The sequence below is a fragment of the Oncorhynchus tshawytscha genome, linkage group LG10, assembly GCF_018296145.1.
Source record: "Oncorhynchus tshawytscha isolate Ot180627B linkage group LG10, Otsh_v2.0, whole genome shotgun sequence".
NCBI lineage: Eukaryota > Metazoa > Chordata > Actinopteri > Salmoniformes > Salmonidae > Oncorhynchus > Oncorhynchus tshawytscha.
Window position 1 is genome coordinate 34,010,879 of NC_056438.1, and position 223,160 is coordinate 34,234,038.

The 223,160-nt window shown below is 41.8% G+C and overlaps 2 protein-coding genes and 1 long non-coding RNA gene across 4 annotated transcripts; all 3 read right to left on the reverse strand.

Annotated features, from left to right (window-relative positions):
- Nucleotides 1-11,513: 11,513 nt before the first annotated feature.
- Nucleotides 11,514-14,941, reverse strand: LOC112261060 (N-acyl-aromatic-L-amino acid amidohydrolase (carboxylate-forming) B-like). Its single transcript, XM_024436412.1, has 8 exons — nt 14,753-14,941; nt 14,501-14,573; nt 13,925-14,163; nt 13,447-13,642; nt 12,967-13,060; nt 12,397-12,504; nt 12,117-12,229; nt 11,514-11,951 (listed from the first exon to the last, which is right to left on the reverse strand). The coding sequence occupies exons 3-8, from the start codon at nt 14,161-14,163 to the stop codon at nt 11,616-11,618; spliced, it is 1,086 nt and encodes a 361-aa protein (XP_024292180.1). The 5' UTR covers nt 14,501-14,573; nt 14,753-14,941; the 3' UTR covers nt 11,514-11,615.
- Nucleotides 14,942-29,033: 14,092 nt separating this feature from the next.
- On the reverse strand, nt 29,034-37,067 carry LOC112261061. The gene is made up of 5 exons (XR_002955091.2): nt 36,548-37,067; nt 36,292-36,408; nt 35,099-36,160; nt 33,989-35,010; nt 29,034-29,089 (listed from the first exon to the last, which is right to left on the reverse strand). It is a non-coding gene; the product is annotated as an uncharacterized LOC112261061 (long non-coding RNA).
- Nucleotides 37,068-65,613: 28,546 nt separating this feature from the next.
- On the reverse strand, nt 65,614-222,791 carry LOC112260119 (sodium/potassium/calcium exchanger 2). Of its 2 annotated transcripts, XM_024434980.2 has the most exons (12): nt 222,541-222,791; nt 219,340-220,428; nt 162,519-162,560; nt 154,886-154,994; nt 134,028-134,042; nt 119,078-119,128; nt 114,789-114,887; nt 103,331-103,416; nt 88,802-88,936; nt 88,373-88,462; nt 76,999-77,165; nt 65,614-69,780 (listed from the first exon to the last, which is right to left on the reverse strand). In XM_024434980.2, the coding sequence occupies exons 2-12, from the start codon at nt 220,252-220,254 to the stop codon at nt 69,531-69,533; spliced, it is 1,959 nt and encodes a 652-aa protein (XP_024290748.1). In that variant the 5' UTR covers nt 220,255-220,428; nt 222,541-222,791; the 3' UTR covers nt 65,614-69,530. The 2 variants fall into 2 exon arrangements, with proteins under 2 accessions (XP_024290748.1, XP_024290749.1); XM_024434981.2 differs by lacking the exon at nt 119,078-119,128.
- Between the last annotated feature and the right edge of the window lie 369 nt (nt 222,792-223,160).

Here is a 223,160-nt window from a genome sequence, read left to right on the forward strand (position 1 = left end):
GCATCTCTGGTGATACCTGATGTATCCACTCTGCTCTCGTCAATAAACCTCACCGCTAGAAGACTGTTCACTAGGTTTGGATTTTGGAATTCATGAAGTTTGTCTTTCAGTATGTTGACCATTTGTAATTTCAGAACAAGGGTTTCAGGTTGTTTCTCTTTAACACTCTGGGATGGAGGCTTTCCCATAGTGTGGCGTACAGCAGGTCAGCCACCAGGGGAAGACTTGTCGATGCCTGGTGACAGACGGAGTCCTACATCATGAGGCGATGGCTCCCTCTACTAGACGTGCCAGGTCTCGACGGGCTCTTCGGCCAGGACTAATTGGTGCTGATTGTGGTTGGTGAGTAATCAAGGGCTGATTGCTCACCATCTGGACGAGTCCCATAAAGCTGCCAGAAGGGCAGCACACGGGAGAAGCGACTGGGGGAAGAAAGGTTACTCCTGTATAGTTGGGCACAGTCCCAGAGATAAAAGGAGGGAGCTCAGTTTTTGTTCCCCGCAGGACCCAGAGCCGAGAAGACGGTCTCCTGGAGAGGGTCTCATAGGGGAGACCTATTCTTTTCTTTTTGTTTGTTATTTAAATAAACACCCTTGAAACCGAGCAAATCCTACTCTGTCCGTGTCTGATCTGTGTAAACGTTTTGACAAAACCAACCTGGTCTGAAAAAATAGTTTCCATTTCTGACTCTTCACTGTAATTTCTGGAAACACGAGTGATTGCACAGGTACTGAGTCTTGGTCCCGCACTAGTGAGTACCTGGGACTGTCTGGAGGAGAATTGTTACTTGTGTTAACAGTGGCTTTGGAGGTGTAATCACCATCTGTTACAGGGCCAAATTGTACCTCATCTGCACCATCATCATCATCAGATATTACATATGATTCAGAAGATATGGGACCTGCAGAAGCCTCCTCTCCACCCACTCCTGCTCTTCTTCATCCACAGATGCCTCTTCTACAGAAGGGTCCTGTTCACCTGCAGAATGATACTCTTTCCCATACTCCTCTGCCTCCAAACAACCTTGATTCCTCACTGTCATCAGATGTGTTACTGTATTTATCTATTTCCTCAGTTGCCAAGTAAAATATTAATTCATCAATTTTTGTTGCCAACATTCTTGCCAAGAGGCATCTCTTTTCTTTGATGTCCCAGACTTTGAAGGAGAAATCAATTTCTGGCCCTTTAGTGGAATGGCCGTTGTAGAAAATCAACTTTGACCAATTTTTGATTGGTTCCTGATTCCTCCACCACTTCTGGTCCTAACCTGTTTGCCGTTATGGATCCATCCCAACTCAACTGCTCGGGTGCTCCTGGATGCATTCTTGTTTGCCACACTTAGTCTTCTGCTTCATTCTGGTTCCACTTGTTCATCTTTGCTGGAGTCCTCTCTAGACTTTTCTTTGGTGCGCATTATTATTTTCATCCTAAGTACTTCCAAGAGGTCCATCTTTCTTTTTCTACTTACCTTGCTGTGTTCTTGTGGTCTCACCGTGCCTACATTGGACCACAGTGTCACCAAGGGCAGGAAGATATAAAGACAGAAGACGAGACCCAGGTGCAGACACAGGAGGCAGATGGTTGGAGCCTTCCAATGTTTAATAATCCAAAGGGGTAGACAAGTGAATGGTCGTGGACAGGCAAAAGGTCAAAACCAGATCAGTGGTCAAGGCAGGCAGAATGGTCAGACAGGCGGGTACAGAGTCCAGAAACAGGCAAGGGTCAAAACCGGGGGGACTAGAAACAGGAGAATAGCAAAAGGAGTACGGGAAAAACACGCTGGTTAACTTGACTAAACATAGAAGACGAACTGGCACAGACAGACAGCAAAGACCGGGATAAATACACTGGGGAAAATAAGCAACACCTGGAGGGGTTGTAGACAATCACAGGTGAAACAGATCAGGGCGTGATAGAAGATAGCTTTGTCATCCAATTACATTATGGCTTCTGCATCAATTTGTCAAATACAGTGCCTTTGGAAAGTATTCAGACCCCTTCACATTTTCCACATTTTTTTTTACATTACAGCTGTCACGCCCTGGTCTTAGTATTTTGTGTTTATAATATTATTTGGTCAGGCCAGGGTGTGACATGGGGTTATTTTGTGTTGTGTTGTGGTATTGGGGGTTTTAGTAGGTATTGGGATTGTGGCTGAGTAGGGGTGTCTAGCATAGTCTATGGCTGCCTGAGGTTCTCAATCAGAGTCAGGTGATTCTCGTTGTCTCTGATTGGGAACCATATTTAGGTAGCCTGGGTTTCACTGTGTGTTTGTGGGTGATTGTTCCTGTCTCTGTGTTAGTTGTCACCAGACAGGCTGTATAGGTTTTCACATTCCGTTTGTTGTTTTTGTATTGTTCGTATTCGTATTCGTATTCATTAAAGATGTATCGTACTAACCACGCTGCATTTTGGTCCGACTCTCTTTCGACGGAAGAAAGCCAGAAAACAACTGGCCTTATTCTAAAATGGATTAAATAAAATATTTTTACAAATAATATCTACAAACAACACTCCATAATGACAAAGCAGAAAACAATTTATTTGCAAATGTATTAAAAATAAAAAACAGAAATACCTTATTTACATAAGTATTCAGACCCTTTGTTTATGAGACTAGAAATTGAGCTTATTTGCATCCTGTTTCCATTGATCATCCTTGAGATATTTCTAGAGTCAGTTGATTGGAGCTCCATCTACGCCAGGTAAATTCAATTGATTGGCACCATGATTTGGAAAGTCACATGCCTGTTTATATAAGGTCCCACAGGTTGGGCAGGCTCGGTGCTGCAGCTCCAGTGCGCCTGCAGAGCAAACCTCCACCAAGCCATACCAGGCTTCCTGTGCATGTCCTCTACCCAGTGCCAGCACCACGCACCAGGCCTTCAGTCCGCCTGTTCAGTGCTGCCAAGATCCAGCGCTGCCAGAGTCTGCCTGTCGAGGCACAGATCTACGGGGAAGGCCTGTACAGTGCAAAAAGAGCCTCTTCCTAGAGCTGGCTGCCTGTTCAGCGCAGCCAAAGCCTTTCTCCTCTACAGCGCTGGGAATCAGGTGAAGAGCCTTCCTCCTCTACAGGGTTGGAGTCTTGGTTCAGGGATGTGACCATGGAGCAGCCTGGTCAATCTGCTGACAGAGCTCTAGCAGTTCCTGCTCTGCTGAGATGGGAGCCAAGCTGCCAGTTTCATGGAAGAACAACCATCTCTGCAGCACTCCAGTCTGCATGGATCAGGAGCTTTCTGGTCAAATCAAGTGGCCAGGTGGAAGCCACTCCTCAGTAAAAGGCACATGACAGCCCACTTGGAGTTTGCCTAAAGGCACCTAAAGACTCTCAGACCACGAGAAACAAGATTCCTTGGTCTGATGAAACCAAGATTGAACTCTTTGGCCTGAAAGCCTCATGTCTGGAGGAAACCTAGCACCATCCCTACAGTGAAGCATGGTGGTGGCAGCATCATGCTGTGGGGATATTTTTCAGCGGCAAGGACTGGGAGACTATTCAGGATTGAGGGAAAGATGAACAGAGCAAAATACAGAAAGATCATTGATGAAAACCTACTCCAGAGTGTTCTGGGGTGAAGGTTCAACATCCAACAGGACAACGACCCTAAGAACACAGCCAAGACAACGCAGGAGTGGCTTCGGGAAAAGTCTCTGAATGTCCTTCATTGGCCCAGCCAGATCCCGGACGTGAAACCAATCGAACATTAGTACTGTCCATGGTGCTGAAGGGATTTGGGAAGGTCAACGTTCATAGGTAGCCTACGCCAGGGTTTTCAAACTCGATCCAGGAGCCCCCCTGGGTACACGTTTAGTGTTTTTGTTACGACTCCTACCCTTCCCGTTCGGGTGGAGCTCAGCGGTCGTCGTCACCGGCCTACTAGCTGCCACTGATCTTTTCCTCCCCCTCCTTGTCTGTTTATTATTTACACCTGTTGTTAATTAGGTTGATTAGTTGGGCTTTATTAGCCAGCCGGCCCGCCTGCTGGATGTGCAGGATTGTTTTATGTGTACTCTTTGTACACGCATGTATGTCACGGTTGTTCGTGTACGTGAACTGTTTTTTGGGACTGTTTTGTTCCCCTGTGTTTTGGGGCATTTGTTTTGAGGGGCATCTGTTTTCACCTGGTCGGTGTATAAAGAAGTAGCCTACTCTGAACTCTCTGTCTCCTGCGTCTGACTCCTTCCTCCACTACACCCCGGGTATTACAGTTTTCCCCTAGCACTACATAGCCGATTTAAATAATCAAAGCTTGATGAGGAGTTGGTTATTTGAATAAACTGTGTAGTGCTAGGGCAAAAAGCAAAGCGTGCACCCAGGGGGAACCCCAGGATCGAGTTTGAAAACCCTGGCGTAGGCTACCTATTAACGTTGACCTTCCCAAATCCCTTCAACACCATGGACAGTACTAATGGTCTACTGGGCCTCAAAAGTGTATTTGAAAAGACAGCTTACTTTTGAATGCATTTTGTCCTGCATTTAGGCAACTCAAAACTGTTAAAATCCTGGTTCGGTAGCATATGTAGCAAACACATTTTTAAAATACAAGAGCACTGTCAGCATTGAAGTAGTCTGAAGTTGTGGAATATGCCAGTATAGTTTCGATGTAATTTTTTCATATATTTTTGATACACCCTCTATGTGTGGTGGATATTATTCTTCATAACGTAATACAATAATGGAAATATTTGTTGGTTTCAAATCAAAGTTTATTGCTTGTGTACACAGTTTAGCAGGTGGTATAGTGGGTGCAGCTAAACGCTTATGTTACTAGTGTCATGCCCTGACCTTAGAGATCCTTTTTATTCTCTATTTTGGTTAGGTCAGGGTGTGACTAGGGTGGGTAGTCTAGTTTTTTTCATTTCTATGTTGGCCTGGTATGGTTCCCAAGAGGCAGCTGTCTATCAGAGGCAGCTGTCTATCATTGTCTGTGATTGGGGATCATATTTAGGCAGCCTTTTCCCACTGGGTTTTCGTGGGATCTTGTCTATGTCTAGTTGCCTGCGAGCACTACATTAGTTTCACGTTTCGTTTTGCGCTTTATTGTTTTCTGTGAGTTTCATCCACTAAACATGTGGAACTCTATGCACACTGCGCCTTGGTCCATTAATTCAACAAACGATCATGACAACTAGCTCCTAGCAAATACATTAAAGTGTCAAACAATTATTTATTTAGACAAGAAATCAAGAACGGCAGGACGAATCTGATTAACATCCCAAATAGCTTTGTAGAAGTTTTCAAATGCAATATATGTGTACACCGGGAGAATTTGGACAAGATCAACTAAGTATGATATGTACAGCAGTAGATACAGTATATTAGAGTAAGCTACAGTGCCTTCAGAACGGATTCATACACGAACGTGGGTAAAATCACTGGGGAAGCCAAGCCAGAAAAAAAAACATATTACAACCTATGGGTTGTGATAATTGCGTTGTTTGCTCTATAACCTGTTAGTTCATATGCCTTGCCACCTTGATATACAGGCACAAGACCAAGACAATTAGAAGACAGTGGCAGAATATCTGTGGCATTGTGTTGTGTGACACAAGGTGGATGGATTATCTTGGCAAGTAAGAAATGCTCACTAACAGGGATGTTAACACATTTGTGCACAGACAACTTGAAAATTATAAGCTACAAATATTTTATTTTGAGAGAGTATCATTGTTTGAAGTGTTAGTAGCATTGGTTTGATATTTTGTATATACTTTGTTGAGTTCATTAGTTTTGTTTACTTTTATCAGGAATATTATTTTGATTGACTTGTAGGATTCTGCAGAAATTCTTTAGGAATGTAGGGTCCCACTATTACCCTCACACAATGGTATGTTTCAAGAAATAGTGGCCACTGTGACTTTGTGAAGTTGTTGTTTTGTACATATGGCACTACATTCCATTTTAGACTATTGCTCACCTGCTGTGATTTTAGATGTTACTTAAATTTATTTTTAAAAGTGTTTTTACTATTCAAAGAATTTTGGGTTACTTAATTTATTCATGATTAATATGATTCAACTGTGAATAGTGTTAATTCTCATTTATTCTGTAGAGTATATGTATTTCATGTGGTCATATGAAAAAAATGATCATTTTCTTTGCATATAAGTTATTTTTGGATCATGATCTTTAAGTGCTTTGCTATTCATGCTGCATATGTTGGCCTGGATCTATCCTCTGAATGTAGTTCACTGATAAGCGTTGGAAGTGTACAGTTAGTTAATTGTACTCTTCCAATTTAATATTAATGGCTGATAAATACCTTGACCAAACCTTGACCATCAAGAAGAATAGAGCACTTGGAAACATGTTCATTTAAATTGTGTCATAAGTTCTGCATGTCTTCATATGGCAGCAGTCGAGTCATAAACCTTTTTAAAATGCTGTAGATTTAAAAATATATATTTTAAACAGATTGTACTATCCATATATCCTGCCTGGCAAATGTAAATCAAACAAATGGTAGCCTACTATCCTCACTGCCTCAAATGTACAGTGGGGTTAGAAATTATTGTCATCCTTCATAAATATGAGAAAAACGGACTGTATTCAAATAAATAATACAAATACTGAGAAATATTGTATTAAAAAAAGAAAGAAATGACATTATTTTATACTAATACAATTGCACAGAGAAGGAGATTTTGTTTAACAAGTAATACTTTTTTCTCAAAAAGGTAGGGGTCAAAATAAAAAAAATAAAACGCAAAGTGAGGTATTGAAAGGTACTGAAAACAGGGGCATCAAATGTATTGGTCGAATACACATTTAGCAGATGTTATTGCGAAATGTTTGTGTTCCTAGCTCCAACAGTGCAGTAATATCTAACAATTCACAACAATACACGCAAACCTAAAAGTAAAAGAATGGAATTAAGAAATATATAAATATTAGGATGAGCAATATCGGAGTCCGGAGTGTGTGTGTGTATATATGTATATATATACAGTTGAAGTCGGAGGTTTACATACACCTTACCCAAATACCTTTAAACTCATTTTTTCCCAATTCCTGACATTTAATCAGAGTAAAAATTCCCTATTTTAGGTCAGTTAGGATCACCACTTAATTTTAAGAATGTGCCAAAAGGCACCTAAAGAATCTCAGACCATGAGAAACAAGATTCTCTGGTCTGATGAAACCAAGTGTCACGTCCTGACCTTAGAGCTTTTTATGTCTCTATGTTGGTTTGGTCAGGGTGTGATTTGGGTGGGCATTCTATGTTCTTTTTTCTATGTTTTTGTATTTCTTCGTTTTGGCCCGGTATGGTTCTCATCAGGGACAGCTGTCTATCGTTGTCTCTGATTGGGAACCATACTTAGGTAGCGTTTTCCCACGTGTTTTTTGTGGGAAGATGACTTTGTTAAGAGCACATAGCCTTTGAGCTTCACGGTTTGTTTTTGTATGGTTTATTGTTTTTTGTCGGCGCCATTTTTATAATAAAAGAAAATGTACGCTGACCACGCAGCTCCTTGGTCCTCCTCCTTCAACAGCCGTGACAGAACTTCCCACCACCAAAGGACCAAGCAGCGTGGTAAGGAGGAGCAGCGTGGCTAGGGGTATGAGACAACCTGGGAGGAGGTAGAGAGGTGGTCGGTCCACCGAGGAAGAGTGCCAGAGCCAACTCCCCATGCTTACCGTGGTGGGCGTCATACTGGTCAGGCACCGTGTTATGCCGTGTTACGTTTTCTTTGCCGGGTGCGCTACATCCCAGCTCCCCGCATCTGCCGGGCTAGGGTGAGCATCCAGTCAGGAAGGATTGTGCCATCCCTGCTCTCCAGACCTCCAGTGCGCCTCCACGGCCAAGTGTATCCTGTGCTTCGGCCAAGGACAAGGCCTCCTGCATGTCTCCCCAGCCTGGTGAGTCCTGTGCCTGCGCTAAGAACTAATCCTCCTGTATGTCTCCCCAGCCTGGTGAGTCCTGTGCCTGCTCCCAGAGCCAGGCCTCCTGTGTGTCTCTCCACTCCAGTGATGATCCATGGCAAGAAGCCTCCAGTGATGATCCATGGCAAGAAGCCTCCAGTGATGATCCATGGCAAAAAGCCTCCAGTGATGATCTACGGCAAGAAGCCTCCAGTGATGATCCATGGCACAAAGCCTCCAGTGATGATCCATGGCAAGAAGCCTCCAGTCATGGTCCATGGCAAGAAGCCTCCAGTGATGATCCATGGCAAGAAGCCTCCAGTAATGGTCCATGGCAAGAAGCCTCCAGTGATGATCCAAGGCACAAAGCCTCCAGTGATGGTCCATGGCAAGAAGCCATCAGTGATGATACATGGCACGAAGCCTCCAATGATGATCCATGGCAAGAAGCCTCCAGCGACGGTCTCCAGTCTGGGGCCTCCATCGACGGTCTCCAGTCCGGAGCCTCCAGCGACGTTCTCCAAACTGTAGTCTGGCTTTCTTATGGCGGTTTTGGAGCAGTGGCTTCTTCCTTGCTGAGCTGCCTTCCAGGTTATGTCGATATAAGACTGGTTTTACTGTGGATATAGATACTTTTGTACCTGTTTCATCCAGCATCTTCACAAGGTCCTTTGCTGTAGTTCTAGAATTGATTTGCACTTTTCTCACCAAAGTACGTTCATCTCTAGGAGACAGAACGCGTCTCCTTCCTGAGCTGTATGACGGCTGTGTGGTCCTATGGTGTCTATACCTGTGTACTATTGTTTGTACAGATGAACGTGGTACCTTCAGGCCTTTGGAAATTGCTCCCAAGGATGAACCAGACTTGTGGAGGTCTACAATTTATTTTCTGAGGTCTTCGTTGATTTCTTTTGATTTTCCCAGGATGTCAAGCAAAGAGGCACTGAGTTTGAAGGTAGGCCTTGAAATACATCCACAGGTACACCCCCAGTTGACTAAAATGATGTCAATTAGCCAATCAGAAGCTTCTAAAGCATGACATATTTTTCTGGAATTTTCCAAGATGTTTAAAGGAATGGCCTACTATGTATGTAAACTTCTGACCCACTGGAATTGTGATACAGTGAATTATAAGTGAAATAATATGTCTGGGAACAATTGTTGGAAAAATTACTTGTGTCATGCACAAAGTAGATGTCCTAACCAACTTGCCAAAATTATATACAAAATATAGATTTTGTTAGGTCTTATTCTAAAATTGATTAAATCATTTTTTCCCCTCATCAATACCCCATAATGACAAAGCAAAACGTTTTTTACACATTTTTGCTAATTTATTAAAATAAAAAATAAAAAACTGAAATATTGCATTTACATATGTATTCAGACCCTTTACTCAGTACTTTATAGAAGCACCTGTGGCAGCGATTACAGCCTTGAATCTTCCACAAGTTTGGCACACCTGTATTTGGGGAGTTTCTCCCATTCTTCTCTGCAGAACCTCTCAAGCTCTGTCAGGTTGGATGGGGAGCATCGCTGCACAGCTATTTTCAGGTCTCTCCACAGATGTTCGATTGGGTTCAAGTCCGGGCTCTGTCTGGGCCACTCAAGGACATTCCGAGACTTGTCATGCATTGTCTGTGCTGTGTGCTTAGGGTCATTGTCCTGTTTGAAGGTGAAGCTTCAACCCAGTCAGGTTATGAGCAGGTTTTCATCAAGGATCTCTCTGTACTTTGCTCCGTTCATCTTTCCTTCGATCCTGACTAGTCTTCCAGTCACTGCAGCTGAAAACATCCCCACAGCATGATTCTGCCACCACTATTCTTCACCGTAGGAATGGTGCCAAGTTTCCTCCATACGTGACACTTGACATTCAGGCCAAAGAGTTCAATCTTGGTGTACGGCTGTCGTCATCAGATGAAGAGGAATCAGACCAAAACACAGCGTGCTAAGTGTTCATGACTTTTTATTTAAACTGAACACTAAACAAAATAACAAAGTGAATAACCGAAACCGAAACAGTTCTGTTATTCTCAAGAAGGTGTTTAGCTTGTCCGGGAGCAAGATGTCGGTGTCCACGACGTGGCTGGTTTTCCCTTTGTAATCCATGATTGTCTGGAGTCCCTGCCACATATGTCTCGTGTCTGAGCCATTGAATTGCGACTCCACTTTTACTATGTACTGTTTGATTGCCTTACAGAGGGCATAACTGCACTATTTGTATTCAACCATATTCCCAGTCAATTTGCCGTGGTTAAATGTCGTGGTTTGCCCTTTCAGTTTTGTACAAATGCTGCTATCTATCCACGGTTTTTGTTTTGGGTGGGTTTAAATAGTCATGTTGGGAACAACATACCCTATACACTTCCTAATGAACTTAGTCACTGTGTCAGTGTATATGTCAATGTTATTCTTAGAGGCAACCTGGAACATATTCCAGTCCGCGTGATCAAAATAATCTTAAACGGATTCCGATTGGTTAGACCAGCGTTGAATAGACCTTTGCACAGTTACTTCCTGTTTGAATTTCTGCCTGTAGAAAGGGATGAGCAGAATGGAGTTGTGATCTGATTTGCCGAACGGAGAGCGGGGGAGGACCTTGTAGCAATCCCGGAGTTTTTGAAGTGTGAGTACTACAGGCGAAGTGTTGATAGAACTTCAGTAGCGTTTTTCTTGTTAAATGCGGCCTCAGAATATATGGTTTCTGGTTTGCACAACGTCCAGTGTAGCTCCTGGACGGCCGTTGTGGTATCGGCTTGAGGGGGAATACACACGGCTGTGACTGTAACCCGAAGAGAATTCTCCCGGGAGTTAATGCAGTCGGCATTTGATTGTGAGGTATTCTAGGTCAGGTGAACAAAAGGACTTGAGTTCCAGTACGCCACACCATGAGTAGTTAATCATAAAACATACACCTCCGCCTTTCTTCTTCCTGGAGAGTTCTTTATTCCTGCCTGCGTGATGTACTGAGAACCCAGCTGGCTGTATGGACGGGGGCAGTATATACGGAGAGCGCCATGAATCAGTGGAACAGAGTATGTTTCAGCCCCTGATGTCTCTCAGGAAGGAGGTCCTCCCCCTGAGCTCGTCTACTATATTGTCCAGGGACTGAACTTTAGCAAGTAATATACTCGGAAGCAGTGGATGGTGTGCACACCTCCTGAGCAGGACTAGAAGTCCACTCCATCCACTCAGAGCTGCCATGTCTATTGGTGCCAAGTTCATGATGCTGTTGACCTAAACAAGGGCCCCAGGACCAGTGGAAGCAATATAGCCCCATAGCATCAAAGATTCACCACCATATTTTTCAGTAGGTATAGGGTTCTTTTCTGCTTATGAATTCTCATTACGATAACAAACCCACCACTGGTGTCTGGCCAAAGAATGATATTTTCATGTCAGTGGGGTTAATTGGCCTCTAGACTTGAAATCCGTTGAAAACCTGTGGCTTGAATTGAAAACGGCAGTCCATAAGCGCAGAGGAAGGATATCAAGGATCTGGAAGGAGTCTGTATGGAGGAATAGTATAAGATCCCTCCCAATGTGTTCTCCAACTCATAAAACATTTTAGAAAAGGTTCAGTGCTGTTTTCCTCACAAGGTGAGGTGTGTGTGTAAGCATTTATCAGCAAATGCTGTCATTTCAATGAAGGATTTTTTATTATTATTTGAAGTTCATAACATTTGATCGTCTCATTTTACATAACTTTTTTTTAAATCCACATTTCATATCAAGAACTTGAAATTAGCTCTCAGTTGTGTTGTCCATTTAGTGAATCACTCTCCTCTCCATATTCTATTAGCTTCTGATAGCCTTCCCCCTCCATTTCCCCTTTAATTTTTTCTTCCTCCTCCATTTCATCTGCTGAACTTGTCCTCTTTCCCTGTTCTCCTTCTCTCTCCGATCGGATGGATGGTATCCCCACACTCCTCTGTCTTGCAAGAGAGAGAGCTATGCCCTTCTCATAGTATGCACATTCGTTAATGAAGAATGGATAGAGTGGCTCAGTCCCTTTGTACTTTAGTGTCTCTCCAGAGAAAGTCTGGAACACAGGGTCATTGGGTCGGAGGAGGCAGAAGTCCCGATCCTGAGAGAGAGGGGGGAGAGAGAGACAGAGGAGTTAAAGAGTGGAGGAGTGTGGGTATACCAAATCCTGACCCAGAGATTGCTTTGCTGTTACTTAGCAAGGAACTATTGTGCATCCCATACTGAGTGAGTGTCCAGTTGTTAAAGTTTCAAGGGCATTGTATACCTGGAGTTGAGGATGAATGGCGGCTGTAATACCGTGGGTCTCAAAGTCTCTTGGGTAGTCCACATTTTTCACCATGGTGTACACATCCACTTTTCCTCCTTCAAATTGGGTACCTGTGAAAGAGAGAGACAGCGAGAGGGGGAGAGAAAGAGGGGAAGAGAAAGCTCTGTGGGATGAATCTGAATGAGGGGTTACAATTCAAGCATGTGGGACAGTGAACTATTTCAATCTGAAAGCAGCGCTGAATTGAATGTTGGAAAGGATTCTGTAGGCCATGTACCTGAGTTAAAGAGGTGGACCCATTCTAGCATGTGCTGGACCCCTTCTTGCATTGTGGATAAAATATTGGACCTGACTACTCCATGGGCCTGAGGACCAATCTCAATCGCTGCAGAGGAAAAAAGACACATTTACATTAATTGCATTTCAAATACACATATGACCTAGTATGATTCCAATACATCGTACGCAATTATAGCATGTATTGCAACATTAGTTTTACAATTCCTGCCTTAATCTTTCTCTGGAGAGACACAAACAAATATATATCAAGGGTAGGACAATAAAGTCAGTCACGTATTTCCATTGTGATGGAAATACGTGACTGACTTTATTGTGCTATCCTTGATATATATTTGTTTATGTACAGTATGTACTGGCTGTATATGTGTTTTTTAAATTGTCAAAACAAACTCAATCAACTAAGCACCGTTAAAAATGGAAAAGAAGGTTCCATTTTAAAAGTATGAACAAAATCTAAATGCAGAGAGATGTGCATCATCAGACTACCATGGCAAAAAAACTGAAAAATGTACTGGTAGTAAAGAAGCCCACCTCCCTACTAACTCACCAAAGCCATGTTTGCCTACAGAATCGAGGGAATATGCTTCATTGAGGGGAAGGTCAAAGTGAATGAACCTCACAGGTATGTCAGACATTTGTCTCTGGAAAACAAAATCAATTGTCAATACCCCAGTGGAAACCTGACAGAAATCATCTCAAGATAACGTGGGTAAGATCATAGAATCGCAGATCTTTTTTTCCACCATGATTGTGTGTATCCTCAAAATAGATCTGGTTCAAAGTTCTTAGCATAAATTAGGCTACTATTCAAAGATCATTCCGAATTGTTAGAAGCAGACTAGTTAAGGCCAACCTCATTTTCTACCCTACTGAGTTCCTAAATTAATTGAAAAAAAAAAATCATTGTATACCTCATTAACTTTCATTCATCCATATTGATCTTTAAGAATAGAACTATCCCAATGTTCAATCTAATGAGAAAATGCATCCAAAATAATGAGTCTCTGTGAGGATTGTTTTCTCTTGCCTGCAGGTATCTGTAGATGTGAAGAGAGATCCAGTCACAGTCTGAGTAGGCGATGAGGCACAGGCCCATGTTAGCGGTAGTGTTGTGGAGGTCACACACCAGGTCCATGGCCTCTGGACTACCTTTAGGACCTAGCAGGGTGTTCAGCTCCTGGGACCGGACTATCTCATAGGGGGTTTTGTCTGTCACAGGCCCACTAAGAGGGAGAGAGAGAAGGATGAATGGATGGTCATTACCATCAATACTAATACAACTTTTGTCTCCAACCTCATCATCATGCTCTTTATCCCACTCATTCTCATCTCCTTCCTCACTTTCACCATTACCAACATAAGACCATTATCATGATCAACAACATTATACCTTTTGACATAAATGTCATCATCGTCATGTCTCTTTTCTACATTACTCATAATCACTATCATCACCACCATACCTTCTCCCTTATACTTTATCATCATAATCATCATCATCAGACCTAAGGGTGGCATGGGTGAAGCAGCGGTTCAGGTCTGTCTCTGTGTATCTCCGACACTGCTGGACAGCACGCGGGTTGGACATCACGGTCACCACGGAGATGTGGTCTTCTTCTTCCACCTTCCTCTTCCTCTTCAGCCGCTCTCTCACCAGGTACACTCCTGACAGCTCATTGCCATGGGTACCACCACACAGTGCAACGCGGGACACAGTCGGCAACACCACCTCCCTTCCTTCCATCTATGGGATGGCAATCCGAGTTACAGTATAACAGTAAAATGTCATTTTAACAGTATCACACACGTAGAAATGTCACCTGTACTAGCATTCTGTTTCTTGATATAGTAGCTCACTAGCTTAGCGTTAACAGTATGACGAGTTTAAAAAAAAACTTGGTTGCCTTGACGCATATTGTACCCACACCCCATAGTGACTTCTAGTTCTGTCATTCCCAGCTCTCATCCATTCTCTAATTGGAGGTATGAAAGACTTCCGGTTGCTGACAGAGCAGGTAAACAATACCAGCAAACACCATTGCTGCAGAAATCCATAAGAAATCATGTTGTCAAATTCTTACCTTGGCTTCCTTTCCTGGTCTGCAGCACGGCCACCTCAAGCTCACCGTGAACGTTTAACCTATGAACTTTCACCTATAACAAAATCACCAAACACACTTTCACTGAATGGTTTGAAATTAACTGAATGTCTGGAACTTGATTGAGATTTACAGATATTGAAACCTTAGATGCAAGGTAAACCTGTGTTTATATTTGTCCTTCACAAAGATACATTTAACTACTCTTTTTTAAAAGGATATCACAATTCTTACCCTTGCGGCTATCTTTCCCTTCCCTCTCTCCTGCAGTTCACCCTCTCCCACCCTCTCCCTGGCTATAATGCAGTTTCACTGATTCAGCATTCTCATCCCTCCCTCTCAATAGTAATGTAGCCTGTGCCGGCCTGTATGCTGTTGTACAACCCCCCTCCCCTTCTATGACACTCCTCTCCAGTGGACTGGCGGTACTGCACAGTGATGCAGACAGCAGTGTGTGTACTCAATGCGATGTGGAAACTCCACCCTTCTTTTCACACAGCCTCGGTCCCAACGGCTCTGTCCAGTCAGCCTGCTCCAAAGCCCCTCGCCAAGCAGGGTCTCTCACACACTGTACAATGTATAGGATGGTAGGTTCCAGTCAGCCCTTTCAAATGTTGGCTCAAAGCAAATCTGCTCCATTGACAGAGGCCAGAATTACATACTGTATAGTACACGTTGGGAGAGATTGCTAGCCTTATCATAAAATGTAATTTAAATATAAAGACAGAGGTGTGAGCCTGTGAAAAGAGAATTAATAGAGAATAGTCACACACAGTTCATTCTGAAGAATTCAATTGTTTTAGTGGTAACTTATCTTTGCAAAGGCTACACACCTCTAAATAAATGGTGTCTTAATCAAGTGTTTTTTTTTAAAGGTTCTGGACAGTGGACTTGAATTAAAAAGACGTAAAAATCAAGTTAATTACTATAATCATGTTCAATAAAATTAAATAGAAACAAATAGCTTTTTTTGCCAACCACCAGACCATGGAGGGGATAACCGATTCTCAGGTCAGTTGTAATTGGAGAGACTTGAAAAATAGTGTGAGGAATACAACACAAACGATCATTAGTGTATGCGCAGAGATGACTGACAGACATCCCAGCATCCAACCCATTTGAACAGTACCAACATTCGATGTCTTCCTCATAATAACTGCAAATGGTTTTAATGCAACTAGCACAACACCCATCAATTGAAACGATGTGAAACAAACAAAAGGGCGGGGCACACCCTGAGAGAGATTGAGACTGAGGAACCAGGTATATTAAGATCAAGCTTGATCCAAATGACAAAGAAATATATCCAGATGCACACAAATGACTTCATGTAACTTTTTAAAAATTTCATTGTCAAAATCTTAAGTAATCTCCACCAATATCGCACAGCTTGCACTAAACAAGACAGATATATTATTTTCTATTGAATTTCTTTGGCAACCAACTTTCCTTTTTTTGTTATCCAATTAATAACTGTGAAAAATATTCCACATAGAACTATATAAATGAGGGACAAAAGTATGAAAAACACATTACAGCAACCTGTTTGACATTCTGGTAGTAATTGCTTAAGACAGATTGTTTTATCTTAAAAACAATAGTGTCATATGTCCTTTTTACTAGGTTAAATTAAACTTCAATTGAAATTTTTCTTGAAATATGCATTTTCTTCGCAAAGGGATAATGGGTTTGTCGTTCAGTGGATTTTGATTGTTTTTAAAGAAATGTTTTACATTATCTGAGTGTGTCCACTCATTGGAGATGAGAGCAGGGATGTGAGGAAAGGACACTAAGAGAGCCAGCCAAGAACCAGACAAGAGGTCTATTTCTCACAACTTCAACTCAAGAGCACCCCTATAAAAAAGTTAATTTCACCATCTCATAATATCCATGACCATAGATTATGAGAAAGACAAGGCCCTAGTAAGAAAACCGATACAGTACAATAACTACTATTTAAGAGAAGGAACATACAGTATTCTGGGCACCCACTATTGATGTGTTGATACTGCATGATGGGAGTACTGCACAACGATGCGTTTCATAAAGCTTCCAATGAATGAACAAATACAATCATACTAGTAGACACCCCAAAACCTTTAGTTAATTTGTTAAATACACTTATCAACAGAAAATTAAAAATGAGAAACCTTCTCCAACTTCTTGAAGGCCACCAATCACTGTTTCAATGACTAATTATATTAACCGAGTTTCATTCCATTTAATTAAAAAAAGTTTACCCCCAACCACAAGGCTCTTGACGAAGCGAGGAACATTAGTATATAGCTTCACAGAGAGCGCTATCGGCACAATATGGTAGGTAGAGGTGTAACTGTTATCTAACCTCATCTGCTCTGGGCCCACGCCACTAATGCCAAAGACAGAGGAGAGAGGTTACTTTTATTCAAAACTTATGCCCAGTTTCATTTCATGTCCCTTTTCCTCACACCCTATGACTTTTTGCAAATGTGAAGGAGTACACAGTGTGATGAAGGCTCCACCTAGCCCTCTTATAGGAGTGAGGTTTCTGCCAAATTGCCTTCACCTAGGATACCCTTCAGATCTGTGAACACTGATGGGGTAGAAGCTGAGGAAAGAGGGGCTAGGGACTAAAATGCAACCAAGTCTTAGGAATACCCCGTTCACCCATTGGATCAGACTGCAGCATCTAGATCTCTTAGAACAGAGAGCCAGTGGAGTGAAACATCCACACAATGGGAGGAGTGTAGCTGTTCATTTGTAGGGTCCAATGAAGTAGGTTACGTCCTGAGAAACTTTCTAGTCAAAGACAGCCATTAAGAGGTCAGTATATTTCGGGACAGGACTCCCAGCTGCCTTTCTCCTTAGCCTCCCAGTAGCCTCCCTTATGTGAGTGGATTCACCTGTGGCGGGGTCGTCGCAGCATTTAAACCACTGCGCTGTGTAGTTATCTGTGCGAGTGCCTGATGAAAAAATAAATGAGATATTATTTAGTGTATTGGACCTGTGAAAAAGAGAAGCCGATTTATAGTGACCACACAGTTAAACTGCTTCCAAGAAACTTGTTTAATTGAAAACGATGTTCAAAGTGTGAGAGACAAAAACAGACAGAGAAGCACAGAAAACAGGCAAAAGAGGGATACTTGCTTTTCAGAGAAGGGTCAGTAGTAAAATAGTCCTGAAGAATAGTCTTGAAGGACAGACAAACGAACTGCTGGCTAGGTTCAGCTAGTTAAGCTAGCTAGCTATTCTACCAGCAGCATTCTACCACTTCGTCACCGGCTGCCTCCAGTTGTTCTTACAAGTAACCTCTCGGCACCGATGGAGCTCTCAAGGTTGTTTCTTCCACCTGTTAAATCCTGAGGAATCCTTGGCCCTCTTGTTGACGAATGCTAGCTTCCTATGCTCCCTCTGTCCGGTTATCCTCTCTTCACTGAATGGACGGTAATGTTCATATTTTAACACCTCTCTGTCCTTGTCGAGGTGCCCCAAGGATTTTATTGTTTGTAAAACTTTAAAACAATTGAGAGCTTTCTAGGGAGTTTTTCCTAGCCACCGTGCTTCTACACCTGCATTGCTTGCTGTTTGGGGTTTTAGGCTGGGTTTCTGTACAGCACTTTGAGATATCAGCTGATGTACGAAGGGCTATATAAATACATTTGATTTGATTTGATTTGAGAGCTCTCAGTTAACTTTATCTGCCAGCTTACAGTATATATACAGAATATACAGTACACACACTTACCTAGAAACATATATATTCACACACACACAACCAGTCAAAAGTTGACACCTACTCATTCCAGGTTTTTTCTTTATTTTTTACACATTTTCTACATTGTAGAATAATAGTGAAAACATCAAAACTACGAAATAACACACATGGAATCATGTAGTAAACAGAGGTGTTAAACAAATAAAAATATATTTGATATTTGAGATTCTTCAAATAGCCACTCTTTCCCTTGACAGCTTTGCACACTGTTGGCATTCTCTCAACCAGCTTCATGAAGTAGTCACCTGGAATGCATTTAACAGGTGTGCCTTGTTAGAAGTTAACTTGTGGAACTTCTTTATGTCTTAATACTTTTGAGCCTACCAATTGTGTTGTGACAAGTTAGGGGTGGTATACAGAAGATAGCCCTATTTGGTAAAAGATCAAGTCTATATTATGGAAAGAACAGCTCAAATAGGCAAAAAGAAATGACATTCCATTACTTTAAGGCATGAAGGTCAGTAAATCCCGAAAATGTCAAGTGCAATCGCAAAAACCATCAAGAGCTATGATGAAAGTGGCTCTCATGAGGACCGCCACAGGAAAGGAAGACCCAGAGTTACGTCTGCTGCAGAGGATAAATTCATTAGAGTTACCAGCCTCAGAAATCGGCAATTAAATATACCTCAGATTGTACCTCACATAATTCAAGACACTGACATCAACTGTTCAGAAGAGACCGTGTGAATCAGGGCTTCATGGTCAAATTGCTGCAAAGAAACCACTACTAAAAGGACACCAATAAGAAGAAGAGACTTGCTTGGGCCAAGAAACACAAGCAATGGACATTAGACCGGTGGAAATCTGTCCTTTAGTCCGGAGTCCAAATCCAACCTCTGTGTCTTTGTGAGATGCAGAGTAGATGAATGGATCATCTCTGCATGTGTGGTTCCCACCGTGAAGCATGGAGGTGGTGACATGGTGTGGGGGTGCTTTGCTGGTGACACTGTCAGTGATTTATTTAGAATTCAAGGCACACAACAAGCATGGCTTGTAACCACAATGTCACAAATAATTTGTATCTACCTTTCCAATTACTTTTAGAGTTTGGGATTAATTTGATTAATATTATGGTGTTTCTATTCTAAGAAAAACCAAAAACCATCCGGGTTTCTGGTAGGATGGAACTGAAAATATTGCGCTGTACATTGTGACGGCATGCAGTACAGTACTGGGCTATTTAGCTAAAGAATCCCTGTGTCGTGCGGGCACGTGGGAGACCCAATTCCCGACGAGGAGGAAGAAGTAGGCTGTCCTTGTAAATAAGAATTTGTTCTTAACCGACTTACCTCGTTCAATAAAGGTTACACTAAGAGCATAAGATTTATACACCATAATTTTCTAATTCTAATGTAACCAATATCCAAACGGAGATTCAGTCAAAATAAAATCTCATTGATTTATCAAGACCAGTCCCCATGCTTGTCTCAGAGCAGCGCAAAACAATGCTAAAATAGTTGTAGGCTATTGCTTCAAATCCTATTGCTTCTAACTTCAATATGCTCTTTAAATAAAAGACCTACACCATTTATAACAGCACATTACTCAACAATTACATATAGAGGATTGGAGGATATTTCTGTAATTCAGTGGTATTTATTCCCATAGTAATTCGTTATGGATCCATAACTAAATCAACATTGTCATTTTGAAAGAGTATTTTTATCATTATTTTATTAACGAAAGCATAGAGATGCCATTATTAGTTACATTGTTTTAGTTTGAACGTGCAGACTGGCTCTAAGAACAGAACATCGGGAACGTTTCCCTTGTCAGCACCATTATTAGTGCAATGCCCCTTAAAGTGTTGCCGTGTGCTGGGGTACACCCTCACTCCCCTCCTCCTCCCTCCCCCATGGGCTAGGTCGGTCTTCTGTGCGCGGCTCTGCAGCCCATCCCGTGACCCCTGCCCTCGAGCCTCGAACCTTGCCAGCTTTCAATGGATACAGCTGGAGACCTGCAAGACAATACCTTTGTGCGCCACTCGGGAGCCATGAACAATATGACCAATATATATTACCCTGCTAATAACAGGGTTCATTATATATCTGTGAGAATATCCAACTGGCTTTTATATAAATAATCCTAACAAAATAAAATAAAAACCTTAGCGTAACAACAGTTTTAGTAAGTAATACTGAAGTTGTGCACAATTATCAGATTCTATTTAGGTTTATGTCGCCCATTCATTGTCAGAGACACAGTAGGACCCAAAAGCATAATCAGTGCTACAACTCCCCCTTGCGCTGGTCTGGGGCAATGAAGTGGTTATGCAGGGAACCGTACTAAACCACAAATTACATCTAAGTCCCACATCATAATCGCAAAACTTTTAGTGGAGCAACCACTGTACATGTACAGACAATCCATTTGATATGAAAGTAGATCTCTTTAAATTATTTTGCAAGATTAAACTTAAGGACGTGTTCTCTCAAAACACTTTTTCAGGCCTAGAAACCCAACAAAGAACTGGTACCCATTTTAAGCCCAAAAGCAAATTCTGTCCTATGGTTAAAAACTCTTCAATTAATACCCATTGTAGGTTAGTCGAACAAGAAGCCATGTCAGTATATTCGAGAAAAACAAACCACATTCAGAAGAACCTCACTAGAACAGAAGAACAGGAACGAGATGAACTAATGAAAGATTCATCTTTGGTTATTAAATCTGCAGACAACAGGGGTGCTGTGGTTGTTTTAGACTATGAAAAATACAAAGAGATTCAGAGACAACTCAGTAAACGTTTCTATAGAAAACTGAGTGTTGATTCACACAGGTGTTCCAAAGGGATATATGCTCTAATCTGGAGCAAGCCCTATTAAATAACCTTATCTCAAAAGCTGAATACTGTCAGGATTCACCTAGGGGTCATGATTTGGGGCTGTACAAATGTTTGATGTATTAGAATAATTGATTATGCTCATGTGATATTAATAATAATAATACCCCTCCCGCCTTACATTTATAGGGTCCTAGACTACAGTTTAACAATATATTCATTATATAGTTTTAGAATTATTCCACAGTTGTTTTCTCTCTCACTCACTCACAATGTGTGACTGAGACAGAACTCTGCAGGGGAGTGTGGGAGACGAGACTACTCAGACATTCCACACTAAATCAACTTTTATTGCCTAGCTTTTAGATAAACACTGCAACTCTATGTTTATACAGCTGTGGATGCAGGGTTTTGGTCTCAGGAGTAAAAAGGTAATGATGTGGTCAGTGACATCACTAAGACGGAACTTCGGTTTAATAAAACAACTTGAGACCTTTTGTTTGATGCAGAACTTACTCAGAAACATGCGTGCTATGTTCCTGTTTGTCAACTTCTGTCTGCAATTGCATTAATAAAGGTTTTTGAATTTTTTAATTAAAGATAGTCATAATGCTAATTTCACCCAATGAACCAATGATTGACAAGAAAGGAAAAAATGAACCTAACAATACCTTTGCTGCAAATGTGACATACGTCCATGCCTCTACATTTTGCTGAAATTATACAAACCTAACACACAAGGCAATTATTCCGCCAGACCAGTGGTGGCAGGAATGGGCTCAATGTCAGAGCCATTGTTGAACTTCGTAGACTTTTATTAAAACTCATGTGCAAGCATTGCCATCATATGGGAAAGACTCTATATACTTCATAAACAAGATCACACCAATAACAGGTTTAACAGAAGAATGTATTTTGGTCACTTTAGATGTTGAGTCTATATAACAGCATTCCCCATACGGGGGGCTGGCAGCCCTAGCTCACTATTTGAGAGACAGAGATACTAACAAATACCCACCAACAACCTTTATTCTAGAGCTGGCTTGCTATGTTTTAATGTCTAAGTATTTCAGGTTTGATGATGAATACTATCTCCAAACGAATGGAACATCGATGGGCACAACATTCGCTTCAAGCTATGCAAACCTTTACGTGGGTCTTTTTGAAGAACGTTTTGTTAATAATGAAAACTAAAATCAATTTTTGAATAAAGTCCTGAAGTGGTATCGTTATATTGACTACATTTTTGGCATATGGGGAGGAACGGGAGAAGATCTGTCAGCATTATTACATGACATTGACCCCAATCTCAAATTCACTATTGAATGTGCTCATTACCACGATATGTGGATTGAGAAAACAAATGGAACCCTGTTTACAACTCTGTATAGAAAAGAAACAGACATAAATACTCTATTACAGGGGGACAGCTTCTACCCTGAGCCATTAAAAAGAGGACTTCCAAGAAACGGTGTTTTCAGACTGCGCCGAATATGCCACTCCACAGAGGACTATCTAGAAAAAGCAGAGGAGATGAGCAATAGGTTTCTAAGAACAAGCTATTCTCCACAATGTGTGGATGAAGCTCTTAATTTGGCATTGGGGAAAACACAAGATTAAATGCTAAAAAAAAAGAGACCACTAGAGCTAAAGAACACTCTGTAATGTTCACAACCACATTCTTTCAAGATGCTGTCAAGAAACACTGGCATGTTTTGTCATCGGACCTAGTTTTGCCAGCTGAATTTAAGAATCCACCACTTATTGTATATAGGAGAGGTCGCAATTTACGCAATAAATTGGTCCATGCCAACTGCCAGCCACAAAAGAAAAATCAGCCAGGCTCTTTTACGCCCTCTTCCAAATGGTAGCTATAAATGCAGAGGATGCGCGCAGTGCAACAATATGATGAAGTGTTAATACTTCTGCCACCCACATACAGGAAAACGGTTCCAAATAAATTACATTATTACGTGCTCCACAAATAAATTACATTATTACTGCTATGTTATCTACATTATTAAATGTCCATGTGGGCTGGGCTATGTAGGTAAAACCTCTAGTTCTCTCAAACAGAGAATCATAAAACATAAAAGTCTAATTAGGAGAAAAGACAGGGATTATACAGATTATCCACATTTTAAATGACCTTAAACATGACATTTCTACTTTTTAGATTGTGTGGCATAGAGAAAGTTAAGATATCAGACAGGGGAGGTGACATTAATAATATTCTGAGCGAAAGAGAATGTTTGGGGATTTTCACCCTCCAGACATTATTTCCTAAAGGTCTTAATGATGAAATGCCTATGTATGTTATGTTGTGAATTTGAACATGAATTATGCCCCTATTTCAGATTAATCTGATGGTTTTCTTGCGCTGTACCCAATGATTTATGAAAACTTGCTTGGTAGGTCGATGTCCTCATTGTGGTTTTACAGACGTGTTTAATACGTTTTATGTACACACTTTTTGAATATTTATGAAATGCATATTGTTATATTTGGAAGCACTTGATTTCCCTCAAATCCAACCCCATTTGATGCGTGGAACGTATGTGGGTGGGGCAAGGTCTACATAAGGGTGCTTAATTGAAAAAACTCAAAAGCTCTGACGAAGGCCGATACGTAAAGCTAATTAAAGAGCAGTGATACTATCAAGAGCAGTGTGTGGATTTCCTCCTTTTATTAAACTGTTACCATCCACCTGCAAAAAAGATAGGTCAGATGTGCGAGTGCCTTTTGAATTTTGAGTTTAGCTAGAGTGACATTTTCATGCTCCAAGGAGAGAACAAGGCACTCACAGCTAGGGTTGCAAAGGGTCGGAAACTTTCCATGTGAAGTTAAGCCCAGGAATTTGGGGAATTTCTCTCAAATTCATCAAAAAAGTTAGCTTATAACAGTGAATCTTTTTTTGTGGGACACACAAGGCAATTCTGGGTCTTGTAGCATATTTTGGTTAAACTACCTCCAATTCAATGGAATTGCAACCCTCTGCATGCACAGTGCATTCTTCAATCACATGTGCAGTGCACTCTTCCATCACACTGATGAGATGCTATTGAGCCCACACAACAACCCTGTCTGAGCCAAGGACTACATGATTTCTGGTAAGTTTTGATTACAATACTGGGTGGGGTGAATACATTTTACATGACATACATGACTTTTTGTTAACTAGTAAATAGTAGCCTACAGCAAAGTGTGTTTAAAAAATTTCTGCTAGTTAGTTTTTGCTACCATGTGGGTTTTAGCGTGCTTGAGCCTGCTAACTGAGGAGTGTTAATTCACCTGTTCCCATACATGTCTCATTTAAAAAATGTTTTATCTTACAAAGGAGTTGTTTAATCTAACTGCTTAACTATTTATCTGTACATGGAATTGTTTTGTTTTTTTCCACAAATTTTTCTAGTCTTTACAGGAAAATGCCACTATGGAAAATGGAAAATGCCACTATCTGATGTGTGGAGACATTTCACTGCAGCTAAATGAAGAAGGAAAATCTGTGTACATTTGCAAATACTGTGCCAAATCATATGTGAATAATGCAACAAAGATGCAAAATCATCTGGCCAAGTGCCCAAAGTTCCCTCAGCGCTCACAACAAGCAACCTCTGACAAAAGTCCCTCTACTTCTATTCAAGGTGAAAATGATGAAATCAGACACTTTATCGATAACAACAGCTCATGGTCCTCCTGGAACCAGAAGTTTTTTGGACTCCATGGAGGAACGTAGTCAGAGAAATGCTGAAGATGTCTTGCTCGAGCTATGTATGCAACTGGTTCACCTCTGCTGTTCACAGGCAATGTGTATTGGAAGATTTTTTGAATGTTCTTCGCCTAGCATACACCACTACAACCAGACATGCTTTATCTGCTAATTTGCTGGATGCAGAGTTCAACAGAGTTCAAGTGAAGGTCAGGCAAATAAAAGAGAAAGGAGACTGTATTGCAATCATCTCTGATGGGTGGTCGAACGTTCGTGAGCAAGGAATATTTAAGTACATCATCTCCACCCCTCAACCAGTATTCTACAAGAGCACATACACAAGGGAAAACATACACACTTGTCTCTACATTGCAGATGTAGGCAGTCATCAATGACCTTGGACCACAGAAGGTATTTGCACTGGTGACAGATAGTGCTGTGAACATGAAGGCTGCTTGGTCTAAATTAGAAGAGTCCTAGCCTCACATCACACCCATTGGCTGTGCATTGAATCTGCTCCCCAAGGATATCATGGCACTGAAAACAATGGATACACACTACAAGAGAGCCAATGAAATGGTTAGGTATGTGAAGGGTCATCAAGTTAAAGCAGCAATCTACCTTACCAAGCAAAGTGAGAAGAATAAGAAGCTTGAAGCTTCCCAGCAACACCCGTTGAAGTGGTGTTGTCATCATGTTTGACAGTCTCCTGGAGGGGAAGGAGTTTCTCCAAGAAATGGTTATATCACAGTCTGCCGAAATGGACAGCCCCATCAAGAGGATCCTCTTGGATTATGTATTTTGGGAGAGAGTGGAAAGCAGCCTGAAACCTATAGCAGTAGCCTTTGCACGGATTGAGAGAGACAATGCCTTCCTGTCTGATGTTCAGACTTTGCTTGCAGAGGTAAGAAAAGAAATCCGTACTGCCCTGCCCACTTCACTGTTGCTCCAAGCAGAGGAAACTGCAAGAGCAGTTCTGAAATACATCAAAAAGCATGAAGACTTCTGCCTGAAGCCCGTACACGAGGCAGCATACATGTTGGACTGCAAGTATGCTGGCAAGAGCATCCTGTCTGGTGCAGAGATCAACAAGGCCTATGATGTCATCACTTCTGTGTCTAGCCACCTTGCCCTGGGTGAGGGCAAGGTTCTTGGCAGTCTGGCGAAGTACACTTCCAAGCAAGGGCTTTGGGATGGAGATGCAATATGGCAGTCGTACCAACATATCTCATCAGCCACCTGGTGGAAGGGACTTTGTGGATCTGAGGCTCTTTCCCCTGTTGCCTCCATCATCCTCCAAATCCCACCAACATTAGCCGCCTCAGAGACAACTTGTCCTTCTTTGGGAACACACACATTAAAGCCCGCAACTGGCTGACCAATACGAGGGTTGAAAAATTGGTTGCTAACCAGGCAAATTTCAGGCTTTTTGAGCCTGACAACAAGCCATCCTCAACAAAGTTGGAAAGTGACAGTAAAGATAAGGCCTCAGGGTCTGATGTTCAAGGGGTGGACATTGAGGAGGTCCAGGGAGAAGACATGGAAGCCTGAGAAAGACAACCAAAGCTTTAGTTTATAGACTATAATTTTACAGATGTATGTTGAAAAGGTTTTTGGGAGTTGCGATGGATCATTGGGGATCATTCAATATTCCTCTCTTTTGTTGTTCAGCGAAATCATCCCATGTGAAGAGTCAACTCAATTCCCTCTTCAAAGGGGGAGACACTCTAGACCCAAACTGTTACAGACCTATATCTATCCTACCCTGCCTTTCTAAAGTCTTTGAAAACCAAGGTAACAAACATATCGCCGAACATTTCGAATCGCACCGTACCTTCTCCGCTATGCCATCTGGTTTCTGTGCTGGTCTGCCAAGCTCAAGGTCCTAAACGATATCATAACTGCCATCGATAAAAGACAATACCGCGCAGTCTTCATCGACCTGGCCAAGACTTTCGAACGTGTCAATCTCCGCATTCTTATCAGCAGACTCAAAAGCCTTGGTTTCTCAAATGACCGTGAACCAGGCGAGGCTGTCATTTGAGAAACCAAGGCTATTGAGTCTGCCGAAGAAGATTGGGAGAATGTCATATAAGAACACAATACATACTGTGAAGCATGGGGGTGGAAACATCATGCTTTGGGGCTGTTTTTCTGCAAAGGGACCAGGACGACTGATCTGTGTTAAGGAAAGAATGAATGGGGCCATGTATCATGAGATTTTGAGTGAAAACCTTCCATCAGCAAGGGCATTGAAGATGAAATGTGGCTGGGTCTTTCAGCATGACAATGATCCCAAACACACCGCCCGGGCAACGAAAGAAGCATTTCAAGGTCCTGGAGTGGCCTAGCCAGTCTCCAGATCTCAACCCCATATAAAATCTTTGGATGGAGTTGAAAGTCCATGTTGCCGAGCAACAGCCCCAAAACATCACTGCTCTAGAGGAGATCTGCATGGAGGAATGGGCCAAAATACCAGCAACAGTGTGTGAAAACCTTGTGAAGACTTACAGAAAACGTTTGACATCTGTCATTGCCAACAAAGGATATATAACAAAGTATTGAGATAAACTTTTGTTATTGACCAAATACTTATTTTCCACCATAATTTGCTTTCTCTCATTTTGTCTGTCATAGTTGAAGTGTACCTATGATGAAAATTACAGGCCTCTCATCTTTTTAAGTGGGAGAACTTGCACAATTGGTGGCTGACTAAATACTTTTTTTGCCCCACTGTAGGTCTATAACAGTTTGGGTCTAGAGTGTCTCCCCCTTTGAAGAGGGGGATGACCGCGGCAGCTTTCCAATCTTTAGGGATCTCAGACAATACGAAAGAGAGGTTGAACAGGCTAGTAATAGGGGTTGCAACAATTTCGGCTGATAATTTTAGAAAGAGAGGGTCCACATTGTCCAGCCCAGCTGATTTGTAGGGATCCAGCATTTGCAGCTCTTTCAGAACATCATCTATCTCGATTTGGGTGAAGGAGAAGCAGGGGGCCTGTTGGCCGGGGTAGGGGTAGCCAGGTGGAAAGCATGGCCAGCAGTAGAAAAATGCTTATTGAAATTCTCGATTATAGTAGATTTATCGGTGGTGACAGTGTTTCCTAGCCTCAGTGCAGTGGGCAGCTGGGAGTAGGTGCTCTTATTCTCCATGGACTGACTGTGTATATTGGTTCCTGACTTCCCTGAAAAGTTGCATATCGCGGGGGCTATTCAATTCGACTTTATGGATCTAGTCCCCCGATGAGATGAAGTCACAAGTATTTGGACAAATTCACTTCTAGTGTAGTCAAAATTGTAATATTCCTAGCAAATGACTACATCAAGCTTGTTGGATTGGATGCATCTTCAGTTTGTTTCGGGATATTTTATGCAGTGCCATTGGACAATACAGAAAGTTATTTGCTGTACGGAAAAAGAGCGGGAGAGACAGACAGTCATGCCATACCTCAATAGTCTCTAATTGGTGAAATTCGTGTGGAGACTTTCTCAACATTCCATTTACAGCTAAATATCAGTACTGTATTGTGCTGTATCTTATGGTGGCTGGCAGGAAAAGAGGACACACAAAACAAGTCAGACACTCGCGGTAGAGGGTTTTTCCACCACAGCTCCCTGGCCTTGAGCGTCTGGTAGACAGTCTTCTGTTGGCCCTCGGTGCCGTTCTCTCCCTTGCTGCTCTGCATGACCCTGGAGAACTCCACCTTCTCATCCCAGGTCCCCAGCAGCACATAGTGGGCCTTCCCATCCTTATCCATCACCTAGACGGAGATATGGAGAGATACAGAAAAGGCAAAGGAACCAGAAATACAGGTGGAAAGAAGGAAAGGTACAGATTTCTGTCTTCTTGATCTCTTGATTTACCACATCAATGTCTCCAGACTAGAATTGAAGAGAGAAAAATTGGGCATAAACCAATACCCACTGGCAAATAATCATAAAAGAAAAATACACCTACAAGGGTTTTTCTTTATTTTTACTATTTTCTACATTTTAGAATAATAGTGAAGACATCAAAACTATGAAATAACCAAGAACATTTTAAACAAATCAACATATATTTTATATTCTTTAAATGGCCACCCTTTGCCTAGATTATAGATTTGCACTCTCAAGCAAGCTTAACCTGGAATGCTTTTCCAACAGTCTTGAAGCAGTTCCCACATATGCTGAGCACTTGTTGGTTACTTTTCCTTCACTCTGCGATCGGACTCATCCCAAACCATCTCAATTTGGTTGAGGTCGGGGGCTTGTGGAGACCAGGTCATCTGATGCTGCACTCCGTCACTCTCCTTCTTGGTCAAATAGCCCTTGTGTTGGGTCATTGTCCTGTTGAAAAACAAATGATAGTGGGACTATGCCGACTATGATGTTGTGCACGGTGGTGGTGACCTTCTTCCATGTGTAGTGGTTGTTGCACTTCTCAAAGATGGCATGGATTGTCCCTACGGGAGAGGGTCAACGAATAAAAAATTCTGTAGTGCTGAAAACAAAGGCCATATGTATCAAGCGTCTCAGAGAAGGAGTGCCAATTTACACAGAACAAAAATATAAACGCAATATGTAAGGTGTTGGTCCCATGTTTCATGAGCTGAAATAAAAGATCCCAGATAAGTTTCTTTCAAATGTTATGCACAAATGTATTTACATTTGTCGTGACTTGACTATAACATAGATCTGAACACTTATTTATCTAACTATGTTAAATTGTTACCCGATTAAATTAATCATGTAACAATTAACTCATTAGGATCTAGGGCACTACAAGAGCGGTTCTTTAAAGAGTTACCATATCCCCAATTAAACTCTAGAAGGTCTTTAGCTATCACATTTATAAAAAGTCAACTTATTAATCATAACCTCGTATCATATCATTCTGACCCATCATAACCTTCTTGGTCTGCATAAACCCGAGCCTTACTTATGATTCAGTACTACACTAGTTGGTTTAATTATTTATTTACAAGCTAATTAAATTGTAACTAGATAAACATACACACTTAATAGATTAAAAACAGGTCCCAAACGGAATAACAACAACGTGGCTGCTTGTTAAAAAAGAGATGGAGGGGGAGGGAGAGAGGGGGACAGAGACACTTAACATTGGCACTTTCAAAAACGACTCTCACCAAATACATTTAAACTCAGTTTTTCACAATTCCTGACATTTAATCCTAGTAAAAATTCCCTGTCGTAGGTCAGTTAGGATCAACACTTTATTTTAAGAATGAAATGTCAGAATAATAGTAGAGAGAATAATTTATTTCAGCTTTTATGTCCTTCATCATATTCCCAGTGTGTCAGAAGTTTACATACACTCAATTAGTATTTAGTAGCATTGCCTTTAAATTGTTTAACTTGGGTCAAATGTGTCAAATAGCCTTCCACAAGCTTCCCACAATAAGTTGGGTGCATTTTGGCCCATTCCACCTGACAGAGCTGGTGTAACTGAGTTAGGTTTATAGGCCTCCTTGCTCACACATGCTTTTGTCTATAGGATTGAGGTCAGGGCTTTGTGATGGCCACTCCTATACCTTGACTTATGTTGTCCTTAAGCCATTTTGCCACAACTTTGAGTTTGAGTTTGAGTTTATTTTTTATTTTTACAGGGACAGTGCACATAAATCAACGTTTCAGTAAAAGTGCCGGTTTTAGCCAGCCGGCTAATTTTCAACCGCAGTCCCTGGGCAGGTTATTAAAAACAATTACAATATAGACAATAGTAACATAGAACAAGCAAGACATAGCAACATAGGATAAGCAAGACATAGCATACAGACAGAGCAACATAGAACAAAAAGCAGCAAGACAAAATTCATAAAAGCAACAAAGTGTTTCCACACCTCACAAGCTACAGACAACAGACAACATGGAAAGCGGCAACACACAGCTAGGGACCATGTTCACAAATCTGATTGACCTTTAGCCATGTCTTCAAGCATTTTGTGAAAGTGTGATATGTGGTGCAGTTATGTGTGTCTGATGGCAGTGTATTCCAGACATGGGAAGCTCTCACAGAGAATGCAGATTTACTAAAGGTGCTTTTCCTTAGGGGAACTATACAGTCACCTCTCATGGCAGACCTTGTGGATCTGCTGCCATATGTCTGGGTTTTCTGTTTAACAAAAATATTGAGTGGAGGGGGAGCCAGGCCATTAAGGATCTTGAATACAAGACATGCGTCGGTGTATTGCACAAGATTTTCCCAACTCAAGAGCTCATGCTTTCTAAGGATGTGACAATGATGATGGCTGTTGGGCTTCCTATCAAGCACTTTGAGAGCCTGTTTGTAGACAGACTGAATAGGTTTTAATGTTGTACAGCAAGCTTGGGCCCAACTAGTCAAGCAGTATGTTAAGTGGGGGAGTATCATAGATTCGAAGTACAGTTTTGCTACCTCTGTAGTCAAACAATTTCGTATAAATCGGAAATTAGCTAGGTTGAATTTGGTTATTTTAATTACCTTTTTCACATGCTTTTTAAAAGAGAGGTTGGAATCAAGTATGATGCCAAGGTACTTAAAATCGGATACCACCTGGAGCTTCTCCCCTGACTTTGGAAGTATGCTTGGGGTCATTGTCCATTTGGAAGACCCATTTGCGACCAAGCAAATGTCTTGAGATGTTGCTTCAATATATCCACATAATTTTCCTGCCCTCATGATGTCATCTATTTTGTGAAGTGCACCAGTCCCTCCTGCGGCAAAGAGCCCCCAGAACATGATGCTGCCACCCCCGTGCTTCTCGTTTGAGATGGTGTTCTTCGGCTTGCAAGCCCCCCCTTTTTTCCGACAAACATAACAATGGGCATTATGGCCAAACAGTTATTTTTTGTTTCATCAGACCAGAGGACATTTCTCCAAAAAGTATGATCTTTGTCCCCATGTGCAGTTGCAAACCTTCGTTATGTCGATATAGGACCAGTATTACTGGGATACTTTATATAGATAATTTTGTATCCGTTTCCTCCAGCATCTTCACAAGGTCCTTTGCTGTTGCTCTGGGATTGATTTGCACTTCTCGCACCAAAGTACGTTCATCTCTAGGAGACAGAACTAGTCTCCTTCCTGAGCAGTATGACGGCTGTGTGGTCCCATGGTGTTTATACTTGCGTACTATTGTTTGTACAGATGAACGTGGTACCTTCAGGCATTTGGAAATTGATCCCAAGGATGAACCAGACTTGTTGAGGTCAACAACAAAAACTTCTGAGGTCTTGGCTGATTTCTTTGGATTTTCCCATGATGTCAAGCAAAGAGGCACTGAGTTTGAAGGTAGACCTTGAAATACACCCACAGGTACTCAAATTATGTCAATTGGCCTATCAGAAGCCATGACATTTTCTGGAATTTTCCAAGCTGTTTAAAGGCACAGTCAGCTTAGTGTATGTAAACCTCTGACCCACTGGAATTGTGATACAGTGAATTATAAGTGAAATAGTCTGTCTGTAAACTGTAAATTGTTGGAAAGAATTACTTGTGTCATGCACAAAGTAGATGTCCTAACCGACTTGCCAAAACGATATAGTTTGTTAACAAGAAATATGTGGAGTGGTTGAAAAACAAGTTTTAATTACTCCAAGAGTATATAAACTTTGTGTGTGTGTGTGTGTATCTTTTTATTTTACCAGGTAAATTGACTGAGAACACATTCTCATTTACAGCAATGACCTGGGGGAATAGTTAAGGGGAGAGGAGGGGGGATGAATGCGCCAATTGGAGGCTGGGAATGATTAGGTGGCCGTGATGGTATGAGGGCCAGATTGGGAATTTAGCCAGGACACCGGGGTTAACACCCTACTCTCACAATAAGTGCCTTTGGGTCGTCAGTGACCATTTTTTCTTAACTGCTACAATTGATTGGTGGCGTAGTCCACTATAATAGAGTTGGCTCATAGTTTAATGGTTGGGAGTTCTAATCCCACATGGGGCAGATATCTTTTTTTATTTACAATATTCATCCCGTGCCCACACACTTCTAATTCTGAAATCTGAAATCATACCTGTGAGCGTGGTCACCCTGGTAGCAGTTGTAGGTTTTTATACAGTACCCGAGAACAATCTGTGAGTTAATTTGACCATTGGAAAAAGAGCTACTGCGTAAATATTGAAATGTGGGTTTGATTGAATTCCCACTTTCACCTAAATGCATTTTTTTATTGAAGGGGTTGGGCAAAGGCTGAAATTGGCATCGAGAGTTACCCTTTAATGAGAGAGTCATTTCATGACATTAATTATTCAAAGCTGTTGACTCACCAGGGGATGTTATGAAATCATTAAGCTGCAGATGGTATTAATAAGCTTGTTCAACATTGCAGCCGACTTTGAAGGCTTTGATGCTATCCTAAATGGCCATAATCTGGTTCAGACTTAAAATATTCATGATCAAGACCAATTGAAATCAATAAAGTCTGACATTGCCAGGTCACGTGACAGGCAAGAGGTATTTCCTGGGTGGATTTGAGCAAACATTACACTGATAGCATTCCGGACATTGTACGGTATCCCATAGGAAGCAACCTTTTATGGTGCATACAGTCACCTTTAGGAACCGACACAAAATAACCCTGCTTGAAGTACCCGAGTACTGGCTAAGGAGACCAGCTCAGAATTTCCAGTACAAAAGACAAGAGCAATTTCCATCACCTTTGCAAGTCAGATTTTCCACATATATTGCCTTGGAGTGTCTGGGAATGGTGATGATAGCGTGTTTAGTATACTCCCGAGTGGCACACTGGTCTAAGACAATGCATCTCGGTGCAAGAGGCGTCACTACAGTGCCTGATTCGAATCCAGGCTGTATCACAACTGGCCGTGATTGGGAGTCCCATAGGGTGGCGCAATTGGCCCATCTCATCCGGGTTTGGCTGGGGTAGGCCGTCATTGTAAATAAGAATTTGTTCCTAACTGACTCGCCTAGTTAAATAAAGGTTAAATAAAAAACTACTGCATTGTTAGCTCTACTTTTGTAAAAGGAGCCAACAGGGACTATTTTGGAAACTCCTCAGCTTCACTTGGATGGATTTGTCCTTGATGTCGCCCTACCCCTCTACATGTAAACTTGGAGACAAAACTACAATTCAAGTAGAGGATACACAGAGCTGGCAATCACCCGTTCACAAAGATGTGCAACTAAATTAAAATACATGCTAATGAGTTTCATTTCATTTCCTAAACTGAATGAATATTGAATTGGGCCCCAACCCTGTTCAGTGAAGTAGAGGTCTTACCTTTTTCCTGTAGCCGCTGGCCCCCATGGTGAGCAGGGTGATGAGCACATCCGGGCAGGGGGAGGCTGATGCTTGACCTGTAGACAGAGGGCAGTCAGCATCATACTAAAAGGGCACAAACACTTTCTAACCTGAACCCTTACTAGGACTGTATCAATTTCAGTACCAATACTGATTCCTCTCAATTATTTGTTTCCTTAAATGGTTCCAATTCATATAATTAATTGATCATTATTATGGCTTTGAATGCCTCAAATCTAGCCCAGTTGTCTCCAACTCCAATCCTAGAGAACATTATTAGAGGTAAAAGGAAAGGAATGCACTCAAATCTATATTCTTAAGTAAAAACAGAGAAAGGAAGCTTGAAGTCAACAGTCAATCACATAACAAGGAAAAAAGGGGACCAGCACTCACTTGAAATAGTTGCAAACTGACATTTCTGTTTATTTTATTCTCATATTTTAGGCAACATATCCTACTACAACACATACTACCACATGCAGGTCTTTATTGTAGCCAAGCACTAACATACCTGATTTCATGACATGTTGATTATTTGAATCTGGCGTTAGTACTGGGCTGGAATATAATCCAGCACACCAAGTAGCTTCCCCAAGATGGGCATTAGATCGAGACCCTGTGCTACCAAAATGAACAAACTTCCAATATTTCAGAGGGGAAATGGAATGTGTCACCAGCATAAGACAGACAGAGACAATACAGACACACAGGAATACAACAGAGCACAGAGACACTGAGGGCTGGCGGAACAATTACACTAGATGAGCCCTATGATAACAGTAAACTAGTAGCTAATCCAGGTAATAGCAACTTTACACAAAAAGGTTGCAGGCTTGGTTCAAACACATATGGCCCATAGTGATATGAAACAGCACTAACCTGGATACATTCTGCTGATCTCCTGAAATAAAAGACTCAGCAATTGTGGCACCACCTACTGGAACCATGAAGTTTTTGTCCAGGCTTTGTACAAAGGCATCGATTCTTCCAACACAAGCCCCCTGAAGAGATTATGAAAATAACCTAACTTTGCTATGCCTATGGAACGGAAAAATATGATTTATGAAAGAGGAGTTGGAGCAGTTGTACCTGCTGAAGAAAGTGCATACACTTGGATGACTGCACTCCATAAGCATTGTTGACAACATGGAGGATGTCATATTTGGCACACATTGTGGCTAGCTCCTCCAATCTGCCAGAACAGAGGAAAGTCATTATCAAATAATGCCCTGGTAATCTTCACCCAACATACACTGTAATAATATGGAAGTATGCTTCTGTGAGTAATGTCATGAAGTCGACTATACAATAAAACAGTATGCAGACTATACAAATAACATTTGTTTCCAGTGATACCAGTTATAATAGCACATGATAATAGGACATGGACATTTTATTTGTTACAGCTCTATTTAACCATGATTGGATGGCAAAGCAAGAAGTAGTGGAGTGGACACAAATGATGTTCTCTGCTCCCAGCTCTTGCATCTTAAGGTCCACAGACTCCAGATCTGTTCTCAGCTCATCGCCTTCCAAAATGTTCTCACCACCATGGGTTCAAACCCTGTTCATGGTTACAACGAGCAAAAGTGGTCAATGTTGGGGTTGGACAAGAGTTGCCTTGCATGGGAGCTACAGTGGGGTAGTGGACGCATAACATTTGCCGGCATGAGCAGAGCGCAAGATACTTTATTAAGTGTTTTCATGTGTGAGCCGTGCGCCGAATTCTTGAAAATAGAAACAGAGAGAAATGCTGCACTAAGCAGGGATGAATGAACGGGAGCGTGTCACACTCTGCAAAAGTTAGGCCCTACGAGTCAAGTATAGCATGCATTTTAGGCTGCTCTTAGAAAAGTTAAGTCATTTTCAAAACTAGCTGAACTGATAGGTGCATCTAGAGCAGGAATGGGGAGTACAAGAAACTGTAGGGCATAACTTACTTTTATAATGTTACAGAGAGTGGTATTGAACACGGTCATGCTAGTACTTAACCTGCAGTGATCATGGCATTGAAGCAGGACTTCTGGTCAATGAGGGGCCAGATGATGTAGCGCGCCTTTGGTCTCTTGTGGCGAAGTGTTAGGAAGCACAGTGTCAGGCTCATCCTGGTTGCCATTGGAACTACAAAACAACTGGCCACACTTTGCACACCTGTAAACATACACAATAACAAACAAGCTAGGAACAAAAGTGTGCACATAGTGTAGCTTTACTACAGAACTGGCGGTGTCCATTACTGTCATACATTTATCAGTAGGCTAAATGCAATTTTAGTTACACACCTGAGTTTTAAAATGTCCAGCACAACTGAATTAGTCAGCTTGCTCAGCAGACTGGAACCTGCATCCTTAGGTTGAGTTGCAGCGATGTCACTAGATCGTCCTATCCCATGTATTAACCTGTATAAAGCAACACACACATATCTCATGATCATGACTCCACTGAACATGTATGACAAAACAGGTAGCTACTTGGAATTTAACAAAGCAATTTAACAAAGCAATATAAAAGCAACAGTTAATAACAGTTAATAAGAACCTGTAATGTCGTCGGGCCACCAAACTAGAGGCCACTCTGCCCTCCCTCTCACCAACACCACAGTTTCCAAAGAAGTTGTTGCTGTCCATCACAGCCAGTTCATTTTGCTGTTTGGTTCCTAGTGAATACACCCCTGATGTAGTTACTGTTGATGTTCAAATACTGGAGAGTCGAGACCAAATCACGGACGCTGGACAGAGTGGATTTCAGTTGTAACAAAAGGCAGTTTTAATGAGTCAAAGATATCTTGTCCTGCAGTTTAACGTGCACGGACCTATTCGCATAACTCAGTAGGGAGTTAGGTGAAAAAGGGACCTATACAAAGGTTACAATCATTTTTATACATAGAATAAAGTAGGTAGAGTCTTGTCGCCTTCTGGATGGTCCTGAAGGGTTGGAGGCGGACCTGCTCTGGCCAGAGCAGGAGCCCCATTGGTGCAAAGCAGAGTCTTCTGTTCTGAGCACCCGACCAGTAGAGGGGGGGTGAGGTGTGTGTGTTTAGGCAATGGTATTTGTGTGTCAGTGGGGGTCGTGAGGCAGGACAACAGAGAGGGGGCAGTTTTATGGCTGGGTGTATGTGTTCTTGCGATGGAATGTCTTTGTTTCCTGGGGTCGTGAGACAACAGAGCTGAGGGGGTAGTTTTAGGGGGGGTAGTTTTATTGCTGGGTGTGTGAGCTGGTTCCTGTTTTAGCAGGGGTACGTAAGATGACTTGAGTCAGGCGGTTTGGCTTGGCGCTGTATAATATATGAGCTATGTGTATGAATGTTTACATATATATATATATATATGACATTACCTGGCAAATGTGCAACTGATCTGATCATCTTATCGAAATAATAGAATTTGAAGGAATGTTATTCGGATATTAACGTTACCTGGTCCAAAAGCTGTCTAATCAGCTGCTCATGACTGCGACGTGCCTGTGACCCCTGGCGAATGTAGGATGCCGACACAATCTTCTCACTTATGGAAAAGTTTTCACTATTCATCTCAACATTCGCTGTTAAACAGATAAGAGTAGATTAGCATATGCAATTCTAGCCATAATAGTCAGTAGAAACGTGTACTTTAGCGAACGTGTTCATCACAAAACTAAAGTACAACCTTCTAACGAGTGGTGTATTCAGGGCTAATGCCGAATCAAAGTAATCCTCAGCTCTGTTTATGCTAATATTGATTTGGCTACTGGTTATTGTAGTGTTTATCTTTTTAATTTTTTTTTAATCTGCCTTACCTTTGCAGCTATTTTCACTGTCAAGAACCCGATTTCATTCTCTTACGTTTTGAATTCTACTTCCGAGTCTTCTTCTGTGTTTATCATCGGATGGCGAGCCCAGAAACACAAAACATCGCCTCCGATTTAATGGAGAATGACTGCCCCCTCTCATTGAAGCTCTGAAGCTCAAAGTCGATGGGTGTACTGTGGGCTGTTGTACAGTATAGTCAGAAAGTATTCAGACCCCTTCCTTTGTCCACATTTTGTTACGTTATAGCCTTATTCTGAAATAGATTAAATACAAAAAAGGCCTCATCAATCTAAACACAATACCCCATAATTAACGGGTTTGTTTTGTGCAAATTTATAACAAATAAAAAACCGATACCTTGTTTACATAAGCATTCAGACCCTTTGCTATGAGACTCGAAATTGAGCTCATGTGCATCCTGTTTCCATTGATCATCCATGAGATGTTTCTACAACTTGATTGGAGTCCACCTGTGATCATTTCAATTGATTGGACAGGATTTGGAAAGGCACACACCTGTCTATAAGGTCCCACAGTTGACAGTGCATGTCAGAGCAAAAACCAAGTCATGAGGTTGAAGAAATTGTCCGTAGAGATCCGAGACAGGATTGTGTCGAGTTACAGCCCTGAGGAAGGGTACCAAAAAAATTATTCAACATTGAAGATCCCCAAGAACACAGTGGCCTCTTCCTAGAGCTGGCTGCCTAGCCAAACTGAGCAATCAGGGGAGAAGGGCCTTGGTCAGGGAGGTGACCAAGAACCCCATGGTCCCTCTGACAGAGCTCCAGAGTTCCTCTGTGGAGACGGGAGAACCTTCCTGAAGGACAACCATGTCTGCAGCACCAGATTTGGCCAAAAGACACCTAAAGGACTCTTTAGGTGAAATGGAGAAAAAAAACTGGAAAAGTGTTGCGTGCATATGTATTCACCCCTTTGCTATGAAGCCCCTAAATAAGATCTGGTGCAACCAATTACCTTTAGAAGTCACATAATTAGTTAAACAAAGTCCACCTGTGCCCAATCTATGTGTCACATGATCTGTCACATGATCTCAGTATATATACACCTGTTCTGAAAGGCCCCAGAGTCTGCAACACCACCAAGCAAGCGACACCATGAACACCAAGGAGCTCTCCAAACAGGTCAGGGACGAAGTTGTGGAGAAGTACAGATCAGGGTTGGGTTATAAAAAAAATATCAGAAACTTTGAACATCCCACAGAGCACTATTAAATCCATTATTAAAAAATGGAAAGAATATGGCACCACAACAAACCTGCCAAGAGAGGGCCGCCCACAAAACTAACGGACCAGTCAAGGAGGGCATTAATCAGAGAGGCAACAAAGAGACCAAAGGTAACCCTGAAGGAGCTGCAAACCTCCACACCGGCGATTGGAGTGTCTGTCCATGGACCACTTTAAGCCATACACTCCACAGAGCTGGGTTTTACGGAAGAGTGGCCAGAAAAAAGCCATTGCTTCAAGAAAAAATAAGTAAACACATTTGGTGTTCGCCAAAAGGCATGTGGGAGACTCGAAGAATGTACTCTGGTCAGATGAGACTAAAATTGAGCTTTTTGGCCATCAAGGGAAATGCTATGTCTGGCGTAAACCCAACACCTCTCATCACCCCGAGAATACCATCCCCACAGTGAAGCATGGTGGTGGCAGCATCATGCTGTGGGGATGTTTTTCCATTGGCAAGGACTGGGAAACAGAATTGAAGGCATGATGGATGGTGCTAAATACAGGGAAAGTCTTGAGGAAAACCTGTTTCAGTCTTCTAGAGATTTGAGACTGGGACAGAGGTTCACATTCCAGCAGGACAATGACCCTAAACATGCTGCTAAAACAACACTCAAGTTGTTTAAGGGAAAACATTTACATGTCTTGGAATGGCCTAGGCAAAGCCCAGACCTCAATCCAATTGAGAATCTGTGGTATGACTTCAAGATTGCTGTACACCAGCGGAACCCATCCTACTTGAAGGAGCTGGAGCAGTTTTGCCTTGAAGAATTGGAAAAATCCCTGTGGTTAGATGTGCCAAGCTTACAGAGACATACCCCAAGAGACTTGCAGCTGCAATTGCTGCAAAAAGTGACTCTACAGATTATTGACTTTGGGGGGGAGTAGTATTGCACACTCAAATGTTAATTAAAAAAATATATATATTTCTTGATTGTTTCACAATAATAAAATATTTAGCATCTTCAAAGTGGTAGGCATGTTGTGTAAATCAAATGATACAAAATAGGAAATGATTCATCCCCACAAAATCAATTTTAATTCCAGGTTGTAAGAAAACAAAATAGGAAAGATGCAATGGGGGATGAATACTTTTGTAAGGCACAGTATGTATACAAAACTATGAGGACACCCTTCAAATTAGTGGATTTGGTTATTTCAGCCACACCCGTTCCTGTCAGGTGTATAAAATCGAGCACACAGTCACACAATCTCCATAGACAAACATTGGCAATAGAATGGCCTTACTGAAGAGCTCAGTGACTTTCAACGGGGCTTTCAATGTGGCACTGTCATAAGGATGCCACCTTTCCAACAAGTCAGTTCATAAAATTTCTGCCCTGCTAGAGGTGCCCCGGTCAACTATAAGTGCGGTAATTGTGAAGTGGAAACATCTAGGAGCAACAACGGCTAAGCTGTGAAGTGGTAAGCGACACAAGCTCACAGAACCGAACCGCTGAGTGCTGAAACGCGTAGTGTGTAAAAATAGTTTGTCCTCGGTTGCAACACTCACCACCAAGCCTCTGGAAGCAATGTAAGCACAATAACTGTTTGTCGGGATCTTCATGAAATGGGTTTTCATGGCTGAGCATCCACAGACAAGCCTAAGATCACCATGCGCAATGCCAAGCGTCAGCTGGAGTGGTGTAAGCTCACCGCTATTGGACTTTGGAGTGATGAGTCACGCTTCACCATCTGGCAGTCCAACGGATGAATTTGGGTTTGGCGGATGCCAGGAGAACGTTACCTGCTTGGGGGCATAGTGCCAACTGTAAAGTTTGGTGGAGGAGGAATAATTGTCTGGGACTGTTTTTCATGGGTCGGGCCAGGCCCCTTAGTTCCAGTGAAGGGAAATATTAACGCTACAGCATACAATGACATTCTAAAACATTATGTGGTTCCAACTTCGTGGCAACAGTTGGGGAACGCCCTTTGCTGTTTCAGCATGACAAAGACCCTGTGCACAAAGCAAGGTCCATATAGAAATGGTATGTCAAGATAGCTCAAGATACCTCAACCCGATCGAACACCTTTGGGATGAATTGGAACGCCAACTAATGGCCAGGCCTAATTGCACAACATTAGTACCCAACCTCAGTAATGCTCTTGTGGCTGAATGGAATCAAGTCCCCACAGCAATGTTCCAACATCTTATCACAGCTCAGCCTAAGACCCAGATGCAGAAACAGGAGGATAGTACGAGTTTATTACAGTACAAGGGGCTGGCAAAAGGTAAGTCAAGGCAGGCAAAAAGTCATAATCCAAATCAGAGTCAGGCAAGTCCATGACAGCAGGCAGGATTGGGAGAGGCATCCAAGTCAGAACTGGGAAGACTAGGAAACACTAGAGCACAGGGAACATGATGAACTGGCAACAGAAAACGCAGGTACAAATACACAGGCGATAATGGGGACAAATGGGAGACACATGGTGGTGGGTGGCGACAAGCACAAGACAGGTGAAACAGGGTGATCAGGGTGTGACACATCTAGTGGAAAGCGTTCACAGAAGGCGTGGAGGCTGTTATAGCAGCAAAGGGGGCACCAACTCCATATCAGTGCCCTGGAGCAGCAGGTAATCCCCGAACTGGCAAGGTAAAAATCTGTTGTTCTGCTGCTGAACAAGGTAGTAGTAGCCTAGGTAAATAAAGATTAAATTAAAACAAAGAATGTATTGTTCAACGAGCAGGTGTCCACATGTAGTGTATCATAATTTAAGCCTTCTACCTGCCTTCTCGATCCTATCCCCACTACATTCTTCAAAATAGTTGTTAATTGCGTATCTGAAGAAGTGCAATCTTTTGTTAGTCACTCCCTGTTCACAGGCACTTTCCTGACTTCACTAAAAACTGCTGTGGTGAAACCCCTTCTGAAGTAATCTAAACTCAGCAAAAAAATAACATTTCCTTTTTCAGGACCCTGTCTTTCAAAGATAATTCGCAAAAATAAAAATAACTTCACAGATCTTCATTGTAAAGGGTTTAAAAACTCTTTCCCATGCTTGTTCAATGAACCATAAACAATGGATGAACATACACCTGTGGAACGGTCGTTAAAATACTAACAGCTTACAGACGGTAGGCAATTAAGGTCACAGTTGTGAAAACTTAGGACACTAAAGAGGCCATACTACTGACTCTGGAAAACACCAAAAGAAAGATGCTCAGGGTCCCTGCTCATCTGCGTGAACTTGCCTTAGGCATGCTGCAAGGAGGCACGAGGACTGCAGATGTGGCCAGGGCAATAGATTGCAATGTCCGTACTGTGAGATGCCTAAGACAGCGTTACAGAGAGACAGGACAGACAGCTGATCATCCTCGCAGTGGAAGACCACGTGTAACAACACCTGCACAGGATCGGTACATCCGAACATCACACCTGCGGGACAGCTATAGGATGGCAACAACAACTGCCCGAGTTACACCAGGAATGCACAATCCCTCCATCAGTGCTCAGACTGTCCGCATTAGGCTGAGAGAGGCTAGACTGAGGGCTTGTAGGCCTATTGTAAGGCAGGTCCTCACCAGACATCACTGGCAACAATGTCGCCTATGGGCACAAATCCATCGTCGCTGGACTAAACAGGACTAGCAAAAAGTGCTCTTCACTGACTAGTCGCGATTTTGTCTTACCAGAGGTGATGGTCAGATTCGCATTCATTGTCGAAGGGAGGAATGAGCGTTAAACCGAGGCCTGTACTCTGGAGCGAGATAGATTTGGAGGTGGAGCATCCGTCATGGTCTGGGGCGGTGTGTCACAGCATCATCGGACTGAGCTTGTTGTCATTGTAGGCAATCTCAACACTGTGCGTTACAGGGAAGACATCCTCCTCCCTCATGTGGTACCCTTCCTGCAGGCTCATCCTGACCCTCCAGCATGACAATGCCACCAGCCATACTGCTCATTCTGTGCGTGATTTCCTGCAAGACAGAAATGTCAGTGTTCTGCCATGGCCAGCAAAGAGCCCGGATCTCAATCCCATTGAGCACGTCTGGGACCTGTTGGATCGTAGGGTGAGGGCCAGGGCCATTCCCCCAAAAAATGTCTGGGAACTTACAGATGCCTTGGTGGAAGAGTGGGGTAACATCTCACAGCAAGAACTGGTAAATCTGGTGCAGTCCATGAAGAGGAGATGCACGGCAGTACTTAATGCAGCTGCTGGCAACACCCGATACTGATTGTTTCTTTTGATTTTGACCCCCCCCCCCTTTGTTCAGGGACACATTATTCCATTTCTGTTAGTCACATGTCTGTGGAACTTGTTCAGTTCATGTCTCAGTTGTTGAATCTTATGTTCATACAAATAAATAAAATTAAATAAAAGTTTATTTGTCACATGCGCCGAATACAACAGGTGTAGTACCTTATAGTGAAATGCTTACTTACAGGCTCTAATCAATAGTGCAAAAAAAGGTATTAGGTGAACAATAGGTAAGTTAAGAAATAAAACAACAGTAAAAAGACAGGCTATATATGTAGCGGGGCTACATACAGACACCGGTTAGTCAGGCTGATTGAGGTAGTATGTACATGTAGATATGGTTAAAGTGACTATGCATATTTGATGAACAGAGAGTAGCAGTAGCGTAAAAGAGGGGTTGGCGGGTGGTGGGTATTGGGACACAATGCAGAAAGCCCGTTTAGCCAATGTGCGGGGGGCACTGGTTGGTCGGCCCAATTGAGGTAGTATGTACATGAATGTATAATTAAAGTGACTATACATATATATATGATAAAAAGAGAGTAGCAGCAGCGTAAAAATAGTGGTTGGGGGGGCACACAATGAAAATAGTCTGAGTAGTCATTTGATTACCTGTTCAGGAGTCTTATGGCTTTGGGGTAAAAACTGTTGAGAAGCCTTTTTATACTAGACTTAGCACTCTGGTACCGCTTGCCATGCGGTAGTAGAGAGAACAGTCTATGACTGGGGTGGCTGGGGTCTTTGACAATTTTTAGGGCCTCTTCCTCTAACACCGCCTGGTGTAGGGATCCTGGATGGCAGGCATCTTAGCCCCAGTGATGTACTGGGCCGTACGCACTACCCTCTCTAGTGTCTTGCGGTCAGAAGCCGGGCAATTGCCATAACAGGCAGTGATGCTCTCGATGTTGCAGCTGTAGAACCTTTTGAGGATCTCAGGACCCATGCCAAGTCTTTTTAGTTTCCTGAGGGGGAATAGGCTTTGTCGTGCACTCTTCACGTTTGTCTTGGTGTGTTTGGACCATTTTAGTTTGTTGTTGATGTGGACACCAAGGAATTTGAAACTCCCAACCTGCTCCTCTACAGCCCCATCGATGAGAATGGGGACGTGCTCGGTGCTCCTTTTGCTGTAGTCCACAATCATCTCCTTAGTCTTGGGTAGGTTGTTATTCTGGCACCACCCGGCCAGGTCTCTGACCTCCTCCATATAGGCTGTCTCATCGTTGTCGGTGATCAGGCCTACTGTTGTGTCATCTGCAAACTTAATGATGGTGTTGGAGTCGTGCCTGGCTATGCAGTCGTGGATGAACAGGGAGTACAGGTGGGGGCTGAGCACGCACCCCCGGGGAGCTCCAGTGTTGAGGATCAGCGTGGCAGATGTGTTGCTACCTACCCTCACCACCTGGGGTATTTACACATGTTAAGTTTGCTGAGAATTAACGCAGTTGACAGTGAGAGGACGTTTCTTTTTGTGTTGAGTTCAGATTCTTCAACTCTTAGCAATTTTCGGCCAATCTCCAACCTTCCACCCTTATTCTGGCGAAATTGGTGTTCAAACAGCAAAATAATTACTTAAGTGCTATCTGTATTTTTAAATTCCAATCTGGTTTTCGTGCCCAACACTGTACAGAGACAGACTTAGTTTAACCTCTCTGGGACTTTCGGGACGGTAGCATCCCAGCCCGCCAACAGCCAATGAAAGTGCAGGGCTCCAAATTCAAAACAACAAAAATCTCATAATTAAAATTCCTCAAGCATACAAGTTTTACACCATTTTAAAGACACGATTCTCGTTAATCCAGCCACAGTGTCTGATTTAGAAAAGGCTTTACAGTGAAAGCACCACAAACAATTATGGTAGGTCACCACCAATTCACAGAAAAACACAGCCATTTTTCCAGCCAAAGAGAGGAGTCACAAAAAGCATGATTTGATGATCTTCATCAGATGACACTCATAGGACTTCATGTTACACAATACATGTATGTTTTGTTCGATAAAGTGCATATTTATATCCAAATATCTAATTTTACATTGGCATGTTATGTTCAGTAGTTCCAAAACATGCTGTGATTTTGCAGAGAGCCACATACATTTACAGAAATACTCATAATAAACATTGATAAAAGATACAACTATTATTATACATGGAACTTTAGATAAACCTCTCCTTAATGCAACCGCTGTGTCAGATTTCAAAAAAACTTTATGGAAAAAGCATACCATGCAATAATCTGAGTAAGAGATATCCGCCATGTTGTGGAGTCAACATTCGTCAGAAATAGCATTATAAATATTCACTTACCTTTGATGATCTTCATCAGAATGTACTCCCAGGAATCCCAGTTCCACAATAAATGTTTGATATGTTCGATAAAGTTAATAATTTATGTCCAAATACCTCCTTTTGCTAAGGCATTTGGTAAATAAATCCAAACGCACGTGGTAAACAAATCCAAACGCACGTGTCCAGCCAAAAGGTCGGACGAAAAGTCCAAAAAGTTATATTACATGTCAAACGAAGTATAGAATCAATCTTTAGGATGTTTTTATCATAGATCTTCAATAATGTTCCAATTGGAGAATTCCTTTGTCTGTAGAAAAGCAATGGAACGCAAGATAACTTTCACATGACCTCACGTCACGAGCTCGTGGCAATCTGCCAGACACCTGGCTCAATCCCCTCTCATTCACCCCCCCTTCACAGTAGAAGCATCAAACAAGGTTCTAAAGACTGTTAACATGTAGTGGAAGCCTTAGGAAGTGCAAAATGGCCCCACAGACACTGTATATTGGAAGGGCAATGAGTTGAAAAACAACAAACCTCAGATTTCCCTCTTCCTGGTTGGATTTTTCTCAGGTTTTCACCTGCCATATGAATTATGTTACACTCACAGACATCATTCAAATAGCTTTAGAAACTTCAGAGTGTTTTCTATCCAAATATACTAATTATATGCATATTCTAGCTTTTATGGCTGAGTAGCAGGCAGTTTACTCTGGGCACCTTATTCATCTAAGCTACTCAGTACTGCCCCCCAGTCACCAAGAAGTTAACTTGTTTTTGAACCACTCCACAAATTTCCTGTTAACAAACTATAGTTTTGGTAAGTCGGTAAGGACATCTACATTGTGCATGACACAAGTCATTTTTTCAACAATTGTTTACAGACAGATTATTTCACTTATAATTCACTGTATCACAATTCCACTGGGTCAGAAGTCTACATACACTAAGTTGACTGTGTCTTTAAACAGCTTGGAAAATTCCAGAAAATGATGTCATGGCTTTAGAAGCTTCTGATAGGCTAATTGACATCATTTGAGTCAATTGGAGGTGTACCTGTGGATGTTTTTTAGGGCCTACCTTCAAACTCAGTGGCTCTTTGCTTGACATCAATGGAAAATCAAAAGAAATCAATCAAGACCTCAGAAAATAAATTGTAGACCTCAACAAGTCTGGTTCATCCTTGGGAGCCATATCGAAATGCCCAAAGGTACCACGTTCATCTGTACAAACAATAGTACGCAAGTATAAACACCATGGGACCACGCAGCCATCATACTGCTCAGGAAGGAGAAGCCTTCTGTCTCCTAGATATGAGCGTACTTTGGTGCGTGAAGTGCAAATCAATCCCAGAGCAACAGCAAAGGACCTTGTGAAGATGCTGGAGGAAACCGGTCAAAAGTATCTATATCCACCATAAAACGAGACCTATATCGAAATAACCTGAATGGCCGCTCAGCAAAGAAGAAGCCACGGCTCCAAAACCTATATCGACATAACTATTGACATAACTAAGGTTTGCAACTGCACATGGGGACAAAGATCGTACTTTTTGGAGAAATGTCATCTGGTCTGATGAAACAAAAATACAAATGTTTGTTTATAACGACCATTGTTATGTTTGGAGGAATAAGGGGGAGGCATGCAAGCTGAAGAATACCATCCCAATTGAGAAGCAAGGGGTTGGCAGCATCATGTTGTGGGGGTGCTTTGCTGCAGGAGGGACCGGTGCACTTCACAACATATATGGCATCATGAGGGAGGAAAATTATGTGGATATAATAAAGCAACATCTCAAAACATCAGTCAGGAAGTTAAAGCTTGGTCGCAAATTGGTCTTCCGAATGGACAGTGACCCCAGGCATACTTCCAAAGTTGTGGCAAAATGGCTTAAGTCAAGGTATTTGAGTGTCCATCACAAAGCCCTGACCTCAATTCTCTCTTGTCCCCATTCGTTTAATACGGAGCGCCTCCATTTAAAATACAGGTTGTAATGCAACAAAATAGGAAAACACCAAGGGGGATGAATCCTTTTACAAGGCACTGTATGCCCTCTGGAATAGCCTGCTAGGTAACCGGGGGAGGGGGGGGGTGCTTTTTATTTGTTCAGTTTGTGTAATTTCTTTGTTTTATATTGTTACGTCTACTCTCGCTCCCCCTCTCCGGCACTCAACGTCGCCGGTTTACTAATCACTGGCTCTGACAACCATCATTACGCTCACCGGGCAACATTGTTACACACACCTGCGCCTCATCATGAGACTCGCCTGGACTCCATCAGTTCAATGATTACCCCCCCTATATCTGTCACTCCCTTAGGTTCATTCCCCAGGCAGTATTGGTTATGTGTTTCATGTTCAGACGCTACTCTTGTTTTGCATCATTACATATTCATTGCATTATTAAACTCACCACCTGCACCTGCTTCTCGACTCCCAGCGTCTCCGTTACATTCCTTCCAAGATGGCGTAGCAGTCAGACCTCTTTGTCCTGTCGTGTCCCTTGTATTATATATTTTTCTTCACAGATCTTTTAAAGATATTTTCCTAAACCTCAACTTCTAAATACTCTCCTGCAACCCGCCTCACCCAATGTGGCGTGGAGCTGGGTTTTTTTTCTCGCCAAATCGTACAACGTGACTCAAACCAAAGCATAACGGACCTATTTTTCTCTCCATATCCCTGGATTCCTACCGCAAACTCTCAACCTTTTCATCTGGATCTTCGCAACTAGCTAACCCCAATCCCGGGAGACTACTCCTGGCTAGCGTTTACATCCAAGAGCAAGTATCAATTAGCCTGAAGCTAGCCCGGCTAGGGCTCCTGCGCTACCACCGAAGCCCACTCCTGGGCTACAATATCGGGACCCCTTCTACTGTTGGTACGGGGCATTAAACCCCGCCGATCCTCTACGACTGGAATACCGACATAATCTGCCCGAGGATTCCAACAGGTCCCTCAGGCGCGACGTCCGCTGAAGGCCCATTCTGCTTACTGCGGCCCGCTAGCTATCTAGAGCTACTTGGAACCCTACTAATCCACGACTGGTCTATCGATGTCACTGCACGAGGAGGCAAAAACAGACTTTCCTCCATCGCGACGTCCCCCAAAGGCCCTTCTGCTAACTTGATAGCCCCGGTCTGCTAACTGCTAGCTTGCTTTCCCGAGTCTGATAACTGCTAGCTTGCTAGCCCCGGTCTGCTAACTGCTTGTTTGCTATCCCCGGTCTGCTAATTGCTTGCTTGCTTGCTAACCCCGGTCTGCTAACTGCTAGCTTGTTAGCTCCGGCCTACTAACTGCGAGCTTGTTAGCCCTGGCCTGCTAACTGTCTGAATCGCCGTGTCCCCAGCCAGCCCAGCCACTCACTGGACCCATATGATCACTTGGCTACGCATGCCTCTCTCTAATATCAATATGACCCATCCATTAGTGTCCTGGTTAGTGATTACTGTCTTATTTCACTGTAGAGCCTCTAGCCCTGCTCAGTATGCCTTAACCAACCATGTTGTTCCAGCTCCTAGATATGTGATGACATCACCTGGTTTAAACGTCTCTAGAGACTATATCTCTCTCATCATTACTCAATGCCTAGGATTACCTCCAATATACTCACATCCTACCATACCTTTGTCTGTACACTATGCCTTGAATCTATGCTATCGTTCCCAGCAACCTGCTCCTTTTACTCTCTGTTCCAAACGTGCTAGACGTCCAGCCAGTTCGTACAGCCAGTTCGTATAGCCTTTAGCCGTACCCTTATCCTACTTCGCCTCTGTTCCTCTGGTGATGTAGAGGTTAATCCAGGTCCTGCAGTGCCTAGCTCCACTCCCACTCCCCAGGTGCTCTCATTTGTTGACCTCTGTAACCGTAAAAGCCTTGGTTTCATGCATGTAAACATTAGAAGCCTACTCCCTAAGTTTGTTTTACTCACTGCTTTAGCACACTCTGCCAACCCGGATGTCTTAGCCGTGTCTGAATCCTGGCTTAGGAAAACCACCAAAAACTCTGAAATCTCCATCCCTAACTATAACATTTTCCACCAAAATAGAACTGCCAAAGGGGACGGTGTTGCAATCTACTGCAAAGATAGCCTGCAGAGTTCTGTCTTAGTATCCAGGTCTGTACTCAAACAATTCGAGCTTCTACTTCTACACATTCACCTTTCCAGAAACAAGTCTTTCACCGTTGCAGCTTGCTATAGACCACCCTCCGCCCCCAGCTGTGTCCTCGACACCATATGTGAATTGATTGCCCCCCATCTATCTTCTGAGCTCGTGCTACTAGGTGACCTAAACTGGGACATGCTTAACACCCCGGCCATCCTACAATCTAAGCTTGATGCCCTCAATCTCACACAAATTATCAATGAACCTACCAGGTACAACCCCAAATCCGTAAACACGGGCACCCTCGTAGATATCATCCTAACTTACTCGCCCTCCAAATACACCTCTGCTGTTTTCAATCAAGATCTCAGCGATCACTGGCTCATTGCCTGCATCCGTAATGGGTCTGTGATCAAACGACCATCCCTCATCACTGTCAAATGCTCCCTAAAACACTTCTGCAAGCAGGCCTTTCTAATCAACCTGGCCGGGGTATCCTGGAATGACATTGACCTCATCCCGTCAGTAGAGGATGCCTGGCTATTCTTTAAAAGTGCCTTCCTCACCATCTTAAACGAGCATGCTCCATTCAAAAAATGTAGAACCAGGAATAGATATAGTCCTTGGTTCACTCCAGACCTGTCTGCCCTTGACCAGCACAAAAACATCCTGTGGCATTCTGCATTAGCATCGAATAGCCCCCGTGATATGCAACTTTTCAGGGAAGTTAGGAACAAATATACACAGGCAGTTAGGAAAGCTAAGGCTAGCTTATTCAAACAGAAATTTGCATCCTGTAGAACAAACTCAAAAAAGTTCTGGGACAATGTAAAGTCCATGGAGAATAAGAGCACCTCCTCCCAGCTGCCCAGCTGAGGCTAGGAAACACTGTTACCACTGATAAATCCACAATAATTGAGAATTGTTTAAAATATATATATATATATATATATATATTTTACCCCTTTTTCTCCCAATTTCGTGGTATCCAATTGTTTTTAGTAGCTACTCTCCTGTCTCATCGCTACAACTCCTGTACGGGCTCGGGAGAGACGAAGGTTGAAAGTCACGCCCTCCGATACACAACCCAACCAAGCCGCACTGCTTCTCAACACAGCACCATCCAACCCGGAAGCCAGCCGCACCAATGTGTCGGTGGAAACACCGTGCACCTGGTGACCATGGTTAGCGCGCACTGCGCCCGGTCCGCCACAGGAGTCGCTGGTGCGCGATGAGACAAGGATTTGCATACCGGCCAAGCCCTCCCTAACCCGGACGACGCTAGGCCAATTGTGCGTCGCCCCACGGACCTCCTGGTTGCGGCCGGTTACGACAGAGCCTGGGCGCGAACCCAGGGTCTCTGGTGGCGCAGCTGGCGTTGCAGTACAGCGCCCATAACAACTGTGCCACCCGGGAGAATAATTGAGAATTTCAATAAGAATTTCTGTACGGCTGGCCATGCTTTCCACCTGGCTACCCCTACCCCGGTCAACTGCCCGGCACCCTCCACAGCAACCTGCCCAAGCCCCCACCATTTCTCCTTCACTCAAATCCAGATAGCTGATGTTCTGAAAGAGCTGTAAAATCTGGACCCCTACAAATCAGCCGGGCTAGACAATCTGGACCCTCTCTTTCTAAAATGATCTGCCAAAATTGTTGCAACCCCTATCACTAGCCCCTATCACTAGCCTGTTCAACCTCTCTTTCTTATTGTCTGAGATTACCAAAGATTGGAAAGCTGCTGTGGTCATCCCCCTCTTCAAAGGGGATGACACTCTAGGCTCAAATTGCTACCAGGTAGAGAAAGACAGGGTAGGATAGATATAGATCTATCCTACCCTGTCTTTCTAAGGTCTTCGAAAGCCAAGTCAAAAAACAGATTACCGACCACTTCGAATCCCACCGTACCTTCTCCGCTATGCAATCTGGTTTCAGAGCTGGTCATGGGTGCACCTCAGCCACGCTCAAGGTCCTAAACGATATCATAACCGCCATCGATAAAAGACATTACTGTGCAGCCGTATTCATCGACCTGGCCAAGGCTTTCAACTCTGTCAATCACCACATTCTTATTGGCAGACTCGACAACTTTGGTTTCTCAAATGATTGCCTCGCCTGGTTTACCAACTACTTCTCTGATAGAGTTCAGTGTGTCATATCGGAGGGCCTGTTGTCCGGGCCTCTGGCAGTCTCTATGGGGGTGCCACAGGGTTCAATTCTCGGGCAGACTCTCTTCTCTGTATACATCAATGATGTCGCTCTTGCTGCTGGTGATTCTCTGATCCACCTCTATGCAGACGACACCATTCTGTATACTTCTGGCCCCTCTTTGGACACTGTGTTAACTAATCTCCCATTACAGCTCTCCTTCCGTGGCTTCCAACTGCTCTTAAATGCAAGTATAACTAAATGCATGCTATTCAATCGATCACTGCCCGCACCTGCCCTCCCATCCAGCATCACTACTCTGGGCGGCTCTGACTTAGAATACGTGGACAACTACAAATACCTAGGTGTCTGGTTAGACTGTAAACTCTCCTTCCAGACTCTCATTAAGCATCTCCAATCCAAAATTAAATCTAGAATTGGCTTCCTATGTCGCCACAAAGCATCCTTCACTCATGCTGTCAAACATACCCTCGTAAAACTGACCGTCCTACTGATCCTCGACTTCGGCGATATAAAATAGCCTCCAACACTACTTAACAAATTGGATGCAGTCTATCACAGTGACATTCATTTTGTTACCAAAGCCCCATGTACTACCCACCACTGAGACCTGTATCCTCTCGTTGGTTGGCCCTCGCTTCATACTCGTCGCCAAACCCACTGGCTACAGGTTATCTGCAAGTCTCTGCTAGGTAAACCCCCGCCTTATCTCAACTCACTGGTCACCATAGCAGCACCCGCTCGTAGCACTCGCTCCAGCAGGTATATTTCACTGGTCACCCCCAAAGCCAATTCCTACTTTGGTCACCTCTCCTTACAGTTCTCTGCTGCTAATAGACTGGAACGAACTGCAAAAATCACTAAAGCTGGAGACTCATATCTCCCTCACTAGCTTTAAGCACCAGCTGTCAGAGCAGCTCACAGATCACTGCACCTGTACATAGCCCATCTGTAAACAGCCCATCTATCTACCTCATCCCCATACTGTATTTATTTATTTATCTTCCTCCTTTGCACCCCAGTATCTCTACTTGCACATTCATCTTCTGCACATCTACCATCTACCACTACTGTATTATTGACTGTATGTTTTGTTTCTTCCATGTGTAACTCTGTGTTTTTGTATGAGTCGAATTGCTATGCTTTATCTTGGCCAGGTCGAAGTTGCAAATGAGAACTTGATCTCAACTAGCCTACCTGGTTAAATAAAGGTGAAATAAAAAAATAAAAAAATAAACAGAATACTGCCTCAACAGATGGAAACAGCTGGGGCTATGTCTCTATTGTGGTCAATGGGGGCAACGGCTTCAGCAGTGTCCGATACGTCTCAACTCGGGATCCTCAAGAGCAGAAGGACGGTTACGTGATCTTCCACCTCCTGGGGTAGGTGTGAGTATCCCATCTTCATCACTTTCTGCCAAACTCTTTTTAGTATTGATCACACTAGCTAGCTGTCACTCATGTACTGTTTCTACAGCTCTAGTAGATTTGGGTGCCGCAGGGAACTTTATTGACCAGATCTTTGCCTCCTACCTGAACATCACCTCATACCTGCTCTCCTCTCCGTTTCTGGTTCAAGCCCTTGATAATCTGCCACTAGGGAACGGGACCATCACACATATCACCACACCACTCACCCTCACCGTGGAGTCCATCCATCAGAAGGACATTCCCTTCATCATTAGTGCACCAGGTCACAAGATCATCCTTGGCCTCCCATGTGCCAACGCCATAATCCCACCATCTCATGGTCGAGGATGAAAATCACAGGCACCCGACTGCCGGAGGACCTGCTTTCCCATCTCCTTTCTTTCCACGTCGGTTGGGAGTCCTGTGGTTGCCCTTCAGCCTAACATCAAGTCTATACCAGGACCTGCAGGATGTTTCTTCCAAAAGCCTGTGCCACCTGCCTCCCTCCTCATCGCCCTTGGGACTGTGCCATCGACCTGCTTGCAGGCCCTGCTCCCCCACCCTCTGTCGGTGGCTGAAACCTAGGCCATGGAGGAGTACATCCATGAGGCACTCCAACAAGGTTTTATCCGCACATCTACCTCTCCTGCATCTGGAGGTTTCTTCTTCGTGGCGAAGAAAGATGGAGGATTACGTACGTGTAATGATTACGGAAACCTGAATGAGAACACCACCAAATACTGTTCCATTGGTGCCGGCAGCCATCGAACAGTTCCGCAGGGCCCGGTACTTTACCAAATTGGACCTGCAGAGTGCATACAATCTCATCCGCATCCGGGAGGGGGATGAATGGAGACAGCTTTCAGCACGATGTCTGGTCACTACTAGTACTTGGTGATGCCTTTTAGCTTAGCCATTGCTCCGTCAGTGTTCCAAGGAATTTGTCAATGAGGTGTTCCTGGACATGCTCGGATGCCAGGTGTTTGTGTAAATTGATGACATCCTGGTCTACTCAACTACCTTGGATGATTACATCGCTCACGTCCGAGTAGTCATGGAACGTCTCCTGGCCAACCAACTATATGTCAAGGCAGAGAAATGCCAATTTCATCAGGAAGCTGTCTCCTTTCTCGGCTAACAGATCAGCCTGCAAGGAGTGATGATGGATATTAAGAAGGTATATGCGGTCAGGTCATAGCCAATCCCAACCACCATAAAGGTGGGTATGCAAACGTATACCACCATTTCATCGGGAACTTTGACTCAATCGCCTCTCCTCTCACCTCTCTCCTCAAGGGTGATCCCGTAGGTTGGTGTGGAGTCTGGCAGCTGATGAGGCCTTCCGCCTACTGAAGAGATGTTTCACCTCCGCCCCATTGCTCAAACACCCAGATCCTTACTTTGTGGTGGAGGTGGACACTTAAGAGGTGGGAGTGAGGGCTGTGCTGTCTCAATGACAAGGTAATCCACAAAAATTGTATCCTTGTGTGTATTACTCTAAGAAACTCATGCAGAAAGGAATTATGACGTCGGCGATCGAGAGCTCCTGGCGGTAAAGTTGGCATTAGAGGAGTGGAGACACTGGCTGAAGGGTGCCAAGGACCCATTCATCATCCTCACTGACCATTGGAGCCTGTAGTACATACGTGCCAAGCAAGGTGGGTCCTTTTCTTCACTCTGACCTATCGCCCAGGTTCAAAGAACACCAAAAGCCGATGCCCTGTCCCATCTCTACAATTCAGGAAGGGGTCCTGTCCTGAATGGACCCATAATTTCCCCCTGTGATCTGGGATGTAGATTTAGACATTCGCCAAGGCTCTGGAGAGGGAACCAGCCCACTACCTGTCCTCCTGAGCGCATCATACATTCCCACGGGGATAAGGGATCGGCTGCTGACCTGGGCGCACACAGCTGTCGTCGCTGGACATCCATCTCCGAAAAGTATTGGTGGCCCACCTTAGAGCAGGACGTTATTCGATACGTCAACTCCTGTTCGGCACACTCCAGCAGGGAAACTCCTTCCCGTGCCTCAGCGTCCCTGGTCTGATCTATCCATTGATTTTCGTCACTGATCTCCCCTCCTTTGACGGTTTCACCACCATTTTGGTGGTTGCAGATAGATTCTTCAAATCCTGTAATTTTATCCCGCTCTCAGGTCTCCCTACTGCTCTCCATGTCGCTGAGGCACTGTTCCAGCAGGTATTCTGGTATTATGGCCTTCTGGAGGACATCGTCTCTGACCCTGGAGGTTCCTGAGGAGCCACTGCCAGGACCGGCAGGGGGAGTGGGCCGATTCTTTCCATGGGTGGAGTATGGCCAGAATTCATTATGTCACTCCTCTACCGGGCTGACTCCCTTCCAGTGTGATTTGGGTTATCAGCCGGACCTGGCTCTGTGGACCCGAGGCCAGCTCTTGCAGTGAATGAGTGGTTCAGGCATGCAGAAGAATTGTGGAGCGATGCCCACGTGAGACTCAAGCGCCGTCCGTTAGAATGAGCAGGCGGATTGCCACTGCAGTGAAACTCCAGTGTTCCATCCTGGTGATCGTGTCTGGCTCTCTACTAGGAACCTCCCACTCCATCTGCCCTGTAAGAAGCTGAGCCCCCAGTTTGTGGGGCCATTCAAGGTTCTCAGGACGGTCAACGAGGTGACATATAGATTACCTCATATATGACTACCGTATCTCACCTTCCTTTCATGCCTCCCTTCTCAGGCCGGTGGTTCCTGGTCAGCTGAATGAGGCTGTCCCCCACGACACCCCTCCACCTCCCCTGGATATCAAGGAAGGTCCCGCCTATGCCATCAGATCTAACACCAACATGGCGCTGACAGAGAGGGCTGCCTCACTTATAGTTCTTAGGAAACTTTGCAGTATTTTGTTTTTTATGTATTATTTCTTACATTGTTAGTCCATAAAATGTTGTCTTATTACATACAGCCGGGAAGAACTATTGGATATCAGAGCAGCGGTAACTCACCAGCACTACCAGCATTACGACCAGGAATACGACTTTTCCGAATCGGATCCTTTGTTCGCCCCACCCATCAATTGAACTGATTCCAGAGGCCGACCAAAAACAACGCCGGCGAAGGAGAGGTAATAGGAGCAATCTTCTAGTCCGACTTAGCACACCACCCACCGCTCCCGAGTATATTACTCGCTAATGTTCAGTCTCTGAATAATTAAGTTGAAGATCTCAGGGCAAGGGTTTCTTTCCAGAGAGACAACAGGGATTGTAACAGTTGATTGCGCAAACAGGAATAAATATCTCTCTGGGAAAAATAATCATGTTTCATGATTAACGACTCAAGGTGTAATTGTGATAACATACCATAACTCGGGTCCTTTTGTTCACTCAACCTAGTATACCTCACAATCAAATACTGACCGTATTATCTCCCAAGAGAATTCTCTTCGGTTATGTCACAGCTGTGTATATGCCTCCTCAAGCTGATTCCACGGCGGCCCTCGAAGAACTTAAATGGACATTATGCAAACTGGAAACCACATATCCCGAGGCTGCATTTATTGTAGCTGGGGATTTTGACAAAGCAATTTGTGGAAAAGGCTCCCTAAATTCAATTAACATATCGACTGCAGTACTCGCACTGCTAAAAAGCTCGACCACTGTTACTCCCCCACCCTCCTTTTGGCAAATCTGACAATGACTCCATTTTGCTCCTCCCTTCCTATAGGCACAAATTCAAAAAGGAAGTACTCGTGCTAAGGACTATGATCAATCGGAATCCACGCTTCAAGATTGTTTTGATCAAGCGGACTGGGATATGTTCCGGGTAGCTTCTGAGAATAATATTGACGAATATACTGAAACGGTGATTGAGTTTATCAGGAAGTGTACAGGAGATGTTGGATAGATGGCAGCATTCGCGCAAAACTGAAAGCGCGAACCACCGCATTTAACTATGGCAAGGTGACTGGGAGTATGGCAGAATACAAACAGAGTAGTCATTCCCTCCGTAAGGCAATCAAACAGGCAAAACGTCAGTACAGAGACAAAGTAGTGTCGCAATTCAACGGCTCAGACACGAGACGTATGTGTCAGCATCTACAGACAATCACGGACTACAAAAGGAAACCCAGCCACGTCACAGACACCGATGTCTTGCTTCTGGACAAGCTATACACCTTCTGTGCCCACTTTGAGGATAACACAGTGCCACCGACGTGGCCTGCTATTATTCCTGTACCCAAGAATGCAAAGGTAACTGAACTACTATCGCCCCGCCCCGTAACACTCACTTCTGTCATCATGGAGTGCTTCGAGGGACTAGTCATGGATCATATCACCTCTACCTCACCTGTCACCCTAGACCCACTTCAATTTGCTTACTGCCCCAATAGGTCCACAGACGATGCAATCAGAATCACACTGCACACTGCCCTATCCTATCTGGACAAGAGGAATACCAATGTAAGAATGTAAGAATACCTATGTAAGAATGCTGTTCGGCCTTGTCTCAGGGTAGTAAGTTGGTGGTTGAAGATATCCCTCTAGTGGTGTGGGGGCTGTGCTTTAGCAAAGTGGGTGGGGTTATATCCTGCCTGGTTGGCCTGTCCGGGGTATCGTCGGATGAGGCCCCAGTGTCTCCAGACCCCTCCTGTCTCAGCCTCCAGTATTTATGCTGCACTAGTTTGTGTCGGGGGGCTAGGTTCAGTCTGTTATATCTGGAGTATTTATCCTGTCTTATCTGGTGTCCTGTGTGAATTTAAGTATGCTCCCTCTAATTCTTTCTTTCTCTCTTCTCTCGAAGGACCTGAACCCTAGGACCATGCCCCAGTCCACCTGGTCCTGCTGCTGCTCCAGTTTCAACTGTTCTGCCTGTGGCTATGGAAACAACAGTCCATCATTACTTTAAGACATGAAGGTCAGTCAATTCGAAAATTTTCAAGAACTTTTAAAGTTTCTTCAAGTGCAGTCGCAAAAACCATCAAGCGCCGTGATGAAACTAGCTCTCATGAGGACCACCACAGGAAAGAAAGACCCAGAGTTACCTCTGCTGCAGAGGATATGTTCATTAGAGTTATCTGCACCTCAGATTTCAGTCCAAATAAATGCTTCACAGAGTTCAAGTAACAGACACATCTCAATGTCAACTGTTCAGAGGAGACTGCGTGAATCAGACCTTCATGGTCGAATTTCTGCAAATAAACCACTACTAAAGGACATGAATAATAAGAAGAGACTTGCTTGGGCCAAGAAATTAGCAATGAACATTAGACCGGTGGAAATCTGTCCTTTGGTCTGATGAGACCAAATTTGAGATGTCTCAAATTTCGTGTCTTTGTGAGACGCAGAGTAGTTGAACAGATGATCTCTGCATGTGTGGTTCCCACCGTGAAGCATGGTAGAGGTGTGATGGTGTGGGGGTGCTTTGCTGGTGACACTGTCTGTGATTTATTTAGAATTCAAGGCACACTTAACCAGCATGACTACCACAGCATTCTGCAGCGATACACAATCCCATCTAATTTTCGCTTAGTGTTTTTAGTTGTTTTTCAACAGGACAATGACCCAACACACCTCCAGACTGTGTAAGAGCTATTTGACCAAGAAGGAGAGTGATGGAGTGCTGCATCTGATGACCTGGCCTCCACAATCACCTGACCTCAACCCAATTGAAATGGTTTGGGATGAGTTGGACCGCAGAGTGAAGGAAAAGCAGCCAACAAGAATTCCAGTCATTCCAATAAATGTTATACCCGTTGATCTTCAAGAATAGGACTTGGAAATATGGAAGATATTAGATAGATAAGCAAAATTGTTTTACCTGAGCATGACCCCAAAACTAAGAACTTATTAACTAGCCCTACTTTGTTTTGTTGTCATATGGAGGACATATTGGCCTCATTGATTCGAGTTGAAAAATAAATTATACGCTCATGGAATGGTATGCTTTGAATACTACTGAAAAGTGCTATTTACATCTCAAGAAAGAATGCCATATGCTGCATTTGCTTTTGGCCTATTGTTTACCTTTTTGTGGGTGATATCGTGATAATATGCAGCTGTTTAAAGGGCTAATCCACAGATGAAACAATAACAAAATAGTAGCCCTGTCTCTGTTTTGGTAAAAAGAAAGCTGAGGTATGGGCCTGGAGAAATGTAACCACTCTCAGAATAATAGACAGATCTATAGATGCAAGGACTGACCATCCATGATTGTTTTAACCATGTTATGAGGCTATAGAGCATTTGTTTACATTTGCAATGTTTACAAACATTGGAGTTAAACAAGTTTATTTTGGGTTCTCATGGAGTGTGACAGTTGAACTAAGCTTATGAAGCATTTATAAATTATATTCTTCAACAATCAATGGATATACAGTTGAAGTCGGAAGTTTAAAACTCGTTTTTCAACCACTCCACAAATTTCTTGTTAACAAACTATAGTTTTGGCAAGTCGGTTAGGACATCTATTTCGTGCATGACACAAGTCATTTTTCCAACAATTGTTTACAGACAGATTATTTCACTTATAATTCACTGTATCACAATTCCAGTAGGTCAGAAGTTAGCGTGACTCCCTGCTTGTTTCATTACATTATTATACCCGAGCAAATAGCCTGGATTGTTACTCCCATCTCGTTCCTCGCTCTCTTCCACGCGTTATTCTCCGCCTGAGTGGCTCACTTGTGGGCGTGCTAGCAGGATGTACGTTTTTTTATTCTGTATATATGAATTACAAATCAGCCTTTATTTAAATCATGTTCCTAGTCTATTGCATATTCACAATGTGTAATCATTGATGTCCCAGGAGCAGGAGTGGTAAACACTGTTGAAGTGTAAAATTGTAGTACATACATGCAGACACAGCAACATTAAAACAATGGAGTTTGATACACCTTGTATTGGATATGACTGAAGAAAGAAAACTTGCTAAATAGCGATTTTCGTAAATTAACTTTATGACAAAACAATATGCACAATCGTTTGTCTCTACATTAACTAACATATTCCTCTCAATTGTACATTTTTTGCTTGACTTAATATGACGTTATAATTTCTTACATTTCCTTCCACCATAATGCTTTGTCAACCATCTTTGCTGAAGAAAATCACCAGGGACTTCGTCACCAGGGCTCACGTCAAATTCGTCATTGGAACCACTCGATATGATTGGTCATATGAAAACCTTGGGACCCAAATGCATAATGAGTGCTCTAACTCCCCCTTGCTGTGGTCTGGAGGAATGAAGCCGTGATGCTGGGAAGGCTCACAACTTTTAAAGGAGGAACCACTTTAAATGCTCTGCTCACAATTGACAGCAGCAACATGGACCTGTTAAATTGACAAGAAGGGTGTTGATATAGATGAGTTTAGGCATGGCTTCCTTGTTTTGAGTCTGTTAAGCATGTTTCTCATTTTGCTGGAGTTTACCTGATATGCTGTTTTACATTGTGTTATTTGTGCTGGTCTAATTCCTAAAAAGGATAAGCAGAACAATCTGCACGCTCTTGGATAGTAATAATATAGTATATATACTGTATATCTAAAAATGTAATATGGGCTGGGATTCGATAAAAGGTGCGTTGTCGACAAGCGCATTGCACTGGACTGCGGCCTCTCCTTCACTGCAGCCGAGGTGAGTAAAACATTTAAACGTGTTAACCCTCGCAAGGCTGCAGGCCCAGACGGCATCCCCAGCCGCGCCCTCAGAGCATGCGCAGACCAGCTAGCTGGTGTGTTTATGGACATATTCAATCAATCCCTATCCCAGTCTGCTGTTCCCACATGCTTCAAGAGGGCCACTATTGTTCCTGTTCCCAAGAAAGCTAAGGTAACTGAGCTAAACGACTACCCCGTACCACTCACTTCCGTCATCATGAAGTGCTTTGAGAGACTTGTCAAGGACCATATCACCTCCACCCACTCCAATTTGCTTACCGCCCAAATAGGTCCACAGACGATGCAATCTCAACCACACTGCACACTGCCCTAACCCATCTGGACAAGAGGAATACCTATGTGAGAATGCTGTTCATCGACTACAGCTCGGCATTTAACACCATAGTACCCTCCAAGCTCGTCATCAAGCTCGAGACCCTGGGTCTCAACCCCGCCCTGTGCAACTGGGTACTGGACTTCCTGACGGGCCGCCCCCAGGTGGTGAGGGCAGGCAACAACATCTCCACCCCGCTGATCCTCAACACTGGGGCCCCACAAGGGTGCGTTCTGAGCCCTCTCCTGTACTCCCTGTTCACCCACGACTGCGTGGCCACGCACACCTCCAACTCAATCATCAAGTTTGCGGACGACACAACAGTGGTAGGCTTGGTTATCAACAACGACGAGACGGCCTACAGGGAGGAGGTGAGGGCCCTCGGAGTGTGGTGTCAGGAAAATAACCTCACACTCAACGTCAACAAAACTAAGGAGATGATTGTGGACTTCAGGAAACAGCAGAGGGAACACCCCCCTATCCACATCGATGGAACAGTAGTGGAGAGGGTAGCAAGTTTTAAGTTCCTCGGCATACACATCACAGACAAACTGAATTGGTCCACCCACACAGACAGCATCGTGAAGAAGGCGCAGCAGCGCCTCTTCAACCTCAGGAGGCTGAAGAAATTTGGCTTGTCACCAAAAGCACTCACAAACTTCTACAGATGCACAATCGAGAGCATCCTGGCGGGCTGTATCACCGCCTGGTACGGCAACTGCTCCGCCCACAACCGCAAGGCTCTCCAGAGGGTAGTGAGGTCTGCACAACGCATCACCGGGGGCAAACTACCTGCCCTCCAGGACACCTACACCACCCGATGTTACAGGAAGACCATAAAGATCATCAAGGACAACAACCACCCGAGCCACTGCCTGTTCACCCCACTATCATCCAGAAGGCGAGGTCAGTACAGGTGCATCAAAGCTGGGACCGAGAGACTGAAAAACAGCTTCTATCTCAAGGCCATCAGACTGTTAAACAGCCACCACTAACATTGAGTGGCTGCTGCCAACACACTGACTCAACTCCAGCCACTTTGATAATGGGAATTGATGGGAAATGATGTAAAATATATCACTAGCCACTTTAAACAATGCTACCTAATATAATGTTTACATACCCTACATTATTCATCTCATATGTATACATATATACTGTACTCTATATCATCTACTGCATCTTTATGTAATACATGTATCACTAGCCACTTTAACTATACCACTTTGTTTACATACTCATCTCATATGTATATACTGTACTCGATACCATCTACTGTATCTTGCCTATGCCGCTCTGTACCATCACTCATTCATATATCTTTATGTACATATTCTTTATCCCCTTACACTTGTGTGTATAAGACAGTAGTTTTGGAATTGTTAGTTAGATTACTTGTTGGTTATTACTGCATTGTCGGAACTAGAAGCACAAGCATTTCGCTACATTCGCATTAACATCTGCTAACCATGTGTATGTGACAAATAAAATTTGATTTGATTTGATTTTGATTTGAAAGTCACATTGTCGACAGTGCAGTGAACGGTTGGGCTCAGTTTGAATTGAAATTCAAAACCTTCAAATAAATACCCTCTCTTTTTCAGTTTAATGAGATTTTTTTAAAATAGAGGTATTTTTTCAATAATATAATTAGATTTTGGGGGGGAATTTACTTCCACAATTGACTGACTTCAATTCGAATTGAGACTAACCCTGGTGCAGTGCGCTTTTGAGTGAATTCTGGTCATGGTTAAAAACGTTTTTTCCAATCCCCGACTGCAGATTTAACATAATAGAAAATAAAACAGACATCAAGTTTGAATCATTTCTTTGTTACCTTTATTCATTGTTGTAATAGATACTTTGTTTTACAGTAGAGTTTTACATAGTTATTTTACACATATAGATTATATAGTTAATTTGTCTGTATATTATGTACACCTTAAATAAATAAATCTTACATTAACACCAATAAAATAAAGACATTTACATTTACAGTGCAAAAATGTGTATTCGTGGTCGACTTATACCCTATAATCTGCACTGAATGTGTTTCACATGCTAAACCGATTGTTTTTGCATTTTTAGCTCATCATTCATGCTTGTACACAAATATTCCATACAACTTTGCCTTTGCTCATACAAGATTCTTTGACAGGAGCCTTTCAGGATACTTTATGCATACAGCACCTTTGACAGCAGACATAAGGGAAGCTGTAAAAGTGAGGATGAATGAAAAGCGCAACATGAAATGAAAGTTTCTCTAAGGTTGGGGAAGTGTGAACTCAAGCAATCGACCCCGACCCAAGAAAAAAAGGGTAAAAACAAGTGGTGAGGTGAGGCAAGACTAATGAGAGTGTGGGTAGGAGGGACTCAATGACAGAATATGCCTGACTTGTATACTGTATTCTAGCCACAGACACAGTTCTCTTGTTCTCTGGATCGTACTACAGGATAAGGCAATGGGCACTGTTTAGCGAAGATGAAAAAAAAGTGTGTGTGGAAAACATCTTATCTTATTATCAGAATGTGAATAAGGGTGTGCTTAAAATATATATCTTGGCTTTCTAAATTGTGTTTTCATGTGTGCGCCTGTGTGCATGGGAAAGGAAATGGTCCATTGGGAGTGATAGCCCAATCTGCCTCTTGACTTTGGCGCCTACATTTTAAAGACAGGTGTGGTAATAAACAAATAAATAAATAGCATCAGTATAATGCAGCATACTTGAAGACTATCAGGAGGCAATGTGGTATCTAAAGCCCTCATCTTTTATACCAGCAAACAATGCATAAATGGGGCAAACACACAGGGGAAGTCTCCAGAAAACCAATCAATCATTATAATAGTCAATCCTTGAAGTGTATGAGGTTGACTTCATATTTGATAGTTAAAAAAAAATAGTATGATAATATTCACTACCATTCAAACGTTTGGGGTCACTTAGACATTTCCTTGTTTTTGAAAGAAAAGCAAATTATTTGTCCATTAAAATAACATAAAATTGATCAGAAATACAGTGTAGACATTGTTAAAGATGTAAATTACTATTTTAGCTGGAAATGGCAGATTTGTTTTATGGAATATCTACATAGGCGTACAGAGGCCCATTATCAGCAACCATCACTCCTGTGTTCCAATGGCACGTTGTGTTAGCTAATCCAAGTTTCTCATTTTAAAAGGCTAATTGATCATTAGAAAATCATTTTGCAATTATGTTAGCACAGCTGAAAACTGTTCTGCTCATTAAAGAAGCAATACAACTGGCCTTCTTTAGACTAGTTGAGTATCTGGAGCATCAGCAGTTGTGGGTTCGATTACAGGCTCAAAATGACCAGAAACAAAGGACTTTCTTCTGAAACTCGTCAGTCTATTCTTGTTCTGAGAAATTAAGGCTATTCCATGCAAGAAATTGCCAATAAACTGAAGATCTGGTACAACGCTGTGTACTACTCCCTTCACAGAGCAGTACAAACTGGCCCTAACCAGAATAGAATGAGTTGGAGGCCCCGGTGCACAACTGAGCAAGAGGACAAGTACATTAGAGTGTCTAGTTTGAGAAACAGACACCTCACAAGTCCTCAACTGGCAGCTTCATTAAATAGTACCCGCACCCCCCAGTCTCAACGTCAACAGTGAAGAGGTGACTCTGGGATACTGGCCTTCTAGGCAGAGTTGCAAAGCAAAAGGCATATCTCAGAGTGGCCAATAAAAATAAAATATTAATATGGGCAAAAGAAAACAGACACTGGACAGAGGAAGATTGTAAAAAAGTGTTATGGACAGACAAATCTAAGTTTGAGGTGTTCGGATGACAAAGAAGAACATTCGTGAGATGCTGAAAAAAAATTAATGATGCTGGAGGAGTGCTTGATGCCACCTGTTAAGCATGGCGGAGGCAATGTGATGGTCTTGGGGTGCTTTGGTGGCGGTAAAGTGGGAGGTTTGTACATGGTAAAAGGGATATTGAAGAAGGAAGGCTATCACTCCATTTTGCAACGCCCTGTGGTCGGTGCTTAATTGGAGCCAATTTCCTCCTACAACAGGACAATGTCCCAATGCACAGCTCCAAACTATGCAATAACTATTTAGGGAAGAATCAGTCAGCTGGTATTCTGTCTATAATGGAGTGGCCAGTCACCGGATCTCCAACCTATTGAGCTGTTGTGGGAGCAGCTTGACTGTATGGTACATACAAAGTGCCCATCAAGCCATTCCATCTTGTGGGAGGTGCTTCAGGAAGCATGGGGTGAAATCTCTTCAGATTACCTCAACAAATTGACAACTAGAATGCCAAAGGTCTGCAAGGCTGTAATTGCTGCAAATGGAGGATTCTTTGACGAAAGCCAAGTTTGAAGGACACAATTATTATTTCAATTAAAAAAACATTGTTTATAACCTTGTCAATGTATGAACTATATTTCCTATTCATTTTACAACTCATTTCATGTATGTTTTCATGGAAAACAAGGACATTTCTAAGTGACCCCAAACCTTTGAACGGTAGTGTATATAATAAGCTTACTATATCAATATTCTGAAAGATATACATTTTCCTACCATTGAAACATTATATAAATTAAATTGTTAATCAATATAAACATGGACCAAGGAGTTTTGTTCTAGATTGGTTCAAGTGAGGAATCTTATAAAAACATGTATTTTCTATTTACAAAATAAAAGAGTACCCCTATTCTTTTTGAGTTATGCATAAATTTAACATAATTTCATTTCATGTGTGCCACCCATGGGTAACCAGCCCAAATTCCTCAGATGCATTTTCCTCATACATTCACATTATTTAGTTATTCATACTTTCCAGTATACTCTTGCAAATATACAGAGATTGAACTGAGAAAATGCAGGTGTGTTTGGAAAGTTTAGATATCTGAAAGTAAGTCATGTGGAGATTTTCGAGGATTTCGGGAGAAATAGTTTCCAAATGTGTAGGTTAGTGAGGTCACAACAGACAAGTACATCAGTCAAATGCATGGAAATGCAATTCTCAATGACACATACCAGGGTTGGGGTCGATTCAGAATTTTGGCATTTAATTAAATTCAACCCATGAATTGAAATTCGAATTGGACATACCTCACAGGAAGTCGAATTTAATTCAAAGCAATTCAAAGAAATTAAACTGCGTTGAAACATTAAAGTCTAATTTCTTTGACAAATATTTTACAAAAGCACCTGCCACTTATTACAGGAAAGAATACAGATACATTTTCAAATAAGCTTCATTACAACTCAAAGTTCTCAAACAGTATTATTGTTGTATTTTTGTCAAGAGATGTTAACATTTTGTTGTTCACTGACATTCTGGAGTATTTGAACTAATGCATTCTGGAAAATGATTTTTTTCTGATATTTAACATACGAATTAATTATGAATTACTATAGACAACCTGACATGATTAAAACCTTTCAATTGTTTAACTTTTACTTTTTTGTAGGTTGTCTATAGTAATTCATCAATATTTTACATGTTAAATACTATAGACAACCTACAAAATGTTAAACAATTGAAATGTTTTAATCATATGTCAGGTTGTCTATAGTAATTCATAATTAATATATATGTTAAATATCAGAAAACATTTTTTTCCCAGAATGCATTAGTTCAAATACTCCAGAATGTCAGTGAACAACAGTGTTAACATCTCTTGACAAAAAAAACAAAAATAATACTGTTTGAGAACTATGAGTTGTAATCAAGCTTATTTGAAAAGGTATTGGTAACCATGCCAAAATAAATATATTTTATAGGGATGTGTAGAATAGATTATCCATTTCAATTTTACAGAATTAAATTATATTTCAGTTATTTCAAATTCAATTCAAATTCTGCTTCCTGTGGGGTGTGACCAATACAATTTTACAATTTAATTGGACACTGTGGTCCAATGATAATACTCCCAGCAGAAAGCACACGTGCTGACAGTTGTGGATTTAATCCCTGCCGCACCCCAGCAGACTTTATCTCTTCCTTGCACGTCTTCCCCATCTAATTCTTCACCATGTAAATAAAGTTTAAATAAATACATAGAAAAGTGGAATTTCATTAAAATATATATATATATATATAAAATAATTGACCCTAACCCTGACACATACAGTACATACAGTATATTGCTGTTGGTTTTGTGATATCCATGTTCCTAGAAGTTGACTGTTTCTTGTGAGGAGGCTCTTTGCCAGAATTGACTTTTACCTCTGAGTGGAGTGAACTTGAATTCAAAATCAAAGACGTAAGGTAATGCTGTTATATGTTGAGTTATCTAATCACTTTGTTGTATAAACAAAACAAAAATGGCTTTTTGCAGATTTTTGTGTGAGGATCATGCTCACTACTGTTGATTGATACTTCTTCGTAAAAGTCACTCAATGGTTAATTGGTAATAAAAAGAAGGAACACGAACTCGAAGTACAGCGTGGGTGACTGTGAAAATGACTGCATGAGAATTGCTAACTTAATACATAATCCAATAATTCTGTGTGCATGTTTCAGTTTGCTGCAAAATACTGGTAATATAACCTCAATTGATTTGCTATTACTGTATACAGAGAGTATACAGACTGCATATATGCAGACAAAAACACAGTTCAATTGAAAATAAATTGCACAAGGTTGATAGATATTAACCACACATATTTGTTGACATTTTGTACATAGAAGCCTAATACTATTGTGTCAAAGAAATAGCGAAATGTTAAATATTTGAGAATTCATTATTTTTTTGAGGGACAATTCTCACAGGTATAACACAATTCAGCCTGATATTTTTTTATCATGCATTTCCCTCCTACTATAAACTTTTCTAGGAGCCTGAATATTCAAGTCTTAATTTCAAGAGTGTGCTAAACATTCACTAATCTAAATAGATCATTGTATGATTCTTTCAAACATTGAGTGCCAGTTCTTTTACCTACTACCTTATTTTGACATAGACATATTGATTATGAGTGTCCTATCTGAGTTTACACATGCTTTGCTTATTCAGAATGAATAACATTGTAAGCTATTATATATTCTGAGATGCTACAATTAAGGCTGATTCAATTATGTGCAGATAAAGGAAAACTACCCTGTGGTTTCACTCAGAAACTCTTCTTCTTGCAGACTGTTGGCGTTATTCTAAATTGAGATGTGAATGAATGATTCATGCAAAATTACCAGTTGCATTTGCGTATCTCAACTCTGAATAAGGTCCGTAGTCATTGGATATTGATGTGTGACCACATCTGTCCTTTGCAGAGTAAACATTGGGTCAATCGTGGTGCGGTTTTCCTTTTCTGCAAATTGATTGAATTGGGTTCCAAGTCAACATTTTCCAGTAGAGTTTACCTTACCAATTGGTGTGTGAAGAATGGCAAGCTCTGTACATTATGAACTCTTATGTCCAATGGCAGGTGGAGAAGAGGATAAGATAATCAGTAGCCCTATCAAGACCCAGGCAGAGTCAAAGAGTCACCTACAGTACATATTACTGCGACAGTAGAACTGACGCTACTACTATTTCAGTAATTATAGCTAGTGTGTCAATCAAAGAGACATGGTGAGCAATGACATCTGGAAGGGGGTTGTAAAGTTTGAGCTTTTGGACAGAACACAAGATGAATTAGGAAAAATCTGTTCCTATCTCCAGTTCTGAATGCAAAACTGCTTGGACTGTTTCATCTTTTGATGCTTGGTCACTAAGTACACAAGAGAGGAGAAGTTTATGGCTCAAAACCATATTTTAGTCTTATGTAAAACCAATGCTTTGTGTGTAGCATCAGCAACATCCCTTCATCCAAGGGTTGCTCATCATCAAACTCACTAGAACAATACACACTGGAGTGACAAGTTGAGTGAAGTCATCTAGTCAGTCAGTGAAGTCAGTTAGAGGGTCATCCAAAGTATTATTTGAAAAGTTTTTTTTTACAAACAATCCTGAAGCTGAGAACAATATTGTGGCAACACTGGTCTTTTGTGCCAAGCTCAGCCAGCTTTGTCAGAAGTCTCTTGTGTACTTCCTGACCTCAAAGTCCACAGGAGGTCAGAATCCTCAATCTGCTAGGAGTAGTCCAGAATCAACTGATCTAGTAAAACAGGTGACATGCATAAGATGGCATAGTTGTTCCTCTACCTGGCTAGTATACCACCCACCATCCCCCGAAAAAAATGTAAACACCCAGCAATCTACACGCACACAAAAAAATAAAAAATAAAAATTATCTACTTCCGACCAATGAATCAGCCGAGCCATATCTTGCGGCCTCATTCTTGTAGGAGTCTTTCCTCCATCCCATCCCCATGCTTCTTGAATCTTGTGTTAAGGGGTGAATGCTTTCTGGCAGGAGTGGAGGGAGAGTATTTTCAAATGGATATAGGGCAGGCGATGATCTTGTCTTCCAGCATAACGCTGACCACCAGGAACACTAAGTAGAGCACGAACATGATGAAGCCCAGCAGCTTGCTCATCCGCCACTTGCAGGCAGCAATTGAGATAATGACAAAGATGAGCATGAGGAACAGCAGCACAATGGCGCAGAACAGCCCATTAGAACTCACCGCCACAGGCTGCATGTTGTTGATGATGGACCAGAGGAGCCATGGGAACGGCAGGCTGAAACACACAAAATAAACACACACACACAAAGTAAAAACATGTTTTTAGGAATTTTTGCAAATGTCTTGAAAATTAATTACAGAAATATCTTATTTGCAAATGTACATTCACACCTCTGAATCACTACTTTGTAGAAGCACCTTTGGCAGCAATTACAGCTGAGTCCATCTGGGTCTTTAAGAACTTTCCACACCTGGATTGTGCAACATTTGCCGATTATTCTTTTCAAAATTCCTTGAGCACGGTCAAATTGGTTATTGATCATTACTAGACAACCATTTTCAGGTCTTGCCATATATTTTCAAGTATATTTAAGTCAAACATGTAACCTGGCCAATCAGGAACATTCACTATCTTCTTGGTAAGCAACTCCATTGTATATTTAGCCTTGTGTTTTAGGTTATAGTCCTGCTGAAATCTCCCAATGTCTGGTGGAAAGCAGACGGAAACAGATTGTCCTCTAGGATTTTGTCTGTGCCTAGCTCCATTCAGTTTCATTTTATCCTGAAAAACTCCCCAGTCCTTAACGATTTCAAGCATACCCATAACATGATGCAGCCAACACTATGCTTGAAAATATCGAGAGTGGTACTCAATAATGTGTTGTATTGGATTTGCCCCAAACTTTGTATTCAGGACAAAAAGTGAATTGTTGGGGCCTCAGCCAGTGTCGCAGCCAGCCATGACCTTTAAAAATTAAAGCTAGCAGTCATCGTCATGAATCAAGTCAACAATCTACTTGAAAATCCTTGTCATATGAAGAGAAATAATGAAGAGAAATTATAGATAAAACGTATCGGTGCTCATCGGCCATTGGACATAAACATTACACGAGTTGGAAATCGCAAATTCAACAATGGAAGGAATCAGTGACAGTGCCTAATGTTAACTGCAAGCATTGCAAAGCAATCACTAGCCTGCTATTCAGTGGAGTGGCTGTGTGGTCCCAAATCTGGGATTAAGGGGCTCTTTGTAAAATGATAAAGTGTAAATGTAAAATGATAAACATTCAACATTGGCCATGCTGTCAATGAAGTATGATTTGTACCGCGCTCAAAACAACTGTTAACTTGGAACTGCGAAAACCTGACTTCAGTGAATTCAAGACAACTGGGAAGTCGGGAATAAACCAGCTCCGACTGGGAAAATAGCCACCTTCCTGTTCAAGGGAGCACAGCACAACAACGTGAGTCTAAACATGGATATGTATATGCCAGGGAGATATGTATACTGTAGCTAAGAAAGTAATATTAGGTGTATGTTGTGTAGTAAGGTGTTAGAAGTCCATGAGCCTCACCCTAATAATTTGGTCTATTTGCCTCTCTTAATTTGGCCTACTGTTCTGACTTGGTGATGCACATGTAGCCTATAACCTGTTTTAGTGAAAGGTAATCATCCAATATCGTAAGAGCTTTCCATGTCTGCTTATATGCCCCCTTTATTTATCCTATGGTTCGACTTGGTGTACAGTGAGAACACTGTAAGAACTGCCCATGTTCTGAATTCTGTCGCTGTACATTTCAAAAGTGCTAAACAAATAGTTATATTGCCTACGTCCGTCCTAGCTCGGCTTGCCTCTTATCCACTTGTCGTCCCCTTATGCCATAGTTTGTACATCTCAATTGTCATTAGAAACCACATTTGTTTAAGCAAGTCAGCCATATCAGCAATATATTTTTAAAAGGCAGTAAATGAGGCTGAATGAACTGCTTTGCTGCCAGACAAGGCTCTGATGATAGCCAGGTGTAGCAGTAGTAAAATGTTTGGACTGCTGTTTGGACAGCTTTATGTAGGTTGTTTGTGGGCACCGTTTGAGTGCAATTCATGTATTGTTTAGTGGCTTTGCTGGCATGCATCCCACTTTTTTTTGACCACCAAGATTTACATGCTAAAATTGCCACTGCAGAGGATGCATGGCTCTCGACCTTCACCTTTCCCAAGTCTGTACTGGAGTTGCAGCGATGGGACAAAACTGTAACTACCAATTGGAAAATATAAATATATATATATATATATGCATGTGATCCATCCTCAGTTTTCTCCTATCACAGCCATTAAAATCTGTAATTGTTTTAAAGTCACCATTGGCTTTATGGTGAAATCCCTGAGCTGTTTCCTTTCCTCGCTGGAAACTGAGTTGGGAATGATGCCTGTATCTTTGTCGTGACTGGGTGGCTTGATACACCATCCAATGTGTAATTAATTAATAACTACACCATGCTCAAAGGGATATTCAATGTCTGCTTTTTTTTACTCATCTACCAATAGGTGCTCTTCTTTGAGGAAGAACCTCCCTGTTTCTTTGGTTGAATCTGTGTTTGAAATTCACTGTTCGACTGAGGAACAATACATATATATATATAATTGTATACAGTGCCTTGCGAAAGTATTCGGCCCCCTTGAACTTTGCGACCTTTTGCCACATTTCAGGCTTCAAACATAAAGATATAAAACTGTATTTTTTTGTGAAGAATCAACAACAAGTGGGACACAATCATGAAGTGGAACGACATTTATTGGATATTTCAAACTTTTTTAACCAATCAAAAACTGAAAAATTGGGCGTGCAAAATTATTCAGCCCCTTTACTTTCAGTGCAGCAAACTCTCTCCAGAAGTTCAGTGAGGATCTCTGAATGATCCAATGTTGACCTAAATGACTAATGATGATAAATACAATCCACCTGTGTGTAATCAAGTCTCCGTATAAATGCACCTGCACTGTGATAGTCTCAGAGGTCCGTTAAAAGCGCAGAGAGCATCATGAAGAACAAGGAACACACCAGGCAGGTCCGAGATACTGTTGTGAAGAAGTTTAAAGCCGGATTTGGATACAAAAAGATTTCCCAAGCTTTAAACATCCCAATGAGCACTGTGCAAGCGATAATATTGAAATGGAAGGAGTATCAGACCACTGCAAATCTATCAAGACCTGGCCGTCCCTCTAAACTTTCAGCTCATACAAGGAGAAGACTGATCAGAGATGCAGCCAAGAGGTCCACTCTGGATGAACTGCAGAGATCTACAGCTGAGGTGGGAGACTCTGTCCATAGGACAACAATCAGTCGTATATTGCACAAATCTGGCCTTTATGGAAGAGTGGCAAGAAGAAAGCCATTTCTTAAAGATATCCATAAAAAGTGTCGTTTAAAGTTTGCCACAAGCCACCTGGGAGACACACCAAACATGTGGAAGAAGGTGCTCTGGTCAGATGAAACCAAAATTGAACTTTTTGGCAACAATGCAAAACGTTATGTTTGGCGTAAAAGCAACACAGCTCATCACCCTGACCACACCATCCCCACTGTCAAACATGGTGGTGGCAGCATCATGGTTTGGGCCTGCTTTTCTTCAGCAGGGACAGGGAAGATGGTTAAAATTGATGGGAAGATGGATGGAGCCAAATACAGGACCATTCTGGAAGAAAACCTGATGGAGTCTGCAAAAGACCTGAGACTGGGACGGAGATTTGTCTTCCAACAAGACAATGATCCAAAACATAAAGCAAAATCTACAATGGAATGGTTCAAAAATAAACATATCCAGGTGTTAGAATGGCCAAGTCAAAGTCCAGACCTGAATCCAATCGAGAATCTGTGGAAAGAACTGAAAACTGCTGTTCACAAATGCTCTCCATCCAACCTCACTGAGCTCGAGCTGTTTTGCAAGGAGGAATGGGAAAAAATGTCAGTCTCTTGATGTGCAAAACTGATAGACATACCCCAAGCGACTTACAGCTGTAATCGCAGCAAAAGGTGGAGCTACAAAGTATTAACTTAAGGGGGCTGAATAATTTTGCACGCCCAATTTTTCAGTTTTTGATTTGTTAAAAAAGTTTGAAATATCCAATAAATGTCGTTCCACTTCATGATTGTGTCCCACTTGTTGTTGATTCCTCACAAAAAAATACAGTTTTATATCTTTATGTTTGAAGCCTGAAATGTGGCAAAAGGTCGCAAAGTTCAAGGGGGCCGAATACTTTCGCAAGGCACTGTATGTGGGGTACAGAGGTGAGGTAGAGTCATTAAACAATTATGGTTAACACTATTATTGCACAATGAGTGATTCTATGTAAGTTATTATGTGACTTGTTAAGCAAAATTTTCCTCCTTAACTTATTTAGGTTTGCCATAACAAACGGGTTGAATACTTATTGACATTTCAGATTTGAATTACATTTGGAAAAAAAACAAAAAAACAATTCCACTATGTCATTATTGGGAATTGTGTGTAAGCCAGTGACAAAAACATCTCAATTGAATCCATTTCAAATTCAGGCTGTAACACAGCAAAAGTATTAAAGTATTAAATACTTTCTGCAGGCACTGTAAATATTTTGTCTTGTCCATTTGCCCTCTGAATAGCACCCATACACGAAAACCATGTCTCAATTGTCTCAAGGCTTGAAAATCTTTCTTTACTGTGCCTCTTCCCCTTCATCTAAACTAATGAAGTGGGTTTAACATGGGACATCAATAAAGGAACATAGCTTTCACCTGGATGGTCTATGTCATGGAAAAGGGCAGGTAACTGATCTCAACAGTATTGCTAAATGTTGCGCTTCAACGTAAATCTCAGCTCTGTTATAAGTAACATATTTTATTTATCACAGTGATTAAGTAGCAGCATTAAAACAGAGTAGTATGCCCCACCAACATTAGAGAACTATACAGAAAAACCTAAAATAGCTTAAATAAATAAATCAATGATGAAAAAAATAGTCTGATTAACTGATAATTGACACAGACAGGGTGGCGTAGCAGGAAGATCAGAAAGCTATGAACCTAGAGGTTGTGAGTTCAAATCCCAATTGAAGACATGTTAAATAACAATTACTGTATAAATTAACATGCACAATGTAAGCATGTTGTTACAGCTTTCTTCCGTCGAAGGAGAGTCGGACCAAAATGCAGCATGGTTAGTTCGATACATGTTTAATGAAATAAATACGAACAATACAAAAACAACAAACGGAAATGTGAAAACCTAATACAGCCTGTCTGGTGACAACTAACACAGTGAGACAGGAACAATCACCCACAAACACACAGTGAAACCCAGGCTACCTAAATATGGTTCCCAATCAAAGACAACGAGAATCACCTGACTCTGATTGAGAACCGCCTCAGGCAGCCCTAGACTATGCTAGACACCCCTACGAGCCACAATCCCAAAACCTACTAAAAAACCCTCATACAAAAACATAACACAAAATAAACCCATGTCACACCCTGGCCTGACCAAATAATTATAGAAAACACAAAATACTAAGACCAGGGCGTGACAGAACACTCGGGACGTGGACCCCACCCCAACCAAGTCTTAGTCCCCCTGTAACGCGTCCTTTGATTGGCGACCCTCGCCGCCGACCTTGGCCTAATAACCCTCACCAAGGACCCCACTGGACTGAGGGGCAGCTCGGGACTGAAGTGGAAGCTCGGGACTGAGGGGAAGCTCGGGACTGAGGGGTAGCTCGGGACTGAGGGGTAGCTCGGGACTGAGGGGAAGCTCAGCACTGAGGGGAAGCTCAGCACTGAGGGGAAGCTCAGCACTGAGAGGATGCCTAGTACCGAGAGGAAGCCCAGTACTGAGAGGAAACTCAGGCAGGTAGTAGGCTCTGGCAGATCCTGGCTAGCTGGTGGTTCTGGCAGATCCTGGCTGACTGGCGGATCCTGGCTAGCTGGTGGTTCTGGCAGATCCTGGCTGACTGGCAGATCCTGGCTGACTGGCAGATCCTGGCTGACTGGCGGATCTGGAAGATCATGGCTGACTGGCGGATCTGGCTGCTCCATACAGACTGGCATCTCCGGCTGCTCCATGCAGACTGGGTGCTCTGGCTCCTCCATGCAGACTGGCAGCTCTGGCTGCTCCATGCAGACTGGCAGCTCCATGCAGACTGACAGCTCTGGCTGCTCCATGCAGACTGACAGCTCTGGCTGCTCCATGCAGACTGACAGCTCTGGCTGCTCCATGCAGACTGACAGCTCTGGCTGCTCCATGCAGACTGACAGCTCTGGCTGCTCCATGCAGACTGACATCTCAGGCTGCTCCATGCAGGCAGGAGACTCTGGCAGCGCTGGAGAGGAGGAAGGCTCTGGCAGCGCTAAACAGTCGCTGCCTGTCACCACGCTGCTTGGTCCAGTTGTGGTGGGTGATTCTGTTACGGCTTTCTTCCGTCGAAGGAGAGTCGGACCAAAATGCAGCGTGGTTAGTTCGATACATGTTTAATGAAATAAATACGAACAATACAAAAACAACAAACGGAAATGTGAAAACCTAATACAGCCTGTCTGGTGACAACTAACACAGTGAGACAGGAACAATCACCCACAAACACACAGTGAAACCCAGGCTACCTAAATATGGTTCCCAATCAGAGACAACGAGAATCACCTGACTCTGATTGAGAACCGCCTCAGGCAGCCCTAGACTATGCTAGACACCCCTACTAGCCACAATCCCAAAACCTACTAAAAAAAAACCAACACAAAATAAACCCATGTCACACCCTGGCCTGACCAAATAATTATAGAAAACACAAAATATTAAGACCAGGGCGTGACACATGTGCATCAAATATATAAATTGAAAACATTTTATGTTAACACCACTGTGTGTGTAACTAGTTCCACGTGCGTTTTTTAGGTAAGATATAACAAATTAAAAAAATCTAGTTGAATGAACATATGAGACAAATTGAGCAAACACATAATTTTAAATTGACAGAATTTTTGCCTAACTTTTCTCATGTTGGAGCTAGGTTTGAACCAACTAAACATTTTAAGTTCAGGTAACACCTTGACCGAAAAGTTGAGTAAACCAGTTACTTAAAAATAACTAGATGAAACAACTAGATGTGTTTTTTTTTGTGGGAACTTCCATGTCACCCATGGGCAAACCTTATTCAATCAAATGAATTAGAGAATAAAACAAAGTTCAGTGAACTTTTACATCATATATCTGGCAAGCACTTATCATATAGATGGAAATAATTATTATGAAAATGGTATCCAAGTGTAATTATTGTGGTTTTAGTGAATCCCAAATTCACTATTGGATAAGAACAAAGTATTATGACTGTTACTATGTAATATGTAAAAACTTCCCCCAGCACTGTGAGAATAATCTTATCTTTCAAAATGTGAAACTAACAGATGTTAAAAGAAATGAGTAATTCAATAGAAGAGTGGTCACAGTACTGATGATATTAGCGTACCCAACAGTGATGTCAAAGATGTTGGAGCCCACAGAGCTGGACACAGCCATGTCTCCCAGCCCCTTCCGTGCAACAATGACACTGGTGATTAGGTCAGGAATGGAGGTACCAGCTGCTAATATAGTCAAGCCCATGATCTCTTCTGTAATCCCAATGGTCTCTCCAACCTGTAGATAGAAAAGAGAAATAAATTGGGTCAATAAAACAAAATATTTGTTTTCTTCGCTGAGGGGTTGAGTAGAGGAATGAAAGTGAGCTATACTTTGGACATATTTTTATTTTTTTTATTTTCCATTCTGTTAACATGCATGAGGAGAAAATCCCAGTATTCGGGGACAGGAGATACTTTGGTACTCTGTCTATTTGGTGCTGTCTAGCTTTGAATGACATCCAGGTCTTAGCCTGAATACATTTCACAGAAGGCTGCTAATAACAACCCCACAGCATTCTAACCCTCCGAATATCCTGCTACTTTTCTAATTACCCACTTGCTTGAAAACACGCTTGTGTTTTGTTCTGTGTGAGGAGGTGGTTTAGTGTCTTCACAAAAGGTAACATGATTTCACAAAATGTAATACTGAACCATCCTGCATTTTTCAGCAGCTATGGTGTATGAATAACTAGGGCTGTTACAGTGACCTTATTACCGCCACAACGGCGGTCACGAATCATGACGGAAGTCAAATTCCAAATGACCGTTTAGTCACGGTAATTATGCTGCTTCAAGATCTGATGCTTATTAGCAGCAATTAACAAATGTGCTAATTGCCTGGTCCTAAGCGCTCTCTTGTCACTCTGACATCAATGCAAATGGAATCGAAAATCTAATCAAACATTTCAAGAGAGCCCATAAGCTCACGTTGCGCAACATTTCTATAGGGTTTTGTTCAGTCTTTACTTTTGAGTAGAGGCAGTGTGTCTATGAATGCGGAAGACTCAAAACTATACACATCACCTACTACAGTGACTGAAATGACTGTGAAATCACTTAACAAAGAGCTGTAGTTAATTTCAGAATGGGTGGCAAGGAATAAATTAGTCCTAAATATTTCAAAAACTAAAAGCATTGTATTTGGGACAAATCATTCACTAAATCTAAATCTAACTAAATCTTGTAATTAATAATGTGGAAATTGAGCAAGTTGAGGTGACTAAACTGCTTGGAGTAACCCTGGATTGTAAACTGTCATGGTCAAAACATGTTGATGGAACAGTAGCTAAGATGGGGAGAAGTCTGTCTCTAATAAAGCGCTACTCTGCCTTCTTAACAGCACTATCAACAAGGCAAGTTCTACAGGCCCTTGTTTTGTTGCACCTGGACTACTGTTCAGTCATGTGGTCAGGTGCCACAAAGAGGGACTTAAGAAAAATGCAATTGGATCAGAACAGGGCAGCATGGCGGGCCCTTAGATGTACACAGAGCGCTAACATTAATAATATGCATGTCAATCTCTCCTAGCTCAAAGTGGAGGAGATATTGACTTCATCACTATTTGTATTTGTGAGAGGTGTTGAATGCACCAAGCTGTCTGTTTGAACAGCTGGCACAGAGCTCAGAAACCCATGCGTACCCCACAAGACATGCCACTAGAGGTCTCTTCACATTCCCAGTCCAGAACAGACTATGGGAGGCACACAGTACTACATAGAACCATGACTACATGGAACTCTATTCCACATCAAGTAACTCATACAAGCAGTGAAATTTGATTATAGAACAGCAGGGGCTGTGAAACAACACAAACATAGGCACAGACACATGCAAACAAACACACAATAACATACACACTATGCACACACGTACACATGGATTTTGTGTTGTAGATATGTGGTAGTCAAGTATGGGCCTGAGGGCACACACTTAATGTGTTGTGAAATCTGTTGTGAATGTATTTTAACATTTTATATAGCTTAATAGTTTATTAACATTTTAAGCTAAATGTTCTTATCTGTTACATCAGCCAAAGTGCTTTTGAATTTTTTTTTATGGTATGGTTTTATTAATTTGGGATCTATCGCATCCCACAACTGTCCCAGAGTATGTTTGAAATATTTATTTATTGCACAGAAGGACAAGTTGACCAATAGAATAGTTAAACTTTTGTACTATGGGAGATAGTAGATTGACATAGGCTGGTGCTTTTGCTGTTTGTTATTTATATTTATATTTTTTAAGGATCTCCATTAGCTGCTGCCAAGGCAACAACAAAGTGTGTTCCCTCAGGCTACTACTCTACTACCACATATCTACAAATACAAAATCCATTCATATGTGCAAACGGGTGTCTGTGCCTGTGTGTTTCTTCACCGTCCCCCGCTTTTCAGGTGCATTTTTATCTGTCTTTTAAATCTGATCCTACTGCTTGCATGAGTTACCTGATGTAGAATAGAGTTCCATGTAGCCATGGCCCCGCGTAGTACTGTGCACCTCCCATAGTCTATTCTTGAATTGGGGATTGTGAAGAGACCTCTTGTGGCATATCTTGTGGGGTATGCATGGGTGTCTGAACTGTGTGTTAGTAGTTTAACCCTTGTGTAGTCTTAACATTCTGTATACTTCCCTTGTCCTAAGGGTAAAACATGACCCACCTTCACTAAAACCCCTAAAATAAAGCAGCTTAATTGAAATTTAAACTCCAAATATTTTTTGCATGAAGAACCAACCTGTCATTCATCACAAACTTTGTGAATATCTGGGATTTCCCTCTTCACAATGCAGAAAGACTGCATTTAATCAGTGGACACAACTCGCTTTTATTACAACACACCTGTCATAATTGTTTTCTTTATTAAAGTAGAAGTTAATTATTATTATTATTGCTAAAGGTACTGCATAGGTGTAAACATAAATGTTTAAGCAAGATATAGCACTTGTATAGCCAAAGAAAGTAGAAGATATGTGCAGAAAGTAGTTTTGAATGCATTTTATTGAAGGGAAACAATAACAGTCTTGAACCTTTTTGACAACATAGTGATATATTCTTATATACTCTACAATGAGGAATTCAACTACAAAATACTATTCTTCTCCTATTTTTGAACCATTGCCCCCACCCACAAGGTGTATAAACAACAACAATAAATAATAATAAAATAAGATTATAGATACAAAACAAAAACGTGAAGAACATAAATCAATCAACTCTAATTAGCACATGTAGGACAGTATGTAAGTGTGTGTGCATGGACTTTGCAGATGTATTTCTCATGTGCAGCACATAGTATTTGTTTTGCAGTCCTTCTTTGGGGGGCAGAATTGGCATGTCCTCCTCTTGCCTGCCCCAGCTGCAGCCTTGGGTAGATCAGGACAAGATTCAGCCTCATGAACATTTTTCACAAGCGCTGCAGTGGTTGCTGTGTGGGGGAGGCACTACTTTCTTTGAATGTTTGGGGTTACAAGTGCCTTTCCCAGCTGCTCCAGGAATACCATCCTCTTGTTCCGCTTATCAGGCATCAGGGTAGGGTTGATCTTGTTCCATGTCACAAAGGCATTGTATGACTACACATCAATGATGTTATGGAAGATGACCAGGGGCCAGCGGGCAGTCATCCTCCTGCAGTTGTAAGTTCCAATCACCTTGTCCAGGTTGTCCATGTCTCCTTTATCGTGGTTGTTGTCCAGGATGACGGCTTCCTGTCCTCACCATCACTGATTGTGCAGTGTGCTCAGGAGGACCACATTCTTGTTCCTCTTTGGAAGGTTAGAAACTAGAGTGGTGGTGGGTGTGAAGGCAAACTTTGATGAGAAGGCCTCTCTCCCCCTTGTTGCGAGGACTGCAGGGGGGAGCTCAGGCTTGTTCTTTCTAACTGTGCCAACCATGGTGATCTTCCTCTTCAGGAGCTGCTGGGTGAGTTCAATCAGTAGCACGGATAATCTCCATTTCTCATTGTGTGTGTGTGTGTGTGTGTCTTTGTGGTGTGTAAATGATTTTATAACTGCGGGTCAAAAATGACCCTGGTGGTGTACAGCTTTCATGGAAATATGAACAAAGGTGTTGATTCACTTTTTCTAATGTTGGGGTCATTCGAAGAAAAGTCATCAAATTTCATGTTGAAAAAATATAATTTAAGGGTTTTTGTCTGCTGTTAAACATAGTGGTGGGTCATTTTTTTTACCCTTAAGAAACACATGGGTTAACCTCTCTGCGCACCGAACCCGTTAGCGGGATTAAATCCGACAACATAGGTGATCGCTACATAAATAGTCATATTAAACATTCATGATAATACAAGTGTCTCACATGGTTCGAAAGCCTAGAATCTTGCTAATCCAACTGCGTTGTCAGATTTAAAAAATGATTTATTTGCGAAAGAATACGCTGCGATTATCTGAGCACAGACCCCCATATCAAACTATTTATTCAGCCAGCACTTGCGTAACGATATCACAGATTCCATTGAAATAAATCGTTTACCTTTGAAGATCTTGCTCTGGTTGCAATCCCAAGGCTCATTGTTACACAATGAACGGTCTTTTGTTCAGTTAAATCCATTTTTTATAGCCTAACACAAAACATTTTGTGAACGCTTATCTCGTTGAATTTCGTGTCATTCAATTTTCGACGTAACATCCAACGTAAAATAGACAGACTTTCCCTGACTTTATCCAGTCATGTTTGGTTTCCTTGCAATCAACTGTTTGTTTGTAACACAACCAAACGTGATGGGTCATTTTGCGAGACGTATTGGCCCGGAAAAAACGATTGGAAGACAACAAGTGACGAGCCCATTGTGCACCAATTATATGACCACTGTCTCGTTGATTGACTGTCTTTTAACCCAATGACCACTGATCGTCTTGAAATCTAGCTGGGTAGATAGCCAATGAGCATAGGTAAACGGCAAAATCCCATGATTCTTTGTTGTAAGACAAACCTTTCCATTGAACGCTGGTGTAAGGACCGTTCTTTCAAGAATTGCCAATTCTACCGCAAAGGAGCAAAGCTTATTACGCACACACAGTATTTCGGTGAATTGCATCTTCAGCTGTTTATTTATCCAACACCATGGCAAATAAGTCAAGGAAAGTTAATTCTAAGACTAGATATACGAATGTAGAAACAATTTTAGAGGAAATTCATTGTGAAAGTGAGACAGATCTGCTTTTTTGAAGACTCCATTTTGAAGACTGAAACAAAGGCATATTTTTTGAAAGGAGAGGACATTGTTTTGGACTGGTAAGTTGCTCTCATGCTAATGCCGTTGTTTGAAATTAATATAAAATATTATTTGTGATTGTTTTTACATTTTATTTGCAATATATAAAGATGTAATGAAATGGGTAAAGTACACGTTAGCTAGTCATTGTGAGTGAGGGTCTGTTTGTTTGTATGAGAATGACCATAGCCTATGTCTCTGTGTGTATGTATATATATACTTTTGGCCCTTAGGCACATCCATGCCTGCACAAATATATTTGGGCAGATGAACACTTGTGTCGGGAGCAGAAGGGACAGGGCTTGGTGCAGTGGTGCTGTAGCCAGCAAACTCCTTGATGCTCCCTCTAATGTAGACTGATTGGAGGAAGCATGCTGGCTGTGTTGAGATGTATGGGTTTGCATTCTACACAATACCATTTTATATAGTATGGGTTTGCATTCTACACAATACCATTTTATATAAAACAGACAACAATAATTTTTTCACCTCTTCCACACTCACTTTACGGAATTCAAAATGACAAATCTTGTCTTTCAAAATTTGAATTTGTAGTGTCAGCGTTTGTTGCTGGCATGTCATGCCTAAATTTGCTAATCTTGCCAATTAAGTAAATCAGCAACATCAGTAGGTTTTGTGATGAATGAGCCATCTGAAGAGAAAGAATACTACTAAAGCGTTCAATGTCACCATTCAGAGTGGGCACAGGGCCAGATATAATGCACATGTTATTAGTGTCTAGCTTCTTGTGACTCTCAAACCCGGATCTGGGAGCGTAATCATCGCTTCAAACTAATTAGCATAACGCAGCAGACATAAATCTTCCTAGAAAATCTTCCTATTCATGAAAATCACAAATGAAATATATTGAGACACAGCTTAGCCTTTTGTTAATCACACTGTCATCTCAGATTTTCTAAATATGCTTTACAGCCAACGCTAGACAAGCATTTGTGTAAGTTTATCATGGCATAATGCTATGCTAGGCTCTGCTAGCAGCAGGCAACATTTTCACGAAAATAAGAAAAGCAATCAAATTAAATCATTTACCTTTGAAGAACTTCGGATGTTTTCACTCAGGAGACTCCCAGTTAGATAGAAAATGTTCCTTTTTTCCCAAAATATTATTTTTGTAGGCGAAATAGCTCCCGTTTGTTCTTCACGTTTGGCTGAGAAATCGACCGGAAAATGCAGTCACTACAACTTTTTTCCAGATTAGCTCCATAATATCGACAGACACATGGCAAACGTTGTTTAGAATCAATCCTCAGGGTGTTTTTCACATATCTATTCGATAATATATCCGTCGGGACAATTGGTTTCTCATTAGAAGCGATTGGAATAATGGCTACCTCAGTACTTTACGCAAGATTTTCTGCGGGAGCCATCATGTGACCACTTGCTCAATGTGGTCCCTTACGGCTATTCTTCAACATAAATGCGTAAAAAGACGTCACAGTGCTGTAGACACCTTGAGGAATACGTAGAAAGAGTAAGCTCATTCATAGCCCATTCACAGCCATATACGGAGTCATTGGCATGAAGCGCTTTCAAAAAATGCGGCACTTCCTGATTGGATTTTTATCTGTGTTTCGCCTGTAACATCAGTTCTGTTGCACTCACAGACAATATCTTTGCAGTTTTGGAAACGTCAGAGTGTTTTCTATCCAAAGCTGTCAATGATATGCATAGTCGAGCATCTTGTCGTGACAAAATACCCCGTTTAAAACAGGAACGTTTTTTATCCAAAAATGAAAATACTGCCCATAGAGTCTCAACAGGCTAGCAGAGAATCTGTCAGCTATTTAAAATCCAGGTTCAACTGTTCAGAGCTGCCCCTCATAATATGTGACCCGTTTCAGGAAACTAGGCATATGTCGCAAGTCACGACTTCACAGGAGAGCCATTTTTATATATATTTTTATATCTGTTTTTTGTCAGAAACGCCTTTTGGAACTTTGGAAATTTCATGTGCCTTAATAACAAACTTGTATGCCATCTGTAAATATGAAAAATAACTGTTAAATTACGAGCCCTGTTGGTTAAGCTACAGAAAAAGACAAGCAACCTTCCCACTAGCCATGATTGGCTGAGATAATGAGTGGGCGCCAAGAGAGGAGTTCAGATTGGTCTGCCATATAGAAGGCTTCTGTCTATTTGAGCTGGTCAGTCTGTGTTGGTTAATCCTGTCGAACGCAGCTTTTAAAACAAATATTCTGTAGTGGAGCTGCATAAGTGTTGCTTTCCACTTTCTGGAGGATCGAGTTTTGAAATCAGTAGAATTAGAGTATGATCGCTAAAGAGATGGAGACACCTGTCTCCGGATTACATCTTCAAACTAAGGGCATCCGTGATAGGGAGACGCATCCATCATGCATGATGATTTATATGGGTAAGATAGTCTAGCTTGCTACATTTTCAGATATTTAAACGTTTCAAATTTTGACAGAAAGTGGTTTCATTTCAATTTAAAGTGTACTGTTAGCTAGCTAGCTAACGTTAGCTGGCTGGCTCCCTAGCTAACGTTAAGTGTCTGATGTTATTATTTGTTTCCCAGAACCATTTGCTTCACTAGTTAAAGCCTAATGTTAGCTAGCTAACATTGAACCTGGTTGGTTAGCTCCCAGCAGATTCATGCAGGGTAGTAACGACATGATTCTGCACTATGTTCATTGTCATTTAACTAGCTAATGTTAGCTGGCTGGCTCGTTAGCTAACGTTACGTGACATGTGTGATCTTACACGTTGTTTACCGAACTAGATTCATTGTTTACCTAGCTAGCTAGCTACATGTCTTAAGGTAAAGTGTACTGTTAGCTAGATAGCTAACGTTAGCTGGCTGGCTCCCTAGCTAACATTATGTGTATGATGTTATTATTTGTATCCCAAAGCCATTTGCTTTACTAGTTAGAGCCTAATGTTAGCTAGCCTCTTTGGGCTAGGGGGCAGTATTTTGACATCTGGATGAAAAGCGGGCCCAAAGTAAACTGCCTGTTACTCAGTTCGAGAAGCTAGGATATGCATATAATTGGTAGATTAGGATAGAAAACACTCTAACGTTTCTAAAACTGTTAAAATAATGTCCGTGAGTATAACAGAACTGATATGGCAGGTGAAACCCTGAGGACAAATCATCCCAAAAAAATAAAATGTAATAATTTTTAATTATAAGGCCAAGTCCTCCCAGATTGCAGTTCCTAGGGCTTCCACTAGATGTCAACAGTCTTTAGAAAGAATTTCAGGCTGGTTTTTGAAAAATTACCCAGAAATAGTAGTTTTTCTATGTGGCTCCCATCTTGGCTGTAGTGTTTCCAAGCGCGTGGAAGAAAACGTGTTCTTTGGTATTTTTCTCCGGTAAAGACAATAACGATTTTCCGTCTTAAATTTGATTGTTTATTTGCGTATTAGGATACCTAAGGTTTGATTATAAATGTTGTTTGACTTGTTTGGGAAAGTAACGTTTTTGATTAATTTTGTATGCATATTGATGGAGGGAAAATGGGTGGATTATTGACTGAAGCGCACCAGCTAAAATTGGTTTCTATGGATATAAAGAAGGACATTATCGAACAAAAGGACCATTTGTGATGTAACTGGGACCTTTTGAAGTGCCAACAGAAGAAGATCATCAAAGGTAAGGTATTTTTATATCGCTATTTCTGACTTTTGTGTCGCACCTACCTGTTTGAAATATGATTTTCATGTGTATGTATGCGGGGCGCTATCCTCAGATGGTTTGCTTTTTGAAATCTGACATGGCGGCTGGATTAACAAGAAGTTAAGCTTTATTTTTATATATTACATTTGTGGTTTTATGAAAGTTAAATATTTATAATACTGTTATTTGAATTTCACGCTCTGCAATTTCACCGGCTGTTGTCGAGGTGTCCCGATAACGGCAAGCCTTTCCCAAACAGGCAAGCTAACATTGAATCTAGTTGGTTAGCTTCCAGCAGATTCATGCAGGGTAGGAATGACATGATTTGGCACTATGTTCATTGTTGTTTAACCAGCTAACGTTAGCTGGCTGGCTCGTCTGCTAACGTTACATTATGTGTGTGATCTTACATGTTGCTTACCTAGGTAGGTTTATTGTTTACCTAACTAGCTAGCTATATGTCTTATGGGAAAAGTGTACAACACCAGCTGAATATGGCAGGTGTCAGTAAACATTGGCAAAAAAGCATAATGAAATTGTTGCCAGCAGACCTGGTTAGGCTGTTTTCATGTTACCAAGAGGTAAACAAATTATCATCAAGTGTGCGCTCTGAACACTGCAAGGGCGAAACGAGATGGGTAGGGCTAAAGCTTAAGACAGTGTGAATGATGCTGAATGGGTGTAGACAAAGAAGAGCTCTTCATTAGATACCAAAACATTCAAAGGCCATTTTCTCAAACGTGGGTTTACAAGTTTATCAACATTCAAAACAAAATTACTTTCCCATTGTTCCTCAAAAATGCAGTTTATGATATACCATTATGTTGCTCTGAGTCTCTACTTTTATCCAATGTCAGAAACACAATTTCAAATTTTGCTACATAAGACCAAATCCAGGTGGTTAGTCACATATCATTAAAACAACATGGACTACAATAGAATTGATTTCCATATCCTGGCGTAGAACATTCTGGAGCAGCTTAATATAATTTACTGGAGCTCCAGGACAGCAGTGTTTTTGCACCAGGAACAGTGACATTTCTTACCATGGAGCTGCCCAAAATCATGGCTGGCGAGAAAGGTGAGGAAATCCGCCCACTCGAACAGGATTAGGAGAACCCTTTAAGGATGGACAAGAGGCAGGATAACTTGCTGGCTGACGAAAAAGTAGGCTAAACGTTGACAGTTCTAACATCTTTGATATTTGCCTCGGAATTCAATAAAAGGAACGCGCGCAGTTTTGTCCCCAATGTGTCTGTCTTCATTTACTTGTAGCCTATTTTTTAGCTGTAATGCCTGTGACTGTCACGTTCTGACCTTTATTTCCTTTGTTTTGTCATTATTTAGTATGGTCAGGGCGTGAGTTGGGTGGGCAGTCTATGTTTGTTTTTCTATGATTTGGGTATTTCTATGTTTCGGCCTAGTATGGTTCTCAATCAGAGGCAGGTGTCATTAGTCGTCTCTGATTGAGAATCATACTTAGGTAGCCTGGGTGTCACTGTGTGTTTGTGGGTGATTGTTCCTGTCTCTGTGTTTTGCACCAGATAGGACTGTTTAGGTTTTCACACGTTTCTTGTTTTTATAATCAGTTGTTCATGTGCACGTTTACGTATTAAAAGAACCATGGACACTTACCACGGCGCATATTGGTCCTCTGATCCTTTTCACCTCTCCTCTTCGGAAGAAGAGGAGGAAATCCCTGACAGTGACAAGGACCCAATCACTTGACGGGCATTGGCTAATAAGGTCTGGTGAATATTATCAAGTGCTTGTCAAATTGTGAATGAGAGACTGATGAAGTGTGTGCAGCTTGCACAAGAACCAAATTAGAGCTCATGCCTTTCATGCTATTTTTTTTCAAATCATCATTAGAGTCCCATCATGCAGCCTTAGAATTTATACAAAATCCAAACACAACTAAAGTTCCATAAATAACTCTAAATTAAGCATATAGTGGGACCAGTTTCTTTGTTAACCGCTCAACACAGGAAAAGCCGAAGGTGCTCACTTCCTTTGAAATCATTTGGAGAAAATATCATTTCTATTTTATTAAGCCATGTTCAATTGTATTCTTCATACTTTAATACCTCCTAATTTCTAAGCAAATCCTGTCAGCTAAATTAACTAGCGTAGTTCACAGCTGTATGGCATAGCCATATCAGGGCCTAACATGAGGAAAGCTATTTCTTCTGAAATAGAGTACATTTTCTTCATATCATGGTTCTTTAGAACTGTCTAAAATAAATCATAGATTTAATGTGAAGGTGTAGGCCATATTAAATTGTTTTTTACAACTTTTTTATATTGTAGAAGTTACAAAGTTCTGCATCAGTGGCTTGTAGGCTATGTGTGGAAGCCAGGAGATGCTAAACTTGTTTATATTAATTAACAGTCAATTACCGTGAGACCGGCAGTTATTTGCTTGACAATCACGGGCTGACAAAATGTTATACCTGCCACAGCCCTATGAATAACCAGATCAGCTTATTACAGCTTGGTTTGGCTTGGTTCGGTAAGGCTCAGTAGTGTGAATTTTAGCCTTCACTGTTCCCCACGTACCTGGTGAGCCCACCACACCATTAAGTAGGAGAATCCAGCAATCCAACAGATAGAGCCCAGAAATGAGATGGGAAAGAACTTCTTTGCAGTCTGTTAGACAAAAGGAGGGAAAAGATATAGTTACTATAAAGATGGAAATTACAGAAATGAAGCCTCAATACTATGGTATACAGGTATCTACAGCAAATAACACATCACACAATTACCAGTTATAGAAAAATAGTAAACAGATACAGTTCATATCAAACATTTGTCTTTCTCTCTATGTATGTGTCACAAAAGGCACCCTATTCCCTATACTAGCTTTGACCAAGGCCCATAGGGTGTAGTGCACTACATAGGGAATATGGTGCCATTTGGGACACATAACTAATTCTCTATCTGACAAACTGGAACAGTAAGAGATAGAAATGGACGAGAAGCACTTACTGGTTTCCTGACATCGGGCAGTGTTAGCCACAGAGGGAAGATGATGGGCATGATTAAGAGGTAGGTGAAACGCTTGCGCATGGTGTCTGGCCAGGACAGGCTCAGAGGCTGGTCCTCATCCTCCTCATCCTCAGCCTAAGAAGAGAGAGCTTTCAGTATGGATACAGTTTCAAAATTCTAAAATCACTCGCACATCTGAGTTCTTGTTGCAGGTGAATGGAAATAATGTGATCGCTTCAAAGAAAAGAGAAACTCGCAGAATGGATACATTGGTTTGGAGAAATCTGTGCTCAAAAATAATTTCAATGGGTCATGTGGTGCAGTCAGGGTCAGCCATCTTGAGGCTCTACAATACACAGTTTTACAAAATGTTCAGGGAGTCAAGTCAGGCACATCCATGGGCACCTGGACTGTGATTGAAACAAAGGCTCTTGTGATTTATTTCATCACCACTTGAACTCTATTCAATAAGCAAAAATATTTTCTGGTGCGAAAATATTATTATTATTATTATTATTATGATGATTTTGATGATAAATAACATTGACAATTAAGGCCTTAGGAATTGATGATAGAGTTGGTCAGCATGCCCTCACTCTCAGTGACCTTAAGAGAATGGTGTTTGATGACAGAGATTGGGAAGATTGCTCCAAGCCTGGAGGAGTCCAACACTCTACTTATCAGGTACTATGACATGTCTGGACTGCTGGACCCTCAGTGTGGTCATCTGAATACCAAACAGGTGAGAGACCTCAACTTCGGAAGATAAGAGTCTGCATCGCTGTGTAGGTGACATGGAAGTAGGCAGTGGCTCACTTTTCCACTGAAAAGTGGCTCACTGCATGAAATTAATCCAAGCAGGCCTGTTCTTGACAAAATCCAAACCCATCCATCAGTAACCTGATATATTGCATTATTGTGTCAAAGAGTGGTATCAATCACACCCTCAAAGGCATGATTTGCTCTAGCTAAAACATGAGGAACAATCTTAAGAACCTGCGCAATGGCATTTGGTATTTTTGGCTCATCTGCAAAGATCTTGACAACATCTAGTCATGTTTTTAAGATGGAAAAATTACGTTTTACATATTTGTTTCATGTGGGCATCGAAGGACAGAGAAGGATCCAACTTGACTCCCAATAAGCACAGCCTAAGTGTTGTTACTGTTCAACTGGAGGAAGCTCTCTTTCATCCATGCCCTGATGTCTTCTATGCAGATGCTGAGTTTTGCTAGCTGCTGAATGTCCGGTTTAGTGTTAATATAAATCTGGGTATAGTCAGCGTAGCAGGTGAAGTTGATGTTATAATCTCTGAGGATTTGGCCGAGAGGGAGCATGTAAATTAAAAACAGGATAGGGCTCAACACTGACCCCTGTGACTGCAGACTCCTCAGACCTGGACTATCCAATATTGATGTATTGCTTCCTATTAGAGAGGTAGGAGGAGAAACACAGATTTACATTACCTTCAAAAAGTATTCATACTCCTTGAATTATTCCATATTTTGTTGTGTTACAACCTGAATTCAAAATGGATTAAAGCAACAAAAAATCTCACCCATCTACAGACAATAACCCATAATGATGACATGAAAACATGTTTTTAGAAATGTTATGAATATACTGAAAATTAAATACAGAAATAACACATTTGCATACAGTGGCCTGCGAAAGTATTCACCCCCTTGGCAGTTTTCCTATTTTGTTGCCTTTCAACCTGAAATTTAAATGGATTTTGGGGGGGTTATATAATTTGATTTACACAACATACCGACCACTTTAAAGATGAAAAACATTTTCTATTGTGAAACAAACAAGAAATAAGGCAAAAAACAGCGTGCATAACTATTCACCCCCCCAAAAGTCAATACTTAGTAGAGTCACCTTTTGCAGCAATTACAGCTGCAAGTCTCTTGGGGTATATCTTTATAAGCTTGGCACATCTAGTCACTGGGATTTTTGCCCATTCTTCAAGGCTAAACTGCTCCAGGTCCTTCAAATTGGATGGGTTCCGCTGGTGTACAGCTATCTTTAAATCATACCACAGATTCTAAATTGGATTGAGGTCTGGGCTTTGACTAGGCCATTCCAAGACATTTAAATGGTTCACGTTAAACCACTCAAGTGTTGCTTTAGCAGTATGCTTAGGGTCATTGTCCTGCTGGAATGTGAACCTCCGTCCCAGTCTCAAATTTCTGGAAGACTGAAACAGGTTTCCCTCAAGACTTTCCCTGTATTAAGCACCATCCATCATTCCTTTAATTCTGACCAGTTTCAAAGTCCCTGCCAATGAAAAACATGGTGCTCTCGGGGTGATGAGAGGTGCTGGGTTTGCGCCAGACATAGATGGCCAAAAAGCATAATTTTATTCTCATCTGACCAGAGTACCTTCTTCCATATGTTTGGGGAGTCTCCCACATGCCTTTTGGCGAACACCAAACGTGTTTGCATATTTTTTTTCTTAAAGCAATGGCTTTTTTTCTGGCCACTCTTCCGTAAAGCCCAGCTCTGTGGAGTGTACGGCTTAAAGTGGTCCTATGGACAGATACTCCAATCTCCGCTGTAGAGCTTTGCAGCTCCTTCAGGGTTATTTCTGGTCAGAGTGGTACTCAGTGATGTGTTGTGTTTGCCCCAAACATAACGCTTTGTATTCAGGACATGAAGTTCATTTCTTTGCCACATTTTTGATAGTTTTACTTTACTGCCTTATTGCAAACAGGATGCATGTTTTGGAATATTGTATTCTGTACAGCCTTCCTTGTTTTCACTCTGTCAATTAGGTTAGTATTGTGGAGTAACTACAATGTTGATGATCCATCCTCAGTTTTCTCCTATCACAGTAATTGTTTTAAAGTCACTATTAGCTTGATGGTGAAATCCCTGAGCGGTTTTCTTCCTCTCCGGCAACTCTCCGGTTAGGAAGGACGCCTGTATCTTTGTAGTGACTGGGTGTATTGATACCCCATCCAAAGTGTAATTAATAACTTCACCATGCTCAAAGGGGTATTCAATGTCTGCTTTTTTTTACCTGTCTACCTTCTTTGCGAGGCATTGGAAAACATACCTGGTCCTTGTGGTTGAATCTGTGATTGAAATTCACTGCTCAACTGAGGGACTTTACAGATAATTGAATGTGTGGGGTACAGAGATGAAGTAGTCACTCAAAAATCATATTTAACACTGTTATTGCACACAGAGTGAGTCCATGCAACTTATTATGTGACTTATTAAGCACATTTTTATACCTGAATTTATTTAGGCTTGCCATAACAAAGGGGTTGAATACTTATTGACTTCAGACATTTCAGCTTTTCATTTGAAATTATGGGGTATTGTGTGTCGGCCAGTGACAGAAAATCTCAATAAAAATGTTTTTTTTTAAATTCAGGCTGTAACACAACACAATTTAAGTCAGGGGGTGTGTACTTTCTGAGGTGGTGAATTAGAAACATGTAGAAATAATTTGTTGAAACCATCAACTAATTTATATTACAAAAGATAATCATAAGTTGAGTTTGGTTTTCGTGCACCTCAAAGTTTGAATTTGTGAAAATTGTTTGCTGAAGGTAACATTTCCTCTCTTTTTAGAGCAAACAATAGGGAGCCCATAGATTTTATTAATCTGAGCAACAGTATGAGTGATGAGGGTTGAGGTGATGACTATTATTAGCAATAGATCATAGATCAATAGATCATAAAACTGATGGGGTGCAGCTGAATTGATCGATGTGCATGGCCATATTACCAACAAGGCTCAATTTCACCAGCTTCCTTCCGTAGTTTATTCTAAGACTGTCCTACATTCCCAATGCGTAATAATAGAGAGTTCAAAACAAAAAAATAACTTTAAAAAGAAACTAGGTAGATACAAAAATGTATCGGCGTTTAGAAGACAACAACCAGTAAGATCTATTTCAAAGCACTGGCAAGCCTGTGTGAAAAAGACTGTAAAAAATTGATGAAAATCAAGGGGATCCCTTTTGTTACCCAGAGCATTTTTCAGTGTGACTGGTGGGTTGTGGAATGGGGAAGGACGAGTAATGTTTTTCCAGTGATGGCAAAGATATCTGTAGATGATTATAAGATCCAAACTGAAGCTGATTTTGCTTAACAACTTTAAATATGTCCAATATGTAGATTGCCCTTTTAAGATTAATCAATAATTAATCCCAATGTTAACAAAAACATGACATATCCTTTGTGAGTAATACAGTTAATTTGACAGGGTAATATACCATTCAAACAACAGCAAAGTGTGAACCATTTTGGTAAACAGCTGTGGGATGGGTCTGGAGAAATGTAACTACTCTCAAATTCATAGACAGAGATATGGATGGAAGGACTGACCATCGATGAGATCAAAATGACACCCCACAAGACATACCACCAGAGGTCTCTTCACAATCCCCAAGTCCGGAACAGACTATGGGAGGCGCACAATACTACATAGAGCCATGACTACATGGAACTCTATTCCACATCAGGTAACCGATGCAAGCAGTAGAATCAGATTTGAAAAAACACATAAAATACACCTTATGGACTAGCGGAGAGTGTGAAGTGACACACACACAGGTACAGACACAGACACACGCATACACAAACACACGCTAGCACAGACACTCTACACACACATACATTGAAATATTGCTGTATGGTGGTATTATACATTGTATTGTAGATACAGTATTTAGTGGTGTAATAATGTTATATGATGTAATGTTTTACCTTTTGTTTTATGTGTGATGTAAGTGCCTTAATGTGTTTGGACCCCAAGAAGAGGCAGTAGCTAATGGGGATCCCTAATAAATACAAATACAAAAAACTAAGCTCAAAATGCATTTATAAGTCATATTCTTCAAGAATCAATGGGTATGTATAATGAATTTAAAAGTCTAAAATGGATGTACCAATTGTAGATTGCCCCTTTAAGATTCATTAAGAATTAATCCCAATGTAAACAAAAACATGACATATCCTTTGTGAGTAATACAGCTCAATTTGTTAAAGATTTTGGAGGTATGATATCTAACTTTGGTATCTATGTTTTGGTAAACGTTTGTAGAAACAAGAGTTATAACAGTTGCTGGGCAAGGGATAGAATGACGATCAAAGATAAAAGAAGAAAAAAAGGTCCAAAAATAACAAGTAAGTTTGAATGACACTGAGGGGCAGTGTTGTTACAGCTAATGCCTGTTTGCCTGATGCAGTTTAGGTGTTTGTACACATGCAAAAACACACTCTCATTCAAATGTATACACGTGCACATACACTGGGACACACACATGTAAATAATGCCATACATGCACTCAAACATCTTCAGTTGGCCTTGCTGTTATGATTTTTGTTGTCCTTGATGTCTTTTGTTTTTTGTTTTCCTTGCCTGTCTTTCTTTTTTAAAATTGAGTTCATTTTGTTGATTGTTGGCGCTTTGGGGGATGGGGATTTGGGGACAGGGGTCTTGGGTGGTTGAGGGGCAGCTCTTGGGGAACTGTGGAGGGACCAATCGCTGGTTTGAGTCCCCGTTATTGACATTGTGGGAGATCTGTCGACGAGCCCTTGAGCAGGGCGATGACTGTGGTTGCTTCTGTGGGTCGCTCTGGATGGGAGTCTGTTAGATAACTGAATGTGATATAGATGTTGAGAGGCTTCACTGCAAGTAGATTGTATGTTTTAATATAACAAAATATATATAATAAGAAGAAGAAGAAATGGAATAAGATAATGACAAAAAAAGAATTAAAGGGTATTACATCTTGATGGGTGATTGTTAGATATTTACCGCATTTTAAAAATAAGTGCAACTGAAGTTCATTGGCTCTGCTTGAATACACCAAATTGTCCTTGATGTACAGGATGGATTCACCATGGGATGGGTCATAACGCCATTTATTCTGGTCTTGCCAGTGAGGCTGTTTCCCTTCCTCTTTGTCACTTTGAGTGAGCGCCTGATCACTCTGGTAGCATGCTGTGCCATCTGCCTACCTGGCACGGCATAGTGAAGCAAGGAAAGTCTCCTTGCTCGTCCCGGTGCTACTGTTGTGAGTGTGTTTGAGTTTCACGCATCCTGAGGTGGTGGGCAGCGGGAGAGAGAGGGGTATAATTGCACCCACAGGCATGCTGGGAGATTACCAACAATAATGACCCATGCTGAGGTCATTTCCACCTTTGCATCAATCCCACAGAACTTCTCTTCTCACTATGCTGAAGTACAGCTCCCAGTGTGGGATTCTTTATCTCAAAGATATTCATCCATTATCGTCCCCACATTATCATCCCCACAGTTCAAATTAAAATCTCCCTAACATTATATCTAAGCCAATATGACACCAATATTGATGAAAACTTGCAAATCAACTGGACTGGAGGTATAAAACACACTCCCAGCTTCTTGTCATGAGCTCTCCGTTCCTTACCAAGAACCACATACTAGATTTTAAACAGCATTGGGGAAAAAAATAAAAAAATGATTGGTCAGAAGTAGCTCAATATCTAGGCGTTGGATAAGAACGAGACTACAGTGTACATAAAGGGGCCATTAGATTTGCCACCTTTCGGGCTGAATAAGTTTCTAGGGTCAACCGTTTTGATTAAATATATAATTATTCGCTCTCACGTGCTCATTTCTGTCCATTAAGAACCAACAATGTGCTACCTTTTTCTAGCATTTCTGACAATGCTAACATATTTTTTTCCCGAAGTGCAGAGTTCTAACACAGAGTCTTTTGCTCGGCAACAACACAGCTGCTTACATGGTGGTGGTATTCAAGCTGAGGTTTGTATTTGTATGTATCATGGATCCCCATTCATGAATAATGAATAACTTCTAAATTTAGCATGTTGAGGTGACTAAACTGCTTGGCGTAACCTTGGACTGTAAACTGTCATGGTCAAAACATATTGATACAACAGTAGCTAAGATGGGGAGAAGTCTGTCCATAATAATGCGCTGGTCTGCCTTCTAAACAGCACTATCAAAATGGCAGGTCCTACAGTTTTGTATTGTAAGGTTTTAAAAATGGTATAACTGGAAGAGTAGCTGCTGCCTTGGATTATGTTGGATAGGCTTCCAATAAATAACACCTTCTGTGTACTGTTAGACAGTTAACTCTTTATCCATAATATAGCAGGGGGTTTAAAGCCATAACACATATGTTTTTCCAGCAGCAGACTATGATCGATAATGTCAAACGCCGCACTGAAGTCTAACAAAACAGACCCCACAATCTTTTCTTCATCAATTTCTCTCACCCAATCATCAGTCATAATGTGTAAGTGCTGTGCTTGCAAAGAAAAAGTCTCATCTCAGGCTGGCCAATAAAAATAAAAGATTAAGATGGGCAAAAGAACACAGTCACTGGACACAGTATCCTGGGGTCACCTCTTCACTGTTGATGTTGAGACTGGTGTTTTGCGGGTACTATTCAATGAAGATGCCAGTTGAGGACTTGTGAGGCATCTGTTTCTCAAACTAGACACTTCTAATGTACTTGTCCTCTTGCTCAGTTGTGCACCGGGGCCTCCCACTCCTCTTTCTATTCTGGTTAGTGCCAGTTTGCGCTGTTCTGTGAAGGGAGTAGGACACAGCGTTGTACGAGATCTTAAGTTTCTTGACAATTTCTCGCATGGAATAGCCTTAATTTCTCAGAACAAGAATAGACTGACGAGTATCAGAAGAAACTTTGTTTCTGGCCATTTTGAGCCTGTAATCGAACCCATAAATGCTGATGCTCCAGATACTCAACTAGTCTAAAGAAGGCCAGTTTTATTGTTTCTTTAATCAGAACAACAGTTTTCAGCTGTGCTAACATAATTGCAAAAGGGTTTTCTAATGATCAATTAGCCTTTTAAAATGATGAACTTGGATTAGCTAACACAACATGCCATTGGAACACAGGAGTGATGGTTGCTGATAATGGGCCTCTGTACGTCTATGTAGATATTCCAGCCGTTTCAAGCTACAATAGTAATTTACAACATTAACAATGTCTACACGGTATTTCTGATACATTTATGTTATTTTAATGGATTTTCTGTTAATCAATCAATGCAAGTAGATATATTGATTAGCTATGTAGCTAGCTAACATTACCTAGTTAAAGCTTACTTGTACAAAGTCCAGCAGTTAACCTTTTGTAGCTAGCTTACACCAGTCAGCTGAAAGCTATCTAGCTAACAACCAGGCAAATAAAGGTAGCTTGCCAATGAATGTGATTTTGTTTTGATAAGCTACTATAGTTACCAAGTTAGTTAGCTAACGTAATGTTATACTAGTCAGGTGAGTGCTAACATTGGGTAGGTATCTAACCAACAAGCATGGAAAGCTAGCTTGGTATATTTTGCCAAGTAAGGTTTTTCGTATAATGCTGAAATCATCATGTGGAAACTGCTGATTTAGACTTGCGTGTAATCGGAGCGAAAAGAAGTATGCACAAATAAGCTAGTGAACATCCTTGACTGCTATGATAGCCAGCTAACTTTAGCTAGCTAGGTAACGTTAGCTAATGTAAGACTAACGTTAACTAATGTGTATAATATCACAATATATCATACTTTTTTACACAAAACATAGATAGTTAACGTTATTTAGGTTAACCTCTTGCCGCTCAGATCCCTTTAGCAGTCTACATCCGGTGAATTGCAGAGCGCCAAATTCAAATTAAATTACAAAAAATATTTAATTTTCATGAAATCACAAGTGCAATACACCAAAACACAGCTTAACTTGTTGTTAATCCAGCCGGCGTGTCAGGCTTTATGGTGAAAGCAAACCATGTGATTATGTGAGGACAGCTCTCAGCAGACAAAACATTACAAACAGCTAGCAGCAAAGTAGATTGATCACGAAAGTCAGAAAAGCAATAAAAAAAACAACAATAAAAACCACCAAACTTTGGGAAACTGCCACCCTGCTCACATTCATTTGCTTTGCATAGACCAAGCTACAGTAAGATGAGGTAGTCAGATTTCAGACAGGAAAAACACTGCAGTTTGCTACACTACATTTCCTCGACTAAGAACAGCCAAGACCACAACACAATCCATAGAAAATCAATTGCTTTGTTAAGAAATGGAAAGCTAGTTGTGAACAACATGTATACTCAATGGGGCAGGTGTGCAAATGCATGCTAGCATCAGACAACTGACCAGACTCGACTGACAGCATCGCTGTTTCAAGAACTCCTGCCTTCTTGTCATTATTATAATCCAATTTTGTGCTGACTGGACTTGACAGTGTCAAGTTACTGTTCTGCGTGTTCACAGAAAATCTGAAGTCGCCCCCCACAAGAAAAAAGTAGTCAGGGGGTTCTGCACTCGGTGCACCCAGGTAAAACAACATCAGAATCATTGAGGGGGTTCAATTAAATCGCTGAAAGTTCAGCCAAGTCGCCTCAAAACAAAAGTTACGTAATTAAGCATGTGTAGAACCTGCCTAAATGACTACCGACCCGTAGCATTCACGTCTGTAGCCATGAAATGCTGGTCATGGCTCACATCAATACCATTATCACAGAAACCCTAGACCCACTCCAATTTGCATGCCACACCAACAGATCCACAGATGATGCAATCTCTATTGCACTCCACACTGTCCTTTCACACCTGGACAAAAAGGAAAACCTATGTGAGAATGCTTTTCATTGACTACAGCTCAGCTTTAAACACTATAGTGCCCTCAAAGCTTATCACTAAGCTAAGGACCCTGGGACTAATCACCTCCCTGTCCACATCACCAACAAACTAACATGGTCCAAGCACACCAAGACAGTCGTGAAGAGGGCATGACAAAACAAAACCTATTCCCCCTCAGAAGACTGAAAAGATTTTTACAGCTGCACCATTGAGAGCATCCTGACAGGTTGTATCACTGCCTGGTATGACAACTGCTCAGCCTCCGACCACAAGGCACTACAGATGGTAGTGCGTACGGCCCAGTACATCACCGGGGCCAAGCTTCCTGCCATCCAGGACTTCTATACCAGGCGGTTGTCAGAGGAAGGCCTTAAAAATTGTCAAAGACTCCAGCCACCCTAGTCATAGACTGTTCTCTCTGCTACCGCATGGCAAGCGGTAACGGAGCGCCAAGCCCTTTACCAAAAGTCTCCTAAATAACTTCTACCCCCAAGCCATAAGACTCCTGAACAAATGGCTACCCAGAATACTACTTTTTTGTATTTTCTTAAAACTGCATTGTTGGTTATGGGCTTGTAAGTAAGCATTTCACTGTAAGGTTGTATTCGGCGCATGTGACAAATAAATTCAGTGTTTTCACATGAACAAGTGATTGCTTTTGATAACAACACTTTTTCTTCCTTCCCTCTGTTTTTCGCCCGATGACATGACGGGCCAGATAAAAAAAGATGCAGAGAGGAGGTTTGATTTATCTAACGCTCCAGACAATCTATTTAAATTATCTGTCGAAATCATTGTTTTAAGAACAGGCTTCATAGTGTTACCGCCTGTGGATCTGAAGATTACTAAATCAGAGTTAATATCCTGCGTGACCTAAATTATGATTGGGAAATAATTTAGCTTGCTAGCTAATCAGCTCATTAGGTATCTTACCCGTGAAACGTAAAGCCTCGTCCAACATCAATCAATGGATTCTCGCCCTGCTGAGTTCTGCAACTGTAAATTAAACCGAGCTAGCTTGCTATGTGAAAATCTGTAGTTAATTAAATGTGTGATTAATAATAATCGCTTGATGTAGCTACATTGTCAGAGACAAGTCGCAAGTGAGTCAGTGAGAGTGACTACAGATTTCTGTCAAGGTCCAAGTCCTCACCTCCAGCCAGGTACATACACACCTTGTCTGAAAATGCACAGACCCAAATTTACACAGCTCATGGTCTAGACTATTTTCATCCCGCCACCCTATGTAGACATGATCCCACTCTGTGAACATATTGACCATACTACAACGAATGCCTGTTGCATTATTTGCTTACCACAAGCAATTATTAATATTTTTCAGGTCATCATGGTGACAGTCTACCTACCACAATGAGGATGACCAGATCCAGATTCCATCAACAGTCATTCAGTATTACTTGTATCTGATGCAGGGCTCTCCAACCCTGTTCCTGGAGAGCTAGTGTCTTGTAGGTTTAAGCTCCGACCTTGATCCAGTGCTCCTGATTCTAATAATTAGCTGGGTCCGGTTTCCCCAAAGCATCGAAATTCTTTGTTAGAACCTTCTTAGCAGCATCGTTAAATCTCTGAGCTGTTTCCCAAAACCATTGTTTCTAAAGTTGCATTTGAAAACAATCGTTATTTACCGACTGTCTCAGACCACTCGTAGAACAGCTAAGTGAATCGTTAGATGCGTTTTATTTCTTACCCCATCACTTTATACATGGAAGACCTCCACTAAAAATAGAATCAAGATGTTTATATGTCTCTCTGTGACCACCGATAACTTCACAACGAAGTAAATTACAAATACAAAGTTGCCAATGTCTTTATAGTTGTTATAAACAAGCAAAGGATAAAAATATGCTTCAAATGAAAACAGATGAGTGCATTAAAAGACAAATAGCCTACAGTATAGGCTACAGGCCTATATAATTCAATAATATTGAAATAATCTAAAATGTTCATTAAATGTTGTTGCTAATTGTAAGCTACTGTCTGTAATTTTTGCCTCAGTATATTTAATGTTTAACAACATATGCACAATGATGTACTAAATCTTGAGTTAGTGTATTATTATAGGTAAGCATTAGAACAAGCCGCCTCAACATTTGCAGTCATAAGGGATCATGTCTTTCTAGGAGTTGATCCGTCGTCAGTATTGTGGAATAATTCTAATATTAAGGTAAGCTGTTCCGAGAGCAGTGGTCCCTTTTTTTTATAGATCCTATCAGTTCTCTCTGCAATGTTTTGGGAAATGCATGTTACATCTTCGTCCGTTGTAGGAAAGATGCATTCGTAAAGCACTCGTAAGCCTAAGTTCCATCGCTATCGGGAAACCAGGCCCTGGTTCATAAGCTGAATCAGGAAAGTTACAGCTGGAGTTTGAGCGATAACCTAAAAGAGGGTTCTGCAGGAGATCTGAAGCTCCACCTAGTCCAAGACGACCCCTCTCTTTTTAAACCTCTCTCTATTATAGCCCTCTCTGGTGATTGTGAATTGCCCCACTCCACTAGGGGACTGAGAAGGATGACAACACAGACATCTTGCAGCTTACACATTTCACAAAGTCATTCAATGTTTGATTAATTTACATCATAATTTTAAATAAAGTGAATAATATTTTTTGTTTCTTATTCTTATTATGCTCTATGTAAGTAATTAAGAAGTTCCACTAGCTAGGTTAATATGGATTGTGCCGATGACTCAATTACAAGAATGTTGTAATAAAGACTTGAATGAAAGATTGTCATGTTTTATATTGTTATACTTCATGTAACTGGTCATCACATGCCTCTTGCATTTCAGTATGTTATTTGAATTACACAATTGCCAGGCAGAAAACTGAGGATATATCAGGCTAAGGACCTTACTGTTAGATGCAACAAAAGTCCACAGCCATCTCGGATATTGCTGGACACCTTCCTATATACGATTTTGTGATGAAACTGTCCAAATAATATTGGAGATATGGCCAGGAGAAGCTAATACTAACGATCAAGGGAATATGGACATACCTTTAACATTCTCCTATGTGTGTTTGCTCAAACTGTCAGAGGATTCAATGCATTTAATAAATGTGCAGGTTCATCATTCCGTAACTCTATGGTTCGTATCTTTGAGGTTCTACAGCATCTGACTAGTACCTTAGTAACTATGTGCACAAGAGGCTGGCAGGGAGTTATGAAGTTTGATGCTTAGTAGAGTTGAAGTCGGAAGTTCACATACACCTCAGTCAAATACATTTAAACTCAGTTTTTCACAATTCCTGACATTTAATACTAGTAAAAAATCCCTGTCTTAGGTCAGTTAGGATCACCACTTTATTTTAAGAATGTGAAATGTCAGAATAATAGTAGAGAGAGAGAGATTTATTTCAGCTTTTATTTCTTTCATCACATTCCCAGTGGGTCAGAAAATTACATACACTCAATTAGTATTTGGTAGCATTGCCTTTAAATTGTTTAACTTGGGTCAAACGTTTCGGGTAGCCTCCACAAGCTTCCCACAATAAGTTGGGTGAATATTGGCCCATTCCTCTTGGCAGGGCTGATGTAACTGAGTCAGGTTTGTTGGCCTCCTTGCTCGCACATGCTTTTTCAGTTCTACCCACACATTTTCTAAAGGGTTGAGGTCAGCGCTTTGATGACCATTCCAATACCTTGACTTTGTTATCCTTAAGCCATTTTGGCACAACTTCTGAAGTATGCTTGGGGTCATTGTCCATTTGGAAGACCCATTTGCGACCAAGTTTTAACTTCCTGACTGATGTCTTGAGATGTTGCTTCAATATATCCACATAATTTTCCTACCTCATGATGCCATCTATTTTGTGAAGTGCACCAGTCCCTCCTGTAGCAAAGCACCCCCACAACATGATCCTGCCATCCACGTGCTTCACGGTTGGAATGTTGTTCTTCAGCTTGCAAGCCTCCCCCTTTTTCCTCCAAACATAACAATGGTCATTATGGCCAAACAGTTCTATATTTGTTTCATCAGACCAGAGGACATTTCTCCAAAAAGTACAATCTTTGTCCCCATATGCAGTTGCAAACCGTAGACTAGCTTTTTTATGCCAGTTTTGGAGCAGTGTCTTCTTCCTTGCTGAGCGGCCTTTCAGGTTATGTCGATATAGGACTCGTTTTACTGTGGATATAGATACTTTTGTACCTGTTTCCTCAAGCATCTTCACAAGGTCCTTTGCTGTTGTTCTGGGATTGATTTGCGCTTTCCGCACCAAAGTACGTTCATCTCTAGGAGACAGAATGCGTCTCTTTCCTGAGCGGTATGATGGCTGCGTGGTCCCATGGTGTTTATACTTGCGTACTATTGTTTGTACAGATGAACGTGGTACCTTCAGGCGTATGGAAATTGCTGGATGAACCAGACTTGTGGAGGTTTAAAAAAAAATCTTGGCTGATTTCTTTTTACTTTCCCATGATGTCAAGCAAAGAGCCACTGAGATTGAAGATAGGCCTTGAAATATATGAACAGGTACACCTTTAATTGACTCAAATTACATCAATTAGCCTATCAGACGCATCTAAAGCCATAACATAATTTTCTGGAATTTTCCAAGCTATTTAAAGGCACAGTGAACTTAGTGTATGCAAACTTCTGACCCACTGGAATTGTGATACAGTGAACTATAAGTTAAATAATATGCCTGTAAACAATTTTTGGAAAAATGACTTGCACAAAGTAGTTGTTCTAACCAACTTGCCAAAACTATAATTTGTTAAAAGAAATTTGTGGAGTGATTGAAAAACGTGTTTTAATGACTCCAACCTAAGTGTATGTAAACTTCCGACTTCAAATGTATGTGTGCCCACTTGCTTGCTGTTGGATTTATGTTGGTTTGTGTGTTTATGTCTGTGCTTAAAATGGGTTTCTTACCGCAGCTTCCCCTTCTTGTCCAGCAGTGCCATTCATTGGTGGTGTGACTTCCACCTCGACATTCGAGCTGTTTGGAAGATTCTTATCTGCATATTATAAAAGAGAAAACAGAGAGCAATTAATTTAATTGTGGTATATTGGTAGACAAAAAGCCAATGCACGGATCATGTAAGATCAGTGTGGTATGTTAATTAAATGCAGAGTAATATCAGTAAAACAACTGCAATGATTAATCAAGAGATTAACTAATAAGGAATGACTAGCTATAATTGCACATCCATCAATCAAACTATCTATGGTATCCTTACAAACACAGGCAGTGTTTGCTTTACATTCGGAGCAGATGTTGCATGGTTTTGAGGATGATTTCCCTTATGAAATAAAAATCGTACACACTTATCCACACAAACGTATTGCTGCCATGAGGAAACAAACAAACTGTGCAGCAATTTGTCCCCCATACAAATTGTTTCCATGGAAAGAAAGTTTAGAAAACAACAATAAAAAAGCAGCAGAGCTTCTGCAGGTGTACATCGTTTTTCAAGACAAGGATTGAAGAATACTGCTTTCTGAACATCCAACCCAGGTCTTTCATGGTCAAGATATACAATGGCTAATATATTGTTTTGGGGATGTTTTTGTGCTTTTCAGTGCACAGTTGCCCGATACAATCTGTCCCCATTCGTACTGCTAGCAGCACCAAAAATGCAAAGCAGGAGATGTTGGATTTAGAGTGTCTGTGAGTGTGTTCCTGCAGTGCAGCTCCCCCTATCTTGTATGAGGGCTAATATGTATCCTATTCATTTAGAGCCAGATTCACTTATGCTCTTGATTAAAATACAAAATGCCGAAAGCCATGTAATTGGATGATTATAACATAATTGCCATGGAAATTGGTTTAATCCAAGTGTGTTTGTGACACAGCAGGAGATTGTCAGGGAGATGCTGTGATCTGATACTCGTCTAACAAATTACTTCCCTGGTCCTTTTGGAAGGTATCCTATACACTATTAACTAAACCATAGAAAATAATCACATCCATTATACATTTGATATGTAGATTTGATATAATATGTGGCATATAAAAATCTGAGAAAATAAGACAAGGAACTACACATTTGTTTATTAATCCAATCAGAATGTTTTTTGGTCTACAGTACAATATTTTTGAAGCTAAAACCCATTGAATCAGCACCATGAACTATTAGCTCTAATATAACAACAAGAGAACCAAGCATCAAAGCCAGCAGCTATCAAAACTGGTCATGCATTTGGGTTCGGTTTAGATGCTAATATTTTAATGTAGCGCTGTTAGCATAATTTTGTCTCAGTAATAAATATCCATTTCCCTCTTTGATTTTGTACCAATGAAAGCTCTTTCTATGGCCTCCCTGAGTATCTTTTTGACCATTGTGTCTTTGAAATGAAAACCTGCATTAATTGCACCTGGGAGCGTCTCAATTGAACAAATCAACTAGGTTAGACTGGCTAGACTGTAAACTCTCCTTCCTGACTCACAGTAAGCATCTCCAATCCAAAATTAAATCTAGAATCGGCGTCCTATGGTGAGGGAAAAATTATGTATTCACCTTATTTGTTGGATATGTAACAATTATTTACTTAATGACCAGTAAGATATTTCTGTACTGCTAATGCTGTGTTTTATGGTCTCCACTCTAGCACCCTGCAGCTAGTCTGGGTGTTGAGGACATGGCATAGAGATAGCTTGAAGCTGACAATTGATTTGTCTTGGGGATAAAAACCTAAAAGCTAGCATTCTATAGACAAGATGTGGTGTGTGTGACTCAAGATAGAGAGAGCCTGGAAGAGTTAAGAACAATGCCTCATTGTCTCATCTTCCTGGCATCTGGAAAACTAAGTAAAATACCATCCTTTGTAGATAACCTAGGTGGCTTATGGGAAGTTAAGAAATGACTGACTAAGCAATCTTGGTATCAGCTATATAAAACTGTGCATCATCTGTAAAGGTTAGACTCTCAGCCTAACAGTCAGTCAAGACTGGTGGGCTGACAGTCTCATTATTTCAATAATACTATATATTATATAATATATATAGATATTAAATAAAAATGATTGTTTGAAGAGATGACCAAGTCCAAGTCTCTCTCAGTACTGAATTTCCACTACACTATTTTGCAACAAAGCATCCTTCACTCATGCCGCCAAACATACCCTAGTAAAACTGACTATTCTACCTATCCTTGACTTCGGCCATGTCATTTATAATGTAGCCTCCAACACTCTACTCAGCAAATTGGATGCAGTCTATCACAGTGCCATCCGTTTTGTCACCAAAGCCCCATATACTACCCACCACTGAGACCGGTATGCTCTCATTGGCTGGCCCTCGCTTCATACCCGTTGCCAAACCCACTGGCTCCAGGTAATCTATAAGTCATTGCTATTGCTAGGTAAAGTGTGTGTGGAAGAGGTGAAAACATTATTGTTGTCAATTAACAATGACAAGCCACCTGGGTCTGACAACTTGGATGGAAATTACTGAGGATGATAGTGAGTGATATTGCCACTCCTATTTGCCATCTCTTCAATCTAAGCCTACAGGAAAGTGTGTACCCTCAGGCCTGAACGGAAGCAAAAGTCATTCCACTACACAAGAATAGCAAAGCACCCTTTACTTGCTCAAATAGCCGACAAAGCAGCCTGTTACCAACCCTTAGTAAACTTATGGAAAAAATGTGTTTGACCAGATACAATGTTATTTCACAGTAAAAGAAAAGGAACAACAGATTTTCAGCACGCTTATAGGGAAGGACATTCAACAAGCACGACACTTACACAAATGTGACCGACCGGCTCATATCGGTCTTATGCAGCAAAATTTGAAATTATGCTTTTTACATTGGAAAAAGTAGAGACTCAGAGCTACAAAATGGTATATAATCCACTACAGTTGAGGAACAACGGGAAAGTAATTTTTCTTTGAAATTTGATAGGCCATTTTCTCAAAAGTGAGTTTTTGAATGTTTTGGTAATGCTACTGAAAATACCTTATTTGTCTACACCCATTCAGCATCGTTCACACTCTCTTAAGCTTTAGCCTAGCACCCAAGCTAATGGGCTGACATTGGCTAGCTTGCTAGCTACTTCCAGACACATGAGACAACACCCTACTCTGACCATTTTACTCACCCTAGCAGAGCTGGTTAAGCTGTTTTTGTGTTATCCAGAGCGGTCAACATCCCTTTCATAAATTTCTCAGTTATTCTGCGCTCTTTGGCACACTCAAACGAGAGTGCTCTGAAACCAGAGTAGATGGCCAGACTGAATTTATGAATGCACCTGAAATGGTTACTTGCAAAGAGGAGTCTTTTGTTAAGACATGTAGCTTGCTAGCTAGCTAGGTAAACAATTAACGTAAACTCACCCCATTCCGTACAAATGTGCGCAACCGCGACATTCAAACGAGGCTGCAAAGAAAACTAATGGGACTGTAGCGACTGTGTTGACTTCAAAATCTGGGGTGTGATCTACGTTTCTATTCAAGCGTTGATCGACATGATAATGGCTCTATAGTATTGGAGAAAAGCTGACCCTCCGTTACATCGTGACGTGTCATGCCGTAATGTACAGCACGCATAAAGCAACTATTTCTGTCTTACAATCTCTCTCCACCAGGTGTAGCACTTCTCTCATCGTTTAAAAACAAGAAATGGACAGTGAAATGGACAGTTAAAAATCCCTTTGGACCAAGACTTGGCGCTCTGGTACCGCTTACCGTGCGGAAGCAGAGAGAACAGTCTATGACTAGAGTCGCTGGAGTCTTGGCCATTTTTTGTGTCTTCTTCTGACACCGCATGGTATAGAGGTCCTGGATGGCAGGAAGCTTGCCCCCAATGATGTACAGGGCGGTACGCTCAACCATCTGTAGTGCCTTGCGGTCGGAGGCCGAGCAGTTGAAATACCAGTCGGTGATGCCACCAGTCATTATGCTCTCAATGGTGCAGCTGTAGAACTTTTTGAGGATCTGAGGACGCATGCCAAATCTTTTTAGTCTCTTGCGGGGTATAGGCATTGTCGTGCCCTCTTCATGACTGTCTTGGTGTGTTTGGAATATGATAGTTTGTTGGTGATGTGGACACCAAGGAACTTCAAGCTCTCAACCTGCTCCACTACAGTACCATCGATGAGAATAGGGGTGTGCTCGGTCCTCCTCTTTCTGTAGTCCACAATCATTTCCTTTGTCTTGATCACGTTGAAGGAGAGGTTGTTATCCTTGCACCACACTGCCAGGTCTCTGACCTCCTCCCTAAAGGCTGTCTCATTGTTGTTGGTGATCAGGCCTACCACTGTTGTGTCGTCTGCAAACTCAACCCTCACCACCTGGGGGCGGCCCATCAGGAAGTCCAGGATCCAGTTGCAGAGTGAGGTGTTCAGTTCCAGGGTTCTTGGCTTAGTGATGAGCTTTGAGGGCACTATGGTGTTGAAAGGGACAGGTTGAAAATGTCAGTGAAGACACTTGCCAGTTGGACAGCGCACACTCGGAGTACATGTCCTGGTAATCCGTCTGGCTCTGCGGCATTGTGAATGTTGACCTGTTTAAAGGTTGTCCGAAACAGCTGATGCTCGAAGCGAGCATAAAAGTTATTTAGCTCATCTGGTAGGCTTGTGTCACTTGGCAGCTCACGGCTGTGCATTCCTTTGTAGTCCGTAATTGTTTGCAAGCTCTGCCACATCTGACAAGCATCGGAGCCGGTGTAGCATGATTCAATCTTAGTTCTGTATTGACTCTTCACCTGTTTGATGGTTCGTCATCAGAGGGCATACATATTTCTTATAAGTGTTCGGGTTAGAGTTCCACTCCTTGAAAGCCGCAGCTCTACCCTTTAGCTCAGTGTGGATGTTGCCTGTAATCCATGGCTTCTGGTTGGGGTATGTACGTACGGTCACTGGGGACAACGTCATCGATGCACGTGTTGATAAAGCCGGTGACTGAGGTGGTATACTCCTCAATGGCATCGGAAGAATCCCGGAACATATTCCAGTCTGTGCAAGCAAAAAAGTCCTGTAACTTAGCTTCTGTGTCATCTGAGCACTTCATTACTGAGTGAGTCATTGGTACTTCCTGCTTTAGTTTTTGCTTGTAAGCAGGAATCAGGAGGATCGAGTTATGGTCAGGTTTGCCAAATGGAGGGCGAGGGAGAGCTTTGTACCCATCTCTGTGTGTGGAGTAAAGGTGGTCTCGAGTTTAGTTTTTTCTCTTGTTGCACATTTAACATGCTGGTAGAAATGAGGTAAAACGGATTTAAATTTCCCAATATTAAAGTCCCTGACCACTAGGCCTCTGGATGAGCATTTTCTAGTTTGCTTTATACAGCTCGTTGAGTGCCGTCTTAGTGCCAGCATTGGTTTGTGGTGGTGAATAGACATCTATGAAAAATAAAGATGAAAACTCTGGTAAATAGTGTGGTAAATAGTGTGGTCTGCAGCGTATAATGAGATACTCTACATCAGGCGAGCAAAACCTAGAGACGTCCTTAATATTGGATTTCATGCACCAGGTGTTATATACGAATAGACACAGACCGCCACCCCTTGTCTTACAGGAGGCAGCTGTTGTATCTTGTGGATGGAATGAAAACCCACCCAGCTGTATGTTATCCATGTCATCGTTCAGCCATGACTTGGTGCAACATTACAGTTTTAATGTCCCTTTGGTCGGATAGTCTTGATTGGCGCTCATCTATTTTGTTATCCAATGATTGCACATTGGCTAATAGGACTGATGGTAGCGGGGGATTACTCACTCGGCGTTGGATCCTTACAAAGTACCCGGTGTCTTCATCTCTTCTTCATGCGAATGACGGTGTTTTGGACCATGTCACATGTCTGAAGTAATTCAGACTCGTTAAAGAGAAAATCTTTGTCCAGTACGAGGTGAGTAATCGCTGTTCTGATACCCAGAAGCTCTTTTCGGTCATAAGAGACGGTGGCAGAAACATTATGCAAAAAATAATGCAAAAAAACACACACAATAACACCATTGGTTAGGAGCCCGTTAGCAGCCATCTCTCTCGGCACCAATCATATCAGCAGCAATATCATATCAGCAGCCATTCACCCATTACAATTGTGTTAACACATGAGACTACACTAGACCCCCAGGGTCAATTGCAATGAACATTGGCCAACGTACCAACACATGGAAAATACACGCTAAAATCACCCTCACAGCTAATCTCAATTGCATTAGCCAAGATTTACTGCTCCATAAAGCAGATGTCAAGGTTATGTTTTTTGTCCTGATTTCTGCCCAAAATGTTCAACGCTGTTTTTCCCTCTGGTGGGGATTATTATTCCAATTTTTTTAACAGACTAAGGGTGATGTATCTGTATAAACTGAACTAAACTGAAATAAAGTTTTCCCTCATCTACCACGGCAAATCTACTGTGTCAATTTATCCTATCTGTTGTATGAATGGAAAACTCATGTTGGCGCAGCCTCTTCATTTCCAAATGATGTAATCCTCCCGTTACGGGGTCTGAGACGCCGAAGCTTACAACCATTAGCTCTGACAAATTGAAAACTCTAGTCATTGGCGACTCCATTACCCGCAGTATTAGACTTAAAACGAATCATCCAGCGATCATACACGGTTTACCAGGGGGCAGGGCTACCGACGTTAAGGCTAATCTGAAGATGGTGCTGGCTAAAGCTAAAACTGGCGAGTGTAGAGAGTATAGAGATATTGTTATCCACGTCGGCACCAACGATGTTAGGATGAAACAGTCAGAGATCACCAAGCGCAACATAGATTCTGCGTGTAAATCAGCTAGAAAGATGTGTCGCCCATCCCAGTTAGGGTGAGTGATGAGCTCTACAGCAGAGTCTCACAACTCAATCGCTGGTTGAAAACTGTTTTCTGCCCCTCCCAAAAGATAGAATTTGTAGATAATTGGCCCTCTTTCTGGGACTCACCCACAAACAGGACCATGCCTGACCTGCTGAGGAGTGACGGACTCCATCCTAGCTGGAGGGGTGCTCTCATCTTATCTACCAACATAGACAGGGCTCTAACTCCTCTAGCTCCACAATAAAATAGGGTGCAGGCCAGGCAGCAGGCTGTTAGCCAGCCTGCCAGCATAGTGGAGTCTGCCAATAGCACAGTCAGTGTAGTCAGCTCAGCTATCCCCATTGAGACCGTGTCTGTGCCTCGACCTAGGTTGGGCAAAACTAAACATGGCGGTGTTCGCCTTAGCAATCTCAGTAGGATAAAGACCACCTCCATTCCTGTCATTATTGAAAGAGATCATGATACCTCACATCTCAAAATAGGGCTACTTAATGTTAGATCCCTTACTTCAAAGGCAATTATAGTCAATGAACTAATCACTGATCATAATCTTGATGTGATTGGCCTGACTGAAACATGGCTTAAGCCTGATGAATTTACTGTGTTAAATGAGGCCTCACCTCCTGGCTACACTAGTGACCCTATCCCCCGTGCGGAGGTGTTGCTAACATTTACGATAGCAAATTTCAATTTACAAAAAAAAATGACGTTTTCGTCTTTTGAGCTTCTAGTCATGAAATCTATGCAGCACACTCAATCACTTTTTATAGCTACTGTTTACAGGCCTCCTGGGCCATATACAGCGTTCCTCATTGAGTTCCCTGAATTCCTATCGGACCTGGTAGTCATAGCAGATAATAGTCTAATCTTTGGTGACTTTAATATTCACATGGAAAAGTCCACAGACCCACTCAAAAAGGCTTTCGGAGCCATCATCGACTCAGTGGGTTTTGTCCAACATGTCTCTGGACCCACTCACTGTCACAGTCATACTCTGGACCTAGTTTTGTCCCATGGAATAAATGTTGTGGATCCTCATAATCCTGGACTATCATACCACCATTTTATTACGTTTGCAATTGCAACAAATAATCTAATCAGACCCCAACCAAGGAACATCAAAAGTCGTGCTATAAATTCACAGACAACACAAAGATTCCTTGATGTCCTTCCAGATTCCCTCTGTCTACCCAAGGACGCCAGAGGACAAAAATCAGTTAACCACCTAACTGAGGAACTCAATTTAACCTTGCGCAATACCCTAGATGCTGTTGCACCCCTAAAAACTAAAAACATTTTTCATAAGAAACTAGCTCCCTGGTACACAGAAAATACCCGAGCTCTGAAGCAAGCTTCCAGAAAATTGGAACGGAAGTCTTGCGACTAGCTTGGAAAGACAGTACCGTGCAGTACCGAAGAGCCCTTAACTGCTGCTCGATCATCCTATTTTTCTAACTTAATTGAGGAAAATAAGAACAATCCGAAATTCCTTTTTGATACTGTCGGAAAGCTAACTAAAAAGCAACATTCCCCAAGAGAGGATGACTTTCACTTTAGCAGTGATAAATTCATGAACTTCTTTGAGGAAAAGATTATGATTATTAGAAAGCAAATTACGGACTCCTCTTTAAATCTGCGTATTTCTTAAAAGCTCAGTTGTCCTGAGTCTGCACAACTCTGCCAGGACCTAGGATCAAGAGAGACGCTCAAGTGTTTTAGTACTATATCTCTTGACACAATGATGAAAATAATCATGGCCTCTAAACCTTCAAGATGCATACTGGACCCTATTCCAACTAAACTACTGAAAGAGATGCTTCCTGTGCTTGGCCCTCCTATGTTGAACATAATAAACGGCTCTCTATCCACCGGATGTGTACCAAACTCACTAAAAGTGGCAGTAATAAAGCCTCTCTTGAAAAAGCCAAACCTTGATCCAGAAAATATAAAAACTATCGGCCTATATCGAATCTTCCATTCCTCTCAAAAATTTTAGAAAAGGCTGTTGCGCAGAAACTCACTGCCTTCCTGAAGACAAACAATGTATACGAAATGCTTCAGTCTGGTTTTAGACCCCATCATAGCACTGAGACTGCACTTGTGAAGGTGGTAAATGACATTTTAATGGCATCGGACCGAGGCTCTGCATCTGTCCTCGTGCTCCTAGACCTTAGTGCTGCTTTTGATACCATCGATCACCACATTCTTTTGGAGAGATTGGAAACCCAAATGGGTCTACACGGACAAGTTCTGGCCTGGTTTAGTTCTGGCCTGGTTTAGATCTTATCTGTCGTAAAGATATCAGTTTGTCTCTGTGAATGGTTTGTCCTCTGACAAATCAACTGTAAATGTTGGTGTTCCTCAAGGTTCCGTTTTAGGACCACTATTGTTTTCACTATATATTTTACCTCTTGGGGATGTTATTCGAAAACATAATGTTAACTTTCACTGCTATGCGGATGACACACAGCTGTACATTTCAATGAAACATGGTGAAGCCCCAAAATTGCCCTTGCTAGAAGCATGTGTTTCAGACATAAGGAAGTGGATGGCTGCAAACTTTCTACTTTTAAATTCGGACAAAACAGAGATGCTTGTTCTAGGTCCCAAGAAACAAAGAGATTGTCTGTTGAATCTGACAATTAATCTTAATGGTTGTACAGTCGTCTCAAATAAAACTGTGAAGGACCTCGGCGTTACTCTGGACCCTGATCTCTCTTTTGAAGAACATATCAAGACCATTTCAAGGACAGCTTTTTTCCATCTACGTAACATTGCAAAAATCAGAAGTTTTCTGTCCAAAAATGATGCAGAAAAATTAATCCATGCTTTTGTCACTTCTAGGTTAGACTACTGCAATGCTCTACTTTCCGGCTACCCGTATAAAGCACTAAATAAACTTCAGTTAGTGCTAAATACGGCTGCTAGAATCCTGACTAGAACCAAAAAATGTGATCATATTACTCCAGTGCTAGCCTCCCTACACTGGCTTCCTGTCAAAGCAAGGGCTAATTTCAAGGTTTTACTGCTAACCTACAAAGCATTACATGGGCTTGCTCCTACCTATCTCTCTGATTTGGTCCTGCCGTACATGCCTACACGTACGCTACGGTCACAACACGCAGGCCTCCTAATTGTCCCTAGAATTTCTAAGCAAACAGCTGGAGGCAGGGCTTTCTCCTATAGAACTCCATTTTTATGGAACGGTCTGCCTACCCATGTCAGAGATGCAAACTCGGTCTCAACCTTTAAGTCTTTACTGAAGACTCATCTCTTCAGTGGGTCATATGATTGAGTGTAGTCTGGCCCAGGAGTGGGAAGGTGAACGGAAAGGCTCTGGAGCAACGAACCGCCCTTGCTGTCTCTGCCTGTCCGGTTCCCCTCTTTCCACTGGGATTCTCTGCCTCTGCCTCCTTTGGCAAAGTGGGTGGGGTTATATCCTTCCTGTTTGGCCCTGTCCGGGGGTGTCCTCGGATGGGGCCACAGTGTCTCCTGACCCCTCCTGTCCCCTCCTGACTACCTGACATGATGACTCCTTGCTGTCCCCAGTCCACCTGGCCGTGCTGCTGCTCCAGTTTCAACTGTTCTGCCTTACTATTATTCGACCATGCTGGTCATTTATGACCATTTGAACATCTTGGCCATGTTCTGTTATAATCTCCACCCGGCACAGCCAGAAGAGGACTGGCCACCCCACATGTGCTCTCTCTAATTCTCTCTTTCTTTCTCTCTCTCGGAGGAACTGAGCCCTAGGACCATGCCCCAGGCCTACCTGACATGATGACTCCTTGCTGTCCCCAGTCCACCTGGCCGTGCTGCTGCTCCAGTTTCAACTGTTCTGCCTTATTCTTATTCGACCATGCTGGTCATTTATGAACATTTGAACATCTTGGTCATGTTCTGTTATAATCTCCACCCGGCACAGCCAGAAGAGGACTGGCCACCCCACATAGCCTGGTTCCTCTCTAGGTTTCTTCCTAGGTTTTGGCCTTTCTAGGGAGTTTTTCCTAGCCACCGTGCTTCTACACCTGCATTGCTTGCTGTTTGGGGTTTTAGGCTGGGTTTCTGTACAGCACTTTGAGATATCAGCTGATGTACGAAGGGCTATATGAATTAATTTGATTTAATTTAATCCATTAATTACAATTTGTCTTTAAAAAGTATATTAATTTCTTATTAAGACTGCTGGGGATATATCGCTGCATCATATTTGAAATAAACAACTAAACCAAGTCAATCGTGATGAGTTATATAGGCTAATCTATAATTGTTTTCAAATTAACATTTTATTGGTACCCATATATGATTTAACCATTTAAGATAAAACATTTGCATAAAGTATAGGCCTACAAGTCCTATTTTCTTATGATAAGTATTTTACATTCATTAGTCTTACGGTTTCTGATGCTCCTGAAAGGTCATTATTTCATTGTGGTGGGAAAAGAAAATCTAGACTAAGAAAGTTAAAGGTGTCTGGTATCAACGTAAAATCAGAAATGTATTCCTTTTGGTTTTTTGTAGCAATCAAGCATATTTCGTTTTAAGAAAAACAGCAGTAACGGGGTGCTCCGTGTGAAGTTCTGCGTCTTCGTTACAATCCAACCCCAGATGCAGATGCCACTCACCTGACCGGCTGGCTACTCCATTGGCTTTCTCGCTGTCCTCTACTTGGCATTTCTTTTTGGCAATCTTGTGAAGGATGGATGCCTTCTCTCTGAATTTCCCTGCAACACAACCATTGGGGAGTTAACTAGGGGACTGTTTTTAAATGAACATGTCACCTTCAAATTTCCTTTGCATAGACTCAGGTCTCCTCTGCCTTTTCATGGTTCCGGACTTCACTTACTTCAAAGGAAAAGAACACATCCATTTTTCACATCAGTATTCAAATGACAGTTTGAAGTCAATATCATATCATGTACTGATGAGCCAGCAATGTCCAAGATGCAAGCCCGTGGGAGAGAACACTTTATGAAGCATAATCGGTCACACCCAATCTACTGCCAGGTCTACTAAGCCTTTGTCCTAGTTGTGGCACAATTTGTACACTTTTATTTTTTTTGAGGCATAGCGTGTAGTTTAAAAGATAAAACACAAAAGTAACATAACATTTAAGAGACTGATTAAGATATTTACTCAATAATGTCCATTTCAGATTATACATTTTTTTTACTAATCTCTCGTGGACAGACAACATAACATAAATGGTATTGTACGTCTGTCAGAAGAATGTGGGATGCGATGACTAACGAGCAACAGTTGTTGCGGTATACTGACTTTTCATGATTTAGCAGGTGTGAGCATCTTTCGAGGCGGGAGGAGACATTTGACCCATAGACTTGACTGACACATGAAGAGTGGGGTGGGGGGGGCTGGAGCTACCACCATGCTTCTACTCCTCGTTCTAGAATATTTTCTCATACATCTCCCCCAGAACTTATTTCAGTAGCTAGCGCAAGATTTTCCTTCTGGTTTACAGAGATAATAAAAAAGAAAAGAAGTGGTCTAAGGCACTGCATCGCAGTACTAGCTGTGCCACCAGAGACTCTGGGTTCGAGCCCAGGCTCTGCCGCAGCCGGCCGTGACCTGGAGGCTCATGGGGTGACGCATAATTGGCCCAGCGTCGTCCGGGTTACGGAGGGTTTGGCCGGCAGGGATATCCTTGTCTCATCGCGCACTAGCGACTTCTGTGGCGGGCCAGGTGCAGTGCACGCTGACCAGGTCGCTAGGTGTGCGGTGTTTCCTCTGACACATTGGTGCGGCTGGCTTCCGGGTTGGATGTGCGTTGTGTCAAGAAGCAGTGCGGCTTGGTTGGGTTGTGTTTCGGAGGACGCATGACTCTCGACCTTCGCCTCTCCCGAGTCCGTACGGGAGTTGCAGCGATGAGACAAGACAGTAACTACTACCAATTGGATACCACGAAATTGGGGAGAAAAAGGGGTAAAAGAAGAAAAAGAAGAAAAAAAAGAAGAAAAAAAAGAAATAACTAGTGCCATTTTTGCACCGGGCAAATGTCTAGTAAATTTGGCATGAGGTCCATATATGATCATTATGAACCTCTTCTCAGCATATTCACATTTGATGTACCAAAATATATTTATAAAAAAAGACCACAATGATAATAACAAGAGATTATACATTTAACATAGAGGTCAAAATAAGAATAAAATAGATCAGATCATATTGGAAAATCTATACTGAACAAAAATATAAAAATAACATGCACAATTTCAAAGATTTTACTGAGTTACAGTTCATATAAAGAAATCAGTCATTTGAAATTAATTAATTAGACCCTAATCTATGGATTTCACATGACCGGGCAGGGGTGCAGCCATGGGTGGACCTGGAAGGGCACAGGCCCACCCTCTGGGCAACCAGGCCCAGCCAATCAGAATGAATTTTTTTCCCACAAAAGGGCTTTATGACATAAATACTCCTTAGCAGTGACAAGAGGTTCATTATGATCATATATGGACCTCATCTAGCCAAATTTACTAAACTTTTGCCTGGTGCAAAGTTGGCACTAATTATTTCATTTTTAGTTTAAAAAATATATATAATTATTAAAACATTAGAACACTTTTCCATGACATAGACTTACCACCTGAATCCAAGTGAAAGCTATGATCCCTTATTGATGTCAACTTCAATCAGTGTAGATGAATGGGAAGAGACAGATTAAAGAAGGATTTTTAAGCCTTGAGACAATTGAAGCATGGATTGTGTACGTGTCCCATTCAGAGGGTGAATGGTCACGACAACATATTTAAGTGCCTTTGAACGGGTTATGGTAGCAGGTGCCAGGCATATCGGTTTGACTGTGTCAAGAACTGCAACGCTGCTGGGGTTTTCACTCAACAGTTTCTCGTGTGTATCAAGAATGGCCCACCACCCAAAGGACATCCAACTTGACACAACTGTGGGAAGCAATGGAGTCAACTTGGGCCAGCATCCCTGTGGAATGCTTGACACCTTGTAGTCCATGCCCCGACGAATTGAGGCTGTTCTGCAGGCAAAATTAGGAAGGTGTTGCTAATGTTTTGTGCACTCAGTGTAAAGGCTTACAAGTCAAGGGTCTGAAATACATCACGTCTTACTGAAGTTGTTGTGTATGCAGATATGGGCATGCTGCATACATGTGCGCTTGTTAACGGCATGCTGCATCCATGAGCGTGCAAGTCTGTGCACATATGTTGTGCATACTTTCAATCAGGCGAGTGCACGTCAATCAATATGAAAGCTTAATGAGTTTTTGGCTGAAATAAGTAAGGTTGGCTACTTCATCAGGGCTGCTGTGGTGAGTCATCGACATGTAGTCCACCCAACCATGTCACCATCTGTGACCTTCCAGCAAAATCATTAACTCCCCAACACCAACCCAGCGCAACAGAGTCCCCCCCCTCGCTTTCTCTATCCGCTGTTTGTAGCAATCAACGCCCTTGCACACACTTGTTAATACATTCTGACACACTGATATGGATCACTGACTCTCCGCGTCTACAGCCTTTAGCCCGACTCACCTTGGGAGATCGGCACTGAGGTCGCCTGCATGCTGTGTGTGATCAGAGCTTCCAGCAAATTCTTCAGACATGGATGGATGGGCATAATGCTGTATCTGAAGCAGGAGTACAGTATTTGTCCTTAATGTGGAGAGTGCCCTTCATCTTCTGGGTAAATGTATAATGGTACAGTTCAACCCGCAAGGTCTCGGTCAAACTATTTTTAAGCCAGTCTAGCACTGACACATTTTTTAAATATGCAATGTATTCACAGTGATTTCCCTATGCCATACATTGTTTACTAAATCACTGTCACTTCAAAAATATTTCTTTGTATTTCCAAGCCTTTACACAGCATGAGCCTTTTTTTGTCATTGCCTCTGGTGTAAGTCACACAATACAAAATATCTATCTTCAAAGTTAATTACCAAATTTAATCAAAGACAACCCTTTCCCAAATATCATTATTACATTATCTCTCTGTTGCTACTCTGTTTTCTGATACTGTTATGCAATTCCTGGGTGGATGAGTCACTCCACAATACCAAAATTGGTGACGTAAATCTTACGTGCATACGCAGTTCTGCTCTCACTGTCGATTGTGGGGCTTCCGAGAGTGTGCTGACGCATGGCCGATCTGTTTCTCCAAGATGAGAGGGACAGGACTGATGCGATGCTCAATGTTTTTTGTGTATGTTTGTGCATGCGAGTGTGTCTATGTGTGTCTGTTTGCATGGAAAAGAGTCAGATACCGATATAAATCTTGCATTTCTATTGTCAATGACCTGGGTCAGAGAGTAATCACAAACCAGGACAGTGCATATCCACTCACTAGCAGATCAGTGTTGGGAAAATAACTTAGCATGGTCCCTCTGCCTGCTAAATTATAGTCAAATTTAGACCCATCAGGAAAAACCCTGAGCAGATCTAAAAAGAGTAAGTGAAAAATCTTTCACAAACATTTTGAGAACTGTATGGTCGACACTGCACATATTAACTTCAGCTTCACAAATTAAAAATAGAATTTCCAGAGTAAAATAAATAAAAGATCTGAGGATCCCAAATATGTGTTTCTTCATTCCTGTACGGTGTGTTCCAAGGAGACATTTAGTATACATCAACATTAATAATAACAAATACAATCAATCAAGAAACACTAAAACATACAACAAATGTAAAATACCTCTGAGCACAAATAACAAATATGTAAATGGGAAAAAAAGAAAGTTACAAAGGGCATGGCAAACAATATCTGCACTTATGTTAGTGAAATCTCGTAGAGAGGTGATCAAACCAAGAAAAACATACATTACAAGCACAAAACAATGAAGCATGAGGCAAAGTGACCAAAATGTAGAGAAAAATAAAATAAATGAGAAAAGTGAGTCAAATAATCTATTGAAAAGGCTTACCTTCCTCGGTCATTGTGTGATAATATTTTAGTTTTCCATAAGTTCCAAGTTCTACAACGTTACAGCAAAAGACAAGGGTAAGGCAACAAAGACATAGAAAAGCAAAGGAGCATGAAGAACAAGATATTTTGAAGGTTTAGCATCACACACACAGCATAGAGAAGGATAGCAAATTCTCTCTCAGACCAAGACATCACTGCATAAATGCAAAACAAAGGAGCAAGGACTTCATGACAACAACAAAAGAAACAATTGAATCCTTATACCTACTTTGAATGAATAACAATTTCCCATCCGAGATACAGTTGAAGTCGGAAGTTTACATACACTTAGGTTGTAGTCATTAAAACTTGTTTTTTAACCACTCCACAAATGTCTTGTTAACAAACTAGTTTTGGCAAGTCGGCGAGGACATCTACTTTGCATGACACAAGTAATTTTTTCAACAATTGTTTACAGATAGTTTATTTCAATTATAATTTACTGTATCACAATTCCAGTGGGTCAGAAGTTTACATACACTAAGTTGAATGTGCCTTTAAACAGCTTCGAAAATTCCAGAAAATTATGGCATGGCTTTAGAAGCTTCTGATTGGCTAATTGACATCATTTGAGTCAATTGGAGGTGTACCTGTGGATGGATTTCAAGGCCAACCTTCAAACTCAGTGCCTTTTTGTTTGACATCATGGTTAAATCAAAAGACCTCAGAAAAAAATGGTAAAAAAATGGACCTCCACAAGTTCCACAAGTCTGGTTCATTCTTGCGAGCAATTTCCAAATGCCTGAAGGTACCACATTCATCTGTACAAATAATACAACGCAAGTATAATCCCCATGAAATCCACGCAGCCGTCCTACTGCTCAGGAAGGAGACACGTTCTGTCTCCTAGAGATGAACGTACTTTGGTGTGAAAAGTGCAAATCAATCCCAGAACAGCAGCAAAGGACCTTGTGAAGATGCTGGAGGAAAGCAGTACAAAAGTATCTATATTCACAGTAAAACGAGTCCTATATTGACATAACCTGAAAGGCCGCTCAGCAAGGAAGAAGCCACCGCTCAAAAACTGCCATAAAAAAAGCCAGACTACGGTTTGCAACTGCACATGGGGACAAGGATTGTACTTTTTGGAGAAATGTCCTCTGGTCTGATGAAACAAAAATAGGACTGTTTGGCCATAATAACCATCGTTATGTTTGGAGGAATTAAGGGAGGCGCTTTCAAACCGAAGAACACCATCCCAACTGTGAAGCAGGGGTGTGGCAGCATCATGTTGTGGGGGTGCTTGGCTGCAGGAGGGACTGCACTTCACAAAATAGATGGCATCATGAGGGTGGGGTCTTCCAAATGGACAAGACCCTAAGCATTCTTCCAAAGTTGTGGCAAATGGCCTACGGACAACAAAGTCAAGGTATTGGAATGGCCATCACAAAGCCCTGACCTCAATCCAGAACTGAAAAAGTGTGTGCAAGCAAGGTGGCCTGAGCCAAAATTCACCCAACTTTTTGTGGGAAGCTTGTGGAAGGCTACCTGAAACGTTTGACCCAAGTTAAACAATTTAAAGGCAATGCTACCAAATACTAATTGAGTGTATGTAAACTTCTGACCCACTGGGAATGTGATGAAAGAAATAAAAGCTGAAATAAATCCTTCTCTCTACTATTATTCTGACATTTCACATTCTTAAAATAAAGTGGTGATCATAACTGACCTAAGACCATTTTTACTAGGATTAAATGTCAGGAATTGTGAAAAACTATGTTTAAATGTATTTGGCTAAGGTGTATGTAAACTTCCGACTTCAACTGTACATATCCAGTAGCTACATGTTCAATCTAACAGAATTGAGGGGATATACATTTTTCATTTGATGGTTTCAGGGATCTCAATATACACTGAGTGTACAAAACATTAAGGACACCTTCCTAATATTGAGCAGCCCCCTCCCCCGTTTTGCCCTCAGAACAGCCTCAATTCACTCCAATGCTTCCCACAGTTGTGTCAAGTTGGCGAGATGTCCTTTGGGTGTGGGATCATTCTTGATGCACACAGGAAACTGTTTAGCGTGAAAACCCCAGCAGTGTTGCAGGTCTTGACACAAACCGGTGCGCCTGGCACCTACTACCATATCCTGTTCAAAGACACTTAAATCTTTTGTCCTGCCCATTCACCATCTGAATGGCACACATACACAATCCATGTCTCAATTACCTCAAGGCTAAAAAATCCTTCTTTAACCGGTCTCCTTCCCTTCATCTACACTGATTGAAATTAATTTATTAACAGGTGACATCAATAAGGTATCATAGCTTTAACCTGGATTCACCTGGTCAGTCTATGTGATGGAAAGAGCTTTTATCATTAATGTTTTGTACACTCAGTGTACATAGAGGCTCTTACAATGGTATAGCTAATAACTCAGACACACCAGTAGGCTTATTAAATGTTTGTGTTCACACAACAAATACCTCAAAATCGTCAGCCGCTTAGCCTTGTTTAAATACTCCAAACCAGAAGGTGACAGTAGTGTTGTTTGGCAATGCATGTCCCTGTGTGTTGCTTTATGGTCTAGTCAATGTTAGCTAGCTAGCTGCGCTAATATTGCTATTGTTGTAGAAAGCCTTTGTTGATTCTAGTCAGATGACCACAGCTACACTGAACCAAAATATAAATGCAACATGCAGTCAAGTTAATTAATAAATTAGGGCCTAATCTATAGATTTTACATGACTGGGAATACAGATATGCGTCTAATGGTCACAGATACCAGGAGTACATATTTTTCCATAATTTACCTAAGGATGAAAAACAAGCGTTGCTTGATTTACAATCGGATACGCCAGTCCTTACCCGCCCTGCTGATAAGGGGGGTCAGTTGTACTCATGAATAGGACAGTTTATGTAAATGAGTGTCATAGACAACTGATTGACAAGACCTTTTACAAGAGACTCAGAAGTGACCCCACTTCCCAATTTCAGAACACTATCTATTATTCACTGTCCTAGATGGGTATTTAAGTTCTGGTCAAATCACCAAAAAACAACAACTTTTTGGCTACTCAATACCCTAAAATTTCCAATATCTATACTTTGTCGAAATTACACAAAATGTTACAAAACCTCCAGGGCGCCCTATTGTTGCGGGCATTGATGCAGTAACGTACCCTTTATCGGCTTTTGTTGACTTTTTTATTAGACCACTCGCAGAACTCGCAGAATGAAATAGTACGTACACCAAAAACTACTTCATGTTTTTAAATGATTTCTTTATTCAGACAAAGGGTACTGCTATGGGGTCCCCTTTTGCTCCTAACTATGCTAATTTGTATGTGGGTTACATGGAGAAACAGTCCATTTTCAATCCTCTCAAAAACAATTATTGCCTAACATTAATATTTGGAAACGGTAAATGTATGATATTTTTGATCTATCTAGGGGTGCTGCAAAATAGCTCCAGGAGTTGCATGCTTTTCTTAACTCTTGTTCTGAGCACCTAAGGTTTACTATGCAATCTCACACACGTCAAATCAGTTTCCTTGATCTTCTGATTTTGTGTGAGGATAATGTTCTATACACTGATCTTTACAGGAAACCTACTGATCGTAACAGTTTGTTGAGGGCAGATAGTTGTCACTCGCTTCCCTTGAAAAACAGTTTGCCCTACAGCCAAATCTGTCAAATCAAAAGAATTTGCAGAAATCAATAAGATTTAGACAGAAATATGGCTGAGAAGCAAAGAAAATTCAAGGAGCGGTCAGATTAATGGTCAGATTAATACTGCCATTGAGAAAATGTTAAACTAATCGAGACATGATCTCTTTCAAGGACAGTCTCGCAAAAAGAAGCATTCTTGCATTCTAACTACCCACCATTCAAAGTGCTCTGAACAAATTAAGGGTATCGTTCAAAAACATTGGCACATTCTAAGATCCGATGAGAGTGCCGGTAATGTGTTTTCGGACCCTCCCTTGGTCGTATTCTAGCGGGGCAGAAATCTCAGAGATCAATTGGTAAACACTGATTTACCACTCCAAAATATCCCTGCACAATGTCTATTTGCGCCTCTATCGGATGGAAACTACAAGAGCAATGGCTGCACTCAATGCAATGGCACTTATAAATGTAGATCCTTCAAACACCCCCAAACAGGGAAACAGATCCCAATAAAAGGTGTTATCACATGCTCCACTAAGGCAGTTATTTATCTTATAACTTGTCCTTGTGTTAAAAATGATGTGGGTAAAACAAATCGCAAATTAAAAAGTACGAATCTCGGAGCATCGTGGCCCACTTTTTAAACAAGACGCTGCCTGGATCTTTAATTTAAAGACCCTTGCTCCCTTCGGGCTCAACGTAGACTTTGATCTGAAGCCATTCTTGTGATTATTGTGTTTTTGCTATTCATTGTAAATGTTTGTAAGCCTATGTAGCCACATTGTATCTATGATCGTATGCTATCCATTCATGTTTTTGTATGTTCTGTTTATATCTGAGAATTAACCAATGATATCAGGCTACACCTGGCCATGATTACAGACACCTGTGTGTGTCATTTGACACCATATAACTAGTGACCAGCAGTGTTTGTCATTATACCCTGATGAAGACAGCGTGTCTGTTGAAACGTTGGTTATTAGGTTAGTACATTATTGCATCTGAGCTCCTTGAGTGTGTGGCTCTCCTTTTCTTTTTTGTATATTAAACACAGAAAAATCACGTTTTTGACTGCACTGTGCCGTTAATGAAATCCCACTTATATTTGTTTGCAACGGGACATAAGAACTTGTTATTTTTGTCCTTGTGGCATGACCTCATGACTGTATGTAATTTTTTTTCATAATGAAAATGCAGTGTCCTGGAGTAAAAGGCTTTTAACATTGATTCTTTCAACAGCAATTGTTAGATGAACGATTGGAAATTATGTAAGCCCCCCCAACTCGGAGCATCACGACTACGATGCTCCGAGTTGGAGGGGGGGGGCTTACATAATTTAGTCAAGGCCCAATCATTCATCTAACAATTCCTGTGTGGGGTAGTAAAGGCATCTGAGCACTGAGTGGTTGTAGCAGCAAACCTCTTAGGTTTCCTAAAAAAAGGAGGCATGGGGGTGAAAACTGAACAGGGCTGGGGTGGGAGGGGGGCGCATATTGAGCTGCGTGATCAATTATGAATGGATAGCATACGATCATAGATCAGACTGTATGGGGGCGACAATAACCAGGTGCCATGACCAGCCACACACACAAGACCAGGGGTAGTTCGGGCACCAGAGTGTCACCAGAATACTATGCCACATTTGACATAGGATTTACATAGAGCATGATACATGAACGTTGCATTACTATTGATCATTCTGATGAACTCAGCAGAAAAAGAGACGTCCCTTTTTCAGGACCCTGTCTTTCAAAGATAATTCGTAAAAATCCAAATAACTTCACAGATCTTCATTGTAAAGGGTTTAAACACTGTTTCCCATGCTTGAACAATGAACCATAATTAATTAATGAACATGCACCTGTGGAATGGTCATTAAGAAACTAACAGCTTACAGACAGTAGGCAATTAAGGTCACAGTTATGAAAACTTAGGACACCAAAGAGGCCTTTCTACTGACTCTGAAAAACACCAAAAGAAAGATGCTCAGGGTCCCTGCTCATCTGCGTGAACGTGCCTTAGGTATGCTGCAAGGAGGCATGAGGACTGCAGATGTGGCCAGGGCAATAAATTGCAATGTCCATACGTTGAGACACCTAAGACAGTGCTACAGGGAGACAGGACAGAGGGCTGATTGTCCTTGCAGTGGCAGACCACGTGTAAAAACACCTGCACAGGATCTGTACATCCGAACATCACACCTGCGGGACAGGTACAGGATGGCAACAACAATTGCCCGAGTTACACCAGGAACGCACAATCCTTCCATCAGTGCTCAGACTGTCCGCAATAGGCTGAGAGAGGCTGGACTAACGGCTTGTAGGCCTGTAGTAAGGCAGGTCATCACCAGCTCTTCTCTGACGAGTTGAGGTTTCAAAAATCTGTGTGTCAAAAATCATCAGGCTGACCTTGTTGTTATTGTAGGCAATCTCAACGCTGTGCGTTACAGGGAAGACATCCTCCTCATGTGGTACCTTTCCTGCATGCTCATCCTGACATGACCCTCCAGCATGACAATGCCACCAGCCATACTGCTCGTTCTGTGTGTGATATCCTGCAAGACAGGAATGTCAGTGTTCTGCCATTGCCAGCGGAGAGCCCGGATCTCAATCCCATTGAGCACGTCTGGGACCTGTTGGATTGGAGGGTGAGGGCTAGGGCCATTCCCCCCAGAAATGTCCGGGAACTTGCAGGTGCCTTGGTGGAAATGCCCTGCAGTACTTAATGCAGCTGGTGGCCACACCTGGTGGCCATCTCTTAACGGCGGCGGCTCCGGTGCAGGACGTAGACCCCTTCCGCCCGCAGATCCCTTTGCTTTGGTCGCGGCCCTAGCACATGGACCTTCACTGGAGAAACCGGCCGCAGTTCATCGACAGAGGAACCAGACCACCGATCATCGCCGGACTGGGGGCCGTCGCTGCAGGCTCCGGACTGGGGACCGTCGCTGCAGGCTCCGGACTGGGGACCGTCGCTGCAGGCTCCGGACTGGGGACCGTCGCTGCAGGCTCCGGACTGGGGACCGTCGCTGCAGGCTCCGGACTGCAGATCCATGGAGGCTTCGTGCCATGGATCATCACTGGAGGCTTCGTGCCATGGATAATCACTGGAGGCTTCGGGCCGTGGATCATCACTGGAGGCTTCGGGCCGTGGATCATCACTGGAGGCTTCGTGCCATGGATCATCACCGGAGGCTTTGTGCCATGGATCATCACTGGAGGCTTCGTGCCATGGATCATCACTGGAGGCTTCGTGCCATGGATCATCACTGGAGGCTTCGTGCCATGGATCATCGCTGGATGGAGTGATGACGTGGAGCCGGAGCCGGAACAGGTCTGTCAAGCCGGAACAGGTCTCACCGGACTGAGGAGAAGTACTGGCAGCCTAGTGAGTGAAGCTGCCACAACACGTCCTGGCTGGATACCCACTCTAGCTTGGTGAGTGTGGAGAGCTGGCACAGGACACACTGGGCTATGACGACGCACTGGAGGCATAGTGCGTAGAGCCAGCGCAGGCCACACTGGACCATGGAGGCGCACCGGAGGTCTGGAGCGCAGAGCTGGCATAACTCGTCCTGGCTGAATACCCCCCTTAGCCCAGCAAGTGCGGGGAGCTGGAACAGGCCACACTGGGCTTTGCTGGCAAACCGGGGACACCGTGCGTAGAGCTGGTGCAGGATAACCTGGGCTGACGAGACACACCGGAGGCCAGGAACGCTGAGCCTGCACATGGCAGGGTCTTGTCCCCTGCCATAACCTCCTGTCCATGTCCATGAGGTCCTCCACTCACTCTTCTAGTGGGCCCATGATCCCTGCTCCTCCTGGCCACGCTGCTTGGTCCTTTGGTGGTGGGTAGTTCTGTAACGTCTCTCGTCAGAATGAGGATCGGACCAAAGCGCAGCGTGGTAAGGGTTCATGATTTTGATTTATCAAAACACTCAAACAAAATAACAAAGTGAAAAACGAACAGTTCAGTAAGGCAAATTAACTATACAGAAAACAACTACCCACAAAACACAGGTAGGGAAAAGGCTGCCTAAGTATGATTCCCAATCAGAGACCACGATAGACAGCTGCCTCTAATTGAGAACCACATTTGGCCAAAAACAAAGAAATAGAAAACATAGAAATAAAGAAACTAGAATGCCCAACCTAGTCGCACCCTGGCCTAACCAAAATAGAGAACAAAAGCCTCTCTATGGCCAGGGCGTGACAAGAACAAAGAATCATATAGTGATCTATTATATCCCCTTACTGGTTTTTTTATAAGTATTGATTGTTTGTAAATATCTATTACATTTTTTTTATTTAACCGTTGTTTAACTAGGCAAGTCAGTTAAGAAAAAAAGATGATTTACAATGACGGCATATGAACAGTGGATTAACTGCCTTGTTCAGGGGCAAAACGACAGATTTTTACCGTGTCAGCTCACGGATTCGATCTAGCAACCTTTACATATGGCATATCTAATCTAGCAGATAAGCCACTCTTTGTTGAAAAATTTATAATTTTTTATTTGCATGAGCAATATTTACTGTAAGCCACACTTCATTAGACTGTGTGACAAGAGGTACTTTTGGTGTTGGCAGGTGAACCATTCATGGTAATTGTCTGTTCGGCAATGGTCAATGCCATATAGAAATGGTAATTACAGAAAAGATAACAGCAACAACATGTCCACACCACAATGCAGAAATTATCTAGTCTCCCTTTATTATATATGGGGTATCCAAAATATCCAATGAGGAGTCTGTAATAATAATAATTATAAGTAGATTTCCTAAAGAAAATGTGTGTGCTTGCTAGCTTTTCGTAAAGTATTAATGGTTGTGAAATAAGTTATAGTAGTGGAAGTGACTGCAGTTGTAATGGAGTGACTAGTTATAGCTGAAAAAGTAGGTTGAAAATGGCACCGACAGAGAGGGCTGCCGTGCTTCTAGCTCTTAGGAAACTTTGCAGTATTTTGTTGTTTTATGTATTAATTCTTACATTTTGAGCGCAGAAAATGTTTTGTGTTATTACATACAGCCGGAAAACACTATTGGATATCAGTGTGGCGGTAACTCACCAGCACTACCAGCACTACAACCAGGAATACAATTTTCTCAAATCGGATTCTTTGTTTGCACCCCCCAGGGCAATTGATCTGATTCCAGAGGCCGACCCAAAACACCGCCGGCAGAGGAGAGGTACTTTTGAGTATGTTACCTGCTAATGTTCAGTCTCTGGATAATAAAGTTAACGTGCTCAGGGCGAGGATTTCTTTCCAGAGAGACATCAGGGATTATAACATACTCTTTTCCCCCGAAGCATGGCACTCTCAACCGTCAGGCCAGTTGGGTTCTCAGTTAATCACGCAGACAGGAATAAATATATCTCTGGGAAGAAGAAGGGTGGGGGTGTATGTTTAATGATGAACGACTCATCGTGTGATTGTGATAACATATATGAACTCAAGTCCTTTTGTTCACCTAATCTAGAATACCTCACAATCAAATGCCGACCATATTATCTCCCAAGAGAATTCTCTTCAGTTATAGTCACAGCCGTGTATATTCCCCCTCAAGCCGATGCCACGACAGCCCTCAAAGAACTTCACTGGACTTTATGCAAACTGGAAACCACATATCCTGAGGCCGCATTTATTTCAGCAGGTAGATTTTAACAAAGCATATTTGAGAAAAAGGGTGCCAAAGTTCTATCAAGACATTGACTGTCGTACTCGCGCTGCTAAATCACTCGACCACTGCTACTCCAACAACCAGGATGCCTACAAGGCCTTTCCCCTCCCTCCTTTCAGCAAATCTGACAATTCCTCCATTTTGCTCCTCCCTTCCAAAAGGCAGAAACTCAAACAGGATGTACCCGTGCTAAGGACTATTCAACGCTGGTCTGACCAATCGGAATTCACGCTTCAAGATAGATTTGATCACGCGGACTGGGATATGTTCCGAGTAGCCTCCGATAATAGGATGGAAAGCTTCAAGTTCATCGACGTACACATCATTGACAAACTCAAATGGTCCACCCACACAGCCAGTGTGGTGAAGAACCTCAGGAGGCTGAAGAAATTTGGTTTGGCACCTAAAACCCCCACAAACGTTTACAGATGCACAATTGAGAGCATCCTGTTGGGCTGTGTCACCTCGTGGTACGGCAACTGCACCACCCAAAACTGCAGGTTTCTCCAGAAGGTGGTGCGGTCTTCCCAACACCTCCCCGGGGGCAAAATATCTGCCCTCCGGGACACCTACAGCACCCGATGTCACAGGAAGGCCAAAAAGATCATCAAGGACAACAACCACCCGAGCCACTGCCTATTCACCCCACTATTATCCAGAACACGAGGTCAGTGCAGGTGCATCAAAGCTGGGACCAAGAGACAGAGGAACAGCTTCTATCTCAAGGCCATCAGACTGTTAAATAGCCATCAGTAGCACATTAGAGGCTGCTGCCTATATGCATCGACTTGAAATCACTTTAATTAACGGAACACTAGTCACTTTAATAATGTTTACATATTTTGTATTACTCATCTCATATGTATATACTGTATACTATTCTACTGTATCTTAGTCTATGCCGCTCTAACATTGCTCGTCCATATATTTATATATTCTTAATTCCTTAGATTTGTGTGTATTGAGTATATGTTGTGAAATTGTTAGATATTACTTGTTAGATATTACTGCACTGTCAGAGCTAGAAACACAAGCATTTTTTCGGTGTAGCAGTATATACATATGAGATGAGTAATACAAAATATGTAAACAACATCTGCGAAACGTGTGTATGAAACCAATCAAATGTGATTTGATTTAGATGGGAGAATTCTTTGATTGATTGATAGAATATGATAGCCTGAACATGTTAATGTAGTTTAGGTGTCTAGTTTGAATGGTTCAAAAGTTATGCTTTGCTAATATAAGCTAATGAATATAATTATAGTTTATAAGTGTTTTAAAGAATTTGAAGTTATGATAGCCTGAACATTTGAAAGTTGGTGTTGTAGCTTAAATTGCGATGGAAAGATTGATTGATTGATGATAGGATTGGATAGTTTGAACATGTGAAAGTTGGTTTGGTGACTCTAGCTTGAACAGTTCAAGAGGAACTGTTGGTTGTATGTTTTATGCTAAAGTATGCAAATATAAACTGAACAGAAATATTAACTGAGCTGATATAAAAGATGTTCCATATGCACAAGAAGCTTATTTCTCAAATTGTTGGCATTCCTGTTAGTGAGCATTTCTCCTTTGCCAACATAATCCATCTACCTGACAGGTGTGGCATATACATTTTTTTTTTTAACTAGGCAAGTCAGTTAAGAACAATTTCTTATTTACAATGACAGCCTACCCCAGGTGACACTGGGCCAATTGTGCACCACCCTATGGAACTCCCAATCATGTTGTGTTGTGATACAGCCTGGAATTGAACCAGGGTCTGTAGTGACATTTCTAGCACTGAGATGCAGTGTCTTAGATCGCTGCTCTACTCGGGAGCCCCATGAAGCTAATTGAACAACATGAGCCTTACACAGGTGCACCATGTTTTGGGACAATAAAAGGTGCAGTTTTGTCATACAACACAATGCCACAGATGTCTCAAGTTTTGATGGAGCGTGCAATGTGCATGCTGACTGCAGGAATGTCCACCAGAGCTGTCGCCAGAGAATTGAATGTTAATTTCTCCACCATAAGCCTTGTTTTAGAGAGTTTGGCAGTATGTCCAACCAGCCTCATAACCGTAGACCACGTGTAACCATGCCAGCCCAGGACCTCCACATCAGGCTTCTTCACCTGTTCGGATTGTCTGAGACCAGCCACCCGGACAGCTGATGAAACTGTGGGTTTGCACAACCGAAGAAATTCTGCACAGAAACCATCTTAGGGAAGCTCATCTGCCTTCTCATTGTCCTCACCAGGGTCTTGACCTGACCACAGTTCGGCGTCGAAACCGATTTCAGTGGGCAAATGCTCACCTTCAATGGCCACTGGCATGCTGGAGAAGTGTGTATAGGTGAGCAGTTTTCTGATGTCAACATTGTGAACAGAGTGCACCATTGGGTTGGTGGGGTTATATTATGGGAAGGCATATGCTATGGAAATGGCATTTTATCGATGGCAATTTGAATGCACAAAGATACTATGACGAGATCCTGAGGCCCATTGACATGCCATTCATCCGCCGCCATCACCTCATGTTTCAATCAGCATGATAATGCACAGCATGACTAGACATGTCACTGATTGAGCATGTTTGGGATGCTCTCGATTTATGTGTACGACAGCGTGTTTCAGTTCCCGCCAATATCCAGCAACTTCGCACAGCCATTGAAGAGGAGTGGGACAACGTTCCACAGGCCACCATCAACAGCCTGATCAACTCTATGCAAAGGAGACTGTATGAGGCAAATGGTGGTCCCCTGTGGCTCAGTTGGTAGAGCATGGCGCCAGGGTTGTGGGTTTGATTCCCACGGGGGAACAATACAAACATGTATGCATTCACTACTGTAAGTTACTCTGGATAAGAGCATCTCCTAAATTACTCAAATGTAGATACTGACTGGTTTTCTGATCCATGCCCCAACCTTTTTTTAAGGTATCTGTGACCAACAGATTATGGGCCCAATGAATTTACTTTAATTGACTGATTGTCTTAAATGAACTGTAACTCAGTAAAATCTTTGAAATTGTTGCATGTTAAGTTTATATTTTTGTTTAGTACAGTTATAGTTCTATAGTTTGAAGTAAGAATAGCCTGAACATTTCAAAGTTGGTCTTGTAGGACAAGGAGCAGGACTATTTTGAATAGCTATTACTGTCTTCCTATTGTTCCCATTCAAACACATTATTTTATGAAAATTTAAAATCGTTATAGTAGGAAAATAACTAATAGTATCATAAATCTGAATGCAAGCCATCTAAGTTGGAGCAGTGGCAAATCCAAATAATTCCCATTCAAACCTATGGCGCTTCTATGAACATTTATAATTCAAAAAGTAGACATAGTATCAAAAAACCTTTGACAAGGAATCAAAGTTGGGTCAGTCTGAACATCGCAACATTGGTTTGGTGTTTATAGCTTAAATGGTGTAATATTCCCCATGTAAGTCTATGACCCTTTTTTTGTCATTGAAATACGTTGAGAATGTATTAAATATTGTTGCAGTACAAAAAGTATAAATGTAATAAAAAAATATTTCCTCAAGCAATCCAAGTTGGGGCCATCAGCACATTTAAAAGTTGGTTTCATGTTTACAAATCATAATAACTTTATTCATTTAAGCACTTGAGTGGGCAGAATAAATAAGTAAGCACATTCATTGTACATTGAATGTATAATGCGCATTTCATTGAAAAACTATCTCAAAGTGCTACAGTGAGCACATCGCCCTGTCAAATTATGATCCCTATCATCAGGGGTGGACCATCAATGAATGCGGGGCTTGTACCGCATACCTAGTCAAGCGTCAGCTTGGCTTTTGTCCCTCCAAGACAAAGCACCAAATTGTATTGTATTAGGTAATTTATTTTGTCTACTATCATCTCTGAATTTGTGACTAACACAAGTTGTTGATTTCTAAAGAGATGCTAAACCTAGCTGCTTCCGGATCCTATCACATCATGCAGTACTCTCTTAGAAAAAAAGTGCTCCAAAAGGGTTCTTTGGCTGTCCCCATAGAATAACCATTTTTGGTTCCAGATAGAACCCTTATGGGTTCCAGGTAGAACTCTTTTCTGGGGAAAAGGCTCTACACGGAGCTCCTGAGTGGTGCAGCGGTCTAAGACACTGCATCTCAGTGCTAGAGCCATCACTACAGACACCCTGGTTTGAATCAAGGCTGTACCACAACCGGCCGTGATTGGGAGTCCCATAGGGCGGCACACAATTGGCCCAGCGTTGTCCAGGTTTGGCCAGTGTAGGCAGTCATTTAAATAAAAAAATGTTCTAAACTGACTTGCCTAGTTAAATTTAAAAAAACATGGAACCAAAAAGGGTTCTCCTATGGGGCTAGCCAAATAAGCCTTTAAAAGGTTCTAGATAGCATATTTTTTTCTATTAGCGAACGAGCATAGCGTCTTTGTTCTTCATCATATGCTCTGCCAGAGCGTGCTCTGGGATGAGCTACCAACCCTGTCGTTCACGTTTTGTTGACATGTTTTCCCAGTGTATACCATGTTCAGGACTGAGTTAAAATGATTCAACTAGCTATCTAAATTGCGAACTAGATCGAGATGGAGCACACATTTAGTTTTATTATTCCCAAAAGTTATTATTCCCTAATTCCCCCAGTCACAGATCTGTGTAAACCTCTGACAATGAAGCGGATCTCAGCTATGAATATTCAACAGAACTCCACAGATGACAAGACTGTGGTCGGATCAGAGGTCTGGTTAAGAACTTAGATGTACTGTAAGGCTGTGCTGGTTACTATGACATGATTTTGCTATTCAAAGAGAGCTCAGGCACAAAACCAAAATGTTCAATGTAGCCAACCCCTCCCTGTTTTCTGCAGTTCAATATTTGATGCAGCTCCTAAGTGATATTGTTTTGATGGAAAAAGATGGAAAAAGAGAGAGAGTGTGCTGACAGTTGTGGTGTGTAATAATAGCACAGGGCGTAGTCAGACTTGAATTGTCTCTTCCAAAAAGGACCTTCAATAAAACAGGATGAACACAATACATTTAGGAACCAATTCCAAAACAGAAATGATACAACTCTATAATGACCAAATTACCCATTTGTGCAAGTTAAACATCCATGGTTACATTACAAGTGCCATCAGTTTAAAGTTTTGCATTTACAGTTTAGAAAATATACCACTTACAGTACAGTACAAAATGCAGCAATGTGATTTACACGCTATGTTACACGCTATGACTAGCTAGCTGACCATAATACTAACACCTTTTTTTGAACATGCTAAGCTGCCAAAAGACAGTATTGTTAGTGTCAGAGACTAAAATACAATTACATGCTGTTTGTGTCATCCTGAAAACATGTAGATTTATTAAGGAATCAAAGTGGCAAGAATCTTCTCCTGAACTGGGCAAACACACCACAGACACAGTGAGCAATGGTCGGCCACGGACTGTTTTTGGTCTTTCCATAGTCCTCTGTCCTCTACTTTTTTTGGACGTGTGTCAAAGAACAAATCATGTACCTAGCTCTCTCAGTGTTTGGCCCCAATGTATCTCCCGGTCCCATGCATGCAAGATGGTCAGTATAGCATGTATTTTTACAATGGTTAGCTTACAAGGGGTAAAAAAGAGATAGTTAGAAAAGTAACTCACCAGAATCAGCAAATTCTGAGGGGACAGAGGAAGAAAGAGAAATACAGAGAGAGAGAGAAAAGATAAACCAGATTATGTATAAGTTGATAAAACATGATAAAACATTGGACCTTAATCTTATGAAAGGTTTGCATTATGCTTAGGCCATTAACACCAATGAGAGTTGGCTCTGAATTATCTGAATGAGCTGGATAAATTATGGTTAAGTAGATCAAAAAATTAAATAAGCACATTTGGCCATTGGAATATTGCTACACTCTTAGAAAAAAGGGTTCCAAACTGGTTCTTTGGTTGTACCCATAGGAGAACCCTTTATGGTTCAAGGTAGAACCCCCTGGGGAAAAAGTTCTACATGGAACCCAATAGGGTTCTACCTGGAACCAAAAATAGTTATTCAACGGGTTCTCCCATGGGGGACAGCTGAAGAACCTTTTTAGGTTCTAGATAGCACCTTTTTTGACAGACATGTACTGGACTTTATAGACATGATTTTTTGTAAAATGGGCTTTGTTGTTCCTGTGCTTTACAGTGAGGTTATATTCAGCTTTAACCTCTCTGGGGTAGGGGGAAGTATTTTGACATCCAGATGAAAAGCATGCCCAAAGTAAACTGCCTGTTACTCAGGCCCAGAAGCTAGGATATGCATATAATTGGTATAATTGGATATAAAACACTCTACAGGTTCTAAAACTATCACAATATCGTCTGTGAGTATAACAGAACTGATATGGCAGGCAAAACCCTGAGGATAAACCATCCAGAATTTTTTTTTGAGGTCATAGAATTTTTCAATTGGTTTCTATGGGGACTCCCTTATTATTAGGAACCTGGTTGCAGTTCCTATAGCTTCCACTAGATGTCAACAGTCTTTAGAAATTGTTTAATGTTTTTCTTTTGAGAAATGAAGAAGTAGTGCTATTCATTGTGTCACTCCAGGTGGACTCTACTGTTTTGGTGAGCTTGAACTGGAGTGTGCTTCACATTGTTTTCATCCGGTATTAGAAACAGTTTATTCCGTCTTAAATTTGATCAATTATTTACGTTTTAGGGTACCTGAGGTTGGATTAGGAACGTTGTTTGAAATGTTTAGACCAAGTTTACAGGTAACTTATTAGATACTTTGTAGGCATGTTGGGCGAGTTGAAACCGGTGTATTCCTGAATCAAACGCGCCAAATAAATTGACATTTTTGGGACATAAAGAAGGACATTATCGAACAAAAGGACCATTTGTGATGTTTCTGGGACGTTTTGGAGTGCCAACAGAAGAAGATCTTCAAAGGTAAGGCATTAATTATATCTCTATTTCTGACTTTTGTGGCGCACCTGCCTGGTTGAAATATGATTTTCATGTGTTTGTATGCAGGGCGCTGTCCTCAGATAATAACATGGTTTGCTTTCGCCGTAAAGCCTTTTTGAAATCTGACACAGCGGCTGGATTAACAAGAAGATAAGCTTTATTTTGATGTATAACACATATATTTTCAAGAATGTTAAATTTAGTATTTTTGAATTTTGGGCACTGAAATTTTACTGGATGTTGGCCAGGTGGGACGCTAATACAAAATAATGTACCACAGTCTTTTTTAATTTTTTTATTTATCAAATCTTATTAGTCACATGCGCCAAATACAACAGGTGTAGACTGTGTAGACTCTTGATACTACCCATCCCGGGTCCGGGAGCGTAATCATCAACTGACACTAATTAGCATAACGCAACGGACATAAATATTACTAGAAAATATTCCTATTCATGAAATCACAAGTGAAATATATTGAAACACAGCTTAGCCTTTTGTTAATCACCCTGTCATCTCAGATTTTGAAAATATTCTTTATAGTCAAAGCAAGACAAGCATTTGTGTAAGTTTATCGATAGCCTAGCATAGCATTATGACTAGCTAGCAGCAGGCAACCTGGTCACGAAAATCAGAAAAGCAATCAAATTAAATCATTTACCTTTGAAGAGCTTCGGATGTTTTCACTCACGAGACTCCCAGTTAGATAGCAAATGTTCCTTTTTCCCCAAAATATTATTTTTGTAGGCGAAATAGCTCCGTTTGTTCTTCACGTTTGGCTGAGAAATCAACCGTAAATTGTGGTCACTACAACGCCGTCAAATATTCCAAATTAGCTCCATAATATGGACAGAAACATGGCAAACGTTGTTTATAATCTATCCTCAAGCTGTTATTCAAATATCTATTCGATAATATATCAACCGGGACTGGTGGCTTCTTAGTAGAATAGAGAGAAACAATGGCCGCATTTGTCCTTTCCGCACAAAACACTCTGAGAGACTTCAGCTGACCACTGACGCAATGTTGACGTTCAGGCTCATTTTTCAAAATAAATGCCTGAAACTATGTATTGTGACACTAGACACATTAGGGAAGCCATAGAAAAATTAATCTGGTTGATATCTCATTCACTGCTCAATAGGGACGCATTAGGAACGCGGAGCCTTCTAAATAAAAGTCCCTTCCTGTTTGGGATTTTCCACAGGCTTTCTCCTGCAACATCAGTCCTGTTATACTCACAAACAATATTTTCACAGTTTTGGAAACTTTAGAGTGTATTCTATCCTAAATTGTCAATTATATGCATATTCTAGCATCTTGTCCTGACAAAATAGCTATTTACTTTGGGGATGTTATTTTTCCAACAATGAAAATAGTGCCCCCTAGATTCAAGAGGTTGTGAAATGCTTACTTCACGAGCCCCTAACCAACAGTGCATTTTAAAACAAATATGAATAAAAATAAGAGCATGAGCCAAGATGGCGTAGCAGTGAAGACGTGTTTTGTTCGTCCTCTTGTGTACTTTTGTATTTTTCTTATTTTTTGTATAACTATATATTTTTAAATCTCAATCTCTTTTCGATTTTTAATTTGATTATACCTTCCGGTAACCTGCCTCACCCAATGTGATAATGAATCAATATTATTTTTAACTTTAGAACACATTCAAGAACCTCCAGAAGCTAACCAGCTAATTAGCTACAAGCTATTTAGTCACTGTTAGCCACTGCTAGCAGGCTTTTACCTTCTGCACAGATAACAGCCCTGTTCTTAGCCTGGATATTACTCGCCAATCTTCCAGTATCGGACTGTCTCTCCACAACAACGCCGGATTCCTGCCGTAATCCCTGGGCCACTACTTCTAATCTTCACAGCTAGCTTGCACCCTCCGTGGCACCCAGTACCGAAGCTATCCCTGAGGCCCCCCTCCCGGCCTACTCAGCTGTTCACCCGAACCCCACTCATACACAGCTAGAGTCCAATACTCCATCGGATCTTTGCTGTAAACTCTGGACCTTGGCACCCGATCACCGCTGCTACCGATTGGTTATAGTGGCTACCGCCACTGCCACGAAGCTAGCACCAGTTAGCAGTGAGCCAGGCACATCTCCCGGCTAGCAAACAAAATTCTACAATACCTCTTTCTCCATCTGGCTTGGATTCTCTGTCGACACGGCGCCCCTCCGCACCACCACGTCTGGTCTGCCGACGAATACTCCATCCACTGTGCCTTCAATCAGCCTCCATCTGAGCAGACCCCCCTACTAACTTTAAAAGCTGTGTCGCCTGCGTGCTAGCGTATTGGCTAGCTGTTCCATCTACTGCTGCCCCCTGGACACTATGATCACTTGGCTACATAGCTGATGCCTGCTGGACTGTCCATTAATCACGGTACTCCATTCTGTTTATTTATGTTTTATCTGTCGGCCCCAGCCGCGAACTCAGGCTCTATGTGTAGTTAATCCGACCCTCTCTGCCTAGTCATCGCCATTTTACCTGCTGTTGTTGTGTTAGCTGACTAGCTGTTGTTGTCTCACCTGTTGTTTTAGCTAGCTCTCCCAATCAAGACCTGCGATTACTTTATGCCTTGCTGTATGTCTCTCTCAAATATCAATATGCCTTGTATACTGTTGTCTAGGTTAGTTATCATTGTTTTAGTTTACAATGGAGTCCTTAGTTCCACTCCTCATACCTCTGATACCTCCTTTGTCCCGTCTCCCACACATGCGGTGACCTCACCCATTATAACCAGCATGTCCAGAGATACAACCTCTCTTATCATCACTCAGTGCCTGGGCTTACCTCGGCTGTACCCGCACCCCACAAACCCCTGTCTGCACATTATGCCCTGAATCTATTCTACCACGCCCAGAAATCTGCACCTTTTATTCTTTGTCCCCAACGCTATAGGCGATCAGTTTTGATAGCCTTTAGCCGTACCCTCATCCTACTCCTCCTCTGCTCCTCAGGTGATGTGGAGGTAAACAAAGGCCCTGCATGTCCCCAGGCACCCTCATTTGTTGACTTCTGTGATCGAAAAAGCCTTGGTTTCATGCATGTCAACATCAGAAGCCTCCACCCTAAGTTTGTTTTACCCACTGCTTTAGCACACTCTGCCAACCCAGATGTCCTTGCCGTGTCTGAATCCTGGCTTAGGAAGGCCACCAAAAATTCTGAGATTTCCATACCCAACTATAACATTTTCCGTCAAGTTAGAACTGCCAAAGGGGGAGGAGTTGCAATCTACTGCAGAGATAGCCTGCAAAGTTCTGTCATACTTTCCAGGTCTATGCCCAAACAGTTCGAACTTCTAATTTTAAAAATGAATCTTTCCAGAAATAAGTCTCTCACTGTTTCCGCCTGCTACCGACCCCCCTCAGCTACCAGCTGTGCCCTGGACACCATCTGTGAAATGATCACCCCACATCTAGCTTCAGAGTTTGTTCTGTTAGGTGACCTAAACTGGGATATGCTTAACACCCCGGTAGTCCTGCAATCTAAGCTAGATGCCCTCAATCTCACACAAATCATCAAGGAACCCACCAGGTACAACCCTAAACATGGGCACCCTAATAGACATTATTCTGACTAGCTTGCCATCCAAATACACCTCTGCTGTCTTCAATCAGGATCTCAGCGATCACTGCCTCATTGCCTGTATCCGCTACGGGTCCGCGGTCAAACGACCACCCCTCATCACTGTCAAACGCTCCCTAAAACACATCTGCGAGCAGGCCTTTCTAATCGACCTGGCCCGGGTATCCTGGAAGGATATTGACCTCATCCTGTCAGTTGAGGATGCCTGGTCATTCTTTAAAAGTAACTTCCTCACCATCTCACCATCTTAGATAAGCATGCTCCATTCAAAAAATGCAGAACTAAGAACAGATATAGCCCTTGGTTCACTCCAGACCTGACTGCCCTCGACCACCACAAAAACATCCTGTGGCGGACTGCAATAGCTTTGAATAGTCCCCACGATACACAACTGTTCAGGGAAGTCAGGTACCCACGCAGTCAGAAAGCAAAGGCCAGCTTTTTCAAGCAGAAATTTGCATCCTGTAGCTCTAACTCCAAAAAGTTCTGGGACACTGTAAAGTCCATGGAGAACAAGAGCACCTCCTCCCAGCTGCCCACTGCACTGAGTCTAGGTAACATGGTCACCACCGATAAATCCATGATAATCGAAAACTTCAACAAGCATTTCTCAACGGCTGGCCATGCCTTCCTCCTGGCTACTCCAACCTCGGCCAACAGCTCCGCCCACCCCGCAGCTACTCGCCCAAGCCTCCCCAGCTTCTCCTTTACCCAAATCCAGATAGCACATGTTCTGAAAGAGCAGCAAAACATAGACCCATACAAATCAGCTGGGCCTGACAATCTGGACCCTCTATTTCTGAAACTGTCCGCCGCCATTGTCGCAACCCCTATTACCAGCCTGTTCAACCTCTCCTTCGTATCATCTGAGATCCCCAAGGATTGGAAAGCTGCCGCAGTCATCCCCCTCTTCAAAGGGGGAGACACCCTGGACCCAAACTGTTACAGACCTATATCCATCCTGCCCTGCCTATCTAAGGTCTTTGAAAGCCAAGTCAACAAACAGATCACTGACCATCTCGAATCCCACCGTACCTTCTCCGCTGTGCAATCCGGTTTCTGAGCCGGTCACGGGTGCACCTCAGCCACACTCAAGGTACTAAACGATATCATAACCGCCATCGATAAAAGACAGTACTGTGCAGCCGTCTTCATCGACCTGGCCAAGGCTTTCGACTCTCTCAATCATCATATTCTTATTGGCAGACTTATTGGTAGCCTCGGTTTTTCTAATAACTGCCTTGCCTGGTTCACCAACTACTTTGCAGACAGAGTTCAGTATGTCAAATCGGAGGGCATGTTGTCCAGTCCTCTGGCAGTCTCTATGGGGGTACCACAGGGTTCAATTCTCGGGCAGACTCTTTTCTCTGTATATATCAATGATGTTGCTCTTGTTGCGGGCGATTCCCTGATCCACCTCTATGCAGACGACACCATTCTGTATACATCTGGCCCTTCCTTGGACACTTATCTAACCTCCAAACGGGCTTCAATGCCATACAACACTCCTTCCGTGGCCTCCAACTGCTCTTAAATGCTAGTAAAACCACATGCATGCTTTTCAACCTTTCGCTGACTGCACCCGCACGCCCGACTAGCATCACCACCCTGGATGGTTCCGACCTAGAATATGTGGACATCTATAAGTACCTAGGTGTCTGGCTAGACTGCAAACTCTCCTTCCAGACTCATATCAAACATCTCCAATCCAAAATCAAATCGAGAGTCGGCATTCTATTTCGCAACAAAGCCTCCTTCACTCATGCCGCCAAACTTACCCTAGTAAAACTGACTATCCTACCGATCCTCGACTTCGGCGATGTCATCTACAAAATAGCTTCCAATACTCTACTCAGCAAACTGGATGCAGTTTATCACAGTGCCATCCGTTTTGTAACTAAAGCACCTTATACCACCCACCACTGCGACCTGTATGCTCTAGTCAGCTGGCCCTCGCTACATATTCGTCGCCAGACCCACTGGCTCCAGGTCATCTACAAGCCTATGCTAGGTAAAGCCCCCGCCTTATCTCAGTTCACTGGTCACAATGGCAACACCCACCCATAGCACAAACTCCAGCAGGTGTATCTCACTGATCATCCCTAAAGCCAAAACCTCATTTGGCCGCCTTTCCTTCCAGTTCTCTGCTGCCTGTGACTGGAACGAATTGCAAAAATTGCTGAAGTTGGACTTTTATTTCCCTCACCAACTTTAAACATCTGCTATCTGAGCAGCTAACCGATCGGTTACCTGGTGGGTTCCTTGATGATTTGTGTGAGCCCTGTATAGCCCACCCAATTTACCTACCTCACCCCCATACTGTTTTTATTATATTTACTTTTCTGCTCTTTTCCACACCAGTATCTCTACCTGCACATTTCCATCTGATCATTTATCACTCCAGTGTTATCTGCTAAATTGTAATTATTCACTCCTCTGCCTATTTATTGCCTACCTCCTCATGCCTTTTGCACACAATGTATATAGATTTTTTTTGTTCTCTACTATGTTATTGACTTGTTTATTGTTTATTGTTTACTCCATGTGTAACTCTGTGTTGTTGTCTGTTCACGCTGCTATGCTTTATCTTGGCCAGGTCGCAGTTACAAATGAGAACTTGTTCTCAACTAGCCTACCTGATTAAATAAAGGTGAAATAAAAAAGAGATAAAAGTAACAAGTAATTAAAGAGCAGCAGTAAAAAATAACAATATATACAGGGGGTGCCGGTACAGAGTCAATGTGCGGGGGCACCAGTTAGTTGGGGTAGTATGTATATGTAGGTAGAGTTATTAGTGACTATGCATAGATGACAACAGAGTGGCAGTAGTGTGGAGAGGGGGGTGCAAATAGTCTGGATAGGCATTTGACTAGATGTTCAGGAGTCTTATGACTTGGGGGTAGAAGCTGTTTAGAAGCCTCTTGGACCTAGACTTGGCACTCTGGTACAGCTTGCCATGTGGTGTCAGAGAGAACAGTATATGACTAGGGTTGCTGGAGTCTTTGACAATTTTTAGGGCCTTCCTCTGACACTGCCTGGTTTTGAGGTCCTGGATGGCAGGAAGCTTGGCCCCAGTGATGTACTGGGCCGTTCGCACTACCCCTCTGTCTTGCACCATGGTAAATGAATACCAACCAATGGAAGGTTGTACTTTACAAGCTCCTATCCCACTGGGCACACACTGGTTGAATAAACATTGTTTCCACGTCATTTAAATGAAATTGACGTCAGTGCCCAGTGGGATGTGTCTAGTGAGACTAGACAGCGTCATTCCACTTACATTTACAAGTCTCTATGAGATATTTATGTACACTGCCGGCTTTATATAACACCACTGAGCCACTTAAGGTCTAAAAGCCAGCAAGGGATGGTGAGGCTTAAGGACAAGATACTTTGGCTCTGTCTTTGACTGATGCTTCTGCTTGCCCTATCCAGTGTGGGCAGACGGTAGCAGAGCATCTGGTCTCAGCGTCCTTAGCTGTCCACCAGCACAAACATGAGGTTCAGAGATTATTTGCACTAGGGTTTGGAACCAAACTTATTTTCCAATCGTTTCATTCTGAACAGAACCCCCCAAAATTGTTCCGTTCCACTGTTCCGACCAGCAAAATAAGGTTCTAAACCATTTCAAACCCCCCCAAAAAAGTGGTGGTTTATATAATTCCTTTCGGTTCAATTACTTCACCAATCAGTGCAGATAGAGCAGCTTGCCATGTAGCGGGCAAGATAGTTGTTTACATGTGCGGTGGACAGACAAGTGTAGAGCGCGAGATGCAGGCGGGGAGAGATTGAGAGAGGGTGGAGGAGGAGGCTGCTTGAAGCGTTGAATGTCTTGTTATGACATGCATTATCTGAATTAAGCCCACAGAATTATACGCTACCTACAGAGGAGCGGCTTTGAATGTCTTTGAATTTTTGAGAGTTGACTGGACCAGAGCTAGCTTGCTAACAAGCTTGTGTGTGTAGTGCGGAACCAGAATTAAAAACACATCTTACCTTTTGCAGTTAATAAAGCCAATGTGAAACTATAGTATCCTTAACAAGCATTGAAAAATGTATCCATTCTTCTCTAATGAAAAATGTATCTTCCTATCTTCTAAATCATGCTTTTCACTGATGTTCCCTCTAATATTTTGGGGGACTGAGCAAATTTTAGGTCTTGTGAGTGGAAACTTGAAAGTTGTGAGAATTTTTCGCAACTTCCGGCGTGCATTTACAGTGAGGCTGTACCTTTACAGTTTTAGCCAGTAGCCAATAGGCTTTCGAGGTTATTTTAGCATAATGTAGACCTACCAACAAAACTAATGGAGCAAATCCCACTTCCACATGGAAATAGCCTTTGACTTATATGATATAGCCTACAGTATACATGTGGTGTTCAATGTAGGCCTACATTGCATGAGACTTTAAAAAATGTTTTTACATTATTGATATAATTTTTTACTTGATCTGTAACACTATGGGCCAAATAGGTGACTGTAAATTGCATTGTATTGTGTTGTGTGATACAAGAAACCACTTTCTTATTGACATACTTATTATTTGCATTCTCAAGCTTGTCTCAAAATACAACACTGCCCCTTCAATTAAGATGTAAGCTTCTTACTTGACTGTTTTTTCAAAGACTGCCTGAAATGTGGCCTACATGTGCTGTGCTTTGTAGAAAGCAGTAACCCCCCATTCCTGACCTATACTTATCTATAACGGGGATAATAACTCGCTAACTAGCAAAGAATATCAACACTCATGGGTGATTGAAAGACCACTTGTGTGCTACCCCAGCCAACAGAATTCTACATGTTCTACTCTGAATCTGCCTACAACAAAATTACAGACTCAATTTTGCAAAGTTAGATTTGTTTTGGTTTGTTGCATTGAAAAGGGGCTGATGTTGGTTTTGGTTGAAATGTTGATTCGATCACAGAAACAAATGTAATCTATATAGTGCAAACTCAGTGAAGATGTCTCTGCGAGGCATTACATTTCTTCTGCGCAGCAGTCCTAGAGTGAACATCAGTAGATTACATCAGCTTGTTACATCAGTAGATTACTGTAGCCTATGCTTCAGAGGGGCAGGTAGCGTAATCACACACACACACATGCAAAGATTTTCAGCTGGCAGGCAGACACTGGAAGAGGTTTCTGAGTGACAGAGTAAGGGCTTTGCATATTCTCTTCGTTGTTTTTTTGTGGGACTGGAAAAATCACTTTCGTTCCTGGTTCTGTTTCTCAAAAAATGCCTGATTTGCACTGACTCTCTACACACCCAATCCATACACACACTCAAACGCAATCTATCACACTCACACACACACTCACTACAATCACTGCTGCTATTATTTATTACTATTTATTGTACCGCTCACTTTGTCAACCGTCATACTATTATAGACCATTTCTAGTTTTCACGTGAACTCAACATGAAATCCAAAAATAATTTCAACATGATATTGGATTTAGATTAAAAGTTGGGTGAAAACAATAAAAAATCATGTTGATTACATTTTGCAAATCCAATCAGTTTTCCAAGTTGATTCAGCACCATCACATTACATTTTTTGGTTGAAATGGCATGGAAGGTGAAAGCTATTTATTTTATTTGACCTTGATATAACTAGGCAAGTCAGTTAAGAAAATAATATTATTTACAATGACAGCCTACCCCTTAGCCGGACAACACTGGGCCAATTGTGCGCCGCCCTATGGTACTCCCAATCACAGCCGGTTGTGATACAGCCTGGAATCAAACCAGGGTATGTACTGACACCTCTAGCACTGAGATGCATGGCCTTACATGCTGACCAGACCGGACACGTCGCGTGCTCGAGCGTCGAAAAATACATTTAGAAATCCATGTCATTCAATTATTGCACCCACACTGCTCGCGCGGGCCAACGAGCATCTGCGATGCCAAAGGCTAAACTAGAACTCCTTTCTATTTCTGACGCAGATCACGCTGCAAGTCCTGCCTCTCCCATCTCCTCACTGGTTTATAGAAGCAGGTACCCATGTGCCATCTCCTCATTGGTTATACCCACGTGGGTGATTGAAAGACTAACTGTGTTGCTGGCTGTCGTGGTAATACTATGAAAGTGTAACGTTAGATGCCAATCACCATATAAGTTCAAAAATGAAAAATCCTGGAAGGAGGAGAGATGACTAGAAATGATTCAGTTGGCCGTTTTATGTGTGGATTAAACTTCTTATGGCTGAGGGCAGCTTGGATGAATAAGGTGCCCAGAGGTGCCCAGAGTAAACTGCCTGCTCCTCAGTCCCAGTTGCTAATATATACATATTATTAGTCTATTTGGATAGGAAACACTGAAGTTTCTAAAACTGTTTGAATGATGTCTGTGAGTATAACAGAACTCAAATGGCAGGCAAAAACCTGAGAAGAAATCCAAACAGGAAGTAGGAAATCTGAGGTTGGTCGATTTTCTACTCAGCCCCTATTGAATACACGGTGGGATATTGGTTATGTTGCACTTCCTAAGGCTTCCACTAGATGTCATCCATCTTTAGAAACTTGTTTGAGGCTTCTACTATGAAGGGGGGCTGAATGAGAGGGGAATGAGTCAGAGGTCTGCCAGCAGTCACACGCTGGTCACGCGCATTTCACATGAGAGGTAGCTCGCGCTCCTTTGCTTTTCTGAAGACAAAGGAATTCTCCAGTTGGAACCTTATTGAAAAACATCGTTTGACATGTTTCTACGGACGGTAACGGAAGATTTTGACATTTAGTCTGCAACTATGGAACACGCTTCGTGAGTTTTGATTTGTTTACCAAACGCTAGACCGTTACATTAGACCGCTGAGAACACTCAGGAGTCCCGCAATGGGGAGCCGCAGCTATGATCCCTTATTTTTATTTTATTTAACTGGGCAAGTCAGTTAAGAAAATATCTTATTTACAATGACGGCCTACCAGGGAACAGTGGGTTAACTGCCTTGTTCAGGGGCAGAATTACAGATTTTTACCTTGTCAGCTTGGGGATTTGATCCAGCAACCTTTCGGTCACTGGCCAAACATTATAACCACTAGGCTACCAGCCTTATTGATGCCACTTAAATCAGTGTAGATGAATGAGAGGACACAGGTTAAAGAAGGATCTTGAAGTCTTGAAGTCTTGTTCATCCATTCAGACGATGAACGAGCAAGACAAAATATTTAAGTGAATGGGATATGGTAATTAGGTGCCAGGCGCACTGGTTTGTGTCACAAACTGCAATTTTGCTGCGTTTTTAAAGAATGTGTATCAAGAATGGTCCACCACACAAAGGACATCCAGCCAAATTGACACAATTATGGGAAGTATTGGTGTCAACATGGGCTAGCATTCCTGTGGAACGCTTTCGACACCTTGTACAGTACATGCATCGACGAATTGAGGCTGTTCTGAGGGCAAAAGGTCAGGGTGCAACTCAATATTAGTGAGGTGTTCATAATGTTTGGTATACTCAGTGTATATTTTCCACCACATCTTAATGCTCTACTGCTGCTAATTTTACTACTACTTTTATACTTTTTAATATTTGTTTACCACTTATTGCCTTATTGTGGTTTTATTTTTACTATATTTCACTACACTGTTGAGAGGTAGCTCTCAAGTAAGCATTTAATTGCACTGTTTATACCCTGATGTATTTGACGAATGAACTTTGAATTGATTTAGTTTAGTAATAAAGGCTACTTTGCATAGTCAGGATCTTTCCATGTAAAGAATATGGAAACACTGACTCTGAGACTGGTCAGAATAATTTACAATCTTAACAACATTCCATTATGTTTTAAAGGAACTGCACAATGTTTCAAATCCCTTAATTAAAGGTCACATTGTACAAAAATGATTTAACCACCAGGTGGTAAGTATTTGAAATCTATTTGAGAACCACATACAGTTGGCTGCTAAACAAACTGCAAGATGGAGAAGGTTGGATGGTTGCATTTATTTCTACACCACACTACGCCCTCACACATTTATATTCCCATACCAGACTGTGATTTAGAACTTTATCAGCCAGATGGAACGACTAAATGTAAATAATGGTGTGTAATGGGGTAATGGGGCATCTAGGAGTGTGACTAGGAGGTCATGCATTGCAATAGTCACTTAGCAGCACAATTTATTAATATTATTTTTGAATCGTTTAATTGAAGGCTCAGCTTCCAGGTAAGTGAAGACTGTAAAAGATGAAATCATTCCAGTCCAACTACAACTCCCAGTATAATTAACTACACAACCAGTCCTCAGAACAGCAGACCATTTTACAGGTCAACAACACTAGTCATTTACTCCTTTAAACTATTGACAATATTTCTTCAGACCTACATTTCAAACATTTCTTCGGCACTCACTTATTTTAAAAAAAATGGAAATGCTCAACTACATTCATCCCACATATAAAAACATGGCTGCTATGTTTCTCTGAACTTCAAAAATCTCCTTCATCTAAGCTTTAATATGGAGAATCCTTTTGAACGCAAATCATTCAGGGCATCCTCAAGTTCCTTGCCTTTCTATTTGCATTGCAAAATTGGGTGATATTTTCACCCTACTCCCTTGACGGGATTAGATTGGAATGACACTGTACCTCCCCACTGAATTAGCATATTCAGCCCTGACGCGATGCCATTTATAATTTCTCTGTAAATAGCTAATAGGTTTTCAACTTGGATTAAAATAAATCAGGGCTCCCCTTCACTAGATTCCCAATATTACACTGAGCTCACATTACATTTAAGATGTTTCCCTTAGCAGCCATTTATTAGGATAAAGGCATTACACATATCTGTGGGCTAATAGTGTTTGTGAAAGTCCCATTATATATATTTTTACCTTTATTTTACTAGGCAAGTCAGTTAAGAACAAATTCTTATTTTCAATGACGGCCTAGGAACAGTGGGTTAACTGCCTGTTCAGGGGCAGAACGACAGATTTGTACCTTGTCAGCTCGGGGATTCAACCTTTCGGTTACAAGTCCAACGCTCTAACCACTAGGCTACCCTGCCGCCCCTGGACTCCCACCATGACATACAGTGCCTTAAGAAACTATTCATATACCTTGACTTATTCCACATTTTGCTATGTAATAGCCTGAATTCAAAATGTATTTAAAAATATATATTTTCTCACCCATCAACACAATATCTCACAATGACAAAGTGAAAACATTTTATTATTAAAAAAATGAAATACAGAAGTGTAATTTACATAGCTATTACACGCCTTTGCTATGCCACTCCAAATTGAACTCAGGTGCATCCAATTTCCTTTGATCATCCTTGAGACGTCACTACAACTTGATTGGAGTCCACCTGTGGCCAATTCAATTGTTTAGACATGACATTTTAGACAGGAACACAACTGTCTATAAAAGGTCCCACAGTTGACGGTGCATGTCAGAGCAGAAAGGAACTATCTGTATATCTCTGAGATAGAATTGGGGAATGGTATTAAACAATTTCTGGAGTGTTGGAAGTTTCCAAAAGAATGGTGGTCTCCATCATTGGGAAATTAAAAATATATATAACTACCCAGACTCTGCCTAGAACTGGCTGTCTGAACAAACTGAGCAACCGGGCAAGAAGGACCTTGGTCAGGGAGGTGACCAAGAACTGATTGCCAACTCTGACAGAGCTACAGAGTTTCTTGGCTGAGATGAGAGCACAGCACTGCATCAATCTGGGCTTATGGGAGAGTGGCAAGATGGAAGCCACTCATGAGAAAAAGGCATATGGCAGCACGCCTGGAGTTTGAAAAAAGACACGTGAAAGACTATGAGAGATTAAGGCAAAAGATTATGTGGTCTGATGAGAAAAAAATGTCACTATTTGGCATGAATGCAAAGTACTATGTCTTGAGAAAACCAGGCACAGCTCATCACCCATCTAACGCCCTCACTAATGTGAAGCATGGTGGTGGCAGCTTCATGCTATGGGGATGCTTCAGTGTCAGGGATGGGTGAATTATTATGGGGATGGGTGAAAGATGGGTGTGTAGATGGGTGGGAAAAAAACATATTTAACCTCACTATGGTAGGGGGCACTATTTTCACCTCTGGATGAAAAGCGTGCCCAAATTAAACTGCCTGTCATGCCCAGAAGCTAGGATGTGCATATAATTGGTAGATTTGGATAGAAAACACTTTTTTTATGTTTGTAGTTTTCCATTGACTGCCTATAGAGTATCCCATGATTTAGGACTCAAATTACACTTCCTATGGCTTCCACCAGATGTCAACAGTCTTTAAAATTGTTTCAGGCTTGTATTCTGAAAAATTAGGGAGTAAGACCACTCTGAGTAAGTGGACAGTGGAAAGTCCCCAGACCTGTTTGCTGCGCCCGACCGAGAGCACGCCTTTCTTGTTTTTCTTTCATATTGACGAAGCTATTGTCCGGTTGAAATATTATCGATCATTATGACTAAAAACAACCTGAGGATCGATTATAAATATCGTTTAACATGTTTCTACGAACTTTATGGATACTATTTGGATTTTTTGTCTGCCTGTTGTGACTGCCTTTGAGCCATTGGATTACTGAACAAAACGCACCAACAAAACAGAGGTTTTTGGATATAAAGAGGGACTTTACCAAACAAAACAAACATTTATTGTGAAACTGGGAGTCTTGTGAGTGCAACCATATGAAGATCATCAAAGGTAAGTGATTAATTGTATCGCTATTTCTGACTTTTGTAACTCCAATACTTGGCTGGTAACTGTTTGTAATGTTTTGTGTGCTGGGCGCTGTCCCCGGTTAATCTCATGGTATGCTTTCGCCATAACGCCTTTTTGAAATCTGACACCGCGGTTGGATTAACAAGAAGTATCGTTATGCCGATGTATAACACTTGTATGTATTATTAATTTTTATTATGAGTATTTCTGTTTTTGAATTTGGCGCTCTGCAATTTCACCGAATGTTGGCCAGGTGGGACGATAGCATGCCACATACCCATAAAGTTTTAATCCATTTTGAATTCAGGCTGTAACACAACAAAATGTGGAATAGGTCAAGGGTATGAATACTTTCTGAAGGCACTGTAGCTATATTTATCCTATTATGTCCTTGGAGAGGTGACACTGGATTTCAGACCAGAGGCATAGCTCAAGCAAATAAAATAATATTGATAGAGTCTTCATTTGAACTGGATCTGGAATTTACTTGAGCTCACAAGCGCCACATTTTTTCATGACTGATGTCACATTGTTTTGAAGATAGACAGTAGTGATAGGAGAATACCTTCAACCTAGTCCATGGTCAGGACCAATCTTAAGCAGGGAATGCCTAAAGACGTATAATTTGCAAAAAGTTGGCTAAATTACAAACGGCTAAAACAGCAGGTGCATTATTTGACTCCATCCTCCCCTTCAGATATGAGATGGAAATTAAGACCTCATCTCACATGGGGGAATTGAGGTGCCCACAGTTTTTAGTGAGCTCAATGACACAAGAAAGAAACAGAGCAGGGAGACTGGTAAACACCATGACTCACTGTCAGTGAGTGGTTCGTGGCACCGTAAATTGGAGAATAGGCTCATAGTAATGGCTGGAATGGGATGAATGGAATGGTATGGTATTAAACACATCCAACAAATGGTTTCCTTTGACCTGACGAACTTCCTTGTGGATTGTGGACTACAAAGGGAAGCACAGCCGCCAGCTTCCCAGTGACACGATCCTACCTGACGAGCTCAATCACTTCTTTGCTCGCTTCGAGGCAAGCAACACTGAGGCTTGCATGAGAGCATCAGCTCTTCCGGACGACTGTGTGATCACACTCTCTGTAGCCGACGTGAGTAAGACCTTTAAAACTTCTTAAGGCAAGGGGGCAGTATTCGGAAGTTCGGATGACTGACGTGCCCAAAGTACACTGCCTGTTACTCAGGCCCAGAAGCTAGGATATGCATATAATTGGTAGCATTGTATAGAAAACACTCTGAGGTTTCTAAAACTGTTAATATAATGTCTGTGCTTATAACAGACCTGATATGGCAGGCAAAAACCCGAGGAGAATCCATCCAAAATTATTTTTTGTTGAGGTCACAGCCCATTCAACTGCTTGTCCATGGGATATTCAAAGGAATTCCTCCCAGATTGCAGTTCCTATGGCTTCCACTAGATGTCAACAGTTTTTAGAAAAGGTTTCAGGCTTGTTTTTGAAAAATGAGTTAGTTGTAGTTTTTCAAGGTGGCTCTCATTTGGACTGTAGTCTTGTAGCGCGCGTGGATGAGGGCGCGCACTTAGTTATTTATTTCTGGTATTGAACATACCACATTCCGTATTAAACTGTATCATTTATTTACATATTAGGGTACCTGAGTATTGATTAGAAACGTCGTTTGACTTGTTTGGGCGAAGATTCCTTTGTCTACATGTTGAACGAGTGGAACGGGTGGATTACAGAACCAAACGCGCCAAATAAACTGACTTAAAGATATAAAGAAGGACTTTATCGAACAAAACAATCATTTGTTGTGTATCTGGGACCCTTGGGATTGCAAACAGAGGAAGATCTTCAAAGGTAATTGATTTATTTTATCGCTATTTCTGACTTTTGTGACGCCTCTGATGGTTTGGAAAATGATTTTAATGGTGGTGTATGTGGGGAGCTGTCCTCAGATAATCACATGGTATGCTTTTGCCACTAAAGCCTTTTTGGAATCTGACAAAGAGGTTGGATTAACAAGAAGTTAAGCTTTAAAATGATGTAAGACACTTGTATTTTCATGAATGTTTAATATTAAGATTTTTGTATTTTGAATTTCGCGCTCTGCAATTTCACCGGATGATGTCGAGGTGGGGCACTAGCGGCACGCCTAACTCAAAGAGGTTTTAAACAAGTCAACATTCACAAGACTGTGGGGCCAGAAGGATTACCAGGACCTGTGTTCCGGACATGTGCTGACCAACTGGCAGGTGTCTTCAATGACATTTTCAACCTGTCCCTGATTGAGTCTGTAATACCAACATGTTTCAAGCAGACCACCATAGTACCAAAGTACACAGAGGCAACCTGCCTAAATGACTACAGACCTGTAAGCACTCACGTCCGTAGCCATGAAGTGCTTTGAAAGGCTGGTCATGGCTCACATCAACACCATTATCCCAGAAACTATAGACCCACTCCAATTTGCATACCGCCCAAACAGATCCACAGATGATGCAATCTCTATTGCACTCCACACTGCCCTTTCACACCTGGACAAAAGGAACACCTACGTGAGAATGCTATTAATTGACTACAGCTCAGCGTTCAACACCATATTACCCTCAAAGCTCATCACTAAGCTAAGGATCCTGGGACAAAACACCTTCCTCTGCAACTGGATCCTGGACTTCCTGACGGGCTGCCCCCAGGTGATGAGGGTAGGTAGCAACACATCTGCCACGCTGATCCTCAACACTGGAGCCCGTCAGGGCTGCATGCTCAGTCCCCTCCTGTACTCCATGTTCACCCACAACTGCATGGCTAGGCACGACTCCAACACCATCATTAAGTTTGTAGAGAACACAACAGTGGTAAGCCTGATCACCGACAACGCCGAGTCTATAGGGAGGAGGTCAGAGACCTGGCCTGGTGGTGCCAGAATAACAACCTATCCCTCAATGTAACCAAGACTAAAGAGATAATTGTGTACTACAGGTGTTGGGGAATAATCAGAATTAGTTGGTAACATAGGTAAGATGTTTTATATTCATCATATGTTTGTAAGTTACTTCTCATCAGAATGTGTTTGTATAATATTGTGGCGGGGTTGCAGTATCTGTTCTCTGTCAAGACTAAGTTATTTGGGCCGAAGAGAGGGGAGAGGTCAAGCGTGTATCTCTTGGCTCCACAATGTCTGTGTGCCAGTCAATGTGTCTCTGTGATCTTGTCAAGATAGGATGGATTTGATATATGCCTGTTGATATGGAGGATTGGTTTATGGTTCTGAGTTTGAGAAAATAACATAGTTTAGGAGACAAAGCTGAACGATAAATTATGCCGATGCTGTCTGGCTATGTGTGTCTTTGCTATAAAGGATCTCAGTTACAATGTGTAAGGGACTCTCAGAGAATTCATTTATAGACACTGAATTGATCTGAGAGTCACAGGGTTGTGATGGAGCTCATATAATTAAAGATGGACTTTGTGATAACTAACTCTGACTTGTGTGTGGTTTGCTCTCATGATTGGGTAAATACAGGAAATTTCCATGACACAGGAAAAGAGGTCCGAGCATGTCCCCCATTCTCATCGACGGGACTGTAGTGGAGCAGGTTGAGAGCTTCAAGTTCCTTGGTGACCACATCACCAACAAACTAGAATGGTCCAAACACACCAAGACAGTCGTGAAGAGGGCACGACAAAGCCTTTTCCCCCTCAGGATACTAAAAAGATTTGGCATGGGTCCTCAGATCCTCAAAAGGTTCTACAGCTGCAACATCGAGAGCATCCTGGTTGCATCACTGCCCGTTACGGCAACTGCTCAACCTCTGACCGCAAGGCATTACAGAAGGTAGTGCGTATGGCTCAGTACATCACTGGGGCTAAGCTGCCTGCCATTCAGGACCTCTACATCAGGCGGTGTCAGAGGAAGGCCCTTAAAAAAAGACCCTAGCCACCCCAGTCATAGACTGTTCTCTCTACTACCGCATGCCAAGCAGTGCTAGAGTGCCAAGTCTAGGACAAAAAGGCTCCTCAACAGTTTTTACCCCCAAGCCATAAGACTCCTGAACAGGTAATCAAATGGCTACCCAGACTATTTGCATTGTGTGCCCCCCCAACCCCTATTTTACGCTGCTGCTACTCTCTGCTGATCATATATGCATAGTCACTTTAACTATACATTCATGTACATACTACCTCAATTAGCCCACCCAACCAGTGCCCCCGCACTTTGGCTAACCGGGCTATCTGCATTGTGTCCCGCCACTTACCACCCGCCAGCCCCTCTTTTACGCTACTGCTACTCTCTGTTTATCATATATGCATAGTCACTTTAACCGTATCTACATGTACATACTACCTCAATCAGCCTGACTAACCGGTGCCTGTATATAGCCTCGCTATTGTATACAGCCACGCTACTGTTATTTTTCACTGTCTTTTTTTACTGTTGTTTTTATTTCTTTACTTACCTATTGTTCACCTAATACTTTTTTTGTTTGTTGAAATTGCACTGTTGGTTAGAGCCTGTAAGTAAGCATTTCACTGTAAGGTCTACACCTGCTGTATTCGGCGCACGTGACAAATAAACTTTGATTTGATTTGAAAGGTGGTAATTAGGGGGATGTACAGTGCGTGGGCCTTTCTGTTCTTTCCATGTGTTTGATACCATTCCATTCACTCTATTCCAGCCATTATTATGAACTATCCTCCCCTCACTAGGCTCCTATGGGGTACTGTATATGTTCACAGAGCCCTGGTCTGAAATAACAAGCAAAATTCTGCTACAATAAATCACAATATAAAGTATAGGGCCCGAGCAACAGGTTTAACCTGGGAATGTTATTTACAGCTCTCAGAGCTATACTGTAAGTCAGAGCAGCAAGTGTCCTGAAGTTCATTATACTACTGTACTGCTCTGAGAGGGATAGTAGTGGATAGTGCTACATTTATGGTAGAATGAAGACATATTCATTTCACAGTATCGGAATATAGGTTTTATGGTGTGTTCTATATTTATTTATCAAAAGGCCATGAAGAACATGGTTCTATTAGAATCCATCTAATTGCAAAAACGTATGTGCAACAACTCAACCTCTCTCCATTGAGCGTTGGTCGAGTGACAGAAAGTCCTGGGTGAACCTGAAGAGGACCAGGATTATGAACACCCGTTAACTTTCTGGCACTGTATGGAAGTGGAACCAGGCAAAGATAAAAACAAGGCATACCATGTCGCTTTGTGTAAACATTAGTAGCAAGACAATAATAGAGAAACAGTGTTGTGTATGTTGGATAACTACTTACCTTCACTGAGTGGGTCCAGTGTGTGGATCATAAGCTGAAAGATGCTGTTTCTCATCAGGCTGTTGTGCAGGGAGGCTGAGCTGCCACCTCTCTGGAGCCGTGGCCTAGCCTGCAAAAGGAGGTCTACGCTGTCAAACAAACAATGGCACCATTACACAATCCTTTCAAGTCCTTGGCTGTTCCCCTAAGGAAATACCTGAAGGACAAAGGCTTGTGGCACCTGATCACACGACTGGACAGTATTCCAGGTGTGACAAAACTAGGACATGCCTTGTTGATAGTGTTGTTTAGAAGGCAGAACAGAGCTTTATTATAGACAGACTTCTTCCCATTTTAGCTACTGTTGCATCAACACGTTTTGACTATGACAGTTTACAATCCAGGGTTACTCCAAGCAGTTTAGTCACCTCAACTTGCTCAATTTCCACATTATTTATTACAAGATTTAGTTGAGGTTCAGGGTTTAGTGAATGATTTCTCTCAAATACAATGCTTTTAATTATAGAAATACTTAGGACTAACTTATTTATTGCCACCCATTCTAAAACTGGCTGCAGCCCCTTTTTAAGTATTGCAGTGATTTCACTCACTGTATTAGCTGACATGTACAATGTTGAGTAATCCACATACATAGACACACAGGGTTTACTTAGAGCCAGTGACATGTCATTAGTAAAGATTGAAAAGTATAAGGGGTCTAGACAGCTGCACTGGGGAATTCCTGATTCTACCTTGATTGTGTTGGAGAGGCTTCCATTGAAGAATACCCTCTGTGTTCTGTTAGATAGGTAACTCTTTATCCACAATATAGCAGGGGGTAAATCCATAAGTAAATCCATAACACATATGTTTTGCCATCAGCAGACTATGATCGATAATGTCAAAAGCCATACTGAAGTCTAACAAAACAGCTCCCACAATCTTTTTATAATCCATTTCTCTCAGCCAATTTCTCCCAGACTCTCAGCCAAACCTCAGCCAGTCATTTGTGTTAAATATCCTTCCCTATAAGCATGCATAAAGTCTGTCAATTTGTTTAAGGTAAAATAGCATTGTATCTGGTCAAACAACATTTTATCCAAAAGCTTACAAAGGGTTGGTAACAGGCTGAATTGGTTTGCTGTTTGAGCCAGTAAAGGGGGCTTTGCTATTCTTGAGTAGCGGAATGACTTTTGCTTCCCTTTAGGTCTGAGGGCACACAATTTACGTACAGTTGAATTCAGAAGTTTACATACACTTAGGTTGGAGTCATTAAAAGTCATTTTTCAACCACTCCACAAATTTCTTGTTCACAAACTATAGTTTTGGCAAGTCGGTTAGGATATCTACTTTGTGAATTACACAAGTAATTTTTCCAACAATTGTTTACAGACAGATTATTTCACTTATAATTCATTGTATCACAATTCCAGTGGGTCAGAAGTTTACATACAAGTTGACATACAAAAGTTGACTGTGCCTTTAAACAGCTTGGAAAATTCCAAAATATTATTTCATGGCTTTAGTAGCTTGTGATAGGCTAATTGGCATCATTTGAGTCAATTGGAGGTGCACCTGTGGATGTATTTCAAGGCCCACCTTCAAACTCAGTGCCACTTTGTTTTAAATCATGGGAAAATCAAAAGAAATCAGCCTTGACCCCAGAAAAAATTTGTAGACCTCCACAAGTCTGGTTCATGGGAGCAATTTCCAAATGCCTGAAGGTACCACGTTCATCTGTACAACCAATAGCACGCAAGTATAAGCACCATGGGACCCCGCAGCCGTCTTACCGCTCACGTTCTGTCTCCTAGAGATGAACTTACTTTGGTGTGAAAAGTGCAAATCAATCCCAGGGCCTTGTGAAGAAGCTGGAGGAAATATGGCCACAGTAAAACCAGTCCTATAATGACATAACCTGAAAGGCCGCTCAGCAAGGAAGAAGCCCCTGCTCCGAAACCGGAGCAAAAAAGTCAGACTACGGTTTGCAACTGCACATGGGGACAAAGACCACACTTTTTGGAGAAATGTCCTCTGGTCTGATGAAACAAAAATAGAACAGTTTGGCCATAATGTCCATCATTATGTTTGAAGGGAAAAAAGGGGAGGCTTGCAAGCCAAAGAACATCCCAACCGTGAAGCACGGGGGTGGCAGCATCATGTTGTGGGGGTGCTTTGCTGCAGGAGGGACTGGTGTACTTCTCAAAATAGATGGCATCATGAGGTAGGAAAATTATATGGATATCTTGAAGCAAAATCTCAAGACATCAGTCAGGAAGGGTCTTCCAAATGGACAATGACCCGAAGCATACTTCCAAAGTTGTGGCACAATGGCCTAAGGACATCAAAGTCAAGGTATTGGAGTGGCCATCACAAAGCCCTGACCTCATTCCTATTGACAATTTGCGGGCAGAACTGAAAAAGTGTGTGCAAGCCAGGAGGCCTACAAACCTGACACAGTTACACCAGCTCTGTCAGGAGGAATGGGCCAAAATTCACCAAATTTATTGTGGGAAGCTTGAGGAACACTAGCCGATGCGTTTGGCCCAAGTTAAACAATTTAAAGGCAATACTACCAAATACTAATTGAGTGTATGTAAACTTCTGACCCACTGGGAATGTGATGAAAGAAATCAAATCTGAAAGAAATCATTCTCTCTACTATTATTCTGACATTTCACATTCTTAAAATAAAGTGGTGATCCTAACTGACCTTAGACAAGACATTTTTAAAAGGATTAAATGTCAGGAGTTGTGAAAAACTGAGTTTAAATGTATTTGGCTAAGGTGTATGTAAACTTCCGACTTCCACTGTAGGCTTAGATTGAAGATATAGCAAATAGGAGTGGCAATATCGTCCACTATTTTCCACAGTAATTTTCCATTCAAGTTGTCAGACCCAGGTGGCTTGTCATTATTGATAGACAACAATAATGTTTCACCTCTTCCACACTTACTTTTCGGAAATCAAAATTACAATGCTGGTCTTTAATCATTTGGACAGTTATACTTGGATGTGTAGTGTCAGCATGATGGAGCTGAGTTTGCCTTTTTGCAAACTCCAAAACTTTTTACTATCAGTCTTTATATATTTTATCTTTGTTTCACAGTATAGTTTATTATTTTTATTCAGTTTAGTCACATGAATTCTCAATTTGCAGTACGTTTGCCAATCGGTCGTGCAGCCACACTTATTTGCCATTCCTTTTGCCTCATCCCTCTCTTTAATTCCTCATCAATCCACGGGGATTTAACTGTTCTTACAGTCATTTTCTTAATGGGTGCATGCTTATTAGTAACTGGAACAAGCAATTTCATAAATGTATCAAGTGCAGTGTCTGGTTGCTCCTCATTACACACCACAGACATGCAAATATTCTTTATATCCTCAATATAGGAATCATTACAAAACGTATTGTATGACCTTGTGTATATATTATATTAGGTCCAGCTTTTGGAACTTTGGTTTCCCTAGATATGGCTACTATATTGTGATCACTACATCCGATGGATTTGGATACAGCTTTAAAGCAGATTTCTGCAACATTAGTAAAGATGTAATCAATACATGATTTAATTTAATTCCTGTGTTGTATGTAAATACCCTGGTTGGTTGACTGATAACCTGAACCAAGTTTCAGGCACTGGTTACAGATTGAAGCTTTTTATTGAGTGGGCAGCTTGATGAAAGCCAGTCAATATTAAGGTCACCCAGAAAATATACTTCTCTGTTGAAAATCACATGCATTTCATACATACTATCCGGAAACTGACTATTAGTACTTGATGGTCTATAGCAGCTTCCCTCAAGAATGGTGAGGCTAATGAACCTGTAGCCATATTACTTCAATAATATTTAACATGAGATGCTCTCTAAGCTTTACAGGAATCTGTCTCTGTATATAGGCTGCAACACCGCATTGGCGTTTCTATCTGTTCTGTAGATGTTAAAGCCATGTAATTGCTACCACTGCATCATTAAATGTATTATCTAAGTGAGTTTCAGAAAGTCAGAATATGAATGTCATCTGTTACTAGCAAGTTATTGATTGTCACTTAGGCTATATATGTTAATGTAGGCTATTTTTATCACTTTTCTGGAATGCTAGATTTTTTATATTGCTTTAATAGGAAGCTTATTATTATTTACTGTATGTTTGAGCTGATAGTTCAGGGTGAGCTTCACACAGTGGACTTCCTACTAGGGCACACCGCCTCAGTGCTAACAATATAACGCTGGTTCATAGACACATGATTACTGTATTCAATAGCTATAGGATCGACAGAGGCATTCAGGGGAGTTAGAGGGACATAAAAGTTACTTTCATTGTGACTGCCAACACACCTGGGATTATGTACATTTTTTCCAGCATTACTACAACTCTGCGACAGCTGCCGGGAGCTGACACAGTCATAGTCATATAGTCATAGTCATAGTCCGTTCATTCGCAAACCTCTCGAGGACTGAAGGGCGGTGGGACCCGATGGACCAGAGCCAGCTGTAGTATACATTGTGGATAATGAATGAGATGGAGTATTAGACAGTCTCACGGTCTGATGAGGGGGAGCTCTGAGGATCTGAACCTGAGATAGAAGCCACAGGAGAGGGAGACAGAACACACGGCGCAGGCACCTCCGGATCCGATCTCATATCAGAAGCCCCCAGGGAAGAAGGCGTCAGAACCTCTGGATCCAGGGCAGCGAAGCTGTTTCTAGACTCCAGTCTAGAATCCAGTCCGGGCTTAACTTCGACAAGTAGGCCCCCGTTGCCAGAGGTTGCTGTTTTCAACTTCCACGGCAAGTGACATATCTCCATGGCTGGTTGGTAGGATTGAGAACAGGAACATTCACCAAGTCATTCAGGAGCATCCTACTAACTCTAGGTAAGGGGAAGACTCCATTGGGGAGTGATCCCTGCAGAGTACCGGCCAGTCGGCTATGGAGAGCCGACACGGCAGCGACACTTCTACCAGGCCAGAGCGACGTAGAAGTGAGAAAGAAAATGTAGGTGGCCGTGGATTCCCCAGTAGCTTGTGTAAGTCTGCTACTTGTTTGCTAAGAGTAGCCACTTTGCCCCTGTAGTCCTCTGCAAGCAAACAGTTGCTATATTGAAAGTATGGGAGGTCCACATTGCCCCAGAATAAAGTAAAATAAGCACAGCTCCGTTGAGCCCCGTAGCGTTGAATACATTTGTTAGCGTCCTCCGTTTGAGGCTACAGGCTAGCTAGGCTAGCTAAGCCAGCTGGGCTTCCTTGTCTCTCTACTTGACAGGGAATTCTCAACTTTTCTGAGAGAGAATTACACAGCTATTAAAACTGTCAGGACAAGGTAAGCCTACACCAAACACACAATTAATGTGAATGTTTGTAAAATTCCAATGTGAAAAATGGATTGTAACTGTGGCTAGAAAAACACATTTCGTCAACAAGTCTTCATGGGATTTCTGTCTTCTTGCATCGAGCAATCCCGTATCCGGGAGCGTAATCATAGCCTCAAGCTCATTACCATAACGCAACGTTAACTATTCATGAAAATCGCAAATGAAATGAAATAAATATATTGGCTCACAAGCTTAGCCTTTTGTTAACAACACTGTCATCTCAGATTTTCTAAATATGCTTTTCAACCATAGCTACACAAGCATTTGTGTAAGAGTATTGATAGCTAGCATAGCATTAAGCCTAGCATTCAGCAGGCAACATTTTCACAAAATCAAGAAAAGCATTCAAATAAAATCATTTACCTTTGAAGAACTTCGGATGTTTTCAATGAGGACACTCTCAGTTAGACAGCAAATGTTCAGTTTTTCCAAAAAGATTATTTGTGTAGGAGAAATCGCTCCGTTTTGTTCATCACGTTTGGCTAAGAAAAAACCCCGAAAATTCAGTCATTACAACGCCAAACTTTTTTCCAAATTAACTCCATAATATCGACAGAAACATGGCAAATGTTGTTTGGAATCAATCCTCAAGGTGTTTTTCACATATCTATTCGATGGTAAAGGATTTGTGGCAGTTTGGTTTCTCCTCTGAACCAAATGGAAAAATGCACGCAGCTGGAGATTACGCAATAATTTCGACGGAGGACTCCAAGCTGGCACCTGGTAAATGTAGTCTCTTATGGTCAATCTTCCAATGATATGCCTACAAATACCTCACAATGCTGCAGACACCTTGGGGAATCGACAGAAAGTGTAGGCTCATTCCTGGCGCATTCACAGCCATATAAGGAGACATTGGAACACAGCGCCTTCAAAATCGGGGACATTTCCTGTTTGAAATGTCATCTTGGTTTCGCCTGTAGCATCAGTTCTGTGGCACTCACAGATAATATCTTTGCAGTTTTGGAAACGTCAGGGTGTTTTCTTTCCAAAGCTGTCAATTATATGCATAGTCGAGCATCCTTTCGTGACAAAATATCTTGTTTAAAACGGGAACGTTTTTTTATCCAAAAATTAAAAGAGCGCCCTAGGAACAGTATATTGTCAGGAGCCGCTTGTGTATTTGACAGCTCTAACGCAGTTCCACCTCCAACACAGCAATCAAAGCCCTTTCTGACAGGTCTACTGTGCCCAATAGCATAATCTTTAATGAGACTCTGTTGCATATGATTCACCGTTCATCCTTTGCATGAAAGCCACAAGCTTTCATGCTAAATGTAAGCTTAATTCAACAGCAGCTAATGCTGAAACAGTCCAGGGGTATCAGACAGAATGCACCACTCCATAGGTTAAAGCAACCGATTACAGCTAAAGTGGTCATCATGATATCGCCAAAATAGCCCAAATAGCCTTGCCAAGGTTACTCTGGTGGTTTGAGCTGATCTTGAGATATGTGGGATATCGGCCACCGTCATAGGCGTCAGCTGTTTTGAGTGTGCCAGCTTTGGCTGGCCTGTGGTGATGCTTCGGCCCAATCTGGAGGTGTCAGCTGCTAATTCTCAAGGCCATATGGTTGTGTGCGGGTTGGGACGCACAAGACTGTCTGCGCTGTTTGTGAAAGGCCATAAGTATGCAGCTTAGTGGAATCCGCTGAGAATTGTTCTTTTGCTGTTCAAAACAGTTTTGGGGCCTTTTTGGACAAAATGTAAAGTAAATATTTCATTGTTGCCTATATTGGTTATGAAGGACTTTTAGCAAAACACTCTCTGATCAAAAACGTTGTTTTAGCATTTTGGATATATTAACTGGTCTTCAAGTGTTTGAAACTGTAGGCATCATTGTATAATAACTCACAGTAGCACTAGTGATGTACTGAGAGAGTAATATTTGAATTGCAAAGACAGACCCGAGTGGAGCAGCGGTCTAAGGCACTGCATCTCGGTGCTAAAGGCGTCACTACAGTCCCTGGTTTGAATCCAGGCTGTGTCACATCCGGCCGTGATTGGGAGTCCTATTGGCCAGCGCACAATTGTCCTAGTGTTGTCTGGGTTTGGCCGAGGTAGGCCGTCATTGTAAATAAGAATTTGTTCTTAACTGACTTGCCTAGTTAAATAAAGGTTCAATAAAAACGTTTTAAGACAGAGATACTACAGGCAGGTTGAACCCATAAAACAGAGAACGCATGGTTCTTGAGTACAGTATAGAAGGAGAGAAAGAAGTTAGACTAGCCATATAGACACAGACATAAACATAGACAAACCAGACAGGACCTACCGACAGCTTGCTCTCATCCTCTGGTGCCCCGGGACTCACAGCCTTCACATCGAAGAAAAGAGAGAGGGAGAAAGAAAAAGAACACATAGATGTGAAGCATGCCTTACAATCCAGAGACAGGCAGATGAAGACAGTAGAGAGACATTAGTGTCATAGTGATGATGATTTGACGAGAATGGATTCAAGAGACTGACACCACTGCAGTGCTGTGTCTACTGTATATCAGTCATTATATAGCTGACCAAGATAGGCTCCTGATTAAAAAACGTGTTTCTCAGCAGACACTTGAGATTTATCAGCCACATGGAAAACCACTCAAGCTAAGGGCAAATCCATGGGGGAAAAGGGGGTTATAGTAATGGCGGACATGCATGAAGATGGCCGCTCCCATGTACTTACCATGGTTGCCTCATTTGCTAAGTTTGCCGAATTATACATTGCTCTCCGTTCTGCTTTTTTTGTATCAGCATTGTTTAGCATACATGATCCCAATTCTAGCTCCAAGACAGCGGCAATAAAAAAAGGTTGATTGTGCTGATTTATTAAAATCGATAGTTACATATCGCAATATTATTTTGGCCGATATTATATCGATACTTTGACTCCAAGTATCTATCTGTAAAAAAAATATACAGTATATATTTTGTACTTTATTTTATGCTAAGTAGAGTTAGCTAGCGCTAGTCAGCTGTACCTGCTCCAAAACTCTGGTATTTTTCATTCTATAGCTAGTTCTACATCTTTGTTTTAAATAGTGAGCCAACATGTTGTCATCACTTTTATTTCGAAGACTTATCAAAACGAACTTCTCAAGCATCTCTGCAGCAGACAACGACAATTTGAAAAAAATAAAAAGTGGATTGGGCTGATTTATTAAAATAGATACAGTGAGCAAAATGTTTGGAACATGAAATTGCAATAAAATTGCCGTATTGAACCGCAATACATATAGAATCGTGAAAATTGTGAGAATCGCAATACATATCATATCAGTAACTAAGAATTGTGATAAAAATCATATTGTGAGGTCCCTGTTAATTCCCAGCCCTAGACGTCATATCTGAATTCCTCCATCCTTATGCACCTTCAGTACTTCTCCATTGAGCCTGATTAGTGCCATACAGCAATGCACAACTTGGCTGCCATAATTTGGTGAGTAAACCCATAACAGACTCTCGGGTTTCTAGATTCCAATCCTCTACTAGGTTAAGTTAAGCCTAGAATTCTCTAATACAAGCTATTAAAATAGAACCGACCTTTGACATGACCAGGGGATGTACGATGGCTCCAAAAGAACTGGGACAGTGACCATTTTTGTTGTTGTTTTGGCTCTGTACTCTCGCACTTTGGACATTAAATGATATAATGACTATGAAGTTAAAATGCAGACTGTCAGCTTTAATTTGGAGGGTATTTTCATCCATATCTGGTGAACCATTTAGAAATTACATAACTTCTTGTACATAGTTCCCCATTTTAGGGGACCAAAAGTATTGATACAAATTCAGATATACAGTGCATTCAGAAAGTATTAAGACCCCTTGACTTTTTCCACATATCGTTATGTTACAGCCTTATTCTAAAATGAATTAAATAGTTTGTTTCCTCATCAATCTACACAAAATACCATATAATGACAAAGCAAAAACAGGTTTTTAGAGATGTTAGCAAATTACTTTTTTTTTTAAATACAGAAATATTACATTTACATAAGTATTCAGACCCTTTACTCAGTACTTTGTTGAAGCACCATCGGCAGCGATTACAGCCTTGAGTCTTCTTGGGTATGACGCTACAAGCTTGACACACCTGTATTTGGGGAGTTTCTCCCATTCTTCACTGCAGATCCTCTCAAGCTCTGTCAGGTTGGATGGGGAGCGTCGCTATACAGCTATTTTCAGATTTCTCCAGAGATGTTCAAGCTTTTTTGGTCCTCCAATAATCGGTATCGGCGTTGAAAAATCATACCTCGACCTCTAGTCCAGAGTAGTCCAGAGTAGTGATGCTAGTTGGGCGGGCGGATTCGGGCAGCGAACGGTTGAAAAGCATGCATTTGGTTTTGCTAGCGTTTAAGAGCAGTTGGAGGCCACAGAAGGAGTGTTGTATGGCATTGAAGCTCATTTGGAGGTTAGTTAACATAGTGTCCAAAGAAGGGCCAGATGTATACAGAATGGTGTTGTCTGCGTAGAGGTGGATCAGGGAATCACCAGCAGCAAGAGCGACATTGTTGATATATACAGAGAAAAGCCTGTGGTACCCCCATAGAGACCACCAGAGGTCCGGACAACAGGCCAGATTGTGTATGGATTGTGTATGTGTGCCATTCCGAGGGTGAATGGGAAAGACAAAATATTTAAGTGCCTTTGAACAGGGTATGGTAGTAGCTGCCAGGCACACCGGTTTGTTTCAAGAACTGGAACGCTGCTGTGGTTTTCACACTCAACAGTTTCCTGTAGGTATCAAGAATGGTCTACCACCCAAAGGACATTCAGACAACTTGACACAACTGTGGGAAGCATTGGAGTTAACATGGGCCAGCATACCTGCCCAACAAATTGAGGCTGTTCTGAGGGCAATATTAGTGTTCTTAATGTTTTATACAATCAGTGTAAACTCAACTCATATTACAACCCGGATCAGTCCACCAACAAAGTTTGTTTTAATCAAAGTAATCACCCTGACAGTAGCCTAAGCACCCTCCTCGTATCTTCTATCCTTTGCCTAGACCTGGACCTATACACAAACATGCAACAAAAAAATAGGGAGTGAACGATTTACACAAATGTTTAAGCTACTTTTTTCTTACCACCAGGATACAGGCTACAATTTGTGAACTTCATCGGGATCGGTGTTCCGCGGGACGGTTAAGCTAACGTAGGCTAGTGCGTTTAGCATGAGGTTGTAAGTAAAAAATAACATTTCCCAGGACTTAGACATATCTGATATTGGCAGAAAGCTTAAATTCTTGTTAATCTAACTGCACTGTACAATTTACAGTAGCTATTACAGTGAAATACCATGCTATTGTTTGAGGAGAGTGGACAATTTTGAACATGAAAAGTTGTTAATAAACAAATTAGGCACATTTGAGCAGTCTTTTGATACAACATTTTGAACAGAAATGCAATGGTTCGTTGGATCAGTCTAAAACTTTGCACAATACATTGCTGCCATCTAGTGGACAAAATTGCACCTGTGCTGGAATAATACATTATGGCCTTTCTCTTGCATTTCAAATATGATGGTGTAAAAAAATACAACAGAACAGTTGGTTTTTTCTTTGTATTATCTTTAATCAGATCTATTGTGTTATATTCTCCTACACTCCTTTCACATTTCCACAGGCTTCAAAGTGTTTCCCTTCTAATAGTACCAATAATAGTACCAATAATAATGCATATCCTTGCTTCAGGGCCTGAGCTACAGGCAGTTAGATTTGGGTAGGTCATTTTAGGCAAAAATTTAAAAAATGATCCTTAGAAATGTGCCTGTGGGATGATTTCAGGCAAATTAATGGAATAGATTCTTATCCATTTATTTTCACCTATTTATTAATCCACGGAGACTATGATTGGCCACTGAATATCAACAAGTAAGATACAGACTAGACGCGTTACCCAACTCATTCAGAAAATGAATGAGTTGGGTAAAATGTACAGTACCAGTCAAATGTTTGGACACACCTACTCATTCAAGGATTTTTATTTATTTTTACATCAAAACTATGAAATAATTATTCCAAGTACCAGACATCTCAACATCAACTGTTTAGAGGAGACTGCGTGAATCAGGCCTTCATGGTCGAATTGCTAAAAAGAAACCACGACTAACGGAGAAGAAGAAGAGACTTGCTTGCGCGAAGAAACACGAACAAAGGACAGTAGACAGGTGGGAAACTCCAAATTAGAGATTTCTGGTTCCAAACACCATGTTTTTGTGAGATGCAGAGTAGGTAAACGAACGATCTCCACATGTGTGGTTCCCACCGTGAAGCAGGGAGGAGGAGGTGTGATGGTGTGGGGGTGCTTTGCTGGTGACACTGTCAGTGATTTATTTAGAATTCAAGGCACACTTAACCTGCACAGCATTCTGCAGCAATACACCATCCCATCTGTTTTGCGCTTAGAGGGACTTTCCTTTGTTTTTCAACAGCACAATGACCCAACACACCTACAGGTAAGGGCTATTTGACCAAGGAGAGTGATGGAGTGCTGCATCAGATGACCTGGCCTTCACAATCACCTGACCTCAACCCAATTGAGATGGTTTGGGATGAGTTGAACCGCAGAGTGAAGGAAAAGCAGCCAAGAAGTGCTCAGCATATGTGGGAACTCCTTCAAGACTGTTGGAAAAGCATTGCAGGTGAAGCTGGTTGAGAGAATGCCAAGAGCGTGCAAAGCTGTCATCAAGGCAAATGTGGCTACTTTTTATATTTTGAATGTTTCAAGCTTTTTTGGTTACTACATGATTCCATATGTGTTATTTCATAGTTTACGTCTTCACTATTATTCTACAACGTAGAAAATAAAGAAAAATCATTGAATGAGTAACTTTTGACCGGTACTGTATATAAAATTGCATTTGGAAAATATTCAGACACCTTGATTTTTCCCACATGTTGTTTCATGAGCTGAAATAAAAGATCCCTGAAATGTTCCATATGCCCAAAAAGTTTATTTCTCTAAAATGATGTGCACAAATTTGTTTACATCCCTGTTAATGAGCATTTCTCCACCTGACAGGTGTTTCATATCAAGAAGCTGATTAAACAGCATGATCATTACACCTAATTTTAGGCGTATATAGATTGGAACATACACGGACAACACACTGCACATATTGTGCTGGGGAAAAGGCCACTCTAAAATAGTTCTGTCTGAAATAAAGCCCTTTTGTGGAGAAAAACTTATTCTGATTGGATGGGTCTGGCTCCAAAGTGGGTGGGCCTATGCCCTCCAAGACCCACCCATGGCTGCGTCCCTGTCCAGTCATATGAAATCCATAGATTAGGGTCTAATGAATTTATTTAAATTGACTGATGTCCTTATATGAACTGTAACTTAAATTGTTGCATGTTGCATTTATATTTTTTTCAGCATAGTTTGGGTAAAATGTGTATATTTATGTTGTATATACAACATTTGTAAAAGAGACCTATAGTTGAAGTCGGAAGTTTACATACACTTAGGTTGGAGTCATTAAAACTAATTTTTCAACCACTCCACAAATTTCTTGTTAACAAACTATAGTTTTGGCAAATCGGTTAGGACATGTACTTTGTGCACGACACAAGTCATTTTTCCAACAATTGTTTACAGACAAATTATTTCACTTATAATTCACTGTATCACAATTCCACTGGGTCAGAAGTTTACATACACTAAGTTGATTGTGCCTTTAAACAGCTTGGAAAATTCCAGAAAATTATGTCATGGCTTTAGAAGCTTCTGATAGGCTCATTGACATCATTTGAGTCAATTGGAGGTGCACCTGTGGATGTATTTCAAGGCCTACCTCAGTGCCTCTTTGCTTGACATCATGGGAAAATCTAAAGAAATCAGCCAAGACCTCAGAAAGACCATGATCCGCTTGTTTAGTATGGCTGGAATCGAGGGCGTAGAAGTGTGTAGGGCTCATGCGAGGATCGAATGAGCATCCCCATCACAGGGTTCCAACACCTAAACATTTTATCTAACAAAAGGACCTAGAGCTCCCTTTTAGTTCAGATTCATCAGGACTGAACTGCTAAAACCTTCCTTAGTCATTCCATATCTGTTGAATAATCCCTGATTTAGAATAAATCCACTTAAATTCTCTGTACCTTTGTTAAAGGAAACCCAGAGAGGCAGATTGAACAGGAAAATATGCCAGATAATACTGCTTTGCTCATTAAGCCAGTGTTAAATATCATGACTAATAATCACATAGGGAGATTAGCATGTCCTCTGGAGTCACTGTGCGTGCTAATCCCGACAGCTCTGGTCCCAGTTCTTATGTAATGTCACATCAGGATCATTCCTGGAAACGGATTATGGATTATTATGTGTAAAACTGACCTCCTGTTCCTCCTGTGCAACTTCTGCTATCCATTAAAAGTCCTAAAAGTAGAAGAATCGTAGTGATCTGAATTTCACATCCACTCATTCAAATATGAGGGGATTAGCTCGTGGGACAGCAGTAGCCTAGAGGTTAGGGAGGAGGACTTCCGTTTGCTGGTTCAAGCACGGGGCCGTGCGACACAAGAATGGAACTGAACTGACAGCTGGAAGGCTGCTGGTCTCTGATACCATGTATAGGGCTCTGTGTTTTGGGCAATTAAATGAGGCACTGTATTTACCCATGCTGGGGTGCTTGTTGCAGGTAACAATACAGTATATGCTGCAAAACTATTACAATACCTTAAACTAAAAAATAAACTGTGCAATAGACCGCCATCTGAAGTCAAGAAATAAAACAAATGAAAAAGCATCTCCATAATTGCAGACGAATCCAATGACACAGTGTGCCACTAGAGATTCTGGTTTCGACTCCAGGCTGGCTGTCACAGCCGGCCGTGACCGGGAGGCCCATGGGGCGGCGCACAATTGGCCCAGCGTCGTCCGGGTTTGGCCGGCACTAGCGACTCCTGTGGCGGGCCGGGGGCAGTGCACGCTGACACGGTCGACAGGTGTACAGTGTTGCCTCCGACACATTGGTGCGGCTGGATTCAGGGTTGGATGGGCATTGTGTCAAGAAGCAGTGCGGCTTAGTTGAGTTGTGTTTCGGAGGATGCATAAGAACTATCTAGATGCGCTGCATCTGCATTTTTTATTTTATTTAACCCTTATTTTGACAGCGAGTCAATGCTGAGACCAAGGTATATTTTCCAGATGAGCCCTGTTTAGCACACCTATACATATCAAAATAAAATATACATATTAAACTACACACGTAGGCATGAAGCTGTTGAGCAGCAAGACTGAGCTGTTTTTCGCCTCTGCCACGAGGCTTCTTAGATTTGCCTTGAGAAGATAATGATAATGATCTTCAAGGAAAGGCACAACAAGTCAAAAAGCTACCCACTTGCTAATTAGTAGCCCCTTCAATTTTCTAAAAAGCACAACTAATTACAGGAGATGCCACATCACTGATTTCCCACAAGGCAATGCTCCACATGCCCACAGAACTAATCCAAATTGCTCTCCCTCCAATCAGGCTGCTCTTGTTGATTGGAGGCCAGATAAATAAAACTGTGTCATTTTCACAAATGCATGCTTCAAGCAAATACATTTATTGATCAGTTTGAACTGTATTAGTATATTAGTTCACAGGCAATAAACTGGTTGATGTTGCTGTTGTTATGGATGATTCTGCTGCAAAACCTACTTCCCCCTAAGGGATAATAACACTTTATACAACTATTACTATTACTACTGGGCAGTGGTGTAAAGTACTTAAGTAAAGTACTCATTAAGTAATTTTGGCGAGTCTAATATTAAGCAAGCCATTTGTCACCATTTTCTTGTTTTTTAAATTCATGGATAGCCAGGGGCACACTCCAACATTCAGATACAATTTACAAACGAAGCATGTGTGTTTTAATGAGTCCGCCAGATCAGAGGCCGTAGGGATGACCAGGGATGTTCTGTTGATAAGTGTGTGAATTTAGCTATTTCATTTACTTTGATACTTAAGTATATTTTAAATATTCTAAACATACTTTTAGACTTTTACTCAACTAGAATTTTACTGGGTGACTTTTACCTGAGTCATTTTCTATTAAGGTATCTTTACTTTTATGTATGACAATTGGATACTTTTCCCACCACTGCTACTGGACATTTCCATCTAAAAGGACCCATGAGCACCAACATATGAAGTTCATATGAGCATGTCAAATTGGGTGTCAAATAAAAGCTAACAGTCTATATCTTTTTTTTAAATGAAGGCATACACAGTGGCAAGAAAAAGTATGTGAACCCTTTGGAATGACCTGGATTTCTGCATAAATTGGTCATCAAATGATATTTGATCGTCATCTAAGTCACAATAGACAAACACGGTGTGCTTAAACTAAGAACACACAAATGATTGTATTTTCTTGTCTATACTGAATACATAATTTAAACATCCACAGTGTAGGTTGGAAAAAGTATGTGAACACCTAGGCTAATTACTTCTCCAAAAGCTAATTGGAGTCAGCTAACCTGAGTCCAATCAATTAGATGAGATTAAAGATGTTGGTTAGAGCTGCCTAGCCCTAATTAAAGCACTCACAAAATTTGAGTTTGCTATTCACAAGAAGCATTGCCTGATATAAACCATTTCTCGAACAAAATAAATCTCATAGGACCTAAGACAAAGCATTTTCACTTGCATAAAGTTGGAAAGGGTTACAAAAGTATCTCTAAAAGCCTTGATGTTCATCAGTCCACGGTAAGACAAATTGTCTATAAATGGAGAAAGTTCATCACTGTTACTACTATCCTTAGGGTTTGGCCGTAAGGGAAAGATCACTGCAAGAGCACAGCGCAGAATGTTCAATGAGTTTAAGAAGAATCCTAGAGTGTCTGCTAAAGACTTAGAGAAATATCTGGAACATGTTCACATCTCTGTTGATGAGTCTACAATACGTAAAACACTAAACAAGAATGGTGTTCATGGGAAGACACCACAGAAGAAGCCACTACTGTCCAAAAAAAACATTGCTGCATCTCTGAAGTTTGCAAAAGTGCACCTGGATTTTCGCTACTGGCAAAATATTCTGTGGAAGGATAAAACTACAGTTGAGTTGTTTGCAAGGAACACAACACTATGTGTGGATAAAAAAGGCACAGCACACCAACATCAAAAATGTATCCCAACTGTAAAGTATGGTGGAGGGAGCATCAAGGTTTGGGACTGCCTCAGGACCTGGACAACTTGCTATCATTGTGAGAAAATGAAATCTCAAGTTAATCAATACATTTTGCTGGAGAATGTAAGGATATCTGTCTACCAATTGAAGCTCAACAGAAGTTGAGTGTTGCAACAGGACAATGACCCAAAACACAGAAGTAAATCAACAACAGAAGAAAATCCGCCTTCTGGAGTGGCCCTGTCAGAGTCCTGACCTCAACCCAATTGCGATGCTGTGGCATGACCTCAAGAGAGCGGTTCACACCAGACATCCCAAGAATATTGCTGAACTGAAACAGTTTTGTAAAGAGGAATGGTCCAAAAATCTTCCTGCACAGGTCTGATCTGCAACTACAGAAAATGTTTGAGGTTATTGCTGCCAAAGGAGGGTCAACCTCCTGTGAGACCATATGCTGGTGCGGTTGGCCCTGGGTTCCTCCTAATGCAAGACAATGCTAGACCTCATGTGGCTGGAGTGTGTCAGCAGTTCCTGCAAGAGGAAGGCATTGATGCTATGGACTGGCCTGCCCGTTCCCCAGACCTGAATCCAATTGAGCACATCTGGGACATCATGTCTCGCTCCATCCACCAACGCCACGTTGCACCACAGACTGTCCAGGAGTTGGCGGATGCTTTAGTCCAGGTCTGTGAGGAGATCCCTCAGGAGACCATCCGCCACCTCATCAGGAGCATGCCCAGGCCTTGTAGGGAGGTCATATACAGGCACGTGGAGGCCACACACTACTGAGCCTCATTTTGACTTGTTTTAAGGACATTACATCAAAGTTGGATCAGCCTGTAGTGTGGTTTTCCACTTTACTTTTGAGTGTGACTCCAAATCCAGACCTCCATGGGTTGATACATTTGATTTCCATTGATAATTTTTGTGTGATTTTGTTGTCAGCACATACAACTATGTAAAGAAAAAAGTATTTAATAAGAATATTTCATTCATTCAGATCTAGGATGTGTTATTTTAGTGTTCCCTTTATTTTGTTGAGCAGTGTGTGTGTGTGTGTGTGTATGTATATATATATATATATATAATGGCTTTGATATCTGGTCAAAACAGATGGAAAAAGGGGTCTTACCAGCAAAAGTCTTAAAAGGTCATAGAAATACATCAGAACACAATGTCGAAGTAAAGACCCCTACCAACTAATATCAACAAACGTTTAGTTTTGGAGATATGATTTTCCTTCTATAAGTTTAAGCACCATTGCCTTGTAATTCCATTAACAAAACCCCACACATCTTGAAGATATTTTCAAATTTCTCTCCCTTATGAGGGAGGATAATGAATGTTCACAGAATAACAAGTAAAGCTAAACCTACCAATTAGTTATAGCATTTTTACTGATCTTTCTCTTTCTGCTCTACTGTAGTGTCCAAACTTATTGTTTCAGATTTGACCAAATAAAAATCCAAATCCAATGTATTGGTCACATTCACATATTTAGCAAATGTTACTGAGGGTGTAGCGGACCAACCAAATGTGGCTTAACTTCACCTACTGTAGTTAAATTAGTCCTTTTTTTTAACTCAAGGTGTCGTCATAGCTGACACCCCATTCTTTCTGCAGACATCTTTGAATCTTAATTTGGAGCTGATATTTAACTGAGGTGGTTGCATAAAAAAAACGGGAGATTTTAATGTAATTCTGTTACCAAACTTTGCATCTACAGTTTTTCCAGTGAATTTGTTTTTGTGAAATACATTTTCTGTGTAAATTGTTTAAACTTTTAAATCAATGCTTTTTGTTTGGTATAAATTTTGAAGTGGAAAATCTGAATCAAAGTGTAATTCCATTTTTGTGGAATTGCCCTACTACTAATACTACTACTGTTGTTGTTCCTGCTACTAACACTACTACTACTACTACTAAAAAAAGAGGTTGAACTACATGGGAATGACAGTGATTTCAATGCATAAACAAAGTCAGTGGGAGATAAAACAGAAGTCTTCAAGGATTTCAAATGTGGTGTTCAGGTTGGAACACTAAGTGCTCATTCTTTCACAATCATCATTCAGGGCCATTGTCCTGACATATCCCTACCTGAAGAAGATCTAAGTTGTGCCTCAGGTATCCTTTCAATGGCCAGCCTCCACTTGCACTGTTGAGCTGTTGTTCCACCTTTTTAGTTAGGGCTATAATATCACTTTTCTATTAATTGTTGTTGGTTATTTGACCCAAGAGTATCTGCCTTGTTGGCAAAGTGTGGTCTACCAGCAACACTCTCATCTCCGGACCACACAAGTCCCCTGGCGGCGGGTTTTGAGCCCCGTCTTCGCCCCTACTAACCCTGCCTCCCTCTATACTTTACCACTAACCGGGTCGGGTCGCAGATAACAAACCTTACCTCAGCGCAGAGGAAACCCCAGGAAGCCCATATGTCTCTATCAGCAGCAGAGACTCGTGTCACACACTACAATATAGCACTTACTATAGACATGGCAACATGCTGATGCAGCCCTTTCGTGTCACCTTAAAGTAGACATCCACCTGCTCCCATTTTTAGACTAACCCAATGAGTGGAGGCCTATTGGACAAGGAGGGCTTAAAGTAGATTAATTTACAGAATTGTTCTTCTCCTAATTAGCTCATTAGAGTCATGCATTTTTAAGGGTATGAAAGTGAGGACCTTTTAATTTAATCTCAGCAACAAATCCTGACTGGTTTCCCATTAGCAGCAATGTCAGGTCAGTCTAATACTGTAATACCCACTGTGTTCAGTGCTATGCAGGGAACAATTTATTGCATATTCTAAACTGAGGTGATTTGAACCACGACTTGAGAGACTGACGTAGGTGTTAGAGGCGCTGCTAACACTCTCTCTCAGCAGTTTAGCGAGGCCGACAGAATTACAGCACAAAATCCCTTCGGGATGAACACTGATCATGCGAACCCACCTAGAATCCCCTCCCACCCCCACGTACAGTACAACCCCCCATTTCATACTGGAGAATAACAGGGTCCTTCCATGATGCTTTTACAGTGGCTACACTAGCTAATACGACCAGGCTTTCAAAATAGTCAGCATCGATTGAGCTTCCAGTTTCTCATTCGTCTCGGTTCTTCACCTTGAGTATCCTTGTCACATGTGACGCTAAAACTTGGAAAAAATACCCAGGCCGACAGGATTGCTTTACATGCATCTAAGAGGCTAGCACAACTAAATCTGGATGTTATCATCTATTTGACATTTCCCGTTTGATTTGAAATACAATTATCGAAGAGAGACTCTGTCATATTACTGGAATTCAAATATCACTGGGCACACACTGGTTGAATCAACATTGTTTCCGTGTCATTTCAATGAATTACGTTGAACCAATGTGGAATAGACGTTGAATTGATGTCTGTGCCCTGTGGGAAATAGCCAATACGGTCTGCCTACTGTCTAAAATTATGGATTTGAGGCCCTCTGTATTGCACTGTAGTGTCTTGTCTTAGATCTAATCAAGATTAGATATTCCAAGGTTATTCTGAGATGAAGCAGTCAAAAATGCATTTGTATCACCCTGGTCCAGTGTTTGATGTTTGGGTATACAGTACATTGTGATATGGTTGAGAGTGATGAGGCAAAAGGTATGGCAAATTTAACAAATCATGTGATGAAACTAAATAAAAATCTATACTATGAAACAAAGATGAATTTCATAAAGAATGATAATAATAAGCTTTGGAGCACCTTAAATGAAATTTTGTGGGGGAAAAGCCAACTCGGCTCCATCATTCATTGAATCAGATGGCTCATTCATCACAAAACCCACTGATATCGCCAACTCCTTTAATAACTTTTAAGACAAGATAAGCAAACTTATGGGTGACATGCCAGCAACAAGCGCCGACACTACACATCCAAGTATATCTGACCAAATTATGAAACACAAGAATTGTACTTTTGAATTCCGTAAAGTCAGTGTGGAAGAGGTGAAACAAGTATTATTGTCTATCAATAATAACAATGACAAGCCACCGGGGTCTGACAATCTGCATGGAAAATTACTGAGGATAATAGTGGACGATTTGCTTCAATTTAAGCCAACTAGAAAGTATGTGCCCTCTGGCCTGGAAGGAAGCTAAAGTCATTCCGCTACCCAAGAAAAGGAAAGCCCCCTTTACTGGCCCAAATAGCTGACCAATCAGCCTATAGCCGACCAGTTACCAACTGTTAGTAAACTTCAGGCAAAAATTGTGTTTGACCAGTTACAATGCTATTTCACTGTAAATAAATTGACAACAGACTTTCAGTACACCTATAGGGAAGGACACTCAACAAGCACAGCACTTACATAAATGATTGATAATTGGCTCAGAGAAATGTGGGGAGTACCTTACCTGGCTGGCATGAAAATGAGCCAAGGGAAAAGCATCCTCCATTTGCTATTTAAGTTTATACTTGACACGTTTTTTTTGTTTTTTTCACTGTTCCGGTGCATGATAACGGTCCATTCTCAATCAAAACTAATTTCACACATATATTATTTAGCATTTGTAAAGACAAAATTAAATTGAAAATAGTCTGATGGGTGATAATATTACATTACATGTGAATGCTGGCCAGCTTTTTCTGACTTTTTCAAATCATAGTCGCACACATGTAGCTTAGCCCATAAGCCGATATGTTTTGATGAGGTTTGCATCGCAACTAAAGTGGCCAAAACTCCAAATGTAGCCTGTAGGTTTAGGACCCCTGAAGAGCACATCGCCTACAGGGCCTAGTGAAATGTGTTCTTGTAAGCCCATTCATTGTTTTGACTGGCCACTATTTAAAGGAGGATCCCAGCTTTATCATGCTGCTATATTTATTGCTCAGTTCTTAAAATTAAGCACATTAATCCGCTTTACAAATGGTTAAAAATGTGGCCTTATATAAACACATTTCATGCAATTCTACTACACTTTATACGACTGGAAACAGCAGAATACAGGGTAGCCTACTATAGTGAGTGCTGACAAACAGATCAATAAAAATGACGTTGTCCATATAATAGACCTACAAGAACGGGAGACACGAATAGAATATGACATCCATCTAAACTTGAGGAGAAAATTATTGTCCAAAACAAACTTTTAAGTAGCACTGACTCTACATTGATAAATAGGGGTGATAGAGTCCAGGTGAGTCTGATAATCGAAGCAATCTCAACCACACTGCACACTGCCCTAACCCATCTGGACAAGAGGAATACCTATGTGAGAATGCTGTTCATCGACTACAACTCAGCATTTAACACCATAGTACCCTCCAAACTCGTCATCAAGCTCGAGACCCTGGGTCTCGACCCCGCCCAGTGCAACTGGGTACCGGACTTCCTGACGGGCTGCCCCCCAGGTGGTGAGGGTAGGTAACAACATCTCCACCCCGCTGATCTTCAACACTGGGGCCCCACAAGGGTGCGTTCTGAGCCCTCTCCTGTACTCCCTGTTCACCCACGACTGCGTGGCCATGCACACCTCCAACTCAATCATCAAGTTTGTGGACGACACTACAGTGGTAGACTTGATTTACCAACAACGACGAGACGGCCTACAGGGAGGAGGTGAGGGCCCTCGGAGTGTGGTGTCAGGAAAATAACCTCACACTCAACGTCAACAAAACAAAAGAGATGATTGTGGACTTCAAGAAACAGCAGAGGGAGCACCCCCCTATCCACATAGATGGGACAGTAGTGGAGAGGGTAGTAAGTTAAGTTCCTCGGCGTACACATCACGGATAAACTGAATTGGTCCACCCACACAGACAGCGTTGTGAAGAAGGCGCAGCAGCGCCTCTTCAACCTCAGGAGGCTGAAGTAATTAGGCTTGTCACCAAAAGCACTCACAAACTTCTACAGATGCACAATTGAGAGCATCCTGTCGGGCTGTATCACCACCTGGTACGGCAACTGCTCCACTCACAACCGTAAGGCTTTCCAGAGGATAGTGAGGTCTGCACAACGCATCACCGGAGGCAAACGACCTGCCCCCCAGGACACCTACATCACCCGATGTCACAGGAACGCCATAAAGATCACCAAGGACAACAACCACCCGAGCCACTGCCTGTTCACCCCGCTATCATCCAGAAGGCGAGGTCAGTACAGGTGCATCAAAGCAGGGACCGAGAGACTGAAAAACAGCTTCTATCTCAAGGCCATCAGACTGTTAAACAGCCACCACTAACATTGAGTGGCTGCTGCCAACACGCTGACTCAAATCCAGCCACTTTAATAATGGGAATTGATGGAAATTGATGTAAAATATATCACTAGCCACTTTAAACAACGCTACTTAATATAATGTTTACATACCCTACTCATCTCATATGTATATACTGTACTCTAACATCTACTGCATCTTGCCTATGCTGTTCTGTGCCATCACTCATTCATATATCTTTATGTACATATTATTTATCCCTTTACACTTGTGTGTATAAGGTAGTAGTTTTGGAATTGTTAGGTTAGAATACTCGTTGGTTATTACTGCATTGTCGGAACTAGGAGCACAAGCATTTCGCTACAGTCGCATTAACATCTGCTAACCATGTGTATGTGACAAATAAAATTAGATTTGAATCTGGAAGGAGAGTTTACAGTCTCACCAGACACCTAGGTATTTGTAGTTGTCCACATATTCTAAGTCAGAACCATCCAGAGTAGTGATGTTGGACAGGCGGGCAGGTGCAGACAGCGATCGGTTGAAGAGCATGCATTTAGTTTTACTTGTATTTAAGAGCAATTGGAGGCCACGGAAGGAGAGTTGTATGGCATTGAAGCTAGTCTGGTGGGTTGTTAACACAGTGTCCAAAGGGCCAGAAGTATACAGAATGGTGTCGTCTGCATAGAGGTGGATCAGAGAATCACTACCAGCAAGAGCGACATCATTGATGTATACAGAGAAGAGAGTCGGTCCAAGAATTGAACCTGTGGCACCCCCATAGAGACTGCCAGAGGCCCGGACAACAGGCCCTCCGATTTGACAAACTGAACTCTATCAGAGAAGTAGTTGGTGAACCAGGCGAGGCAATCATTTGAGAAAACAAGGCTATCGAGTCTGCCAATGAGGATGTGGTGATTGACAGAGTCGAAAGCCTTGGTCAGGTCAATGAATACGGCTGCACAGTATTGTTTCTTATCTATGGTGGTTAAGATATCGTTTAGGACCTTGAGCGTGGCTGAGGTGCACCCATGACCAGCTCTGAAACCAGATTGCATAGCGGAGAAGGTATGGTGGGATTCGAAATGGTCGGTAATCTGTTTGTTGACTTGGCTTTCAAAGACCTTAGAAAGGCAGGGTAGGATAGATATAGGCAGATAATTTGAGAAAGAAAGGGTCCAGATTGTCTAGTCCGGCTGATTTGTAGGGATCCAGATTATGCCGCTCTTTCAGAACATCAGCTGACTGGATTTGGGAGAAGGAGAAATGGGGAAGGCTTGGGCGGGTTGTTGTGGGGGGTGCAGTGCTATTGACCGGGGTAGGGATAGCCAGGTGGAAAGCATGGCCAGCCATAGAAAAATGCATATTGAAATTCTCAATTAAAGTGAATTTATCGGTGGTGACAGTGTTTCCTATTCTCAGTGCAGTGGGCAGCTGAGAGGAGGTGTTCTTATTCTCCATGGACTTCACAGTGTCCCAGAACTTTTTTGAGTTTGTGTTGCAGGAAGCAAATTGCTGCTTGAAAAAGCTAGCCTTGGCTTTTCTAACTGCCTGTGTTTCTAGCTTCCCTGAAAAGTTGCATATCATGGGGGGTGTTCGATGCTAATGCAGAATGCCATAGGATGTTTTTGTGTTGGTCAAGGGCAGTCAGGTCTGGAGAGAACCAAGGGCTATATCTGTTCCTGGTTCTACATTTCTTGAATGGGGCATGCTTATTTAAGATAGTGAGGAAGGCATTTTGAAAAAATAACCAGGCATCCTCTATCAGTAGATGAAATCAATATCCTTCCAGGATACCCCGGAAAGGTCGATTAGAAAGGCCTGCTCGCTGAAGTGTTTCAGGGAGCGTTTGACAGTGATGAGTGGGGGTCGTTTGACCTCTGACCCATTACGGATGCAGGCAATGAGGTAGTGATCGCCGAGATCTTGGTTGAAAACAGCAGAGGTGTATTTAGAGGGCAAGTTGGTTAGGATGATATCTATGAGGGTGCCCGTGTTTACGGCTTTGGGGTGGTACCTGGTAGGTTCACTGATCATTTGTGTGAGATTGAGGGCATCAAGCTTACAGTGGGGCAAAAAAGTATTTAGTCAGCCACCAATTGTGCAAGTTCTCCCACTGAAAAAGATGAGAGAGGCCTGTACTTTTCATCATAGGTACACTTCAACTATGACAGACAAAATGAGAAAAAAAAATCCAGAAAATCACATTGTAGGATTTTTAATGAATTTATTTGCAAATTATGGTGTAAAATAAGTATTTGGTCAATAACAAAAGTTTATCTCAATACTTTGTTATACACCCTTTGTTGGCAATGACAGAGGTCAAATGTTTTCTGTAAGTCTTCACAAGGTTTTCACACACTGTTGCTGGTATTTTGGCCCATTCCTCCATGCAGATCTCCTCTAGAGCAGTGATGTTTTGGGGCTGTTGCTGGGCAACACGGACTTTCAACTCCCTCCAAAGATTTTCTATGGGGTTGAGATCTGGAGACTGGCTAGGCCACTCCAGGACCTTGAAATGCTTCTTACGAAGCCACTCCTTCGTTGCCCGGGCGGTGTGTTAGGGATCATTGTCATGCTGAAAGACCCAGCCACGTTTCATCTTCAATGCCCTTGCTGATGGAAGGAGGTTTTCACTCAAAATCTCACAATACATGGCCCCATTCATTCTTTCCTTTACACGGATCAGTCATCCTGGTCCCTTTGCAGCAAAACAGCCCCAAAGCATGATGTTTCCACCCCCATGCTTCACAGTAGGTATGGTGTTCTATGGATGCAACTCAGCATTCTTTGTCCTCCAAACATGACGAGTTGAGTTTTTACCAAAAAGTTATATTTTGGTTTCATCTGACCATATGACATTCTCCCAATCTTCTTCTGGATCATCCAAATGCTCTCTAGCAAACTTCAGACAGGCCTGGACATGTACTGGCTTAAGCAGGGGGACACGTCTGGCATTGCAGGATTTGAGTCCCTGGCGGCATAGTGTGTTACTGATGGTAGGCTTTGTTACTTTGGTCCCAGCTCTCTGCAGGTCATTCACTAGGTCCCCCCGTGTGGTTCTGGGATTTTTGCTAACTGTTCTTGTGATCATTTTGACCCCACGGGGTGAGATCTTGCATGGAGCCCCGGATCGAGGGAGATTATCAGTGGTCTTGTATGTCTTCCATTTCCTAATAATTGCTCCCACAGTTGATTTCTTCAAACCAAGCTGCTTACCTATTGCAGATTCAGTCTTCCCAGGCTGGTGCAGGTCTACAATTTTGTTTCTGGTGTCCTTTGACAGCTCTTTGGTCTTGGCCATAGTGGAGTTTGGAGTGTGACTGTTTGAGGTTGTGGACAGGTGTCTTTTATACTGATAACAAGTTCAAACAGGTGCCATTAATACAGGTAACAAGTAGAGGACAGAGGAGCCTCTTAAAGAAGAAGTTACAGGTCTGTGAGAGCCAGAAATCTTGCTTGTTTGTAGGTGACCAAATACTTATTTTACACCATAATTTGCAAATAAATTCATTAAAAATCCTCCAATGTGATTTTCTGGATATTTTTTTCTCATTTTGTCTGTCATAGTTGAAGTGTACCTATGATGAAAATGACAGGCCTCATCTTTTTAAGTGGGAGAACTTGCACAATTGGTGGCTGACTAAATACTTTTTTGCCGAACTGTATGTAAATAAAGGTATTTCTGTTTATTTTTATTCACTACTTCAGAGCAGAGCCATTTGAACGTAAACTATTTTTAATTTTCAAAAAGAAATTGGGGATGAAATGCCTTCTCGAACATGTGAACTTCCATGTGCCTTAATAAGAAACGTGTATGCCATCTGTAAATACGAATAGAATTGTTAAATTACGAGCCTAGTTGGTTAAGCCACAGAAAAAGTGAGCCTCCTTCCCGCTACCCATGATTGGCTGCGATAATGAGTGGGCTGGACATGCCAAGAGATTTGTTTGGATTGGTCTGTCATATAGCACGCTTCTGTCTATTTGAGTAGGTAATCCTGTCTAACGCAGCTTTTTTGAAATGTATTGCATAGTAAAATTTAACAAAAGAGTCAACAATGCAAGTATTCATTTCAATAGAACGTCACTGCAACAACTGCTTCCGAGCACTCTCGTCTGAGTATGCCAGAGCGCAGAATAACTGATGAATTTACAAACGCTCAACGCCGGTTGAATATGGCCGGTGTCAGTAAACGTTGGCAAAAAAAGCATAATTAAATTGTTGCCAGGAGCTCAGTTACAGTCACTAATGCTCTGGTTAACATGAAAACAGCCTAACCAGCTCTGCTAGGGCAAGTAAAATGGTCAGAGTTTGGCTGGGGGTTAAAGCTTAAGATGATTCTCATGGCATTGCACATGATCAGTGTGATCAGTGTGAACCAGAGTGACTTGACTGGCCAAGCAAGCTGTACAAACAAAATGTCTTATTTAATAAAAGGGGTTTCAGTCAGCGGTGAAGCATTCATCCAGATTTGATACGTTTCAATTATTATATATTTTTTCATTGCAAGTTAAAGCTTACTGTTAGCTAGTTAGCTGACGTTAAATGTCTGGCTTGCTAGGTAACATTACGTTTATGATTTGTGTGTAGTAATGTAATCTCACAATGCCATTTCACATTGCTAGTTATAGCCTAATGTTAGCTAGCTAACTAGCTAATGTTGAACCTATTTGATAGCTATGACAATCGGTTTGTATTGCTAGTACTCTATGGATTGGGATTATGGTTAATTGTGTAGCTAGCATTTCTAAACAAAAGACTACAATTCGCCAGATGAATACATGGCCCACCAGGTGTGTCTGACGGTGATTAAAGCTATCTATTGTATAATAATGCCAAAATATTTGTATCTGGAATTTGTCTTCAGCATCAGTAGAACACACCTGACTCTCCTCTACCAGTCATACAAGGAGAATGATCTAATGCCTCCCATCAAATAGAGAGCTGGCCCAAGCAAGCACAGGTTACACCTGAAGCATGAGGACTTGCAGTGAGTGGTGAACTTCATCAACAACTACGCAGAAGAAAATGCAATAGTATTACCAGGACGCCACCCAGGATACAAACACTTTGATGGAAAGCTTTTGCCATCCCATGTGACAAAAGCAGCGGTGTGGTATCTCTACAAGGAATCGCTGACAACACTTAAGGATAAACAACACGTTTTGATTATTTCATTGATCTCCAACATGATTGGCACTGCTATTATCTCACATTACTTGTGTGTTATCATTTTAGCTTCCAGTTTCCAAGATGTTTATGTATCCAGTGCTGCTGCTCTGCACATGTGTAGGTAAGTGAAACTTAACCTGATAATGATGCATAAAAAAATTATATTGTTTTACATTACATTTTATTTTCATTAACTTTTTTAATGTTCTTTTGTTGATTGCAGGTGCACTATTCTTCTGACCCTATGCAGCCAGGTCCCATCTACGTTTTATTCCTTGCAAGCGTGGCTTGTTTGGTGTCTGTTGTGAAGGAATACCACAACCTGTCAACTACTTAATGGATGAAGGCATGTCATCCAGCAAAGGCAGCAGCACAGTAATCAACTACATGCACCATTTCTTCACCAACTACAGAGTTGGGGAAACACATGTGGACCTGAATTGCAGTTGCCAAAACAAGAAAAAGTTTGTGTTCTGGTACTGTGCCTGGCGGACCATGCACAAGCTCCACCACAGTCTGGACCTTCATTTCCTGATCACAGACCACAACAAGTTTGAGTGCTGCAGCCTCATCAAGCAGCGTTTCAGAAAGACCAGAGCCAACACTTTGTCTGAGATTGCTGGTGCTGTGAAGGACAGCACTGTGACAGGGGTCAACATGGAAAGCTATCGCTGGCATCATCACCTTACTCCGTACTTCCTGACGCTGCCACAGTTCAAGCAGTAACAGCACTTCAGGTGAATATAATTTTCATGGCATTTTATGAGGTTATTCTTATCTAAACTTGTGCAAGGTTGTAATGTATTTTTTTTTATTTCTATCTCGTCTATCACTGACATCATTATTGATATTGTTCTTGAACGTACTGTATATTTGATTTATATTGACACTATATATTTCTGATATTACGGTATAGCCAAATGGTTACGAGCAGAGACCCATCCACTTGGCAATATGTGGCAGGAAGTTATAGCATTTCTTTCACATGACCCATCAAAATGTGTCTGGGTAAGCGTCATCTAATATTTATAAAATATTTCTATTTGGACACTTTCTGTTTACCTGGAATTTTTCCTTATTGTAGGCTACGACTTTTACCACTTTTATAGTCTTCATCTTTACTACACAACTCACTGTTTAGCACATGTAGCTCTGAGACTCTACTTTTATCCAATGTAAAAAAATCACAATTTCAAATGTTGCTACATAAGACCAATTTGAGCCGGTCCGTCACAAATTTGCAACAATTTCTAAAAACTTGTTTTCACTTTGTCATTATGGGGTATTTTGTGCAGATTGATGAGGGTTCTTTTTTTTAATCCATTTTAGAATAAGGTGGTAACATAACAAAATGTAGAAAAACGAAAGGGGGCGGAATACTTTCCGAATGCACTCTATAGTGCCTTTAGAAAGTATTCACACCCCTTGACTTTTTCCACATTTTGTTACACAGTGGGATTAAAATGAAATTAATTGTCATTTTCTACAGACAATACTCTAATGTCAAAATGGAAGAAAAATTCTAACATTTGTAAAAAAGAATCATGAAAAATAAAACACTATTATATCTTGGTTACTAAACAACCCCCGAAGTGGGCAATACATGTTAGAATCACCTTCGGCAGCAATTACAGCTGTGAGTCTTTCTGGGTATGTCTCTAAGTGCTTTCCACATCTGGATTGTGCAACATTTGCCCATAATGCTTTTCTAAATTCGTTAAGCTCTGTCAAATTCGTTGTTGATCAATGCTAGACAACCATTTTGAGGTCTTGCCATAGATTTTCAAGCAGATTTAAGTATAACTGTAACTCGGCAAGTTATGAACATTATATGTCTTCTTAGTAAGCAACTCCAGTGTAGATTTGGCCTTGTGTTTGAAGTTGGTGTTCTGCTGAAAGGTGAATTGATCTCCCAGTCTCTGGATTGAACAAAGTTTTCCTCTAGGATTTTGTCTGTGCCTAGCTCCATTCCATTTATTTTTTACACTGAAAAACTCCCCAGTCCTTAATGATTACAAGCATACCCATAACATGATGCACTATGATTGAAAATATGTAGAGTGGTACTCAGTAATATGTTGTATTGGATTTTCCCCCAAACATAACACTTTGTATTCAGGACAAAAATTGAAATGCTTTGCCACCGTTTTTGCAGTATTACTTTTTAGTGCCTTGTGGCAAACAGGATGCATGTTTAGGATTATTTTTATTTTGTACAGGCTTCCTTTTCCATCTGTGAGTTCGGTTAGTATTGTGGAGTAACTACAATGTTGTTGAACCATGCTCAATTGTCTCCTATCACAACCATTAAACTCTGTAACTGTATTCAAGTCACCATTGGCCTCGTGGTGTAATCCCTGAATGGTTTCCTTCCTCTCCGGCAACTGAGTTAGAAAGAACGCCTGTATCTTTGTAGTGAATGGGTGTATCGACAAACCATCCCAAGTGTAATTATTAACTGCACCATGCTCAAAGGGATATTCAACGTCAGATTTTTAAAAAACACATCTACCAATAGGTGACCTTCTTTGTTGCCTAGTGGTTAGAGCGTTGGACTAGTAACCGAAAGGTTGCAAGTTCGAATCCCCGAGCTGACAAGGAACAAATCTGTTGTTCTGCCCCGGAACAGGCAGTTAACCCACTGTTCCTAGGCCGTCATTGAAAGTAAGAATTTGTTCTTAACTGACTTGCCTAGTAAAATAAAAGGTTAAAAAAAAATTGTTTTAAACCTGTGAGCCCAGACATCACATTAGGCATCATAGAACTGCCCCTTTCACAGAGTATAAAACCCACTTCCTACAACATATACATTAAGTCAGAGAACGCCGGGACAGAGTCCCCACGTTGGAATGGCTACAATTCTATAGACCATGGAGACCATACAGCCGTAGTTTTGGCTACAAATGGTTCAACTATGAGACTATCGATTCACTACAGAAGGAGCCAATTGTAGATGACACAAATTACTAGTCTGCAGCTAGAAATTAAGTAACCTAGAATGAGAATACAGACAACCGCCAAAGCATCTATATATTAAAGCATTTCCGAATGGTACTCTGAAGTATAGATTCTAACCACATACAACCACTAAGGACATTGGGACTTCTGGGGATGTTAACCAGAGACTCTTGGATGAACTGACTCTCCAGCAGATGGACCGGATTCCAACAGAGAAGACAACAACAACATACGGGTATAAATATATACATTGTAGATATTCTCGAATGAGCGGCCGTTCATGTGCAAAGGATTAGCATTTCAATGATTATAATTATCCGCTGTGTGTCGTGAATCCATTTTGTCTTTCCCACTCTCTCAGTCCCCACCCCTTTCCTTTGTCTACCAAGCCGCCATGTCGGCTTAGCCCACTAGGGACCTTTCTATCATTGTGAGTAACCAATATCTACTGTTTGTTTGTTTGTTATGTATTTCTGTGATTACTTAGTTAGTAAATAAATAATTAAGCCAATTTGTATAATTCTGATTCATTGTGGAAACTAGGGTTCGTGCAGATATCTAAGGGTTTGCGATGTTCAGTAATGAGAACTGATGAGGTAATAATAAGAAGAAGAATTCGTTAACAAAAGACTAATTGATTAGATATTAAAATATCTGAAGAGTTATATTCGGAAAATTATGACTCTGTAAATCTCAACATTTTCTATGGTGCCCCGACTTCCTAGTTAATTCATGTTTACATGATTAGTTTAATCACGTAATAATTAAACCTAGAGAACTGATTTGATATAACTATTCACATTTAATGATAGTCCAGACACAACATACTGGTGGTATACAGTCTCGTATACTACAGCTTTCAGCCAATCAGCATTCAGGGTTCAAACTACCCAGTTTATAATAGCAATTATAAGCTGTGTAGTTTGGGCCCTGGATGCTGATTGGCTGTGCATTTCAGACAATATACCACGGGTATGACGCAAAAACACTTGTTTAAGGTTCTATTTATGTTGATAACCAGTTTATAATAGCAATAATAGCAAACCCACAGGGGTTTGTGGTATATGGCCAATACACCACACCTCCTCGGGACTTATTGCTTAATTACAGTTGAAGTCTGAAGTTTAAATACATCTTAGACAAATACATTTAAATCCTGTTTTTCACAATTCCTGATATTTAATCCAAGTAATAATTCCCTGTGTTAGGTCAGTTAGGATCACCACTTTATTTTTAAAATGTGAAATGTCAGAATAATAGCAAAGAGAATGATTTAGTTCAGCTTTTATTTATTTCATCACATTCCCAGTGGGTCAGAAGTTTACATACACTCAATGACTTGGGTCAAATGTTTCAGGTAGCCTTCCACAAGCTTCCCACAATAAATTGGGTGAATTTTGGACCACTCCTCCTGACAGAGCTGTTGTAACTGAGCCAGGTTTGTAGGCTTCCTTGCTCGTACACGCTTTTTCAGTTCTGCCCACAAATCTTCTATGGGATTGAGGTCAGGGCTTTGTGATGGCCACTCTAATACCTTGATGTTGTTGTTCTTAAGCCATTTTGCCACAACTTTGGAGGTATGCTTGGGGTCATTGTCCATTTGGAAGACCCATTTCCGACCAAGCTTTAACTTCCTGACTGATGTCTTGAAATGTTGCTTTATTATATCCACATAATTTTCCTACCTCATAATGCCATCTATTTTGTGAAGTGCACCAGTCCCTCCTGCAGCAAAGCACCCCAACAACATGATGCTGCCACCCCCGTGCTTCATGGTTGGGATGATGTTATTCGGCTTGCAAGCCTCCCCCTTTTTCCTCCAAACATAACGATGGTCATTATGGCCAAACAGTTCTATTTTTGTTTCATCAGACCAGAGAACATTTCTCCAAAAAGTACGATCTTTGTCCCCATGTGCAGTTGTAAAATGTAGTCTGGCTTTTTTATGGCGGTTTTGGAGCAGTGGCTTCGTCCTTGCTGAGCGGCCTTTCAGATTGTCGATATAGGACTTGTTTTACCGTGGATATAGATACTTTTGTACCCATTTCCTCCAGCATCTTCACAAGGTCCTTTGCTGTTGTTCTGGGATTGATTTGCACTTTTCGCACCAAAGTAAGTTAATCTCTAGGAGACAGAAAACGTCTTTCTTCCTGAGGGGTATGACGGCAGGGTGGTCCCATGGTGTTTATCCTTGCTTAAAGTTTGTACAGATGAACGTGGTACCTTCAGGCGTTTGGAAATTGCTTCCAAGGAAGAACCAAACTTGTGGAGGTCTACAATACTTTTCTGAAGTCTTGGCTGATTTCTTTTGATTTTCCCATGATGTCAAGCAACGAGGCACTGAGTTTGAAGGTAGGCCTTGAAATACATCCACAGGTGCACCTCCAATTGACTCAAATGATGTCAGAAGCTTCTAAAGCCATGACATAATTTTCTGGAATTTTCCAAGCTGTTTAAAGGCACAGTCAACTTAGTGTATGTAAACTTCTGACCCACTGGAATTGTGATACAGTGAATTATAAGTGAAATAATCTGTCTGTAAACAATTGTTGAAAAATTACTTGTGTCATGCACAAAGTAGAGTCCGACTTGCCAAAACTATATTTTGTTAACAAGAAATTGTGGAGTGGTTGAGAAACTAGTTTTAATGTCTCCAACCTAAGTGTATGTAAACTTCCAACTTCAACTGTTTGTGGAACTCAAACAACACCAGTACCCAAATTTCTAAATCCGCAGAAGGAAATTGCAAACTGTCTGCTGTGTTTGCACACAATCCCCTTTGTAACTGTTCTTTGAAGCGCATCCTGATGGTGGATCTTGCCTCTGTGCCTCTATTTATAGCTTGGTAATGCATCGGAGGTCACACCTTCCATCACTGCACCAACATCTGCCTCAGTACACCGGCTTATCCAACATGGAGGACACAGACATCTAATATTGTGGCTAGGCACGAATCCTACTTAGCACCGTTGTGAGGTTAAAAACATTTTGTCCGTTTTTTTCCCCTCTTTTTTTGCCTGTCTTTCCTAAATGTGCTTTCCATCTTTTTCAAAGACTTGAATTTTCTTGTCGTAGATGCTCTTATATCAACTTGCCTTCACTGTTTAATGTATTTGAATGGCATTTCAGCCAATCATATTGCATGTTTCTCCAAACCCATTTTATAAAAACAAACAATGTTAAGCCTGTCTATATTTTAATATGAGATCATTGATTGTACTTTATCAAGATTTCCACAGATTGGAAATTGCCTGACTTAATCCATATATGACATACTGTCTAGTGTGTACTGTTGGCAGGTACGCTATATGCTTTATTTTTATTTTTTAAATAGTTAAGTCAACTAACTAGATTCTAGGACTTAATATCATGTTCCATTTCAATCAAGAGATTCATCCTAATGTTGTTTCTAAGGACAAAAGTTATGATACATTTGTGCAGTCAATATATGCAGATACTTTTTACCAGCCTACATCATCATGTAAAAGTCCCGTTTCAAGGTAATTTTATTAAATCATGCACCAACATGTCTTTATATTAACAGTGTGATATAATATGAACACACTGTAATGTGATTTTTGGTATATCGACCTTCACACATAAAGGTCACGACGTACCATTTTGTGCAAAATGGTTCTCACTGTCTTTCATAAAACCATCATGAGCAAAGTGCTGAGTAATCTAATCTGCCAGACCCAGTATTTTCAAAAGCATCCAGTCAGTTCATCACCCAAACAATGAGAGATAGCTTCAAATGATAAGACCTCTCTAACGTACAGTACAAAGACACTCCTTCAAAGATCATTGTTTTGACGATGGTGATAGATGCCACAACATGACATTAATGTATGACATGAACAAATATGACGATAACCACCAACACCTCCAATACAACCTACGACTTTCATTATTTTAGTCTATAGTTGTGCAAAAACTATGATAATGTTTCTATATGAGGGTGATTAATGTATCTTTAAGCAATGCCAATATGTCAACAAATTCTTATTTACAATGACAGCATACCAAGAGGCAAAATGCCTCCTGCGGGGACAGGAGCTGGGATTAAAAAATGAATGTAGGACAAAACATCACGACAGGAGAGACACCACTACATAAAGAGATACCCCTGACAACAACACAGCATGGCAGCAACACAACAAGACAACAACACGGTAGCTACACAACATGGCAGCAGCACAAACATTATTGGACAGACATTTCATTTTAATTTAACTAGGCAAGTCAGTTGAGAAAAAATTCTCATTTACAATGACGACCTACCAAATGGTAACAGGCCTCCTGTGGGGACAGGGGCCTAGGATTTTAAAAAATTAATGTAGGACAAAACACACATCACAACAAGAGAGACAACACAACACTAAATGAAGAGAGACCGAAGGCAACAACATAGCAAGGCAGCAACACATAACAACACAGCATGGTAGCAACACAACATAACAACAGCATGGTCGAAACACAACATGGTAGCAGCGCAAAACATGGTACAAACATTGGGCACAGTCAGGTCAAGAAGGTAGAGACAACAATACATCACACAAAGCAGCTCCAACTGTCAGTAAGAGTGTCCATGATTGTCTTCGAGTGAAGAGATTGAGATAAAACTGTCCAGTTTGAGTGTTTGTTGCAGCTCGTTCCAGTCGCTAGCTGCAGCGAACTGAGAAGACGAGCGACCCAGGGATGTGTGCGCTCTGGGGACTTTTAAAAGAATGTGACTGGCAGAACAGGTGTTGCTTGTGGAGGATGAGGGCTGCAGTAAGTATCTCAGATGGGGGGAGTGAGGCCTAAGAGGGTTTTTAAAAATAAGCATCAACCAGTGGGTCATGCCTCGTGTATACAGAGATGACTAGTTTACAGAGGAGTATAGAGTGCAGTGATCTGTCCTACAAGGAGCATTGCTGGCAAATCTGATGGCCAAATGGTAAAGAAAATCTAGTCACTCGAAAGCACCCTTACCTGCTGATTTTTTAATTTTACCAGTTAAGAACAAATTCTTATTTTCAATGACGGCCTAGGAACAGTGGGTTAACTGCCCTATTCAGGGGTAGAACGACAGATTTTGTACCTTGTCAGCTCGGGGATTTGAACTTGCAAACTTTCGGTTACTAGTCCAATGCTCTAACCACTAGGCTACCCTGCCACCCCATCTATAAGTTATGTTTTTGTAATCCAGCATGGGTATGAAAGTTATCTGAATCAGGCTTCGTTAGGCAGCTGGTGTAAAAGAGGAGTGTTTTCGATAGATGACACAAGTCAAGCTTTGTTGTAGAGCATATACAAAATCCGGGGAGAGGCCAGCTGAGTATAAGACTGCAATAAATGGATGAGACAGCTACCTACTGCTTGAGCTATGTTGGGGTGGCAGGTAGCCTAGTGGTTAGAGCATTGGGCCAGTAACTGAAAGGTTGCTAGATGAAATCCCAGAGCTGACCAGGTCAAAATCTGTTGTTCTGCCCCTGAACAAGGCAGTTAACCCACTGTTTCTAGGCTGTCCTTGTAAATAAGAATTTGTTCTTTACTGACTTGCCTAGTTAAATCAAATAAATATGTTGTTGATATTAATTGAGAAGAGTGTGTGGCCTAGAATCGAGCCTTGGTGTATTCCCTTCATGACAGGCAGTGGCTGAGACTGGACATGCAGAAATTGTTTGCTTGCGGAGGATTACCGGATGGAGGTGGCTATGCTTAGCAAACAAATCTCAATTGTGCACAAACTTATGGGGAAAACGCAGATTGGAACTTTCTCAACTCCTATGGCAGGACACCACTCAGGCCTAATGGGTGTTTCCCCGCCTTGTCATCTGTCCCTATCCGAATGGCCTGTGATACCTGGAGCTTGCTTGCCAAGGAAGTCGTTTCAATCTGCTTCTCCTCCTCTATCCTGTAGTGAAGTAGACGGAGAACAGCAAGAAGAGTGTTCCAATCAGCGCTGGTCCCATGTCACAAACCGAAGCCAGATGCATGCTGCTAAGCGGATGAGAGTGACTGTGAGAGGTTCACTGCACTGGTTCCTGTTCTACCTGCGCCTTCATCGCTGGGACTCTGTGTCTGCGACTGCAGTGCTAACTAAATCAAACCAAATTTGATTGGTCACATACACGTGATTATCAGATGTTATTGCGGGTGGAGCGAAATGCTTGTGCTTCTAGCTCCGCCAGTGCAGTAATATCGAAGAAGTAATATCTAACAAATTACACAACATATACCCAAATACACACAAATCTCAGTAGGTACGAAATAAGACTATATACATATGGACGATCGATGTCAGAACGTAAAGGACTAAGATACAGTAGAATAGTATAGAAAACAGTATATACATAAGAAATGAGTAATGCCAGATATGTAAACATTAAGTGACTAAAATACCGTCACAACCTCCTGAAGTTGAAGCGGCTCTGTTGCGCCTTCTTCACCACACTGTCTGTGTGGGTGGTCCATTTCAGAATATCAGTGATGTGTACGCCAAGGAACTTGAAGTTTTCCACCTTCTCCACTGCGGTCCCGTCGATGTAGATAGGCGGTGCACCCTTTGCTGGTTCCTGAAGTCCACGATCATCTCCTTTGTTTTGTTGAGGTTGTTTTCCAGGCACCACACTCCCAGAGCCCTCACCTCCTCCCTGTAGGCGGCCTCGTCAATCAATCAAGCCTACTGTTGTGTCGTCTGCAAACTTGATGACTGAGTTGGAGGCGTGCTTGGCAAAGCAGTCATGGGTGAACAGGGAGTACAGAAGGGGGCTGAGCACACACCCTTGTGGGGCCCCAGTGTTGAGGATCAGCGGAGAGGAGGTGATGTTTCCTAAATTCACCACCTGGGGACGGCCCGCCAGAAAGTCCAGGACCCAGTTGCCAGGGCAGGGTCGAGACCCAGGGCCTCGAGCTTAATGTTGAATGCTTGGTGTTGAATGCTGAGCTATAGTCAATAAACAGCATTCTTACATAGGTATTCCTCTTGTCCAGATGGGATAGGGCAGTGTGCAGAGTGATGGCGATTGCATCGCCTGTGGATCTATTGGGGCGGTAAGCAAATTGAAGTGGGTCTAGGGTGGCAGGTAAAGTAGAGGTGATATGATCCTTGACGAGTCTCTCAAAGCAATTCATGATGACAGAGGTTACCTTTGCCTTCTTGGGTAGAGGAACAATGGTGGACATCTTGAATATGTGGGGACAGCAGACTGGGATAGGGAGAGATTGAATATGCCCGTAAACACACCAGCCAGCTGGTCTGCGCATGCTCTGAGGACGCAGCTAGGGATGCCGTCTGGGCCGGCAGCCTTGCGAGGGTTAACACGTTTAAATGTTTTACTCACGTCGGCCACGGAGAAGGAGAGCCCACAGTCCTTGGTAGCGGGTCGCGTCGGTGGCACAGTGCTATCCTCAAAGCGTGCAAAGAATGTGTTTAGCCTGTCCGGAAGCAAGACGTCGGTCTCTGCGACGTGTCTGGTTTTCCTTGATTGTCATAGTCAGTGCCACATACGTCTTGTGTCTGAGCCATTGAATTGCGACTCCACTTTCTCTCTATACTGACGTTTTAGCTTTTTTGATTGCCTTGCGAAGTGAATAACTACTGTTTATATTCTGCCATATTACCAGTCACCTTGCCATGGTTAAATGCGGTGGTTCGCTCTTTCAGTTTTTCGCAATGCTTCCATCTATCCACGGTTTCTGGTTAGGGTACGTTTTAGTCACAGTGGGTACTACATCTCCTATACACTTCCTAATAAATTCAGTCCCCGTATCCATGTATGAGTCTAGATAATTTTTGCAAGCTACCTTGAGCATATCCCAGTACACGTGATCAAAATAATCCTGAAGCGTGGATTGCGATTGGTCAGACAGGCGTTGAATTGTACAAAGCACGGGCAATTCCTGTTTGAGTTTCTGCCTATAGACGGGAAGAGCAAAATGGAGTCGTGGTCAGATTTGCCGAAAGAAGGGTTGGGAAGTTTGAATAGCAATGGTCGAGAGACTTCATAACGCAAGTAGGACAGTCGATATGTTGATAGAACTTTGGCAGCCTAGTCCTCAGATTTGCTTTGTTAAAATCCCAGGCTACAATAAATGCAGCCTCAGGATATGTGGTTTCCAGTTTGCATAAAGTCCAGTGTAGTTCTTTGAGGGCCGGAGATTGTCCGAATTAACCTTCTTTCTTAAGCTTCATATGTTAACATGAGCTATTTTTAGCACTTTTCTGGGTTGCTTGATTGTTTACATTGCTTTACTGGGAAGCAGAAGTAGATATGCTCATGTTATTTATGTTAGTGCAGGGTGAGCTGCACACAGTAGACTTCCTACTAAGGCACATAACTCTGGTTCATAGGCACATGATTACGGCATACAATAGCTGTGAGATCAGCAGAGGCATTCAGGGCAGTAAGAGGGCCATCAGTTAGGTTACTAACATTGTGTCTTCCAACACCCCTGGGATAATGTACATTTGCTAAGGAGTCATGACAACTCAGCGACACAATGGTAGGGAATAACTGAGTTGGGCTTGGGTAAGTCATTGTCTCAACGCAGCCTTATAATGTGAGAGGATCCAGGAACTCAAATGTTTTGGGTGCATTCCATCCTCCTTATAATATGAGCTTTGCTTCCAGAAGGTATCAAAATTGTCAATAAATGTTACACCCACAGAGCTGCAATAGTTTCATATCCAGTTATGGAGGGCTAAAAGTCTGCTGAAACATTAAATTCCATTATTTAAGGAGGGCACATGGCCTTATATGTGGCATTTGTTGGTAACAAGCAGCGACCCAATCAGTTCTTTAAAATCCATCTTCAGCTGTTCTGAGCTGCTCTTCATAATGTCATTGAATCCCACACAAACTATAATAGATTCAATTTCCAGATGATGCAGGTTTAAAATGTTTGGGAGCAGCTTATTGATGTCCTGTACTCTTCAAATCATATCAAATCAAATTTTATTTGTCACATACACATGGTTAGCAGATGTTAATGCGAGTGTAGCGAAATGCTTGTGCTTCTAGTTCCGACAATGCAGTAATAACGAACAAGTAATCTAACTAACAATTCCAAAAAAACTACTGTCTTATACACAGTGTAAGGGGATAAAGAATATGTACATAAGGATATATGAATGAGTGATGGTACAGAGCAGCATAGGCAAGATACAGTAGATGATATCGAGTACAGTATATACATATGAGATGAGTATGTAAACCAAGTGGCGTAGTTAAAGTGGCTAGTGATACATGTATTACATAAGGATGCAGTCGATGATATAGAGTACAGTATCTACGTATGCATATGAGATGAATAATGTAGGGTAAGTAACATTATATAAGGTAGCATTGTTTAAAGTGGCTAGTGATATATTTACATCATTTCCCATCAATTCCCATGATTAAAGTGGCTGGAGTAGAGTCAGTGTCATTGACAGTGTGTTGGCAGTAGCCACTCAATGTTAGTGGTGGCTGTTTAACAGTCTGATGGCCTTGAGATAGAAGCTGTTTTTCAGTCTCTCGGTCCCAGCTTTGATGCACCTGTACTGACCTCGCCTTCTGGATGACAGCGGGGTGAACAGGCAGTGGCTCGGGTGGTTGATGTCCTTGATGATCTTTATGGCCTTCCTGTAGCATCGGGTGGTGTAGGTGTCCTGGAGGGCAGGTAGTTTGCCCCGGTGATGCGTTGTGCAGACCTCACTACCCTCTGGAGAGCCTTACGGTTGAGGGCGGTGCAGTTGCCATACCAGGCGGTGATAAAGCCCGCCAGGATGCTCTCGATTGTGCATCTGTAGAAGTTGGTGAGTGCTTTTGGTGACAAGCCGAATTTCTTCAGCCTCCTGAGGTTGAAGAGGCGCTGCTGCGCCTTCCTCACGATGCTGTCTGTGTGAGTGGACCAATTCAGTTTGTCTGTGATGTGTATGCCGAGGAACTTAAAACTTGCTACCCTCTCCACTACTGTTCCATCGATGTGGATGGGGGGGTGTTCCCTCTGCTGTTTCCTGAAGTCCACAATCATCTCCTTAGTTTTGTTGACGTTGAGTGTGAGGTTATTTTCCTGACACCACACTCCGAGGGCCCTCACCTCCTCCCTGTAGGCCGTCTCGTCGTTATTGGTAATCAAGCCTACCACTGTTGTGTCGTCCGCAAACTTGATGATTGAGTTGGAGGCGTGCATGGCCACGCAGTCGTGGGTGAACAGGGAGTACAGGAGAGGGCTCAGAACGCACCCTTGTGGGGCCCCAGTGTTGAGGATCAGCGGGGAGGAGATGTTGTTGCCTACCCTCACCACCTGGGGGCGGCCCGTCAGGAAGTCCAGTACCCAGTTGCACAGGGCGGGGTCGAGAACCAGGGTCTCGAGCTTGATGACAAGCTTGGAGGGTACTATGGTGTTGAATGCCGAGCTGTAGTCGATGAACAGCATTCTCACGTAGGTATTCCTCTTGTCCAGATGGGTTAGGGCAGTGTGCAGTGTGGTTGAGATTGCATCGTCTGTGGACCTATTTGGGCGGTAAGCAAATTGGAGTGGGTCAAGGGTGTCAGGTAGGGTGGAGGTGATATGGTCCTTGACTAGTCTCTCAAAGCACTTCATGATGACGGATGTGAGTGCTACGGGGCGGTAGTCGTTTAGCTCAGTTACCTTAGCTTTCTTGGGAACAGGAACAATGGTGGCCCTCTTGAAGCATGTGGGAACATGGATTGATTGAATATGTCCGTAAACACCGTAAACACACCGGCCAGCTGGTCTGCGCATGCTCTGAGGGCGCGGCTGGGGATGCCGTCTGGGCCTGCAGCCTTGCGAGGGTTAACACGTCTAAATGTCTTACTCACTTCGGCTGCAGTGAAGGAGAGACCGCATGTTTTCGTTGCAGGCCGTGTCAGTGGCACTGTATTGTCCTCAAAGCGGGCAAAAAGTTATTTAGTCTGCCTGGGAGCAAGACATCCTGGTCCGTGACTGGGCTGGGTTTCTTCCTGTAGTCCGTGATTGACTGTAGACCCTGCCACATGCCTCTTGTGTCTGAGCCGTTGAATTGAGATTCTACTTTGTCTCTGTACTGGCGCTTAGCTTGTTTGATAGCCTTGCAGAGGGAATAGCTGCACTGTTTGTATTCAGTCATGTCACCAGACACCTTGCCCTGATTAAAAGCAGTGGTTCGCGCCTTCAGTTCCACACGAATGCTGCCATCAATCCACGGTTTCTGGTTAGGGAATGTTTTAATCGTTGCTATGGGAACGACATCTTCAACGCACGTTCTAATGAACTCGCACACCGAATCAGCGTATTCGTCAATGTTGTTGTCTGACGCAATACGAAACATCTCCCAGTCCACGTGATGGAAGCAGTCTTGGAGTGTGGAGTCAGCTTGGTCGGACCAGCGTTGGACAGACCTCAGCGTGGGAGCTTCTTGTTTTAGTTTCTGTCTGTAGGCAGGGATCAACAAAATGGAGTCGTGGTCAGCTTTTCCGAAAGGGGGCGGGGCAGGGCCTTATATGCGTCGCGGAAGTTAGAGTAACAATGATCCAGGGTCTTTCCACCCCTGGTTGCGCAATCGATATGCTGATAAAATTTAGGGAGTCTTGTTTTCAGATTAGCCTTGTTAAAATCCCCAGCTACAATGAATGCAGCCTCCGGATAAATCGTTTCCAGTTTGCAGAGAGTTAAATAAAGTTCGTTCAGAGCCATCGATGTGTCTGCTTGGGGGATATATACGGCTGTGATTATAATCGAAGAGAATTCTCTTGGTAGATAATGCGGTCTACATTTGATTGTGAGGAATTCTAAATCAGGTGAACAGAAGGATTTGAGTTCCTGTATGTTTCTTTCATCACACCATGTCACGTTGGCCATAAGGCATACGCCCCCGCCCCTCTTCTTACCAGAAAGATGTTTGTTTCTGTCGGCGCGATGCGTGGAGAAACCCGCTGGCTGCACCGCTTCGGATTGCATCTCTCCAGTTAGCCATGTTTCCGTAAAGTAGAGAACGTTACAGTCTCTGATGTCCCCCTGGAATGCTACCCTTGCTCGGATTTCATCAACCTTGTTGTCAAGAGACTGGACATTGGCGAGAAGAATGCTAGGGAGTGGGTCACGATGTGCCCGTCTCCGGAGTCTGACCAGAAGACCGCTTCGTTTCCCTCTTTTTCTGAGTCGTTTTTTTGGGTCGCTGCATGTAATCCGCTCCGTTACACTGGTTGTAAGGCAGAACACAGGATCCGCATCGCGAAAAACATATTCTTGGTCGTACTGATGGTGAGTTGACGCTGATCTTATATTCAGTAGTTCTTCTCGGCTGTATGTAATGAAACCTAAGATGACCTGGGGTACTAGTGTAAGAAATAACACGTAAAAAAACAAAAAAACTGCATAGTTTCCTAGGAACTCGAAGCGAGGCGGCCATCTGTCGGCGCCGGAAGTAACGACATCTTCAACAAAAACATTGTGGATAGCACAATGTTTTTGCTCTAGGGACTGAGACATTTCTCACCATTGAACTGCCAAATACAATGGCCGGAGAAGGGGATGGAGAAATCTGCCCATTCCCACCTCTCACACAATTCATTTAACCATTCACGGGCCCAAGAGAAGAAGGATAGCTGCTCCCGAGAATAGGTCTAGACTTCCCACAGCAGGCAGTGCCCCATCAGATCCAGAGAGGGAAAGGAGTCGAACTCAACGACGAAGCCGCTGCTGGAGTCAGCGTAGTTGGAGTCAGCATAGCTGTCGAAGACACAGATAATCCCAGCAATGGAGGTGCAGGTAGATCAGGCACCAGTGCGGCAAAGCTATTTCTTATGTCAATCTGCTCCAAACCTCTGGCAGCATTCCGCTGGCTTCAGTTTTCATGACTTGTGACATGGGACCAGCGCTGTTCTCCGTCTACTCCACTACAAGATGGAGGAGGAGAAGCAGATGGAGACGACATCCTTGGCAGGCAAGTTCCAGGTGGCACAGGCCATTTGGATAGGGACAGATGACAAGGAGGCGATACATCCATAAGGCCTGAGTGGCGTCCAGCCACAGGAGTTGAGAATGAGAAATGTCAAAATGTTGTTTTCTGCTAGCTAGCTGGCAAGTTATTAGCAGGTGTAGACACAAACTCGTATCAACAAAATAAGGAGGTTTCTGAGTTTGTGATGAGAGAGGTTGGAGAGGAAGCAGGCGCCAGTTTAAGAAAAATTGTGGAGCAAATCTTCTTACTCATCCTCTGTCTAACAGCTTTACAGTGGATTTGGCCTTGAATGAGATGAGACTGTCAGAGGAGATCTCAGGAATGATAGTTGAACCCGAACTCGCTGTCCAAATCGGTTAGTCTCCTCTCTTTTTACAACCAAAACCCAAACTAAGTCCTATTGTCTACATTGTCACCGTCCATAGAAAGTTCAGATCTTCCCCGGGAGATTCGTTTAGCTATATTAGTAAGACTAAGTATAGTGCCTCGCAGTGGCCATCGGCAAAACAAAAATTGCGGAACAGCTGACGGGTGCCTGCTGTGTTAACAGTCTGGGAGTCTATCTGCAAGATTTAGGGGGCAAATTTAGTAGAATAGGTTGGAATTGACGATGCAGAAAAGTTAACCAAGTGGGTTACTATTGTCCAGCCCAAGACGGTTAATAATGCTATTAGGACCAGCCCAAGCGGGTCCTAATAGGATGAACGCCGGCTTGAACCTCCACATCTGAGGTATTCCTCTCTTTCTCCCTGTCGCCGTGCCTGTTAAGGATGTTGACGGCCGGGAGGAGAAAAATCCCAGAGGCAGGTGGACAAGGAGTGCAGCCACCTGTCACCGCGCCCTTCTTCCTGCTTGTTCTCATGAAAAAGAACAAAACAGATCGTCGCCCTATTTGCGTGAACCAAGCGCAAGTTGAAAGGAAGGGGACGGTGATGTGTGATGCACTGTGGGCGAATTAAAAGCCAGATAACTGTCGGGGCCTATCTCCCCTACCCCTTGTAGTGTGAGCTCTCATAAAGGATGCATAAAGGATGCAGAGCCATCCTTTAGCAATGGGCTGAAGGCTGTGTTTCCCAAGCAACCAAGTATAGCGTCCATGGGGAGACTGCGCAGCAAATCTTCTCCGGATGGTGGTACTGAGACTCTTGTATGCCTAAGGCAAGAATTGCCAGTCATCTCTTAAAATGTTGTAAGGTGCTCTGTACCCTTGGCCAGAAGCCTGGATGCAACAGAGAAACGTTTTATGAGTGGTAGTGTTAAGCACGAACGGGGACAGTACTTCAAGGGCAATGTCATCTTCTGTCTGACCTCAGTTGACAACGAGGGAGAGTGAACATGTCATCTTCTGGAATAATGCAGTCGGATAGAGCTGTGAACGGGAGGACACTTGGAGGGGTGAAGTGCAACTCCCAACACTACCACTGTGTAACAAGGGCAAAAATAAGAGTATAGTGGCTAGGTAAAATCAACATTAATTAATTCTTCCATATCAACGGGTGGGGAGAGATGTCTACACTGAACTAGAGAGAGGGTAGGGCAGGGAGCACTGAGTGCTGTGTGCACTGGTTCTCTCATAGGCTAGTGAGCGACTACTAGGCTTTCTGGTCTTCCAGGCCACCAGAGGGCTTGAGAGGTCGGAATTTCACTGTGATAGCAGCGAAGGACAGTTTGTGTCCGGGTCTGCCCTGGTTCTGGGCATTCGCCTGGGTATTAACAGTCGTCTGTGAGGCCAGGGGCTTTAGGGCTCTAGGCTTATCCGTTGTCCCCTATGGTGTGTTTTAGTGCAGGACCCAACGAGCCATCATGGGGCCCAAGTCTGTGGGTATGCAGAAGTTGGAAACCTTTGTCCTCCGTTCAAAGAATTTTGCATTTCTGATGAATGTCAGTGACAGATTGCACAAAAACCCACTGGGTATAATAGGGGCATCCAAGAGCCCAGATTTTTCCTTGACCATAAGACTGACAAAGTCCAGCCAAAGCCAAAGGACCCTCTTTCCTACTAACGTAAATCTTTTGGCAAGGTCACAACTCTGAACGGTGTCCCAAGAGCCGCGGAGAATGAGATCTGTGATGACACAGATTTCCTCCCACATAGCAGGGTCAGCTGTGCATTGACTTTAGGGTCAGGCGGCATCCAGATTTTCATATTGTCATACCGTCCTTCTCTCCTCCTGGGATTTACGGTATTCCCGGCTTAGTACACAAGGGGGCGCCCAAACATGCAAATGCTAACAAAATTAGCACAAGTAATAGCACATTTCCATGGAGGCTGCTAGCTAAATCTGCTAACGAGTGCAAACTAAAATAAACAAATTGCAAAGACAGGCAATCAATCTCATAAAGTTATACATGTGTAAAAGTAGATCTAAACGGCTTCATATTGTAAATTCTGTTCAGCATCAGACTAATTTTGTGCTTCAGTTGCACTTCTCCACTCAGAATGCCAGTTTGTGAATTCTCATCTATCAGCAGACAGCTGTGTAGCTACTTTTCTCTGGTACTTTTCCCGGTGTAGCCAGTCTACCTGTCTCCGGTAATATGCAAGATTAACTTTAAGCAAAACATTTGGAATTGTAGCCGACTACATTCTTTCCACAATAAACATTAGTAATATGATGGCCATGCATAATTTCTTTTAAAAAATACCTTGCTTTTTCATTGTGAGCTCATTTACTTGTGTGGCTGCCAGACAAATAGAGTTGCGCTTCTATTGTCATCTGATGAAAAGGAAGGTATTTTCTGCTGAATGTGTTGCACTAATGTATTTTATGTGAAGGAAAACTATAGTTGCACGTCCCTGATCACTATATTAGAGAAAAAAAACACTTGACATTCAATATAAAATGCTACCCCTGTCAATACATGGACTCACCAACAAGTGCTCAGCATATGTGGGAACTCCTTCAAGACTGTTGGAAAAACATTCCAGGTGAAGCTGGTTGAGAGAATAACAAGAGTGTGCAAAGCTGTCATCAAGGCTAAGGGTAGCTACTTTCAAGAATCTAAAATATATTTTGATTTGATCAAACTTGGAAATGAACCAATCCTCCATTGTTAAGACAATGGAACAATCATGTGCTTCATTATCTAAATATTGAAATAGTGTGGGTGACAGAGAGGAACAAAATGGTGCATTTTGAGGACATGTTGTGGAGAGTAGTTGGTGAGATGCTGAGAACAGGTGAGTCTGGGCAGGAGTGATGTTGTTGATGTTTGTATGTTATCTTTTATATGTGTATGTTTTGTATTGTTTTAAAAAAATAAACAAATGACCCCCAAAAAAATCAAGAAAGTTGGCTTAACGTTGGACCAGCTAGCACTGGCTAGCTAACAAGCTTGTGTGTGCAGAGTGGCACCAGAATGAAAATAAAAACACTTACCTTTTTGTAGTTAATAAATTAAATGTGAAAAGTGATAACTATAATATCCTTAACTAACTTTGAAAAGGTTCATCCATTCTTATCTAATAAAAAATATCTTATCCCTAAATTCTGAATCATGCTTGTGACGTCAGTAGGCTACTAGACTATGATTCGGAGGAGTAGGGGTCTACGCACGCACACACACTGGCAAAGATTTTCAGATGGCAGGCAGGCAGACACTGGAATACGTTTCTGAGTGACGGGGTGAGGGTTTTGCTTTGTTTTTGTGGGACTGGAAAAAATGCTTGGAATGTAAAAAGAACGTTCCTATGCTTATTAGTTGCACTATTGGCAGATGCTCCTGTCTGTCTATGACACATTATGTGATTGGATGTTCCTAGATTGACTCTGCCTCCAGGCGTTACTCAAAGTTAGAGACCAAATTAGTAATATAAATATAATAAACTGTGCATGCTTTCTAAGTCGTAATGGGAGGAACCATACAACATAGGATTGCGTGACTGCAAGTTTACTGTGACATGATAGTTATTTAATCAACAAATGTGCAAAAAAGGGTTTACAGATGTATTCTTGCTAAAATTCATTTAGACTGTTTTGAGGCAGACACATACATACAATAGGTCATATTTTTGAATGTTATGACAGTACGTTGTTAGAAGCCACTACTTTTGATCTATCCGATTACTCATTGCTAGATACGAGACAAATCAGTGCAGATGGAATCGTCTCGATATCTGACATAAAACAATAAGCCAAAGCACCATTGTGATAGAGTGAAAATTCCACCTGACCGGTTAGGAAACTCACCCTCTTCATCTTAACACAACTCATCAACCAGTCAATACCACTGACCCAGTACCACTAACCTGGGATCTGTGTGATCCCAGGTTAGCCAAGTCATGCTGGCAGAGGTAGCAATGGTAACATTATAGGCCAGAGAAGAGAGCACTTAAAGACCTTATCAGTGGGTAAGTGCTCATCATGAATACACATGTATTAGCAGCCAATTGGGCATGCATTAATGAAGGGTAGTACACCTCTTAGACATCTATTGGGTCAAAGAGGCCATAAACAAAGTATTATGTGCCTCGGTATCACAGAGTTGATCTATCTAAGAGCTTGAAACTGCTCAGCAAGTACAGAACTGTTATATTCAGCTAGCATGTTTTATAGTATTTCCTTAATTTTTTATAGTCATATTACACAGTGTACAAAACATAAGGAACACCTTCCTAATAGTGAGTTGCACCCCCTTTTGCCCTCAGAACAACCTCAATTTGTTGGGGCCTGAACTCTACAAGGGGTCGCTACATGGGCTACATGGGCCTGCATCCCTCTACACAGGGATGCAGGCCCATGTTGACTCCAATGCCTCCCACAGTTGTGTCAAGTTGACTGGATGTTCTTTGGGTGGTGGACCAATCTTGATACACACGGGAGACTGTTGAGCATGAAACACCTTGAAAAAGAAAAGGAGAGCCTCACACTCTAGGAGCTCAGATGCAAAAATTAAATAGCTTGTCTGTCGAAACAATGGTTGTCTTCATCAGAGTATAATGACAAACACTGTGGGTCACTAGCTTATAAAGTTTCAAAGGACACACAGGTATCTGTAATCCCAGTTTCAAAGGACACACTAAAACTGATGCACCTGGAACCAACTGCCATACCTCATTCAAAGGCACTTAAAACTTTTGTCTTGCCCATTCACCCTCAATGGCACACATACTCAATTGTGTCAAGGGTAAAATAATATATATCCTTCTTCAACCTGTCTTCTCCTGCTTCCATCTACACTTATTAATGTGGATTTAACAGGTGACATCAATAAGGGATCTTAGCTTTCACCTGAATTGTCCTGATCAGTCTACGTCATGGAAAGAGCAGGTGTTTCTAATGTTTTGTACACTCGGTGTATAATATAATATAATCTGTAATGGACAAGCTTAATAAGGATTCAACCTTTTTTTTTTTTTTTTTTTTACAAATTTCACCTAAAATGACATACCCAAATCTAACTGCCTGTATCTCAGGACCTGAAGCAATAATATGCATATTCTTGATACCATTTGAAAGGAAACACTTTGAAGTGTGTGGAAATTTGAAATGAATGTAGGAGAATATAACCATTTAGATCTGGTAAAAGATACATTTTTTTCTTTTTCTTTTTTTTTGTACCATCATCTTTGAAATGCAAGAGAAAGGCCATAATGTACTATTACAGCCCAGGCGCAATTTAGATTTTGTCCACTAGATCTCAGCAGTGTATGTGCAAAGTTTTAGACTGAACCAATGAACCATTGCATATCTGTTCAAACTGTTTTATCAAGATTGCCCAAATGTGACTAATTGGTGTATTAATACATTTTCAAGTTCATAATTGTGCACTCTCCTCAAACAATAGCATGGTATTATTTCACTGTAATAGCTACTGTAAATTGGACAGTGCAGTTAGATTAACAAAAGTTTCAGCTTTCTGCCCATATTAGATATGTCTATGTCCTGGGATTTTTTTTGGTTACTTACAACGTCATGCTAATCAAATTAGCCTATATTAGCTCAACCGTCCTGCGGGTGGGTCACCGATCCCGTAGAGTTTTAAGAGGGAATGCTTTGTTGGTGGGTGCTTTCTGATGAGATGCCAATCATGTCACATCTTTTTAAACAACATAATGTTATATAGTTGGTACGCATTCTTGTGCATTTTGCTACTATGCATCAGCTGATTCTAAAATCAATTTCCAACTGATCAACCTTCTCCACAGGTTATGCAAGATATGCATGTCAACAAGACTGCGATGTGTTGTCAGCAGCGGTAAACTGTTACTAAAGGTTTGCTATAGGATTCTCTCAAAGATTGAAATGTGCTTACAAAGGCCTAGAAAGAGCATACCATCTCCAAATTGTTTCTCTCCTATGCAATTTGCAGAGGCAAGCACAAAGCAGAACTGGGAACAGACAGTTTGAGTTTGAAGTATTGACCCTCAGGGCTAAATTGAGTTGCATATCCGACTCGTCTAGTGATCGACAACGACAGCTGGCTTTCTCCATTTTATGAACCCAGACCTAGAGTAATGTGCACAGTCAAGTCTATACGGTAAAGTCATACCGTATAAAAAAGAGGAAGTTTTGGTACAATTTTCTAAATGCTGACAGATAATTTGTTCTTCGACATCGTGGGATCTTTTTGTGTATGTGAAATTAATTATGCGAGAAATAGCAGCGGAAACTCCTTTATGCGCAAATATTGATAATAATCATCATATCGAAGTAAACTTGGAGTCACAAGATTATATAGTGCATGATCCTCCCACTTACGACTCAGGAAGCCACACAGTTTATTAGGCTACAAATTAATAAAGTTAGGATGAACTTCACACGGGGTGAGCTTGATGCTCTTTTCCAATAAATATTGAGGGTCTTATTCTGGTGACACGATGAATGATGCTTGACTGCAAAAAAGTACTGTCATCCTGGTACTGAATTTTATCCACAATAAGTCAGTTTGGTGGAAACACCAGCGGTGGGAAAATGCGCATATTTTCTTTATGTGGATTTTTTAAATTCACATTAAAATCTGTCACCAATTGGATGGAAACCTAGCTATAGCAGCAAAACAATATTGGTGTAAAATGAAAACTGGACTTCCTCACTTTACACAAACGGGCATAATATACTTACTTAAATAGTTTGAAAATCTCAAATACATCTCAGACTGACATTCAGATTCAGTACAAAATTCATCTTAAAAATCTACAAAGTTTCCATAAGCCCTTACACGGCCTACATCAATGATTCACATAATTTGTCAAAAGAATGACATACTATAAAAGGTTGGCAAAAAGATTTATGCCACAATCTGCAAATCACCCAATTTAATGACATGTTGATATCACCCTTATACAGTGCATTCAGAAAGTATTCACATCCCTTGACTTTTTACACATTTTGTTACGTTACAGCACAAATTTAAAATCGTTTAAATTTGGATTTTGTGTCACTGATCTACACACAATAACCCATAATGTCAAAGTGGATGTACAGTAGGTTTTTAGAAATGTGTATAAACAAATGGAAAGCTGAAATGTCTTCAGTCAATAAGTATTCTATCCCTTTGTTCTGGCAAGCCTACATAACTTCAGGAGTAATAATGTGCATAGCAAGTCAGATAATATGTTGCATGGACTAACTCTGTGCCCAATAATGGTGTTTAACAGGATTTTTTAATGACTACCTCTTCTCTGTACCCCACACATACAATTATCTGTAGGGTTCCTCGGTTCAGCAATAAATATCAAGCACAGATTCAATGACAAAGACCAGGGAAGTTTTCCAATTCCTCGCAAAGCAGGGCACCTATTAGTAAATGTGATATTTCAGTTTTTTTATTTATAATACATTTGCAAAAATGTGCTTTTTCTTTGACATTATGGGGTATAGTGTGAAGATTGATGAGGGGGGAAAAAATGATAAATTTTAGAATAAGACTAACGCAACAAACTGTGGGAAAAGTCAAGGGGTCTGAATACTTTCGGAATGCACTGTATATGCAGGTCTTTTAGGAATGCTTCATTAAAACTACATGTGGTATTCGAAAACAACAAAACAGCAGCCCTGCCACTTGTTTTGTTAGACAATTAAGAGATGGGACAAAGGGAATATTACGCCCTCTTAAATTCGTAGACAGCTCTAGATGCAAGGACTGCCAGTCCATGACATCAACTGGCAGTAGTTTGTTTTAAATATTTAGAAAACGTTACATTGTTTGTTTACGTTCTTGTCTTTAAACAATGGAGTAAAAACAACCTTATATTTTGGTGTTTTATAGAGAACGACAGTTGAGCTATGCTCATGAGGCCTTTATAGTCTTCAAGAATCAATGGGTAAATATCAAGAATTGAAATGACCAAAGCACTTCATGATGACAGAAGTCAGTGCTACGGAGGGATAGTTCAATTACCTTTGCTTTCTTAGATACAGGGACAATGGTGGCCATCTTGAAGCATGTGGGAACAACAGACTGGGATAGGACGGAGGGATACCAGATAGTGACTCCCCATCAATGACACTATCTAACGCAACAGACATAAATATTCCTAGAAAATACTATTCATGAAAATCACAGAAATATATTCAGCCTTTTGTTAATCACCCTGTCATCTCAGATTTTCAAAATATGCTTTGTAGACAAGCAGTTTATCGATAGCAGCAGGTAACTCGGTCACGGAAATCAGAAAAGCAATCAAATTAAATAGTTTACCTTTGATGAGCTTCTGATGTTTTCACTCACGAGACTCCCAGTTAGATAGCCAATGTTCCTTTTTTCCAAAAATATTATTTTTGTAGGTTGAAATAGCTCTGTTTGTTCTTCACATTTGGCTGAGAAATCGCCCGGAAATTGCAGTCACGAAAACTCCGAAAAAATATTCCAAATTAGCTCCATAATATCGACAGAAACATGGCAAACGTTGTTTATAATCAATCCTCAAGGTGTTTTTCAAAAATCTATTCGATAATATATCCACCGGGACAATTGGTTTTTCAGTAGGACCGATTGGAATAATGGCTACCTCTGTATTTTACGTGAGAATCACTCTGAGAGCCATCAGGTGACCACTTGCGCAATGTAGCCGCTTACGGGTATTCTTCAACATAAATGCGTAAAACTACGTCACAATGCTGTAGACACCTTGGGGAATACGGAGAAAAAGTAATTTGGTTGATAGCCCATTCACTGCTCAACAGGGACGCATTGGAACGCAGAGCTTTCAAAAGATGAGTCACTTCAGGATTGGATTTTTCTCAGGCTTTCGCCTGCAATATCAGTTCTGTTATACTCACAGACAATATTTTTACAGTTTTGGATAGAGTGTTTTCTATCCTAAGCTGTCAATTATATGCATATTCTAGCATCTTGTCCTGACAAAATATCCAGTTTAACTACGGGAACGTTATTTTTCCAAAAATGAAAATACTGCCAACATGTCACAAAAGGATATTATTAAGGACATTACATCAAAGTTGGATCAGCTTGTAGAGTGATCAGCCTGTAGTGTGGTCCAAATCCAGACCTCCATGGGTTGATAAATTTGATCATTTGCGTGATTTTGTTGTCAGCACATTCAACTATGTAAAGAAAAAAGTATTTAATAAGAATATTTAATTCATTCAGATCTAGGATATTTTTGAGCAGTATATATATATATATATATATATATATATATACATACACACACAAATCAAAGATGTCACGTGCGCCAAATACAACAGGTAGACCTTACAGCGAAATGCTTACTTACAGGCTCTAACCAATAGTGCAAAAAAGGTATTAGGTGAACAATAGGTAAGTTAAGAAATAAAACAACAGTAAAAAGACAGGCTATATACAGTAACGAGGCTATAAAAGTAGTGAGGCTACATACAGACACCGGTTAGTCAGTCTGATTGAGGTAGTATGTACATGTAAACATGGTTAAAGTGACTATGCATGTAGGATGAACAGAGAGTAGCAGTAGCGTAAAAGAGGGGGTTGGCGGGTGGTGGGTTGGACACAACGCAGATAGCCTGGTTAGCCAATGTGCGGGAGTACTGGTTGGTCGGCTCAATTGAGGTAGAATGAACATGAATGTATAGTTAAAGTGACTATGAATATATGATAAACAGAGAGTAACTTGGGGGGGAGCACACAATGCAAATAGTTTGGGTAGCCATTTGATTACCATTTCAGGAGTCTTATGGCTTGGCGGTAAAAACTGTTGAGAAGCCTTTTTGTCCTAGACTTGGCACTCCGGTACCGCTTGCCATGCGGTAGTAGAGAGAACAGTCTATGGCTGGGGTGGGTGGGGTCTTCGACAATTTTTAGGGCCTTCCTGACACCGCCTGGTGTAGAGGTCCTGGATGGCAGGCAGCTTAGCCCCAGTGATGTACTGGGCCGTACACACTACCCTCTGTAGTGCCTTGCGGTCAGAGGCCAAGCAATGAGGTACCAGGCAGTGATGCAACCAGTCAACCATGCTCTCGATGTTGCAGCTGTAGAACCTTTATAGGATCTCAGGACCCATGCCAAATATTTTCAGTTTCCTGAGGGGGAATAGGCTTTGTCGTGCCCTCTTCACGACTGTCTTGGTGTGTTTGAACCATTCTAGTTTGTTGGTGATGTGGACACCAAGGAACTTGAAACTCCCAACCTGCCCCACTACAGCCACGTCGATAAGAATGGGGGCGTGCTTGGTCCTCCTTTTCCTGTAGTCCACAATCATCTCCTTAGTCTTGGTTACATTGAGGGAGAGGTTGTTATTCTGACACCACCCGGCCAGGTCTCTGACCTCCTCCCTATAGGTTGTCTCGTCGTTGTCGGTGATCAGGCCTACCACTGTTGTGTCGTCAGCAAACTTAATGATGGTGTTGGAGTCGTGCCTGGCCATGCAGTCGTGGGTGAACAATGAGTACAGGAGGGGACTGAGCACACACCCCTGGGGAGCTCCAGTGTTGAGGATCAGCGTGCCAGATGTATCGCTACATACCCTCACCACCTGGGGGCAGCCTGTCAGGAAGTCCAGGATCCAGTTGCAGAAGTAGGTGTTTTGTCCCAGGATCCTTAGATTAGTGATGAGCTTTGAGGGTACTATGGTGTTGAACGCTGAGCTGTAGTAAATGAAAAGTATTCTCACATAAGTGTTCCTTTTGTCCAGGTGGGAAAGGGCAGTGTGGAGTAGTGTGGCATCATCTGTTGATCTGTTTGGGCGGTATGCAAATTAGAGTGGGTTTAGGGTTTCTGGGATAATGGTGTTGATGTGAGCCATTACCAACCTTTTAAAGCACTTCATGGCTACGGACATGAGTGCTGCACGTCTGTAGTCATTTAGGCAGGTTGCCTTTGTGTTCTTGGGCACAGGGACTATGTTGGTCTGCTTGAAACATGTTGGTATTACAGACTCAATCAGGGACATGTCGAAAATGTCAGTGAAGACACCTGCCAGTTGCTCAGCACACATCTTGGTAATCCGTCTTGCCCCGCAGCCTTGTGTATGTTGACCTGTTTAAAAGGTCTTACTCACGTCGGCAACGGAGAGCGTGATCACACAGTCGTTGGGAACAGCTGATGCTCTCATGCATGCCTCAGTTTTGCTTGCCTCGAAGCGATTTAGCTCGTCTGGTAGGCTCGTGTCACTGGGCAGCTCGTGGCTGTGCTTCTCTTTGTAGTCTGTAATAGTTTTCAAGCCCTACCACATAAAACGAGCATCAGAGCCGGTGTAGTATGATTCAATCTTAGCCCTGTATTGATGCTTTGCCTGTTTGATGGTTCGTCGCACAGCATAGCAGGATTTCTTGTAAGCTTCCGGGTTAGAGTCCCGCTCCTTGAGAACGGCAGCTCTACCCTTTAGCTCAGTGCGAATGTTGCCTGTAATCCATGGCTTCTGGTTGGGTTATGTATGTACGGTCACTGTGGGGACGACATCCTCAATGCACTTATTGACAAAGCCAGTGACTGATGTGGTATACTCCTCAATGCCATCGGAAGAATCCCGGAACATGTTCCAGTCTGTGATAGCAAAACAGTTCTGTAGTTTAGCATCTGCTTCATCTGACCACTTTTTTATAGACCGAGTCACTGGTGCTTCCTGCTTTAATTTGAGCTTGTAAGCAGGAATCAGAAGGATAGAGTTGTGATCGGATTTACCAAATGGAGGGCGAGGGAGAGCTTGGAACGCGTCTGTGTGTGGAGTACAGGTGATCTAGAATTTGTTTCCCTCTGGTTGCACATTTAACATGTTGATGGAAATTTGGTAGAACTGATTTAAGTTTCCCTGCATTAAAGTCTCCGACCACTAGGAGCACCGCCTCTGGGTGAGTGGTTTCCTGTTTGCTTATTTCCTTATACAGCTGACTGAGTGCGGTCTTAGTGCCAGCATCTGTCTGTGGTGTTAAATAAACTCTCTAGGCAAGTTGTGTGGCCTGCAATTTATCACAATATACTCTACTTCAGGCGAGCAAAATCTAGAGACTTCCTTAGATTTCGTGCACCAGCTGAGGTTTACAAATATGCACAGACAGCCCCAACCCAGAGTCTTACCTGAGTGTGTTGTTCTCTCTTGCCAGTGCAGCGTATATCCCACTAGCTGAATATCCATGTCGTCCTTCAGCCACGATTCCGCGAAACATAGGATATTACAGTTTTCTGAAGCTACTCTGAACATATCCCAGTCCACGTGATCAAAACAATCTTGAAGTGTGGATTCCGATTGTTCAGACCAGAGTTGAATAGCCCTCACCACGGGTGCTTCCTATTTGAGTGTCTGCCTATAAGAGGGGAGGAGCAAGATGGAATCATGGTCCGATCTGCCGAATGGAGGGCGGGGGATGACCTTATATGCATTCCTGGAAGGTAGTACAGCAATGGTCAAGGGTTTTAGCAGCACGAGTACAACAATCAATATGTTGATAGAATTTCGGGAGCCTTTTCCTCAAATTTTCTTTGTTAAAATCCCCAGCTACAATAAATGCAGCCTCAGGATATGTGGTTTCCAGTTTGCATAAAGTCCAGTGAAGTTCTTTGAGGGCTGTCGTGGTATCCGCATTGGGGGGATACCACGACAGTGGCTATTATTGATGAAAATTCTCTCGGGAGATAGTTCGGTCGGCATTTGATTGTGAGATATTCTAGGTCGGGTGAACAGAAGGACTTTAGTTCCTCCTGTATGTTATCACAGTTACACCATAAGTCGCTAATCATTAAAACATATACCTCCACACTTCTGCTTCCCGGATGAGATGTTTGTACCTGTCGGCGCGATGTACTGAGAACCCAACTGGCTTTACAGAGTCAGACAGTATATCTCGAGAGCGCCGTGTTTCCGTGAAGCAGAGTATGTTACAATCCCTGGTGTCTTTACTTTATTATCCGAATATTGGACATTAGCGAGTAAAATACTCAGGAGCTGTGGGTGTTGTGCATTCTTCCTAAGTCGGACAAGAAGACCGCCTTGAGTACCTCTTCTCCGCCAGCATTGTTTTGGGTCAGCCTCTGAAATAAGTTCAATTGCTCTGGGGAGAGAAAACAAAGGATCCGCCCCAGGAAAGTCGTAATCCTGGTCGTAATGCTGGAAGTTCTGGTGAGTTACCGCCGCTCTAATTTCCAATAGATCTGTGTGTAATGACACAAAAATGTGCAACTCCCTGTTGCCATCTCAGTCGGCGCCATCATGTTAAAAGAAAATAAAAAGAGGCTACATGATAGCTCATATCCACTGTACCATCCAAATACAACTACAGTTGATCATATCACTAATACCTACAGTTAAATAATGAAGCAAAAAATGTCAAATGTCAACTGTAAAATTATAAACATAAAAGATAGATTCTCACATTCAGGATCTAATCTGTCATTCTGCCCCTGAGCAAGGAAGTTAACCCACTGTTCCCCAGGCGGTGATGACGTGGATGTCGATTAAGGCAGCCCCCCGCACCGCTCTGATTAAGAGGGGTTGGGATAAATGCGGAAAACATATCAGTTGAATGCATCGAGTTGTACAATTGACTATGCATCTTCTGTTCCCTTTCCTACACTTGGTCTGTAGCCGGGGGGTGGGGGCATTACTCAGCAGACTGTGATAGGAAAGACATAAATGTGCGATGACAGAATGTGGAGCTGAGAGCAGACACAAGCCAGGTTGATCGACTTATCAGTCCCTCTCCTTTTTTGATTTGTTTTTCTGTTATTTTCTCCAGTAGTCTTATTCAGGTGCTCAGCATGCATTGCAGCTCAAGGTCAATATAATCTCTTTGCTCTGGAACTCCCGGTTGTATTTTTATGAGGTTTATTTCCCTCATTAGAAGCAGCCAGAGTCCAAAATACAAATTCAAGACCTCTTTACATTTTGAAAGCTTTGTTATTAGAATCTCACTTCCTTGAAAGCTATGCAAATCTTTCAGTCTTTTGGATGTTCAATTCCCAGTATTATATGACCTCTGATGAAATATCCTTTATGTACTTAAAGTAAATCCTGACTTCGTTTAAAATACAGATTTCTGAGATAGTATCACCAAAATTAATTTCCATCTCGTGTCACAAAGTAACCTAAATCCATCAGGATAATCTCAACAACGGTATCAAATTACTCTGGAATATATTCCCTTTGCCCTCCAGTGTCATTGAGCATAGCATTCTATACTCTGTGAAGTAATGCTTTGAATCAATGGATTTCTTATACATGTATCACAAGGAAGATACCAGTCATTCTTGGTGAATAAACCAAAAATATCTTACAGCATAATTTAACCCGAGGGAGTATTTCAAGCTTCTTAGAATTTCTTAATGAGAATGTCTGAGACAGATGGAATAAGACCATTGTACCACAGTAGCAATTCTGTGTACAGGTACCGCTCCTCCTTGCAATGAGGCCTGTAATCATCATGCGGAAGGTATTAATACTGGTTTAAGGTTTTTCACAGTAAAGGTTTAGTAATAGGTGTTATTTATCATACTTTGAGGACTGAGATCTAAGATATTTGGATATCTGAAGAAGAAAAAAATATACATTTTCAAAACAGACCATACTTTGAAGTATGTTTTGTAGGGATTCCTTAAATTTTCAGGGATTTGTTTGTCAAACTGGGACACATGTCCAGCTTAACCTAGAATTATACTGACATTTTTATTAATCCCAAAAAGGAACACTTTATGGCAGCTTGGATGACGCAGGCCAGTGTCATCTCAACAGAAGAACACTTTTGAAGTCTGAAAACATCTGAGAAAATTTGTCACGTCATGTCCCTAGAGGAATGTGGAGGAAAAACTGATTTACTTTGTTGTAGAAAAAGCTAAATATGTAATTATTTTACAATAAGGTTGGTACAGGCTGTAGTAATTAAATGAAAAATCAGAAAAAGAAAGACGGAAAAAGTGGAGACTGTGTTGGGTAATTTGAGTGCAAATAATATACAAAATGTCCATGTCCGTGTTTTCCTCAGACTCAGATTTGTTTATATTTGCACTTCAAGCAAATAACATGTAGAGGGAGTTCAGGGAGCTCTGACTGCATTTTCACAATACTTTGGTATTTATTTATTTTAACTTAAATTAAGAGCAAATTCTTATTTACAATGACAGCCTACCAAACGGAAAAAGGCCTCCTGTGGGGACGGGGGCTGGGATTAAAAATAAAAATGAATGAAATAAAAATATAGAACAAAACACACATCACGACAAGAGAGACAACACTACATAAAGATATCCCTAAGACAACATAGCAGCAACACATGACATCACAGCATGGTAGCAGCACAACATGGTAGCAGCACAACATGGTAGCAGCGAAAAACAGGGTACAAACATTATTGGGCACAGACAACAACACAAAGGGCAAGAAGGTAGAGACAACAATACATCACACAAAGCAGCCACAACTGTCAGTAAGAGTGTCCATGATGGAGTCTTTGAATGAAGAGATTTGAGATAAAACTGTCCAGTTTGAGTGTTTGTTGCAGTTCGTTCCAGTCGCTAGCTGCATGGAACTGAAAAGACGGGCGACCCAGGGATGTGTGTGCTTTGACCTTTAACAGAATGTGACTGGCAGAACGGGTGTTGTATGTGGAGGATGAGGGCTACAGTAGATATCTCAGATATGGGGGAGTGAGGCCTAAGAGGGTTTTATAAATAAGCATCAACCGTTGGGGTCTTGGGACGGGTATACAGAGATGACCAGTTTACAGAAGAGTATAGAGTGCAGTGATGTGTCCGATAAGGAGCAATGGTGGAAAATCTGAAAGCCGAATTGTAAAGAACATCTAACCGCTCGAGAGCACCTTTACCTGCCGATCTATAAATGAAGTCTCCGTAATCTAGCATGGGTAGGATGGTCATCTGAATCAGGGTTAGTTTGGCAGCTGGGGTGAAAGAGGAGTGATTATGATAGAGGAAACCTTGATATGTGCTGAGAGAAGGGCAGTGTACCATCTAGCCATACTCCCAAGTACTTGTATGAGGTGACCACCTCAAGCTCTAAACCCTCAAAAGGTAGTAATCACACCGGAGGGGAGAAGGGCATTCTTCTTACAAAACCACATTACCATTGTTTTGGAGGTGTTCAGAACAAGGTGAAGGATAGAGAAAGCCTGATGGACACGAAGAAAGCTTTGTCGTAAAGCGTTTAACACAAAACCCGTATTGGTTGTACAATTTATCATAACTCTAAAACTACTTGAAATCCCACTCAGAAAATGGTGTATTCAATGTACAGCATGTAAAGCCATATATAGTGCCTCTGGAAAGTATTCAGACCCCCTTGACTTTTTCCACATTTTGTTACATTAAAGCCATATTCTAAAATGGATTAAATAAAATCCAATCCTCAATTTACACACAATAACGCATAATGAGAAAGCAAATGTACTACAAATAAAAACCAGAAATACCTTACTTAAATAAGTATTCAGACCCTTTGCTATGAGACTTGAAATTTAGCTCAGGTGCATCCTGTTTCCACCAATTATCCTTGAGATGTTTCTACAACTTGATTGGAGTCCACCTGTGATCAATTCAATTGATTGGACATGTTTTAGAAAAGGCACACACCTGTCAATATAAGGTCCCACTATTGACAGTGCATGTCAGAGCAAAACTCAAGCCATGAGGTTGAAGGAATTGTCCGTAGCGCTCCAAGGCAGGATTGTGTCGAGGCACCGATCTGAGGAAGGGTACCAAACAATTTCTGCAGCATTGAAGGTCCCCAAGAACACAATTCCTCCATCATTCTTAAATGGAAGAAGTTCGGAACCACGAAGACTCTTCCTAGAGCTGGCCTCCCAGACAAACTGAGCAATCACGGAAAAACTGAAATGGTCCACCCGCACAGACAGTGTGGTGAAGAAGGCACAACAGCGCCTCTTCAACCTTAGAAGGCTGAAGAAATTTGGCTTGTCACCTAAAACCCTCACAAACTTCGACAGATGCACAATTGAAAGCATCCTGTCGAGCTGTATCACCGCCTGGTACGACAACTGCACCGCAAGGCTCTCCAGAGAGTGGTGCGGTCTGCTAAAGGCATCATCGCGGGCAAACTACCTGCCCTCCAAGACACCTACAGCACCTGATGTCACAGGAAGGTGAAATAGAACATCAAGGACAACATCCACCCGATCCACTGCCTGTTCACCCTGCTACCATCCAGAAGGCGAGGTCAGTACAGGTGCATCAACGCTGAGACAAAGAGACTAAAAAACACCTTCTATAAAGGCCATCAGACTGTTAAACAGCCATTACTAACACAGAGGCTACTGCCTATATACAGACTTGAAATCATTGACCACTTTAATAAATGTATCACTAGTCACTTTAATAATGTTTACATGTCCTGCATTCCTCATCTCATATGTAAACGCAGCGAAAAAGGAAACATCCCTTTTTCAGGACCCTGTCTTTCAAAGATCATTTGTAAAAACCCAAATAACTTCACAGATCTTCATTGTAAAGGGTTTAAACACTGTTTCCCATGCTTTTTCAATGAACCATAAACAATTAATGAACATGCATCTGTGGAACAGTCATTAAGACACTAACAGCTTACAGACGGTAGGCAATTAAAGACGGTAGACACTAAAGAGGCCTTTCTACGGACTCTGAAAAACACCAAAAGAAAGATGCCCTGGGTCCCTGCTCATCTGCGTGAACGTGCCTTAAGCATGCTGCAAGAAGGCATGAGGACTGCAGATGTGGCCAGGGCAATAAATTGCAATGTCCGTACTGTGAGACACCGAAGACAGCGCTACAGGGAGACAGGACGGATAGCTGTTTGTCCTCGCAGTGGCAGACCACATGCAACAACACCTGCACAGGATCGGTACATCCGAACATAACACCTGCGGGACAGGTACAGGATGACAACAACAGCCTGTGTTACACCAAGAACACACAATCCCTCCATCAGTGCTCAGACTGTCCGCAATAGGCTGAGAGAGGCTGGACTGAGGGCTTGTAGGCCTGTTGTAAGGCAGGTCCTCACCAGACATCACCGGCAACAACGTCGCCTATGGGCACAAACCCACCAGCCATACTGCTCGTTCTGTGTGCGATTTCCTGCAAGACAGGAATGTCAGTGTTCTGCCATGTCCAGCAAAGAGCCTGGATCTCAATCCCTTTGAGCACATCTGGGACCTGTTGGATCGGAGGGTGAGGGCTAGGGCCATTCCCCCAGAAATGTCCGGGAACTTGCAGGTGCCTTGGTGGAAGAGTGGGGTCAGTTTCTGTCTCAGTTGTTGAATCTTATGTTCATACAAATATTTACACATGTTAAGTTTGCTGAAAATAAATGCTGTTGACAGTGAGAGGACGTTTCTTTTTTTGCTTTTGAGTTCATATACTCTATTTTATACCATCTATTGCATCTTGCCTATGCTGCTCTGTCATTGCTCATCCATATATGTATATATTCTTATTCTATTCCTTTACTTAGTATTGTTTGTATTAGGTAGTTGTTGTGGAATTGTTAGATTTGTTAGATTACATGTTTGATTACTGTTGGAACTGGAAGCCCAAGCATTTCGCTACACTTGCAATAACATCTGCTAACCACGTGTATATGACCAATAAAATTTGATTTGACATCTCTGGAGAGACCTGCAAATAGCTGTGCATCAACAATCCCCATCCAACCTGACCGAGCTTGGAAGGATTTGCAGAGAAGAATGTGAGAACCTCCCCAAATACAGGTGTGCCAAGCTTCATGCCCAAGAAGACTCGAGGCTGTAATCACTGCCAAAGGTGCTTCAACAAAGTACTGAGTAAAGGGTTTGAATACTTATATAAATTAGCAAACATTTCTAAAATCCTGTTGTTGCTTTGTCATTATGGGGTAGTGTGTGTAGATGAGGGGAAAAAAAGATTTAATACATTTTAGAATAGGCTTTTACCTACCAAAATGTGGAAAAAGTCAAGGGGTCTGAATACTTCCCGAAGGCACTGTAATTGAGCACAATTTAAAGAGGTATTATGAAATAAAACGTTTTCATTTCAGAGCACAGGGTAAGCATTCAAACGACACCTGCTGACTAAAGTTCATGGACTGGGCAAGCCCAAAATTGTATAAATATCAAAACCAAATAGTCAGTCAAGTCAGTCAATTCAGGAAGTAACCTGAAATTTCAATTCAATAAGTGAAAAAAGGACCACTTCAAATGATTTACTAATAAACTGAAAAGAAAAAGTTCTTTAAAATGTTTTCCATTTTAAATGTTAGATTCAAATCACTTCCCGATGGCAAAGGTGTATAAAGATGGAGGAATTCAGATTTGACATTGATTTTGGCACAACCCGCAGAATTTATTAACTATAGCAACATGGTTCAATAATAAATAAAAACTTAGCCCATTAGGCATTTGTGGTAAGTACATGTGGTGGCTGCCATCTTTATGCATGTCCGCCATATCCAGTACCAGTCAAAAGTTTGGATACACCTACTCATTCTTGGGATTTTTTTACATTGTAGAATAATAGTGAAGACATCAAAACTATGAAATAACACATATGGAATCATGTGGTAACCAAAGAAGTTATGAGCATGAAGGCCTGATTCACGCAGTCTCCTCTGAATGTAGAAAATAGTAAAAAATAAAGAAAACCCCTTGAATGAGTAGTTGTGTCTAAACCTTTGACTGGTATTGTATATATTGTTTTTTTACCTTTATTTAACAAGGCAAGTCAGGTAAGAACAAATTCTTATTTACAATGACGGCCTACCCTGGCCAAACCGTAACCCGGATGACACTGGGCCAATTGTGCGCCGCCCTATGGGACTCCCAATCACGGCCAGTTGTGATACAGCCTGGAATCAAACCAGGGTCTGTAGTGACACCTCTAGCACTGAGATGTAAGTACCTTTGACTGCTGTGCCACTCGAGAGCACCACTTGGGAGTACTGTGTATATTTATGTTGTATCTACAGGGCACATTTGTCTTCCCTGTTAAAATAAAGGTTAAATTAAACAATTAAATACAAAAACTGACTGACTTCGATATCAAGTCATTTATATAGTGTATGTTACCAGGCAATGGATAGACTTGACTTTTTATGGGATACAACATAGGGGGGCTCCTGAGCGACGCAGTGGCCTAAGTCACTGCATCTCAGTACAAGAGGCGTCACTGCAGTATGTGATTCGAATCCAGACTGCAGTACGTGATTCGAATCCAGGCTGCATCGCATCCGGCTGTGATTGGGAATCCCATAGGGCGGCGCACAATTGGCCTAGATTGAAATGGTCACATTCATAAGAAAGGGATGCAGAGGAAATGTTGATGAAACTCTGAGAGGAAAGAGAGATAAAGAAAAATATATAAAGGGAAAGAGACTCACCTTCGGCTGAACCTCCACCTCCACCACTTGATTCTTGTTCATGCAGCCTTTCACAAAGCCCTCAACATTGCTGTTGAACTTCATAAAGATCACATAGGTGGCATAGGCTGAGAGCAGAGCAATACTTTCCCAGTAGGAGATGTAGTTATCCAGGAAGAAACATATGAGCATGATCAGGCCTATGATGTAGAAGGAGACGTCACGGAAGAGGGGCCACCAGGTCAGATTGAGGATCTCCCTGGAGAAGATGGCACACATTCCAATGACGAAGAGAATGTTGAAGACAGCTGAGCCCACAATGGTTCCGATACCCACATTGCTGTGGGAGATGAATACGCCGATGACAGAAGTGAAAAGCTCGGGAGCTGACCCGCCTGCCGCCATGAAGGTGGCCCCTGCCACGTCATCAGAGATGGCCAGCTTCTCTGTGATGACTGTCAGAGCAGGCACGAAGAATTCATCACACACAATGGCTAAAGAGATGAACATGTACAGCATCCCAAACATGTGGAGCACCACAGCACCCTGGCGCCTCTCTTCCAGAGTGAACAGGTCCGTGGGGTAGTCCCCCTGGCTCTCGTTGCCGTCTGCCGAAGACCTCATGGCCACGGGCATGTTGGCTGAGACATTGGGATCCCTCTGGTGCTGAGTGGAAAGTAGAGTCCTGTGGGGAGCAGGACCAGACTGAAGGAGGGCCTCTTGAGGCAGGAGCAGCTCCGAGTGGGTCCCTGAGCTCCATGTCAAGGCGCTGAAGGAAAAGGAGATAGCACTTATGGCTACCAGGCTGAACACAAAACCCAGGATTCGTATGGGCCTCAGCTTTCTAAGCAGGTTCTGGTGACAGTGCCTCTTACAAGTTGCATCCAGAAAGGGCCTTTGCACCACCATATCCAAGCAGGGTTGGTCCAAACCCATCACTGTGATGTGCTGTGTGTGTTTCTATACTCTCAATGGATGGCTGGTAAGAGGGTGAGCTGGTTTTTGTTACCAGACACAACGCATGGTGCTGCCGTGGGCTTCAAACAACATGGGAGTATTCCTGAAGCTTTCCAGGGTCTGGCTTTCCAAACGATATCTTCATATTAGCCTCTAAAAACAAGATTTGAATAGAAATTGAAGAGAAAAAGAAAAGGAGGAAGCTTCAACATGTAGAATTTACACACAGCAACAAACTATTAGCTGTCACATGCCTAACTCAATTCTGTAGTGGATTTAACACCACGATGTAGCCTAGTCCTGACCATGGTTATCCAATTTCCTTGAAGATTATTTTTACATTTCAATGTTCTGTTTCATTGTGGTATTAAGGCCTATGCTATGATACAGATATACCAGTAATACATGGGTTCAGAGGCAGAGAAATTGAGGGAATAGTTATATCTTACTTTATCTTTTCAGAAACAAGCAAATAACATTGAGGAAAAATCTTCAAATGTTTGAATTCATAATAGACTAATCATTTGCTTGTCACATGCATTGTAAATTACACCCAGATATTTAAGTGATAATGCCCGAGATGCCAGTGTTTGGAGAATACTTTGGCACGGGTTTTTTAACCCGAGCTAAAATATATCCTCCAAACATCGGCTTTGATGGCATTATCGCTTTTATACAACGAGTTACCAACATATTCAAATCACTTCAAACTGAAGCTGGAAAGACTACAAACTAACTGCACTTCGTTTAGTTTGAGCTTTTTTCAATTGACATTTCTTTGTATATAGCCATAAAAAAATTATACCAGCTGATTCCTGATTTCGACGGGCTGAGAAAAGCTGCATGCCCGGCTGTCTCGTCCGGACACATTCATCACTATGAGACAGCTGGAGATTTGAATATTGAAACAATGTTGCAAATGTCAGAGAGACAGACAGCAAGGTTTATACAAATCTCTGCTGTTGAAAACTAAACGTTAGGCTAAAAGAAATGTGAGATAATGTTTAGATGCTTTTTATAGAGAAGGCCAAGTTTATACATTTCCTGGCTGGGTTGATGAGACAGTGGATTGCGCAGTCAAATGGTAATTTGTGGAATAGACACCGGCTGGAATGCGGTTTTAACCAACCAGCATACAGGATTAGACCCACCAGTTGTATAAAGGCTAATAATAACATGGAAAACAGGTAGCCTATTTCCTCTGAAAAATATAGATGACACTACATATTAATAGGGACAGGAATGTATGCACTGTAGTTACCATGCTATGTATGTGAAAAGTGGAAATAATTCACCAATTTGGCCTACTCGGATAGAGAGGATTCATTAGAAAATATTTATAATAAAGATTCGCCCTACTAATGGTATGGTATCCAGGTAGAATTGTTGCAAATAACCAAATTCCACAAAAGTATAGGCCTACTCGGTATGTGATGCACCAAATGCCCCAGACCTAAAAACGAACTTCAATGGCACCTTTATACCGGTTATAGTTAATATATGATTGGATTGCGGCGTTTGAAGCAGATCAAACGTAGCCAAAGCAAATCATATGTGCGTTTGTTCTGCATAGGCTAGGCTATCTATTCTCTGCAGAATGTAACATTTTTGTTGCGCAGACTTGTTTTGTGTCGCAAACGTGGTTAACTGACATAGATTCTACTTGAGTCACGGAAATCTAAATACTTTTACAATATAAAAAAATATTAACGGCTATTGGCGTTTAAATGAAAGAGTCTACACGCAAAAAATTAGGCTACTGGCCTTCTCTAGCGTAGCCTACACCGTGCATTGAAATATCCGCATGGTATGTCTTCATTTATATGAGGAGCAGACAAACGTCTGTTGCAACGTGCGCCTCTGTCCTGCAGTAAAATCTCCCTGCCGCTTAACATTAAAACATAACACGTCAAAGCTGCGTGATTATTACCGACTGTGCACAAACTGGTTGAATCAATGTTGTTTCCACGTCATTTCAACCCCCCAAAAATGCAATGTGATGACGTTGAATCAACGTGGAAATGTAAGGGAATTTTGTATTTTCCCCCGACTTTTAAAACTAGATCCAAAGACATGGAGATTTGTTATTGTTGTTGATTTAACCTTGAATTCACATTAGTTGACAACTCAACCACATGTAAATAAAAACTAGACATTGCACTGGGGTCTGTGCCCAGTGGGTAGACTACTCAGTTGTCGTAATTTGCGCAAATTGGGCAAAACATGTAAAATTGACAAATGTGTCAGTAATTATGAATGTCTTACCTTATATAGCGGTAAATAGAACGGCAACCGTAACACACCAGGTCGAAATTCGGTTCCGTCTTTTGTGTTCCCTTGCTCTCATTGAGCAAATGTGATGTTCATACCCTATCCGACGATTGAGGAGGAGCTCCGACAAACTGCGCTCACCTCAACATCATCCCTCCCATCTCACTGAGAAATCATTGTGGTCTAAAATACATTGCTAATCTAAAAGAAACGACTGGAACCTAAGGTAAGGTCGGTCTAACCACGTGAATAGGGAGGTTATAGTTTACAACAGTGGAAGCCGTCATATGCCATAACAGGATAGACTAGACCTTGATGGAGTTGCCGTGGTTACAGCAATGGCACCATTTCAACTATACAGATAGGGCTGATATAGATGGATATACTTGTGCATGTTTGAAATAACATTACATGATGTTACTTAATGGCCTACACATGATTCTTCATATATAGATAGAAGGTTTGAAGGTCACAGAAGGGGAGTCGCCCAAATGGAGCTAAACCGGTGCTTTATTCACAAAGTGGAAGAGCTAGGATCAGGTTAGCCTTTTAAACCATATGGAATAAGAGGGGGGACTTTATTCCTAAATCAGCACTCCTAATCTATCACTAGG

Excerpts from the sequence above, each read along its gene's own strand:
- LOC112261060 (XM_024436412.1), bottom strand. The coding sequence starts at position 14,163 with ATGGAAGGAAGGGAGGTGGTGTTGCCGACTGTGTCCCGCGTTGCACTG. Across the intron at positions 13,643-13,924 it reads TTCACCCATGCCACCCTTAG|TGGGCCTGTGACAGACAAAA; the intron begins GTCTGATGATGA and ends TCTCCCTCTTAG. Across the intron at positions 13,061-13,446 it reads ACATCTACAGATACCTGCAG|AGACAAATGTCTGACATACC; the intron begins GCAAGAGAAAAC and ends TTTGTTTTCCAG.
- LOC112260119 (XM_024434980.2), bottom strand. The coding sequence starts at position 220,254 with ATGGGTTTGGACCAACCCTGCTTGGATATGGTGGTGCAAAGGCCCTTT. Across the intron at positions 114,888-119,077 it reads TCACACAATGACCGAGGAAG|GGAAATTCAGAGAGAAGGCA; the intron begins GTAAGCCTTTTC and ends GTTGTGTTGCAG. Across the intron at positions 88,463-88,801 it reads TGCCCGATGTCAGGAAACCA|ACTGCAAAGAAGTTCTTTCC; the intron begins GTAAGTGCTTCT and ends TTTGTCTAACAG.